Genomic DNA, 288,358 nt, shown 5'->3' on the forward strand with positions numbered 1-288,358 from the left:
GATGCAGGAAAGCAGAGTCAGCACGATTAACATAAGAATCTTCTATCCTTTGTGACAAGACCATAGGACTAAGATAAGGAATGGTAAGGTACAATAGAATGTAGGAAGTTGAGGTAGTCTGGATCAGATAAGGGTCTCCTAGCCCTGGACAGAAGTACCAAGTCATACATTTCTAATTAGCTAACCATACACAGATTTATACATATGAAATTAGCCAACCCTAGATAGAATGAGTCAACTCTGCATATCAAGAGACTGTAGCCCAGAGAATCAGGAAGGTGTGAATAAGGACAATGACATGAAGGGACACCGACAGGATACCCCCCCTGGTCCTCCAAGTGTACTGAAACTGCACGTAGGCAGGAAGAATTACCTATGCCAAACCCATCCAGGGGGCAGAAGAATGTAAGGGGGAGGGCATTCTGATACTGAAATTGACTGTATAAAAGTTGGGTGAGCCCCAGTATGTGTGTGTATTCCCAGGGTAAGGGGAAGCACCCAACTTTGCATTGTTGTAGTAATAAATGTTCTTTGTTCTCAATTTTTGTCTCGAGCAATTTCTTTAAAGGTACTTTAATTCCTAACACCTTTGTGGACATGATCACAAGTGTACAGCCCATATCAGATGCAAAAATTGAGCTCATAAGGTCAGAGATAAACAAAGAGGAAACACTGGGACAACTGAGAAAAAATCTTGGATGGATGGCCCAACATGAAGCAAGACTGCTTACCTCACGTTGCAGAGTACTGGAACTGCAGGGTGGAACTATCAATAGTTGAAGACATCATCTACAAAGGAAGCAAAATCATTTTCCCAAAGAGTCTGAGAAAAGATATGCAAAAAGGATCCATAGAGGACATCTCAGAATCATGAGAGATGATGTTCTGGCCAAGATTCAACAATGATATAACAAATGAAGTGTCAAACTGTACAATATGCTGGAAATATCCAGCAAGTGATCCTGCAGGACCACTAAAGCCACATCCAGCATCATTCAGACCTAAGCAGAAGGTAGGCATTGACCTAAATGAATGTCAAGGGAAGGACTATCTGGTAGTAATAGACAATTACTCCCTGTATCCAGAGGTGTGTAAACTGAACACCACCACTGCAGATACTGTAATAACAGGTATGAAATCCATATTCTCCAGATATGGCATGGCAAGCAAGGTCTTCACAGACAATGGACCACAGTTTTGCAATTTAAAGTTCCGACAGTTTGCCAAAGAATGGGACTTTATACACACTATGTCAAGTCCTAATTTTCCACAGTCCAATGGTCTAGTGGAAAAATCAGTACAGACAGTGAAAAGACTAATGTACAAGGAAAGATACAGTGGACTCAACTCAGTGATAATGTAATGGTCACATAGTTTGGAGAAATATATTATCGAATTCAGACATTTTGAGTTCAGTTTTGGAAGAGTTCAATTTGGAGAGTACAGAAGTCAAAACCCCTGTGTCACAGGTTTGAAAACCTGTGAAAGACAGGGTTGAGTTACAGTAACCAGAATTGGTGTTGTTGTTGTGTGTTACACCCAAGTAAAGAGGAACACAGAATCAGTGGCTTTTGAAATAAGGAAGACCATTGCACTGTCTCTTTGGAAAAGATGATAGATTTCTACTGGGTCTATTTTGGTATGAACACTTTGTTTAACCTTTGTCTGGTTTGAGACTTCTTCGTGGAAGAGGATAACCACATTTGTATAACTCTTGTCTGGGTTTGTGAATTCATCGTGGACGAAAATAGCAACTTTGTGAGTAAAGAGACCTGAAGATAAAATGTTTACAAGTACTTTATAATTATTTCTTAACTCAGAATTTAAGACCTTCAAGCAAGATTAAAATTATGCTGAACTTTTAAAGATTGATTTTTCAGAGTGGAAATTTAGTTATACACATGTACACATTTACATGTATGCATAGTGGGGTTAAATTTAGAGTTAAGTAAGTTTAGCAATAAGTAAGAAATGTTATGTTATTGATAGTTTAATAAAAACTTTTTTGTATTTGCCATTGTCGGGTGAATTTTCCATTCTTGTTCCTGTGTTAGTGCTAACAAAGTCCGTTTAGTCCCAAACAAAATTTTTAAAGGGTTTTTAGTTCATAACACTGTCACCTGGAAAGCCAGAGTCTAAAGGAGCAGGTACACCACAAGTGCTGCCATTTGTGCAGGTTAATGTTGGATGAAAAGGGCAGCATCTGTGCTTGGAGATAGGAGAGACCAAGCTCCAACATTTGCTGAGTCTCTTTGAACAGATAACCCATTGGAGAAATGAGACCTTAAGACCTTCAGACATAGGAGCAGAAATAAGGTATTCAGCTCATCAAGTCTGCCCTGTCATTCAATCATGAAGTGATCCATGTTCCCACTGCCCCCACAACCCAGCCTTCTTCCCATAACCTTTGATTCCCTGACTAAACAAGAACCTATCAATCTCTGCCTTAAATACACCCAACAATTTCCACAGATTTACCACCCTCTGGCTGAAGAAATCCCTCTGCATCTTTGTTCTAAGCAGGCGCCCTGCAATTCTGAAGTTGTTCCCTCTTAGACTCTCCCACTGTGGGAAACAACCTTTTAACATCCGCTCTTTCCATATCTTTCAACAGTCAAAATGTTTCAGAGATACCCCCCCTCATTTTTCTAAAATCTAATGATTTAAATGTGCAGTATGCAGGAGAAGCCACAAAGACTCTCTTCACGGAGGCAGTCAGTCACTCGTGGTGGCAGGCTGTTCGTAAAATCTCTGCAACAAGTGAACTTTACACGGCTGCGTCATCTGTGAGTGCCTGTTCAGTCTGGGAGCAGAAGGATGCAGTTTTATCTTCTCATATGGAGCTTGGGTGATCTTGCAAGCTCAGCAGCGAGCCACAGATTGTGGAAGGTCGATCAATGGTATCTGCCTGCGAGGATCCTGACATTCAAAAATTGAGAGTGGCAGTGCCAACCCAAATCTGAAATGCCATGAGGTCTCTGATTGCAAGGAGACTTTGCTGAAACTTAACATGTGTAGACGTTGCTCCTCAGAGAAGTGAAGGGAAGAGTTGTGCATATCCTGTGAATAAAATATCGTTATGAGCCTTCCATTCCTCCTTCCACATGTTATCTCTCAGGTTTGTGTTTCATTTTCATGGCATTCACAAAAGGAATGTTAGGTGGTGTAAACAAATATCCATTCAGAGTAAGTCCAACAAGCTGCCAGAAAGATTCAGTATTTAGTTTGAACAGTATGAGAAGTGACAGTTGCAATTTTCCAGTGCTCCAGAACCATTCCAGAATCGAGTGATTGTTGAAAGATTGCTACTACTACAACCACAATCTCTTCAGCTAACTCTTGAAGAATCTATCTGTCCAGGTGATTCATCCACCTTCAGACTTTTCAATTTCCCCAGCACCTTTCCCTTAGTAAGAGCGACAAACTCACCTTCTGCCTGTGATACTCTCAAACTTCTGGCATTCTGCTGGTGTCTTCCACGGCAAAAAACAATGCAAAATACTTATTGAGTTTGTTCACCATTTCTTTGGCCCACATTACCATCTCCCCATCATTGTTCTTCAGTGGTCCAATGTCCATCTTTGCCTTTCTTTTTCTCTTTAACTATCTGGAGAAGAAATATCCTTTTTATGTTACTGGCCACTGTACCTTGCATTTCATCTGTTCTCTCCTTATTGCATTTTTTATTTGGGTTTTAAACCCCCAATAATGTCTGCTTCCATTCAACTTTAGCCAGTTCCTTTCTCATACCTCTGTAGTCCCGTTTATTCTACTGGTGGACTGAAACCTGCAGAAACTTGTTTTTTTTTTTAATATCAAATGAAATGAAATATATGATGGAAAATCGCAAGACCAGTCAAAAATAATTTTGACTGGCACTTCAATTTTCAATTTTTTTTTTCTCTCTAACTGGGCTGGCTCCTTCTACAAATGTCAAGCTGCAAGGCATTTATTTTCTTCTGCAGTTCTTATTACTTAGAGAGGTGACAGTAGTGGAAATGTTACATGACCACTATTTGAAGCTTGATGGCTGAGGTAGTTTTCAACAAGTGATAAGCATTGAAAAACAGCATTTCAGTTCCTCTACATCTATGCAGAGGCCTGCCATTCAAGTTTGCTTTGCCTTATCTTAGTCAAATTCATTTAATTGTTTTAAACATTTATTTAAAACACAGTTCAAGATCACTCTGGCCATTGAAACCCATTCCACCCATTAGCCTGTACGTTTTTGAACCCAAAGCCCACAGCAGTTATCTACTCTGTCTGGAAACAGGAGGGAAAATAAAAAAACAGGAAAAGAAAGCAGAGAATGAAAATGGTGTGCGAGAGGTGGGAACCTACTGCAGAGATAGTATCTAAAGGGCTTGTTTAGTCTAACTGGGCCATGTTATGCATGAATCTCCTTCTTCTATCTATGGTCTTTTCACCATCAAGTAGTTGATCATTGATCATTGTTCCAATGATCTCACTCTTCCCTCCGCGCTCCTTTTATCTGCAAAGGTGGATCTACCAGGAGAAAGGCCTTTGAGGCTGTTTACTTGTGCAAGAATTGATCTATTGTTGAGGAAACGTTGAACTCTTGCATGTGACAGACTTTATCTACAGAGGAGCCTCTGGTATGATCTAACCATTCTACCCCATTCCCCATGCTGTCCTCTCCCACCCTTCCCCTTCTACTGTAATTCCCATTTTGGGATGTTGAAGAATTTCTCATTCATTAATGAATACTGTATAAATAAGCCTAACTAATTTGTCAAAACATGAAGAGGAATTTCCCTTATGTAATGAACTGAAATGTGATTTAAAAGATGTATTAGTCTGACTCCAAAGTAGAGGAACAAGTGATTGGTTATATTGCGTTGTCTGGAGTTGAATGGAATAGGCTAGTTTGGAAGCGCACAATGAATTTACAATGCTTCTGTGAATTGCGTTAAGGTTGATAAACTCAAACTCTCTCTTTCGTTCAGGAAGATTTTATTTGAAGATTCACAGACTTGACCACCATTCTGAACTAAAGCTTTGAGATCTAACAGAAAGAGTTGAATATGACCTTTCATTCCTTCTTTTTACACAAGTCATACTCTTCCTTAATAAGAGATAACACCAGAATATTCTTTTCCTTTTCCCTCTTCTCTTTCTCTCAAAATCTGTTACCCAAGTATACCATGTTTCTACGTTAATCATCTTACATTTTCTCTCCTCCATTATTTTGCTTGTTTCATGTATTTTCTGTTCTTCCCATATTCAATATTTTATTCCCTCCATTCTTCCTCTCTCATCTTTCTCCCACTCCATTCCTTCTCTTGCCATCTCTCTGCCAGCCTCCTCTGCTTCACAGTACATTCTTTGCAAACAGAAAATTGTTCAAAGTCTCATCACCCCTCTTAGTTTCCATGGCAGTGCATTGTTACGAGTAAAACATGAAATTCTGCAGTCACCGCGGTTGAAATAAAAACACAACGCTGGAGAAACTCAGCAGGTCGTACAGTGTCCTTTACAGAGCAAGTACAAAGGTAAATAACCAATATTTCGAGCTTGAACCCTTCAGCAGATGTGGCCTACTTGCCCAGACAGAACCACGGAGTCAAGGCTGGAATTTTCTTAAGAATGGAGCTCATTAATTGGACTGTCGGATAAGCTGGCCTTGGACACCCCTCTGAAAGATGTTTAAAATGGCAACAAAGATTAAGGAAAATAGAGTTCAAATACAGAACAAAACTGCACTCTCCGACTTTGGAAGAAACTCGGCCTACTTGCCCAGACAGAACCACGGAGTCAAGGCTGGAATTTTCTTAAGAACGGAGCTCATTAATTGGACTGTCGGATAAGCTGGCCTTGGACACCCCTCTGAAAGATGTTTAAAATGGCAACAAAGATTAAGGAAAATAGAGTTCAAATACAGAACAAAACTACACTCTCCAACTTTGGAAGAAACTCGGCCTACTTGCCCAGACAGAACCATGGAGTCAAGGCTGGAATCTTCTTAAGAACGGAGCTCATTAATTGGACTGTCGGATAAGCTGGCCTTGGACACCCCTCTGAAAGATGGTGATGAATATTGATTTGAAATGTTTTATGCCCGTGAGTTTTAAAAATCCAGATAACATTAAAGTTTATTTGTGATTTTTTTTGGATGGAATATCGGAAGGATGAATTTATTATCTATAAATACAGAACAAAATTACATTCTTTGACTTTGGAAGAAATTTGACCTATTTGCCCAGACAGAGCTGGAGTTGGTGCTGGAATTTTCTCAAGAACAGAACTTATTAAAATACCTTGTCCTATTTCATCAGACAATTCATAAAATGTCTGAAAAAAAGAAAAGATTTCCAACAAATTGCCATATATTTTGACGTGTAAGTCAACTGGCAGGTAAGTCTACACCCCTTTTTCAGCCTTTTTTAATGATTTTATTATATATCGGGCATATGTCAACCCCCCATTTTTGGGCTGTCTGGGCCTCCCAGCAACAACCCAAAATTTGTTACAACACCCCAATTACCAACTAACAAAGCTGTAAATTAAGCAAGCAAGTTTAAAAAAAGTTTTAAAAAACCTTAGCTTCTGGCTGGTAAGATGCCAAATGGTGCTGGGTCCAAGTCTTCAGCCTACCAAGCAGAAGTGGCGACATCATTCTCCTGGTGGGAGCAGGAACCTCAGCCTACTGAGCAGGAGCGGTGATGGCCTACTGGAAAGGAGCGAGGATCTCAGGGTCCCGGGTAGGAGGGGCAACTTCAGGCTCCACAATTGTAGAATGTCTTGGTGGGGAGCTGAGTTTAAAGTCTCAAAAATATATCTGGTGTATAAGTCCACCCCCATTTTTTTTAGAGATTTTTGAGGGTTTCAAGATTTGACTTATACACCGAAATAAATGGTATAAATTGAAGTCACAACTCAATGACAAAGCATTCTCTAGAAAGAATAATGAAGCAATTAAAGGACATCTAGTTATTAACATGTTTTTAATTACCATAAATAATTGTGTAATTGTCAAAACTGTGTAATAGTCAAATTCACTTTTTTGGCTTAAAAATTGGGTAGTTTTTGAGTGAACCATGTAAAAGTCAACGCCCCCCCAACCCATTTTTGGCCTTAGCTGCCCGCCCATCCGAGCTCCCAAAGCTCCGACCACAGATCCTTGTCCCCACTCCTCACCAATCAAAACTTCCGACCCTGGATCCTTGCCCCTGCTGCCTGCCCATCTAAACTCCCAACTGCAGATCCTTGCCCCGGCGCCCTCCCATCCGAACCTCCTGACCGCAGATCCTCTTCCGGGCAGCCTACCCATCTGAGCTACCGGCGCTTTGACCATGAGCTTACCACCTGGGAATGGCCATCCGAACTCCCGATGCCTTGAACGACACAGGTACTCATGATGTCAAAAGTTTGAACTGTGTAAAATTCGACCCTCTCCCTTTTTTACTGCAAAAAGTGGTCAAAAAAGTATATATAGTACTTTAAATTTTGCTGTATTTATAATTGGCAATTGTTTAAAGGACATTTAGTTATCATTTTTTAATTACTTCAAATTCAGCTGTATTCATAATTGGTAATTGCAGATTGAAGCTTTGCAATATGTTACAAGAAGAAAAAAACACATTACATATTGATTTTTTTTGCACTCATTTGCTAATTGATAATGTTTAATGCTAAGTTTAGACTTTATATTTGGGATAGGTACAATAGGTTTCAAAGTCAAGCAATTCAGTGATATGGCCATGAGAGCTAATATGGGAAACTGTAATTGACATTTTAATTGTAGTTTAGTGATGACTGGCTTGGTTCAGCATCATGCTGAAGAAGATTGAAAAGAGGGTTGGTGCGAGAACACAGCCTTGCTTCACGCCATTGTTAATGGAGAAGGGTTCAGAGAGCTCATTGCTGTATCTGACCCGACCTTGTTGGTTTTCGTGCAGTTGGATAATCATGTTGAGGAACTTTGGGGGACATCCGATGCGCTCTAGTATTTGCCAAAGCCCTTTCCTGCTCACGGTGTCGAAGGCTTTGGTGAGGTCAACAAAGGTGATGTAGAGTCCTTTGTTTTGTTCTCTGCACTTTTCTTGGAGCTGTCTGAGGGCAAAGACGCTGTTTACATCCGGTACCGCACGGATGGCAGTCTCTTCAATCTGAGGCGCCTGCAAGCTCACACCAAGACACAAGAGAAACTTGTCCGTGAACTACTCTTTGCAGATGATGCCGCTTTAGTTGCCCATTCAGAGCCAGCTCTTCAGCGCTTGACGTCCTGCTTTGCGGAAACTGCCAAAATGTTTGGCCTGGAAGTCAGCCTGAAGAAAACTGAGGTCCTCCATCAGCCAGCTCCCCACCATGACTACCAGCCCCCCCACATCTCCATCGGGCACACAAAACTCAAAACGGTCAACCAGTTTACCTATCTCGGCTGCACCATTTCATCAGATGCAAGGATCGACAATGAGATAGACAACAGACTCGTCAAGGCAAATAGCGCCTTTGGAAGACTACACAAAAGAGTCTGGAAAAACAACCAACTGAAAAACCTCGCAAAGATAAGCGTATACAGAGCCGTTGTCATACCCACACTCCTGTTCGGCTCCGAATCATGGGTCCTCTACCGGCACCACCTACGGCTCCTAGAACGCTTCCACCAGCGTTGTCTCCGCTCCATCCTCAACATCCATTGGAGCGCTTACACCCCTAACGTCGAAGTACTCGAGATGGCAGAGGTCGACAGCATCGAGTCCACGCTGCTGAAGATCCAGCTGCTCTGGATGGGTCACGTCTCCAGAATGGAGGACCATCGCCTTCCCAAGATCGTGTTATATGGCGAGCTCTCCACTGGCCACCGTGACAGAGGTGCACCAAAGAAAAGGTACAAGGACTGCCTAAAGAAATCTCTTGGTGCCTGCCACATTGACCACCGCCAGTGGGCTGATAACGCCTCAAACCGTGCATCTTGGCGCCTCACAGTTTGGCGGGCAGCAACCTCCTTTGAAGAAGACCGCAGAGCCCACCTCACTGACAAAAGGCAAAGGAGGAAAAACCCAACACCCAACCCCAACCAACCAATTTTCCCCTGCAACCGCTGCAACCGTCTCTGCCTGTCCCGCATTGGACTTGTCAGCCACAAACGAGCCTGCAGCTGACGTGGACTTTTTACCCCCTCCATAAATCTTCGTGCGCGAAGCCAAGCCAAAGAAGAAGAGTGATGACTGGAATTAAAATAAAATATAATAACATCAAAGTGACCTTTCACTTCCAGAAGAGGTGTTCTGAATTATTCTAGACTGCTATAATGATTCTGTTGTGATAATCTGGCTGTAAGAATCAGCCCAATGGTTTTAACAATTAACTGCAATAAATATGCATGTGGTGGCGAAATAAATAATTATGGCTCAGTTGCTGGATTCTCCATCACATCACATCAGATCGTTTCTCTTATTTCTTTTACCCTTTATTCTTTTGTGTCTATTTACATTTATTCAGACAGATTAGTCATAAAACACCAAGACTACGGTAGACGCAGGTTATATATATTTGGAAGTAAAGTTAGAAAGGGCAGGAAAGCAAATTATCTTTTTTTCCCCATTCAGTTATGATCTGGAATTCACTGCCCAATGAATGGTGGAAATAGAATCAATCAACACCTTCAAAAGGGAATTAGATAATAGCAAGGAAAAATAAGTTGCAGGATTATGAGAAAAGTCCAGGAGAATAGGATTGGATGGATTCTTCTGCTATGCAGAAGTATAAATTTAATGGGCCCAATATCACCTCCTTCTGAGCATAAATGATTGAACGATTCTATCATTCCATGCCATTACTGCACAAAATGGCTCTTACAAAGTCACAAAACAGCATCCCAGATGACTATGATGAAGGCAGGTTTAAGAGATTTTCAGTGCTTATACTTTTTGGTAAGATTGACACACTTATCTCCTCTGATGCCTCTCCAATGTTGTTCAGGGGGACAAGATAGTAAGATGTTGCTCCTCTTGTTATTTATGGATTTGCAATCAGAAAATGACCTCCAATCCCTTCTCTTCCCAGTTTTTAATTAAGATGTTTTTTAGATGCACAGGCCATTTCGGCTGTGCCGCCCAATTTGCACCCCATTAGCCTTTGCCCACCCCCCACCCCGCATGTTTTGAAGGAAACCGGAGCCCCTGGAGAAAACCCACGCAGACACAGGGAGAACATACAAACTCCTTACAGACGGTGTGGGATTCGAACCCCTGTGTGGTCCCGTTCGCTGGTGCCACCCCATATTAATATGCCACCCCATATTTTACATCCTGAATGGGAGAAAAGTGGATTAAATGTACAAGGTCAGATTGAATGCCATTTTTTCTTAGTTCAAAACAGATTTCAGTCCAGGTTGTTTATATGAAAACCCTCTATCTAATCATTACACCTTGACCTTTCAATATCTCAATCTTGACCAAATAACAATTTTTTGACTACCTTTTTTCAAAAAATTCAGATCACAAGCAAACATTGCTAAAATGAATAAAAATGATCACTTTTAGAATGTTTCAACTTCGAGAAACAAAGAAAAAAAATCATTTACTCAACAGCCATACTGAGATAATTCAGCATACATTGATTGTCAGTGGGGTTTTCCCATTTACTCTTTGGCAGCAGTTTTTAACATTGTGACAAGAGTAAGAATTTGGAATAACTCCTCAACAATTAAGCATCTTGGAAAGCCTTGAGTTTTAAAAGTGAGGTATAAAAGTCATTTCTGGCTCTCAATGACACCATAGTAGAGAAAAATATAACAAAAATGGTCCCTTCTATTAGCAGATCCCCAATAATTAACTGAAATTAAATGTTTCAGTTGCTGTTGTTGTATTTTAACTTCCTGGCTCTCGATCATCACCCCGAGACACTCATCTATCAGTCCACCAACATAACCGCTATGCTACTGAACACCCACATGGCATCTAGTCTGTTTATTGTGTCTGTGACATCACTAAACAAATTGCGATTTTTCTGTACCCTTCAAACTAAACCTAAGTACATAAACTCATCTTGTTATTTAAACTGACGTGAGCTATTAATGGAAAATAGATCGGCCTTAAAAATATGCATACATATTATCTCTAAGAATTATTTCCATTGGTTTACTGACCACCAACGTCAAACGTACTGTCCTATAATTGCCAGGCCTACACCGGGAGCCTTTTTAAATAGAGGAATAACATTTGCGACATGCCAATCCTGCGACACCATGCCCCCCTCTAGTGACTGTTGAAAAATCACTGTCAGAGCCTTCCTGACTTCCCTTAAGGTCCTGGGGAAAATCCCGTCGGGACTTAGAAACTTATCCACCTTTATGTGCCTCAAAAGTTCCAAAACACCCTCTTTTCTAATCCCTACATTTTCCATAATCACCCCTTTTGTTTCTCTTGTCCTACACGATTCCATATCCTTTTCCCTAGTGAATACCAATGAGAAGAACTCATTCAATATCTCCCCCATCTCATTCAGCTCCACACACATTTGTCTGCTCTGATTCTCTAATGGACCAATTTTACCCTTCACTCTTCTTTTGCTATTTACATATTTGTAAACACCCTTCAGATTTGCCTTCACCCTGTTCGCTATAGCCACCTCAACCTTCTTTTCACTTTCCTAATTTATTTCTTACGCTTCTTTTTACAATCCATGTATTCTCCCAGCATCTTGCTTATATCCTGTTTCTTATATTTAATGTAGGCCTCCCTTTTAATTCAAACCAACTTTCTAATCTCCCTTGAAAACCATGGCTCTCTCAAACCTTTGGCTCTGCCCTTTATCCTAACAGGAACATAAAGATTTTGCACCCTCAAAATCTCACCTTTAAATGACCTCCAATTCTCCTCTATCCCCTTCCTATAAAACAAATCAGCCCAAACCACTCCTTGAAAATCCCTTCTCATTTCTTCAAATCTGGCTTTCCCCCACTCAAAAACCTTAATCTTTGGACCAGACCTGTCCCTTTCCATAACTATATTGAAACTCATGGTACCATGACCACTGGATTCAAAGTGCTCCCCAACACACACCTCAGTCACCTGCCCTATCTCACTTCCATACAGTAGATACAACACTGCCCCTTCTCTATTGGGTACCTCTACATATTGCTGCAAAAAACTATCCTGCACAGATTTTACAAATTCTAATCCATCTCACCCCTTCACAGAATGTGTTTCCCAATCTATATTAGGAAAATTAAAGTCCCCTACTAACACAACCCTCTGCTTATTACAAATCTCTGCTATTTCCTTACACATTCGTTCCTCTATTTCAGGTATGCTATTAGATTGGATAGAAAATTGGCTGATAGGCAGAAAGCAAAATGTTGAAATTAAGGGATCCCGTTTAGGATGGCTGCCTGTAACAAGTGGTGTTCCGCAGGGGTCAGTCTTGGGGTCGTTGCTGTTTACAATTTACTTTAATGATTTGGATTGTGAACTAAATAGTTTTGTGGCCAAATTTGTAGATGACCCTAAGATAGGTGGTGGAGCAGGAACTGTTGAAGAAACTGTAATATTGCAGATGGATATAGACAGATTGGGAGACTGGGCAGAGAAGTAGAATGTTGAGAAGTGTTTGGTTCTACATTTTGGCAGTGGAAATAAACAGGCAGAGAACTATCTGGATGGGGAAAAAAATTCAATCCTTGGAGGTGCAAAGAGGCCTGGGTGTCCTTGTGCAGAGTAATCTAAAGGTTAATGCCCAGGTAGGATTGGTAGTGAAGAAGGTGAATGCTATGCTAGCGTTCACTTCGAGAGGCATAGTATTTAAGAGAAGAGGTGTTAATGAGGCTCTATCGGGCACTGGTGAGACCCCATTTGGAGTTCTGTGTACAGTTTTGGGCCCCCTATCTTAGAAAAGATGTGATGTTGTTGGAAAGGGTACAGAGGAGATTTACTAGGGTGATTCCTGGAATGCAAGGACTAGAGCATGGGGAAAATTGGCAGCTCTTGGGTTTTCATCGTTGGAGTATAGGAAAGTGAGGGGGGATCTCATCGAGACATTTTGAATATTGAAAGGTTTTGACAGAGTGAATGTGGATAAGATGTTTCCCTTGATGGGCGAGTCTTAAAATTAGAAGCTATCCAATCAAAACAGAGAGGAGAAAGAACTTCTATAGTCAGAGGCTCATGGATCTGTGGAACCCACTGCCACACAAGGCCATGGAGGCCAGATCACTGGGAGTAATTAAACAGGAAATGGATAGGTATCTCATTAGTAAGGGTATCAAATGATATGGGGAAAAGGCTGGCAATTGAAACTAGCGGAGTTTAGTTTAGCAGACCGGTTGGGCCTCGTGCCCTGCTTCTGTTCCTTTATCTTGTGATCTTGGCTTCCCAGCAAAACAACAAAGTGAGTGAGAAAGTCTGCATCTGCAGGCTTGGCCCAGGCAGAGAGAAGGATCATGGATTGAGAAGGCATCAGGATTGGAGGTGGAAGAGGAGGTGGCACATAGATGTGGTTATAAGGCCCAAGCAAGAGATCCGAAGGGGTTGAAGAGGATATCAGAGGTTTGGGAGAAAAGAGTGTAGGACCATTAAAGAACGAAACAGAGAAACTTGGAACAGGATCTTGCCATTCAGTGTCCTGTTCCCCCTTTCTCACTCTATCTCTTAATTCATTTAACATTTTAAAATATATTTGATTTATTATTTTAAATCATATAACATTAATTATAACATATTGATGCAAACATTATATATTTGAATAAACCCTCCCCCAACCTCCCTCATCCGCCCAACTAACACCCTCCCTTTTCCCCGACCCATCTACAAAGAAGGAAGAAAGGAGATCATTACTAAAGACAACAAATTATCAACTTTTTAGCTGCGGAGACGGATACATTCACCGGAGTGGAGCAGTAGATTAAATTTTAATACCAAGAGTTTTTAAATATGGGCTCCATACTTTGACAAAAAAATGATATTTACCCCTCAAATTATACATTATCTTTTCTAGAGGAATACAGGATTCATCTCAGTACTCCATATTTGCATTCCTAAAAATAAATCAGATTTCCAAGTTTTTTTAGAAACAGCAAAGTCAAATGTAAAAATTCAATTTGGTACATAGTCAATCTCAATACTAAAGCAATCGACTTAATGTCCCCAAATAAAAACAACATTGAATCAAATGGTAAACTCACTTTTAATACTCACTCCAAAAACAATTTAACTCGTCTCCAAAAATTCTTAACCTTAGAACAAGTCCAAGTCAAATATAGTTACCTCCTTCTTGAATATATTTAATCATGACCTCCACTAATTTCTGTGCAGAGAATTCCACAGATTCACCACTCTCAGGGTGAAGAAGCTTCTCCTGCTCACATTCCTACATTCCATATTTCATTTCCGGAGACCGTGACCCTGTGGTTCTGGACTTAACATTGGGAACATCCTCCCTGCATCTGTGTAATGTGGAGGTGAGGGCAATGGCTCACAGGTTCTAATCACAAGGAAAAGACTGCTTGAATAACTTGCGGAGTTGGATTGTCATATTGTTAGAATGAAGGAGAGATGGGAGACATCAGACTGGAGAAAACAGTTCCTGTCATGGACATGGCTCATTGAGGAGTGGGGTTATGAGGAAAGAAACAGGTTTGCTTTGGGCAGGAAGTCTTGTACTCCTTCTGCAGAAGTTATTCCTTCAGCCAGTCACACTTCCCTTCAACCACTGTTTTTGCTGAAAACTTTGGCAGAACACTTTGAAAATAATATTTGGAAGAACCAAGCATGAGTTAAGTATTTCATGTTTTTAAATTCCGATTTTTCTTTTGTGTGTGTGTGTGTGTGTGTGTGTGTGTGTGTGTGTGTGTGTGTGTGTGTGTGTGTGTCTGTGTGTGTGTGTGTGTGTGTGTGTGTGTGTGTGTTAAGAGGAGTCAAGAAATGTTAATTGCTGCTCTAATTTAAAATATAAATATTATATTTTGCTCTATCTCAGAATATATTCATCAAAAGTCACATACCTGAACCTCCAAAGATAATCCAGCAAAGCTTTTGTTAGATGAAACGTAAAACATTCATCAATCCCACATGTAACTTGCAGATTAACCCAGGCTAATAGAAAAAAAGGCAAATTTTCAGGTCAGTATCGGAGCTGAGATAATGAGCATAATGATCTGACAATCTCTCTGTCTGTTTTATTTCTCTCTCTCTCTCTCTCTCTCTCTCTCTCTCTCTCTATCTCCAGTTTAACAGAACAATTCTGTAACACAGTCCTTCCTGCTGTGTATGCAAAACTGATTGGATTAAGTAATCAAAGGAGACATTTTCCAATCTGAGGCCACCTGCAAATGAAAAGAGCAACACCTAATATTTTGTCCAGGCACTCTCCAACCAGACAGCATCAACATTGATTTCAGCTTCCATTTGGATTCTCTCTGTTATGCCTCTGTTGTAACTTCTTAAATAACTTAGAGATGCAAGATTCAAACAACAGAAAATATTTTACTTACTGATGCCTTCCACCATCTCAGGAAAACTGTTCACACACACACACACACACACACACAAACACACACACACACATATACGTATGCCTCCACTGTGGTCCACTACAGTTACTACATGAAAAGGGTGTATTCTTACATGGTAACAGAATAGTTCACATTTTCCTGACTATATAACATCCCTCCTTCTCAAGATAAAGAAAAAAATAGTGTTCTTTTTCACTTTTATTCAGTGCAACTTAAGTAACTGAACTCTTACACTGGTTTATGTACACAACTATTTTTAAATACTTCTTACTGATATCGCACTGGGGGCAGTATGGTGCTTCACCATCTTGTGAATTTGGCTGCAACCGTTGGGTTCTGTGTTGCTGGTCCACGTGTACGTGATGTAGCTTGTGGAGCTTCGCCTGACAACTGCTGTGTTGATGTTTCTGTATTAGTGGTTGTGGACTCTACACTTGATACCTCACTTGATATTGGTGTTTCAGGCTTTGCTGGTATTAAAGCTTTCTGCTTCATCAGATCTGGTGTAGACCAGATGTGAATTCTGTTCCTCCTCAACTCATTGCCAGAGTCTGTCTTGATAATGAATGATCTTGGTGTCTCAGCTTCTCTGATGACCTTTGCTGGAGTCCATGTTTTCAACATCAGCTCTTGAATATGCACATACTGCCCTCTGAAGAGTTCTGGCAATGTTTGTTATAATGCTGGCATCCTTCTTCTTGTGTGACAGCCTGTATTCTTCAGTCCTCCTGGTCTTCTAGAGGGTGTATTTTGCTTGGCAGAGTTGTTTTATATCTCCTTCCATTTAGAGGTTCTGCTGGGGACTTCATGTCAGATCTTAGAGGTGTTGCTTGTATTGATAGAAGAGCTAGGTATGGGTCTTTGTTTGTTTTGCAACACTTAACTAGAGGGCATTTCACAGCTTGTACTTGTCTTTCAATGAACCTATGACCTTTGGGGTAGTATGGGAATTATGTAGTGATAACAAACCCATACTCTCCAGCCAGCTTTCTGAATTCTTGTGATGTGAACTGTGTTCCATTGTCACATATTACTTGCTCGGGTATTCCTTGTTCAGCAAGGAGCACTCTCATTTCTGATGTGATAGTTGTCGCTTTCAGGTCTTTCACCCTTTTGACAAATGGAAATTTAGAGTAATAACAGGCTACTATTAAATAGCATTCATGATTCTCAGTGAACAAGTCTATCCCACTGTGTGCCATGGCCTGGCAGGAACTTCAGTGAAAATCATTTCCTCTTTTTTGTTGTGTGGTTCTGTTTATGCTTTTGGATATCTTCTTTGTCTGGATCTCATAGTTGACAGAGATCAACTGCAACTTCTGGTAGCTATCCAGACCTAGAATTGCTGGTCCATCTGCATCTACCATGTAGAGCGAACAGAGGATGTTCTTTCCCTTATGGTAGCCATTGATCTTTGCTCTCACCATAGGACGTTAATGTGAATTTGCTGTTTCTAATGCACCATCTTTTGGACCCCCTTTTATTATGTTGTCTGGGAATATCTGGTGGTAGAGTCTGAGTGGAAGGACATTGCTTTTTGATCCAATATCCAGCTTCACCTTTAGCTTCAATATTGTAGGCTTGTTCTGGATTGTCCTCTGTATTTAGATCCTTGTGTGCAACTCGCTTCCTTCTTTCATCTCACCTGACATCTCATGAAGGTGTATGGATTCCATGTCCAGTATTTGGGTGTTGGAGTCCTCGTTGTTGTTTCCTTTTATGTGGTGGACCTCTTCTTTTCTTCCTTCTTCACTAGTATTAGTTTTCTTCATACTAGACTTGCACACCTTCACCCAGTGGTTTGCTTTACCGCAGGCTCTACATTCAGAACCTCATGCAGGCATTTGTTTTGAACATCAAAAGGGTGTTGTCTGCCGCACTTCCTGCAGGTCTTAGAGGTTTCTACTTTTCTGATATTTTAATAGCATCAACCCTTCCTTCTCTTTCCTGTGGGTGGGTTTGCATAGATAGGGGTTTCATTTGCATCCTCATGGGTTCGAAGGCTCTGGCTGTGTCAGCTTCAAGCTAACTTTCCCTATAAGATGCTTTTGCTCTTTGGGATGGGCACTCCCCCATATTAGTTGATCAATTAATCTTTCCTCTATATCCTTAAATCTGTATTTTAAAGCAACAATTTTTAGTCTAGTGAGAAAGTTATCAACAGTTTCATCAATGTCTTGTGTTAACCCTTGAAATTCATAGCGTTTAATTCTATGATTAGACCTGGGTTCAAGGTGTGAACCATCCCCGCACCTTCACCCTGGCAGTTACCAGAGCAGTTTTCCCATTCATATTGGGGTCAAAAATGAATAGGGTCCAAAGGAGAACCATGTTCAAATCATCATAAAATGGGAGCAAGGACCCTCATCCTTGATGATCATCTTCGTATGTGGCTGCATTCGGCTGTGCGTGGAACCAAAATACGAGGGCAGCAAGTGCTGCTATGTGCTGAGATTCTACCGGTCCTAGGTGTTGTGAAGGATAGGCCTGGCCCCAGTGCTGCGCAATGTCCCAGTTATCTGGACTTTTCCACTCCATCTATCCTTCATGGAAAAGTTTTTTCAGAATGGCACATTTGACCACAAGTCTTTTGGGCAGTGGGCAGCACAGAACATTCTGCAGAAATTGAGAGATGAGGACTCGATGGTTCAGTGGGATGGGCCCCTGAGCAGACTATTCAGATCATCTGGCAGAATGCCTCATCACCGGTGCTCACAAACAAGCAGCAGGATTTGGCCTGGTTGGTGGTGAGAGGAGCCCTCCCAGTCAGATCCTTCTTGTACAACTGGAATATCACCCTCCATATACATTGTCTTTGGGATGGCTGCATTGGAGTGGAAACTGTTGTTCACTTCTTTGCCGAATGCAGATTCACAAGGAGTGTGTGGAGAAAGATGCAGGAGTCATTGTTATGGTTCATCCCCAGTGTGATGAATGTGCGATTATTAATTTTTAGTTTAATGTTGAATTGTATTTCACATTTATATGAGTTAATAAAGTTATTTTGTAGAATTAGTTTCAGGGGCGCAAATGCAACACATTTCCATTTTAAAAACATAGAGAGATATATTCTTTCAAGATGGCAGCTGACATCATCTCAGAGACAGAAGTCTGCTGTGAATACAGTTGAAGCAGAGTGATGAATGATTTGATAATGGTTCTTGAGATACTGAGACCAATGGATTGTTTACATAAGAAGCATTTGCCTGGTCAATCCTATTCAACTCAGGAGTAGAAGAGAAACATTAAACAAAGATAATTGCTTTGATTTTAAGTTTGGGAAGACAAATATTAAATAATGCTTTTTAGCATGAAGATTTTAAAAGGTTTCAAAAGACTTCAAAGGCTGTTATGATATGTGACATGAGAGATTTGCAAGAAATATATTATTGAAATCAGAGAAAAATGGGGTCAGTTGAAGAGAAGGCCATCCTGTATCGACAGGATTGAAAAAGCAGCCACCAATTCCTTTAAATGAAGGAGTTGCCTGTGTTCTCCTTAATATTTAGATGGCGGAGCTGTCGGAACTGCTGTAATGGCAATGCCGTCGCTACGGCAGACCAGCAGGGAGCAAAAGAGTGGAGATGCAGAGCTCCCACAGGGTCCAGCCACCAAGTCAACTGCCATTGGCTCTGAAAGGGCATTGAATGACCCTTTGATGGAGTCGACGTGGGATGGTGGCACCAATTAACTGACAGCAGCCATGAGGGGCTGCAGATTCTGGCAAAGTGGAGGACTGAAGCAGGGCACCATAAGAAGGGAAAACCACCTCCCATCTGAGAGGTAGAAGTGGACCTGCGGGGACGGTGACCACAGTGACAGACCAGTGAGGGGGCTCCACAGCTGATGGACTAGAGTATACAGTGGCCTGCAAGAGACTCAAGGCAAGGAATCCATGGAAGCTGTGGACTGCTGGAGAATGCTGTTGGAAGACTCGTGGCTGTGGACAGCTGGAGACCGGTTCGAACTGGCTGTAGGAGTACCAAGTATCAGAACCGGAATACGAGGAGGTGCCAAGGGTGCTGAAGGGTTCCTAAACATGTCAGAGCTCGGGTTGGCAATAGTTTGGACTGATCTCTGTGTGGCTGCAGGGGCTGTGGAAGTGCTGGAGGTGAAAGTACAGGCACTCGGTTACTCTGGGGGGGGGGGTCTCTCTTTTGCTCCTCTCTCTCTGACTGTAAGTCTGACTCTAAGACTGTAAGAGGTACTTGGGCAATTACTGCCAGTGGTGAATCTGTCTGCCTTGCAGCAGGAAAAAGAAATTTCATGTAATATCACACTGTTCTATTCTATGATAAATTGAATCTTGAATCAAACACCAAAAGAAGGATTTTTAAAGAAATAGCCACTTCGTCTGCCTTTAAGAAAAGAGAGCAGCCTTATGTCCATGATAAAAGGTCACTCTTTATAAATAAAAAATCATCAGACCCCATAACTCTAAGGCAAGATAAAAAGGAATTTATGAAATCACTCGTATGAAGGAACATTTCTTTGAAAACAGCTCTACAAAAGAAAACTGTGAGTTTTAAAGAGATCTGAAGACATGATGTTTCAAAACATCTGAACTGCAATTTAAAAATATTAAAGTTCAACATAAGATGTTTGATGCTGAAATTTAAAATAGATTTTTCAGAATTATGCCGAAACTCTAATAGTTTGGGATTTTAAAGTCTCACACACACACACACACACACACACACACACACACACACACACACACACACACACACACACACACACACACACACACACACACACACACACACACACACACACACACACACATTTGTGTATAGTGGGATTTAAGATAGAGTTAAGTAAGAAATGTTAATTAAAAACAATTTTTTGAATTTACAATTGTCTGGTGAATTTTCCATTGGTTTTCCTTTATTAGTACTAATAAGATTTAATTAGTTTGTAACAAAATTGGGGACTTGTGTCCAGAATTTAACTAAAAATTGGAGCTTAATGATAGCTTATTTGATTGATTAATACTTGATTTGTTTGGTTAAATTTCTTTTTGAAAGGCTTATTTTGTGTGTGGATAAACAACAGCAATGGGTTTTGATAAATGTTTGGCAATGCTAATCAGTGTAGGTTTGAAAGTGGAGACTTGGTCTGAGTCTGCAAAAATTACAGATGATTATGTTTCAAACCCTGAAACTAAGTATGGGCTGTGAAACTTTCCAAATAGGATTTGATAAATTTTTGGCATCGTCAAACTTAGCAGGTTTGAAAAGAGAAAAAAAGGTTGAGTTGTTGCTTATCTCTAAAGAGTTGGAACATAAAACGGTCGATGAATAAAATAGTGATTCCGAAAATTATAGCTGAACACTATGTAAAAGAAAAGATATTTGGGAGGAGGTATTAAAACAATTTCTTGAGAGTAGATGTCTTGAGCAGCAGTTACAGCTGACACAGATGGAAATAGAAAAAAATTAAAGTTGAGGAGGCAGAAGAGAAAGAGAATGAAAAAGCAGATTAAGCTAAAGATAGAAAAACTTTGATTATAATGAGAGAAAGCCGATAAAGAAAGAGAGGAAGCTGAAAGGTAGAGGCAGTGATTTCCACTGAAGTTCCTGCCAGGCCATGGCACATAGCCCAGAACATCACAGGCAAAACCCTCCTCTCTACTGAGCGCATCTACAGAGAGTGCTGCAATCAGAGAGCAGCAGCCAACATCAAAGACCGTCACCACCCAGCACACGTTCTGTTCGCGCTGCTGCCATGAGGAAAGAGGTAGAGGTACCACAAGACTTGCGCCACCAGGTTCAGGAACAGCTGCTACCCCTCTGCCATCAGACTCCACAGCGACAAACTCAATCAGAGACTCATTTAAGGACTCTTTTGCACTTTATTGATTTTCTTTTTGTTCCCTCTGTATTGAACAGTCACTTTCTTTACATTTTTTTTGTTTGCTCACATGTTTTACGCTGTGTACAGTTTATTTTTTTTGCATGACCAATTAGTGGTAATTCTTCCGCGTACCACAGGAAAAAAATGAATCTCAGGGTTGTATGTGATATCATGCATGTACTCTGACAATAAATCTGAAGTCTGCTAAGAATGTATAGATATGACTGATGTTATGAGTGAAAAAAGAATAATTTTTTTTGTTTGTAAACATTTTTTTCTAAAAAAGGTATGTCTAATGACAATGTGTAGAAACTACAAGGTGCCACAATAATGGTAACAATGTAAAAAGTATATTGATACAAATATACTGTATAGATATGACTGACATTATGAATGTAAAAAAAACTTAAATGGTTTTCTTGTTTTGTATGATTAAAGTATATTTTTTAGAAACAAATGTATCGTTTCTTCCTATGGACGCTGTGAGCTCCTCCTGCACTTTTGTGTGTAGAACTACTGTCACAGAATAGGCAGACTTTCTGTTTAACTCCTTTATTCCTTAAGGTTAATGTATAAGCATGCAAAAGGAAACCTTACATTCAAAGTGTGCATTTAGAATACAGGAGCCATGTGGCCTCTTCTGCCTGCTCCACCATTCAGTAAGATCATGATCACCTAAATTCAGTCCTCTGTACCAGCTTTTTTTTCCCAAATCCCTAGATCCCACTACTCTGAAGAGAAATATCTTGTTGAACTTAATTATTCAGTTTCCACTGTTCTAGCGAATTTCACATAATCACCACTCTCTGCGAGCTGGCATTTTTATCATCTCCATCCTAATTGGCTTATCCTTAATTGGCAGCGCGACACCTTGACAGCGCGAGTGGTCGGGATCGGGATTTGAATCCCTCGCTGTCTGTAAGGAGTATGTGTATTCTCCCTGTGTCTGCGTGAGTTTTCCCCGGGGGCTCCGGTTTCCTCCCACTGTTTGAAGTATACCGGGGGCTCCGGTTTCCTCCCACTGTTTGAAGTATACCGGGGGCTCCGGTTTCCTCCCACTGTTTGAAGTATACCGGGGGTGGAGGTTTCCTCCCACTGTTTGAAGTATACCGGGGGTGGAGGTTTCCTCCCACTGTTTGAAGTATACCGGGGGTGGAGGTTTCCTCCCACTGTTTGAAGTATACCGGGGGTGGAGGTTTCCTCCCACTGTTTGAAGTATACCGGGGGTGGAGGTTTCCTCCCACTGTTTGAAGTATACCGGGGATGGAGGTTAATTGGGTATATATTAGGCAGGCATAGACTTGTAGGCCGAAATGGCCTGTTATCACACTGTATGTCTAAATTAAAAGTAAGATCTGACTCTCTGATCCCTGATCCTTAACTTCATGGCCATTGGGAACATCCTTCAAGCATCTAATCAGACCATGTCCTGATGGAATTTATAGCTTTCCATGAGATTCTCTCACATTTTTCTGAACTCTAGAAAAGGTTATTCCAATACCGTATTCTCTCTTTCCACATCAATCCTTTGACTCCATAACCTTTTGGTGAATATTGTTAAAATCCCTCCATGCTTAGAATATCCTTCCTAGGACAAGGACATCATACAAAGTATGCCCAAAGATACTTTAATTCACAAGGTACAGTTATGAGTATTGTTGCTTTATTGATAAATAATATTGAGGCAGTATCAGGTTTTGTGGAAACCTATAGGGGATTGTCCCTGGATCCTTCTAGCCACAATATACAGCAATTAAGGAATATTTTGAAATGGAACCACCGGAGATACATAAAAATAGCAATTCCATCTGAAATAACCACACTTGACAGAGAGGTCAGATGCAAAAGGTCAATAGTCTCGTGATTTTCATGGATGCTGCGTGACCTGTTGAGTTTCTCCAGTAAATGTCCTGGACCTCAGCTTCTGCTGAATCTCTTGTTTACCTCGAACCTCTGACCTTTTGGTATCTTTGTTACTTTTCCCCCCCCCCAAAATAAATTAGTTACACACAAGAAAACCATTCAAGACTTTTTAAGTTCATAATATCAGTCACATCTGTACATTCTAATTAATGTACATTGTTCTCTCAATGTACGATTACCACCACTGTGGCACCTTGTTGTTTCTCCCCCTCTATTGATTGAGGGGCTTCCCCTCGGTCTCAGCCTCTCAGTGCCAGGTAATGGGAGGACTCAAGACAGACTGTGGTCCTTCCCCACAGTGCCCTCATGTTGGCTACACCAAATCTCAGTGTATCTCTCAGCATGTACTCCTGCTCCCTGGAGTTCACCAGTCAGTAGCATTCCCACGCAAATATCTCAGTATGCTGAAAGATCAACAGATTTCGGGCAGACCAAATTATATCTTTCATTGAGTTGATGGTCTTCCAGCAGTTTTGGACTCTGAGTGTGTTCCCAACAGCCCTTAGGTTGGAGATTCCTCTGTCACGTGGCCATTGGGATGAACCGTGACCAGGACCCCTGCAAACGTCTCCACGCACTCTTTGTGAATCTGCATTCGTCAAAGAGTTGGGCAACAGCCTCCATTCCACTGCAGCCGTCCCGAGGACAACATGCATGAAGGGTGGTGTTCTGGTTGTACAAGAAGGATCTCGCTGGGTGGGCTCCTCTCACCGCCAGCCAGGCCATGTCCTGGTGCTTGTTTTGTGAGTCCTAGCAAATGAGGCATTCTACCAGATGACCCAGACAATCTGCTCAGGGAACCATCCCACTGGATCCATTGAGTCCTCATCTCTCAGTTTCTGCAGGAATTTCTGTGCTGACCACTGCCCGACGGCCTTGTGGTCAAAGGTGCTGTTCTGGAAAAACTTTTCCATGAAGGATAGATGGTGTGGCAAGGTCCAGCTAACTGGGACATTGCATGGCAACAGGGCCAGACCTATCCTTCGCAACACCCTGTAATGTAACCTATACTGTAACTCCACATTGAATTTGCTCAGGGCTATTTGATGCACCTATCAGGAGCTCTGGGGAATAGGACCTTGTCAAATCCTATTTAAAATCTAGACCACAGAACACTGAGACAAATTTTATAGTGGCATTAATGACATCACCCTGAAAGAGATTATGGGCCTTTGCCAGACACATCAAAGAAAGGATGCTGAAGCAATTCACTTGCTCCTCTGGCTTTGATGTTATGCAATTGCTTAATCCCTCCAATGAAGACAGAGAGAAATTCATAATATCTTCTTCCAGTCCTTCCAGCCATGAATCATCCTACTCAGGACAGCACTGAAACAGTAGTGTGGTGATAGCTCACAACTTACCAACTCAACACACCATATACCTTCGGGAAGAAATTCCAAGGGTTTGCAGGAAGGCCTCATGTTTAGTCAGCTGAAGGGCATGTTTCCATGCTGTGTGACTCTGCCGATAGGGGGCTGTGTATCTGCAGAGATCTCTAAACTGTGAGAACATCTGAGTGTGAGAAGAGGAGGTCCATTAAAGGATCCCAGGAAGGTCCAAGAAGAGATACCTGGAGGTATAATGTTTGCACATTTCTTCTATTTGTACATTTTTTTACCTTCAAGAGTGCTAATTCAAGGGAATTTTTTCATGACTATAAACAATTATTGGTGCATGTAAGTCAATTTTTGATGGAGCAGATATATTAAATAATTCACTTCCAGTCAAAGAACATTTAAAAAATATTTCACCATTTGTTTAATCATCCTTCAGCTTTGGCCCAGAGATTGTTGGTTTCAGAATTGTTAGAGCAACTGGAATATTAGTTCTTACTGGTGCCAGATTCCAGGGGTTTAACTGTATGAGGATATCAATTTCTTCTTGTGCATCAGTACTGGGCTTTCAGTAAATCATTCCCTTTGGAGATGTGCATTTTAATATTTTCAGGGGCTTGCCCCACCAAGAAAAATAAGTAGCTTTTGAAATCAATAAATGTTAACTTGTGCAAAACACAATCTTCAGGAGGAACTCAGAAGGCCGAGCAACATTAGTGGTCGATGTTTTGAGCTGAAACAATTTATCAAGATTGAGTAATTTTTTGAAATTTAACTTTAATCATATCGCACGATAATAGGCCCTTTTGGCCCATGAATCCATGCAGTCCAATTACACTGGATTGACCTATATCCCCGGTACGTTTCAAATGGTGGGAGGAACCCGGAGCCCCCGGGGAAAACCCAAGCAGACACGGGGAGAACATACAAATTCCTTACAGACAGCGTGGGATTCGACAGCATAAACAGCATTTCAGGCAAGTTTTTTTCCTTACCTTGATGAAAGGCTCAAGCCCGAACGGTTGGTTATGTATCTTTTTCTTTGCTATATAAAATACACTCTTTGATCTGTTGAGTTCCACCAGCATTGTGTTTTTGCCCCTCTCTTTAAATGGATCCTGGACTTCCTAACAGAAGACCACAGTCTGCATGGGTCAGTAGCAGAACATTGAGTTCTATCAGACTGAGCACTGACATACTTCAGTACTGTGTGCTCAGCCTGCAGCTGTTTATGTTACTGAACCTCGACGGCATCTCCATATCCAGCTCCAACGGTGTAATCAAATTTGCTGATGACACAATAGTAGGTGGCCTCATCAGCAAAAAAGTTCAGTTATATTACAGAGAAGAGATGGAAAGTCTCATGGTAGGGTGCAGAAATAACAACACAAGACTCAATGTGGACAAGATGAAGGAGATGACAGTGGACTTCAGCAGGACCCTCCACTACACATTAATTCCTGGTAATGAAGAGGGTAGAGAGCACCAAGTTCCAAGGAGTCCACTTAACAAGTGACTTATCCTGGGCACACATCTCTTCACTTATCTGGATTCACAACACTTCCTGAGAAGACTGAAGCAGGCAAAGCTACCGGCCACCATTATATCAACTTTCTATTGAGCTGGCTGCATCACAGTGTGGAATGGTTGCTGTAGAGAAATGGATCAGAGGTCAGTCCATAGGACTACAACAGTGGCAGAGAGGATCACCAGGGTCTCCCTCTCTCTCCATCAATATGATCTACTGAGATTTTTGACTGAAGAGGGTGTGCAAAATATTTGATGACCCCTTACAATCTTGCCCACCGGGTCTTTCACCTCCTCCCATCGGGAAAGATATGCAGGAGTATCAGAGCCAGCGCCACCAAGCTGTGGGGTATGAGACCTGCTGAACGACTAAATGAAATGCTCACACTAACACACCGATACTCTATTTATTGAACAATATTTATTTTTATATCTGAACATTTGTCCTCCATATGTATTATTGTCTGTATGTGTGTTATGTCTGGTTGTGTGTTAGGATATTTTGCACCGAGAATTAGAAGACGTTTTTTCATCAGGTAATACTTGTGCAATCAGATGGTAAATAAACTTGAACTTGGGATGGAACTGAGTGGGGAGTAGCAGGAGAGCAAAAGAATGCAGTGGGAGATGTAGGTGGCAGAAGGGAGATGGGATGAAACTGGGTGGTGGGCAGGGTAGGGGTGGGTGAGAAAGGGGATAAAACGGTAGGGTAGGGGAAGAGCAAATTTCCATAGAATTTTACAGGCATTCTGTGGTTGGTAAGGGATTACTTAATGTGGTATATGAGTGGGGAAAAATAGTTGAGAACCACTGCCTTAGATCACTGTCCTCACTCCCCCTAGTGTTATCGAGGCTGAATAAACTGTTGTACACTTAATTGGTTCTGCTGTTTATTTAATTACAGTGTGGGCTGACTTTAACACCCTGTCGGTTCACCTTATCTATGCCTCCTAGAATCTTGTAGGCCTCTATTAAGTTTTCTCTCATCCTTCTGCACTTCAAAGAGAAAAGTCCCAGCTCTGCTAAACTTGTCTCAAAAGACTTATTTTCCTATCCAGGCAACATCCTGGTAAATTTCCTCTGCACCCTCTCCATTGATTCCACATCCTTCCTGTAATGGAACATAAAACATTACAGCACAGTATAGGGCCTTAGGTCATTGATGTTGTGCCAACCTATATATTTCTACCAATATAAAATAATGAACCCTTCCTACATCATTACCCCCATTTTTCTATCATCCATGAGCCTGTCTAAGAGCCTCTTAAATGCTTTAGACTCCATCACCATTCCTGGTAAGGCATTTCAGACACACACAACTCTGTGTAAAAACTTACCCTAATGTCTCGCATAAACTTTCCTCCCTTCACTGTGTAAAGGTATCCCCTGGGGCTTACTTTTCCTGCCCTTGGAAAAAGGGTCTGGCTCCCCAAACTCCTTGGCTTCCAGGCACATGTTACCTCCTTTATCCTTAATCGGCCTCACTTTCATCCTCACCTTTCCCTCTTGAAGACTGCCAGTCCTGGAATCTGATCTAATTTCCACCCTTGTCTGTCCCCCACCCACTCCTCCCTCTATAGCACCTTTCACACTGTGGATTCTGTGTGGGTTAACCAGCTAATTTAGTGGGTCTGTTCCCGGTAATCGTGTGGTGTGAAACGTCCCAACCAGGCAGGGCGAGTTAAATTCAACCATGCTCTGACGCTTGGTGGGGGCAAGTTCTCAGAGCACGGCTGAGTTAACTTAATAATCACCTTCTGGAGGCGTGAAAGCCCAACCAGCTCTTGCATTGTCACCACTGGAGATGGGACCCCCCACCTTAAAATGCCAGGTTGCCGATTAACCAGGTAAATCATGGTGCACTGGGAAAGGCTCCCGAGTACAGCAGGCCCGGTAAGTTTTCCCAATTCCTAGGAGGATTGGTGCCATGAAAGGGGCTATATATGACTCATCTTTCCCCTGACTCTTTTGCTTTTCTTGTTTTTCTCTTTCCCTTTGTCTGACATCTGCCAAACTACTACATCATGTTTCACCTCCACCTGGTATGCCAATCCCTAATCCGCTTTCTGAACTTTATTTGCAGGGTGTTTAAAAGGTAAGGTGAGCTCAGATGTGGTGCAGCGTTACTTCCTTGTGGAGAGACCAGTGAGTTACAGAGTCTCCGTGGCCTCCATGCCCCACTCTGCAGAGATTGAGGCAGCTGTGTAGTGACGTTGACCGTGCGTGGCGCAGAGTACAAAACTTTAAACTCCTTGTGCTGCCACAGCTCTGCGTGACTGTACTACTGGGGTTGGACTTTCAGTGCCACCTTAAGAGCGCCGCCATGGAATATGACGGGCTCCATTCCCCCCCCCCCCACCCAACAGTCTGCAACTAACAGTTTTTAAACAGCCTGCCCTCCCTTCCGAACGTGTCCAACAAGCAACCAACCTGCGATCCGCCCACTATGCACAGCCTGCGGGCTCTCTGGATTTCCCCCCCCCTATCTTTGTTCACCAACATCACCTCTGACTGTAAGCCCATCACCACCAAGAGCAGGTGATACAGTGCTGGGGACAGGGCTTTTATCAAATCAGAGGTGAGACAGATCCCGTCTGAGGGGATCATCAGTACCAGTACCAGCCTCTGGAGAGCTCACGTGCTGACTGTACCACTTTCTGAGGGTTCCCTTCAGCATCACGAATGGAGTTTCCGTCTTCCAGAGGGAGATGGACCGAATAGTGCATGACAATAGGCTGCTGGCCACATTCCCCTACCTCGACAATGTCACTATCTGTGGCCACGATCTGCAGGACCATGACGCCAATTTCCGGAAATTGCTCCAGACAGCCAAAAGCCTTAACCTCACCTACAACAAAGATAAATGTGTATTCCGCACATCATGCCTGGCTATACTCTACTGCATCATGGAGAATGGAGTTATTAGCCCCGATCCCGACCGCGTGAGCCCCTCTGTCGGACCACCCACTTCCCCAAAGCCTCAAGGCCATGCCATGAAAAGGTGCCTGGGGTTTTTCTCCTATTATGCCCAGTGGGTCCCCAACTATGCAGGTGAGGCCCATCCCCTCGTAAAAGCCACCTGTCGATAGAAACCCGTGGCCTTCAGCCATATCAAAGGTGATAATGCCAAGGCCGCGATGCACGCTGTGGACAAATCCACCCTATTCCAGAAGCAGTACCTCTGACTTTGCTCTGGCCACCACACTTTTTTTTTAAACTTTATTTTAGATTTTATAACATGAATAAAATATAAGATTACATTTTTAAAAAATTAAGAATAAGATAATGAAATTACAATACAGCATCAGTAATCTAAATAAACTATACCCCCAATAATTATTACACAACATTAATAACCCAACTCAAATTAGTCCAACCCCCCCTTCCCCCAAAATAAAGAGTGAAGAATGAATAAAGTTAGTAATATATGTAAGAAAAAACAACCCACTTACAAAAAAAACAAAAACATAACAGATTAAAATACTAACAAAAAGAAAAGTAATTAATACTAAGATATCACACTTAAAAACATATTTAAATCAAACTTAAATGCATATATTTAACAAACGGAGTCAAGATAAAACATGTATTTAACTCAAACTTAATATAAAAAATTAGTAAAATTAGTAATATTATCTATAAAAAATTCTTAAACAATAATCAATTCTTAAAAAAGAATTGTAGCTTGAAAAAAAGATGAAAAAAAACTTTCTCTATAGAAATAAACCTTCACCAAATATCAACTAACTTCACATCTATCATCGTATTAGTCACATAAACCACCATCTTAAAACAAAATTCAAACCTCATTAAGCATTGTACAATTCAATTTTAGTACTCTTCCACCATTTTTCCCTTTTACTCTTGAATACTTATCCAATAAAAGCTCCAATTCCACATTTAAATACCCCCAATCATTACATTAAAATTCACATATCCAAATAATAAAAACACATCTACAACAAAAACTATATCTTCAACAAATGGAGCATAAACCACAAACAAAATTCAAGCCTCATTAAGAATTGTACAATTCAATTTATAACTTTCCCCATTATTCCCTTCGTTCTATAACTAAAATAATAAAATAATATACACCAGAATTACCACTCCTTTCACCTTGAAGTTAAAGAAAGAATAAAAAGCTTATCCATCCCATTTTCACATTTAAATTTCAAATATTCCTTATCTACTAAATAAACTTTACAAAAAAACCACATCAACTTTTAATTTTTAAAACAATCAAATACTTCCTTATGCTTAATAAAGTTATTAAAACTGTAAATATTAAAAAAAAACAAATTTAAATTTAAACATTACTTAAAAAAAACACAAAAAAAGGAAAAAAAGGAAAGAAAGAAAAAAAAACACCCCCTCCCCTTATCCCCTCCTAGAACTACAAAAAAAAGAAAAAAATATATAATTTTTTTTAAATAGAAAAAAAACCTTCACTCCTCAATCCAAAAATTAATAAGAAAAAAAACCAGGCAGGAGGCAACTGCTACCTCCTCCTGGGTCAACCGTTCATTGCGGTAAGTCCCACAAAATATTGGGTGTGAGATAACTCACACGTAGCTGATGACTTCTGGAAAATAGTGCCCACCCAGCTCCCTCTCCCAACTCACGTTTCACTTAAACTATCATCATTATTTAAAATTTTCTCAAAGAAAAAAAAATTTCTTTTTATTATTTTTTTAATCAACTTTATCACTTCGACCACCATTATTTCCATTTCTCCTTGGAATTCGATTCCCATTTTGTGTCTCCACTTTCTTTGGGGACTGTGGAGGACTACATCTTTCCTGAAATTGTGTAATTGGTAACGATTGAGCAAAATCCATGGCTTCCTTAGGATCATCAAAAAATTTTGGTTGGTAACCATCTTGAAAAATCTTCAATACCGCAGGATATCTAAATGTTAATTTATAACCTTTTTTCCACAACACTTCTTTCACAAAGTTAAATTCACTTCATTGAGACATAACTTCTTGACTCAAATCCGGATTTAAAAAAAACATGATTATTCTGAACCATCAAAGGAGATCTTCTTTGTTGTGCTCTTCTTATGGCCACACACAAAATTGTTTCTCTATCATAATAATTTAAACAACGAACCAAAACAGGTCGTGGCTTTTGTCCAAAAGAAGGCTTTCTTCTCAAAGCTCTATGAGCACGTTCCAGTATTAAGCCTTCCGGGAACTTATCTTGTCCTAATACTTGTGGAATCCACTCAGTAAAAAATTTTCTTGGATCTGATCCTTCCATATCTTCTGGTAAACCAACAATTTTTATGTTATTCCGTCTGGATTGATTCTCCAAATAATCAACTTTTTTCACTAAATTTTTATTCTGAATTTGTAAAGTTTCAATTGTTTTATTGATATCTTGTAATTGATCTTGTACCTCAACTAAACCTTGGTCACAAAAATCAAGTCTTTCACTCGTTTTAAGCTTAAAAGCTCCATAATCAGCCATCTGTTGAATATTAATATCCACCAAGGTATTAAGTTTAGTATCAAGTTGATCTAAAGTTTTAGCGAATTCTTTCAATGTAACAGCTAACTTAGATTCAAGACTCTTAAGAAACTTATCCACTGAAGTAGATTCAGACACAATAGGGTCCTGTTGTTTCTGAATAGCCAAAGGATCTTGTATTCCCTCCCTTAATTTAACTGCTTTTCTTGCAGTGTGACTTCGTGTAGAAACCCCTGCCATAACCTCCCCAGTAATATCTGGAGGTTGATGACGAGGGTTATCCCCAAGCCATATTCTGTCAAGCATCTCCGACACATTAAAGTCTGTAGAAATCTTCATTTCAGGTGGTGCACTTCGCAGCGCCACCGCTACATCAGTCAGTGGACGTCCCTTTAACTGCAAGCCTTCAGCTGGCGGCTTCCCAGCTGTTTCAGCTGTCAAAGGCTCTGTAACAGCGCTCATAGCGGGCATTGATTGAAATACACGCGCCCGGCTAGCCCTTTGTTCTAAGGGCTGCCGGGCGCCATTTTTAAAGAGCCCTACCGGCAAAGAACGGAGCTCCGCTGTTGATTCCTGTGCTTCTCCTCCTGGATCCATTCCACTCTGAGTCCTAGCTTCTTGTAAACAGGTAGGCTCTGATATCTTCGGAAAATGTAATTTCTTAATGATCTGTTGCCGTTCATTCTTACTTTTTTTCAACAATTGTACCATTTGAAACTAGTTTAACAGCTCTAACTATATCTAACCTTTAAAAGGTTTTAATGGGCATTTAAAGACAAAACTATACTAAAGAATCAGGAGAGGGCTGGAAGGCACGTCTATTCCTTACGCCATCTTACCACACCCCTGGCCACCACACTTAACCAGGCATCTAGACTCATAGCATTTTTCTCCTGCACCCTTCAAGGCCCCGAGATCCGGCACTCCTCCATCGAGAAGGAGGCCCAGGCCAACATTGAAGCAGTACAGCCCTGGAGGCACTATCTTGCCGGCAAATGATTTACCCTGCTGACTGACCAATGTGCAGTCACTTTCTTGTTCAATAATAAGCAGAGGGTAAAATCAAGACTGACAAGGTTCTGAGGTGGAGAATTTAATTCTTCACCTGCAACTACGATATCTTAAACCAGCCCAGAAAGCTCAATGAGCCTTTGGATACCCTATCCTGAGGGACTTGGCCAGTGTTAAGATAGACTGTTTGCAAGGCCTCCACATGTACTAAACCCTCCCTACCCCATAACGCTCTATTGTTTCTTTCATCCATGTGCCTAAGAATCTATAAATGCCCCTAATCTTTCAACCTCCACCAGCATCCATGACAGGGGATATTAGGCACCCACAACTCTGTGTAAAAAAAAATGTCTCCCCTAAACGTATCTCTCCTAATTTTGTACAGATGTCCTCTGGTATTTGCAATTCACGCCCTGGGAAACAGGCACTGGTTGTCCACCCTATCTATGCCTCTTATAATCTTGTAGACCTCTCATCCTTCTATCCCAGCTCTGATAACCTTGCCTCATCAGACTTATTTTTCAATATAAGCAACATCCTGGTAAATCTTCTCTGTATTCTCTCCATGGCTTCCACATCCTTCCTGTAATGAGGTGACCAAAACTGAACACAATATTTCAAGAGTGGTCCCACTAGAGATCTGTAGAATTGCAAAATGACCTCTCGACTCCTAAACTCAATCCCCCATTAATGAAGCCCAGCATCCCATAGGCCTTCATAACTATTCTATCAACCTGTGCAGTGACCTTGAGGGATATATGGATTTGAACTCCAAGGTCCATTTGTTCATCCACATTCCAAAGTAACTGACCATTAACCCTGTACTCAGCCTGCTGGTTTGTTCTTCCAAAATGCATCACCTCACCCTTATCCGGATTGAACTCTATCTGCCACTTTTCTGCTGTGGTGATATGGTTTTGTGCACTGGCTGGCCCGTGCTCCAGGTGTCTTCCTGTTCTTGACTCCTCCCTAGTCCTGCCCATGTGACCCCAGGCCATACAGGTCGAGACCCCTCTCCTTCTAGCTCATTTCGTAGCCTGGACCCGGTTCAGCAGTCTCTAGTACAATAAAGCCTATAGTTCCCCTCAGCCTTTTGTCTGTGTTATTATTAGGGCTATGGATAGCTCCCAATATCTGCCAAACTCTGCATCCTGTCTAGAGCACATTGTAACCTTTGACAACCTTCAGCTCCATCTACAACTCCTCAAACTTGCACGTCATCTGCAAACTTACTGACCCATCCTTCGCCTCATCATCCAGGTCATTTATAAAAGTCACAAAGAGCAGGGATCTCAGAACAGATCCCTCCAGCACTCCACTAGTCACTGACCTCCAGACAGAATCCTTTCCTTCCAGTACTCTCTCTGCTTTTTTTCCTGCAAGCCAAATTTTTATTCACTGATCCCTGCCTCATGACTTTCTGGATAAGCCTCTCATGTGGGACTTTGTGAAATGCTTTGCTAAAATCCATGTAGACCACATCTACCATCCTACCCTCATAAATTTATTTTGTTACCACCTCAAAAAACTAATTTATACTCGTGAGGCATGACCTCCCTTCACAAAGCCATGCTGACTATCTTTGAGTAGACTGTACTTCTCCAAATGCTCATAGATCCTATACTTAAGAATTCTCTCCAGTAGTTTGCACACCACAAACATTAGACTTACCAGTCTATAATTCCCAGGATTCTCCCTATTATCTTTTTTAAACAAGGTGACTATATTTGCCATTCATCAATCTGCTGGCACATCCACTGTGGCCAATGAGGATTCAAAGATCATAGCTACTGCCTCAGCTCTCACTTCCCACAGCAAACTGACGCTTCCAGCCCCAGTGAATTATCAATGTTTCAAAGAAGGTCAAACACATAATAAAGGTTGGTTCCAAACAGATATTTTGTGCCTCTCCCTCCCTCTGATCCCCACCACAACCCATGTGGTAGGTTGCTTGGAAAAGCCACAAACTCAAGTGTAACATCTAGAGCCTAAATGAAAGGTGTCTGATGCACACACCTCATTGCTGGTGCACTCCATATACTTGCAATGCAGCATACAGGTACTAAAAGCATATAACCATGCCTTTCCAGTTTTTATTTGATCTCTCCAGTACTGATCAAGGTCATTATTTCTTTCTATCTCCACAAACACTGCTTGAACTGTTAAATATTTCCAACAATTTCTGTTTTATTTCATGCTGTCTGCATCTGACTTTCTTTTTAATTGGGGTGTCTCAAGAGTTTAGGAAAATTAAAGGTGACTCCATTGAATTATAAAATTCCCAGAGAGTTCAGAGATTACGTTTCCCCTCACTGTGTGTAGAGAACCACAGATCAGTCTCAAAGTAAGGAGTCAGCCATTCAGGTTAAGGTTACTTCACCCAAAAGACAAATGAATCTTCATTATTGTCCACACAACAGGAGCAACTCAGTTGCTTTGTCCATTTGATTTAGAATTAATGAGCTTTTAAATATTAAAGAGATATGGGATTTGGGGCTGAAAAGATCAGCCTTGATCTACTTAAAGGATGGAATAAGATTGAGGTCTGAATGGCCTCCTTCATTTGTAAAAATCTGCATATCTCTGTCTTTTATATCTGCCCAGAGCCCTCAAGGATCATGAATTCCAAAGACTTATTATGCTCTAGATCAGGGGTGTCAAACTCAAATTCACGGAGGGCCAAAATTAAAAACTTGGACTAAGTCGAGGGCCGAACTAAATATTTATTGAAATTTTTCAACAACATCTGCATGTTTTCTCTTCTTTCAACATATGTAATGTTAAACTTTAGGATATAACTTTAGGAGGATAATGTTACAGGTCAGGAGTAGGTAGCTCAAGTTCACCCTTTGCTTGACCTGAGGGAAACCTATTTGGTCCCTGTGGAGATGTAGTCAGCATTCACAGGCTGTGTCCATTTTGGCCTGCATCAGGACTCAGCATTTCCTGCTCACTCCTCAGGCTCTAGGCCTCTATTCACCCTCGACCCACCATCCCTCTACCTGACCAGTCCTTTACCCAACCTCTACTCACCCCTCACTCCACTCGCTCTGCCTCTACCCACCCCATCCTATACACGCCCCTCTACTGCCTCTCCCCTCAACCTGTTCCTCCCTCTACCCATCTCTCACCCTCTAATCACCCCTCCCCTACTCACCCTGCCCCTCCCCTTTTACCTCTTCCCTATCCACCCCTCCTACTCATCCCTCCCTCTAACTGCCCCTCGCACCACCATAACTTCCCCTGCCCATTACTCCTCACCTACACCCTCCGCCCACCCCTGCTTACCCACCCACTCAGGCCCAGCGTGCTGCCGATCAGCCTTTGCGGACAGCCACCATCTCTCTCTTCACGTGCAGGGCCGAACCAGCCGTCCCTGGGGTCCGCGCGGGTGCAAGCGCTGAAGGCCGTGGCGACCGGGAGAAGTGCGCTCGCGCTGTGGAAGGGCCGTCCGGTGCCAGTCGCGCGGGGCTCGCGCTGCCCGGGGGCCGTGCGCAGCCTGCCATGCCCGTCGCGCCGACAGGAAATCACAGGCGCTTGCCCATCCGCCGCACCGCTCGACAGGTGGGAGAAGTGACTGGTTGTGCGGGGAGCCTTCCAACTGGCTTGCCGGCTGATGACATCGACAGACTTCTCGTGTTACAATGGGGAAGGATGTGCAATGAAGGGGGAGGATGGTGGGGGTGACATTACCCAAAAACAGCATCGGCTCTCGCTGCAGGGCGGGCCACCTCTAATACAGTTTTGAAATGATCTTGCGGGCCAAATATAATTATATCGCCCGCGGGCCAGAGTTTGACATGTGTGCTCTAGATGATGAATAACCTCCCCATCTCAGTCTGTGTTCCCACCCTGCTCTGGATTTGCTCTCTTATTAAAGCTTGCCAGACAAACTTGTGAAGTATGAGGATGAGATAGATGGCATACGAATAAACCCAAAGGTGGCGGTGACCTTTCTGCGTATTATCAAGAGTACATTAGAAAAGGCAAAAAATAATGTTCACTTAGCAGTGCAGTTGTGCGCTCATGGAGAATTAATAGCCTTTATATGCTGTCTGTAAGGAGTTTGCATGTTCTCCCTTTGTCTGTCTGGATTTCTTCTGGGTGCTCTGGATTCCTCCCACCCTTCAAAGTATATGGAAATAGTAGGCCAATTGGATGATAGGCTCGTGTGCCAGAAAGGTCTGTTACTGTGCTGTATGTCTAAATGAAGATAGTTCAAAAATGTGATTTAATTTTTTAAGACATGAATGTTATCCCCAATACTGCTTTCCTTAAAGGGATTTAATGAGTTTTGTAACTACTTCATGGCAAATTCTAATGATTAAAAATGAAAATCCATATTTATTGGATTCCTTGAATCATGTTGAATAATAACCAAATTTTGATTTTCATATCTAAAGAACAACTTATAGAGATACAGCACAGTTACAGGCTCTTTCGGCCCATGAGCCTGTGTTCCCCTGTGGCAAATTAACCTGTCAACCCCAGAAGAAATGCACACAGATGGGGAAATGTACAAACTTCTTACAGACAATGTCAGATTTGAACCTGACATTGTTGTCCAAGAGGCAGTGTGGGGAATAAGTTCATTCCTAGGATGAAGAAATGGTCTTACGAGGAATAACGGAGTAGGTTGGGCTTATTCTCTGGAGGTTCATATCTAGAGGGGAAAGATATCAAAATAGTTATGATTCTGGGCAGGTTAAACAGAGAGAGGGTATTTCCCCTTGTGTGGGAATCCAAAACAAGGGTAACGGTATGAGGATAAAGGATAAGAATTTAAAATAGAGGCGAGAGGAATTTCTTTATTCAGATTGTTCTGATTTTGTCCCAGACAATTGGGAATGTTGATCCATTAAGTATATTTAAGGACAAAAAATCCCTTTGATAATAGGGAACAAACAGGAGAATAGAGCCGAGATCATCAATCAGACAAGCCATAATGTAACTGAATATAAAAGCAGGTTTGAGGAGCCATATGTTCTTCTTCTGCTCCGATTCCTTCTGATCTTGTTCTGAAACAGGAATAATTCTTCAAAGCGAACGATCAATTTTCCTCCTCTTCACAGAACTTTTAATGAGGATACATAATCTTTATCTCTTCTCATTGTGGATCGAATAAATATGTGGCCATCTGTTTATACACTGAAAGCATTGGTTGGCAGAGGTCCATGACATATTATTATCCTTAGCAACCTATGTTCCAAGGAAAACAGTCCAATCACACATCTGCATAAGCTGTTCTTTGCATTTTTGTGTTCAGAGTGGTTTGTCAGTTTCCCTGATGTCATTATGGGAGGGATTGCAGACCATTACTTCCTACAAGGTGAGGCCAACACTATAAACGGGTGTGATGCTTCACTACCCGATGAGCTGACACCCCGTATGCTTGCTTTGAGAAGGAAAACACTATGACACTTGTGTGAATCCCTACAGAGGCTGACAACCCTATGATATTTGTCTCTGAGGTCAATGCAGAACATCTCCTTAAAGAGGGTGAACCCTTGCAAGGCATGAGCCCCTGATGGCATACCTGACAGGGAAAATCTGTGCCAAACAACTAGCTGGGGTGTTCATGGACATTTTCATCCTCTCATTACTTCAGTCAGAGGTTCCCCCTGATATAAAAGGGCATCCTGGTGCCCAAGAGGAACAGGGTCAGCTGCCTGTCATTCATATCTACTGAGATGAAATGCTTTGAGAGGTTGGTCATAGCCAGAATTAATTTGCACCTAAGTAAAGATGTGGACCCACTGCAATTCACCTACCGTCACAATTACTTCACAGCAGATGCAATGTCATTGGTTCTCTGCTCAGCTTTGGATCACTGAAACTACAGCAACATGTGCATCAGGCTACTCTTCATCCACTACAGCTGAACTTTCAACACCCTCACTGCTGTTCAACAAGCACCAAAACTTGGGCCTCTGCACCCCCTTCTGCAACTAGATCCTCGACTTCCTCATCGGAAGACCAAAGTCAGTACAAATCGTAAACAGCTCCTCCACACTGATGATCCATGCAAGCACACCTACAGGCTGTGTGTTTAGCCTGCTGTTCTACTCACCATGATTGTGTTCCCAGCTCCTGCAGTCGAAAGAACTCCTCCTTTGCCAGTTGCAGCTTCTCAGGGGGCAACTGCCTGGCTTTGGTGTGGAGGGATGGGCCCTGGGTCGAGATGTGGTGGCAGACTCCAAGTTGGGCATGGCGGAAATAAACTGTGGCTGCATGATGGAGGGGAACTCATCAAGTGTGTGAGAATATTCGTCCTTGGGGGCACTGATGGAAGCTATCCCTGGGATGCACATATCTGTGGCGTCGAGGCAGATGGATTGGAAGGTGCGTGCATTTACCAACCATTTGCCTTTGATGTCCACCAATAGGCTGTGCGCCCGGAGGAAATTGGCTCCCACAGAGGCCAGCATGAACTTTCAGTGGAACTTGTCCTTGCCGATCTGGATCTGTGTGCGCCAAAGGTCTTGATGGAGGATCTGTTGGCCGCCTGTAATGTTGAGCCCCGTGTGTGGGTGTGGGTCTCGAGGGTGGTCGGGGGGGGGGGGGAGCACACTCAGTTTGGCTCCAGTATCTAGCAGGAAAAGTTGGCCACTGGACTTGTCAGTCATATGCAGGAGGCTGTTGGTGCAGCCAGCCATTAACGGCGGCTGGCTGGGTCGCTCCCTGGAAGGTACAGGACTGCCTGCATTTGTGGGTTTGGACCCCGCAGTGTTGATGGTAGAAACACCAGGTGGGATGGTGTTCTTCCGGTTTGTGCTGGGGGGCACTTGTGGCCGATTGTGCCCTGGGCAGGCGACCTGGCTGAGGGCAGCCTCATTTTCTTGCTTGGTCCACCAGAGGATGTCTGCGCAGGCTACGACTTGGTGTGGTTCGGAGAAATCCTCATCTGCCAGCAGGAGTCATATGTCCTCGGGCATATATTCGAGGAAAATCTGTTTGAAAAGGAAGCAGGGACTGTTGCCCTCTGCTAGTACTAACATTTCATCCATGAGGGCAGATGGCATTCTGTTGCCCAGATCAACCAGGTGTTGGGGCCTAGAGGCACGCTGGTGCGGGGAGAGGCTGAAGGTGGCGAGGATGAGGTGTTTGAGAGCGAGGTATTTACCTTCCTTCGGTGTATTGCGGATGAGGTTGTCCATCCTGGCTGTGGTTTCTTCATCAAGCGTGCTCACTATATGGTAGAACATTGCAGTGTATGATGTGATGTGTCAGAGGTGAAACTGCGCTTCCGCCTGCCTGAACCAAGTGAGTGGGCAATGCGTCCAGAAGGGGAGGGGGCATTGAATGCTGCGGAATCCATATCGGGAGGCCAGAAAACGGTTTGGATTTGCTGGGGTCACCAATGTAACGACTGCTACACAGATTGAAACAAACCACGACCACGTTGAAGGTTTCAGATGAACTGTTTATTCAAAATTCCCTTTAAGGGCAGCATGAGCTCCGGCCCCGCATTGGCGGTGATGTCACCACGCTTGCCCGAAGCACGCACCTTGCTCTAACCCTCAGGGCACGGAGGTCCCCCAACGGTGCCATCTTCTCACGGCTGCCCAGCCATTGCGGCAGTACAAGCGGGGCCAGTTCGCCACGAGGATGTTGTGGTGAATGTCTGTCAAGCTGCCTATCTCCCCTCTGGTGAGCCTTGCTGTACAAACATTGGCTGTGCATTATCTCTACTGTTAAGGACACTCCCCTTGGGTATAACTGTATATGCATCTATTGTCTTTCATTATTGTACCATGAGTTCATGCTAATAAAAGCCATGATTATTGTTTGACCACATCGTATTTGTCTACTTCATCAACTGGCACTTCAGATGTGCGCCGCCACACCCAAGCCATGCCCTTTTCTCACTGCAACCATCAGGAAGGAAGTACAGGAGCCTGAAGATAAGCACCCATTGCCATAAATCAACTTCTTCCTGTCCGCCATTAGATTTCTGAATGGAAAATGGACTACAGACACTACCTCACTTCCCTTATTTTTACACTAATTCATTTATTTTTAAATTTAATTTTAAGCCAATATTTGCACTCTCAAAAAAAGTGAGTTTTGTGAGACGTTCAAGACAATAAATTCAGATTATTTCTCATTATTTTACTGTTGATTTCCTTTGATGCCAACCTCTTCAAACAGAGGGTAGTGGAGGTGTGGAACTAGTTCAGATTTATTGTCAGAGTGCATACATGATATCACATACAACTCAGATTCCTTTTTCCTGCAGTCATGGTAGTGCAAAGATTAATGGCACACTGCGTGAACATGTAAATAATCAAAAGTGCTGTAAAAAGATAATGAAAGTAAACAAACTATGCATTACCGGGAGAGCAACAAAAATCAATAAAGTGCACAAATAAGGCTCCTTAAATTCGTTTGTGGTTGAGGAGTCTGATGGTGGAAGGGGAGCAGCTCTCCTTGAACTTGGTGGTGAGAGTTCTGTGGCACCTAGACCTCTTTCCTGATGGCAGCAGCGAGAACAGAGTGTGTGCTGGGTGGTGAAGTTGACACAGGATATGGGTCCAATTGCAACGTGTGAAGGGTATTCAGGCAGGTTTAGAGGGATATGGACTGAATGCAGACAGATGAGACAAACTCAGATTGATGACTTGGCTAGTATGGATGAGTTGGGCTGCACGATCTGTTTACGCACAGCATAATCTTATGACTCAGTGACTGTAATATCGCAGATGAAATGGGAGTGGATTCAGAGATGATATTTAGATTGTCAGTGATACTAAATACATTTGGCGCAATAGCATGACAGGAACATATTGTTGTTCTTCTATTTCCTTTCACATAAATCTCAGGGCATCCCAGAGCTCTTTATAACCAATGCAGTGCTTTTATAGCCATATAGCCGTTTACAGCGCGGAAACAGGCCATGTTGGCCCTTCAAGTCCACACCGGTTCACTTATACAACTCCACTAGCTCAACTCTCCCACTCTCTGCCCATAACCCTCCAACCCCCTCACCTCCATTTACCTTCTCTTAAATGACAGAAGGACCCTGCCACAACTATCTCTTTTGGAAGATCAATCCATTCTGCCACCACTTTGAAATGTAATTGTGATTATTGTGTGAAAAACATTGTCCACTCAATGTTTCTGACAATGACAAAACATTGTCAGTGTGTGTTGTGTCATCCACTGTCACAGCTGTCTCCTGGAATCTACTTTCTGTATTTGTCTTCAACTTATCCTTTTTGATGTGATGTCCAAAGTGATTTCATAAACTTGGTCTTGATTTTCATTGAGCATCTTTTCATAAATGTTCTGAAATGTTCAGTATTTATGGTATCTGGTGGGTGAGATAACGTGGTTCCAAAGTCCCAACCAGTCCAATTACACCCTACAAGCCCCATATTTTGCACAGGTGGGAGGAAACTGGAGGGCCATGCAAACACAGGGAGAACGCTGTTAAGCAAGATACCCATTCTCTTAATTTGTGCTGGTGTCCTCTGATGCCATCTTATCTTTAGCGACTTTTTCAAACAGAGGTTGGAATGAGTTGCACATGCCTGCTGGACTCTCATGGCTAAATTGAAATCATTGCGCATAGAAGTTGGCAACTGAGTCTATTATGCCTGGGACGTTGAAAGAACAACCCCCTATCATCCCTCATGGATCTGCTTTGAGAGGCTAGTCATGGAGCACATCAAGGCTCAGCTTCCCCCAACATTGGAACCCGTGCATTTTGTGTACCATCCCAACCAATCTACCGGCAATTCCATTGCCACCAGGCTTCACCTAGCCCTCACCCACCTGCAAAATAAAGACTTGTGTGTTCAAATGCTGTTAATAGGCTACAGCTCAGCATTCAACACATTCATACCGCAGCACCTGATTAGAAACATGAACTTGCTAGGCCTAAACACCTTCAGTCAGCCCAGATCAGAAACAGCATGACCAACACCATCACACTGAGCATGGGCACCCCCCATCCCCACCACCACCACCCCTGGCAAGGGCTGTGTGCTCAGCCGACTGCTGTTTTTTACCCTGCTGACACACGACTGTGCAGCGAGATGCAGTTCTAATCCCATCATCAAGTTCGCTGACGACATAAGCAAGGACGATGAGTCAGCTCACAGAGAAGAGCAGCAAACAGTGTGGGTGCGGGTGAGGGTGTGTTGGGGTGGGGGTGCGGATGGGGGGTTTGTCGGGGTTGGGGGATGGGTGTCGGTGTGTCTCTGGATGTGGGGGTGTGGGGGCGGGGGCGGGGGCGGGGGCGGGGGCGGGGGCGGGGGCGGGGGCGGGGGCGGGGGCGGGGGCGGGGGCTGTGGGTGGGGGTGTGGGTGGGGGTGTGTAAGATGGTTCTTTTTCATTCTTTGTATACAAGAGTTGTATCTGATAAGAAAGCACACATTATCTTGAATTAATCACTCCACCGGTCTAATGTTTCCACAAACTGCTTGCACGCTCACAGTCCACAAAGATTTTTCTTTCACCATTTGGCAGAACAATCTTCAAAATTGCTGGATGATGCAACACAGATTGCATCCTTTCTGCCAAATGGAATTTTTAAACTGGGTTAAATTCTCGTCTTTGCTTCAATAAAGCCACACTTAAATCTGGATAAAACAATAATCTACTTCCTTCAAAATCAAGCAGGCCACATCTTTCCTTTGCTCCTTCCGCTGCTGCGATCAATATATTTTCCCTGTCTTGATGTCAATATAGAACATAGTTTTTGATGTGGTCGAGGTACAAGGGCTCTATGTGCCCTTTCAATTTCAATATTTTGTCCAACCTTTTCCATTCCCAAAACTTTAGGTATCCAATCTTGGGAAAAAACAGATAGGATCTTCTTCAATATAGTTTATTCTGCTAAAGTTTTCCAGTGTATCCATTTTTTCTCCACATTTTGTCCCTCTCAACAGCCAACACGTGTCACTCTCAACTTTTCCCACTTTTCTTTACATCTTCCACTCCATCTTCTACAGTCTTAACTCTTTCATTCAAGTTACCCCAAGCAATTTGCAAATTATTCACAATGGTAAAATATTTTTTAATTTGTTTTTTTGTATTCTTTCATTGGTACACTTCCCTTCTTTGATGCTTTTGGCTATTTACCTTAGCAGATATTCAAACTTTCTTCAGTATAACTTCTTATTCCTCTTTTACATCACTATCTTGTGTGTCTGTTATGTCTTCTTATTCCTCCTCCAAGTCCTGATGTAGCAGCTGGGATCTCCAAGCACTAGCTTTGCCAACTGCTGTTGAGGGCTTGCCCATCTTGCGCTTGCACCTCGCCCATCTAGCGCTTGCACCTCGCCCATCTAGCGCTTGCACCTCGCCCATCTAGCGCTTGCACCTCGCCCATCTAGCGCTTGCACCTCGCCCATCTAGCGCTTGCACCTCGCCCATCTAGCGCTTGCACCTCGCCCATCTAGCGCTTGCACCTCGCCCATCTAGCGCTTGCACCTCGCCCATCTTGTGCTTGCACCTCGCCCATCTTGTGCTTGCACCTCGCCCATCTTGTGAATGCACCTCACCCATTTTGTGCATGCATGTCTTTCTGCGTATGCACGGACAGTCTTCTTCCTTGATGCCATCTCCCTGTCCCAGCAGTCAAGAGGCCTCCAGCTGCCATGGCTGACAGACCGCACCTGTGGGGGAGGGTGGGGGGGGAGAAATTGAACTCCAGCCCAGGCTTCCATTGTGCAAGAGGCCCCTGCTCTCAATCTTCTGCTCGCTGGACTCTGGAGGATCGAAAAACAGATTTGTTTTTTTTTGGTGACATTCTTGGAGTATTTAAATGTAGTTTTTCTTCACAGTTGATTTTTAGACCTTTGCCTACATAACTCTTTTTAATCAATTTCTTGTGAGGGTTGAGTTCCTGTTTTCTGACTCTACGGAATCATGTGTCACCATTAGCTCTTTGATGCGTTAACCTGCAAGCTCCCTTCTAGGTGCACCACATCCTATAATTGAATCCTGGAACTCTCAACAGCACTGTGGGGGTACAGTACTTATAATAAAGAATGGCATGAGTTCAAGAAAGTGATGCACCATTCGTTCATAACGGTAACAGGAGATGCGCAATAACACTGGACAATAATTTTTTTTTCTAAAGGTTTTCTTCCTGTAAAATATTGGGGATTATGATAGGCAAATTCAAGATCTATTACCTTGGAGAAACATTAAATTAGCTTTTATTGAATTTAGCATGTTTAATTGCATAATAATGCTGACATATTGCATGAGTTCAACAGACCTAAAAATGTTTTGCCACTGATTTTTGTTTGTACTCACCATCTGATGCCTCTTGCGTCAGTGTCCAACAATAGTCGGCTAGCATTGAGGAATACCAGTTGCTCAGTTTCTGCTTTTCCATGGTCACAATGTCCTGGTGAAATCTTTAACCGTGTTTGCACCAAGATCAGCACGGAAGAAGTCCTAGTGTGAAGACAGAAAATGAATTTTCAATCACTTCATAGTTTTGTAAGGTTGAAGTTGACTGAAAATATGACATGAAATCACAAAAATAGATTATATCTTTTAAAAAATGGTACGTGATAGGACATTTTTTAAGGTGATTTTCATGATGAGTGGACTACTTTCCTTCCTTCTGTTTTCTTCCTACAAGCCAATTATTTATCCAAACATAATTTTCCACTGATCCCGTGACTCGTGACTTTCAAGATGAGTCTCTCATGGGGGATCATATAACCATATAACCACTTACAGTATAGAACAGGCAAGTTCGGTCCTACAAGTCCATGCCGTAACAAATCCCCACCCTCCTAGTCCCACTGACCAGCACCCGGACCATACCCCTCCAGTCCTCTCCTATCCATGTAACTATCTAGTCTTTCCTTAAATGTAACCAATCATCCCGCCTCGACCACGTCTGTCGGAAGTTCATTCCACATCCCCACCACCCTTTGCGTAAAGAAATTTCCCCTAGTCATGTCCTCTAGTTTGAATCTCCCCAACTCTTAATTGAAAAAGCCTATCCACATTTACTCTGTCTGTCCCTTTTAAAATCTTAAACACCTCTATCAAGTCCCCTCTCAATCTTCTACGCTCCAGAGAAAAAAAGCCCCAGTCTGCACAACCTTTCCCTGTAACTCAAACCTTGAAATCCTGTCAACATTCTCATGAACCTTCTCTGCACTCTCTCTATTTTGTTTATATCTTTCCTATAATTTGGTGACCAAAACTGTACACAGTACTCCAAATGTGGCCTCACAAATGCCTTGTACAATTTCATCATAACCTCCCTATTCTTGAATTCAATACTCTGATTTATGAAGGCCAACATTCCAAATGCCTTCTTCACCACACCATCTACCTGAGTATCAGCCTTGAGGGTACTATTTACCACAACTCCTAAATCCCTTTGTTGCTCTGCACATCTCAATAGCCTACCATTTAATGTATATGACCTATTTGGATTTGCCTTTCCAAAATGTAACACCTCACACTTATCTGTATTAAATTCCATCAGCCAATTCTCAGCCCACACCTCCATCCTTCCTAAATCACCTTTTAATCTACAGTAATCTTTCTCACTATCCAACAACACCACCAATCTTTGTATCATCCGCAAACTTGCTTACCCAACTCTCCACCCCTACTTCCAGATCGTTAATATATATAACAAACAATAGTGGACCCAGGACCGATCCCTGAGGAACTCCACTAGTCACCAGCCTCCAATTGGACAAAATTTTCTACCACTACTCTGACACCTCCCATTCAACCATTTCTGAATCCATTTCACTACCTCCTTATTTATACCTAATGCCTCCACCTTTTTCCCTAACCTTTCCTGGGGAACTTTGCCAAAAGCTTTACTAAAGTCTAAATGGACAACATCCACAGCTTTCCCTTCATCAACCTTTTTTGTAACCCCCTCGAAAAACTCAATTAGGTTTGTCAAGCAAGATCTACCCCTGACAAAACCATGCTGATTACTCCCTAGCAATCCCTGTACCTCCAAATATTTGTAAATACCATCCCTCAGAACACTTTCCATCAACTTGCCCACCACAGATGTCAGACTCACGGGGTTATAATTCTCAGGTTTACATTTGGGCCCTTTCTTAAACAGCGGAACCACATGCGCAACCCTCCAATCCTTTGGCATTACCCCATGTCCAGTGACTTCCTAAATATCTCTGTTAATGGCCCCACTATCTGTCCGCGAGCCTCCCTGAGTGTCCTTGAGAATATTTTGTCCAGTCCCGGAGATTTGTCCACCTTTATCTTTTTTAACACTGCCATCACTACCTCCTCAGTTATCCTTATATGCTTCATGACCTCCCCACTATTTTTCTTTACTTCAACTGGTTCAATATTTTTTTTCCCTAGTGAATACCGAGGCAAAGAAATCATTCAAAATTTCCCCCATTTCCTCTGACTTCTCACTCAGCCTACCCTCACTATCTACAAGGGGTCCAATTTTATCCCTCACTAATCTTTTACTTTTAATGTACCTATAGAAACCCTTTTGGATCTTGTCAACTGCCTTACTAAAATTCACGTAGACCATATCTACTGCCCTACATTCATCAATTTATTTTGTTACCTTCTCAAAAAACTCAATTAAGCTCGTGAAACACCACCTTCCCTTCACAAAGCCATGCTGACTATCCTTGAGTCGACTGTAGTACTCCAAACATTAAAAGATCCTATCCTTAAGAAGACTCACCGGTCTATAATTCCCAGGATTCTCCCTATTACCTTTTTTAAACAACATTTGCCATTCTCCAGTCCTCTAGCACCTCCCCTGTGGCCAAAGAGGATTCAAAGATCATAGCTACTGCCCCAGCTCTCTCTTCTCTCACTTCGCATAGCAGCCTGGGGTATATCATGTCTAGTCCAGGGAATTTATCAATCTTTAAGAATATCCCACACTTCCTCTTCCTTAATCTTCACATTATCCAGCACACGAGCCTGTTCATTTTCGACCTCACCATGATCAAGTTCCTTTTCTCTTGTGAATACTGAAGAAAAATATCCGTTTAGGACCAATGCAAATTTGTCTGACTCCAGGCACATGTTGTCACCCTTATCCTTTAGTGGCCCCACCTTCATTCTTATTAATGGTTCTTCACATATGCATAGAACGCCTTGGGGTCCTCCTTAAGGCCTTCTCATGTCTCTTTGAGCTCTTCCAAGTCTTTTCTTAAGCTTCTTCTTGGCTACCATGTACTTCTCATGACCCTTTCCAGTTTCCTGCTTCCTATATCTAATGTATGCTTCCTTCTTCCTCTTGACTTGTTTCCTGACCTGTTTCATTAGCCATGGTTCCTTTTCCTACCATCATTTCCTTGTCTCAGTGTGAAAAACCTATCCTGAACCCTGCATAAGTGGTCCTTAAACTTTCTCCACATTATTTAACCATATAACCGTTTACCGCATGTCGGCCCTTCGAGTCTGCGCTGGTTCACTTGAACAACTCCACTAGCTTCCCCCTCCCACTCTCCACCAATAACCCTCCAACCCCCTCACATCCACGTACACATCCAACCTTCTCTTAAATGACAGAAGAGACCCTGCCGCAACTATCTCTTTTGGAAGATCATTCTGCCACCACACTCTGAGTGAAAAAGGATCCTCTAATATTTCTCCTAAAGTTTTGCCCCCTTACCCTTAACTTATGCCCTCTTGTACCAACCTCCCCTGGCCTCAGGGGAAAGAGTCTATTTACATCTAGTCTATCTATTCCCTTCATAATTTTAAATACCTCTATCAAATCCCCTCTCAGACAATGGATCTACATTCGCAACCCTCCAATCCTGTGGTACCACCCCCTCCTCCAGAGATCTTTGAAAAATCACTGTCAGTGCCCCTGTTATTTGCTCCCTGACCTCTCTTAACATCCTGGGAAAAATTCCATCAGGACCAGGAGACTTATCCACCTTTATTGACCCTAGAAGCTCCAAAACCCTCACTTTACTAATCCCTATCCTCCCCATAATTAAGCCCTTTGCCTCTCTTATCTTGTATAGCCCAATGTCCCTTTCCCTCGTGAATACGGACAAGAAAAAATTGTTCAATATCTCTCCCATCTCATACGGTTCCTCACATAGTCCACGGTCCCATCATCCAGTGGCCCTACTCTATCCTTAACCCTCCTTTTACTGTTCACATATCTGTAAAAACCCTTAGAATTTAGTTTCACCTTATTAGCTATGGACTCCTCATACCTTCTTTTTGCCTTTCTAATTTCCCTCTTAAGGTTCTTTCTGCAATCTATGTAATGACCATACATCACCTCAATCCCTTGTTTCTTATATTTAGCATAAGCCTCCCTCTTGTCCCGAACCAACTTCTTAATTTTTCTAGGAGCCCACAACTCCCTTGAACTTTTGGTCTTGCCTTTTGGCTGGACTGGAACATAAACATCCTGTATTCTCAAAATCTCACCTTTAAATACCCTTCAATTTTCCTCCACAACCTTTCTGGCAAAGCGATCAGCCCACACAACTCTCTGCAAATCCCTTCAAATCTGGCCTTCTCCCACTCGAAGACCTTTAACCTCGGACCCGACCCATCCCTGTCCATCATTAAGCTAAAGTTAATGGACCCATAATCACTGGATCTGACGTTCTCCACAATGCTCACCTCCATCACCTGCCCTATTTCATTCCCAAACAACAGATCGAACACTGCTCCCCCTCTAGTGGGCACCTCCACATATTGCTTCAAAAAGCAGTCCTGAACACATTGTATAAATACTAAGCCATCCTGTCCTCTTGCTGACTGTGTTTCCCAATCTATGTTTGGAAAATTGAAACCCCCAACCACCACCATCCTATTTCTGCTGCACATCTCAGCTATTTCCTTGCACATTTGCTCTTCTAGTTCCCCCATTTGGAGGCCCATAATATACCCCTATAATAGTAACCTCACCCTTCTTATTTTTTAGTTCTACCCACACTGCCTCAATGTGCCCTCCAGTCTATTTTGCCTCAGCACTGCTGTAATATCCGCCCTGACAAGTAATGCCACACCTCCCCCTCTTACTCCAGCCTTAAACATCTGTTTCCAATTTATCCTCACTAGTTCCTGCCTCATCCTTTCACAATGAGCCATTCCCCAGTTAAGCACTTTCCTATTTTAACTTTTTATAATTTTCCATAGCTATGTTGAAGCTAAGCCAAAATGTTCCCCTACTGAGAGTTCCACCACCTGACCAGGTTCATTACCCAAAACCAGATCCAGTATGGCCTCTCCTCTCATTGACCAGTCCACACACCGTCATGAATCTTTCTTGAATACACCTGACAAGTTCAGCCCCATCTATCCCTCTTGCAGTCAAGAGGTGCCAGTCAATATTAGGGAAGTTGAAATCACCTTTAACTACCACCTTGTATTTCCTGCACCATTCCGAAATCAGACCTTTCCCAGAAGTGATCCCAATGATCCACAAATCTGAACCCCTGAACCGTGCACCAACTCTTCAGCCACACATTCATTTGCCACAACTTCCTGTTCCTACCCTCTCTGGTGAGATTACCACCGCTGAGGTCTTACTTTTTAACTTTATTCCTTAACTCCTTATACTCCCTCTTCTGGACCTCATCATCCCTACTCCTGTCTATGTCATTGGTCTCCACGTGGTCCATGACATTTGGCTGCTGGCTCTCCCATCCAGAATCCTGTGAACTTGATCAGAGAGGTCCGTGACTGCCCTAACCACTGCCTCCATTATCCACTCCTAAGTTAATTAAATTTATTAAATTTACCAACCTTACCTCGCTGGGAGCAAGCTTGCTGAAGCCTCAATCCATCCTTTTATTTGTTCCTGCCAATTATTTCAATTACTTAATTACTCACACCCACATGACAACTCTCTGCTTAACCCTTCATTTGCCCTTCTAACCTTTTTAAAACTCTTCCTCACCTCTCTCTCTCTCCTGTCTGTCACTCCTCTCTCCTCGATGCTCCCTTGATTCAAATGATGCTAGGCTCTGAACGTAGAACATAGAACAGGACAGCACAGGAACAGTCCCTTTGGCCCACAGAGTCTTTGCCATCCACCATGCCAATTTAAATTAAACTCCTCAGATACTGAAACAGGAATAAATGAAAAATTAATGTCAAAAATCTCACACCCTACATGCTCCCACTTTCACTGCCAGCTCCTAAATTCCACTCTACTACACAATTCCAACTTTCATAAACCCACAGCGACCTCCCAGTAGCCAACCATTTCAATTCTGAGTCACACTCCCAGACTCACATGTCTGTCCATGGCCTTTTGCACTATTCCACCCAGACCACCTGCAGGTTGGAGGAACAACACCTTATCTTCTTACTGGTCACTCTCCAGCCAAATGGCATTAACATTTACTTCTCTGCCTTCTGCTGAACTTGCTCACCTTTTCTTCCCCTTTCCTGTCTTCCCCCTTACCCACCTACCCATCCATCCCTCCTCCCCCTCATTCCTACTGTCCCCTCCCTCCTCTCATCCACCTATTATCTCCTGCTTTTCCACCCCCCCCCCACCCCCCAGCACCTGCTGGCATTCTCTCATACCTTGATGAAGAGCTGAGGCCCAAATTGTCAGTTATGTATTTCTACCTTTGCTACATAAAGGTGTGACAGAGTATATAAAGGTGTTTGAGAGATAAATTGGAAAATGTTAGAACAGGTCACACACAAACACCTTAAAACACAGAGTTTTTGCCGGAGCTTTTGCAAGAGTGATCAAAGACTTGAATAATGGAGTGTTGTTTGCAGAAGGCAACAAATGTAAAAACAGGCAGTAGCAGCTTTGCCTGGAAAAAAAGAATTTACTGTCTGGAAGGTCATGTGGTCTTTGGAGGCAGAGAGCAGAAAAAACAGGCTTTACTCTCAGAGTTGCAGGGAGTGAGAGAGAGAAAGGAGACATCGTTCCAGAGGGAGAAGCTGGCAAGCTTTGGAAGACGGCCTGGTCAAAGGAGAGGACTGGCTAGTTGGAATAGGAGAAACAGAAAGGAACTCTGTGGTGACCTGAAAGAAAGAGGTTATCATTTGGAGAACCCTGAAAGGGGGCAAGACACTGGAGTGGCTGATTAAAAAGGAATCCATTGTGGATGTCCTGGAACAAGAAAAACTCTCTCTGAAAATCAACAAGAACCCTTCTGAGTGGTAACCATTTACTTATTAAGCACCAAGGCCTGGTGAACTTTATTAATGTTAACTTCTATGAACAGTACAAAAATTGCCTGCAACCAGTGAGATTGGACTGTGAACCAAAGAACTTTGCTGAATTTACAAACCCATTAGACACAAATGCGCATAGAATTAGAAGGGGGTTAAGTAGGCTAAGTGAATCAATAGAGTTAAGTTAAAGTTTGATTCTACTTTCATGTTCAAAGATAATTAAAAGCAACTTTTGGTTAAGTAACCCTTTGTATTTGTGCATATCTATTGCTGCTGGGTTTTGGGGTCCTCTGGACTCGTAGCAAAGGACACTGTTTGACCTAATGAGCTTCTCCAGTGTTTTGTGTTTTTTTACTTCAACTGCAGTGTCCGCAGATTTTCGCTATTTACTTCTTTTGTACACCCTTGCTGTGCACACGCACACCCACTTTCCAGTTGAATTCACTCTATATATCATTACCTTGCCCCTTCCACCATCCATGCCTCCTTCCTTTTATGTGCTCCTGCCCCTTCACAGACCACACAAAGTAGAAGCTACCCACCTCTTCTTCCACATTCAAACAATCCCGGCCCCACATACACTCCTTACTCACCCTTATACTCTTACCTGATGCCATACATCCACATAATCTTATCTCTGCATCCCCACCTCCTCCATATCCAATAGCTCCAACATATTCATTCACTCCATCTTCCTCTCTCATCATTCCTCATCTTTATGCCCCTCACCTTTCCTTTCCCCCTTCATCATATTCCCAAAAGAGCACAGTGGAGTCTTTAGGATGATGGAATTGTTGCACCTTGTAGCATCTTGTTTCTCAAACATTAAGGGGGGGCAGCAGTGGTCCTCTTGGAGGGGGGGGGGGGAAGAAATGGTAAGCAAACCCTCCTCACGAGGAGATAAATTAGATCACGTTTGAAGATGAAGAATTTGATGATACTCATAAGATGAGATAAGATCATTTATTTTTGTACTGAGACACAATTTGGTGTGCTACAATAAGCCTGGAATTAATCTTATCTCAGTTCAATCTTGCTCTGAACTTTTACTGCGGTCATTTCAAATGCCTTATCCCTGTTTAGTTTACTTTATCATCAATTGGCGGCCATCCAAGCTCAACAACATTGTGTGGAAACATCCTTTAAAACAAACGAACATATGCACAACTGCCAGGGGAAGGGGTTGAAAGCAAAACAAAGCAATGGATGTGATGAAAGCCGACTTCCAGGGCCTGCTGTCAACAAGCGATATTAGTCCTCTTTAGCTCAAGTTAGAGAATTACTAGTATAACAGGGAGAGTTAAATCAACATTTCAATTTTTATCAGTGAATAAAACAGATTGCTTGTAAAAAAAAACAATTGTAACTTGAAAAAGCTACAACTATACTCTAAATGTCAATTAAAAAAATAGCATATGACAGTAGCAGGACCTTCCATCCCACTGTTACAGTGCCAGTGTCCTGGATTTGAATCCAACACTGTCTGTAAGGAGTTTGTGCAATTTCCCCTTGACTGCATAGGTTTCCTCTGGGTGCTCCAGTTTCTTTCCGCTCAGAGGTTGTAGGTTTATTGATAAACAGTATTGGTGGGGGGAGGGGTGGTGGTGGTCACGGGCCCATGGGACAGAAGTGGCTGTTACTGTGCTGTACCTTTAAATTTATAAAAAAATAATTAAGAGGTGGAGAGACAGGTAGAGGTCGAGACCATAAGGAAAGATGGTGGTGGAGGAATAAGAAAAATAAGAGTGAGAGGGGAACATAAGTGTTGGAGTATGTAAAGAAAAGATGGAAATATTGGATCCAGATAGGGTGAGATCCACCCTCTTCCCTGTAGTCCTGATAAAGGGTTTCAACCCGAAACATTGACTAATCATTTCTACCCTTGGATGTTCTCTGATCTGCTGAGTTTCTCCAGCAATTCCCCGGGTTGAAATGGCTAACACAAAGGGGCAGAGATTTATGGCGCTCGGGAATACATACAGGGCTGATTTTCATAAAGAGAGTGATAGATGTGCTGTCGGCAACAGTGGTGGAGGCAGGCAAGATAGGATCTTTTAAGAGACCATTAAAGTTCAAAGTTTATATTTACTGTCAGAGTCCATACATGACATCACATACAACCCTGAGATAATTTTTTCCAGTGGGCAGGGCAGAATTATCACTTATCACTTATTGGTAGTGCAAAAAAACTGTACCCAAGAAGATCTGTACACATGTAAATAATTAAAGAAATGTAAACAAGCAGTGATGCCCTGGGCTGTGTCCACCTCCTTTTGCTACCATTAGATAATTACATTGTGATACACTGTCAGAACAGTGAGCAGACACAAGATTCAAAGACTGAACAACAGGCTTTATTCAGCTTAAGGTCTCTGCTGTAGCTAGCTGTGCTCTGCTCCCGAGTGACTGACCTCGAGAGGGGCCAGATCTGGCTTATATCCCGGGTGGATGATTGGCAGCCGGCTGGGTGGGGTTTGGTCCATTCAGGTCAGCTGATTGACAGCTAGACAGGTGTTGTCTGTCCTCCAGTGATCTTCCTGCAGGTACAGTGGTCGCCTCCTGCAGTGGGATAGTGGTGTATCACCACATACATGGAACAGCGTGAAATGGAGAATATGCAGTAGGTACATTCTAGATAGTTGTTAGATTAGGTTATTAGGTTGGCACAACACTGTGAGCCGACAGGCCAGTAATCTGCTGTAGATTTCTGTGTTCTATTCTGTGTCTGCTCATGTAAAATGCCTTGCATGTGGTAATAAAAAAGACCTGATATCTACTCTTTCTTCCGGCAGATAAATGTGACTGGAATAAATATTGGCTTCAAGATGAGCACAGATTACATAGCAATTTCATCAAAGTGTCTGCAGATTGATGTCAGGAGGGACAATTCCACAATAACAAGCAGAAAACAACAGGTCCCAACTGTATTCACACTGATTCTTCTCAACTCCCATCCTCTGTGTCCCATCCACTTTTCACCTCTCACACAGCAGGCGGAAACAATCCCATCCGCGTATCCAATGAATGTGCAGATCATGTTCAACCAACTTTCTCTCTTCTGGCTCAGCACCACCCCAACCAAGCAAGGGAATCTAAGCATGTCAAATTCTTTTTTTTCGAAATTTATTCATAGTATCTCCATACATTCATTTCAAATTGACTTAGTATAATATTACATAATAGATACTAAATAATTTTCAAATTTTCACCCCCCACCCCACCTCCCCTAACCCCTTAGGAAACCACCTTGTGGTGGTTAATTCCCAAAAACCCAAATGGGTGTGATATAAACCACAAGTGGCATATGACTTCCGGGAGCAGAAGTACCACCCCCTCCCCAGGCAGACAAAATACACGTATAAACCGAAAAATCATCATTTCTTATATCCATAAAACCCCGGTCCATCAATTTAACCAATCTTATTCATAAACTCTTTTTTTGAAAATCCAAACTTGATATTAAATTTTCACCCTTTCCACCCTCCCAACACTGAGTTAAACATTGTTTACAATCAATAAAAGTTTTTTTTAATTTTTTTTCAAGTCTTCCTGAATTTCATCCACTGAATTAAAACACCTCTGAACATCCCAGTTCAACACCGAATCTTCCATTCTTCTCAGTCTCAAGTTGAATTTGTAGCTTACTTTCAAAAAAAGTTTTTTTTTCAAATCTTTTAAAATTTTCTTGAACATAATTCCTTCGGTCTTGATCTTCTAAAGCATCAATGTTATTCATAAGTTCTTTCTTCTGTGTTTCCCAATTTAATACCAAATTTTCCACTTTGTCAATCTTCTCAATGTTAAGTTGAAATTATTGTTTATTTTCAAGAAAAACTTATTCAAAATTTTTAACTCTTCTTGGACATTGCTCCTTCGACTTTAATTTTATAAATCATCAATCTTGTTCATAGTTTTTTTCTACTGAATTTCCAAATTTAATAATAAAGTTTCCGTTTTTTCCAATTTTCTCAATATTAAACTGATCTTGTTGTTTAGTTTAAAAAAAACCTTTTCAAAACTATTAAAATCTGTTTGCAATGTATGCATACTCACAGATAATAAATTCACTCTTCCAATATTCCATCCAAACAAAAATCACTAATAAACCTTATTGCAAGTCAAGGAGTTCCATATATATGTTTATCTTCAGAAAATATTTCAAATATTTCAAATCAACATTCGTCGCCATCTTTCAAAAAGGAGTCCGAAATCAACTTTAATAAGTTCTGTTCTTGAGAAAATTCCAGCACCAACTCCGGCTCTGTCTGGGCAAATAGGTCAAATTTCTTCCAAAGTCAAAGAATGTAATTTTGTTCTGTATTCATAGATAATAAATTCATCCTTCCGATATTCCATCCAAAAAAAATCACTAATAAACTTTAATGTTATCTGGATTTTTAAAACTCATGGGCAACCAATGCCAATTACTGCAATTTATCTTCATAAAACATTTCAAATCAATATTCATCACCATCTTTCAGAGGGGTGTCCAAGGCCAGCTTATCCGACAGTCCAATTAATGAGCTCCATTCTTAAGAAGATTCCAGCCTTGACTCCGTGGTTCTGTCTGGGCAAGTAGGCCGAGTTTCTTCCAAAGTCGGAGAGTGTAGTTTTGTTCTGTATTTGAACTCTATTTTCCTTAATCTTTGTTGCCATTTTAAACATCTTTCAGAGAGGTGTCCAAGGCCAGCTTATCCGACAGTCCAATTAATGAGCTCTGTTCTTAAGAAAATTCCAGCCTTGACTCCGTGGTTCTGTCTGGGCAAGTAGGCCGAGTTTCTTCCAAAGTCGGAGAATGTAGTTTTGTTCTGTATTTGAACTCTATTTTCCTTAATCTTTGTTGCCATTTTAAACATCTTTCAGAGGGGTGTCCAAGGCCAGCTTATCCGACAGTCCAATTAATGAGCTCCATTCTTAAGAAGATTCCAGCCTTGACTCCGTGGTTCTGTCTGGGCAAGTAGGCCGAGTTTCTTCCAAAGTCGGAGAGTGTAGTTTTGTTCTGTATTTGAACTCAATTTTCCTTAATCTTTGTTGCCATTTTAAACATCTTTCAGAGAGGTGTCCAAGGCCAGCTTATCCGACAGTCCAATTAATGAGCTCTGTTCTTAAGAAAATTCCAGCCTTGACTCCGTGGTTCTGTCTGGGCAAGTAGGCCGAGTTTCTTCCAAAGTCGGAGAGTGTAGTTTTGTTCTGTATTTGAACTCTATTTTCCTTAATCTTTGTTGCCATTTTAAACTAAAAACAATTGATAAACAAAACAAAGACTTTTAACAGAAAAGAAATATTCTTAAAACGGGTATTTATATAACTGCCTGGGGGAGACCGGGAATGCACGTCCGCTCCCTACGCCATCTTGCCACGCCCCCAGCATGTCAAATTCTTCACTTCACATTTGCCTTGATGTTAATTGTTTTGAATTTAATATTTTTGCTGTGTACCCTTACTCTGTGGTCAAATGAATGTTGTTACCCTTCCAATTCCACCTAAATTTGTTTGGGCATTGACTTTTCTTACTATTTGACATTTGGCTCACGAGATGCAGTTTCTAATCCTCCCTTTGACTTCATGGGGAGCATATTTCTTAAACTTCCTACAAACTCACCCAGTCTTGCTTTCTGCACTACTGCCGATGATACGAAGGTTGGAGGAGTTGTGGATAGTGTTGAAGACTGTTGTAGGTTACAACAGGATATAGAGAGGATGCCGTTTTGGGTGGAATAAATGGCAGATGGAGTTCAATCTGGATAAGTGTGAGGTGAAATATTTTGATAGGTCAAACTTGAAGGCAAAGTACATGGTTAATGGTAGTGTTACAGAGTTCTGTGTGGTGTATTGGCTATGTATTGTGTGGTTTTATGTTAAAAAAGTGACAGTTTGCCTTAGAGAGCCAAGTGGGAGGTGGACAGCTGAGAGAGTGGGAGACAGACTGAGCATGTGCAGAAAAATGATCTAAAAATTTCTTCTCTCTCTCTCTCTCTCTATCTCTCTCTCTCTCTCTCTCTCTCTCTCTCTCTCTCTCTCTCTTTATCAAACAAACTGAATTTTGTTTATGATCTTTGCTTCGGTTGAGATCGAAGTTTTGTGAGTCTTGTGTTTGTTTTGTGTCTAAGTTTTTCTGTGGGCTGGTTGGAAATATAACTTAGACTTTAATTACTTATGTTATATTTATGCTGGGGAGTTTATTAGTTTTACACTGTTATAGAAATTTGCATAGTAACCAATGGGCATTGTTATAAAAGGGGGGATTTTGAATTAAAGCTTGAAGGTGAATTTTTTTGTTAATAAAGTTATTGTTCATCTTTACCCCTGTGTGATAGGCCTTCTTTGTGGTTGCTGGTTTGATCTTGTAACAGTAGGTAGATGTTAATAGTAGATCTATGGATTTGGATCTCAAGGTCCCTCTTTCCTTCCACATGTAAGTATACTACTTAACAGTGTGGAAGAACAAAGATTCAAGATTCAATGTATTTTCATATAATAAAGACAATGCAAAACTACTCTAAATTTGTATTCATGTGCTTTAAGATTCACCATCAGTAGAAATTGCCTGAAGCACCTCTCATAGTCAGAAAAAGAGAAGCAAAAGAGAGTTCCTTCAGATTCATTGAGTGTCCATGGATTTGCCTGCAGCGTGAATCCAGAGGGACCTTGGGGTCAAAATCCATAGGCCTCTAAAGGCTGCTGTGCAGGTTGAAAAAACAGTTAAGAAGGCCTTTGGTATGCTGGACTTCATTGATCGGAGATTGACCTCAGGATTCATGAGGTAATGTTGCATATCTAAAAATCTCAGGTAGACTACATTTCAAATATTTTGTTCGGTTCTGGTTGGTTCATTACAGGAAGGACGTGGAAGTTATGCAGAGGAGATTTACCAGAATGCTGCCTGGATTGGAAAATATATCTTATGAAGCGAAGTTTGCAGAGATAAGGCTTTTCTCTTTGGAGTGAAGAAGGATGAGAGGTGACAATAGAGGTCTAAAGATTGTGAGAGGTAGAGATAAGGTAGACCGTCAGCACCTATTTCCTAGGGCGGGAGTAGCAAACACCAGAGGACATGTGTACAAAGTGAAGAGAGGAATGTTTAGGGTAGGGTTTTGCGCAGAGTTGTGGGTGCCTGGAAAGCATTGCCAGGGGTGGTGGTGAAGGCTGGAACAATAGGGGCATTTAAAAGACTCAGACTGACACATGGATGAAAAAATGAGGTAGGAGGGGTTTTTTTTGGTAGATGTATATGGGTTGGCACAACATCGTGAGCTGAAGGGCCTGATCTATGCTGTAATGTTCCCTGTTTGATGTTCCTTGAAACTCACTGAGTGCTGCTCCCATTGCGTCCTTGAAAACACTGGACCTTGTTTCCCACGCTCCTTTTAAACTCACCAGGACTCTATTTCCTGTGCTCTCTTTAAACTTACTGGGTTCTCTGGAAAATTTATTATATTACTGCACGATATTTAAAGTGAATTAAAAATGCATCGAAGTTTCAAATCACTCTGAAAATCTTCTGGTCTGGCACCACCAAGGTCCCAAGGGAGCCAAATGTGCCATGCAGGGAGGCCTCAATAAACACACAAAGCACACTGGGACACAGAAAGCTGAACAGGACATGTGGAAATGTGGAATGACTTGATCTTAAATTTATGGACATTTACCCCCTCCATAAATCTTCGTCCGTGAAGCCAAGCCAAAGAAAGAAATTGTCCCATGCTCAAGAATTCCCCGTTGTATTTTCCAGAATCTGTTTTATCAGTCAAAGGCTGTGTATGAGTGACTTCCCAACTATTAGTTGGAATACCCTTAATAACCAATAGATGGCAACACTGACCTCAGATGTTGCAAAAAATTTGGATGTGAGAGCTTGTAGAGTGTGGGGGAAAAATAATCGCCCTTTTATTTATTTGAACAAACTATCAGGATTCTGCAATTATGTGTGATGCTTTCATACCTAAAGTATTTGTACTATTCAAACTGTCATTGTTCCAGAAACATTCTTTGTAATATGAGATATAACTGTTCAACATTTATAACCTTTTATCTAGAAGATTCAATATTTTTTTGTTGGCATGCACATATATATGCAACATTTGTCAACCTTTGCTTGCCATAAAGGCGCACAAGGAGTTGCCACTAGTCCTGCACCCGCTCCCCCCACCCCAATTAAGAGAAAGAGAAGCAAAATAGGGCCCTTTCAGAGACAACGAGTGTCCTTGGATTCGCCTCCTGTGTTCCTGTAGCCTCTGCATCTGCACGGCCTCCTGTTCCTTCCAGAGATGAACCTGAGCTCCTTCCTCAAAACCTCCAATACGATTCAGGAAGCTGCCAACACCCGAGGCCTTTGGGAACACTGCTCACCATTGCACTCTCACGATTCCTGATCCCGATACCTTGATCCCACAAGCCAGTCTCCAGCAGCCCAAATCCTGGCGAGAGCCTCCATGCCCCTCACTGGTCCACTACCCTGTTCACCTTCATCTTCCTTGGACACTTCTCTCCCAAGCTTCTCCCTCTCAGTAGGGAGTGCTCTGCCACTGTGGCAGCCTGCACCAGTGTGCTGATTCCCAGGACCCCTTGTGCTTTGCTGCAAAGCATGGCCACCACCATTTTGGGCATGGACCTGTGAGAGATAATGGAATATGGGAAGTTAATCAATTGCTAAATAAGAATGAATTAGGATGGGGTGAAGGGATAATGGAATAAGGGAAGTCAAGCAAGTGCTAAATAGGAATGAATTATGATTGGTTGAAAAAGGGTGGAGTAGAATAGAGTGTGAAGAAGGGTTAAGCAAGTATAATAGAATAGGGGTCTTATAGCAAGTAGATAGATTTAGCAAGATTTATTATAATAGATTTATAATAATAATAATAATAATAAGATTTAGCAAGTCCTGGGGGTTGAGATTTATGAAGAAGTACAAAGACATGGTAAACAAGTTTACACACAGAAAGGTACACAAACTGCACGTAGGCAGAATTACCTAATGCCAAACCAATCCAGGAGGCAGAAGAACGTTAAGGGGGGGAGGTACCTCTGTACTGAAATAGAATGCATAAAAAGTTGGGTGAGCCCCAGTACGTGTGTGTATTCCAGGGTAAGGGGAAGCACCCAAATTTGCACTGTTGTAAAATAAATATTCTTTGTTCTCAATTTTTGTCTCGAGTGAAATCTGTGAAGGCACCTCTGCTTCTCACAGACCTCTTGTGGTTTTGAAGACATTGAAATAAACACTGCTGGCCCCTTCTACAGGCTATTCAAAACCTGTATGGGGCCATGGGCATAATGAGCGGATATGGGGCCCTGTAGCCCTGTAGATGGTATGCCTCCACTTACCACTCCTCACAGATCTGCACCAATAGGAACGCTGTTATTCTCAAGATGAATTGTTTCTATATTTGATGGACTGTAGCGTGGTTGGAATTAAAGCTGATGCCAGATGGTCCATGCACATATAATATAATTTTGACATGCAGTATGGTAAAGGCCTTTATGAAATGGCTTGTTACAATGCTGAATGTCTAAATATTCAGCGCCTGAGTCTATGACACCCAATTACACCCAATTGACCTCCACCCCCAGTACGTTTTGAATGGTGGGAATAAACTGGAGGATCTGGAGGAAATCCACGCAATCACAGGGGGAACGTACAACCTCCTTACTGACCCTAGTCGCATGGTACTAACCGTTACACCGACTGAATATGAATTTTAGATCAAGGGAAGGTCTTTGATTGAGCAGCTATGAATGCTTGTACTGAGGGGCTCATACAGAGATGGTTTACGACAGTCACAGCCCTCCACCTTTGGTGAGGCACGCTCCAACAGCAGGGTAATGATCAGCACTAAAACCCATGTCTCATATGAAGGACTGAGTTCATTTGAGAAAAAAAATAACTCAGCAGGAAATGCAGAGGAGCTGCAGGAAGATGGCAAGGGCTTCGAGGGCTCAAGCCCAAAACATTGGTTATCTATCTTTATCTTTCCTACATAAAGTACACTGCTTGACCAGCTGAGTTTCTACAGCAATGTGCTTTTATTTGTAATGTTCTGCACTGTGACCACAAAATGATAGCTTGCCCACCTGCATGCATCCCTGGACAAATGATAGCTTGCCCAACTGCATGCATCCCTGGACAAATGATAGCTTGCACACCTGCATGCATCCCTGGACAAATGATAGCTTGCGCACCTGCATGCATCCCTGGACAAATGGTAGCTTGCGCACCTGCATGCATCCCTGGACAAATGATAGCTTGCGCACCTTCATGCATCCCTGGACAAATGATAGCTTGCCCACCTGCATGCATCCCTGGACAAATGATAGCTTGCGCACCTTCATGCATCCCTGGACAAATGATAGCTTGCCCACCTGCATGCATCCCTGGACAAATGATAGCTTGCGCACCTGCATGCATCCCTGGACAAATGATAGCTTGCCCACCTGCATGCATCCCTGGACAAATGATAGCTTGCGCACCTGCATGCATCCCTGGACAAATGATAGCTTGCGCACCTGCATGCATCCCTGGACAAATGATAGCTTGCGCACCTGCATGCATCCCTGGACAAATGATAGCTTGCGCACCTGCTTGCATCCCTGGACAAATGATAGCTTGCGCACCTGCATGCATCCCTGGACAAATGATAGCTTGCGCATCTGCATGCATCCCTGGACAAATGAAAACAACTGTCTCATTTCGAGGAGACTGGTGGAATTTTCCATCACCATCTGGACACTTGCATGGTACTTCCATCTGCACTCAGGCCACTATGGTTGAGACCACACTAGTTTGAGTAGCCTAGGTATTGAGGGAAGTACTTGTCTCCTAAGGTCCACCTCTTCCAAGCAATAGTGTGACCCTGAATTTAATGGAATCAACACAGGATTCATCATCAGGAAATTCTTCTACAATGTGGTTGAATAATCCTTTCATGGTTCATAAAAAAAGGCATAAGTAATTATTGGGAAGTATAGCCATTTAAATTACACACACAATTCCAACACCAACATGGCCTCGTCTGCTGCCAAACTGAAGTTACCTGTAAATTGATGGAACAACACCTAATATTCTCTCTGGGCACTCGCCAACGAGGCAGCATTAACAATGATAACCCCCCCCCCCCCCACTGAGTCTCTCTCTTTCCCATCTCTCTGTCTCCTTTCCTCCTTCTCCCTTTCCCTTCCCTCTCCTTTCAGAGATATACCTCCTCCCTTATCACTTCTCAGCAATTTTTTTTTTCTAGCTTCCCACCATTATATCCATCTATGACCTCTTAACGGTTAGCCTACACATCTTCCCCTGATCCTTTCTACCTCCTCTGCTCTCCTTCCCTTATCTTTCTATTCAGGCACGTGCTTGGCTTTTGCTCAGACCTTGACAAAGGGCTCAAGCCCAAAACATTGGTTAATCCTTACTTCCTGCAGATACTACATGACCTGCTGAGTTTCTCCAGCACTTTTCTGTCTTACGCTGAAATCTGTGTCTGCAGATATTCCTGTTTACCAGCCACATGCTTCTGCGAAGGCGCCTTCTGTGCACTTGCATCTACCCTAGGCATCGGGAGATCGGGAGGAAACTTTATGCTAACTGGCCCAGGGGCAATGCTTCTATCATTGCCTAATGCTGCGGGCAATGCTTTTACTTTTACCTGTGTGGAGGCACAGTTATTTGCCCCAGTTTATCTGTCAGCATCTGAAACAAGTGTGAGACATGGGCTTTGACAAAACCCGAAAGAGTAATTAGTGAACACAAGATAAGCAGCTGTGGAATATGAAAAAATGACCAAGCTCCTGCTAACTTTCTCAAGCAGTGTTTTGAATTCTTTTAATCTGATCCATTTCAGCGCTTGTGAAGCTGTTGAATGTTTCTCTCAGTTTCTTTTTTTTTTAACTCTGGCGTTACTGAAAGGATACAAATTCCAGTCTTGAAACTGCCCACATTTACTATTATCCCAAGAAACATAATATGAGCAGTTTATGAGATGGTATGAGTTAATGGAGAAGGGTTCAGAGAGCTCATTGCTGTATCTGACCCGACCTTGTTGATTTTCGTACAGTTGGATAATCATGTTGAGGAACTTTGGGGGACATCCAATGCGCTCTAGTATTTGCCAAAGCCCTTCACGATTACATGAAGCATTGCCAGAGACTATTTTGCGTACCCATCTCTCGGAGATCATTTGATCTATTGAATCCCTGGAGAAGAAAAACAAGGAGGGTTTATGCAATTAGGATGAAGTGAATTCCATTAGGGGTACACTTAAGAGGGAAATCAGAAGGGCAAATAAAGGACACGAGACGGCACAATTAGTGTAGCCGTTGGCGCAATACCATTACGGCACCAGTGACCAGGGTTCAAACCCAACGCTTTCTGTAAGGAGTTTGAACGTTCTCCCTGCGACTGCATGGTTGTCCTATAGGTACTCCGCTTTCCTCCCACTCTTCTAAATGTACAAGGGTCATAGGTTAATTGGGGTGTTTGGGCAGCAGTGGCTCCTGGCCTTGAAGGGGCTGATACATACTGTAAGTTTAAATCAATTTTGTTTTAAAATTAAAGACAGCTTTGGAAAGAGTAAGTAAGGAATCTAAAAGATTCAGTATATTGAGAGCAAATAGCAAACAAAAGAGACAATGTGATTGTCCATGTGTGGAGCTACAGGGGATGGATGAGTTCTTAAATGAATATTTCCCATCTGAATTTACTGTGGAGAGATTTTAGTATTTTTCTTTGACATGGACAAGGTATCAGAAGGCCAGAAGGTGAGATCGAGTGAGATACAAGATGAGCCAACCATTTTGATATAAAACTGGCTTGGCAGTAGGCGTTAGAGTGGTAATGGAAGGTTGCTTTTCAGAATGGAGGCCTGCGAACAATGGTGTACCACGGGGATTGGCACTGGGTCTGCTGCTGTTTGTCAGTTACATTAAAGATTTCGATGAGAATTTTGTTTTAAGTTTATTTGTAGAGTGAAAGGGGTTCTTTCGTGAGCATTTGAACAAGTCAACTTTAACATACATGCAACCATAGTGCGTAGAGGAGGAAGAGCACGCTCATTTTAGAGTGAAATTTCACATTTTTAAGCCTTCTTGGGAGGAGGGAGAAGAGAAGATGTCTGGGGTGTGAAGGGTCCTTCAGTGGGTTTGCTGTCGTTCCTCGGCATCGGGAGATCTGGAATGATCCATGGAGTGGATGAAGCTTTGGCCCACAGTATTGTGCTGGCCTCTGTAAACCTATTTCAACATCAGTCTAACCCTTCCTAATCTCTCAGCCCAGAATGGATGTTATGTTCCAGAGCAGCCGCAGTAAATAAGGGTTTTGGTGGATCTGTATGTTGTACTCGAATTTTTCACAATCAACTCTTATATTATAACATACCATTACTGGCTTGTGTAAACTCACTTTAGTGCAGATTAATGGGAAAAGGGAATCAGTTGTTGGGCTTGTAGGGGCGTAAGGAAATGGAATGAACAGGAGGTTCCCTGCAGTGTCAGCCTGTATCCAATAGGAGGAACTGCCTTCTTCTGCAATGTTATAAAACAGGAAATGAGGGCATTTATGATCCAATTGATACATTGCCTCTAACCTGCTACCTGTCACTACTAAACAATCTACCGTATATGAATCATTAGAATGTTAAATACACTTTTTATATTATATTTTTATGTTTGGGGTAGTGGGGACAAGCTCCCTCTGCCGCACAAATGCTCTTCAAGGCGTGCAACCCAAACAGCATCTGGCAACCAAGTCCAACTCCTGGGTTTCATGTGCTGGCTCAGTTCTTATGCCTGGCAGAGCTGTTCTCACTGACAGGAGAAGGGGCAAAGGCACCTTGAAACCAGTTGCTCCGGGCAGCTGGCTCTCGTTAACCAGGGATGGTAACTCATCTAGGAGAGGGAAAACTCCGATTTCAAGCCTCCGCTGCCTTGTGCCCATGCCCACTGATGAGAAAGGCTTTGGGAGTAAACTCCGAGGAAAAATCAGGAGTCAGACTCCTGAAGGCAGCTGATTGCTGTATCCAGCACTGGCACGGCAACTCCGGTAAAGCTGGTGGCACCAAACTATATCGACTTTCGTCGTTCCTTTGGACCTATCATTAGCACGGAGAGGGAGGGTCCCATTGCATGGGCAACAGAGAGATCTCCACATCAACCCTGCCCTGGCTTGCGCCCTGAAAAGATCACTCCACAGTGACTACCAGAGGCACAGTACCCATGGTCGACCACAACCGACAGAGGCCACAGAGATGGGATTATTCTGTGCTGTGTGGGAAATGTTTTATGTGTGTAGGTGTGCATCTTTTTAGACTGAGGACCAAACAATGCTGTTTTGTCCAGTTGTACTTATATACAATTGCATGATAATAATAACCTTGAACTTGAATGCGTACACCATGGTCTGGGGAAACAGTGTTTCGTCAAGCAGTCTGCATGTAGTCAGACGATAATGACCTTGACCTTGACCTTGATTCAGGTACTGAGATTTTGACGGCTGAGGGGGTAGAGTTAAAGGGGCAATTATTGGATTTTAATAGTGGGCATGACAGATGACCAGAAACAGATGCACAAATCACAAAATGGATCCAAAGCAACACATATTAGCAATGGAATGCTTCATGCAAAACCCGTGCAAGTTCTGGTCTTTATATTTGGTGTGGACAGATTTCCCTCAATGTGTAAAGCAATGGTTCGCCACCTTTTTCTTTCCACCCACATACCACCTTAAGCAATCCCTGACTAATCACAGAGCATCGATGGCATAAGGATTACTTAAAGTGGTATGTGAGTGGAAAGAAAAAGGTTGAGAACCACTGGTGTAAATTCTGGATGTAACGCTGAGCTATCCTTCCAGAAATTATCCGGTGATAAGGGGTGGGCTTCAGGCTAACTCTACTCAACATTCAGTGAAGTTCCCCCAACGCCCATCAAACCCCCATGTCCTCGTCAACAATCTGTGCTGCAATTAATGCAATGATTGTACAGGAGATGTGGTTGCACTAACTCCCTCCTTCCTCCTTAATTCCCGTTCCCAGAGGTACCTGAGCTATTCATCTGCCCATGCCTCTTGGTTCTACCTCCAGCAGTTTTTCCCTGAGTCTGACTCAAGTTAGGAGTATATGATGCCCTCACTGGAAGCCTCAAATAGAAAGACCAATTTCCAATGGAAGAATTTATCAAAAAATACAAAAAAAAATCTCCATATATTTTTCTGTTTTGGAGATACCCTAAACATAAGATGCAACTCTCTCATTGAACTCTAATGAAGGTTCCAGATTTTCTTAACTAAACAACATCATTTTATTTTCACTGACTCTATTCAGCTGTTCCATGAGCAATAATTGGAAATTAATTTATTCTTATCTATCTATTCTCAGTCAGGGAGAAGAGCAAATGTTTCAATCAGAACTCTTGGATTCTTCTGCCAAGGTCAATGGTGAGTGCATCCAAGTGCAGTGGAGTCCCTCTCACCATAGACTGGAAGAGTTCACATGGGAAGAAGGGGATGGTCTGGGGACCTGCACTTGGTATTCTTAGGCCTCACCTTCACCTAGGCCAAATCTATAATGATGGGAATCCTCTAAAGTTACTGAAATCTTGAAGCTTGGGGATAACATGAAAATGACAACAGCTTGAAAATAAACAAAAATTAAAGCACTGCTCTGGATACTCTTTAACCCTTCGATAAATCCAATAGAATTTTGCCTCACAACACAAAAAGCCCAGCTTTCAAATGGATTAAATGTGACCATGGAAAAATTAATTTCAGTGGTCAGACTAAAGATTTAGGTCTGTGAAAATTGATTGGGATCAGGAGAATAAACAGAAATGATTGGAGAAGATGTTTTGCGATTGGATTATTAGGGACAGACAGCATGGTTTTGTGTAGGGGAGGTCATGTCTGGCCAGACTTGATCGGCACTTTTGGGAAGGTGACAAAGATGAATTAATGAGGATAGGACAGTAGATTTTTGCCTCCAGGGACTTTGCTTAAATATTCAACAGGGCCTTTCATGACAGGCTGTTCCAGAAGTTTAAGGCACATGGGATCCACAGAAACTTTGTAGACTGGATATAAAATTGGCATGGCCAGAGAAGGCAGGGGGTAGTGGTGAGTGGTATTACTTTCACGATTGGTATGTGTTCATTAATGTTCCACAGGGATCTGAGTTTAGCTCCACACATGGACAATCACATTGTCTCTTTTGTTTGTCTTATAAAATGCATAAAGAGTAAAACCCCTGTTATTCAGAATTAAAGCAACCAGCAGCCTCAAATCATGGAAAATAAATAGGTAAAACATTTTTAAAACTGGCGTGATTTGTTGTTACACCACCAATCATGCAACACACAATCTCAAGCAACTGGAAAATTCACTTATCCGGCATCTGCCATTCCTCTTGGTGCCAGATACCGGGGGTCTTACTGTAACAGATTTGGCTGAAAATATAGGTGGTCTGAATGGTAAGTTTTCAGATGATGCAAACATTGCTGGAGTGAAGAAGTTTGACAAAGTTTACTGCAGGCTATAGATCATTTGGAAATATGGCAAATGGAGTTTAATCTGGACAAGTGTAATGGAGATGTAGCACCTGGTGGTACTGCTGCACTCCTGTTCAGAGGACTCTACCGGCCAATTAAGGTCAAAGACCATTACCCCAAGCCATCGAGGTGACCCTTCGATTGGCCCACCTAAATCACCAGGTGCTGGAGTACAAGAAGCCTGCCCAGACTCAGCCCTGACCTTCACCCAATTGGCCCAGGTGAATCACCTTGGCTAACCCTGCTGAGCCCCTGCATTTGGCTTCAAGCCATCGGCCACAGCAGCCAATGGGGCCTAGTCTGCCCTGAGTGATTGGCCCCTCAATACCGACAGTGAGGCACGAAGAGGCTTTGGCAGACAGAGTAAAAATAAATCCATGGGGTTTCTATAGGTACATTAAAAGTAAAAGATTAGTGAGGGATAAAATTAGACTCCTTGTAGATAGCGAAGGTAGGCTGAGTGAGGTCAGAGGAAATGGGGGAAATTTTGAATGATTTCTTTGCCTCGGTATTCACTAGGGAAAAAAATATCGAACCATTTGAGGTAAAGAAAAATAGTGGGGAGGTCACGAAGCATATAAGGATAACCAAGGAAGTAGGGATGGCTGTGTTGAAAAAGATAAAGGTGGATAAATCTCCGGGACCGGACAAAATATTCCCAAGGACGCTCAGGGAGGCTTGTGGACAGATAGTGGGGCCATTAACAGAGATATTTAGGATGTCACTGGTCACGGGGGTAGTGCCAAAGGATTGGAGGGTGGCGCATGTGGTTCCGCTATTTAAGAAAGGGTCCAAATGTAAACCTGAGAATTATAGGCTGTGAGTCTGACGTCTGTGGTGGGTAAGTTGATGGAAAATGTTCTGAGGGATGGTATTTACAAATATTTGAAAGTACAGGGATTGATAGGGAGTAATCAGCATGGTTTTGTCAGGGGTAGATCATGCTTGACAAACCTGATTGAGATTTTCGAGGGGGTTACAAAAAAGTTTGATGAAGGGAAAGCTGTGGATGTTGTCTATTTAGACTTTAGTAAAGCTTTTGACAAAGTTCCCCACAGGAGGTTAGGAAAAAAGGTGAAGGCATTAGGTATAAATGAGAAGGTAGTGAAATGGATTCAGCAATGGTTGGATGGGAGGTGTCAGAGAGTAGTGGTAGAAAATTGTTTGTCCAATTGGAGGCCGGTGACTAGTGGAGTTCCTCAGGGATCGGTCCTGGGTCCACTATTGTTTGTTATATATATTAACGATCTGGAAGTAGGGGTGGAGAATTGGATAAGCAAGTTTGCGGATGATACAAAGATTGGTGGTGTTGTGGACAGTGAGGAAGATTACCGTAGATTAAAAGGTGATTTAGGAAGGCTGGAGGTGTGGGCTGAGAAATGGCTGATGGAATTTAATACAGATAAGTGTGAGGTATTACATTTTGAAAAGGCAAATCTAAATAGGTCATATGCATTAAATGGTAGGCTATTGAGATGTGCAAAGCAACAAAGGGACTTAGGAGTTATGGTAAATAGTACCCTCAAGGCTGATACTCAGGTAGATGGTGTGGTGAAGAAGGCATTTGGAATGTTGGCCTTCATAAATCGGAGTATTGAATTCAAGTGTAGGGAGGTTATGATGAAATTGTACAAGGCATTGGTGAGGCCACATTTGAAGTACTGTGTACAGTTTTGGTCACCAAATTATAGGAAAGATATAAACAAAATAGAGAGAGTGCAGAGAAGGTTCACGAGAATGTTGACAGGATTTCAAGGTTTGAGTTACAGGGAAAGGTTGTGCAGACTAGGGCTTTTTTCTCTGGAGCGTAGAAGATTGAGGGGGGACTTGATAGAGGTGTTTAAGATTTTAAAAGGGACAGACAGAGTAAATGTGGATAGGCTTTTTCAATTAAGAGTGGGGGAGATTCAAACAAGAGGGCATGGTTTAAGATTGAAGGGGGAAAATTATAAGGGGAACATGAGGGGAAATTTCTTTACGCAGAGGGTGGTGGGGATGTGGAATGAGCTTCCGGCAGACGTGGTCGAGGCGGGATCATTGGTTACATTTAAGGAAAGACTGGATCGTTACATGGAGAGGAGAGGACTGGAGGGGTATGGACCGGGTGCTGGTCAGTGGGACTAGGAGGGTGGGAATTTGTTACGGCATGGACTAGTAGGGCCGAACTGGCCTGTTCTGTGCTGTAAGTGGTTATATGATTATATGGATATATGGAAAGGAATAGGTAGCTGAAGTTCACAAGGACGATTGCAGCAATTAAAGGGTTATCCTGTGAGGAAACGTTGAAGGCTCTTGGCCTGTATTCATTGGAATTTAGGAGAATGAGGGGAGATCTCATTCAAGCATTTCAAATGTTGAAAAGCATGGACAGAGTAGATGTAGAAAGGTTGTTTCCCATGGTGGGAGAGCCTTGGATAAGAGGATACAACTTCAGGATTGAAGACCGAGAATTTTTGTTTAGCCAGAGGGTAATGAATCTGTGTAATTTGTTGGCACAGCATGTGTGCAGGCCAAGTCATTAAGGCAAAGATTGATAGGATCTTGATTAGCCAGGGCATCACAGGCAATGGGGAAAAGTCCAGGTAATGGGACTGAGTGGAAAATGGATCCTGATTGAATGGCGGGGCAGACTCAGTGGGCTGAATATCCTCTTTCTACTCTTATGTCTTATCATCTGAAGGATTCAAGCCAAAACCCCTTCCTCAGGATCACCAATACCTTCTTCTGTTTTAAAAGCAGCATATTAGAGCAGTCCTAATGATAATATAATATTAATTGTAATATAATAATATAATATTAATTGTAACTTGGACTGTGAAACAGAAGTAATGTTTCCACTCAAAATTGCAGCTGATGATCCAGTAACTCAGTTGCTTGTATAAAAAAATTCACTGATTGTGTTGAATATTGACTAGGGCACAATGAGGTACTCCACTGCACTTCTCAGTCATTGTACCAGGGACTTTCTTTGCAGCCACGAGCAATGGAAATAGGACCTTCCTTTAAATTCTCACCCAAACATCACAGACCAAAAGCAGCTGCATTATCAGAACTGTGCTGGACTTGTTCTTTATTGGGCTCAGGTCTCTGATGAAGGACCATAATATTTTCCCTCAGGTAAGGCTGCTTCCAACAGGTGTGGCTAATCCAAACTCTAACTCAAGAAGAAAATCCAACAGGAGCTAGGGATAGGCAATAAACAAAGATAAACAGAATAAGTCTGCACAGGAACAGGGCCTTCTGCACTCGAAAAAAAAGACATTCATCCCATATTGTCTACACTGAACATGATGCTGTTAAACTATCTCTCTTCTGCTTTTTTATGATAACTATATACCTAATGGGTTGCAATATGGCAGATGCAATTTAATACATAAAAGTATGAGATGTCAAGAAGACTAACAAAGGTAGAACATCCATAGTAAGTGATCAGGCACTTAGGAGTGCAGTAGAACAGGGGTATCTTGGAATATATAAACATACTTCCCTGAATTGGCGTAACAGGTAGATAGGGTCACAAGACCTTTTGACACATTGACAATCATCGATCAAAGTACTGAGTATCAGAATTGGGATGTTATAGTGAAGTTGTATAAGACATTGGTGAGGTCATATTTGGAGTATTGCGTGCAGTTTTGGTCACAAACTTTCAGGGAAGACATCAGTAAGATCCTAAACAGTGCAGAGAAGATTTATAAGGATTATGCTAGGACTTTTGGAACTGAGTTGTAAGGAGAGGCTAAACAGGGTATGACTTTATTTCCTGGGGTGAAGAAGGAAGAGGTTTGACAGAAATATACAAAATTATGAAGGAGAAAGAAAATGCAAGCAGTGAATTTCCACTGAGGTTAGGTGTGACAAGATAAGAGGACATGGGTTAAGGGTGAAAAGAAAAATGTTTAAAGGGAACATTAGAGGGAACCTATTCAGGGAGAGAGTGTTGAGTGAGGAACAAATTGAATGAGATGCCAGCTGAATTGGTGATAGTGAGTTCAAATTTGTCATTGAAGAAAAAATTGGATAGGTACATGGATGGCTGTGGTCTGAGTACAGGTCAAGGGACGAGAAAGCATAATATTTTGGAAAAGAGTGGATTTGTTGTAGTGTTCTATTGTTCTTCTCCTCTATATTCCTACATATTCATGTATCTATCTATGAGTCACTTAAATGTGACTATTCTATCTGCTTCCACCATTAACCCTCGCAGCCTGTTCCAGGCACCAGCCACCTTTTATAAAACTATTACCCACCCATCTCCTTTATATCTGGGCAGCATGTTTAGCTTAGCAGTTAGCGCAATGCCTTTACAGTGCCAGCGATTGGGACCGGACTGAAGTTCGAATCCTGTGCTGTCTGTTAGGATTTTGTACATTCTTTATTCTCCCTGTGCCTGTGTGGGTTTTCTCCAGGGGCTCCAGTTTCCTCCCACCATTCAAAACGTACTGGGAGTTGTAGTTTAATGGCGTTTAATTGGGTGGTATGGACATATGGGCAGAAATGGCCTGTTACTGTGCTGTATGTATGAATTGCTTAAAAGAAATTAAAAAATACTTCCCTCCTCTCGCCTTTAGTAGATCTCTTGGTATATTTACCTAGATTCTGACTGTCTGCCCTACCTATGCCTCTCACAACATTGTAAGCTTCTATCAAGTCTCCCCTTAGCCTCCGATACACCAGAGATAACACCCCAAGATGTTCAATCTCTTCCCATAACACATACACTCCAATACAGGCAGCTTCTTCTGTACTCTTTCCTGCAATGGGGTGACCTGAATTTTACACAATACTCCAAGTGCAGCCTAGCTAAAGTTTTATATAACTGCAACATTACCCTTATACTCAATGATTTTTAAAAAAAGAACACAGGTTACACGCACAGAGAAATCATAATTGTGTCACCAGTCATAATATTACAGATACAATATTTATGAATCATTAAAATTGGAGTCTTAGAGTCACACAGTGTGGAAACAGGCCCTTTTGCCCAACTTGGTCACGCTGTCCAATATGTTCCACCCACACTCATCTCACCTACCTGCGTTTGGCCCATAATGTTCTTAAACTTATCCTATCTAGGTGTCCATCCAATGGTTCTTAAATGTTGATATCAAGGACTTCTTCCAGACACCCATCATTCTCTGTGTAAATATTTTACCTCTCACCTTAAACCTATGTCCTCTAGTTACTGATTCCCCTACTCTACGTGTTCATCTGTTGGAATAGCTCGAGATAAACAAGTTGTTAATATTTAAATCTCAATGTCACTTGCTGATCTAAGGAATCCAACATTATCTCAACAAAAGTTGACATAAGAGAGTTAAAATCTAATTTTGATCAAGATGGGAGGCCAATGAAGATATTGTACTTGACCATAAAATACCACTTTGGATCTTGCCCACAGTTGGAAATATGACAATATCCCTTGCTTGAAGAGTGCTTGAAACTGTCAATGGAATACATTACATAGATTACTGTTGGTGACTGTTCCCATGAAGCAATGTGCATCATGGGAGCATTGCCATACATGCCATTGACTTCTGGTTTGCTTACCACTGGCATGCCTCAAATTATTTTCCCTTTTGTGTACTTTGAAAACCACAAGAGCTTAACAAATGAACGCTGACAGATTATTTCTTTTCCAATGCTTTTACCATATGTCAGACTTGAATTATTTTGCTTATTTATTTCAGTTTCCTCCCTATGAAAAAAATGCTGGATGGATATTTTCTCAACTGAAAGAACTATGAAAAACCCAAAAATTGCTTCTAAAAATAAAGCAAAGAAATGGCTTGCAAGTTTTATGTTCGAACAACATTGTTCTCACTTAATGTTAAACTTTACTTCACTTTGCTCATGGGATGGAGACATCAATGCTACATATCTAAATTTCTTTTAGAAACTTAGCTTCATTGTGGAAAATTTGGTCACAAGTGTACTCCAACAAAAGAACTGAAGACTCTATATGTGGGGAAATATTAGTTTATTTTAAGATTCCTGATTAATGTAATTATTTAAATTTAACTTTCTCAACTACTGCCGTGGCCTCCAAATGAAAAAAATCCAGCTTCCCACATTCTACTTCAGTAATCCAAAATCTTTGCCATAGCCGTTGCAAAGGTGCCCTTTTGCAGATTAGGTTAAACGTATCACCAATGGGATTTGTTACCATGAAAAACAAACTACTGGGGGTAAGAATAAAACACAATGGCTGAAGTAAAACTACTGGGAGAAATTGGTTCATAACCTCTGGGCAAAACATGACTTGGCTAAATTAATGATTCCAGAAGAATGGATAGATAACGTTATGTAGTGTCTTAATGTTTGAAAACGCAATGTTTCGGCCTTTTTTTAAGAAGATAGTTAAGACTGAGGAATTAGGACATTGAGGTGATGATGGATTATTTTCTTGAACTTCTGATGTTCCTCTGGTGAAGACACTCCCATGGCGCTACCAAGTAAATAATTCCACAGTTGTTATCTCATATGTTGAGTATTTTCAGAATGTTTTGCTTTATTTCATATTTCTAGTAGCAATGGGATTTTTCTTCTGCATTAGGACCATAGAACACTACAGCACAGAAACAGGCCTCTTTGGCCCTTCAAGTCTGTACCCAACCATTTTTTTTTGCCTAGTCCCACTGACCTGTACTAGCCCACATACATTACCATGTTGACTATCTCCAATCAGTTTATGGCTATCCAAATAACTGTATATCTGATCTCTTAGAACACCTTCCAATAATTTACCTCATACTGTACTAAATTAGCATATTGCACAGAGTCTGTGGATTTTTTCAAAATCACCTGCAATGGGGATTACCCTTCGAGCAAAATTTCATAGATCTCCAACACTGATGAAAGAAAAGCATTTTACTGTCACTGAATAATGTTACTCAAGGGGGAAATGAGATCTTGAGGAAACACACAGTCTAATGAATGAAAATAGAACATAAAACATAGAACATTGCAGTATAGTACAGGCACTTTGGCCAACGATGTACTGATGGATAGAAACCTTCTCAATCAACTCAACCTTCCCTACACCCATAACCCTCTATTTTTCTTGCACCTATATGCCTGTCTAAAGAGTCTTTTAAAAGTCCCAATTGTACCAGCCTCCACCACTACCTGAGCACCCTTATTTCAAGTGTGATATAACCAGTTTCATAGAGCTGCAACAATACCTTATGACGTCGAACTCAATCCCCCGACTAATGAAAGCAAATATTCTACCCTGTCAACCTCTGTGGCAACCTTGAAAGATCAATAGATATGGACAGCAAGGTCCTTCTGTTCTTCCACACTAGCCCTTAAAACCTGTTCCATTGCTCAATAAAAGCATGGCTGAAATGATTGCATTTCAACTCCACATTCTTGCCTCTTCCTGGTAACCTTTTATCTCCCTGCTTATCAACAAACTGCTTGCTCTCTTAAAATTATGCAGACAGACTCTGCTTCTATTGTCATTTGTAGAAGAGAGCTCCAAGACACAAGATCAAAAAAAAACTCATATCTGTCCTAAGTGGGTGACCTTTTGTCATTTAAACAATGATGTCTTCTTATAGATTCTCTGAGGAAACATCCTCTCCACATAAAAAAGAATCCAAGATAGCTCAGAGATTTTAAATATCCCATTTGAATTGTCTGTCACTTTTCTGAGTTCTATTAGTGCCCTCATGGAATGTTTACTCAGGAGACAACTGTAGAGCTCGTCGAAAGAACCAAAGACTTGTTGATCAAAACCAAGGCTTTTATTAGCAAAAGACAGGAGCTCTTTACAGGTGGCCGACCAGTCCAGAATGATCCGACCTGGCTAGGGACACAGCCCTTTAAGGCCCAGACAGTAGGCGTGGCTTAGCTCTCAGCCAATCGCTGTAAGCACGATACAGTAACTATATACACTATGTACATCGGTGATAGATCTGTACTATCACAACAACATACTAGGTCAGGAGTGGCCAACCTTTTAATTTTTAATTTAGACACACTGTACAGTAACAGGCCACTTTGGCCCACAAGCCTGTGTCACCCAATCAACCTATGCTCCCGGCAAGCACTCCTGGGCCGAAATGTCCTGTTGATATGCTGTATGTCTAAATTTTTTAAAAATTAAAAGGTTGGTCACCCCTTGGTGTTAGTCTGGTAAACCTTCTCTGAACTGCTTCCAACACACTGCACTTGCACCCTTGCACTTCATCTCAGCCTCCAGTTTCTAAAGAAAACAGTTCCACTCTGTCCTTCTAACCTCTGATCGCATTCTAATGAATTATTTTCTCTCATATCTGTTTACCTACTGTATTTTTAATGCAGTAGCAATCATCCTAGTGCATTTGACAATAAGAGGAACACTCTTTGAACATGTTTATGTTGTTAAGTATTAATACAATCATGTAGATTTATAGAAAAAACATTACAATTTTACATTCAAAAAAATCAGACCTTTAAATTCTCCCAGTGAGACTTTAAAGTCTGAAACAAGAGCTTCAGACATAAATTAAACCAAGAATGACAATTTTAAGACAAATCAAGTTTATTGTCATCTGATTGTACAAGTACAACCTGACGAAACAGTGTTCTCCCGTCCTCTGTGGAAAAACAAGCAGACATATAACCAGACACAGCACACATACAGATAAATATGTAGGACAAGTATTTCATATACACAAATAAAAAATAAATATTGTTTAATGAATCCGGGAGTCTCAGATTGTTAGCGTGAGTAGTTCCTTTTTGCTGTTCATCCTTTTCACAGCCTGGTGGTGCTGGCTCTGATCCTCCTGCATCTCTTCCCCAATGGGAGCAGCTGAAAGATGCTGAGTGCAGTGAGGAAAGGGTCCTCAATGATTTTGCATGCTCTCTTCAGGCAATGATCCCGGTAGACCACGTCAATAGGGGGAGGGAGACTCCACTGGTTATCTGGCCACTTTTATAGTCTTGTTTATTGAACTCTGATCCATTTCTCTGCAGCAACCATGATGCAGTCGGCCAGGATACTTTCAACAAAGCTCCTATAGAAGATCGACATAATGATGCCGCTTCAGTCTTCTTAGCAAGTGCAGTCGCTGTTGTGAGGGGATGTTGAGTGTCCATGATAGCTAATTGGTTAAGTGAACTCCAAGGAACTTGTTGCTCTCCACTCTCTCCACTACAGAGTTGTTGATGTGCAGTGGAGGGTGGTCATTCCTAGTCCTCCAGAAGTCCAAGATCATCTCCTTTGTCTTGTCCACATTGAGTGTCAGGTTGTAACTCTCACACTAGTTCATGAGATTTTCCACCTCTTCTCTGCGGTGCGACTCATCGTTGTTGCTGATGAGGCCGACGACTGTCGTGTAACCTGCAAACTTGATAATGCTGTAGAAGCTGGATCTAGTTATGTCGTTGGGGGTCAATGGCATGAAAATGAGTGGGATGAGCACTCAGCCCTGAGGGGCACCAGCGCTCAGTGTGATGCTGTTACAGGCCCAGACAGACTGTGGTCTTTGCCTTAGGAAGACCAGGATCCAGTTACAGAGATTGGTGTTGAGTCCCAGCGAGAACAGCTTCTGAGGAATGCAGAGATGAAGTCATTGAACAGCTGCCTTGTGTATGAGGAGTCGTTCTTCCGATAGGTCAGGTCAGAGTAAACAGTGTCCGCAGCTGCAATGCTGACCTACCTGCATCTCAAAGCCAAATTAGACAGCGTCATTATCCACAGAAGTGAAAAATTTTCCAGGTTCGTCCTGCCCTCAGGATAAACCTAATCTAGCTGATTACTGCAAATGCTAAATGAAATTCCTTCAGTCTGCGAATCATTTGGCAAAGTGACGGGAGGTGTCAGTTGTGTGACCGAGTGTGCCCTTGATCACTTTTCACAAAATGGGATAATAGTTACTCGTCTTGTGATTATTAAGTGTGGCTTCAAGGAGTCCTTGAAAACTTGGAATTGGAATCAGAAGGTAAATTGACAGTGAACTGGGGTCAAACTTAGCAATAAAGAAGGAGGTTGTAATTTCTGGACATTAATCATCTCAACTCCAAGATATTGTTCCTCAAGGCAATTTTGTATCAAATAATCCTCAACTGTTTTGTCAATTATTTTCCATTCATCATAAGATCAGAACGGAAACAATTCACTGTGATGGCACAAGATTTATTTCCATTTCGTGCTCCTCAGAAAATGTAGCAATCCATGTCTGGCTTGGGATAATCGGCACCACACCATCTTTATGCCACAGGTTCCACCCATTGATTGTTTATAACAAGATGGATTCTCGCCACTTTGCCATTTAACATAGTAACATTTAACATCGCCTTCCCAAGATTGTGTTATATGGCGAGCTCTCCACTGGCCACCGTGACAGAGGTGCACCAAAGAAAAGGTACAAGGACTGCCTAAAGAAATCTCTTGGTGCCTGCCACATTGACCCCCGCCAGTGGGCTGATCTCGCCTCAAACCGTGCATCTTGGCGCCTCACAGTTCGGCGGGCAGCAACCTCCTTTGAAGAAGACCGCAGAGCCCACCTCACTGACAAAAGACAAAGGAGGAAAAACCCAACACCCAGCCCCAACCAACCAATTTTCCCCTGCAACCGCTGCAACCGTGTCTGCCTGTCCCGCATCGGACTTGTCAGCCACAAACGAGCCTGCAGCTGACGTGAACATTTACCCCCTCCATAAATCTTCGTCCGCGAAGCCAAGCCAAAGAAAAAGAATTTATTCTTGTCAATGATCAAACTCCTGTCCAAATATTTCCACCATCTACGGTATGTTCAAACTCAGGGGATTGTTGAATGTGCCTTTTTCGGACTGAAAGTGTGTAATTAGTGAAGTCTGCCAAGGATCAGTTCTTCACTCTCAGCTATTTACAGTCCGTATATAATAAATTAGAGGAATCAAAGGTTGTTGATGACACGAAAACAGGTGAGCGGTTATGTTGTATGAGAATTTTGTACTCTGCTGTAGGATACAAATACGTCAAATGAGGGGGAAGAATCGTAATGGGGAAATTATCAGGTCATATACTTCGGTGAGAGAGAGATCACAAATGATTAAAGTGCAGAAGGTGCATGAATCACAAAATGTTGACAAGATAGGAGCAGAAGTAGTTAAGAAGGCAAAGGGCTCTCATTGCAATAGGAGTTAGAGTTTAAAAATTGGAAAGTATGGTGACAATTTTAAAGAGTGTTCGCAAGGCCACTTCTGGAGTATTGTGCACAGTTTTGGTCCACGTTTAAGAAAGACTACTGATTTGAACTTAAGAATAGAAGATTTTCAAACAAAAAACGACACATTGCAAGGGAAGAAATATATCTGCGAATAATGACCCTCATAAACTTTGTAGTTCTTGTGAAAGTTGGTGAATTAGCATAATATAAATATGCAGGAAGGCTGCACGGTAATTTTGCAGCATGCATCTGCATAAGCTGTGATAATAATAGATCATGACTCAACCTGAAATTTGAATACACAATTCAAACTGACTGGCTTTTAATCTTAGTTGTCTTCAATGTAACTGGGCTTGCCTTGCAGATTTCATGACTAACAGATCATAACATCATACAGTGAGAATTAAGCGAGAGAATCATTCGTTGCACATATTGGAAATAATGGTATTTCTTGTGACTTTGTTCCTTAATTTAGTCTGTATTTGTGTTACTTTTTCAGCTCACTGGTGCCTCCAACTGCTCCACCTTCACCAACAACATTTAAACCACTTATTGCCAATGGGGGAAAAACAATTCTATTTTCCTACAGAGCTTGGGACACAAATGCATTTATCAGTAGAAGAAAATTAAGGAAATGTTAATTTTAACATCACAAAAAAAGATAAAGCTAAGGAAATAGAAAAGACAAAGCCCACAGAATTGTACGGCAGAAGGCCAATCGGCAATTCAGATGAAAAGCTTAAGAGTGTTTTATAGCAAAGATCAAAACCATGGGATTAACATGGAGCCTGTCTTCTCATTCTGGCACCTGATACTTTAATTAACATATTTATATTGCATTAATGTGACATGAATGGTTATGTTCAAACATGGTCCAGCTTGCCCTTTGTTCTTCCAATTTTTAATCAGCTCCTTGTGCTGGCCTGAGTGAACTTTTCTTCCCCGTATATTCTTTCCTTATTTTCCCCCGGCTCAATTGTTGATGCTGCATTAGAATCAGAATCAGAATTTATTGTCATGAACAAGTCACAAAATTTGGTGTTTTGTGGCAGCGTCACAGTGTAAGATGAACCATCTTACAACGCTAATGTATAAAGAAAATATAAATAGTAGAGCACGAAAAGTAAGGCAGTGCCTGGTTCATTGATTATTCAGGAACCTGATGGTAGCAGAGAAGAAGTTGTCCTTATTCCGTTGAGGGCTTGTCTTTGCCTCCTTCCCGATGGTAGCAGAATGAAGAGGGCATAGCCTGGGTGGTGGGGTCTTTGAGGATAGAGGCTGCTTTTTTAAGACACTGCCTCCTTAATGGAGTGATGTCTGCGATCTCGCAGGCCGAGTTAACAAATCTCTGGAATTTATTCTTGTCCTGAGAGTTGGTGCCTCCATACCAGACAATGATGCAACCAGCCAGAATGCTCTCTACGGTACACCTGTGGAAGTTTTTGAGAGTCTTTGGTGATATACTGAATCTCCTCAAGCGCATCACAAAGTATAGCAGGTAGTGAGCCTTCTTCATAATTGTATCAACATGAATTCTCCAGGACAGATTCTCAGAGATGTTGATACCCAGAAATTTGAAGTTTTTGACCCTCTTCACTACTGAGCCCTAAATGAGGACTGAGTCATTTTCCCCCGACTCCCTCCTGAAGTCCACAATCATCTCCTTAGTTTTCCTAACATTGAGTGCAAGGTTGTTGATATGACACCACTCCAAGAGCTGAGCTGATTTCTCTCCCTCCTGTACGCATCCTCATTGCACTTTGTGATTCTGCCAAAACTTGTGGTGTCATCGGCAAACTTGTAGGTAGCATTGGAATTGTGCCTGGTCACGTAGTCATGGGTGTGTAAAGATTAGGACAATGGGCTAAGCATGCATCCTTGGAGTGAGCCTGTGTTGATGATCAGTGAGGAGGAGGAATCGTTGTTTCCAATTTGTATTAACTGGTCTTCTTATGAGAAAGTCAAGGATCCAGTTGTTGGGTGGGTTGAGGGGGGAATGGGGAACAAAGGCCCAGCATTTGTAGCTTCCTGACCAGCACTGAGGGGATAATGATATTGAAGGGTGAATTGTCTGTGATGAAGAGTAGTTGTATGTATAAGTTGCTGTTTTTGAGGTGACCCAGAGCTGAGTGGAGAGCCAGTGATATTTTATCTGCTGTGGAGCAATTGTGGTGAAAGGAGAATTGAAGCAGGTCCAGGTCTTTGCTTTTCTGGCCATGAGCACCCTCTCAAAGTATTTAATCGCAGTAGAAGTGAATGGCACTGGTCAAAAGTAATTGAGGCAGCTCATATTACTCTTCTTGGGTACTGGGATGATCAATGCCCTTTTGAAGTAGTTTGGAACCTTTGACTGCACCGATGAGAGGTTGAAACTGTTCATAAACATTTCCGTCCAGTTGGCTGATGCAGATTTTCTGTACCCTGCCAGGTATGCTGTCGGGGTCCTGACGGGTTTGCCTTCTTGAATAATGTTCTAACGTTGTCCTCAGAGACAGTCCTCAGCCTTTGCAGGGATTCAAGTCAGCACTCTTTGGTTCTTCTTCTCAAAGCCTATCACAGGCCGAGTGAACAACCCTCTGGAGTTTTCTGACACGTTGAGTCCATATTGTTCTGATATCTGCAGAAATATTTTCAATGGGGAGATCTGGGGTGAGTTGTAGAGAAGAATCTATGAGTACAGGTACATGCTACCCTTTGTCTGGTTGCATATATACACTCAGATGATTATAAACTTGAATTTGAACTTGATGATTCCCAGTATAAATGGATGTTCTTTGTTTGCACACTTTAGCAGAGAACACTGAGGCAAGAAAACAAGAGCTGCCGCAGGACTCCACTTGTTAAGCCCATACCACCACTCAATATGATCATGAATAATTTGCAACAACACTGATATTGACTGTACAGCACAGCCAAGGAGCAGGCCTTTTGGCACACAAGTCTGCAACATTTATGATGTCCAAATCAAACTAAAGCCCTGTTGCTTGCAGTTGGTAGATCACTCTCCATCTTCTTCATATTTACCATATATGCCAATGTATAAGATGACTCTTTATAAGATGACACCCAGAATTTCCATCTAAAATGTAGATTTTGAGCTCTATTTGCTGTATATTACTATCCCAAGTCTGGCTCTTACTGCTGACCAGAGGAGTGATGCTACTGTGACAGATTATGTTATATTTTATATTGTATATAGATATGGTTTAAAGGAGATAAATTGTGGAAAGGTTTTTTAGTGTAGGTCACAAACAAACACTTCAAAACAGCTCTCATTTAAAATGCCAGGGCTCTGCTCAAGCCAGACAGTCCAGGCACCGGGTGCCTTTGCAGAAACTTTGAAGAGTGCCGATAGAGACTTCACAAGTAGGTGTTAATTGGACATTCTGTGGAGTAATGGATTATTGTTTTGGAAAGTAACTGATGAATGAACTCAGAAGATTAGGTCCGGAGCGGCAGTCTGAGTGCAGTTTGCTGTTCTAAGAGGGTCGTGTAGTTTTCTCTGAGAGAGAGAGAGAGAGAGAAGGAGAGGAAGAGGGAGAGTATGAGAGTGACACAGAGAGAGAGAGAGAGAGAGAGAGAGAGAGAGAGAGAGAAATTCGGTTCTAAATGTCTATAGTTCAGCAGCAGCAGCTGGGACTGGAACAGGACAAGCTGGCAAGCTTGAGGAATGACCTCATTTTGAATACAGGTTGTGAGTTCTTAGTTCAGCCTGGTCAAAGCCCTTGTGGTCTATACAAGAGGAGATGGCTGGCTGTATAATGTTTCACTTGAAATAAGGGAAACCAGAAGGAAATATGCGGTGACCTGAATCTGGAAAACCCTGATGGGGCAAGTTTCTTCGGCAAGACACTGAAGTGGCTGATTGGAAGGAATCAGTTGTGGGCCTCCAACGAGCAAGAAATCTCTCTCTGTAAACCAACAAGAACCTTTGTGAGTGGTAACCATTTACCTTTCAAGCACCAAAGCCTGGTGAAATTCATAAATGTTAAATTCTGTGCACAGTATAAGAATTGCCTGCAACCAGTGAACGTAGAGGAGTGAGAAGTGAGATTGGACTGTGAATTAAAGAACTTTTCTAAACTTATATACACATTACATATATGTGCACTTAGAATTAGAAGGGAGTTAAGTTAGGTTAAGTTAATAGTAATAAGTTAAAGTTTGATCCATTTTTCATGTTTAAAGATAATTAAAAGCAACTTTTGTTTAAGTAACCATTTGTCTTGGTGAATTTCTATTGCTGCTAAGTTTCCTCTAGGCTCATAACACTGCTCAGCACATTTAACATACTAATTAAAAAATATTTCAAAAGCAAATTACCCAATGAAAGTTTAAATTGTATTATCATATTTTAAATTAAACCACTGTCAGTTCCTTTAACAAGCGAACCAGCGGGTGGACGGCAAGGGCAGCTTAAAGGCCAACCCCAAAATGGCAGTGGCCTTGCTGTGCAGCCAACAGACAGGGACAGTATGCAGGGAAGAAGGGCATTATTATGCAGGAAAGTACCTATGTGCGCTGCAAACCCGCTTTTGTAATGCATGTTGTGACATCAGCCAAGGGGGCCACGGTGGGAACAGTGCAAGTATATCAGAGCTTAACTTGACTACACTACACGTGTATGTTTTCTTTTGAGTAGCGCGCGGCTACACATTTGTATTCACTTCCAATGCTACTCATGAAAGTCCATTCCGGGCACTGTAAAATATTTGCACTGCACACCTCCCTTTAACTTTCTCCCTCTCACCTTAAATGCATATCCTCCAGTGTATGACACATTGAGTCTCTATTGTTCTGGTGTCTGCAGAAATATTTTCCATGGGGAGATCTGGAGGAGTGGTAGAACCGACTGTGACAGAGTATTTAGAGGTGGTTTGGGAGGAATTGTTGGAGCAGCTTGCACACACACATTTTAAAACACAGAATATTTGCAGGACTTTTGCAGAATGCTTTTTGCAGGAGGCAACAAAGTATCGACAGCAGCTTGCCTGGGAGAGCATGTGATCTTTGCAGGCAGAGCAGAACAGTTTTGCTCTTAGAGAAGGAGGGTGGGAAACAGAGAGGGGAGAGACAGAAATCTGTTCCAAAGGGACATGCTGGCAAACTTTGGAAGGTTGCCTGGTCAAAGGTGTGAAAGGTGACCTGAAAGAAAGAGGATCATCTGGAGAACCCTGAAGGGGGCAAGTTTCGTCAGCAAGACTGATTGAGAAGGAATCAGTTGTGGATGTCCTGGAAAAGGAATCTCTCTCTGAAAACCAGCAGGAACCCTCCTGAGTGGTAACCATTTGCCCGTTAAGCACCAAAGACTGGTGAACTTTGTTAATGTTAACTTCTGTGCACAGTACAAGAATTGCCTGCAACTAGTGAGATTGAGATTGGACTGTGATCCAAATTACTTTTCTGATCTTAAATATACATATACACACCTGCGCTTAGTATTAGAGGGAGGATTAAGTAGTTAGATTAAGTAAGTAGGTTGAGTAATAAAGTTAAAGTTGAATTCTGTTTTCTTGTTCAAATATAATTGAAAACAACTTTTGTTTAAGAAACCCTGTGTGTTGGTGCATATCTAGTGCTGTTGGTTTTTGGGGACCTCTGGATTCTGTAGCAAGACAGATCGAGGAGTATGTACATAATGCCTTGGAAGTGGAGTCACAGGTAGATAGGGTGGTCAAAAGGCTTACTGACAGCCTTTGTCAATTATTGAGTATAGAAGTTGGAAGGTTATGTTGCAGTTGTATAAGTTGTTGAGAAGATACCATTTGAAGTACAGGTATCCCCCCCCCCCCCAACTTACGACCATAATCTGGACCAAATGATCGGTCTTATCTTGAAATGGACGCAGATTGGAATTGCGTACTTACCTTGTTAGTCAGCGACCAGGGGTTCACAGGCTGGGTGTGTCCATCTTAATTCCTGTGCGCATGTGTGAGCCTTTGGTTGGCTCATGGTCGATGGGTTCGCCTATTGGAGTCGGGTTGGCACATGCACAAGAGTTAAGAGCCCTAATGATATTGAATTTGTGCCCTTAACTCTCGTGCATACACCAACCCAACTCCAATATGGGAACCATGCATGTGCCAACAGAAGACTCACACATCTGCACAGGAATTAAGATGGCCATGACAGCCTATGGGCCCTGGGACACACACTAACAAGTTAAGTACACACATTTTGGCTCTTACATGCCTTGTATCCCATTTTAGTTTGTCAAATACCACGTAAACTGCATACATTTTATATATTTTCTTTATACTTGTTTAACAAATTTCCGATCATTTGTGGAGTTGGACGTAAGTCGCATAGGTCGCAAGACGGGGAGTACGTGTATTGTGTTCAGTGTTGGTCACCGTGCTGCAGGGAAAGATGTTGTCAAGCAGGATAGGATGCAGAGAAGATTTACAAGGATGTTGCCAGGACTCGGGGGCCTGAACTATATATAGTTAGAGGCTGAGCAAGCTAGGACTTAATCCCCTGCAGTGCAGGAGAATGAGGGGTGATCTCAAAGAGATATACAAAATCATGAGTGGAATAAATCAGATGTACACAAGAGTTTCAGGGGAAATCAGTAACCAAAACAATGTGGCGCAGATATTCCAGGCCTCATGGATAGAGTCGGCAGCGATTTGCCTTCCTTTTCATCTACTTCAACAACATCCTGGTACCCAGCAACTCACCTGTGGAGCACAAGATGCATCTCTGCCAGCTTTTTACTCGCTTCGCACAGTTGACCTCACCATTAACCCAGAGAAGTGCCCATTCAGCCTCATGGAAATAAACTTTCTGGGGCACAAAATTACCACTGCCGGTACCAGCCCTTTACCAGACACAATGGATGCCATACGACGCTTCACCAGAGTGACAACACTGAAAGGCCAGCAGGAGTTTGTGGGCATGATAAATTTCTACAACAGATTCATCCCTGCAGCTGCGCCCTCTCTTCTCATTAATGTTGGGCTCATCCAAAGAGCTTCAATGGATCGATGAGGCTCACAACGCTTTTGAACACACCAAAGAGACCCTGCCCCACACAAGGATGCTAGTCCACCCACGATCGGATGTACCAACGGCTCTCACAATCGAAGTGTCCAACACAGTAGTGGCTGCTGTCCTGGAACAGCTCGTTGATGACCCCTTGCCTTTTTCATTCGGCACCTTCAGCCGCCAAAACTAAGGACAGCGCATTTGACTGGGAACTGCTCGCCCTCTACCTGGCCATCTGTCACTTCTGCTACATCCTTGAAGGGTCTCCGTTCACTGTCTACATTGATCTCAAGCCACTTATTTTTGCCTTCAAAAGTCCTCTGAGCTGTGGTCTGCCTGATAACAGAGACACTTATCCTAGGTCTCTGAATTCACCACTGCTATCCGACATCATTCAGGTCCCAGATGCACTTTCCAGGCCAGCAGTCAACGCTATGTCGCAAGGCATCGACTACCTTGATCTGGCTCGGGTGCAGCAGAACGACCCTGAGGCATTCAGCATCAGAACTGCAATCATGGGGTTGCATCTCCAAGACCTCCCACTTGACACCGAAGGCACTACCCTCCTCTGTGACATTTCTACGGGCCATCCCCGCCCAATGGAGGAGAACAGTCTTCGGCATGATCTACGGTTGGTCCCACCCCTCAATCCGCACAACAGTGTGACTGGGGTCCGCAAAATTTGTTTGGCATGGCCTGAGTAAACAAGTCATGGAGTGGGTGAAAACCTCCACAAATTGCCAGATGACCAAGGTCCAATGGCACACCAAGCACTAACTCCAGCGGTTCAACGCCGCAACCCGCAGGTTACAACTTGTCCACTTGACATAGTTGGACCCCTGCCAATCTCCCGAGGGTCATGCTACCTATTTACATTGATGGACAGGTTCACTGCTGGCCAGAAGCCATACCCATTCCAAACACCTCCAGAGAGACATGCACCAGAGCTTTCCTCGCCACCTAGATCTCCCACTTCAGGGTTCTGACAGACGTTACAACTGACTGGGGAAGTGCAATTCACCTCCACCCTGTGGACAGAACTCCTCAGACTCCTGGGCACCCAGCTGCATCACACCACAGCTTACCACCCCAAGTCACTGGGCTAGTCTGTTATAAACCCAAAGGACTCCAAAACCCAGCAGCAATATACATTCACCAAGACAAGTGGTTTTAAAACAAATGTTATTTTTAATCAACTTTAAACCTGAAAACAGAATCAAACTTTAACTTATCTCTATACTGAACTAACTCAAATTAACCCCCTTCTAATTCTAAGCGCACGTGTATGTAATGTGTGTGTAAATTTAAGAAAAGTTCTTTGGTTCCCAGTTCAATCTCACTTCTCTTTCTTCCAAGTTCTCTGGTTGCAGGCAAGTCTTATACTGTGCACAGAATTTAACATGTATAAAGTTCACCAGGCTTTGGTGCTCGAAAGGTAAATGTTTACCACTCAGGAAGGTTCTTGTAGGCTTTGCAGAGAGAGATTTGTTGTCCCAGGGTTTCCACAACTGAGGTACCACCATTAGTCACCTCAATGACTTGCTGATGGAACTTGCCCCATCAGGGTTTTCCAGATGGTAACCTCTTTCTTTCAGAGTTCCACAGAGTTCCTTTCTGTTCCACTTATTCCAAGAGAAATATCAGACAGATAGCACTTCCAGCCATCCGCTGCTCTGGAACTTTTCATCATTTTCAACCAACTTCCTGGCTTGCACTGTTCAGCTGCTTTTCAGTGTCACCCACACTAGCTGGGAGAGCTTGTTAACTTCTCTCTCTCTCTCTCTCTCTCTCTCCAACTGCCAACTACCAGAAAGCCCATGTGACCCTCTCACTTGCAAAATCCCCACCTTCTTCAGCAAACAACAGGATTTCTTCTCCTTGGTCAAGATGTTGTCTTAGATAAACAAAACTCAGGAGTGACCTTTCAGTGAGCACTTTGCAGAAAGGTACTTGTAGTCAGTTTGTCTTCTCCAATACAATGGTCTTTTCATTTCATGATGTCATTTCAATTAGCACCTATTTGTGAAATGTGCATCACATTCTCCAGAGATCCTGCAATGTTATTAAATATGAATTCTTCAGTCTTTCAAATAAGATCTGCTTTAAAATGTGTGTATGTATGTAACCCATTAATCTTATCAAATTCTTCCCAATATTTATCTATTACAAGTCGAACACTTCCACCACCATCTCAAATCGGTGCTGATGGCAAACCTTAAGAAGCCCAAATAGGTGGACGAACTGCCTGGGTTCTCCTTGGGATTCGTACAGTGACCAAGGATAACCTCGGGACCTCCTCTGTTGAGCTAGTTTATGGAAAGACCATCGCGTTACCAGGTCAATTCCTCCCTCCAGCAACCAATCAAGCTGCCGACACCAACATCATTCTCAAAAGGCTGCATGACAAACTAGACTCCATTACATCACCCCACCATCACAACATGGCCAATTGCCCTGCAACTACCCCCCAGACTTGTCCTCATGTGAGTATATGTTCATGCACAAGGCTCCCCTTCAGTGACTTTATGAGAGTCCATACAGGGAGCTACACAGGACCATTTTGATGCTCACCCCGACATTAGAGGCAAGGAAGAGTTATTCACTCTGGACTGGTTAAAACCAGCTCATCTGGACTTATGCCAGCCAGTATATTTTCCCCCACCAGTGCACAGAGTTCAGCCACTGAAATGGCACACCTCACCCTTGATGCATCCTGAGACCATTGGTGCTTATTCTGGGGTTGGGGGGGGGCAGGGGCCGTGTGTGGTGACACACATGTTTGCAATGGTGAACTGGCCCCGCTGATCACATGTGGTTGGGAGGACAGTTGCAGCACAGATGGTGTCGCGGAGCTGCCTCTTTCAGTCCAGACCAGAAGGTCGTGTATGCATTTGTGTCATGAGGATGCAAGCACCAGGGCATTAGGGGCAGGACCAAGGACGGGCTTAAAGTCTGCAGCGCAGAATTAAAAATAAACCAGTTGTGATACTCAAGCTCACAGCCTATTGTCTCAGTCTCTTCGCTGAGCCAACTTACAACCCCATATTCCTTAATTCCTCTACTTTCTAAAAATCTATCCAACATTGTCTTAAATATATTTACTGAGGTAGCCTCCACTGCTTCAACGGATTCACCACTCTCTGCGAAAAGGAGATCCTCCTCATCTCCAACCTAAATCTATTACCACAGATCTTGAGGCTATATCCCCAATTCTAGTGGCCACAACCAATGGAAGCAACTCACCTATCTCTAACTTATCTATGCCTTTCAAAATTTTGTACATTTCTATAAGATACCCTCTCATTCTTCTAAATTCAAATGAATACACCCCCAAACAACGCTTCTCATAGGCTAACACACAAATCTTTGGAATCAACCTGGTGAACCTCGTAAGGACCAACTCAAAAGTCACTACATCCTTCCTCAAGCAAGGAGACCAGAACTGCACACAGGGCTTCAAGTGTGTCCTCACCGGTACCTGGTACATTTGCTGCATAATATTCCTGCTACTAAATTCAATCCCTATAGCAATTCCAATTTCAATTTCCTTCTTGATATCCTGCCTGCTCCTGCAAACCAATCTTTTGCAATTCATACACCAACACTCCCAAGTCCTTCTGCATGGTAGCATGCTCCAATCGCTTGCCATTTAAATTATAATCTGATCTTTAATTTTTCTTTTCAGTGGACAGCCTCACATTTACCTATCTATATCTTTCTGCAGACTCTCTGATCTTCTGCACAATTTGCTTTACCACTCAATTTAGTGTCATCTGCAAACTTAGATACACTACACTCTGCCTCCTCTTCCAGATCATTAATGTATGTTGTGAACGGTTGTGGGTCCAGCACTGACCCCTGCAGCACCTCTCTCACCACTGAATGTTTATTCTATATGGGCGTTGTTTGGTGGGACTTGCTTCTCCCATGTCCACATCATGATAAATCACTGATGTCCTTTTTGGCACATCAGGAAACAAAATTAATTATTTCAACTGCATCGGTTCTTGTGACTTCAGATGGCCTAACTTTTGCTCCAAATTAATTATTTCAACTGCATTTGTTCTTGTGACTTAAGATGGCCTAACTTTTACTCCAAATTTTCCAAAATTGCTGAGTTAGGCAGGCACACAGGAACCATGGTTTCTTTAAGTTTGCCCTCACAAGACTCTGTGTTCATAATCTTATGATCCATAACTTCCTCAACCCTGTCAACAACTAACACCTTTGATAAAGATTGTTCTCCACTACCCTTATCCTCATAATATTTTCAGCATATTTATGTGACAAACCTTAGTTTTAGGATGATATGCAGATGAAGTGATTTCTTTTATTCCCAAGTTATAATGCAACTGTTGAAATAACCCAGACATAAAGTTAGATCTTTGATCACTCTGGATCTCTTTTGGTAATCCAAAAACTGTGAAAAATCTTTCTAGGGCCTTTACCACGGTTTTAGCTTTAATATTTCTCAGTGGTATAGCCTCTGGAAATCTTGACACTGTACACATCATTGTACTGGTTACCAGACTTAGTTTTCGGCAGGGGACCTACACAATCTACAATAATCCTAGTGAAAGGTTCCCCAACAACAGGAATAGGTTGTAATGGAGCCACTGGAGGACCCTGGTCAGGTTTCCCTACAACCTGATAAACGTGACATGTCTGGCACCAATTTATAAATCCTTCCTCAAACCAGGCCAGAAAAATTGTTTCAAAATCTTGTTCATGGTTTTCTTTACACCAAGATGACTGTAAGGGGTGGCGGACAATTTCTGCAGATAGCAAATCTTTGTCTGCCTTACTGTAGACTAAAGGAAATTTTGTGTCTTATTGCATTCTCTGTTTCATTACCTGACAATAAAAGAATCTTAAATTTTGAATCTTAAATATTGAGCCTTCTCTGCTCTACCTCTTGGCAAGTATATTTTTCTTTAAAAAAGAGAGCAAAATTGCCTGCAGTTTTCTTATCAAAGCCCAGTTCAGTTATGGCAAGATTTCCCTACGCCTCTTCCTTTTCCTTCCAGCAATAAAGATCAATATTCAATTTTCCTTCCTAATTGCTCTCAAACATGTTGTGCTTCTGGCACAAGGAAGCCTGTCTTACTTAAAGTGGATTATTTAAAAATACAGACTAACCTTAAATGGTGATAACATTGGGTCAAAAAATTAGCCTGGTGGCATTTTAGATTCCCATGCCTCAGCTTCCTCAGTTCCAGATTCAACATTCCATTATTATCATGTAATAGTACAGAACAAGGATTATTACATGAAATGTATGTTGTTGACATGGACTTTAGTAAGGCCATATAACCAAATACAGCAGAGAAACAGGCGAGTTTGGCCCTACTAGTCCGTGCTGAACATCATCTCCCACCTAGTTCCACTGACCCGCATTTGGCCTATAACTCTCCACACCTAAACCATCCATATACCTTTCCAACCTATCCTTGAATATTAACTTTGATCTCGCTTCATTCCCACCGCCTTCTGAGTGAAGAAATTCCTCCTTATGTTTCCCTTAAACTTTTCCCCTTTTACTCTCAATCCATGCCCTCTTGTTTGAATCTCTCCCACTCTCAGTGGGAAAAGCCTATCCACATTGACTCTATCCGTCCCCCTTATAATTTTGAATATCTCTATCAAATCACCCCTCAACCTTCTATGCTCCAGAGAATAAAGTCCCTGCCTGCTCAACCGTTCCCTGTAACTCAAACCCTGAAACCCTGGCAACATTCTCGAAAATCTCCTCTGCACTCTCTCTATACTGTTTATATCCTTCCTGTAATTTTGTGACCAAAACTGCACACAATATTCCAAATTTGGCCTCACCAATGCCTTATACAATTTCAAGATAACATCTCAACTCCTGTATTCTATACTCTGATTTATGAAGGCCATCTTTCAGCCCAATCTTCTAACTGTCCTATATCACCCTGTAAACTTTGATAATATTCCTCACTGTCCACAACACCACCAACCTTTGTTTCATCTGCAAATTTACTAATTCAATTTGCCACCCTATCATCGAGATCATTAATATATATGACAAACAGCAGTGGACCCAGTACTGATCCCTGAAGCAGTCCACTCATCACTGGCCTCCAATTCGACAATTGATAGGAGACAGTTATATTGCTAACGTTTCGGGCGTGTGCCCTTCTTCTCAAGCCCAAAAGGTCAGCAATATATCTTTGTCTCCTAAGGATGCTGAGACCAGCTGAGTTCCTCCAGCATTTTGGTATTTTTACTACAATCACAGAATCTGCAGCCTACCGCATTTCTCTCAGACTAGAAGGGACAAAGGCGCCTTTTTCTATCCTGTAATGTTCTATGGTTCTATGGTTTTAGATTGCCTCTGCCTGACTTAAGGCAAAGAGTCACCCTTTACAGTAGGCCTCATTTGCAAAGTTCATGGTATCTGACAATTCAGTTTGATATCAAAAAGAGAAATTGCACAACTAACAATCAAATTCACAAACCTGTGAATGTTGACAATTTACTTTCATGCTGGATTCCACTGAAAGAATTCCATAATGATTTTTTTTTCCTTTCAGTATGGTGTTTCTGGCCTTAAGCCATACACTTATTTTCATGTTTCTCCGTTAATGCACAAAATGGGAGTTCTATACCCTGGGATTTAGAACATTAATGAGGAATTTGACTGATTCAGAAGAGGAACTGATGAGGTAGAAAAGGGGAAACCATCAAGAAATGAAAGGAATAGTTCAAGTTCCCAGTAGTGAGGTTTGTATTTCTATAAAACCCTTAGAAATGGAAGCAGAAGTAGGTCATTTGGTCTATCGAGTCTGCTCTGCCATTCTATCATTTCCAGATTTAGACTTATTGTCAGCATTCACACATAATGTAGACATTTCTGAAATTCTTTTTCCTCTGGGAGAAACAGAATTACCTCCTTATTTCCACATGTATCTTCCATTTTCTGCCCCCAAGGAAATAATAAATACCTCACTAAATATACTTAAGACACAATTTGAAAAATTTCACATACAAAGAGGGGAAGGAAACTAGGGGAGGGGCCCAGAGGAAATAGAATAAAGACAGAAGGTGTGGGGGGGGGGGCGGAGAGACAGGAAGATGGAGAAAACATCAGCAAGTGGGGGGGGCGGGAAGAAAAGTTAAAGGGAGAGAAAGAGAGTGAGAGAGAATAAGTAGAGCAATAGATGAAAAATAGGTGGAAACAGTAGAATCAGATGGAGGGGACGGATAGGATCTAAAATAAGAAATATCAATGTTCACATTATTAGGTTTAAGGCTGTTCTGGATTTAGCTGTGTTGTTTCTTGTGTTTATATTTGGCCTCAACCTATTGATAAAGGGTTCAGAATCAGACTCAAAATGTTGAATGACCATATGTTTCTGGCCTGCTGAATTCCTCCAACAGTTCTTCGATAAACATTTCAGTGGTTGGAGTCATAAATCACACAAAGAAAAGTGGCATTGATTGCTGGAGGTTAATCATCCCAGATGTGGATATCATTGCAAGATCCTCTTGGGTGATCCCTAACCCCATCAATCTTTAGATGCTTCATCAATGATCTCCCTTCCATCATAAGGCCGTGTATCCAAATATCAATGAATACAGGAAGGAGATTGAAAGTGGCATGGTGCCACAAATGTCAATGAGCTGATATAAATTTCTGGAGAGCACGAAGAGTCGACATTGCTGCCCACATTTAATGCCACTAGGATCAAAAGAGTAGATAGGTTCAATTTAGGAATAGTTATTGCCAATGACCTGACCTGGGACATGCACATTGATGTGATGGGATAGAAAGCACAGCAAAATCTCGACTTGCTTAGCAGACTAAGGAGGTTCAGCATTTCCCCATAGTCCCACAGCAATTTCTACAGGTGCACCATCAAAAACATTCTTACTGATTGCATCACAGCATGGATGGGAGCTGCTCTGCTCAAGATCGGTGGAAGCTACATAAGGTAGTGGTTTCAGCTCATAACGTAACAGAGACTTCCCTCCCCCCCCCACAAGTTCCCGATCACAAGCACCATCTACAACTCCCACTGCCTATAAAAGGCAACCAATGTACCAAAAGACTCACTATCCAATAGCATGGTAGGAACTTCTAAGACAGATTGTAATGCCTTCACAAGGCACTGACAGTCAATGAACACATTTTATTTTTAAATACAGTGTGTTTATGTGGTGGAACACAGTAATGCAGGTGGGACCTCACTGGACTGCACTGGCTGGCCCGCCTCCAACCTGGTAACTCCGCCCCATAGTTTCCCAATAAAGACGGATAGCCCTAGTCTCCTCCTTCAATACCAGCCTTGGATCCGGGCCAGAAGCATGTAGGCATGTGCTGGAAGTTTCATGATATTAAAGCCTTTAATCACTTGCATTGTGTCTGCTTGTGGTTATTGATTCCACTACAGGTTACATGCCTTTCTGGCCACATGCCTGCACCACCCAAATAAAACCCATCTCACCCATTAATCGACTAACCCTGCAAGTCTTTGGAATGTGAGAGCCTGGAGGAAACTCACACAGACACGTGAAGAACATACAAATTCAAAGAACACGGGAAGAACGTACAAAGCAGCAGATTCGAACCCAGGACACTGTGGCTCTAATATTGTTGTAGTAACCCCTTTGTTAACTGTGCTGCAGTTAGTCAATGACAACCATTTGTCTTCAGAATTATGCCCACATTGTGAACGATCAATGAATTTAAAAATGTATTTTATTTGTAGTAATATTCTTCATTCATTTTATGGTATAATTTCCTAAAAGATTTCCTTTACTTTTTCATTTGATTTCAAATTTCACGAGAAAATACTGTTCTCTTTGGACTTGTGATGAAAGTGATGCAGATGTCTCTATTTTCTCAGATAAAATATCAAAAAACGGAAAATTCATCTGAAAAATTGACATCAGAATTATTTGTCAATGGTTAATAAAAACATTATTTATGCAACAATGAGGACTTGAAATGTTCATTTCCTCATTGAAGATTAACATCTCAGGACACTAATTTTATTCAACATGCTCTCATTTCTGGGCCATCTAATGCAACCAGTGCTCCCGTTGTGGTCTCCTCTACATTGGAGAAACTGGACCCAGGTGAGGAGATCATTTTGTGGCACACCTCGCCACAACAGTGGGGATCCCCAGGGGGCATTCATTTCAGTTTCTCACTCATGACAACATGTTTGTCCATGCACTGCCAGACTGAGTCCCCTTGCAAATTGGAGGACCTCATATTCCGTCTGGGCACCCTCCAACTGGATGGCATTAAAATGGACTTTTCCAGTTTTCATTAGGCACCCCCCAACCCCCATCTATCAATATTTTTCCTTTCCTCCATCTCCATCACTCTCTCTCTCTCTTTTCTTTTCCTTCTGTCTCCATTGCTCCAGATCTTCATTCACAGAGCCATCTCCTCTCCCAATCAATTCTCACCTTTCCTCTCCTATCACCTTTTCTCTGTTGATCTATGTTCCTCCACCACTTATCATTTCTTTCCTTCTCCCTAGCTTTTTAATTTAGATGCCTGCCAGACTTCACTCCATCGAGGACATCTACAAAAGGCAGTGTTTAATAAAACAGTCTCTATCCTTAAGGACCTCCACCGCCCAGGCCATGCCCTCTTCACTCTGCTACCATCAGGAAAAAGGTACAGGAACCTAAAGATGAGCACTCAGCGGCACAGGGACAGCTTCTTCCCCGCTGCCATCAGATTCCTGAATGATCAATGAACCAGACACTGCCTTACTTTGATTTCTTGTGCACTATTTTTATTTATTTTTTTGTAAGTTGGTTGTATATGAACGTTTGCTTTGTGACGCTGCCACAAAAGTACTGAATTTTATGAGTTGTTCACGACAATCAATTCTGATTCTGAAGAAGGGCTCAGGGCCGAATCGTGAATAATATATCTTTATCTCCTACAGGCGCTGAGAGACTGATTGAGCTCCTCCAGAATTTCTGTTTATTCTCGTTTCTGCAGTTAAGTTGTAAACCATGGTGATAATTCCTAACTAATTCCCAAGACTTTTTCTGGTTAGAGTTCAAAGCTGAGAGATATTTTTGCAATTTTGGAAGCTGTTGGCAAGGCAACCCTAAGCCTAAACTCACCCCATTAGTGGGAGCATCACAAATGAACAGACTTATTGATTCCATGGGCTTCAGTGCCCCGATGTAGGGGGGGTGGTGTAAATGGCATTGACTTCCCACCTACCTCCCATCTGCACAACATTGCTTCCAGTGAACCCCGGTTGGGTACGTGTTTCAAGAACTGCTTTTTTTCCCTCCCTACAATCTGGCAACCACTAGAGACCCAGCTCTCAGAGTGACTCCCCAGCTGGTGAACTGGGGAATATTGGTGCAGATGCTTTAATGAACACTAATCCAATGAAGAGACATAGCTGCAAGATAAGGGGGCAAAAGGTAAAGCTGAGGAGTATTGAAATTTCATAGCGGTATCATTGTTTGAAGCAGGTGTGCAAAGTGGTTGAAGACCCCTTCCACTCACGTTCAGCATCTTTCATCTGCTTTCATCACGAAAGAGATACAGAAGCATCAGAGACAGAACCACCAGGCTGAGAAATGGCTTCTTCCCATAGGCAGTGAGAATGCTGAATGACTAAACAAATGGCTCATACAAACCCGCTGAGATGCAACTATTTATTAAACAAATTTATTTATTTTATATATATATATGTACCACAAATGCATAATTTGTCTGTATGTGTGTCATGTCCGGATGTGTGTTTGCATGCTTTTCTGCCGAGGACCAGAGAACGTGGTTTTGTCAGCTGGTACTTGTACAATCAGATAAAAAATATAGTTGAACTTGAACTTGGAATATTAATACTCCATGGATACCATCTAAGTCGAAGTTGTTCAAGTGAACCGGTACGGACTTGAAGGGCCGACATGGCCTGTTTCCGTGCTGTAAACGGTTATATGGTTATGGTTAAGTTGATGAGTATTTGCTGTGTATTCTATTTTCCTTATTTTATTTATTTATCAATTATCTTATAATTTCATGTTGCATTTAGTAATGATTTATCAACACAGTGGCCAAGGTATTTCTGTCCCTAATAACTTAACAAGCTTACACAGACTCAGGGCTGGGTGAAATGTACTGGCTGAGAATGTGATGGAGGCAGATCCTTTCCTAACACTTAAGAAACATTTGGGTGATGGACAAATCACTAAGGCATAGAAAGCAATAGACTGAATGCTTGTAACTGAGACTTGTATATCTAGGTACATATTTGTTAGCATGTACATGGTGGGCTGAAGGGCCTCTTTCAATGCCATATGACTGTATGACTGACTCTAAAGTTCAGGGGAAAATAGCTTCCCCATGCACCAGGTCAATTATCTCCGAACCCTGCCCCTCATCCTTTCCCTCTGTCCATCTTCCTTCACCCCTTCTGAGTTCAGCAATCCCCTGCTGGCCCCTGTCTCACCCCTCTCACCCTCTACCAGCTACTTCCATGATCAGTCTTGCTGAAGGGTTACAACCACTTCTCACTTCCATTGTTGGGCAGAAGGTTCAGAAGCCTGAAAACCAGCACCTATAGGTTCAAGAATAATTTTCTTTCCAACAGCCTTCAGGCCTTTGAACCTTCTCATGGACTGCTCTCATACCACAAAAGGACTGTACGCTATTGTAAGTCGCTTTATTTTGTACCAGGATTATTGTGAACATTTACTATCTATCTATAGAATACATTTTTTTCTCCTTGTATTTTAGGCTCTCCTCTCCCTGCACAGTGCCATTTCTCAATAGAATACATTTTTTTCTCCTTGTATTTTAGGCTCTCCTCTCCCTGCACAGTGCCATTTTTCAATTTAAATAGAGCAGTATGTTTGGCACAGGCATCCTTGGGCTGAAGGGCCTGTTCCTGTGCTATGTTCTACTTGTAAAACAGCCAATCAAGCAGAAGGATCTACGTCAATGCCATTTTTAACTTGGCCACTAGATGGGATGTGAAAGCAGAAAATGATTAAGAATTGGAGCAGGTTCGACTGCATCTGAAACAGGTTTGTTCTCCATCTTCCACTATAGACAGAACCCTTCATGAATTCCTTAGATCTCATCCCTTGATGCTTGGCTGCCTTGGCAGAAAGATCATTTGTCTCACCAGCCGGTCACTTCCTTGAGAAGTCACTTCCCTAAGAAGAGAGGTCAAAACCAGGACTGCCTACAATTTAATGAAGAAATGATATTAGAGGGGAGATGTGGACAAAACAGAACCATTATTTGGTGGTGGGAATTTAAGACTCACTGTGTAAAAGAGTGGTGAAGGTAGAAACAGGAACCGACACCATTATCATATAATATCTCCATGACATCAATGTCCTTGTACTCAACAGTGAATTGTCGGAAGAGGAGTGCGAGATTAACTTAAATATTTATTTTCTGTCTGGTGTAAACATGTTTTATCAAATCAACTTTTCATAGAACATTTCCACAATACTTGGATACTGAGATACAGGTTTTAAATTTTAGAAAAGCCAAAAATATAAAGAATATTACCTTCTCCGAATGGTAAGAGTCTGTTAACCCAGCTCGTTGACCAGCATGGCTTGGTTTACTGCCACCATCAAAGCCAGGAAACAAAGCACAAGGGTATTCGAAAAGATGTGGATTCTATATTTAATGAACATTTATTAGCTGTAGAATTACTCAGGATGGGAAACTTGACTGATAATCCAGAGTTATATCACTGGGTAACAACGTTCTAATGGAAGATATTCAACCTGGAAGATTCTCTTTTCACAGAAGCCACTCAATCTGCAAAGTGTTCTCATCATTGTCCGTTCGTATTTCAGATTTCCAGCCTCTGTATGTTTTATTTAATTCTTCCTCACGTAACAAGAGACTGCTCATTTTACACTTAGGACACGACATGACAATTCGGCCCCAAAGGGAATTGGTTGCTAGAGACTCGCTCTTACGATGCCTAACTAATACACCAGCATTAAGAATAAACAGTTTAAAAGACAAAAGACAGTGCAAAATGTAAAGTAGTTACTTAAAAATAAGTATTGTAGTCCTTAATTATGTAAAGTTCGCCTTAATCAGGCTATTCCCGTAACTTCCAACATTTAAATTTAAATTCCAAGTTTACAGATAAACCCTTACTAATATACTTAATAATATACTAATACAGATAAAGAGGGATTAAGAGAGTCACCCCAATGGTGAGTGGCATCAACCAGCTCTTCATCCTTCCCCTTTTATTCAAACACAACTTTATTCAAACAGCTGTTATGATCAAAGCATGACTAAGGCACTTTGGTGGCTGAATATTTGCTTCCAAGAGTTTATGTGATACTTCGGAGAACATTTACTTTCTCAATTTTAAACTTTTATTTAAGTTTTTATTGATTGTAATATTTAATTATTTATTTTGCCGGTTGCTTGAATTCCAGATAACGGGTTTTACTCTATAGGATGGCAGTATATCTTATGTAATATCAGGCTTGAGAGGATGCAAGAGAGTAACCAGGGATCGAATAGGGCTCCTTTAAGATCAACATGGTCATCTATGTGTGGAGTCCCAGGAGATGGGCAAGGTCCAAAACAAGTATTGCCCATCTGTGTTTACTGCGGAGAAAGACCTGGAGCCCAGGGGAACTGAGAGGCACTTTCTTTACATAGAGGTGGAGCAACCTGCCAGAGGAAGTGGTAGAAGCAAATACAACATTCAAAAGACATTTAGGCAGGTACATAGATAGAGGAACACTTTAGAGGGATAGAGGCCTGCTCGGTAGGCATGGACAAGTTGAGCTGAAGGGTCTGTTTCTGCCCTTTCTTTTCTATTGATGAACATTGTGTTTTAAGAAAGTGGGAGGAAAATAAAACAGATCTTGAATGCTCTGATCATTTTATTCCTGCTATTACTCACTGTTGCCGCTAATTCTTGATGACTCCAGGATAATTATAGAGATCTGGTGAGCTTAATGAGACTACACTGAGGGCTTAACCTACATCACAACAGGAGTGCCATAGAGGCATTGGAATGATTTGTGCTTCTCTAAGGATTGCTGTGAATAAAAATGAATCCAATGCGGAATAAATCGATGCCTTTTTAAGGTAGTTTTTGACTAAAGATATTTTCCTTTCTTCTGCGGGTTATTATTTTGCATAACGCAAGGCAGCTGCTGAGTACATGCTGACATTGCCTCCTTAGTAATTCAAGACGAAGGTCTTAACACATTATAAAGTGCTTTCAAATCTTAGAAAATTCCCTTACGAGGAGGAATATAACAGAGCTGATTTCTGTAATGACAGTTTAATTTTAGAAAAGAGCACAGGTAAAGTTAAGATCTCCATCAGCTCCAACTCTTAACATCCAACAAAAACGATAATACTTATTCTCATGTACATTGTACAATGTGCACATGCCCCAACATTCTTACTTTCGGTAGTTGAACAGGTACTCATAAAAAAACAGTATAATAATAAACTAAGTTGAATTTAAAAAGATAGATAAAAATATTCACGGTAATTCTTATGCAACAAAACATGACTTGCAATAATGCAAACAGTCTTTTGCTGTTGATAACAAAGGGAGTTTCAAGTCTGATGGCTATTGGAATGAAACTGCCCTTGAACTTCTAGTTTCTGTACCTTCTGTCTGAAGGTAGAAGAGAGATGAGGTTGTGACCTGGGTGATGTGCGTCTTTTACGCCTTCTTGAGGCAGTGCCTCAGATTCATCTCTGCATTAGGTGGAAGGTCTGTGAAGGATCGAGTTATGTTTGCCACATTCTGTGTTCCTGAGCACTTAAATTGCCAAACCTGGTTGTAGAGCAACCAGTCAGTGCATCTGTTAAGGTTTGTTGGGGTATCCAACAACATGCTCCTTTGGAAGCAAAGGTAATGGTGTACCCTCTTCACGTTTGCCTCAATCTTCTGAAATATGGATTCCCAGGAACTCAAAGGTCTGACACCTCTGCCCCACCAATGTAGACCAGGTGCATCAGTGGGGCGACCAGCATCAGCAGGAGAGAAAGAATTGTCGATGATTTGGGTTGGAATGCTTCATCAGTGAAAAATAAAAAATTTTAAAAAAAGACTAAAAGCTCATAGGGGGGACAGCCAGTTTAGAGAGGACAGGGTGGGAGGAATTAATCAGGGGCCAGTAGGGAACTGAATGACAAATAGATGCGGGGAAGGGGGAGAGAAAATCTAACTGCAAAATTAAAATGTCATGCTTTTGTGGGAAGGGAACAACTTCAGTGTAAATTGATTTTTAGGATCATTGGAGCATCTTTGGCCAAGGGTTTACATCCACCCACTTTTTGTATGGTGTCAGCGGACTCCTCATTCTGTTCTTTTTCTTTGGCTTGGCTTCGCGGACGAAGATTTATGGAGGGGGTAAATGTCCACGTCAGCTGCAGGCTCGTTTGTGGCTGACAAGTCCGATGCGGGACAGGCAGACACGGTTGCAGCGGCTGCAGGGGTAAATTGGTGGGTTGGGGTTGGGTGTTACCCCTCCACTCCACCCTCTTCATCCCTGAAGATATATGATGTTATCCACAGTCAGGGTACAGATCAGAAATGGAAGTTGAAGCAAGGATATGTCTGTGAGATACTCGAGAGCTAGTAATGCAAGCTCTTTTATACTAAGGTTAACATTTGTACATTTGGTCAACCCTCCCTGCAGTCTCCATGATTAACTAGTACAACATAGCAAATTAGAAAAAAGTGTCATGAGCCAACTTTGATACTTAAAATATAAAAATGCAAACACTCAACTTAAATGTGGGCAGGTCAGGATTTTCATTCTTGATCACCCATATTTCAGGATCCATCATCATCTCGTTGGGCACCTAGACAGTCTGGACATATCAATCAGAATCAGAATCAGAATTTATTGTCATGAACAAGTCACAATATTCAATCTTTTGTGGCAGCTTCACAGTGCGAATATTCATATTGTGAACCATTTTACAATAAATATATACAATAAAAATAAAAATAATAGTGGACGAAAAGTAAGGCCGTGTCTTTGATTCATTGTTCATTCAGGCATCTGAGGGCTGCAGGGAAGAAGCTGTCCCTGTGCAGCTGAGTGCTCGTCTTTAGGCTCCTGTACCCCCTTCCGAATGGTAGCAGAGTGAAGAGGGCAAGTCCTGGGTGATGGGGGTCTTTGTGGATAGAGACTGCTTTATTATGACACTGCTTTTTGTAGATGTCCTTGACGGAGTGAAGTCAGGTGCCTGTGATGCCAAAGACCGAGTTAACAACCCTCTGGAGTTTTTTCTTGCCCTGGGGTTTGGTGCCTCCATTACTAGACAGCGATGCGACCAACCAGAATGCTCTCCACGGTACCCCTGTAGAGATTTTTGAGAGTCTTCGGTGACATACTGAATCTCTTCAAGGACCTCACGGCAAGCCTTCTTCATGATTGCATTAACATGGGATCTCCAGGACAGATCCTCGGAGATGTTGAAACCCATGAATTTGAAATACTTGATCCTCCCCACTACTGAGCACTTGATGAGGACTGGGTTGTGTCACTCTGACTCCCTCCTGAAGTCCACAATAATATCTTTGGTTTTGAGGAAGAATGTCTGATGATTTGACTAAAAAATTGGCACAAACTTTATGATCTAGCTTGAAACATAAATGCATAGAGTAGTACTACACACTGCAGGTCCTTTCGCCCACTATGTTGTGCCAACTTATATAAAGCTACTTGACAGCAATTGAATCCTTCCCTACCTCACACACATAGCCCTCGAATTTGCTATAATTCATGTGCCTATCTAACAATTTTAAATGTCCCTGTTGTTTATCAGCCTCCATTACCACCCCCAGCAATGCATTCCAGGCACCCACCACCCTCTATATAAAATACTTATCTCTGAAATCTCCCGTAAACCTTCTTCCACTTACATTAAACAGATGTCATCTGGTATTTGCTATTGCTGCCCTGGGTAAATGGTGCTAGTGGTCTACTCTATCTATGCCCTTCAAAATCTTATATAATTTAATCTCCTCTGTGCCCACTCTGAAGCAGCCACATCCTTTTTATCATGTAACCAGAACTGAACATAATATTCCAGAGTTTTATAGATCTGCAACATCATCTCATGGCTCTTGGACACAATCCCCAGTCTAATGATGGCAGGTACACTAAATACCTTCTTAACCACCCAATCAACTTATGTGAAAGCCTTCAGAAATTTATGAACCTGGATTTCAAGATCTCTGTTTTTCCACATTGTTAAGGTTTCTGCCATTAACTGCATACCTTACTTTCACATTTGACCTTCCAAAGTGCATCACCTCATGCCACTTCTCCATCCAACTCTGCATTCTGTCTGTATCCTGTTGTAACCTACAACAACCTAATGTACTATCCAAATCAAACCTTTTTGGGTTTCGCTAAATATCTGACTGGAACATTATAAGGGTACCATTCTTTGTTGTTGAACTTACCATTTGAAAATGGGATAATATGGACTTCCACACAGCTTAAAGTCTTGCAGCAGTTGGAACAGAAAAAAAAAGATGTGTAAAGAAGTTATGTCCACCATTGTGGTTGGATACATCCGACTGTTCACATCCAGCGAGCCCACTGAATTCTGAGGTGAACGTGAGGGCACCATGATTTAGTGAGAGAGCAAAGAAAGGTAAGTTTCCTTTCGATCTAAACATATGTAATCTGGGCTGGGCATCACTGTTTAGGCCAACATTCATTTCACAAATATAAATGCCTTTCACTGTCCTAAAGGTACTTTTAGATCAAGATGGGTAATTTCAGGAGTCTGAATGAGGACCGTAGAGGATTGCCAAAGTATATCCAAGCTTGGGGGTGACCTTTGGAGGGTACATTGTAAATTCTTGTGTAGTCTACATAAACAAATACTGTACTCCCTATTTGGTCAAGGAGTAAGATTCACCAAAACAAGAGAAAGCTTTAAAAATCCCCTATAAGCGACAATTAACTCACATGGAGTCAAGACCAGAACCAGGACACTACTCGCCCAAGGCACAGTGACATGATGCTGGCTGAAAAGTGAAGGCATACAAGACCTCATTGTGATGAAAAACAACCCTATCTTGGAGTCAAATGAGCAGAAAAAGGAACAAATAGAAACCAGCCCTAGACACCTTCTGTAGAGCTCGTCGAAAGAACCAAAGACTTGTTGATCCAAACCAAGGCTTTTATTAGCAAAAGACAGGAGCTCTTTACAGGTGGCCGACCAGTCCGGAATGATCCGACCTGGCTAGGGACACAACCCTTTAAGGCCCAGACAATAGGCATGGCTTAGCTCTCAGCCAATCGCTGTAAGCACAGTCTAGATACAGTAACTATATACACTATGTACATTGGTGATAGATCTGTACTATCACATTCACCCCTTCTTGGAGAACTGACCCTGGAAAAAAAACCAACAAACAAGGGAGAGAATGAAAGGAAGGGGTAGGTCAAGGACTGTAGCGGTCAAGGGGTCTGACCATCCGGCGTGACCGCCGTGGTGCCGGGATTGGGGTCGCTGGGGTGGTGTCGCCAGCGGGCTCGTCGGGTGCGACTGCTCCATCGCTCAATTCCCCAGTCGTGTTGTCGGCAGGGTGGCCCGGGTCGTTGGGGTGCTGTTGGTCCTCCTGTTGCGGCATGGGGCCTGGGGAATAAAGAGTTAGGGAAGGTTGGGTTGGGGGTTTGCTGGGTCTACCGCGTCCTGAGCTAGGTCCCGCACCAAAACAGTGTCCTCCCGCCTATCTGGGAACTCAACGTAGGCGTAATGTGGGTTCGCGTGGAATAGAGTCACTTGGTCGACCAAGGGGTCGTTCTTTGAGTGCTGGACGTGGCGTCGCAAAAGGACGGGGCCAGGGACGGTGAGCCATGCCGGTACAGTGGTTCCTGATTTGGATTTCCTCGGGAAAAGGAACATCCTTTCGTGGGGGGTGGCATTTGTTGCAGTACATAGGAGGGAGCAGATGGAGTGTAAGGCACTAGTGAGAACCTCCTGCCAGTGAGAGGTGGGGAGACCTTTAGACCGGAGAGCCAGTGTAACCGCTCTCCATATGGTGGCATTCTCCCTCTCGACCTGGCCATTACCGCGTGGGTTATAGCTCGTGGTCCTGCTTGAAGCGATACCACACTCCAGAAGGTACTGTTGCAGCTCTGCGCTCATGAATGAGGACCCCCTATCACTGTGGATGGAATTGGGGTATCCGAAAATGGTGAAAATATTGTGAAGGGCCTGTATCACTGAGGTGGCAGTGGTGTCTGGGCAGGGCACAGCGAACGGGAAGTGGGAGTACTCGTCGATGGCCGTAAGGATGTAGGTATTACGGTTGGTCGATGGTAGGGGCCCCTTAAAGTCAACGCTAAGACGCTCGAAGGGGCGGGTGGCTTTGATAACGTGGGAGTTATCCGGACGGAAGAAGTGGGGCTTGCATTCAGCGCACACCGAACAGGCTCGGGCCATGGAGCGGATCTCCTCGACTGTGTAGGGTAGGTTGCGCGCCTTGAAAAAGTGAGCAAACCTAGTGACCCCTGGATGACAGAGCGCCTCATGGAGTTTCTGTAGTCTGTCCAGCTGTATGCTGGCGCACGTCCCCCTGGAGAGCGCATCAGGTGGGTCGTTGAGCTTACCAGGCCGGTACAGGATGCCATAGTTAAAGGTGGAGAGTTCGATTCTCCATCTGGCGATTTTGTCGTTTTTTATCTTACCACGCTGGGTGTTGCTGAACATGAAGGAGACCGCGCATTGATCAGTCAACAGTGTAAAGCGCCTCCCAGCGAGGTAACGTCTCAAACGACGCACCGCTTCAACTATGGCCTGGGCCTCCTTCTCGATCGAGGAGTGTCTACTCTCCGGACCCTGGAGGGTTCTGGAGAAGAAGGCTACAGGTTGACTGACCTGGTTCAAGGTGGCTGCCAGGGCGAAGTCGGATGCATCACTCTCGACTTGAAACAGGACAGACTCATCGATCGTGTGCAGCGATGTCGGATTTGATTCGATCGAAAGCCGGTCTGGCTTCGGTCGAGAGGGGAAAGGAGGTGGTCTTGATAAGAGGATGCGCCTTGTCGGCGTAGTGTGGAACCCATTGGGCGTAATACAAGAAAAGGCCCAGGCAGCGTTTGAGAGCTTTCTTGGTATGGGGGGGGGGGGGGGGTAAGTCCATTAGGGGACGCATGCGGTCAGGATCTGGCATGACTATCCCGTTCTCCACCACGCAACCTAGAATAGCGAGTCGTGTGGTCCAGAAGACACACTTGTCCAAATTGTAAGTCAGGTTCAGCCAACGGGCAGTTTGAAGAAATTTGTCTAGGTTGGCGTCGTGGTCCTGCATGTCGTGGCCGCAGATGGTGATATTGTCCAGATACGGGAAGGTAGCGGTTAGCCCATTCTGGTCCACCATCCGATCCATTTCCCGCTGGAAGACCGCGACACCATTCGTGACCCCGAATGGTGCCCTAAGAAATTGATATAGCCGCCCATTCGCTTCAAAGGCCGTGAATGGTCGGTCCTCGCAGCAGATCGGGAGCTGGTGGCAGGCCGAACGTAGGTCAATGGTGGAGAATATACGGTATTGGGCAATCTGGTTCACCACATCCCTGCTGCGTGGCAGGGGGTACGCATCCAGGAGCGTGAAGCGGTTAATGGTCTGGCTATAGTCGACCACCATCCGTAGTTTTTCCCCGTTCTTGACAACCACCACCTGAGCTCTCCAGGGGCTTGAACTGGGTTCGATGATGCCCTCATCCAGCAATCTACGCACCTCACTCCTAATGAATTGCCTGTTCTCATAACTATATTGCCGACTTTTGGTGGCCACAGGCTTCCAGTCAGGGGTGAGGTTTGCGAAGAGTGCTGGCGGGGCAATCCGGAGTGTGGAAAGGTCGCAGATTGGCCCCGGGACACGGGGGCGGGTTGCTCGGGTGCTTCGGGGGTGGAGCAATGCAGACCGAGAGGGGGGCGTGGGGTCCCCCAAAGTGTAGGGACACCGTTCAGAACTGACACTGAAAGTCTAATCCCAGCAACACTGGGGCGCACAATTGGAGAAGGATGAATAATTTGAAGTGGGTGACCATTACGCCCTGTACTTGCAGCGTGGCGATGCAATACCCCTTTATCCCGGTCGAGTGCGACCTCGTTGCTAATAAGATCCTCTGGGTAGTGGGGATAATGTCAAGTCCCCAACGGAGGGCCAGATCTGACTGGATAAAACTGTCAGTTGACCCAGAGTCAAATAAGCAATTGGTGTAGTGTCCATGCACTTTAATCAGTTCCATTGCTCTGGTGAGGGGATGAGAGCATTGCTGGTTTAGTGTTATTGAAGCAGTTGACAGGGGAGTTTTGCGCGATGACGTCACTCAACGGGTTGACGTCACGCAATGGGATGACGTAGTCAACGCTAGAGGAGCAGGTTGGAGGACCTCCCGGAAGTGCTGTTGTGGCGGCGTCGGCAGATGAAAGGTAAGTAGTGGGGTTTGTAGTTGATCGCAGTTGGCGGTGGGTAGGTCGTCGGTCGTGGCGGTCGGACCCCGGCAGTCGTCGGCGATGGATGCTAGGGTGAGTACCTGGTTGGCCGTGGTGGTGGCTGTGGCGGCAGCAGTAGCGGCGGTAGCATCGGCCCCGGGGGTGTCTGTGGCGGCGGCAGCAGCGGCGGTAGCGTCGGCCCCGGGGGTGTCTGTGGCGGCAGCCGCAGCAGCGGTAGCCACAGCCGGGTCCGAGGCCGGGTCGAGTGTTCCGCACGGGGGCGAGAGGTGGGCCAACACCATGGTTGCGAGGGTGGGCTGCCCCTTCCGGGTTCGGCGTCTCCATGACGTCATGCGTTGCCTTGCAGGGGAGCCCTCACTCTCATTGGACGAGAGCTCTGGGGAAGAAGAGTTTGAATGGGATAGTGGCGATTGGGCTTCACACGAGGCACTGTGTTTGCCGGCAGCCATTTTAGACCTACAGACTGCAGCAAAGTGGCTGTTTTTAAGTCACTTCTGGCACCTGGCTTTTCTTGCTGGGCACTGGGACCTGCTGTGCTTTTCCCTCCCGCAGAAATAACATTTTGGGTTCGCATAGGGCAGGATAGCAGCAGCCGACAGGCCATCAGCATCTCGGGGGGTGGTAGGGTAGAAGGGCACTCTACTCACATCAGAACGAGGGGTCCAGTCCCTAGAGAACTTGGTGGACTTTAAGGCTGCATCCTCCATTGTGATTGCAATCCGTGCCACGTCGTCTAGTTTTTCTATCCCTTGCTCGAGCAAGCGCAGCCTCACTTCGTTCGATCGGAGCCCGGCCACATAGGCATACCGGACGAGATCGTTTGTGATCTCGGCAGCAGTTTTGTCCACACAGTTACAGTCCTTGCCCAACGCCTTTAATACTTGTAAATATGCCCTGCTGGACTCGCCGGGCTGTTGCTTCCTTGAAGCAAGCAAGAGCCGGGCATGAACTCTGTTCACCTGTTGATCATACAGTTCTTTCAGTACCTTTATGGCTGCGGTGTAAGTGGTCTCATCCTGGATGTTCTCATATACTCTCAAGGACACCATAGACAGCAATGCTGTTAGATGCTGGTTATCCTCCTCCACCTCAATGAGCCTTAGGAAGTTTTCAAAGTTCATCAGCTAGAACTTAAAGGCTTTGAAGGCTGTAGCTGACTGTGGGTCGATATCAAGTTTTTCTGGCCGAGTTAAACGCTCCATCCCTTTCAAAAAAAAATTATTTTTGCTAATAAAATTGTAGAGCTCGTCGAAAGAACCAAAGACTTGTTGATCCAAACCAAGGCTTTTATTAGCAAAAGACAGGAGCTCTTTACAGGTGGCCGACTAGTCCGGAATGACCCGACCTGGCTAGGGACACAACCCTTTAAGGCCCAGACAATAGGCGTGGCTTAGCTCTCAGCCAATCGCTGTAAGCACAGTCTAGATACTGTAACTATATACACTATATACATTGGTGATAGATCTGTACTATCACACCTTCCCATCAACAATCTTCTGTGGAATCTCTGGATTATTGGCTGTAGGATGGAACTTGCCCATCATTGTCGCACGCATCAAAATTTCTGCATAATCTGCAGGGATTCTCCTCAATCACGAGGCATCTGGAGGTGACTGTGCACTATATGCTATCTCCCCTTATCCTTCTTGATGGTGGTGACTGTGGATTTTGGAGGAGGTTATTTCTGGATGCCGCCCAGAATCACTGCAGCTACACACCTCGTTGGAAACATGTCTTGGGGAGAAGCTCAAGGAGTGAGCTCCAAATAAAAACCCAGTCTCTGACTGCTTCCATTGGCAATGTTGTCAGTATAGTTCAACGTGTTCATTGTCAGCTGTGTATAGAATATACAGATATAATAGGTATAAACATGCTCTGTTCACCTGGAAAGAGTGTTTAAAACATCCGGGGTTAACTGATGCCAACTCATCAACTTGGCCAATTGTACATGAGGGTAAATTCTACAAAGGCAGCTATTGGCTCATGCCATTGTGTCCACATAAGTATACGAGAAGGAACTTGGCAAAGCATTAACGTGTGTATAATTCCTGAAATAAACTGGCATTCAGAGAAAAATTCAAGCAAAATAATTTTACATGATTGAGCTTGTTCACACACTCACTTAGTCTTCACATAAGATTTGAATATATATTTTTGAACGCCCTTCAGATGATGGAGGAACTGATGTAGGATGTATCAACTGTTCAGATATATGTACGATTACAGTGGACAGGATCCAGGGCTCATCTTGTGAAGTGGTACCAATACCAGTTCATTTTTTTGCACTAAATTCATCAAAAGAATCTTACTGGGATTTCAGCACATATTTCCTGCGCTGTAAATATGAGGGAACTTTTAAATGCTGCTAAACAACTTCAAAATGTTGAAGATAATTAAATGCAACAGCAAGACTAACTGAGTGCTGATAGCACCACCAGAGCTAATGCGATATGCTTTGGCATGGGGAACATCATATTACTTTACTTTGGCATTTTAGTTGGTGAACTTAATCAGAGGAGATTTTCAATCCATTCTCGAGAGACTCCGACTCTTTTTCCTCAAACAAACCTATTGGGAAATCATGAATTGGAATGGGGAGAGAGAAATTCATTGCCCTTGACATTTTATCCATTGAATTGCCATTTAAAAAAAAACACCTTAATCACAAAGAAATTAGGCAATGTTTCAAGCAAATTGATTCAGCGACAGTTTCTCCTATGCATGAGGACAGAGGGTAGGGAACATTGAAAGGCTGAGCACGTAAAATATATTAGCCGGAAAAGCATTCAAAACGGTGAACTGGAATGAGCTAAGAACAGTGGGAGCAGAAAAATGAAATGACTTTGTTTTTCGCCATGTGTCGAAGGAATGGAAGTGGATATTTTGTGAGACTGTTCCTACAGTCATCCTTTCGTGCCTGAAATAGTTTAAAACCAGTGTCCGAAATGGTCAGACATCAAAGATTAATTTTATTGTCTCATAATAATCCATAAAAAAATGCGATGTACGTAATATGCTTCAACTTTTGTCTGTCGTAACAAATTGAAATAATTAGGATGAAAAAGTAGGACCACGGGATAGAAGTTTTCAGATGATACAAAGATTGGCGGAGTTACGGACAGTGTAAAGGACATTCTCTCATGACCCATCCCTTCGCAAGTGAAGATGATCACGGTGCCTTGTAGCTCTTCTATCCTTACAGAACTTTTGTTCTGTTTTCCATGGAGCTTTAGGCACCATGTGTCGGGGCAAGGATTTGGAGGCGAGTGCTTGCCCAGGACAAATGTCTCCCTCTGAGTCCCACGCCACTGGGCCTGGCGGAGTGCGAGGCACGACAGCCAGAGAAATGCGGGATTGCCCCGCAGTGGTCTACTCCAAGACCGTGCTCGCTGGCTGTTGTCCTTATGGATCCTTCGCCCATTGAGTTTGCTGCTGTTTCCTGCGCTTTGTCACAGCTGCCAGCCCCTGCTGCCAGACTGAGATTGCTATTTGCCCATTGCTGAGGCCCTTTCTAGGTACTGATGGCTGGGTTAGCCGTGCCCGGGGATTTAAAGTCAGAGTTACCTTCTCCTAGCCTTTTCCTGAAGAGGCAAAACCTGCAAGGCAGCAGGTGGTTTCTACCCACAGATCCACCCCCCGGAGGAGGGAGCTCCATCCGTATCCGAATCCTGGTCTGACTCCTTCCTGCCCTCATCCCGCTCCCCGGCTCCGAGATGCTCTCCTTCCAGCGGCCTGGACTGCAAGTGCAGCAGCTCGGTACAATTCAGGAGGAAGAGATGCGAACAGACATCAACTGCTGGGCTCAGCTGTTAGAGATATGGGCAAAAATAAATGGCAGAGTTGAGTTCAGACAAGTGTGAAGTGTTGCTGTTTGCAAGGTCAATTGCAGGTTAATATCAGGACTCTTAAAATCATTCATATGCAGAAAGATCTGAGGGTCCAGATCCATTGCACCTTAAATGTGGCCAAACACATCAATGGGCTGATAAAGGAGATATAGGGAGATGTTGCAGTTCAACACAATATTGGTTAAACCACATGCATTTCTGCTGGCCTAATTATAGGAAAAATGTGGAGGCTTTGGAAAGGTTACAGAAGAGATTTACAAGGATCCTGCTGCATTAGAGTGTATGAGCTGTGGAAGTGTTTCGATAAACTTGGATTGTTTTCTCTGGGGCATTGGAGACTGAGGGGTGACCTGATAGAATTTCATAAAATCACAAGGAAGTGGACAACCAGAATCTTTTCTCCCAGGTTGCAAATGTCACATAAAACAAGATATGCCTTTCAAGTGAGGTGGTTTATAAAGGAGACGCATGGGAAAAGTTTTTGAAACAGGGGGCCTGGAACAGGCTGCCAAGGGTAGTGATGGAACGAGACATAATAGTCACATTTAATAGACTTCTCGATAAGGAACAGAGGGATATGCAAGCTGCAGAGTTTTAGTATAACTTGGGAATCAGATTCAGCCTGTTCCTGTGCTGTTCTGTTCTATGTTCTAAATACCAGCTAGGTTTAATTAAATGAAAGTCCTTCTTTGCAACTGATGTAAGAGTGACAATAGATATTTATATTATTTCTGCTAAACCCGCTCCAGTTGCTCCTTTGAATGTTAGGAGGAGTGTCATCTGACTCTAAAATTGGAACAAGCTTGGATTTGGAGCATCAAATATTTAATGTCTCCTCTGATGGATAAAAAAAACATCTTTGTAATATATGCAGATACAATGCTGCCACAGAACTCTCTGAGTATGATAAAGGTGAGTTAATCAATGTGGCAAAGCAGATGATATGTAGTCTAATCTGAGAAGGTTTGCAGTTGGTCAGCAAGATCCTGATATGTAATTGCAACAATTGCAACACTTGCATGCCTTTGAAGCAATATTTCACTTGTATATCCACAGGACTGATTGACTGCATCCAGTGCTCCCTTTGTGGCTTTCTCTACATTGGAGAGACAAGGTGCAGACTGGGCGCTGAGCCTTCACTCTGTCCGTACCAGTGGTTAACCATTTCTGTTCTCCTCTCACTCACATATTCACAAGTCAGTCCATGGCCTCAAGTACTTTTCCACCAAAACCAGCTGTAAATTGAAGGAACAACACCTGATTTTCCATCTGGGCACTCTCCAGCGGATGGCGTTAACATCGAATTCAACTAAACTGCAATCCTTTCTGTCCACCTTCCCTCCCCCCATCTTCTTTCCATCAGCTCTCCACTCCTTTCCTTCTCTATTCACTTAGCCATCCCATGCTCGATGATGTGTCCTCCTTCCCTTCTCCACCTATAACCTCCTGCCTTTGGGACTATGTTCATCCCCCCACCCCCCTTACTTTTTGTTCGGTCACCTGCTTACATTTTTTCCATACTTTATACTGTAGGTGAAGTATCTTGAGTAAAACACAGAAGTCTGGAGGAAGCATTATTAGATCATAGACCAGCAGCAATAGAAATTCACCAAGACCATGTATCTTAAAACAATGTTTTATTAATAACTATTAATAATATAATATATTACTTAACTCTATAATTAACCCCAAATATGAGCAAATGTATGTGTATATGTGTGTGTGGATCACCCAAACCATTACAGCTTAGGCAAAATTGTGAAAAGTCAAATTCAAAGTTCAGTCTGAGAAATCTTGTGTTGAAACTCAGAATCTTTATACTGATGTTCAGAGGTAATTATGTAATAGGAGAGACACCGAGTCATCAGACTTCTCAAAACTCATGATTTTGTGTCAAGTTATTTTCATAGAAATGTTTCTTCATACCAATGATATATCACAATTCCTCCCTTTCTTCTGTAGAGGTTACACAACTTGTGACTTTGCAATGTGATGCTTCCACGAACCCAGGCAAGGGTTAAACAAAATGTCCATTAATGCGATCATGATCCAAATGCAAGCACGATCTTGCTTTCTTTACCCGTTATAATGGCCACAGCATCATTGCTCTCTCCTGCAAAGAGAAGCAGCAGAAGTGACCATTTTCCTTCGAAGTCACTTTAATTCTGTTTTTAGGTGACTGGCTGAATACTAAAGAGCTGTATTTTTTTCTTGGGCATCTTTAATCATAGGACTTTTCAAACAATACTGATTGATTCTGTTTTATTTCTTAAAAGCCTGAGTTATCTGGCAGATGTTTTCTTATTTGAACAGGTGTTTTCTTGAATAAACATTACATTGTTTCAGAATTTCAAATGAACAATAAGAAAGCTGTTACAGCTCTGATCATAGGGGCGACGGCATCGGCCAACTCAAATTTTTATCTCTAATGATGTCTTTCCCTGATCCAACCCCCAACAGTAACTTTACTAAATGCAATATATAAAACAAAATAATAAGAATAACATAAGCTGTAATACCATGATTACATAATGTTGGAGAAACTCAGCAAGTCGAACAATGTACCTTATATAGCAAATATAAAAATAGATAACCAATGTTTTGGCCATGCACCCTTCATCAAGGCATGAGCAAAAGGTAGGCAGTTGTCCAACCCTTTTTTTAAAGTATCTTTACTGCTAAGGACCTAATCCAGAGTGTTCCAAAGCCTACTGCCCCTTGTGACCAATGTTTTACAAGCATTGGTGAAATGTTCATAGACAAAGAATATACCGCTTCCTTCCATTGGAAGCTATGATCTCATCAGTGACTAGCCTTCTTCCCCATGAGAAGTTGGGAGGGAAGCTGTCAACGATTCTGAGTCTGGTATGCAGATGATGCTGTGGGAATATTTCAGAATATTCCTTTTGGAAGGGAGAAAAGAGTAACAATATTTTATTTAAGTGGCAGGAAGTTAGTAAATATTCGTGCAAATCCACATTTTTTTCATTAAAGCAGAGATATTCTTTTGCAGGCAACTTCTGCAAACGAAAGCAGCATCTTCGGGATCCCTTATGATAATTTATATTATACTAAGGACCATTTAACCAAGCTCATGCAGTTTCATAAGTTTGTGTTTCTAATTTACTGAGCTGATTAGTCTTAAATAGAACCATAGAACATCACAGCACATACCTTTTATTACAAACAGATACTATTAAACAGCGAGTCCATAAATCTAGACAGAAATGGGAGGTAGATCTAAATATCACAATCAATGAGAAAAGATAATCAGATCTTTGTCAAGATTGTATGACAAATATTATAAATGTAAGGTATAGATTAGTTCAATATAATTACCTGCATCAATTATATTTAACGCTACAAAAATTGAATAGAATGAAATCAGACTTATCAGTTAAATGTGGTGAAGAGGCAGGAACTTTTAACAATGTACCAAGCAAAATTTGTCAAAATAGCATTAGCGGTGGCAAGGAAGTGTATTGCAGTGACTTTAAAATCAGACGCAGATTTAGGTATGGAGAGATGGAATGCAGAAATTCAAAGTTGTATTTCATTGGAGAAAATTACATACAATTTAAAAAACAAAAATGTTACCTTTTTGCAGATTTGGAACCCATATATGCAAAGTTTTGGGGTAAATATGTAAAGATGTACTTCCAGCCTCGTGAGACCTGTGTTAATCTTCTTCCCTAAAATGATAAAGCAACCACACAAACACTGTGGGATCACAGTGTGTGAACCGATCTATCGAGCAATCCAGGAAAGTATTGTTTTGAGTCAGTGCCAAACCATTTTTCTGCCTGGTCCCACTGATCTTCACCCAGTCCATAGCCCTCTATACTTCTCCCATCCATGTACATGTCCAAATTCTTCTTAAGTGTTAAAACGGAGCCAGAATTCACCACCTCAGCTGGCAGCTCTTTCCATACACCTAGTGATCACTGTGTGAAGAAGCTCCCCCTGATGTTACCCCTAAACTTTTGCCCTTTCACTCTTAACCCCACATCCGCTGGTTTGTATCTCACCTACCCTCAGTGGAAAAAAGCCTACCTATATTTACTCGGTCTATCCCCCTCATAATTTTAAATATCCCTATCAAATCTCCCCTTATTTTTCTACGCTCCAGGGAATAAAGTCCTAACCTATACAATCTTTCCCTGTAACTCAGTTCCTGAAGTCCAGGCAATATCCTGGTAAATTTCTCTCTCTGCACTATTTCTATCTTATTGATATCTTTCCTGTCATTAGGTGACCAAAGTTGCACACAATACTCCAAATTTAGCCTCAGCAATATAAGTTTTCCATAACATCTCAACTCCTATAGTCAATATTTTGATTAATGAAGGCCAATTCCTTTCTTGGTTTGTCCTTCCAAAATTCAATTGTCTGAATTAAATTCCATTTGCCATTTTTCAGCCCATTTTTCTAGCTGGTCCAGATCCTTCTGCAAGCTTTGAAAACCTTATTTGTTGTCCAATATTGGTGTCATCTGCCAAGTTACTGATCCAGTTTTCTACATTATCATTCAGATCATTGATATAGATGACAAACAACAGAGGTCTCTGCACTGATCCCTGAGTCACAGGCCTCCAGTCTGAGAAGCCATCATCCACCACTACTCTCTGGCTTCTCCCATCCAGCCATTGTTGAATTCAGTTCACCATGAATACCTAGCATCTGAACCTTCCTGACAAATCTCCCATGTAGGACCTTGTCAATGTGGGGAGCCTCCACAGCCTTTCCTTTGTCAACTTTCCTGGTGACCTTCTCAAAAAACTCTATAAGATTGGTTAACAAGACTGTAATGGAAGATTTAAACTTTTTTTACTTCTGCAGCTGCAAGGCTGAGAACTTGCTTGTATTTTAGAATCAGCAGACATAATCCAATTTACACCATGAGGCCCAGGATATATTTAGAGAACACACCTAAATTCCACCATGGGGCCCAGGATACAGTTGAATCAGAAGACATTATCTAATTTACTTGGGGCCCAGGGATGCATATGAATCAGTAGACATTATCCAACTTCCACCATGGGGCCCAGAGATGCAGTTTTCTTTTGTTGGTCGCAGACTGTCAGGAGACCTTGAAGATAATTAAATCATTTGTTCAAAGAGATAAGATCTGAAGTAAACAACTTTTGGGTAATATAAGCCATGGTCCCACTGCTGAAGTTTGAGACTCTCCAAAAGGTGGCAACATCTCTCAGCAAGAAGAAGAACTTCAAGAGTCCAGCTAACGTCTCGGTCGAGGGACGACAACCTACTACAAGTGTGCAGTCGTTGCCTCGCTTCGGCAGTTGGGACCAGTCCAGGCATTGATAAGTATAATTGGGAAGGGCTTGCATATTGTAGTGTGAATTCAGCTTTAGATTTAGTAATAAGGACTTGTATAAACTGAACTGCTCTCGGTGTGTGTGTGTCTATTTTCTTTTGGTAGCTCAAACACTGTGACCAATCTAAAACGAACAAAATGAGAGGTATAAGTTTACCCAAGACAAAGACTACCATGTACAAAGCCATATTCACTATCAATAATCAGTTCTGGCTATCCAAATAATTGTATATCCAATCACTTAGAACACCATCCAATAATTTACCTACTACTGATGTCAGCCTCATCAGCCTATAATTTCTAGGGTTACTTTTGGAGCCTTTTTAATCCACACAACAATGCGAGTTCCGATCCTCTGGCACCACACTATGGCTAAGGATATTTTAGATATTTCTGCCAGAGCCCCTGCAATTTCTACACTAGCCTCCCTCAAGGTCCAATGGAATATCTTGTCAGGCCCTGGGGGTTTATCCACCCTTATTTGCTTTAAGTCAGCAAGGACTTCCTTCTCTTTGTATAGGTTTGATGAATTCACTGCTTGTTTTCCTTCCTTCCTCTGTGCCTATTTCCTGAGTGAATACTGATGTTAAAAAGATTGTTCCCCCATCTCTTTTCCTCCATACACCCGACCACTTTGATCTTCAAGGGGACCAATTTTGTCACTTTTTGTCCTTTTGCTCTTTATACATCTATAGAAAACCTTAGGATTTTTCTTCACATTGTCTGCTGAAGCAACCTCAGGTCTTCTTTTAGCCTTCCTGATTTCTTTCTTGAGGTTTTTTTTGCATTTTTCATAGTTCTCATGTGCCTCATTTGCTCCATGTTACCTATACCTGTTATACACCTCTCTCTTCTTCCGAATCAATATCCATTGAAAACCAAGGTTTTCTGCTCACCTGACACTTGATCCTGATAGGAACATATAAACTCTGTACTCACAACATTTCATCTTTGAAGGTCTTGCACTTCCCTCCCACATCATTGCCTGAAAACAACATCCCAATCTATGCATTCTAGATCTTTTCTCATTTCCTCAAAATTAGCCTTTCTCCAATTTAGGATCTCAATCTGAGGCCCAGATCCATCCTTCTCCATAATTAATGAAACTAATGTCATAATGATCAGGGACCCAATATGTTCCCCTACACATACTCTGTCACCTGTCCAGATCCAGTATTGCATTTTCTCTAGTTGGTACCTCTATGCAGTCTATTGATTGAGAAAATGTTTCTGAACACATTTCATGAACTCCATGCCATCCAGCCCTTTTACAGTAAGGGACTCCCAGTCAATGTATGGAAAATTAATATCTCCTACTATCTCAACCTTATGTTACCTGTAGCTGTCTGCTATCTCCACAGATTTTCTCCTCCAATTCTCGTTGACTATTGGGTAGTCTATTATACAGCCCATGAGTATGGTCATGCTTTTCTCGCTCCTCACGTTCGCCCATATAGCCTCAGTAGACAAGTTCTCTGATCTGTCCTGCCAGAGCACAGTTGTGATATTTTCCCTGACAAGCAATGTCACGCCTCCCCTTTTCATCCTCTCCCCCTGTTCTACCATGTTTAATGCAATGGAAGCCCAGAATATTGAGCCCCTCCTGCCCCTCCTGCAACCAAGTTTCACTAATGGCCACAATGCTCTAATTCCACTTGCCAATCCATCCTCTAAATTCATCTGCCTTTCCTACAATACTCCTTGCATTGAAATAGATGCACCTGAGAATATATATACCACATACAACCAATTGGACTTAGAACAGTACAAGCAATTTTCACATCATCTTTTCCCTCCTCTACTCCTCTATCTGATCTGGCACTCTGGTCCCATCCCCCTGAAAATCTAGTTCAAAACCACTGGAGCAGCATTAGCAAACCTTCCAACAAGGATATTACTCCCTTTCAGTTCAGATGCAAGCTGTCCCATCGGCACAGGTCCCAGCTTCCATGGAAGAGACCTCAATGATCCAGAAATCTAAATTGCTCCCTCTTGTATCATGCCTTTAGCCACGTGTTAAGCTGCATTATCCTCGTATTTCTAATCTCACTAACACAGGTATCAATCCTGAGATCACAATTCTGGAGATCCTGTCCTGAAACCTAGCACCTAATTCCCTGTACTCTCCTTGCAGGATTCATCCTTCCTACCCATGTCATTGGTCCCTACATGGACAACGACATCTGGCTGCTCACTCTCCCTCCTGAGATTATGGTGAACTCATTCTGAGATATCTTGGACCCTGGCAGCAGGGAAGCAGCATATCATCCGTGATACTCAATCTCTTTCACAGAACCTCTTATCTGTCTGTCTCCCTTACTACGCAATCCCCTATCACTACAGTTTGCCTCTCCTCCTCCATTCTGTTCTTAGCCAAAGGACCAGACTCCCTGCCAGAGACCTGATTTTTGTGGCTTGTCACTGGTAGGTCATCAACCCTAACAATATCTATAATTGTATACTTGTTATTGAGGGGAATGGCCACAGGGATGCCTTGCACTGCCTGCCTGCTCCTTTTCCCTCTCCTGACTGTCACCCTTCTACCCTCCTCCTGCTTACTAGGTGTGATATTGTCCCTGTAACTCCTGTCTATCACACCCCTCTGCCTTCTGAATGATCCAGAGTTCATCCAACTCCAGCTCCACTCCTTAACTCAGCTTGTCAGGAACTGCAGCTGGATTCACTTCTCACAGATGATGCCGTCAGTCATACTGCTGGCCTCCCTGACGACTCACATTTTGCGAGAGGATCATTCCCCTGCCTTTGCTGCCATTCCCACTGTTTATAACAAAATATAGGATCTCTAAAACCTGTGCTTATTCGTGCCTACCTGCTGAATCCTTTTTGCTCCTTGAATAGGGTGGCCTTTTCTTATTTCAAATCCTACTACCCTTCACCTCTTACCTGTTAATGTGATAGACTTTTATCTCATTTCTCTGGATCATTAATCTAAGCCTCTGGATACTCATCCAACATTTAACACTGTGTTGCAAACTCCTGGGCCTTGTTGTGAACAAACACAGAAAGTTAACAAACTAAACTAGCAAGCATTTGGACTAGAGCATAGGTGGAGTAAGTCTTTAGGATTGTATCCAGGTCATGGCCATCTTCACCTGCTTCATCAAGAATCTACCTTCCATCATAGTATCAGAAGAGAATATGGTAACTAATGACTGCACGCTATTCAGTTCCATTCATAACTTCCCAGATAAAGAAGAAATTCACGCTTGCATGAAACATGACCTGGAAAATATTGGACATGATCTAATAAGTGGCAATTAATATTTGAACCACAGAAGTCCCAGGCAATAACCGCATCCAACAGGAGAAAGTCCAACAAGCGAAAGCATCAACCCTGGATATTTAATGACATTATCATTATCAAGTTTCCCATAATCAAAATAGTTTGGATCATCTCCTACCCAAAACTTAACTGGAATGGCCATGCACTATTGGAGCAGTTCAGAAGCTGGGTATCTTTTGCAAGTGACTCTGTTTATAGATCTCCAATATAATTCCAATATCTAAAAGGTAGAAGTGAAGAGTGTAATGGAGCATTCTCTACTTGCCTGGATGAGTTCATCTCCAACATCCAGGGCAAAACAGCTCACTTGATTGGAACCCTATCCATCACTGAAATATTAATTCTTTCCAACTATGACTGCAGTAATGTGGAGGAAGGTTAGGGACCACTTGTGCAGGGTTCAACATAGGTTTGTCCTACTGGGACAAGGAAAAGGGAACCATGGTTGACGAAGCAGATGAGGCAGCTAATCAAGAGGAAGAAGGAAGCGTACCTTAGACATCGGAAGCAGGAAACAGGAAGGGCTCATTAGAAGTATATGGAAGGTGGGAAGGAGCTTAATAAAGGACTTAGGAGAGCTTTAAGGGGGCATGAGAAGGCATTTGCATGTAATATTAAGGAGAATCCCAAGATGTTCCATGCGTATGTGAAGAACAGAAGGATGATGAGAATGAAGGGGGGGGGGGGCACTAAAGGATAAAGGACCTTGATCAAGATGAAGTTGGAATAGAACAAGCTTGTGAGCTGGATGATATTGTGATAATTGAAGAGGAATTGTTGGATCTTCTTAAAAACATTAAGATTAATAAGTCCATGGGGCCAGACATGATATACACCAGGTTGCTATGGGAAGGAAGGGAAGACAGTGCTAGGGTATTGGCTATGATCTTTGAGTCCTCCTTGGTCACAGGGGAGGTGCTGGAGGATTTGAGAATGGCAAATGTGGCTCCCTGTTTAACAAAAAAGCTTATAGGGAGAATCCTGGGAATTATAGACCAATGAGTCTATGAATATTTGGAGTTAATGTACTCAAGGATAGTCAGCATGGCTTTGTGAAGGGAAAGTTGAGCCTCAAGCACCTAATTGAGTTTTTTCAGGAGTAAGCAAAATAAATTGATGAAGGTAGGAGGTAAATATAGTCTATATAGATTTAAGCAAGGCATTTGACAAGGTCCCCCATGAGATATTCAATCAGAAAGTCATGAGGCATGGGATCCATCGAATCCTGGTTGTGTGAATTAAAAATTGGCTTCCAAGTAGAAAGCAAGAGTAGTAGTGGAAGGAAAGTATTCTGCCTGGAGCTCAGTGACTAGTAGAGAACCTCAAAGATCTGTTCTGGGACCCTACTCTTTGTGATCTTTACAAATGACTGGATGAAGAGGCAGAAAGATGGGTCAGTAGGTTTGTGGATAATACAAAGATTGGAGGAATTGTGGATGGTGCTGAAGGTCGTCATAGGTTTCAAGAGGATATAGACAGGATGCAGAGATGGGCAGAGATATGGCAGATGGAAGTCAATTCAGATAAGTATGAGGTGATGCATTTTGGAATGGCAAACCAGAAGGCTGAGTATAGGAATAATGGTCAGTTACTTGAGAGAGTGGATGAACAGAGGGATCTTAGTGTCCAAATCTATTCATTCCTTAAGGACACTCCACAGATTGATAGGATATTTAAGAAGGCTTATGGGATGCTGGGCTTTATTAACAGGAGAATTGAGTTCAAAAGTAGGGAGGTCATGTTTCAATTCTACAAATCTCCAGTCAGACCACACTTAGAGTATTGTGTTCAGTTCTGGTCACCACATTATAGAAAAGATGTGGAAGCTATGAAGAGGTTGCAGAGAAGATTTGCCAGGATGTTGCCTGGATTGGAAAATAAGTTATCAGGCAAGGTTAGCAGAGCTGGGATTTTTCTCTTTGGAGTGTAGAGGGATGAGAGGAGACTTAATAGAGGTTTCAAGATTATGAGAGGCATAGATATGGTGGACAGCCAGTTCCTTTTTTCCCAGGGTTGGAAGAGCAAACACCAGAGAACATCTGTAAAAGTGAAGGGAGGGGCATTTAGGGGAGACATCAAGGGTAAACTTTTATGCAGAAAATTGTAGGTGCCTGGAATGCCTTGCCAGGGGTGATGGTGGAGGCTGAAACATTAGGGGCATTTAAGAGACTCTTAGACAAGCATGTGGATAGAAGCAAAATAGAGGGTTATGGAGTAGGGAGGGTTTAGTACTTTTTTTAAAGATTGCAAGGGTCTGCACAACATTGAGGGTTGAATGGACTGGACTGTGCTGTACTGTTCTATGTTCTATCTCCACTGCTCTGCCTTTGTCAATCCTCCTTAACATTCCCACTCAAATTTATGAGATACAATTTCCCACGCACAAAGCCATGCTGCCTTTCCCTAATTAGCCCCTGTCTTTCTAAATGCAAATAGATCCTGTTTCTCAGAGTCCCCTCAAGTAACTTTCCCATCACTAATGTTAGGCTTATCAGCCTGTAGTTCCCTAGCTTGTCCTTACAGACCTTGACAAATAAATACACATTAACCTTCTGGTCTTCAGGCTTCTCACCCATGGCCAAGACCAAAACCTTTTTTTTTCCGAAAAAGAAACTTAATTCACAATAAAAGCTATATACAGTGGAAAGAATTTTCACATTAGAATTGTTAAACCATAGAACCATAAAGCACTACAGCACAGAAACAGGACCCTTCGGCCCTTCTAGTCTGTGCTGAACCATGATTTTTGCCTAGTCCCACTGACCTGCACCAAGTCCATACATCTCCCATCCACGTACCAGACCCAATTCTTCTTAAATGTTAATACTGAGCCTGCATTAGCAGCTTGTTCCACACTCCCACCACTCTCTGTGTGAAGAAGTTCTCCCTAATGTTCACCCTAAACTTTTCCCATTTCACTCTTAACCCATGTCCACTGGTTTGTATCTCCCCTACCTTCAGTGGGAAAAGCCTATCTACATTTACACTGTCTATCTCCCTCAGAATTTTAAATATCTTTATTAAACCTCCCCTCATTCTTTTATGCTCAAGAGAATAAAGTTTAAACCTATTTAATTTTTCCCTTTAACTCAGTTCCTGAAGTCCAGGCAACATCCTAATAAATCTTTTCTGCCTTCTTTTTAACATTTTTAAAGTTAAGTGACCAAAAATCCACACAATACTCCAAATTTGGTTTCACCATTGGCTTATACAACTTACTCGGAGCCAGTTTGCCTGCGTCGTGATGTGCGCTGCCACACAACCCCTCCAGAACCGACTTTAGTGTCCTGATGCATTGGGCACACCCCCCCCCCCACAATTTTTGGCTGCATGGTAACGACTGGTTGACTGAGGTCCAAGTGGACCGCTTTTCGTCTGTCCAACATGAATAACTCCTCTTTGCTCCCAATGTCGAGAGTGAAAGTTTTGCCAGAAAGGTGTAGGACCGTTGGAGGGGGGCTAGGTGTGGGCTGCGCCAAACGAACACAAAGTCAGCTGTGGCTAAGTCTTTGGGGATGTATGCTGGCCAGTTGCCGTGGTGGGAATGAGGGGGGGTGCAAACATGGCCAACCTGTCCTGCAAGTCCTGTAAAAGTGCTCTCTTTCCGGTGCCTGAGTCTGGAGTCAGGGACAAGAACTCACTGGATAGGGACAGGGGTGTGCTGTAGACCAGTTCTGCAGAGGATGCTTGCAAGTCTCCTTGGGTGCTATCCTGATACCCAGCAGGACCCGGGGAGCTTCTCCGCCCGGTTGGGTCCATCTAGCCGAGCCATGAGGGCCGATTTTATGTGGCGGTGGAAGCGTTCCACGAGTCTGCAGGTCTGCGGATGGTAGGCGGTGGGGTGATGCAGCTTGATACCCAGCAGGATTGCGAGTTGTGTCCAGAGCGTGGATGTGAACTGTGCACCTCTGTCGGTGGTCACGTGTGCCGGCACTCCAAACCTCATGATTCATTTGGTTAGTAGGGCCCTGGTGCAGAAGTCAGTCTAGGTGTCCTTGAGGGGGATGGCTTCCGGCCACCATGTTGTGTGGTCGACTACTGTGAGGAGGTAGCGGGAGATCCTGGAGACCAGCAGCGGGCCCATGATGTCGACATGGACGTGCTTGAAATGTTTTGTCGGCTTGAGGTCCTCGAAGATGAGGGTGGTGATGGCTGTGTGGAATGCCTACATCTCCTCATCCCCTTTTGGAGCCTGCTCCAACTGAGAGTAGTCCAGGCCGGGGACTAGGGTCCGAATGGTGGGACGCGAGAGCGCATCAGCCACAACATTATCTTTGCCCACAAGGTGCTGGATGTCTGTGGTGAATTCTGAGATGTAGAACAGATCCTTGGCCATGGTGATGGCTTGGGTTAGGGGCTTGTGGTATATGAAGACTGTAAATGCTGCCCTCCAGAAAGTACCGGAAGTGCCTGATGTCCAGGTAGAGGGTCAGGAGCTCCCTGTTGAATGCGCTATACTTGAGCTCGGGGAGGCACAGGTGGCAACTGAAAAATGCCAGGGGTCACCACTGACCTTACACCAACTGTTCAAGGACATGTCCAATGGCTGTGGCTGATGCGTCTACTGAGACCGTGCTGTGCACGTCAGACCACAGGAGGACCAGTAAGGTAGCATTCACCAGGGCATCCTTGGTAGCGGTGGAGGCTGCCTTGGCCTCTTCCGTCCATGCCAGAGTTTTGTTCTTGGTGGCTATCATGGCGAACAACGGTCGCATGACGTGAACTGCGCCTGGAATGAAGCAATTGTAAAAGTTAACCATCCCGCTGAATTCCTGGAGGCCTTTGAGGTGGTCAGATTGGGCCACCTTCTCTGTCGATGGTACTGCTCTTTCTGCCGTGATGGTGCAGCCTAAGAACTGCAAATAGATCTTGCCAAACTGGCATTTCGCCACGTTGACAGCCTGCGGAGGTGGGCCTTGTACTCGTCGTGGTCTCTGCTGACAATGAGGACGTCGAAGAGGTAAATGAACACGAAGTCCAGGTCCTTGCTGACTGCATCCATCAGGCGCTGGAAAGTTTGCCGCGTTCTTTTTTTAATTTTTTTAAATTTTTCACACTATAAACCATACTGACCAAAATACATACAAACATTTTTCTCTTGAATATATACAGTGTCATTTTCTCCCCTTTTTCCCTCCTCCCTTCCCTCCCTCCCTCTCCCCCATCCCATTTATTCAAAGTTCAATCTATAAGATACATTAAACAATGTTGTCACTTAATAAAAATAAACAAGAAATTTTTATCTTTTACTTTTATATACTGAGTCAGTTCATTTCGTTGTCTTCTCCTTCTGTCATTTTAGGTGGTGGAGGTCCGAGGTAGGATTTCTCTATTGTTTTTCATGTATGGTTCCCATATTTGTTCGAATATTGTGATGTTATTTCTTAAATTATATGTTATTTTTTCTAATGGAATACATTTATTTATTTCTATGTACCATTATTGTATTCTCAAGTTGTCTTCTAAAAGTTTGCCGCGTTCTTGAGGATGAAGGGCATGCGCAGGAATTCAAAGAGTCCAAAAGGGGTAATGATGGCTGTCTTCCCGATGTCGTTGGGGTGTATGGGGATTTGGTGGTAACCCTGCACTAGTTTAACCCTTGAAAACACCCTTGTGCTATAGAGGTTGCTTGTGAAGTCCTGAATGTGGGGAATTGGATAGCGGTCAGGCATGGTTGTGTCATTCAGGTGACAGTAGTCTCCGCAAGGCCAGCAATCGCCCGAAGATTTGGGGACCATATGCAGGGGGGATGCCCATGGGCTGTCGAATCTGCAGACTATCCCCAACTCCTGCATGTGGGAGAATTCTTCCTTGGCCAACTGCAGCCTGTCTAGAGGCAGCCTTCTGGCTTTGGTGTGGAGTGGTGAGTCTTGGGTCAGAATTTGATGTAGCATGGTGGAGGTGAACTGTGGACAGAGGATCACCAGGAATTCATTGAGTGAACGGCCACACTCGTTGTTGGGGGCATTGACTGCTGCTATGCCTGGGCCTTGGATAGTGGTGGCCTCAAGGCGGACTGTCTGGAAGGTCCGGGTGTGTATCAAGTGCTTGCCTTTGATGTCCACCAGCAGACTGTGTGCTCGAAGGAAGTTGGCTCCGAGGATTACTGTGCTCACCATAGCTAGGGTGAATCTCCAATGGAATTTGTCACTTCCCAGCTGAATCTGCACATTGTATGTGCCGAAGGTCTGGATGCTGGTGCCGCTGGCTGCCCATAGCATGGTGCCTCACTGCTGGGTGTAGGTCTCCAGTGCGGTCGGCGGGATGATGCTGAGTTCAGCGCCAGTGTCGACCAGGAACCGTTGGCCGCTTGCCTTGTCTGTCACATGAAGGATGCTGTTGATGTGGACAGCCATCACAACCATTAACGGCGGCTGGCCTGGTGGTTTTCCTGAAACAAGCAGGGTTGGTTGCCTTTGCATGCCTGGGCTCCCCCACGCTGATGATAGAAGCATCAGGTGTGGTTCGGAGCCTCTGTCTTTTTGCTGGGGCATGATTGTGGCCGGCTGGGGCTGAGGAGTGTCACCTGACTCACAGCTGCTTCATTTTTGTGTTTTGTATGCCACAGGACGTCCGCTCGGGCCGCCACCTTGCGTGGGTCCGAGAAGTCTTCCTTCGCCAATAGTAGCTGGATGTTATCTGGCATTTGTTCAATAACGGCCTCCTCAAACATGAGACACGGCTTGTGGCCTTCTTCCAAGGAAAGCATCTTGTCCATGAGGGTGGACGGTGCCCTGTCTCCCAGGCCATCCAGGTGCATGAGCCTGGCAGTGCACTGGTGTCTGGACAGGCCAAACGAGCTGAAAAGGAGCTGTTTAAGCACTGGGTATTTACCCTCCTCTGGCGGGGTCGTGGGTTAGGTTGTCCACTCTGGCGGCAGCTTCCTGGTCAAGGATGCTGACATGGTAGAACACCATCAAGTCAGAACTGATCTGCCGCAGGTGAAACTGTGCTTCCACATGTCCAAACCACGTGCCTGGGTGAAGCGTGCAGAAGGGGAGTAGTTTCACGGCGACTGCATTTACTGCTGCAGCGTCAATGATGTAGAGACCAGAATCATCTGGGCTTGTTGGGGTCACCAATTGTAGCGGTATCTACAAAGATTGAAATTAGAAAGAACCACAAGTTGTGGTGAATTTCAGTTTCAACTGTTTATTTGAAACCTCACGGACTGCTCTTTAAGGGCGAGCTAGCGTCATGTCACAGTGTCACATGCGACGTCATGACACAGCCGAAAGGGCACACAGAATGGCTGAGGCTACGAGGAATTCCTGAACCTGACAGCACCATCTTAACGTGGCTGCTCCGCTACCACTCCCATCACATACAGAGCCGGTTCGCCTGCGTCGCGATGTGAGGTGCCACAACCTCACACTTGTCTGCATTAAATTCCATCAGACATTTTTCTGCCCATCTTTCTAGCAGGTCCGGATCCCTCTGCAAGCTCTGAAAACCTTCCTTGCTGTCCACAACACCTCTAATCTTTCTGCCATCTGCAAATTTGCTGATCCAATTTACCACATTATCATCCAGATCATTGCTATAAATGGCAAACAACAATGGTCCCCGCACCAATCCCTGAGGTGCACTACTAGCCACAGGCCTCCACTCTTAGAAGCAATCATCCACCACTACTCTCTGGCTTCTCCTGTCCAGCCATTGTTGAATCCAATTCACTACTTCATTGTGAATACATAGTGTCTGAACCTTCCTGAGTAACCTCCCACATCGGACCTTGTCAAAGACCTTACTGATGTCCACGTATACAACATCTACAACTTTTCCTTCATCAGTTTCTTAGTGTCATATTCGTAAATGCATTTTATTACTGTAAGTTATATTGTTAACCATTTATTTTACAACATAGCACCATTACCATTAATGTGGCCCCTTGTTCTTTGAGGGGCTTTGCCACCAGTGTCAATCCCTCAATGCTCAGTAGTGGAAATATCCTAGACTGTGACCCATTCCCACAAAACTTTTGCATTGGCACCCTGGAGCTTCAGTGACCCTCAGCTCATGCTCCAGGAGCCTGGAATGTGCCAGTCGGCAGCATTCCCTCACTGACATCTCACTGTGCTGGAAAACCAGCAAATTTCTGGTAGACCACAGTGTGCCTTTCACCGTGATGATAATCTTCCAGCAACTCTGGGTGTCCTCAGTTTCACTTTGCTTGCAGCTTTTAGATGGTGCCCAAGGGGGAGAAAGTGACTGTCAGGGATAAAGTCCTGCAAAAGCACAATGTTCCTGCACAGGTCTCTGTAATTGACCTAATAAATATGGAATGCTGAAGGTTGTCAGACAGGAATTAGCAAGTTGCCTTTCAATTTTCCATCTATGTTTAGAATTAAGCTTTAGGAGTTATTTAATATCCTGTTCGTTTTCATTTTCTGAAGAAAAGATTTTGTGCCAGCATCGTTTCACAATTTCTGTACATGATTCACTCAATGCAATAAATCTGTGCCAAACATGAGTTGCCTAAATGAATCCCACAGATTCTAATCAAGAACAAAGAAATAATGGTGTAGGTGTAGAAATGGGGACAAGTGACATCCCATTTATAGAAGCACTGAAGGTTCAAGGATGAAGCTTGACAAAGGCCTTACTAAAGTCCATATAGACAACATCGTTCCCTCATCAACTTTCCTGGTAACCTCCTCGAAAAGCTCTGTAAGATTGGCTAAACACAAAGCCATGTTGACTATCCCTATAAGTTTCTGGCTATTCAAATAATTGTATATCCGGTCTCTTGGAACACCTTCCAATATTTACCTACTACTGACGTAGGCTCACCAGCCTATAATTTTGAGGGTCTTCCCTGTGTCTAAAGTCTATGTCTTCATTGATAAATCTCTTCAAACTCCTTAATAACTAGGATTAGCCTTCTCTTTAGAAGTCTTTCTGCCTGTTTGTTTTTTTTTCCACTGAGGTCATTTAGCCCATTATATATTCACCTAGCAGAGGAATTCCATTACCCCTTTTGATTTCCATTCCCCTTCCATTTTATTCTTGTAACCCAACAACTTGTCCTATTTCACATGCTAATTAACTCAGTCTTTATGCTGTTAGGTCCAAGACTGTCAAGGAGGAATAAAATGTATATGAATATGAATATATTGCTCACGTTTACATTTGACCTCACCCTAAACATGGATGAGGCTGAGGACTGATTATCCAGCACCTATGTGGATTAATAAATGCTGGATAAGTGTGTTTGCTTGTTGCTTGAAATTGCTTGTTGTGTGATTAGCAAACTAACAGCAAGGTGCACCAATTTTAAACGTATATTTTGTTTACCTATTTATTTTCTCCAATTTTTTTTGCCAGTTGCTTGAATTCCATAGAATAGGGATTGTACTATATATCCTTGTAGGAATGGTTGGCAAAGTTATAATGATTGGATACAGGAAGGTCACAGAGTGTAGCTGCTCATTTGATCTCACCAGAGTTTAGGAGACCACACCAAGTCCACAAAATGCAGTGGATTGGGATGGATGATGTGCATGGAAAGTTTTACCTCACCTGGATGATCGTCCTGCATGAAGGTGAGGGAGGAGATGTAGAGACAAATTTCTCATTTTGTAAAATTATGGAGGAAATTGCCTCAGCAGATGGAAGGTTAGATGGGGAGGGAGAAGTTGATCCGGGAGTTTTGGAGGGGCTGATCTCTGCGTAAAGCGGTGGAGAGGGTAAAATGTGACTGGTGGTGGGATTGCACTAAAGTCGGCCGAGATGTCAGTGATGCCAGGTGCCAAGGTTGGTGGAGTGGGAAATGCAGTCCAACAGGATCCTTCCTTGTTCTATGTGAGTGGAGATTTCCAGGTGAGGCAGAGCTTTAAATAAAATTAAATTTAGACATACAGCACGGTAACAAGCCTTTCCAGCCCATGCGTCCGTGCTGCCCAAATACCCCAATAACCTACAACCCCTGTACATTATTAAAGATAGGAGGAAACCAGTTCCCCAGAAGGAAACCCAGTGCCGCATTTGTTCTTGGGTTGCGGGTGCGTAATAGCCTTGCACTAACCATTACACTAACTGCGCTTCCCTTTCTTTTAAACCCAAATGCAGAACTTACTAGCTACAGCTGTTAATGGCTAAATTTTGCATTAACCAAATGATATTTTACAAAAGCAGCAAACATTCATTGTTATAATTTACCTGGAGTAATTATTCACAAAATTATTAAAGCCACCATAAAATGACTTTTACATCAATTAGTTCATTTATAAAATTACATGCACATCATCCAACTTTATCGACACAGATATATCAGTTTTTTGGCCTCATTCATTGTTACGGTGAAGCCAAACGTAAATTTGAGGAACAACACATCATATTCCTCATGGACACCTCATGGCAAAGAACATCAATTTTTCTCATTTTTTGGTAACTCTCACCTCTATACAACTCCATTGTTTCCATCTCATTGTTTTTAACTTGCTCCTGTTCTCAATTTTCTCTCTAACTTCCTGCTTCCCTTCCCCCCACCCCCCACCCACCAAAATGGTCTCTCCGTCTCTCTACTTTCTCATCCAATGGCCAATCACTTATTGAACCCTCCCCAACTTCTTTCCCCTTCAGAAGCAGAAAGTATGAAAAATCACCTGATTTTTTTTAACTTTAGTCAATAAATAGACACAACGTTTTCCATTTCTACCCTTGGATGCGGCCTGGCTTGCTGACTTCTAACAACTGACTGTTTGCCCAACATTTCAACATCTGAGGTTTTTACGTTTCTTTCTTAGGATTCATTATTAAGTTGAAAACAGCCACAAAATTGCCACCCAAAAGAGCTTGTCATTGATTACATTTGGTCGAGAAACTCTGAGCACAGACAAAGTGACAGGGAATCCCAGCTGTCATGTCAATTTTCATTGTGAATTTTCCTTCTTGCAGTTGATGGAGATCTGCCATTAGCTGACCTATCTAAACTTGTATGTTTAATCTATTGCAGTGTCAATGTACTCAGTGTGTGGTGACAACGGAGATGTATTGTACAGTGCTGTACACTGTACACTGCGCTGTAATGTTTATTCCTTCTGTCATTGGTATACAATGGTTGCAGTGTGTGCCCTCAAAAGGCACAGTAATCACTTACTTCATCTATGCCATCTGCCATTAGTTTCACTCTCCCATCAAACCATTCAACATGCACTTGTTTTCATTTACTCTGTAGATAGTGATACATGAGATATAGAACCCAAACATGTGCAAGCTCATTTGGAGGCAGCACTTGAAGTGAAAATCATTTCCATATTCATGCTAGACTGGATAGTTGCCTAAAGCAGTGAAAACTGGAGAGAAACAGAGGCGGGTGAGAGTGGTAGTGTTGGTGAGGCACAGCGGGGAAGAAGAGGCGAGAGAGAAAGCAGGAGAGAGAGAGGGAGAGGCAAACAGACAGGGAGAGTGTGTTGTTCCAAATTATTCAAAAATACACAGGAATCTTTCTCGAAGAGGATACAAAACCGGTTTGGGCAGATTGAATTGATAGTCTGAATTCAGACTTGGCTCGCCCAGTGAAGAGAAACAAGAGAGCGCTGGAATGGTACTGTTTTCGCTGGAGGTCTGTGACCAATGGTGCTTCACAGGGATCGGTATTGGGACCCCTGTTTTTTGTGATTTATGTTGATGGATGGGCTAGTAAGTTTGCAAATGATACAAAGATTGGAGGAGTTGTGGACAATGTAAAGGGAAAGTAGGCAGATAATGTCAGGACTCTTAAAAGTATTAATGGGCAGAGGGATCTATGAGAGTGGAAGGTTCAGTTCATAGGAGCTTAAAAGTGGCCACAAAATTAGATAGGGTGGTAAATACAGTGTAGGCATGCTTGCCTTCATTCTGCGGGGCATTGAGTATAAAAGTAAGGAAGTCGTGTTGCAGCTAGATAAACTTTGTTTAGACCATACTTGAAGTATTCTGTGCATCTCTGCTCACCCCATCACAGGAAGAATGTGGTGGCTTTGGAAAGGGTACAGAAAGATTTACCTAAATGTTGCCTGGATTGGAGGGTGTGAGTTATTAGGAGAAGTGGAACAAACTTGGGTTGTTTTGTCTGGAGTATTAGAGACTGAGGGGTCACCTAATAGGTTAGGTTTATAAGATTATGAGAGTCATTGATGGGATACAAGGTCAGAATCTCCCCAAGGCAAAACACTGGATTCTGTAGACACCGTGTTTAAGTGAAAAAAAACCCAACACAATTGGTGGAGAAACTCAGCAGGTCAAACAGTGCCTTTATGCACTGGTAAAGGGTAAAGATACATCACCAACGTTTCGGGCTTGAGCTCTTCATCAAGTTGTGGGGGAACATGAGAGATCATGTGTTTAAAGTGAAGGGGTAGGGGGTGTCGTGGGAGTTTAAAGAAGATGGGCAGGGCTGATTTTTTTTATGCAGCTTGTGGTTGGTGCCAGGAACAGTAATAGAAGCAGATATAATAGTAGCATTTACGCAACTGCGAGATGGGCACATTGATAGGTAAAGAGAGGGATATGTATCATGTACAAGCAGCTGAGCATCAGTTCAATTTAGATGTCAGGCCTGAAGGTTCTTCTGCTGGACTGCTCTATGGTCTATGGACAGGAAAATTTGTAGGATATGATTCAGTCCAGAACATCAACTTGGTTGGCACGGACAATTTGGACCAAAGAGCCTGTTCTGTGCTTTATAACTCAATGGAAGTAAAGTGTTACATGAATAAACTTTGTATATATGTTCTCAATTGCTCATGTTGTTCAAATGTTTGATGTAAATGGCTCTTTGACAGTAACTGTAAATCCATATCATATAGAATGTTAACCTTCATACTAACCAAGCAGATTACAGTATGACAGGAGGTTATTTAACACCTTGAGCCTGTGTTAACTCTGTGCATGGAAGTGAATGGCAAAATGATGCAGTACTAGTTCTGCTCCACACAGTTCCAGTATCTTCGGATCATCTGTTGCTCCCTTCATGGTCCTTTCATGTTTTTCCAGCGTCCTCTTGGGCTTCCTTCCTGTGCTCTTGTTTTCTGACTTGCCTGCTTGTTTAAATATCCCCTTAGTGTAGGGGTTGAAGATGAATTGAGGAGAGTTGGTGGGCATTGAGAGAATTTGTAAGTAACTGGAATAAGAGAGGAGATGTTACTGATGGGATTGCACTGAAAGCTGGCAAGAGACGAGCAGGGAGCAGAGATACTCAGCTCCTGCAGGTGCAACCATCCAGTCCAACTGCCTGTGGCTCCGTACAGGCATTAAACAGCCTGTTAATGTAGCCAACTGTGATTTTATTTAAAATCCCGCAATCGTGGGGTCTGCACCCAAGATTGCAGCACCTATGATAAGCAGCAGACTCTAGGGAAGCAGAGGACTGGCGAAGGGCACCAAAAAAATGGAGAGACCATTCCCCCTACCCCCATCTGAGAAGGAGTTGACCCACGGGATGGTGACCGTGGCGGCGGATCAGTGTGGGGTTCTGCGGCTGAAGGACCCACACAGGTGGTGGGCTGTTGATTACTCGAGGAAAGGAAGCCACTGCTGGAGACTGTGGTCAAGGGTTTTCACCAGGCTGTGGAATCCTGGAGACTGGCTCGAAACTGGGTGAATGGATACCAGGGATCGGAACCGGGATGCGAGAGGGTTCATAATTGTATTGGACGTTCGGATCTGGAGTTAATCTGATAATTAACTCATCTGCTGATGAATCGGATTGGACTGTTAATGGCTGCTGAGGCCGTGAAAAGTGCTGGAGGTGAAAATTCACAGACACTCGATGGCTCTGGGGGGAGACTCTCTTTTGCTTAGCTTTCTCTGACTTTAAGAGACGCTTCAGGCAATTTCTGCCTATGGCAAATCTGTCTGCCTCATAGCCGACAAAAGTCAATTTTGTGCAATATAACACTTTTTATTAAATGACAATATCTTGAATCTTGATCAAAGGCCATTGAAACATCCTCCTCTGCACTTTCAATGGATGTTTTCCAATCACCTTTCATATTTTTAAATACCAATGTGGATTCCTAGTTGAGTATCAGGAATGTGCAAGAAAATTAAGTGCTTTATTTTGATGCTTTTATTTTCATGTTTATTTCTTAAATTGATTTAATTTCTATTAATGTCAATTATTTGCAGCCAACTTGATAGCTTTGAGTATCTAACTACCAAAAATATTGACATAATGCATCAGCAGAATACATCACATCATTCATGTCACGGTGACCTGGGCCTATGGTATCGACACCAGTTTTTCATGTGTAGGCTAAGTGTGGACGGGGGGGACTGCAATCAATGAGTGCAAGTGATACGTTCAATCTGTCTCCATTGGACCCCATAATATGGTCTTCCCAGCTGGTCAAAATCACGCAGTCATCATTATGCCCTAAGCACAGTAATTATAGCAAAAAAGGGATTTTCTCTCTGACAAAAGCTGATCAACACTATGCAACCTGAGCACAAATTGGTCTTAAAAAAAAGAACTGGAAAGTTTAAAAGGGGATTTTTGTTAATCAATCCCTGTATTCTCCAATAAGGTATTAAATAAAGTGACATGATCTTGGCTGGATAGCTAAGGCTGGAATTGTCTCCAGCAATGGTATAAGGTTCCTGCTCTCTGTCTTCATCAGCCCGTACAGTGGAAGCCAATCTGGCACTTAAAATTTTAAGTGGATTGTGAAAATATTGAAAAAAATTCAAACAATTATTTCTCTAAGTAAAGAAATTCTAACTGTTGGAACCACGTTTCATGTTTTTCTTCATTCTCCTCACCATTTAAGGCGCTGTTTAAAAACTAGTCTTTCAACAATGTTGAGCAGGTTAATTTGGATCTTGGTATGCCACATGTCTATGTTATAATGGGCAGAACTAGTAAACATTTTTGCACATTGGGATTTCAATGCCTGGATAATGTGGATGGAAATGATTGCACCGATTTACAAACCCCAATGTGAACTTAGTGGGTGTAGTTGTGGATATCTTACTTTTTCTGAGATGTCTACCAATTAGAATTAAAACCATTAGGAAAGAATGAATTGGTGAGTTTTGTACATCTTTAGAAATTGATATTTTTTGATTGGGCTGAATGAGCTGATGGCAGGTTCTGGACATTCTTATGCATTTTTAAATAATAACAGAGCCAACTTTCAGTGCGTTAAGATACCAGTGTTTAAAAATGAACACTACTCACTGGTTTTTATGTACATGCAAATTTGCCACAGTTCAGAAATAAATGCTGGTAAATATTCATGGGTTAGATGCCATCTGTGGAAAAAGAGACAATTAATATTTCAGGTTTGGCACCTGTCATCAAAAATGAGAAAGCGAGAAACAAGTTCATTTTGGTAGCAGAGAAGTTCAGGAGAATTTGGAACTTAACACATTTTTTTCTGGTAGGAGAAACATTAGGACAGTTGAGGAGAGTTAAGATCAGATTATATTCATTTCATCGGGAAAAAGGTGCAGGACCCTAAAGACGAGCCCCCAACAGCACAAAGACAGCTTCTTCCCCACTGCCATCAGATTCTTGAATAATCAATGAACCAAAGACACTGCCTTACTTTTTGTGCACTGTTATTTTTATTTTTTATAGTAATGTTGTAAGATGTTTATAATATGAACGTTTGGACTCTGACGCTGCTGCAAACCCCGAATTTCAGGACTTGTTCATGATAATAAGTTCTGATTCGGTGATGTGTAGCTCACAAGACTTCTATGAATGAACATTGTGGGAATTGATTTGCCTCAAGATTTTCCTGCTACTTTTAATATACAGGATAACATTGGTGTAGACTGTGAACTTCATTGTAGATTTTCCATGCATTGGGATTGAGGCAGTGTTTTAAGAAAGCAGTCTCTATCCTCAAGGACCACCACCACCCAGGCCTTGCCCTCTTCACTCTGCCTCCACCGGGAAAAAGGCACAGGAGCCTGAAGATGAGCACTCAGCGGCAGAAGGATCCCCTCTGCCATCAGATTCCTGAATGAACAATGAACCACCGCCTTACTCTGAATTTTTCTTACACTATTTTTATTTATTTTGTGAGGAGGTTTATTTAAATTTTGATCCTGTGATGCTGCCACAAAACAATGAATTTTGTCACATGTGCATGACAATACATTATGATTTTGATTGTGTGCCAATTAGATAATTAGCCAGGTAAACAAGATAATCTGTCATTGCTAGGGTCTAGTGGAGCACACAAAAGTGCTGAAGAAAGTAAAGGGTGATTGACACTTCAGGCAATTTCTGTTGGGATTCTCATGCTTCCAACATTTAGGATTTATTCTCATGATTTCAGATTCTGTTCATCTTCTCCTATTTATACCTGTACCTTTCTCAGATGTGCCCCTATTATTCACCAGATGGCACCAACATTTGTGTCATTGTCTCTCCTGTTCCCCATTCTATCACAGATGTTCCGTTTTGTTCTCTTTGCTTTACATCCCATACTTTCTTTGTAAATTAATCTCCCATTTAAGTGTGTAAAAGAATGGTAATGGGATCAGTGAGGAACTGTGTAAATGTTAGGTAATGGAGTGAGGAGGCAAAATCAAACTTAATAAGGAAGAAAATGAAAGGGAAATTGATTTGATGGTGGTCAAAGGAAGCGAATTATATCAGTATGAACTTGGATGAGAAGAGACAACAGTGCCATCTTGGACTGAACTAAGGCGGGAGGAAACAGACACAAAACAATGAACATAGGACATAGACATCTCCAGCACAATACAGGCCCATTGCCCCACTGTATTGTGCCAACATTTTACCAACTGCCTAGATTTTCCCTACAGCATAATTCTCCATTTTTTTCTCAGTTCTAATAGTCTTTTAAAATTTCCTATTGTATCTGCCTCCACTATCATTGTCCACAGTGCATTCCATGCACCTACCTCTCTCTGTGTGGAGAAATGACCTCTTACACCCTCCCTGTACTTACTCCTGTGGTGATTAGCAGTTGGTGATCCTCCTGACCACTAGAGGGTGTCAAAGATGGAATGTCCCACCTCAGATTAGATGCATAAAATGGATGTGTCCCCCCCAAGGTTATGAGTCGATAATAAAATATGTAATACAAAAGAATTAGCTTTCTTTCTCACAATAGAAGAAACATCACATGGTACCAGGAGTGGGTATCAGACTTTTTGATGATTTATTTCAACGAATCAAGCATCGAGTGGAAAACTGTGGATTTGGACATGGTAACACCAGGAGAACAATTGAAATATTTATCTTATTTATTACATGACAGATGTCCAGTGTGCATGCCATGTATTTTGAACAGTCTCCCTGCAAGCTTTCAGGACTGAGATGGATAGACAGTGTCAGTGGATTCCAGGATTGTGATGGTAATGTGGAAAAATGGATTTATTTGTATTACCTACTCCTGTTACATAAATTACTTCCAAACTTCTTTATTAGCTTTAATACTACTTTATTAGCTTTAAAGCATGCTGTGAGTCCCTGAGGATATAAAAAGTGGTACATAAATTTATCTCTTCATGTTCTGAATGCTCCAAATATTGTACACTTCATGAACTTAATATACCCAGCAGATGATAATTATCTTCAGTTATCTTCAGTTATCATAGTCTAAGGCCCAGACCCACGCACATACCTCACTTCACAACTTCATGGACAACAGAACGAGGGGATAGAATGGCAAGATTCGGGGAAGTAGATTTAAGTCAGGAGATGATGAGGAGCAGCTTCTCCCAGTGATAATGTGAAATTCTCTGCTGAGTGAAGCAGCATTCATGAAATCTATTTAAGACACAGGATTGGTATCTATTTAAATACTAGGGGATATAAGGGTTATGGGGAATGGGCAAGTTGTTTTCTTAAGAGTTCAGGTGCTTTTATCCTCTAATGCAGCCATTCTTTCATTTAGATGCAGCTGAAGTCACAAATTACACTCAATCTGTCCACTGTGTTCTTCCTTCATTTTCTCTCTCTGTCAGGCCCTTTGCAGTTCCTGACTCCTTTCTTCAAGCTGAGTCTCTAAATGTCTCAAACGTTCTTCTATGCTGCCAGGCCACTCTTCAGTCTTTGTCAGAGCTGCATTTCGCTGGATAAGTTCAGCTTCTACTTCTGGTAACGTTTCTGCTGGCTTCATTGTTTGCTCCATTTTCTATTCAGCAAGTTCCTGTAACTGTCTATTTTTGTCTTCTAGCTGTCGTAAGAAGACATCCTTATCTGCCAGCTCATTTTCCAGTTTATCATTCATGTCATGTAATGAGGTGATTCTCTCTGTACATTAAGGTATTGCTTCTCCACTGTAGTTATCCTTCCTTCCATGAGTGTTGTGTGCTTATCTTCAGCCTGTGAAGCCACTATGAAAACTCTTTTCACCAGGTTGAACTCTTCACATGCACCCAGTCCGAATATGGACTGTAATCTTTCTACAATCAGTAGCTGTGACTTTAGATGCCTCCCTTTGTGTTTGAAGGGTACCATACAGCCCCCTTTTACTGGAACGTTTTCTCCGGTGTAGCCTGTTGCTTTTAATTTCACAGGATAAATCTTGCTCTTTACAGTGAGAGTCTTGTAATCATCCATAGATAACAGATACACCTGGGCTCTGGTGTCGAGCTTAAGTGGCATTGTTGTCTCATTCACGGACGATGGAACAATCCTTTCCATTTTACCAGCAGCATCAGTCTGTAGTGAATCCACAAAGAATACTTCCATTTCTTTGTCTGTTGTGTTCCCCTTTCTCTTGGTATTCCCTGCTTAACAGCACTTTCCAAAATGATTCTTATTCCCGCATTTATAGCAGGACTTTCCATAGGTAGGACACATCTTTGCAATATGTCTACCTCCGCACCTGCTGCATTTGCTATTTGAGCTTACCACTTAGCTTTGCTGTTGCTTTGGGAAAGTCCTGGTGCCCTGCTTATCCATTTTGATCACATGCACTGTTGTATCTATCCTCCTTAACCTTGTGCAGCTCCTTTGCTTGTGCTCGTGTGGTCTCTGCTGCCTTACACATATTCACAGCCTTTTCTGGAGTCAAATCCTTTTTCACTCAATAGTCTTTCTCTAAGTCCATTATCTGGGATTCCACAAACTATTCTGTCTTTATTGAGTGAATTTTTCAAATCTCCAAATTCACAGGACTTGCTCAGTGTGTGAAGCTCGGCTAAGTATTGGTCAAAGCTCATACCTTGTATCACAGGAGAAAAACTTGAATCTTTCAAACATGACATTTTTACTTGGAACAAAATATTCCTCAAATTTTCTCATGAAATTGTCCAACGTGAAAGCAGTTTCATCAATATGAAAACTGTTATAGATATCCAAGGCATCTTCACCCATCATGTGCAGAAATATAGACACTTTCCTTTTTTCCATCAGTCTCTCCCATTCCACCAGCTTCTAAATAAATGTTAAATCGCTATTTGAAATATTTCCAATTGTCGGCTAGATTGCTGGTAAACTGCATTGGTGTGGGAGGACAACTTATCCCTGCTTATGAACTATTGTCTTCTCTTATTCACTCTGACACTCTAACACCATGTTATGCTTGATCTTTCAAGAAGAATGACATTACATGGGTTTAACTCTTTATCGACTTTATTTTCCTTGAGCTGCTTCAACCGATGCCAGCAACAATGGCCATGACTCCCATTCTATACCACTTCCGGTTTCCACCCAACCTCATGCATTGCATGTTGGGAACTGTAGTTCTTAACCACTTCTACTCTTCCCCTTCCATACAATTACTTAACCAGATCCTTTCTCCAAATGAGATGATATAATAAAAAGTGCTGAAAATATTTTGAGCTATATAACCTGTAACATTAACTCGATATCTCTTCTACAGATTCTGCTTGAATTCAAGATTCCATATTATTTTATTGTCAGGTAATTAAACAGAAAATGTGATATTACACAAAATTTGTTATCTGCAAAAATTGCCAACGTCTCCTTACAACCACAGAAAGAGAAGCAAAAGAGAGTCTCCCCTCCCACCCCCCCCCCCCCCACAGAGTTATTGAATGTCTACGGCTTTGCCGCCAGTGATCCTGCAGCCCTCCACAGCCATACAGCTAAACCATCAGCAATGTGAGCTCAGCTCTGACATGATCAGGAAGTCTACAGCACCCTGGCATTCTGGTTCCAATTCCTGGTGCGCCTTCAGCCAGTCTCCCTCGACCATAGTCGGCCACAGACTACATGGATTCCTCGACTCGAATCACCAACAGCCCTATCACCTGTGTGTTCTTCAGCTGCAGAGCACCTCATCGTCCCATGGGTTGGCTCCTCTGCTTCTCCTTAAACATTTCTCAAATACCCTGCACCAGTCCTCCACTTCTCCGGAGTCTGCAGCCCCTAGTGGCTACTGCTGATCATAGGTATTGCTGTCTTGGACCCCTTTGCTGAGTGTATCCAACAACTTTTATTTCAAATTTGCAACATCTGCAGTAATTTTCCTTGCACCCTAACAGATGGGCATGACCATATCCATCATGAACCAGAAGCAGGGTCATACTTTGGTTTTACTGATCACTCCATAATGAATACAAATTATACCAGGCTTGCTCCAATGGAAGTGAAACCCCGAGTGCAACTGGATTTAACCATAAAAGCTGTAAGAACAAATCATCAATTGACTATTGTTCATTGCTGGTTAAGCTTGCTTTTCTTGGTGTAGAATAACTTCTGGACTGTGAGCTTTTCAGTGCTAATCAATGCTATTCACCCTGGGTTTCCACTTCTCCTGATCTGCTGCTGGGATGTTGTGTTGTGATCAATGGACTTCAGCACTGTTCCTGGACACTGAATAATTATCCGAATTTTTAAATGAAAATACACAAAGAGAAATAGGTATATTATACCTGAGGACATCTCTTTGGAGTGTTCTACATTGGTGTGCATCAGCAAGAGATGGGTCAAGAAATAAACTGTCACCTTGTTCTCTCAGAATTAAAGCGTACTTGAGTCTTTTGGAATTTTAAGTCCACATGTATATTAATTAGCCATATTTTGAATGCCATTGCAGTGAGATGATCTTGTAAACCACTCAGGAGAACGAAGTATCAGCTGTAAGTGCAATGCTAATGCATTCCGTGAACAAAGTCTCTGACTAATGTCGCTTTGCAGCCAATATCCACTTTAGCACCTGCAGATGACTCATTGATTTCAGTTTATGATTGCTTTTATAAAGCCAGATCGAGAGTTTGCTTTGAAATGTCTGATTTACAGTCAGAGTGATGGGAAAATCAGCATTGTGTGCGCTGCTAAAAGAGCTGATTAATGACTACATTAAAGCACTCTGGAAAGCATTCATTGTTAGTAGAACATATTTCTATTACAAGACAGCTTTCCCCATGTACAGTTCCACCTCATGATATTTACAAATTTATTGCTGATGCTTTCCAAGATTTTAGATATATGCAACTAAAGTTTAGAACCTCAAGGATCACAAGAAAGAGATTTTCTAAATGCACAAAAAAGATCGAACTAAAAAAGGAACTCTTATAAATTAATGTATGCAGACTTTCCTGTTCAATTCTTATAAATTAGCAACCAGTTTTGTGTCATGACCACGTAGAAACTAAAATCACAGGTGATGCTAATCACATTTTAGCTAATCACAATGTAGTAAAACAGAATTTGTCAAATAATTTGCTTATATAAATTTTCAGTTGCTTTCAAAGTTGTCTGAGAGAAAAAAAAGTCTGATGAAAATAAAGAGTTTGCCAAAACACAGAAATACTGGAGGAACTCAGCAGGTCTCACAGCATCTATAGGGTGTAAAGACATAATTACCGATATTTCAGGCCTAAGCCCTTCAAAGTCTATACTGTATCTTTACCTCCTATGGAGCTACAAGACAGGCTAAGTTGCTCCAGCATTTCTGTGCTTTGACTAAATTCACAGCGTCTGCAGACTATAGTATTTCACACAAAGATAATGAGCTCATCCACTGTCTTGAATTAGATTTGGGTACCCAGGAACTGAAGATTAACTTCCAGGACAAGAAGTGATCAACAAGAGAGAAGAATTACGAGAAAATTTGGAAATTAAGAGTTATTGTATTGGGTGAAAAAAGTGGGAATGTGAGGGTTGGGCTTCTGGTTTGGGTCACAGCAGATGATGAATCCGACAGGAATGGGTTCAGTCAGAAATGATGGCCATTCATTGATAGACAGATTGTACATTAAGAAATTCTACAAACTACTGTTGCTCAGTATTCACTAGAATTTGAATCCTTACTTTATAGATATCTTTGGCTTGGCTTCGCGGACGAAGATTTATGAAGGGGGTAAATGTCCACGTCAGCTGCAGGCTCGTTTGTGGCTGACAAGTCCGATGCGGGACAGGCAGACATGGTTGCAGCGGTTGCAGGGGAAAATTGGTGGGTTGGGGTTGGGTGTTGGGTTTTTCCTCCTTTGCCTTTTGTCAGTGAGGTGGGCTCTGCGGTCTTCTTCAAAGGAGGTTGCTGCCCACCAAACTGTGAGGTGCCAAGATGCACGGTTTGAGGCGAGATCAGCCCACTGGCGGTGGTCAATGTGGCAGGCCGGTGATGCCGGTAGAGGACCCATGATTCGGAGCCGAACAGGAGTGTGGGTATGACAATGGCTCTGTATACGCTTATCTTTGTGAGGTTTTTCAGTTGGTTGTTTTTCCAGACTCTTTTGTGTAGTCTTCCAAAGGCGCTATTTGCCTTGGCGAGTCTGTTGTTTATCTCGTTGTTGATCCTTGCATCTGATGAAATGGTGCAGCCGAGATAGGTAGAGCCAGCTCTTCAGCGCTTGACGTCCTGTTTTGCGGAAACTGCCAAAATGTTTGGCCTGGAGGTCAGCCTGAAGAAAACTGAGGTCCTCCATCAGCCAGCTCCCCACCATGACTACCAGCCCCCCCACATCTCCATCGGGCACACAAAACTCAAAACGGTCAACCAGTTATAGATATATAACCATATTAACAATTGCAGCACAGAAACAGGCCAGTTCAGCCCTTCTAGTCCATGCCAAACACCTTCTTCCACCTTGTCCCATTGACCTGCACCTGGGCCATAACCCTCCTCATCTCTCTCATTCATATACCTATCCAACTTTTCCCTAAATATTAAAATCGAGCCTGCATCTACCTCCCATCACCATCTGAGTGAAGAAATTCCCTCTCATGTTTTCCCCCTTCAATCTCAATCCATGTCCTCATGTTCCCATTCACAATGGAAGAAAGCTTATCCACATTTGCTCTAACTGCCCGCCTCATAATTTTAAGTACCTCTATCAAATCACCCCTCAATTTTCTACACTCCATAGAATAAAGTCCCAGCCTGGTCAACCTTTCCCTGTAACTCAAACCTTGAAACCCAGGCAACATTCTTGTAAATCAGCTCTGCACCTCTCTCTATTCTATTTATATCCTTCCCATAATTTGGTGACCAAAACTGCACATAATATTCCAAATTTGTCCTCCCCAATGTCCTATGCAATATCAACATGACATCCAAGCTCCTATACTCAATATTCTGATTTATGAAGGCCAACATACCAGAAGCTTTCTAAATCTTCTAAGTTTGGCATGTTTAAGTTCATTGTGACATGCTCCAAAGGTTATTTTCCAGTTAGACATCTCCTATACAGAACAAATAATGCTCAGTACAAGAGTGCAAAGTTACAGAGAGAGATCAAATGACGGAAAATAAAGGCAATATAGTTTTACTGATCGATCAAGAGTCTGATAACAATGGGAAATAAACTTGCCCTCAAACTGTGGGACAGGAGAGGGGAAAAGAGAGTATGGGTGAGGTGGGATGAACCTTTGAATAGGTTGCCTGCTGTTTCAAGGTAGAGGGAGTTGTGGATGGAGTGGATGAAGGGGATGGGGGTGGGGGAGGTGGGGGGGGTTGTGTGTGAACCTCCTCAGTACAGTAGATGTGAACTAGAAGTAAGCTCCACCTTTCTCCCACAAGCCTATAGCCAGCTCCTTGACCTTGCTGATAATGAGGGAGAGATTGTCCTGGCACCAAACCACATATCCCTCTATCTCTCTTCTGTACTCTGTTAGTGTTTTTGCCTATGCCAGAGGTGCCATCTGTGAATTTATAGTTAGAACTGTGTTTAGACATGTAATCAAGGTTTCACAGAGAGAATACTCACCTAATGCAAGGGGTCGACAGGCACAATTATAATCTAAATGAACATGAACAGGGATAGGGAAGGAGATGGTTGCTTCCAATATTCATTCATCATATTTGGAGCATTCAAGGATGTGCTCATGTACAGAATATATGTTTAATATGCTCATCCAAAAGGCCAATTTTACTTTCCAGTGCATTCCCTGACTGTCCATTTGCTTCACTACAGCTGATATAATACATTCCTTTTCAAATCATGCTCTTCAGATAAGTCACTAATCATTGAATTCAAAGAGATGTGTGTGGTGATACGAATATGTAACAACTGATGGATAGCTGGCTCGTCCCCCACCGGTGACTCACTCCCTGGTAACTCCTCCCCTTGTGACCCTGGAATAAAGGTCGAGCTCCCTCTCCCTGTCCTCAGTTGAGCACTTGGAATTGGGCCAGCAACAAGTCTAAAGTATAATAGACTCTGCGGCTTTAGAATTATTGATAAAGCCTATCAATTTATTGTACTTTAAATTTTACACACAGGATGGACAAATTGCTGTGACCAGACAGACTAGACCTTGACCCACAGACTCCCAGAGCCCCAGAGCTGTACAAGCAGTGGATCGAGTGCTTCACAGACTTTCTGGAAGCTTCTGAGGGCCTTGTGGACTCAGATGAGGAGAAACTCAAGTTACTGTGAGCGAGAGTCGGCTGCCGTGAATACTTGGTGATCAGGGGCTGCAAGACTTACTCCGCAGCCATGATCTAGCTCCACAACCTCTACAGACCACAGGAAAATCAAGTCTACTCACGGTACCTCCTGGCCTTGAGCAAACAGCAACCTGATGAGACTCTGGACATTTCTTTCGGGACCTGAACGATCTGGGGCGAGAATGCAGGGGAAATATCCATGCCCCAGTATCAGCAGTATGTAGAAGAGCTGATCTGGGTTGCCTGCGTGCCAGGGGTGAGGTCTGATAATATCCACCAGTGACTGCTAGAGGACGACAGACTGCAGTTGCAGAGAACCCTCCAGCTCGCTAAGACTTTAGATTCAGCCCCCCGCAACACTGAATCCTTCACCGCTGGCAACAGATCCTTCACGTGCAGGCCATGGGCGCAGCCATATTGGGACATGGTGTCACTGACCACCTCTATACCACAGCCGAGCACCTTAAGTGCTACTTCTGTGACCAGCAGAAGCACCCCCGGCGATGCTGCCCGACAAGATATGCCACCTGCTCTGGATGTGAGAAGAAAGGACGCTACGTGAGAGTGTGTAAGTCGAAGTCTTCCCTACCAAGCAATGCTGCGTGTGCGAGCCGGGGGTCATCATCTTACCCAACTCCACTTCCGCCATTGCGGACGATGTCACTTTTGCCTTCTTCAACCACCTCTCCTGGTGCGACCACTTGGTCAACATGGGGGCCACCATCTTACCGAACCTGCTCCCCCACTGACAGTGACGGTATCCTGGTCCTGGTATCCATTATCTTGGATCAGGGAGCCCTCACCTGCTCAACTTAATGATGGTGATTGAGGTAAATGGGAAATGAACTAATGCCTTTTCGACAGTGGAAGCTCTGAAAACTTCATCCACCCAGACACTGCTCACAAACTCTCTCTCGCCGTCAGACCAACGACTGACATGATATCAATTGCTGCAAAGGACCGAGATCTGCGGCATTGTATTGCATCATTAACAGGGCGGAGTGAACGTTATCACAATTTCCATTTACTGTTAATGCCTCAACTCTGCATACTGATCCTTCTGGGGCTGGACTTCCAAAGCCAGTTCAGGAGTGTCACGATGGAGTTCAGGGGGCCCCAACCACCCATCACTGTATACAACCCCAAGCTCACGGAAACCCACAGCCAGCCCCCACCTGCGGTCTCTGCACCTCCTGCAGACCCCCACTATCACTGTTTGAGAATCTGACCCTGGACTGTAAGCACATAGCGACTAAGAGCAGACGGTTCAGTGCTGATGACAGGGCATTCATAAAGTCCGAGGTGCAGCGAGTCCTGGTGGAGGGATCATAGCGCCCAGTTCCAGCCCATGGAGAGCCCAAGTTGTGATGGTCAGAGGCGGAAGTAAACCCCATATGGTGATCAATTATAGTCAAATGATCAACCGCATAATGCAGCGGACGCATAACCCCTTCCCTGGATTGCCGACATGATCAATAAAATTGCCCAGTATAGAGTGTTCTCCACCATTGACCTAAAGTTGGCATACCACCAGCTTCCCCTTCACCCAGGAGACCACCAGTATATCACGTTTGAAGCAGATGGCAGGCTCTATCACTTCCTCTGGCTACCCTTTGGGGTAACCAATCATGTCTCCGCATCTCAGAGGAAAATGGATCAGATGGTGGACAAGCTCAAACTGATGACCACGTTCCCCTACCTAGATAATGTCACCATCTGCAGCCACGACCAGCAGGACCACGATGCAAACTTTGCCAAAATCCTCCACACTACTAAGTTCCTCAATCTGACCTACAATGAGGACAAGTGTGTGTTTAGCACAACTCGCTTGGCCCTCCTCTGATGCATCATGGCACATGGTGTCATTGCCCCCGACCTTGACTGCAGGTGTCCCCTTATGGAACTATCGACCATGCACAATCTCAAGGCACTAAAAAGGTGCCTGGGGTTCTTTTCCCAATGGGTGCCCAAGTATGCCAATAAAGCCTACCCCCACAGCCTTCACCCAGATCAAGGGAGACATCGTCAAAGCCATAATGCATGCCGTAGATGAATCCATCCCATTTCAAGTGGAAAGTGATGTTTCCGACTTCGCGCTGGCTGCCATTTTCAAACAAGCAGGCAGGCAGGCAGGCAGTAGCATTATTTTCCTGAACCCTTCACAGTCCTGAGACATGGCACTCCTCTGTCGAAAAGGAGACGCAGACCATTTTTGAGGCGGTATGCCACCGGTGTCATTACCTGCTGGGAAGAGATTTACCCTGTTAACGGACCAACAAGCCATTGGTATCATGATCAACATCAAACTGCGGCGTAAGATCAAAAATGACAAAATCCTGAGGTGGAGAATCGAGCTCTCCACCTCCACCTATCCTATTTCGGTCGGGCAAGTTCAATGACCCCTGCCCTCCCCCTCCCCAGACGTCTTATCCTGGGGGATGTGTGCCAGCGTGCATTTCAGCTGCCTCCAGTCTCTCGACGATGACCTTTGCCACCCTAGAGTCACCAGATTGTTCCACTTTGTGAAAGTCCAGAACCTTCCCTACTCCACTGAGGATGTCAGGTCATTGACCAGACACTGCCGGGTCTGCATGGAGTGCAAACCACAATTCTTCCGGCCCAAAAAGTCGCACCTCACTAAGGCCACACTTCCCTTTGAACGACTCAGCAACGATTTCAGGGGCCCCTGCTCTCGTCCAACAGGAACATATATTCTTGAACGTCATTGATGAGTACTCAGGTTCTCTTTTGCCATCACTTGTCCTGACATGACCTCAGCCACCATCATAAAGATGCTCTGCAGCATATGTACCCTCTTCGGGTACCCAATTACATCCATAGTGATTGGGGGTCCTCTTTTATGAGTGACGAACTACGGCTATACCTGTTGGCTTGAGGTATTGCCACTAGTAGGTCAACCAGTTACAATCCCTGGGGGAACGGTCAGGTAGAGAGAGAAAACACCAGTTTAGAAAACTGTCCTCCTAGCTCTTAAATCAAAAGGCCTGGCAGCGTCCCTTTGACAGGAAGTCACTCTATGCCATCTGATCTCTGCTATGCACCACTACCAATGCAACCCCACATGAATGTTTGTTTTCCTTCCCCAGGAAGTCGGTGATCAGAACCACACTGCCACACTGGCTTTCTCATCCCCGGGACCCGTCCTGCTGCGGAAACATGCGACGAGTCACAAGTCTGACCCGTTGGTTTAAGAGGTGCAACTCCTGCACGCTAACCCTCAGTATGCCTACGTGGTGTACCCAGATAGCCATGAGGACATGGTCCCCGTCTGGGACCTGGCGCATTCTGGAGACCCCTGCCCAATCCCCACCCACCAACTCAGGTCCTACCTACACCCATACTGCCCCCGTCAGGTGCAGGTCAGCAAGCCACACCCACCCAAACATCCTTGCTCCAGCTGCTCAACTACCACAATTGCTCCTACAAGCAACCAAGCCCCAACTCCAACAGAGCCGGCCCTCCATCCCCAGCCTCAGGACACATGACTAGCAATGAAGCCAACCATTATACCACCGGTGGAACTGCACTGGTCACAAAGGCAAAGGAGACCTCCTGAGCCTCTAGGACTTTTAACCCAATGGTGTTTTTGTTTTAAAACAGGGGGTGAATGTGGTGATATGAATGCGTAACTGCCATTGGCTAGCTGGCCCATCCCCCACTGGTGATCACTGCCTGGTAACTGCTCCCCTTGTGACCCTGGAATAAAGGTCAACCTCCCTCTCCCTGTCCTCAGTCGAGCACTTGGAATCGGGACAGATACAAGCCTAAAATATAATAAAGCCTATCGTTCCTCAATCTATGGCTTTGGAGTTATTGATCAATGTGAAGAAAGATATTTGCAGAATCAGGTGAACCAATCTTGTGAAGATCACAAGTCGAGTCTGCTCCACAAATCCACCCTGAGCTCAACCATTCTCACATCTAGTGCCAAATTCTGGCCTATTCCCCATATCCCTTGATACCCTGACTAATTAGATATTTCTCAATCTCCTCCTTAAACTCCCCCAATGATCGGGCCTCCACAGCTGTATGTGGCAGCAAGTTCCACCAATCCACAATCCTCTGGCTATAGAAATTTCTCCTCATCTCTGCTTTAAATGGGTACCTTCTAATTCTAAGGCTGTGCCCTCTTGTCCTGGATTCACCCACCAAGGGAAGCATCTTATTCACATCTACTCTATCCAATCCTTTCAGCGTTTGAAATGTTTCCATGAGATCCCCTCTCATTCTTTTATACTCCAATTAATACAGTCTAGGAGCCACGAAACGTTCCTCATAAGTAAGCCACTGCATTCCAGAAATCATCCTGGTAAATCTTCTCTGTACTTTCTCCAACATCATTACATCCCTTCTAAGGGGCCCAAAACAGCACACCATTGCCCCATTGAGCCTCATTGACACCTCTTTACACATATACACCATTCCTCTTAAAATGAATGCCAATATAGCATTCACTTTCTTTAATGCTGATCCAACCTGGTGGTTAACCTTTAGTTCCATACTAAATAGGCCATGAAATTATGAGCAACACATTCATTTGTCTTTATTCAATTTATTGCTGTACACCATGTAGGGAGGAATGCCAGGTTACTTTCCTTACAAGAGGTTTTTTTTTTCACACCATCTCCTTGGAAAAATTAGACATGAGAAATAAAAATATGGGAAGAAAAAACTCAATTAAGGCATCAGGAAGGCCTAAGGGAGTCATGCAATGTCCTTGGTGAGTTGGATAAAAGAGAATCCCAAGGCATTTTATATTTGTGTTAAAAACATGAAGTTTTCAAATGAGATGATAGGTCCACTCAAGGACACAGGAGGAGATTTATGCTTTGAGTGAGAGAAAGTTGGCGAGATACTAAGTGATTATTATTCACCAAAAATACAAGCGGAGATGAGTGGTCCCGCGGGGTCCAGCTGCCCAGTTGACTGCCATCGGCTCCACGTGGGCTTTGAACAGCCCATTGTGGGAGTTGACGGTGGTTTGAGTTGAAATCCCGTGACAGCCACGCCCAAGATGGTGGTGCTTATTAATCGGCAGCAGCCATGAGGCGCTGCAGACTCCGGCAAAATGGAGGACTGGAGGAAGGCACAAGAGGACAGGAAGATCGCACACTTTCTGAGAGGGAAAAGAGGAGGAGATGACCTATGCAGATGGTGACTACAGAGGCGAACCAGTGAGGGGGATACTGCGACTGAGGGACCAGTGCTTGCAGCGGGTTGCTGGCAATACAAGGTGAGGAACTCATGGAAGCCATGGGCTGCTGGAGACAGCTGCTGGGAGACTTGCGGCAGGCTGCGGACTGCTGGAGACTGGCTTGAACTGGCTGGACGGGTGCCAGTTATCAGAATCAGGATGCGAGGAGGTGCTGAGGGTGCTGAAGGATCCTGGACCATGTCAGAGGTTCATATCTGGAGCTTGGGTTGCCAATGGATTGGACTGGACTCTGTGTGGCTGTGGGGGCTGTGGAAGCGCTGGAGGTGAATCTACAGAGACTCGGTGACTCTGGGGGGACTCTCTTTTGCTTCTCTCTCCGATAATTTCATGTAATATGACACTGTTTCATTACTATGACAATAAATTGAATCTAGAATCTTGAATCTTGAAGAAGGACATGAAGAGCAGTGTAGAGAATGGGAATATTATAACAGCATGTTGAGATCAAGAAAGAGGTGGTTCTGGGTCTTTTGAAGACCATTAAGGTGGATATGTTCCTTGGGCCTGATGGGATATATTTCTGGTTCATGAAAGAGGCAAGAGAGGAAATTGCCAAAAATCTTTGTATCCTCACGACCAACAGGCAAAGTCCAGATGGACAAGAGAGTTCAGTGGTCAGTGTTGTTTCTTTGTTCAAGGAATAAAATAGGGATATTCCAGAAAATTAGAGATGAGTGGACCTCACATCAATGGTAGAGAAGCTATTGGAGAGGATGCTTTGGGATATAATTTATGTGCTTTTGGAAAGGCTTGGTAAGCATTAGAAAACCTTTCATCAAGACTTTGGTTTGATTATGGTTAGATTAGGGACAGTCATCATGGCTCTGTGTGAGGTAGACAGGTCTTAAAATTTGATGAAGTTTTTTGAAGAGTGGTTGATCAGAATAAGGCAGGGGATGTTCTCTGCATGGACTTTGGTCAGGCAGTTGCCAAGTTTCTCATGGTAGGCTGATCCAGAAGGTAAAAATGCACAGGATTCACAGTGAGTTGATAATTTGGATTTGGAATTGTGTGTCCGTAGAAGACAGAGTACAGTGACAGAAGGGTGTTCTTTGGATTGGAGGTCCATGACTACTGAGGTTCTGCAGAGATCAGCATTGGAACTCCTGTTGTTTGCAATATTTATTAATGACAAATGAAAAAGTAGGTGGGTTATTAAATTTTGCAGATGACACAAAGATTGGTGGAGTCGTGGACAGTGTAGATAGATGGTTAGCATATAATACAGCAGAATATAGATCAGTTGCAGATATGGTGAGGTGATGCACTTTGAGACATCAGCATTGATGAGCAGAGGGATCTAGGGGTTCTAAGTCTCTGAAAGTGGCCGTTCAAGTGGATAGGATGTTAAAGAAGGCATATGACATGTTTGCCTTCATTGGTTGTGGCATAGAGTATGAAGGTCATGTTGCAGCTCCACAAAACTTTGGTTAGGCCATTGAGTATTGGAGTATAGTGTGTAGTTCTGGTCTCCCCATTGTCGGAAGTATATGAAGACTTTTGAAAGAGTACAGAAGGGATTTACCAGGATGTTGTCAGGATAACAGAGTATGAGCTGAGGGAGAAGTTGGACAAATCTGGGATGTTTTCTCTGGAGCATTGGAGGCTGAGGGGACACTTATCTGGTCATAAATATTATAGAATGATAATTGTTATTCCAAACAATAATTTATCAATTCATAAAATTATGAGAGGCATTGACAAGGTAGACATTTTTCCCAGAGTAAAATGTCACATGCTGGAGGGAGTGCATTTAAAGTGAGGGAGGGGGTGATGCTTCATTGAGATATATGGGGCAAGGTCTAAACACAAGAAGTGGTAGGTGCTTGAATAGGGCTGCCAAGGATAGTGATGGAGTTCTGATATGATAGATGTCACGTTATAGAGGACATAGGTTTAAGGTGGTGGGGGATGGTTTAGGCAAATGTGCATGGTAAGATATGACATGGAGAGTGGTAGGAACCTGGAGCAGGTAGCCTTTTTAAAATTAAATGTAGACATACAGCATGGTAACAGGTCCACAAGCCCATGCTGTCCAAACACCCCTACAACCCCTGTACGTTTTGAAGAATGGGAGGAAACGAGCACGCAGAGGAAACCCATGCAGTCAGGGAGAATGTAGAAACTCCTGAAAGACAGCCCTAGATTTCAATCAGGGTTGCTTGCACTGTAATCTTTGGCTTGGCTTCGCGGACGAAGATTTATGGAGGGGGTAAAATGTCCACGTCAGCTGCAGGCTCGTTTGTGGCTGACAAGTCCGATGCGGGACAGGCAGACACGGTTGCAGCGGTTGCAGGGGAAAATTGGTTGGTTGGGGTTGGGTGTTGGGTTTTTCCTCCTTTGCCTTTAACTGCTATGCTAACTATGTTGCCCCAGGCTAGGAGTAGTGATTGAAGCAGATACAATGGGAGCTTTTAAGGAGCTTCTAAATCAAAGACTGGAGGGATATATCACATGCAAGACACAGAGATTTAGTTTGATCTGTTCATTATGTTTAGTGCAGACATTATAGGTCGAAGGGCTTGTTCTGTGTTGTAGTGTTCTATGTTGTAATTGTTGGCCTCATTTGTCGGCAAATTCTGAATTCAATTTCATCCCATGGTCGCCTTCTGTCAACGAGATGCAAATGTTCAGATTACATCTGGCAGCAGACAGTCAGTTGAGTCAAACTTGGAAGTAGCTGATGAAGTTTGTCAGCTTAGCCAATAGCTTTGCTGTGCGATTTAGTGAAGGCCCAATATGATATATGATTCTTCATCTGTGAATTTCCTCCTTAAGGTTGGAAGAGGATATGTTTGCTGATCAATTTAATTTTAAATTTTAATGATAAAGCATGCTCAAAAAGACCCTTACGGCCCATGGAAACCTTTCCTCTCAATTACACCAAATTAATCTACCAACTCCATATGTTTTGGAGTATAGGAGGACACTGGGGCGCCCAGAGAAAACGCCACACACAGGTCACAGGAAGAACCCTGATTACTAGCCCTGTAACAGTGGTGTGTAAAATATAACTTTGAAAGCTGAGGAAATAAATTCCTCCCCAGATGCCAGCAGCCAGACCAGTCCGCCCTGAGCATATTCTTCAGAAGTGCGCCTTTGTGAACTGTGTGCTCACTGCCATGCGCACAGTCTCCTGTCATGTGCTGGTGGGCCGAGTTCTAGACTTCCACTATGCTCTGTCTAAAACAAACCTTCCCTTAAAACCCCTTTTAAAACGTCTTCCTCACACCCTAAACCAATGGCCACTTATTTTTGATATGGGGCAGCAAAAAAATTAAATTCCAGCTTCAAGGCATCATCCCACCTTCAATGGAACAGTGTTTCCTCAGTTTTTCTCATGAGTCTGAAATGAGACTTGAGTGTACAACCATCTGCTATCCACTGATTCAAAGTTCAGATATATTGTCGGAGTACATACATGACATCACATATAACCCTGAGATTCCTTTTTTTGTGGGCCAGGCAGAATTCCTACTTAGAAGAAGTGTATAAAAAACTGTATTCAAGAAAAGAAACATATACAAAAGGGAGAAATATAAACAAAGAAAGAAATGTGAATAAAATGTGCAACACAGAAAATAAATAATGTACAAACCAAAAGTCTTTAAATGAGTCTCTGGGTTTGTTGTTCAGGACTCTGATGGTGGAGGGGTGGCAACTTTTCTCGAATCCGGTGGTGTGAGTCTTATTGCACCTTTATCCCTTTCCTGTTGGCAGCAGCGATGTCCTGGGTGATGTAGATCCTTGATGATTGTTGCTGCTCTGATGGGGGTGGGGGGGAGAGTTTTGCTTGCGATGTCCTGGGCTGTGTTCATTTCCTTTTGCAGGGCTTTCCCCTCAGGGGTATTGGTGACCCTATGCCAGGCCATGATGCAGCTGGACAGCACACCTTCCTCTGCACATTTGGACTTGTTTGCCAAGGTTTTTATGGTCATACCAAATCCTACAAACTCCTGAGAAAGTTGAGGTGCTGATGTGCTTTCTTCACAATGACATTGATGTGTTTGGGGCATCTGTATGCAAAAATTGGAAGACACCTGTGTAAGGTGAGGTGAGGAAAGTTTAGCAGAGATGTTGGGGATCATTATTTTTTTTTTCACAGAATGTAGTGGGTGCCTCGAATGCATTACCAGGAGTGGTGCTGGAGGCTGCTTCAAAAAGGTCATTTAAAAGACTCTTTTGACAGGCATATGGATGAAAGAAAAATAGTTATGGGTGTGAGGTAAGCAAGGTTTAGATTGCTGATCAGGTTTAGCACAACATCATGGGCCGAAGGGCCTGTACTGTGCTGTAATGTTCTATGTTCTATCTTTGCAGTTAAATATAAGGTTTACAAACAACTGTTTCCAAATGTGAAAAGTCCAGAAAAATTAGTGATTGCTGTCCAAAATCTGTTTATTTTGAAGTGCAAATTTATATAAACATCTGCTCCTGTAGATAGTATATACTAATCATTCCAGAAAGATAATCCTACTATTCTGCATTTGGATGTAGAAGGGAGAGTGAAACATTTATAGAGACAGGAAAGATGCGTGGGAATGCATCAGGCTCCTTCATGAGTTGCAAAAGAAAATGTCTGTACCATTAGCCAGATGAATTCAGGCTGAGAGTTTGTGGGAAGAGGGCAGAAATATTACAAGAAACAGCTCAACAGAATAGAAAACAGAAAATAGCGTACCAGCAGAAAAATGTATGAAATAACTATGATCAGTGGCCAGAACTACACTGAACATGTTGTTAACCTTGTGTTTGGAAAAGACCCAACTCTTTTTACAACACAAGAACCTTATTGGATGTTGTATTCATTCTAAAAGGTGGAAAGCATTCTCAGTAACTGAGCAACCACTGCCCTCAGTGGAAGATCATTTTGATTATGCTTTTGATAGTGGGTGGCCAAATCCATTTCCTTGGACATTGTGATATAACAATGGAAAACTCTCTCAGCAGGTCAGAGAGTCTCAGAAAGGGGAAATAGTTAATATTTTTGCCTCTGTTGCATTTTCTGTTTTCATTTCAGATTTCCAGCATTTGCAAGTTGTACAAGTGAACTTCATTTTATTTTTAATTTTTTAAAAATTTAAACATACAGCACGGTAACAGGCCTTTTCGCCCCGCGAGCCTGTGCTGGCCAATTACACCCAATTGACCTACAACTCCAGTGGGAGGAATCTGGAGCACCCAGGGAAACATGGGAAGAGGATACAAATTCCTTACAGACAGCATGGGATTCGAACCCTGGTCCCGATCACTGGTGTGGTCACAGCTTAGTGCTAACTGTCCCGCCCTTGGTAGCGAAAATATATTTTTGAGAAATGATCAAGGATCTATATTGTTGTAGGTGCAAGTATGTTTTTAGCATTTCTTGTTACCATCACTCATTAGCGATATAGTTCACTATATTCCGTATGAAACATAAAACACACATTGTCTCTCTCAGCCGCACATAGCCTTTTGCTTTGAAAATAAACATGATAAAAGCCAGAGATCAGAGTCTTCAAGCATAATTTAAAGAAACAGAGCTCTGGGAAAAGAAAATGTTATGGTCATGGAGAAGTGAGTAAAGTTCCACACCACCTTCAGGATGTGAATTCTAACCATGACTCTTTTTAAAAAAAATCGACGCTAATCTGAGGGGATTTCATGCAATGAGTGTGTGAAAAATGGCTGTAGTGATTGGACAGATCCCAAGCCTTGATGAACTGGGAGGCCAAGGACGTTGTGGAGGCATTCAGAAAATGTAAGCAAAAAATGCAAACGGACAAACAGCAGTTTCCTGAATGCTAACAGTAATAAATAGGTCAGCTACATCCTTTTTAAGAAGCAAATCAGAGAAGAAAAGTCCAGAAAGACCTTCTTAAAATTTAGCTGATCAGGATCCAAGTTACTGGATCTTCAGATGTGACTCCAAAATCTGAGGTAGGGACCAATTGATCCTGTTGATGATATCCTTTGGAGGTTCGGAAATACAACCAGTGAGTGCAAATTCAAGGGAATGGATTCAATGCTCCACCTCCAACATCAAATACTGAGTTCAGCCCTCTCGACGAAGCCTCTACATCAGGAAAAACAAGCGTAGACTAGGTGAGAGTCTTGTGGTGCTCCTGCTCTTTGTCTGCGATGGCCATTTTGAGCTCCCAATTGCATGCCATTTCACGTTCCCATTCTCCACTGCTTGGGTGGGGCCAAACACAAACTAGAAGAACAGCCCCCCAAATTCTGCCTGGGTAGTCATCTGCCCACCAGCTGGTAGACGATTGAATTTTCCAGTTTTAGGCAATCTGCTTCATTGAGTTCTGTTTTCTCATTCTGACCCTCTGAGAGGCTCTCAGCCCTTTCCCAGCTCCCACCCTTTCCATATCTCCTCTTGGATACACATGTTCCCTCTCCCCCACCTGGTTCCATTTGCCAGGTTCATTCAGAAGTTTGATAATGACAGGAAAGAAGCTGATCTTGAATCTGGTGCTGGATGATCTGAAGTTGGTGATTCTTCTTTCTGGCACCGGGTGGAGGGAGAGAGTATGGCTGAGGTGGGATGTTTGTTGGATATTTTGGTAAGCAAGAAAATCTGCAGATGCTGGAGCCTAGTGCAGAACACAGAAGTGCTGGATAAACTCAGAAGGTGACGCAAAATCAATAGGAAATAAAAGGCAGAAGACATTTTGAGCCTTGTGCCATTCATGGGGAATGTTGAAAATTAGGCAGTTACCTCAATAAGAGGGTGGGATGGGGAGAAGGGGGGGAGGAGGAGGAGGATGGGTAAGCTCGCAGGTGGGAGGGTAGAAGGTAAAGAAGCTGAGGTGATAGGGTAGAGAGTGGCATCACTCGGGTTGGTGTCATCCAGGGTGGTAACTCGTGATATCATCCCCCCACCCCCCATTCCCCCCCCCCACACTATCATGGACCTCCTCTTCTACCAGCCATATAATATCCTTAGTAATTTTTTTGTCCTAATCTTACTTGTAAATTGTAATTCCCGTATATCACTGAATGCAATGGCAATAGTAGTGAGATAAACAACTAGCAAAATTCAAATTACACCTTTAAAATATAATATCAAAGGCACAGCCTAAATTACCATAATATTGTGTGTGTGTGTGTGTGTGTGTGTGTGTGCGTGTGTGCGTGTATGTGTGTGTGCGTGTGCGTGTGCGCATGTGTGTGCGTGTGTGGGTGTGTGTGTGCGTGTGTGTGTGCGTGTGTGTGTGCATATGTGTGCATGTGTGTGCGCGCGTGTGTGTGTGTGCGTGTGTGTGCACGTGCGCGTGTGTGTGCGTGCGTGTGTGTGTGTGCGTGTGTGGGTGTGTGTGCATGTGTGTGTGTGTGTGTGCGTGTGTGCGCGCGTGTGTATGTGTGCGTGTGTGTGTGTGCGTGTGTGTGTTTGTGTGTGTGTGTGTTTGTGTGTGTGCGCGCGCGTGTGCGTGTGTGTGTTTGTGTGTGTGCGCGCGCGTGTGCGTGTGTGTGTGTTTGTGTGTGTGTTTTTGTGTGTATGTGTGTGTGTGTGTTTGTGTGTGTGTGTCTGTGTTTGTGTCTGTGCGCGCGCGCGTGTGCGTGTGTGTGTTTGTGTGTGTGTGTGCACGCGCGTGTGCGTGTGTGTGTGTTTGTGTGTGTGTGTTTTTGTGTGTTTGTGTGTGTGTGCGTGTGTGTTTGTGTTTGTGTGTGTGTGCGTGTGAGCATGTGTGTGTGTGTGTGTGTGTGTGTGTGTGTGTGTGTGTGTGTGTGTGTGTGTGAGCATGTGTGTGTGTGTGTGTGTGTGTGTGTGTGTGTGATGGACTGAGCCACATTCGCCACCTTCTTTCACTTTTGGCCAGAGCTGTTTCTGTACCCTGTGCTTGTTCAAAGCGCTGCCCAAGTGTATCCCAGGACATTGTTGCAAAGGTCCTGGCAGAGATATTTGCATCAACTTTTGCCACAGCGACTGTACTGGGAGACTGAAGGTTGAGTAATGTTGTGCCTTTATTTAAGAAGGAGTGCAAAGTTGACTAGTCAGAGGTTGTAGTAGAGGTTGTTTTCAGATTAGAAGCCTATGACTAGTGATTAGTGATGGGTTATGTGTTGTTTGCCTTCAGTATTAATGATTGAAAGGCATTATAATTATTATAGTTATTAAATTTGTGAATGACATGTAAATTAATGGTTTAGTGAACTGAAGAAGGTTATCGATTAAAGCAAGGTACTGATCAACTGGGAAAGGAGACCAGGGAATGGCAGAACAACTTCAATTCTGACAAAGTTAAGGGATTGCATTTTTGCATTTTAATGTTATATAATGAATGGTGGGGCCCTGGAGAGTGTGGTAGAACAAAGCAACCTGAGGGTATCTGTGCATTATTCCCAGAAACTGCTGACTAGGGTGGTGAAGAAAGTGTTTGTGGCATGCTTGTCTTCTTCAGTCATGGGACTGAGTCCAGGAGTTGGAACAACATGGAAGAGCTGATGGGAAATATGGAGTGCTGTGTGCAGTTCTACTCAGCCACCTAGAAGGATATCATAAAGCTTGAACGGGTGCATAAAAGGTTCACAAGGATTTTATTGGGATTGGAGGGCTTTAATTGCAAGAAATGCTGCATAAGCTGGGATAGATTCCCCCTGGAATGTAGGAGGCTTTGAGGTGACCTTATAGAGGCATATACAATTAGGAGGAGCATAGATATGGTGAATGGTGATAGTCTTTCCAAGGGTAGACAAAGCTAACACTTGAGTGCAGAGATAGGAAATATGTAAAAGGGACTGATGAAGTGCACAAAGTACTCCCAAGGGTGCTGGACAAGCATCCGAAGGAAGCAAAAGGCAGTCGACATTTCAGGCCTGAGACCTTCATCAGGAATGTTGGAAATCAGGCTGATTGCTGAATAAAAAGGTGGAGGGGCAGGAACAAGGGAACGGGGAGCAGCATAGGCTAACAGGTAAGAGGTATGGGTGGGATGGCAACCTTTTTCACGCAGAGTGAATGAGCTGCCACAGGAAACTCTAGAAGGGGGTATATTTTCTTTTGTTTTAAAAGACATTTAGACAGGTGCATCGATAGGGGAGGCTTTAAGGACTATATCATTAGTAGAATAATGAGAATATCTTAGGTATGCAATTTGGGACAAGTTGGGCCGAAGAGTCTTTGTAACAGAATTTCTAGTCTCTGTTGATGACTTGACCCCTTGACTTCACATAAAGAATAATGAATATTGCTAAAACCCAATGATTTATTGGATGTTGTAGCATTGGATTTCAGCCAGTCCAATGCAGCCCTTGGGATTAATTCCATTAGATTTGTTGCTGGAGGTGCTCCCTAGGGTATTCATATTGATCAACCACTGCCATTAACTGTAAATGGCAAAGGTCAATGGATTTTTCCTGATTGTTCATATCTTGATGCAGAATCAATCATTGAATTTCAAGATCAATTTTTAAATTAACAAATTTGAATACAGAGTACCTTTTTGATCAATAAGTCTCAACTATTCTCAAGACGTATGTCAGCCTTTTTACCAATTGCCTCTTTACTCATGCCACTTAACTTGGATAAAAACAAAACACGAAACTAATTGAAATTTGTCGGGTGCTTATCTGTAAATTCAATTATTTTCTTCTCTCATAATTTGTTTCCACTACATGGTTGGACAGATTTAAAGCCTTGGCTCTTTGCCATTCTCAGCTATTTGTTTCTAAACAAGTTATGATCTGGAAAGAGTTTTTATTCCTCAATTTTTATTTGCTTATTATTTGGGGATGGGGGATTGTGGGTATCCTTGGCAGTGCCACCATTTATTGCACATCCACAAGTACTATTGTCCTTTGGGGTGGGAGTGAGCAGTTGCAGGTGATCTTTATAGATGTTATGCATTCCAGCACCTTTGATTGTCTGGGGTGCAAGTTGAGTGGGCAGATTTGTCTCAGATGGTATCAGACTTCTCAAATGTTACTGAACCTGAAATGTAGTTTTGTAACAATATGATTTGATACAATTAGATGGGATTGTGGCTAGATTTGCACATCTAGGTGGTACGGCAGGTAATGCTGAGCATACAGAAAGGTGAGGTTAGGAGAATGGTCAGAGAATACACATGAAATGCATTATTGGAATGTGTACGGTCATGCACTTTTAGTAGAAGAAATAGGCAGGAAAACTATTATTTAGCTGGGGAGAAAATTCAAAATTCGGAGTTGCAAAGGGACTTGGAAGTCCTTGTGCAGGATACCCTAAAGCAGTGGTTTTCAAACTGCTCCCCTAAACTCACATTCCACCTGAAGTAATCCCTATACGATAGGTGCTCTGTGATTAGTAAGGGATTGCTTCAGGTGGTATGTGAGAGGAAAGAAAGAGTTGAAAACCACTGTTTCAATCGTACCTCATTGACTCGTTATGTGCACGGTTTCATAACTCCAAAGGAAATGGGCCAATGACAATTTTACTCAAGCAAAATATTTCAGCAACAATTGGGTCTAGAGCAGTGATTCTCAACCTTCTCTTTCCACTCATATACCACCTGAAGTAATCCTTTACTAATCTCAGTCCATTTATGGCATAGATTACTTAAGGTGGAATGTGAGTTTGGTGGGGGAGGGGTGTTTGAAAACCACTGCCCTAAGAGTTAACCGTCAAGTTGAGCTGGTGGTGAAGGAGGCAAATGCAATGTTGGCATTCATTTCTAGAGGAATAATATATAATCTTGAGACTCTATAAAGCACTGGTGAGATGTCCTTGGAGTATTATGTTCAGTTTTTAGCCTGCTTACTTGATAAAAAATGTTCTGGCGTTGGAGAGGGTTTAGTGAAGATTTACTGGAATGATGCCAGGAATGAAAGGGTTAGCACATGTGGAACTTTGTGTCAGCTCTTGGTCTGTATTCGTTGAAGAATAAGGGGGGACCTCATAGAAACATTTTGAGTGCTGAAAGGCCTGGACAGAGTAGAAACTGCTAGGTTGTTTCCCATTGTAGGGGAGTATAAGACAAGAGGGCACAACTTCATAATAAAAGGTCAACAATTTAAAACAGAGATGAGGAACTATTTCTTTACTCAGAGGGTCCTGAGTGCGGTGATATGTAATTACACCACTAGGTCACCAGGGGTCATCCCAGTGACCTTGTGTACATAAAGCAGTCCAGAACTACAGCCTAGCCTTCCAGGTTTGTCTTGCAGAGAGACAAGATCTCTTAGTGTACATGTTAGTTTATTAAAGCTGTCTTGGTTGGTGCTGTGGTTATTGTCAGTATAATTTAATGAACTAATATAATAGTTACTAGGATTGAAGCTGTTTCTGCTCCAACGCGCATTCCCAAACACCTGGAGACTTCCTGAGAAATGGAATCAGGGGACAACTAGCATGCACGTGCTTCCGAGGACAGAGACGACGAGGAACTGCTGTACTGGAATCATGGTGGAATGCAGGGAAGACCACAGAAGTATGATAGGGCAGGTAAGAAATGGCCAAGAGGCCTGCTTGCCCATGGGTTCACCAGTACAGGTGCAGCTGACCCTAAACCCCGGTCCAATCAGAAAGGGGCTCCTACAAGTGCGTGCTCTCGATCGCCACATATGTGCAGAATTCCCAACCACTCCAGAGCCAGGGAAAGCAGACACCGCTATCATCACTCCCCCAACAGCAGTTTCCCCAGTAACACGGAGACCTGACACTACCGCTGGGATCCCCCCTAAGCCGGCTGCAAATGTCCCAAAGCCAAAGACTCAGCCAACAGCCCCAAGCACCCAGGCCCACAGAGGTTCTACCAGCAGCTCCCAGTACCCCAGGGTCCACCCTTGCTACACCTAAGGGACCAGAGTCTGCGACTTAGCCATGTGCTGCGACTAGACAGGCTGGAGCTCGACCCCAGAAATCCCGGAGCCGGCACGCATTTCGGCCGCTGGCAGAGATGCTTTCTGAATTACATGGAGGGTGCTGAGGCATCGGATAAAGAGCTATTAATGCTGCTGTTAGTCCAGCTGAGAGTCCACCCTTACTCCCTTATACAGGATGCCAGGTCCTACCAAGAGGCAATGAGCATTTTACAGAGGCATTACAGTAAGGGGCAGAGTGAACTCCACTCCCGGTACAGGTGGTTGTAGTAAAGTCAGGAGAAAAACTGCACATGACAGTGGATTACAGCCAGACAATCAACAAATTTACACAACTAGATGCCTACCCCCTGCCACGCATAGCAGACATGGTCAACAACATTGCACAGTATAAGGTGTTCTCCACCATAGACCTGAAGGCAGAATACCACCAACTGCCCATTAGAAACAGCGATCACATTTACATGGCATTTGAGGCAGACGGCAGGCTGTATCAATTTCTGCAACTTTTCTTCTGTGTCACCAATGGATGGACCGAATATTAGATGAGTTCCAACTGAAAGCGGTATTCCCCTACTTAGACAACATGACAATCTGTGGCCACACTCAGGAGGATCATTACACGAATTTAAAACGCTTCTTCCAGACAGCTGAGGAAAGGAACCTAACGTACAACAGGGTCAAATGCATCTTTAGCGCCAGGAAGTTGGCAATCCTGGGCTACATAATGCAGAACGGGAAAATCAGCCCAGACCCAGCCCGTATGTGCCCTCTCCTAGACCTCCCAGTGCCACACACGCTGAAAGCACTAAAAAGGTGTTTGGGACTGTTCGCTTACTAACCCCAATGGGTCCCCAACTACACTGACAGGGCCCACCGCCTCAGTTTTCCCACTGTGCCCAGCAGCCACCAGAGCATTCAGGGACATTAGGGACCATATCGCTAAAGCTACCATGCGGTCCATAGATGAGTCATGCCATTTCAAGTAGAAATGGATGCATCTGATGTGGCTCTGGCAGCCACCCTAAACCAAGACAGACAACCGGTGGCCTTTTTCTCGCGAACCCTACAAGGATCAGAAGTAAGACACTCAGCAGAAGAGAAGGAGGCCCTAGCCATTGTGGAAGCAGTAAGGCACTGGCGACATTATCTGGCGTGCAAACACTTCACCCTTGTCACGGACCGACGGTGTGTGGTTTTTATGTTCGATAACCATAAAAGGGGGAGAATTAAGAATGACAAAATCCTGCGCTGGTGGATAGAATTGTCTACATTTAACTACAACATTCTATACTGCCCCAGGAGACTCAATGAGCCCCCGGATGCGCTGTCCAGAGGAATTTGTGCCATCCTTAACCACACATCCCGGTTGCAGAACTTGCACAATGAGCTGGGCCACCCGGGGGTCACTAGACTGTTTCACTTCATTAAAACCCAAAACCTCCCATTTTCGGTAGAGGAAGTGAGGTCAGTGAACAAGAGCTGCCCCATCTGTGCGGAATGCAAACCGCAATTTTACCGGCCAGACAAAGCCACCCTGATAAAAGCTACCAAACCTTTTGAGCGCCTCAGCCTCGATTTTAAAGGCCCACTCTCGTCCAATAATAGAAATATCTATTTCTTAAACGTAATAGATGAATATTCCCGTTTCCCCTTCGCAATCCCGTGTTCTGATGGATCAGCAGCCATTGTTATAAAATGCCTCCAACCCATCTTCAGCAGATTTGGGTACTCGAACTACATACACACAGACAGGGGAGCTGCATTCATGAGCGCAGAAGTACAGCAGTACCTGCACGAGAGAGGGATTGCTACCAGCCGCACTACAAGTTACAATCCCAGGGGGAATGGACAAGTCGAAAGGGAAAATGCCACTCTCTGAAAAACGGTCCTCTTGACCTTAAAAGCAAAAGACCTGCCTGTTTCTAGATGGCAAGAAGTGTTGCCAGAAGCCCTACACTCTATACGTTCTTTGTTGTGTTCTTCCACTAACATGACCCCACATGAACGTATCTTTTCATTCACAAGGAAAGCCACAACGGGCACAGTGCTGCCTAAATGGATGATGACCCCGGGATCTGTTCTCCTCCGGAAGCACTGCAGACCCCACAAAGCGGACCTGCTGGTGGATCAAGTGGAGTTGAGGCATGCGAACCCTCAGTACGCCTTTGTCACATTCCCAGATGGAAGAGAAGACTCGGTAGCCACCAGGGATCTCGCGCCGGCCGGATGTGTGAACAACGCGGAGGAAACAACTTGCACAATGAGCTGGGCCACAACTACGGATCAACAAGGAACGCAGCAGCAGTCACTAGAACAGTCGTCCATCGAGTCACCCCAGACGACTAGACCACCCACCCCGGAAATCAGGACCCTGGGTACACCCGCCCCACAAAATATCACCACCCTAGACTTGATGACAGGACCTAATCCCATACAAGAGGATCCCCAGCCCACACGGCCACATGACCATCCAGTACTTCCCACTCCCACACCTCCACCAAGAAAGGCCGAAAGGCAGACCGCACTCCCCACTCCTATACCACTACCGAGGAGGTCCAGAAGGCAATGGAAGCCCCGAAAAATTTCGGACTTATGAACTTACCAACAAGGGAAGGAGGACGTCGGGTGGGGGGGGGGGGGGAAATAACAATTTTTAAAGGTGGGGGTGATGTGGTGATATGTAATTACACCACTAGGTCACCAGGGGTCATCTGGTGACCCTGTATATAAAGCAGTCCAGAGCTACACTCCAGCCTTCCAGGTTTGTCTTGCAAAGAAACAAGACCTCTTAGTGTACATATTAGTTTATTAAAGCTGTCTTACACTCGCACTGCTGGTGTGGTTATTGTCAGTACAGTGAGTCCAAGGAATTTGTTGCCACAGACAGCTGTGGAAGAGAGGTCATTGGGTATATTTAAGGCAGAGGTTGACAGGTATTTGATTAGTCAGAGCATCAAGGGTTACGGGGAGGAGGCCGGGGAGTGGGACTGACTGAGTGGGGGGATGGATCAGCCCATGATAGGATGGTAGAGCCGACTCAATCGGCCAGTGGGCCTACTTCTGCTCCGATATATTGTGACCTTTAACCTTGTAACATTTCAGTGTCAAGCATATTTTTTTAAGGTCTGGATTCAAATAAAGGTCAGTCGGAGAAAGAATGGCCGATTTCGTATCCTGAAGGTCATTCAAGGAGCCGATAGGTTTTTACCTCAATCTGGCAGTTTTAATTATTTCCATTTGTCACCAGTGGTTTTTAGTTTTTACATTTCATGTTAGTGATTGAATTTAAATCCTACAGCTGTTATGATTTGCTCAGCTGTTTATCCAGGTATCTGGCTACCTGCTTGGTAACTTAACTCCTGCATGACCACCGTCCATCAATTCGACATTACTTTGAAAGGGTCCAATATACAGTATGTCCAGAAGGAAAATGTAGCAAGACCAGAGGCAGTACAACTAATTGGACTGGTCATTCAAGAAATGGTCATGGTCACGGTAAGCTGAAAGGGATCCTTCCTACTGTCATTGAATTTGACTTCCAACTGATAATTTTTCAGCCTGGAGTCATCCTTAACATTCTGCTTTATTGCATTAATTCTCTCAAATGCTTTAAATGGTGGCCAAAAAATGAAAATGTGAAGCTTTCCAAATCAGTTACGGAATTACAAGCTTAAGACAATTTGTTTAACTTGAAATCCAAACTGCCTTTGGACTTCATCCAGATGTTCCATCTAAGTGTGTTTAATGGCTTTGGTCATTGGAGTGGATTTCAGCTGATAATTGATGCTGTTAAACCAATTTCTTCAAGTCCATGCGCACACTGGGTCTGAGGATATCCTTCAAATTCCATTGATCATTGCTGTAGAATCTGTCACGTTATGACTCATCCCTTAAATCTGACTCGTACATAATCACTGAATTCTACAGCTCAACACTCTCTGGAATATTAATAATCTTTGGCTTGGCTTTGCGGACGAAGATTTATGGAGGGGGTAAAATGTCCACGTCAGCTGCAGGCTCGTTGGTGGCTGACAAGTCCGATGCGGGACAGGCAGACACGGTTGCAGCGTTTGCAGGGGAAAATTGGTTGGTTGGGATTGGGTGTTGGGTTTTTCCTCCTTTGCCTTTTGTCAGTGAGGTGGGCTCTGCGGTCTTCTTCAAAGGAGGTTGCTGCCCGCCAAACTGTGAGGCGCCAAGATGCACGGTTTGAGGTGAGATCAGCCCACTGGCGGTGGTCAATGTGGCAGGCACCAAGAGATTTCTTTAGGCAGTCCTTGTACCTTTTCTTTGGTGCACCTCTGTCACGGTGGCCAGTGGAGAGCTCGCCATATAACACGATCTTGGGAAGGCGATGGTCCTCCATTCTGGAGACGTGACCCACCCAGCGCAGCTGGATCTTCAGCAGTGTGGACTCGATGATGTCGACCTCTGCCATCTCGAGTACTTCGACGTTAGGGATGAAAGCGCTCCAATGAATGTTGAGGATGGAGCGGAGACAACGCTGGTGGAAGCGTTCTAGGAGCCGTAGGTGATGCCGATAGATGACCCATGATTCGGAGCCGAACAGGAGTGTGGGTATGACAATGGCTCTGTATACGCTTATCTTTGTGAGGTTTTTCAGTTGGTTGTTTTTCCAGACTCTTTTGTGTAGTCTTCCAAAGGCGCTATTTGCCTTGGCGAGTCTGTTGTCTATCTCGTTGTCGATCCTTGCATCTGATGAAATGGTGCAGCCGAGATAGGTAAACTGGTTGACCGTTTTGAGTTTTGTGTGCCCGATGGGAATGTGGGGGGGCTAGTAGTCATGGTGGGGAGCTGGCTGATGGAGGACCTCATAACAGCACTGATTCACCACAGCTTACAAACAAATAAAGAATACACTCATTCGTTTCTTTCAGCCACCATGAAGTTGACTTTCTTTTTTTTATTCACTAGGCACACATTGCATTCTTCAACTCACCAAACACCACCAGCTAAACTCCTATGACCTTCTCAATGCCTCACCGCCACACTCTCACTCTCCCCCTGACGAAGGTCAGTACGCCACTATGACAGACCACACTCCCCCAGTCCATGAGCTATGCAAGGAGACAACTGACGAAGGTAAGTACGCGAACGCGACAGGCTGAAGGCACCTTGTTAAGTGTTGGTTGTGAAGAACAGGACATGGCAGTTTTCCATATGTCACCACAAATCTCAAGTCAAGTTTATTGTCACTTGGTTGCACAAGTACAACCCAATGAAACAGTATTTTCTGGTCCTCGGTGCAAAACATGCAGACACACACCCAGTCATACTTTCAAAGAGCCAAAATCAGTTCTCACCTCCCTCTTATTATATCCAATTAACACCTCCTGTTGGTCTGGACTCTTCCCCCTGTCAGATTTCAATCTTTATTCTGACACCTTCCTGTCCTTTGTTTATTCCTTGAGGAAGGATTCAGGCCCGAAATGTCAGTAATATATCTTTATCTCCTATACACTCTGTGAGACCAGCTGGGTTCCTCCAGCATTCTGGTGTGTTTTTATTACAGTCGCAGCATCTGCAGACTTTCGTCTTTCACTCCTCATAATACACATACAGACAAACAATACACGTGCAGGACAAGTATTCATAGATAGGCAGAGATTGACAGGTAAATACTAGTTGTTGATGAAGAGTACTTCGCCATTTGTTGTGGTCATCTGCTGTTGTTGAATTGTTGTCCACTGTGCTCTCCATTTAGCTCTCTGCTCTTCAAAGTGACTCAAGATCACTCTCTAGCCTTGCTCTAGTTGTTGATGAAGAGTACTTCGCCATTTGTTGTGGTCATCTGCTGTTGTTGAATTGTTGTCCACTGTGCTCTCCATTTAGCTCTCTGCTCTTCAAAGTGATTCAAGATCACTCTCTAGCCTTGCTCTAGTTGTTGATGAAGAGTACTTCGCCATTTGTTGTGGTCATCTGCTGTATTCTCCCAGCTCTCTGTGTTGATTTTTAAAGCTTTCATGTCACAGAGGTCCTGAAGCGAAGCTGCTGTCTATCAATATTCCTCTTGCCTATTGCTAGAGGACGTCCTTTACGCCTGTTTTCTTACACCTGTTTTATTACATGACAATAAAGGAATCTTGAATCTTGAATTTAGATCTTGAATCTTGAAACTTGAAGAAAAGTCCACATGTTCTGCTGGTTTATGAATAATTTCTACTTGAATAGAAACTCATCATTGTGTCTGCTTGGTACAGGAACTATTCGGCCCAGGACTGCGCACAGAACCAATCTCCTCTCCATTGACACCGTCTTCACCTCCCGCTATCTCAGGAAACCTGCTAACATTTTAAAGGACTCATCCCACTCTCTTCTGTCAATGAGTTGAGTACACAAACTATCTGATGCAAGGTCAGTTATCAAATAACCACATAAAGATTGTTTCAATGTAAAGATTGTTATCTCCTTATACTTTCTGTTAATGTACAGAATGCCTCCTTTTTAGCTACTTCCCACTGTTAGTAGTTCATTACTTCCCATGTTTTCGTTTTCTCTGATAGAAGTATATTAAGTGTGGCATGGTTAGTGTACTGTTTGGTGCAACACCTTTACAGCGCCAGTGAACGGGACCAGGGTTCGAATAGCACGCTGTCTGTGAGGAGACTGTAAATTTTCCTTGTGTCCATGTGGGTTTCCTCTGGGGGCTCCAGTTTCCTCCCACCTTTCAAAACGTACCAGGGTGTAAACTGGGTGCCCCGGACGCGTGAGCCAAAATGGCCTGCTTACGGTTTGTTTAAAGAAATGTGAGATTTATACTCGTTCTCCAGTGAAATGCCTGTCTGTGCCCCCAGACACGCCAATCCACATATGTTTTTGAAGGGTGGGTGGAAACCAGAGCACTCTGAGGAAACCCGTGCAAACAAGGGGAGAACACAAACTCTTACCAAGCAAGAGCTTGGTGTTAACTGCTGCACTAATCAAGCTACCCTAATGAATGTTGTTAACTTTGAAATCAGTTAATAGAAAAAACGTTATATAACAGATTTATGAATTTACATTGCCCAATTGATCCAACTGCGCATGTCCTCTGATGCCTCTCTCTCCCTATGTCTGGCGTCTACACACATGTCTGCTTCAGCCTGTCATGCTCCACCTCTACCTAGTTGGTCAATGTCATTTGGAGTCCCTGCCTCTCCTCTTCCATCCTCTCCTCTTTACATTGCTCCTGCACAAGTCCCTCTGTCCCGATGAAGAGTTTTGCATCGAAATGTCAGCCATTCCTTTTCTCCCACTGATGCTGTTTGACCTGCTAAATTCCTCCAGCAGATTGTGTTTGTCTCCTTTTAGTCTATTAATTTAAAAAAATTGCTGCTGCTTTGACTCCTTATACAATTCTGACTTTTAAAAAAATTGAGATTCCATGAACCAAAAAAAAGCTGCAAGGTAGAGGACTGTGATGGAATGCAGTATAGTGCATGAAAGCTTTAAATGTTATTTGATATTGTGACATGGGCAATGAAAATGTAAATTAATGGCATTCACTAAATAGGAATAAAACCATGAATATGAATAGAATTGAATTTTATTGAATTGGTTCATTGTTACATGTGCAAATGAAGAGCTTGTGTGGTATACAGGCAAGTACAGCTGAGAGTGCAATAATTAAGCAAAAGTATTGGGTATAATGTTGCTACAAGTCAAAGAGTGAACAGGGTATAATATTAAAAAGTACAGTTTAAAGAGTCCAAGGATGTCATCTTTTACCAGTGAGAGGTCCATTTAAGAGTCTGATAACAGCAGGTAAGAAACTGTCCTTGCATCAGATAGTTTGTGAACTCAACTCATTTACAGCAGAGAGTGGGATGAGTCCTTTAAAATGTTAGCAGGTTTCCTGAGATAGCGGGAGGTGAAGACGGTGTTAATGGAGCGGAGGTTGGTTCTGTGCGCAGTCCTGGGCAGAATAGTTCCTGTACCAAGCAGCCACAATGATGAGTTTCTATTCAAGTAGAAATTATTCATAAACCAGCAGAACATGTGGACTTTTCTTCAAGTTTCAAGATTCAAGATCTAAATTCAAGATTCAAGATTCCTTTATTGTCATGTAATAAAACAGGTGTAAGAAAACAGGCGTAAAGGACATCCTCTAGAAACAGGCAAGAGGAATATTGATAGACAGCAGCTTCGCTTCAGGACCTCTGTAAGCGTGACATGAAAGCCTTAAAAATCAACACAGAGAGCTGGGAGAATACAGCAGATGACCACAACAAATGGTGAAGTACTCTTCATCAACAACTAGAGCAAGGCTAGAGAGTGATCTTGAGTCAGTTTGAGGAGCAGAGAGCTAAGCGGAGAGCACAGTGGACAGTGGACAACAATTCAACAATGCCCTACACCTTCAGCTACTATGGCAGAGCCTGCTGTTCCAGGATCGGCCTCAATAGCCACAGTCAACGCAATGGCTATCAAACCAATGACTATCAGAGGCGCAGTTTTTATGGTCTATCATGACCGATGGTGGCCACCCAATACAACACAAAATTTGCTTTAGTCTGCTGTAAGCCAGAGAGATTCACTATCAGCAGAAATTGCCGGGCACCGCTTACAGTCAGAGAAAGGGAAGCAAATGAGACTTTCTCCAGAGTTACTGACCATCCGTGGATTTGCCTCCTGTGTGTGGTGATACGACCATCAGCCTACTGCAGGGGGCGATCTCGTTACCTGCAGGAAGACCATCTAATGGGCTGACTCCAATTGGCCGGATTTCAATCAGCCGACCTGAATAGACCAGCTAAGAGGCTGACTCCACCTGGCCGGCTGTCAATCAGCCAACCTAAATATCGACCTGAGCTGTCCCCTCCTGAGCCAGTCAGATAGGAAGCCACCAAGGCATGAACTGGTGTTCAGACTTTTACTAGAATAAAAGCTGTTGTACAGTCCTTTCTGATTTTGTGCTTGCTGCTACCTCAGTGCACCAAAATTTATTCCAGTAAATATTTTAAAGAGAGACCATGGAGGAGCCTGGAGATCAATCCCCAATACCCAGATTCCCAGGCACACTTTGAGATCGGGAAGCACACAATTAAGGCAATCATCCTAACACAGGCTGAGGTGATCAACACCAACCAGAAACAGCTCATGCTGCTCAGCACCAAGCTGGGCCTATGAGCTTTCCAGGCCATCATGGACTGCATGAACTATGAAACTGCGATAGCCGTCCGGGAGAGCATGTACAAGGCCCTGACAAATATGGTTTATGCCGGTACCTGCTCAGCATCAGGGTCCAGCAGCCAGGTGAGATGGCGGGTGCCTATCTGGGAGCCCAGCGTGAGCTATCCAGCCTGTGCTGACCAGCTGGGAGCCCTCCCGAATACCACCATGTGCGACGACCAGGAGATGCCACTTCTGCCCTCACCGCTGACGTCACTTCCGGCCCAGCCACTGCTGAAGTGTACACCACCATCTTCTTCTGGATGACTTCCGCCCACATCGAAGAAGACAATTCCGCCTGCATGGATCATGTCATCTCCTGATTCACTGCCGGTCGATCACCCGACTGCATCAATCCCACGTGCGTCCACTGGGCACTCCCACCTTGGGCCAGCCAGGCCCCAACTGCTGTAATGCACGCACCACATTGGTGGGGCAATATGATCCACATGGGCGTATACCCAATCATCCACCCGACAGACCCCATGCCCTGGAAGGAAGCCGCTACTTGCCACATCAATTGGGGAGCAGAGACTCGGTCCTGAGATGGTCCTAGCGTCTACCACCTTAAAAAGGAACATTCCCCATGGAGTCGAGCATCAATGATGGACATTGCTGTCAGTGGGAAGATAAAAAGATGCCTGTTCTATAGCGGTAGTACTGAGAGCTTCATGCACCCAAATGTGGCCCGGTCACCAAAACTAAAAATCTATCCCACAAACTTTTCCATCACCTTCGTTGCCCAAGACCACTCCATCATGGCCCTTAGGCGCTGCTGAATGGAATTGACAGTGGGGAACATACCAAGGGTTCAGGCTCCTGGTCATGCTCCAGCTCTGTGCCCCAGTTATCTTAGGGCTGGACTTCCAATACCCCCTCCAAAGCCTCAACCTTGCCTTTTGCAGCCCCCTCCCCCCCCCCACCATCCCTGCTCACACTCCACAGCACACAGTCCAGCGACCACCCCCAATCCACCTGCAGCCTCTCCACTACGGATAACCCCTCCATCCCTCTTCAACTACCTTACGTCAGACTGCAAGCTCATAGCTGCCAAGAGCAGGCGCTATTGTGTGGCTGATAGGGCCTTCATTAAGGCAGAAATGAGGTGGCTTCTGGCAGAAGATATCATAGAGCCGAGAACCAGTCACTGGACAGGCCAAGTCCTAGTGGTAAAAGAGGGTAGCAAATCAAGGATCATCATCGATTATAGCCAAACCATAAACCAGTACACCCAACTAGATGCCTACCCCCTAGCCAGAATAGCCAATATGGTCAATGAGATAGCCTTCTATAAGGTCTTCTCAACAATTGATCTAAAGTCAGCCTACCACCAATTCCCTATTCACACCCAGGATAAACCATATACCACCTTCAAGGCAGATGGGCGCCTCTACCAGTTCTGTCAGGTCACATTTGGGGTCACTTATGGGGTCTATGTCCTTCAGCGGGTGATGACTGAATGGTAGACTGGCACAAGCTAAAAGTGACCTTCCTGTACTTGGACAATGTCACCATCTCTGGCCAAGACCAGCACCACCATGATGCCAACCCTGGAGAGTTTTCTCCAGATGGTTGAGGAGCTGAACCTCACTTATCACAAAGAGAAGTGCGTGTTCAGCACTGCCCGCCTTGCCATCCTTCTTGCTGACTTGTCATAGTTTGCTTTTTGTCTCCATTGCAGAAGCTTTTGTTTCCATTCGAGATCTTCAACATCTTGTTTCTTGTTTGGGTCTGCAGTGTAGGCAAGTGCAGTGTGTAGTCTATGTTAGAAGCTCAGCAGGTGAAATTCCATGTTCAAATGGTGAAGCTCTGTAATTCAATAGAGCTAGAAACGGATCTGAGCCATGGTCTAGTGATTTCTTGAGCAACTGTTAAATTATGTGAACTCCTTTCTTTGCTTTACTGTTTGAATGTGGATGCAGAGGACATGAAATCAGATGTCAAAAATCATACTCTTCTTCAAAGTTCTGGAATTCTCTACAACTGTAGCATGGTCCATTGTCACGGTAGACCATTTAAGGCATTCCATCCAGAGATTGATTTCATATATTTGATCACACAAGCAGTAGACATGTTGGGAAGCAGCACAATCCCTGGATTGTTTGATAGATAGTCAATCACGAACAACAAATTATTTCCATCCATGTGGAATGGAACAGTCCCAACTTTCTGCCATGGTTCTGCTGGTAAGTCAGTTATATCATGGGTTCCTTTGTCTGCTTTGCATGATGTTTCAAACAGGTCTCACAGCTGGAAACCATCCTGTTAATGTCAGCATTTATCCCTGGACAATAAACAGGATCTCCGGCTCTCCTCTTGCATTTTTCCAATTCCAAGGTGCCCCTTATCCACACTTTTCAGCATCTCTTATCTCAGTGATTACTTTATCTATACTCATTATGAAGTTATAAACCTCTATAAGGTTCACCCCCCACCCCCAAGCCTCTTGAACCTCAGGGAGAAAAATCTTTGCCTATTCAGCCTCTCTTTATAACTCAAGCCCACCAGTCCGAGGAATATACTTATGAATCTTTTCTGCACCCTTTCCAGATTAATGATGAAATGGCACACAATACTCCAAGTGCTGTCTCACCATCTTTCATAGTTGTAAAGTGACGTCCATGTTTCTCTACTCAATGCTCTGACTAATAAAGGCAACTGTGTCAAACAATTTCTTAACCTTCGTCACCATTCTAAACGTTCCCCAGGCCCTACTATTCACTGTGCATGTCCTGTCCTGGTTTAATCTTACAATGTGCAATACATTATAGATGTCTGAGTGAAATTCTAAATTCCTATTTGCTGAATCACGTAGGAAGATTGAGAAATATTAAATTACCTTTTATTGAATTTAGCATGGTTAATCACATAATGATGCTAATACAATGTGTTAGTTCAACTGATCTAAAAATGTCTTGCCACAGATTTTCAATTGTACTCAACATCTGATGCCCCTTGTGTCAGTGTTCAACAATAAATGACCATCAATAATGGATTCCAGTTGCCCTGATGTTCAATAGTCGCAATGTCCTGGTGAAACCTTTCAGCATGTTTGCCACTGACTGCTCCAAAATTAGGGAAGAAGTAAAAGTGCAAATGAATTTTCAATGACACTTCCTAGTTTTGAATGCTTGAAGTCGACTTAATATATAACAGAAAATCACACATTGTCGACCATCTGGATATAGTTTGGTGCTCAGTAGTTGCCCAGAAAATTCTCAACAACATCTGCATCTATCCTGACTAAGCATGCCAGGCCTACGACAACATTTTCATGGCACCTGCACTGAGTACATGCCCAGGCATGCCTGGACTGACCAAAACAGCTTGCTTTGTGGGCAATACATGAGAAGACTTAAAATATGAGAGGAAATCACAAAAATAACTATATGTGAGAGGAAAGTTTTATGGTGATTTTGAAGATCAGCAGCTCAAACCATAAAATACATCCAAAAGTGTTTCAGAAACAAAAATCTTTGTTGTCTAGAGATTGCCTAAAAGAACACATAGTCTTAGTCTTGGATTGCATGTGACCGTGAAGTACTTGACATCACTGCAATGCCATTGCCAGCAGAATAATTTATTTGGTCCAGATATGTCACCCAACCTACTGGGCCAAAGTTTTTTTTTAGGTATTAGCCTATTCTAAGGCGGAATAATGAAAAAAATCAAAGCAGCTTTCAAGAGAAGATCTAAAGGTTACTTGCAGAATACAAATGACTCATTGAATTTCATATTTAAATTTTACCCTTTAAAAATAATATTAAACTTCCTACATTGTTCCTATTTCAAACTGATTTGAAATGACCGTGGTGTTAGATATTCTAATGAACACACATTAAATCTCCTGAAGTTAATGTTAACTTTTATTTCTAATTAACATCTTGAAAAACTGACCACTTTCCTTGTTCCTTTCATTAAAGAACTCAATTACCTTGTAGTTTGTCCGTCTGCAATATGATAATACTCTGTCGATATTTAACATGAAGCAATGCTCACTATTAATCATAAAGCTTCAATGGAGTGAAGCATAAAAAAGCCCCCAAAATATTAAAACTAATTAAATCATAAGATCTCCCGGTAACTGGGCATCATTAATCTGAAGCATTAACACTATTCCTTCCTCGGTGCATGACCTACTGAATCCTATTTTCTGCATTTCCCATTTCAAGCAAATGCCAGCTTTTGATCCATAGTCACAATGTCAGTGACTAAACTTGAGTGAATGGTGCACCAAGAGCAACCTTGCACCCAATGTCACCAAAACATTGTTGACTTCAGGAAGCGAAAACCCACCACTAGCAGAACAGAAAATAAAATAAAAGGGATAAAAATAAAAGAGAAGGAATATAAAATCAGTCTATTTGAAGATGACGTTATAATATACTTAACAGAACCAGAAATATCAATAAAAGAATTACATAGGAAATTGAAGGAATATGGAGAAGTATCGGGGTACAAAATCAACGCAAATAAAAGTGAAGCAATGCCAATGAATAATGCGGATTTCACAAAGTTTAAGAAAGAATCACCATTTAGATGGCAAACACAAGCAATGCGATACCTAGGTATACAACTAAATAAAAATCTCGGCCATCTATATAAACTAAATTATCATCCATTAATGAAAAAAATTACAAGATGACTTAGAGCACTGGAAAGACTTACCACTAACACTGATAGGAAGGATAAACTGTATTAAAATGAACATTTTCCCAAGGATACAATACCTATTTCAGTCATTACCAATTCACCTAGCAGAGAAATTCTTCAAGGAGCTAATGAAAATAATAAGGAAATTCTTATGGAAAGGTGGGAAACCGAGGATAGCACTAGATAAATTAACAGAATGGTACAAACAAGGAGGCTTACAACTACCAAACTTTAAGAATTATTATAGAGCCGCACAATTAAGATACCTATCAGATTTATATCAAACAAGGGAAAAACCAGATTGGACCAGATTAGAACTAGATAAAATAGGGGAGAAGATACCTGAACATATACTATATAAATGGGATGAAAAATTGGTGCCACGTAGGAATTCACCGGTATTGCATCATCTGCTCAACATTTGGAAGAAGATTCATGTAGAAAGGAATAAGACAAATTACCAACTACCAAAACTAATATTGACGCAAAATCAACTAATCCCTTTCACAATAGATAACCTTTCCTTTAGAGAATGGGAGAGAAAAGGGATCAAAAGAATAGAAAATTGTTTTTCGGGTAATAAATTATTATCCTTTGAACAAATGAAGGATAAATATAATATAACTCATGATATAATGTTTGCATACCACCAACTGAAAACCTACCTGAAGGACAAATTGGGAAACAGTCTGAGGTTACCAGAAGGAAGCAATTTTGAATATGTGATTACAGACACAATGATAATTAAAAAAATTGTAACAAACATGTACATCAAACTGCAAGAAAAGGAGAACGAGGAAACAAACAGTAAACCTAAACAAAAATGGGAACAAGATCTAAACATAAAGATAAAGAATGAAACATGGGAAAAGCTATGCTCCAGAACTATGAGAAATACAATAAACACGAGGTTACGCATGATACAATATAACTGGATACACAGGCTATACATCACACCTCAAAAGTTAAATAAATGTTAAATAAACAGTATCAGACAGATGTTTTCGCTGCAAAAAGGAAACGGGAACAACAATTCATGCAATTTGGACATGTGAGAAAGTGGAAAAATTTTGGGAAGATCTAAACCAGATATTAAATAAAATCACAAAAAGCAATATACCAAAAAACCCAGAGATCTTCCTCCTAAGTAATATAAGAAATGAAGAATTTGGACTCGATTTGGATAGAGCACAAAAAAGATTTGTTATGATAGCCCTAGCTGTAGCAAAAAAATGTATTATGTCAACCTGGAAATTAGAAGACAACTTGAGAATACAATGGTACATAGAAATGAATAAATGTATTCCATTAGAAAAAATAACATATAATTTAAGAAATAACATCACAATATTTGAACAAATATGGGAGCCATACATGAAACACAATAGAGAAATCCTACCATGGACTTCCACCACCTAAAATGACCGAAGGAGAAGATAACGAAAAGAACTGACTCAGTAAAATTTCTTGTTTATTTTTAATAAGTGACAACATTGTTTAACGGGTTTAATGTATCTTATAGATTGAACTTTAAATAAATGGGAAAGGGAGTGAGGGAGGGAGGGAAGAGAGGGGGAAAAAGGGGGAGAAAATGACAATGTATATATTCAAGAGAAAAAATGTCTGTATGTATCTTGGTCAATATGGTTTATAGTGTGAAAAATGTTTTAAAAATTTTTAAAAAAAGGAAGCGAAAACCAGAGCTGTACAATCCAGTGATCAGGGAGTGAGCAAATTTAAGTTCTTGGGAGTCATTATCTTGGAGAACATTTCATGGACCTAATTGCATCGTGATTAAAGTACATCAGCGCCTCTATTTCCTCTAGAGTTTGCATAGGTTTGGTATGGCATAAGAAACCCTGGTAAATTTAAGCAGATGTGTGGTGGGAAGTGTGCTGACTGGCTGCACCACTGTCTGGTATGGATGCACCAATACCCCCAAGTGGAAAGTCCTGAAAAAGATCATGGACACAGTCCAGGACATCACAGACAAAAGCTCCCCACCATCGAGAACATCTACAGGGAACGCTGCCATCGAAGAGCAGCAGCTATCATCAAGGATTCACATCACCCAGCACATGCTCTTTTCTCGATGCTACCATCAAGAAAGAGGTATAGGTGCCACAAGGCTCAAGCCACCAGGTTCACAAAGTGCTGCTACCCCTCCACCGTCAGATTCCTCAACAACAAACTTAGAGACTCATTTAAGGGCTCTTACTTTTGCACTTCATTGATGTTTAGAAATCTCTGTATTGCATAGTCAGTTTGTTTAAATTTCTTTATTTGTTTACGTGTGTATGTTGAGTACAGTTTTTTTGTACTACCAATAAGTGGTAATTCTGCCTCATTAGCAGGAGAAACAATCTCAGGGTTGTCATGTACTCTGATAATGAATCTGAAATCTGAGATGTAATGCTGGTTGGTATAACTTTCATAATTGTAGAATGTGACCAACTGATCCAAAGTTGGGTCCTTGTGTCGAGAAAACAACTGTGAGAGGAAAACTACAACAGCGTGAGGGAGGAGTTGCCTTGGGTAGACGTAGAAGACAGGCTATATATTGGGACAAGTGAGAAAGTGGAAGTTTTACGAGATTTTTCACAGTGCTTTACAAAAATGTATTCCATTCTCGCATGAATCCCAACTATGCCTGCCTTTATGTTGGATATATGGAGCAATCCAACACGGGCAAGGTTCCTCAACTCTTTCTCCATTACATTGACGGCTTCATTGGTGCTGCATCCCGCACCAATAATGACCACATCAAGCTTATCTACTTTACTGTCAACTTCCACCCTGACAAATTTACTAGGTTCTTCTCTGGTAATTCTATCCCTTTTCTCGATCCCTCTGTATCTATTGCTGGAGACCAACTATCCACAGACATCTTTAAACCCACTGACTCCTGCAATTGCCTGATTACACCTCTTCCCACCCAGTCTCCCTCTTTCCCTACCACCCTGTCTCCCTTCCTCCAGCATTGCCTACCTTCTCCTATCAGGAACCCAGCCCTGTCCTCTACTCATCACTTCTCAGCTTCATTTTCTTCTTCACCTTCCCACCTGTTAGCTTGCGTTCCTCCCCCTTCCCCCTCCCCACATTTTTATTCAGGCATTTGCCTGATTTTAAGCACCCACCAAAGAAGGGTTCAGGCCCAAAACATCGAGCGCCTTTTACTTCCTGCGGATGCTGCGTGATCTGCTGAGTTTTTCCATTACCTTTTTTTTTGCACTGCAGTCTGGTCACCTTAATGTCTGTCATCGGGAAAATGTTTGAAACTCTCATTAAGAAAGAAATAGCGAGGTAACTGGATAGAAATTCCTCTAATGGTAGCCCCAGTATGGATTCAGGAAGTAAAACACAAAAGTCTACCAAGACAGTGTTTGAAGTGAAAAAACAAGACTGGAGAATCTCAGAAGGTCAAACAGCTTGAAAAGTTACTGGATTTCTTTGAGGATACATTGAGTGCAGTGGATAGAAGGCAAGGAGTGAATGTTGCAGGCTTGCATTTCTACAAGGCATTCAATAAGATGCTATATAATAGACATACAGTATCGCAAAAATATGTATTCATAGACATCAGGGTAATGTGTTAGCATGGATTGAAGATTGGTTAACCACTAGAAGGTAGAAAGTTGGGATAAATTGGTGTTTCTCTATTTGGCAATCAGTGGTGAGCTGAGTGCCAGAGAAATCAATGCTGTCCCACAACTGTTCGCGATGTACATTAGCAACGCGGAATGCAGAGTCCGAGTGTAGTGCATTTATACTTACTGATGGTAAAAAAAAAATTGAGTGGAAAAGCAAAATATGCAGGAGATGCAGAGAGTCTGAAAAATAATATTGACTGGTTAATTGAGTGGACAAGGACCTGGCAGATGGAATACAACATTGTTAAGTACAAGGTTATCCCCTTTGGAAGGGAAATAGTACATCAGCTTATTATTTAAACAGTGAACACTTGTAGCATTCTCTTGTGCAGAGGGCCTGGACGTGCTCGTGCACGAATCAAAAGAGTTTGGTCTGTGACAGGTAATCAAGAAGGCAAATGGAATGCTGGCCTTCATTGCCAGAAGTTTTGAATTTAAGAGCAGGGTGGACATGCTGCAACTGTACAGGGTGAGTAGAGGAGAACAACTATAGCAGTGGACTAGGTGGAACTCAGCAGCTGAAGGACTCACTTCAGACTGCAGGCCAATGGTGAGCCGGGGAACCAGGACTCAGGTCCTGCAGTCCCGACTATCTTGTAAATGTAAGGTCACTGGAGAAGAAAATTGATTATCTGAGGCTGTGTCTGAACCACAAAGAACTGTAAGGTTGCCGTGATTACAGAAATAGGCTCTAGGAATCCATTCCAGACTCAGAATTCCAGCTTGATGGCCTTATCTCCTTCAGGACACACAGAGGCACTGCTGCTTCTGGCAAGACCCGAGGAGGGGACTGGTGCACAAATGTCTCTGTTGGAGAGACATCTGCTCAGCTGAGTTAAAGTACCTGTTGGTGAAATGCAGACCCTTCTACCAGCCCAGAGAATTCTTGGCCATGTTGATTGCCACAGTATACATTCCGCCTTTTGCAATGAGCATGAAGCTACGAAGGAGCTCTACGGTGTCATCTGCAAAACCCATCTGGCCCACCTTGATGGCACCATGATTGTAGCTGGTAACTGGTGATGTGAATCCGTTTCAGACAGTCTGAACACCTTCTTTGCACCTTGCAACAAGAAGAATAGGTTGATGCTGAAGAAAGCTCTGTGTCCCCCTGAATGCTCAAAGCATTTCATAATGATGGAAATCAGTGTCACCAAGTGGCAGTCATTGAGGCCTGTTACTGTCGCCCTCTTTGGAACCAGGATAATGGTGGGTGTCTTGAAACCTGCGAGGATGATGGAGTGCTGCAATGACACGTTAAAGGTATTTGCAAGGACCTCTGCCAGTTGGTCTTCACAGTCCCTCAAGACCCAACCGGGTAGGTTGTCTGGTCCCCCTGCCTTGTGTGGGTTCACCTTGAATGGAGTTCTCCTCACCTTGACCTTGGCTTGGAACTGCTCCACTGATGATGTTATAGCCTTGTTCTTCCACTCCACCCTGAACCAGCTGAAGAACAATGCCTCATATGTCAGGCTGCTGTTCATTGACTTCAGCTTGGTTTTTAATGTGATCATTCCCAGAGACTGGTGGAGAAGCTGTCCTCGCTTGGACTCAACACCCCTTTCTGTAACTGGATTCAGGATTTCCCAATGGAAAGACCACTATCTGTCCAGGTTGGCAGCAGAACATCAAGAACCATTATGCTGAGCACTGGCTCACCTCAGGGCTTTGTGGTCAGCCCAGTCTTGTTCATGCTACTGACCCACGACATCAAACCCAGATGCAGCTTCAACACAACAATAGTTGAACTCATCAGCAACAAACGATGAGCCACACAACAGAGAAGAGGTGAAGAATGTTGCGAAAATAACAACCTGAGTTTCAATGTGGACAAGACTAAGGCGATGATAGTGGACTTCAGGAGAATCAGGGTTGACCATCTTCCACTAAGCATTAATAGCTCAGTAGAGGAGAGAGTAGAGAAAACAAAGTTCCTCAGAGTTCACTTAAGAAGTCACCTATCGTGGAAACAACACCTCCTCACTTGTCACAAATGTGCAACCACAACAGCACTTCTTGACAAGACGGAGATGGGCAAGGCTATCAGCTACCATCCTGATGAATTCCTTCAAGAGCTCCATCGATAATGTCATGGCCATTACGGTATGGTTGCTGTAGAGCATCAGATCGAACATCAATCCACAGGATCATAATAACAGCAGAGAGAATCACTGGGGTCTCCATGATCTCCATCAATGGGATTTACCGGGATTGTTGTTTAGACACAACTACTCCTGTTGGGAAAGAGGTACAGGAGAGCCAGAATCACTGCCCTGTGAAAGAACTTTCGGGCAGTGAGAATGCTGCACAGCTGCTTACACAAGGCCTCTGTCTCAACTATTTATTTAACAATAATATCTATTTATTTTAATATTTTTACATGAGTACTGTGAAGTGTGCCGCTTGTCTGTATGTGTGTTTGCAGTGTGTTCCACCAAGGACCGGAGAATGTTGTTTCATCAGATTGCACAAGTACAATCAGATGAGTCTGACTGGAAGGAAGGCACCATTGTCCTTAATTTACATGATAGTCTTGACCCCTTGACCCATGCACCTCATTTCACTGGTCTCACTGAGCTATCTGTGTATCTTCTGTGCCTGCCTCCACTTTGGGTTCCAGATTGCACAAGAGAGTTCAGCCCTGATCAATCTTCATGCCATCCTCCACCCTATCCTGAAGGCAGCATCACAAGCTCTGAGAAAGGCCTGAACCATGGTTTCTGGTTAGTCCTGGTTGTGAAGCGTTTGATCTTGGTGTAATCAGTGACCAACACCCCCTGGCAATGCATTCCAGGCACCCACTATTCTTTCGTGTGAAACAATTACCCCTGATGTGTCCTCTAAACCTTCCTCCCTTCAATTTGTACACATGTCCTCTGGTATTTGCAACTCCCATCCTGGGTAAAAGGTGCTTTTTGTCCACCTTATCTATGCCTCTCAAAACCTTATTGACCTTGGTTAATTCACCTCTCATCATTCTTCACTCCAAAGAGAAAAACCCTAGCTCTCCCAACATTGTCTCATAAGACTTATTTTCCAATCCAGACAACATCCTGGTAAATCTTCTCCACACCTTCTCCATATCTTCCAAAACCTTCCTGTAATGCAGTGACCACAACAGAACACAATATTCTAATGTAGTCTCACCAGAGATTTATAGACCTGCAACATTACCTCACCAGTCCTGAAATCAATACTCTAACTAATGAATCTTAGCATACCATAGGCCTTCTTAACTCTCCTATCAACCTGTGCGGAAGCCTTGAGAAATTGAAGGATTTGAACTACGATGTCAGTCTGTTCTTCCACACTATTAAATATCCTACTATTAACCATGTAGTCTGCCTTAAAGTTTGGCCTTCCAAAAAGCATTACTTCACATGTATCTGGATTCAACTCCATCTGGACTTTTCCACCCCATCCTGCATCCAGTCTATATCCTGTTGTGACCTACGACAGCCTTCAACACTATCCACAAACCCTCCAACCTTCATATCATCTGCAAATAATACTTCTTTGTCCACATCATTTATAAAAATTACAAAGTGCATTGATCCCAAACAGATTACTGTGGAACTCCTCTAGTCACTGACCTCCAAGCAGAATACTTTCCATCCACTACTACTCTCTGCTTTCTACTGGCCATCTAATTCTAAATCCACACAACCAAGGTTCCATGCCTCGTGATTTTCTGAAAGAATTTCCCATGGGGGTCCTTCTCAAATACCTCATTAAAATCCATATAGAGCATGTCCTCAAAAAACTCAGTTAGTCTTGTGAGCTACAACCTTCCCCTCACAAAGCCATTCTGACTATCCATTCTGAGATGACTGCACTTCTATAAATGCTCATAAATCCTGTCCTTACAAACTCTCTATAAATAGTTTACCCACCACTGATGTAAGACTACTGGTCACAGGATTCTCCTTATTAACTTTTTTAAACAAATGGAGCACATTTTCCATTCTCTTATCCTCTGGTACCACCCCTGTGGCTAAGGATGATGCAGAGATCATTGTCAATGTCCCAGTAATCCCCTCCCTTCATTTTCATAGCATCCTAGGTTCTGTCTCATCTTGTCCGAGGGACTTATCAATCCTAATGTCTTTAAGAAGATCCAACACTTCCTCTTTCTTAATCTCAAGATGGTCCAGCATACAAGCCTGTTCTATTCTGACCTCACCTTGTCCAAGGTACTTTTCCCTGGTGAATACGGAAGCAAAATATTCACAATACCTACCATATCTCATCTGCATCCAGGTACATGTTGCCTCCTTTATGTTTAAGCAGCCCTTCCTTCACTCTTGTCATCTTTCACCTAAGCATAGAATGTCCGAGTTTTCCTTAATCCACCTTTCCAAGGCCTTGTCATACCCCCTTCTAATTTTCCTAAATCCTTTCTTTAGTTCCTTTCTTATAATTCTCAGAAACTCTCCTGCTATTGCTTCCTAAATCTAATGTATACTTCCTTCTTCCTTTTAGCTGACTGTTAATCCTGGCTTTCTTTTCGTACCATTTCAACCCTGTTGCGGTGAGACAAACTTATCCAGAACCCTGCACAAGTGGTCCTTAAGCATCCTCCACATTACTTCTGTGCTTTCTCCCAAGAACATCTGTTCCCAATTTATTCTTTCTAGTTTCTGATTCATCCTATCACAATTAGCCCTTCTCCAATTAACAAGTTAACATTTTGTCTGCTTTTATCCTTGTCCATAGCTATGTTACAGATCAGGGAGTTGTGGTCACAATCAACGAGATGTTCCCTCACTAAGATGCCTCTCATCTAACCAGGTTTGTTCATGACCCATTACCAGATCCAGTAGGTCCTCTCCTCTAGTCAGCTGGTCCACAGGCTGTGTCAGGAATCCTTCTTGGACACACCTGACAAATTCTGTCCCATCTATCCTTCTTGCAGTAAGAAGGTGCCAGTCAATATTTAGGAAGTTGAAGTCTCCTATAACAGCAACCCTGCTATTTCTGCACCATTCCAAAATATTCCTACTTGTCTGTTCCTCAGTACCACAAGCCTACAGACCATCCCAATACTGTGATTGCTCCCTTCCTATTACTGTCTTCCATCCACACTCACTTAGTAGGCACTCCACCACAGCTTCCTCCCTTTTTGCAGCTGTGATAACATCCCTGACAGTAATGGTACTCCAGACTTTTTATTCCCATCCTATCTCTTTTAAAGCATCTGAACCCCAGTAACTGCATCAACCAATCCTGTCCTTGTGTCAGCCAGGTCTTTAAAAAGCACATCTTAATTTCACATATGATCCATGCTCGAAGTTCATCTCCTTTATTCCTAATGTGGCTTGCATTGAAAGAAACACATTTCAAACCTTCCAGCTGATCACATTTGTGCCTTAAACACCCCCCCCCCCACCCCCACTCCACCCCGTCCGTCCTTCCTTACAAACTCACAACACATTGTATCATATTTCCACCTTCTGCTCTATTGTCTGCCCTCACATTCTGGTTCCCATCTCTCTGCCAAACTAGTTGAAGCACTCCCCAACTGCTCTAGCAAACTCGCCTGCCAGGATATTGGTCTCTCTCCAGTTAAAGTGTAGCCTATCCTTTTTGTACAGGGTATACCTTCCCCAGAAGAGACCCCAATGATCCACAAATCTGAACCCTTGCCTCTGCACTAACCTTTCAGCCACATATTCATCTGCCACAATTTCCTATTCCTACCCTCACTGGTGTGTGGCATCAACAGCAAGCCCAAGATGATCACCCTTGAGCTTCCTTCTTAAATCTCTATATTCCCTCTTCGGAACCTCATCCCTACTCCTATCTATGTTATTGGTACCAATGTGGAGCATGACAACTGGCTGCTCAGCCCCCCCACTTGAGAATTCTGTAGACACGATTTGAGTCATCCATGACCCTGACAGTTGTGAGCCGACATACGATTCAGGAGTCTCGATCTTTTACACAGAATCTGTTATCTATTTGCCTAACTATTGAATCCCCAATTGCTATAGCTCTCCTACCCTTCATAGCTGAAGACCCAGACTCTGTGCCAGAGACGTGACCACTACGACGTCCCTGGTAGGTCGCCCCACCACCCACCCCCAACCTAACAGTATCTGACACATTATACATATTGTTGAGGGGACAGCCACAGGGCTGCTCTGTTCTGACTGCTTAGTCCCCTTCACTCTTAACAGTCACCCAGTTACTTGCCCTTTTTGGCTGTGACATTCTCCCTATAGCTTCTGTCTATTACCCACTCTGCCACCCGAATAATCTGGAGTTCATTCAATTCCAACACCATTTCACCAACACAGTCTGTAGGGAGCTGTAGCTGGATACATCTCTTGCAGGTGTAGTCATCAGAGACAATTGTGGTCTCCCAGATATCCCACATCCTGCAATCGGGGAATTCCGCTGCCCTAGCTGCCACGTCTATGACCTTACCTGTTGTACGTACTCAGCCTTTACTCGCTAAAGACTCTTGAACAAAAGACTCTAAATCCGCAATCCTATATTGGGCCACTCACACATTGACCACTCCACTTGAGCTTCTATTCTTTTTATTGATGAGAGCCAATTGGCCAATGGAAAAATTTAAATGAGCACCTAGCTCTCCAGATGCTTTTTAACTGCTCCTCCTCCTGGTCACAACCTGTAAAACAGATTGACGGGACGAGTGGCCCAACTGTCTCTTATGTTCTAACGCTGAACCATGAACCAAAACATGGAACTTATGAGTGAATGGGGCAAATATATGGTCTAATGACTGCACCACAGAGTTCTGGATGACAACACTGACTGAAGGAAGAAAATGGAGGGAAAAAAAGCAGGATGGGATTGGAAAATTCAAGAATAGAGGTGACAAAGGCAATGGATTTCAAATTGAGGATAATCTGGCCCCATGAGTTCAACCTTGTCAAAACATTCGCCCATCCAAAAAACATAACTGAATCATTTTGATTGCATTTACGTAGTTACATTGGACTATCATTTCTTTACTTAAAGAATTATCTTGCTTATATCCTATGGACATGTCCAGCTCTCATTAATCTAGTTGATTAAGCAGCAATAATTACTTGTTCTTTAATAACTCTAAGAATAATGAAAACAATGAGAGCAAATTCCAAGAACTTTTGAAAAATTATTAAATCCTAACAAAGCTGTATACCCAGCCTAATGACTAGTTTCAATGTGCTTGAAAGAATATTATCAGTGAGAATCTTCCCTTTTGGAACGTCAACTACTCAGCAAATTTATCATCGTTATGTTTCCAGGCTGGAAAATCAATTTGGATTGGACTCAGTTCGTCTGGTTTATTTTTGTTTAGTTTAGTTTATTGTCACATATACTGAGATGCAAAGATAGTACAATAGTTTTCTGTGCTAGCCAGGCATCACAATAAAAGTTTCCACTTTCTAAAGTCATTTTAAAATTCACAGAAATCATGAAAAGGGCAAAGTGACAAGATTGATTATGGCAATAGTCAAACTGGGTTTCTAGCATTTAACAAAATAGGCAAATCAGATTCAATCACAGCAGTTTCCTATCATTCCAGGAACAACTCAGCCAACAGCAGGTAGATGGGAGTCAGGAACAGTAAGTAGCTCCATGCTGCCAGTCACAGTTCCGGTAAGAACGGCATCTGTAGCCCATCTACTATCCCAGCTCCTGTCCCACAGACCCAGTAAGAATGTCCTCTGTTGCCCAGGAACCATCCCAGCTCCTGTCCCACAGACTCAGTAAGAGTGTCCTCTGTTGCCCAGTAACCATCCCAGCTCCTGTCCCACAGACCCAGTAAGAGTGTCCTCTGTTGCCCAGTAACCATCCCAGCTCCTGTCCCACAGACCCAGTAAGAGTGTCCTCTGTTGCCCAGTAACCATCCCAGCTCCTGTCCCACAGACCCAGTAAGAGTGTCCTCTGTTGCCCAGTAACCATCCCAGCTCCTGTCCCACAGACCCAGTAAGAGTATCCTCTGTTGCCCAGTAACCATCCCAGCTCCAGTTCTACATTCCCAGTAAGAGAGGCCTTTGCAGCTCAGTAATTGTCCCAGATCTGGCAGTACAATCTCTGTAAGAGCATCATTTGCAGTCTAGTCCAGCACCATAAGCCCGGTAAGAGCGACCTCTGTAGCCCACTAGACATTGATGTGCAAAGTCAAGATTTATTACTGAATAAAACTATGGGTAATAAGATTGGGGCTAAATGCTAATTGATCTGATTAAATAGGTCTGTGTGAATTATAGTTTTAAAATTTTCTTTACAAGCAACCCTTGCATTATGAGGGGTTTGCATTTGAACATTAAAACTTAGAACAGTTCAGCATGGGATCAGATGCTTTGGCCCGCGATGCCTGCAACGAGCATGATGCCAAATTAAACAAAATCTGCCTGCACGTGATGCACATCCCACCATATCCTGCACATTCAGTTGTCTGGCTGAAAGTCTCTTCAACACTGTTATCCCTGGCAACCCATTCTAGGTGCAAAAAAAATAATATTTGCATTACACATTTCTTTTAAGCTTTCCACTTTTCACCTTGAATGCATGTCTTCCAGTATTTGACTGGGATAGTACGCATATAGATTTCGATTGGGTGTCCCTGCAACATCTGATGTTCCAGAGAAAACGTCCCAGCTTCTCCCTGTAGCTCATATTCTGCAATCCAAGCAATATCCTGGTAAACCTCTTCTGTAACCCTTCCGAAGCCTCCACATCCTTCCTCTAATGGGAAGACTGGAATTTCATACGGTATTCCAAGTGCAGCGACACCAAAGTTTTAGCTTGCTGTAGCATGACTTCCATATTATTGCCCTGACTTAATCTCCCAGAAAGAACTGTCTGTATCGCAAATTGTTATCAATGCCTCTCAGAAATGAGAAGTGAAAAAGAAATAAAAATTGACGCACAAATTCCTTGTAAACAGCTTTTATTTTGTAGATCAGGTGGTGATCTGTGAAATCCGTCGGGCAAATTTTCCTCTATACAGTGGCCATAACATGGGACACGCCTGCAATTTAGAATGTCTGCAAGGAGCCTGTGTCTGTGTGAGTTTCTTCCGGGTGCCCTGTATTCCTCCTACCGTTTCAAAAAACCGTATCAGGGTTGGAGGTCAATTGTGTGTAATTGAGTGGCACGGGTTCATGTGCGAAAGGGCCTGTTACCGTGCTGTACGTCTACATTTAAAATTTAAATTCCTGCTTGTACGAACGTGGATAGGGAGCTCAGAAAAGACAAAGGTAAGGAACAGACCAGACTATCCCTCCTGTTCATTCGATCAGAAAGATGTAATTAAGTTGGAAAAGGTGCAGAAAAGCTTTACAAGTGAAACTGCTCTGCCATCTTCCCAACTAGTCCCTCTTTCTAATCTACTTTGGCCAGTTCCTCTTTCATCCCTTTGTAATTCCCTTTACTCAGTGAAACACATCTGTCTTTAATTTCCCCTTGTTCAATCTCAAATTGAACTCAATCATATTGTTATCACTGCCTCTAATGGTTTCTTTACTAAAAACTCTCTGGTGCATTGGGCAACATTTAATTCAGTACAGCCAATCCCCCAGTGGACTCTTCAACTCGTTGCTCTAAAAATCCATCTCGTTGGCTTTCTACAAATTCTCTCTCTTGAGGTTCAGTCCCAATCTGGTTTTCCCACTCAACTTACATGTTGAAATACCCCATAACTGCCATAACATTACCTTGTCTCTTTGCTATTGTAATTTGTTGTCCACATATTTGGAGATCTATTATATTAAAGCCAACAGTGTATTTTAACCTTTGCCATTTCTGAAATCAACTCACAATAATCTTCTGATCCTTTGTCACTTCTTTCTTGTGATTTAATGTTATTCATACAAACAGAATCACATCACCTCCTCTGCTAACCTGCCTATCCCTTCAATACTGTATCCTTGGACATTAAGCTCCCAATGACATCCATCCTTTAGCCATGACTTCATGATGGCCAAAACATCATATCTGCCAATCCGGAGCTGTACTGTAAGATCATCCACTTTATTTCTTATGCTTTTAATAAACCTTTAGCTCTTTATTTGTTACTTTTCACTCTGTGTCCCTGTTACATTGCCACACATCCCACTGGCTGAAAATTTGACCCATCTGCCTTTCCTTCCACACCAACTCACTACCAGCTGTCCTGCTTGTGTGCCAACCACCTCTTCCTCTGATTCTTCACTTTGGTTTCCAACTCCCTGTAAATCTGGTTTTAACACCCCCACCCCACCACGATGGAACCACCACTCTGGTAATAAAACACCAAGTTAAAATATTCTGCAAACCTTACTTCAGCGGGAAGTGGACTTTAATAAATAAAGCTGTATTGACTTCTGCTTCACTGCTACCTACATGATCTCCTAATTCTGGCTGTCACAAGATCACAAGATAAAGGAACAGAAGTAGGCCATTCAGCCCATTGAGTCTTCACTCCAACATGAGCTAGATCACATCTAGTTCCAATTTCTGGCCTTTTTCCCCATATCCCTTGATACCATGACTAACTAGATACCTGTCAATCTCTTCCTTAAACTCCCCCAATGATCTGGCCTCCACAGTTGTATGTGGCAACAAATTCCACCAATCCACAACACTCTAGCTAAAAGAAGTTCTCCTCATCTCTGTTTTAAATGGGTACCCTCTAATTCTAAGACTGTGCCCTCTTGTCCTGGAGTCACCCACCTAGTGAAAACTTTTATGCACAACTACTCAGACCAATCCTTTCAGTTATCAAAATGTTCCTATGAGATCCCCTCTCGTTCTTCTATAGTCCAATGAATATAGTCCCACAGCCGATAAACACTCCTTATATGTTAACCCCTTGCATTCCAGGAATCATCCTGGTAAATCTTCTCTGAACTCTCTCCAATATCAGTACATCCCTTCAAAGATAAGGGGCCCAGAACTGCACACAATTCTCCAAATGAGGTCTCAACAGTGCCCCATAGATCCTCATCAACACCTCCTTACTCTTACACACTATTCCTCTTGAAATGAATGCCAGCATAGCATTCACTTTCTTTACTGCCTATCCAACCTGGTGGTTAACCTTTAGGGTATCCTGTATGAGGACCCCCACATCCCTTTGCACTTCTGAATTTTGAATTTTCTCCCCATCCAAATAATAATCTGCTTGTTTATTTCTTCTTCCAAAATGTACAACAGTACATTTCTCAACATTGTATCTCATCTGCCATTACATTGCCCACTTTCCTCAGCTGTCCAAGTCTCCCTGCCACCTTTTGATTTCTTCAACACATTCTGCTCCTCCACTTATCTTGGTGTCATCTGCAAACTTAGCCACAAAACCACCACAAAACCACCACTAGTAACCGGCAACCAACCAGAGCACCCTTTATTTCTGCTTATCGGCAATGCTCCACTCATTCTGATATCTTTCCTGTAATTCCATGGGCTCTCAACTTATTAAGCATCCTATTATGCGGCACCTTACCAAAGGCCTTTAGAAAATCCAAATACACAGCCTCTCCTTTGTCAATCCTACTTGAGATTGCCTCAAAAAATTCCAATAGGTCGGTCAGGCAGGATCTTCAAACCATGCTGGCCTGGACCTATCATGTCATGCACCTTGGCCTCGTCCTTGAGGATCGATTCCAATAACTTTCTGGCGACTGATGTCAGAGTAATAGGGCTTGCAATTTTCTTTTTTCTGCCTCCCTTATTTCTTAAACAGCGGAATCACATTTGTGACCATCCAGTCCTCTGGAACCATGCCAAAGTTTATTGATTCATGGAAAATCATTTCCAATGCATCCACAATCTCTAAAACCACTTCCTTCAGAACATGAGGGTGCACCTCATCCAGTCTGGGCGACTTATTTATCTTTAGTGTATTCAGATTAGTCTATTTAGTCTTCCTCTCTAGTAATCCTGACTGTACTTAATTCTATTCCTTGAGACCTCTGGCTATCAGTTATACTGCTATTGTCTTCCTCAGTGAAGACTGATGCAAAATACTCATTTAGTTTCTCTGCCATCTCTGTTACCCATTATAATTTCTCCAGCTTCATTTTCAATCAGTTCTATATTGACACGTCTCTCTTTTAATCTTCATATATTTAAAAAAGCTCTTAGTATCCTTTTGTATATTATTTTCCAACTTGCTTTCATAATTCTTTTCTTTCCAAATGACTTACTTTGTTTCTTTGTATAAGTTTTAAAAATTATCCAGTCTTCTGTTTTTCCACTATTTTTTGCTTCCTTGTATGCCCTTCCTTTTGAACCTTTTAGCCTTAACCTCTCTTTTTATCCACATTTGTGCCACTTTTTCATTCATAATTTTCATTTCTATTGGAATATATCTATCCAGCACTTTTCTCATTTCTTGTAGAAATTCTGCTCTGCCGTCCCCCCATCTAGCTTACTTTTCCAGTCAACTTGGGCCAGTTCCTCTCTCATACAACTGTCATTTCCCTTGTTCCACTGAAATATTGAAACACCTGATACCAGCTTCTCCTTTTCAGATTTGAAATTGAACTCAATCATATTATGATCACTACTTCCTAAGGGTTCCATTACCTTTAGTTTCCTAATCAACTCAGGTTCATTACACATCACCCATTCCAAAACCGTCGAACCCCTGGTGGGCTTATCGACAAGCTGTTTCAAAAAGCCATCCCTTAGGTATTCTACAAACTCTCTCTCCTGAGATCCAGTACCTTCCTGACTTTCTCAATCCCCTTTCATGTTAAAATCCCTCATAATTATTTTGACATTATCCTTCTGACACGCATTTTCTATTTCCAGCTGTAACTCGTAGTCCACTTCACAGTTGCTGTTTGGGGGCCTGAAAATAATTGCTATTAGGGTCCTTTTACCCTTGCCATTTCTTAACTCAACGCATAAGGTTTCTACCACTCTGACTCTATGTCCTACTTTCTGGTGATTTAATATCATTGCTTACCATCAGGGCCATGCCACCTCTCTACCTCCCTGCCTACCTTCCTGTACACTGTGTACTCCTGGATATTCAGCTCCAAATCACATCAATCATTAAGCCATGTCTTGGTGATGGCCACAATGTCATATCTTTTAATCTGTAGCTGTACAACGAGGCCATTGATGCGCTATCAATAACTCCAAAGACTAGAAGTTACCTGACTGACAGGCTTTTATTACCATAAACAGAAAGCACATCCATGTTGCTGACCTGAGACCTGAACTTGTCCTGGGGGAGGGGGGGGGGGGTTATGGCGTTGCTGCCTTTATTAGTGGAATCAAGGGGGAGGAGCCTTGGGTACAATCAGCAAGGGGCGGATCATCCATACACATACAAACAGTATTAACAGTGATTCTACCACAGTCATCTCCTTTATTTCTAGTGCCACGTCCATTTAAGTACAATACTCTTAGACCAGTATCTGTTACCGATTTTGCTAATTATCCTGTCTTTTCACCTGACAGTCCTTTTTGCCATCTTTGCTGCACAGTACATTTGACTTTTTTCTATTTTCCTCTTTCTTGACCCAAACACCCTAGTTTCCCTTCCCCTTCCAACTTAGTTTAAACCCTCCCTAATACCGTATTAAACACCCTTGCCAGGATATTGGCACACTTTGTTCAGGTGTATCACATTCTTTTTGTATTGGCCATATCTCCCCCCATTCTCTTAGCCATGTATTCATCTGCCTAATTTTCCAATTTTGCCTTCATTAGCACGAGGCTCAGGCAACAATCCTGAGATCATCACCCTGGAGGTCCTGTTTCTCAACTTTGATCCCATCACCCTATAATCTTCCTTCAGGACCTTTGTCTTATTCTGTCTATGTCATTGGTATCAACTTGTACCAAGACTTCTGGCTACTTGTCCCCTCCCCACAGAATACTCTGGATCTGATTCGAGACATCGTGTTCCCTGGGCACACACCATGAGGATATCCCTATCACGCTCACAGAATATCTTGTCTGTTCTTCTCACTATGGAATCCCCTGTAACTACTGCATTTCTCCTTTCTCTCTTGACCATGGTACTGAGCACAGTGCCAGAGTGCTGTTTGCTGCGGTCTTCCTTTCTCGGGTCTATGTCACCAGCGGTATCTAAAATTATATCCCGATTTCTAAGGTGCTCTCTACTATCTCTCTATAGCTACTCTCAATCATCTTCTCACTTTCCCTAATTAACTGAAGCTTATCAAGCTGCAGCTCCAGAGCCTCTACATGGTCCATCACTCTATAGCTACTATGACTTCATCAAGTCTCTCTCTACTGTCTCTACTAGTGCACCAACTGCCTCTTCACACTTTGGTTCCCACTCAGTGCAAATCCTTCCCCACAGCAGGAGCAACCTCCCTGCAGGATATTGGTTCCCCTCAAGTTGTGTCTGTGTGTGGGTAAGCTTCAGAGGAAGTGATGGAGGCTAGTAAGATTTCAGATTTGAATAGGTACATGGATAGGAAAGGTTTTAAAGGGATTTGGGTCAAAAGCAGGAGCATGTGACTGGCTCAGGCTAGCAACTTTGATGGCCCTTCTTGAGAAGACTGAGGCAGGCAGGGGATCACTTGGGTCTACCTCCCCTCCATTGAGGTGATTTACTGTGATCATTGACTGAAGAGGGTGCGCAAAATTGCTGAGGACCCCTCTCACCCCGTGCCCAGCATCTGCCAACTACTCTCGTTGGGAAAGAGACGATAGAGTATCTGAGCCAGAAGCACTAGAAACAGCTCCTTCCAATGGGCAGTGAGACTGCTAGACTAATGAAATGCTCATAGAAACACTCCGAGCCTCCACTCTCTATTTAATTTTCTTTTTGAAATATTTTTATTGAGTTCAGTATAATAATCTCTTATCTTTCTTTGGCTTGGCTTCGCGGATGAAGATTTATGGAGGGGGTAAAAAGTCCACGTCAGCTGCAGGCTCGTTTGTGGCTGACAAGTCCGATGCGGGACAGGCAGACACGATTGCAGCGGTAGCAAGGGAAAATTGGTTGGTTGGGGTTGGGTGTTGGGTTTTTCCTCCTTTGCCTTTTGTCAGTGAGGTGGGCTCTGCGGTCTTCTTCAAAGGAGGTTGCTGCCCGCCAAACTGTGAGGCGAAAAGATGCACGGTTTGAGGCGTTATCAGCCCACTGGCGGTGGTCAATGTGGCAGGCACCAAGAGATTTCTTTAGGCAGTCCTTGTACCTTTTCTTTGGTGCACCTCTGTCACGGTGGCCAGTGGAGAGCTCGCCATATAACACGATCTTGGGAAGGCGATGGTCCTCCATTCTGGAGACATGACCCATCCAGCGCAGCTGGATCTTCAGCAGCGTGGACTCGATGCTGTCGACCTCTGCCATCTCGAGTACTTCGACGCTTGGGGTGTAAGCGCTCCAATGGATGTTGAGGATGGAGCGGAGACAACGCTGGTGGAAGCGTTCTAGGAGCCATAGGTGGTGCCGGTAGAGGACCCATGATTCGGAGCCGAACAGGAGTGTGGGTATGACAACGGCTCTGTATACGCTTATCTTTGTGAGGTTTTTCAGTTGGTTGTTTTTCCAGACTCTTTTGTGTAGTCTTCCAAAGGCGCTATTTGCCTTGGCGAGTCTGTTGTCTATCTCATTGTCGATCCTTGCATCTGATGAAATGGTGCAGCCGAGATAGGTAAACTGGTTGACCGTTTTGAGTTTTGTGTGCCCGATCTCTTATACATGTTGCATTAACATAAGAGAAAGAAATATCAAAATGTATCAATAATATATAACTGGTAAAATGCTCTAATCAAGTTTCCTATTTTCATTATTAATTGTTAATTAATATTATTAAGATTAAAAATGAAAATCACATGAATTACTTTATAATAAATCTCCTCATAACTTGGTAAAATATCAATTAATATTAATATATATAAACTGCAATTAAGCAACTTATTATGAAAGAAAGAAAACAAAACTACAAGGATAACTAACACTAATCTAACCCGTCCCTCTAATCAAGGGTACTTATATAAACAAAGAGAAGAAGAGAACAACGAAACTGGATCAGATCGCTACCCCCAGAAGCCAGACGGAGTATCGCCGGAGCAGCCCTACAGCTGAAAACTGCCAACCGTGATATTATTCTATGAATGGACTTTTTATCTTTGGTATTATATCTAACTTTTCCATTACATCATGTAGCCACTGCCCATGAGTTGGTGGGAGTTCATCTTTCCACTTGTCTGACTATCAGCGTACTAAAAGCTAAAGCCTTCTCTTGAGATACAAAGATATAGTCGAATCGTGAATGAAACCAAACAAGGCAATTAAAGAGCATGGAGCTATTTTGCTCTTAAAAATCATTGATAAAGATTGGAAAATGTTTCTCTAAAATCTTCCAAATTTGGCACAATCCCAAAACATGTGGATTAATGATGCCTCTAAGATTTTACACCTTTCACACAATGGATTAACGTGCCATAAAAACGAGATCATTTGAGTTTAGTCATATGTATTCTGTGTACCAGTTTGAATTGTAATGAAAACTGTCTCGCACAAAATGACAAATCATTAATCAAGCTAAGAGTGGAATGCCATTCTTTATCTGAAAAAGTTATACAGTGAAACCTCGTTAGAATGCGATTCGTTAATCCGTGGGATTGCTTATAGCTTTGGTGTCTGCGGACCCCAAACATTGATTTTAGGATGGCAGGCTAACGGGAGCTAACAGCCACAAACTCAAAAATTGTCTCTTATGAATCATTTACAAGATGTGTATGTTAATATGTGGAGTTTAAAGGTCTTATTATAGGGGTTGAGTCACAGTGTTCTGTTTTCCTGCTTCCTAAATCATGACATATTTACATCTGTTCTGTGAATCGGCTGTAATGCGGTATGAAATCTTGGACCCCAACTACCGCGTTCTAACAAGGTTTGACTGTATTAAGATTCTCAGTCATTTTTATCTTTACTATTGAGGTTAGTCATATCCAATAAATTATTATAAATATGTAATATTAACCCACTGTGAACAAACTGCAAATAGAAAAATTAACAAGAATATTTAAGTCTGCAATTCAAGGAAAATCTTGTAGCTTAGATTGTACAATATGCCTCACTTACAAATATCTAAAAAATGTCTTTGGGAAAGCTTAATTAATTGTTCAAAAGAAGCAACATTCGAACGGATAAATAAATCTTTTTAACATTTAAAACCTGGTCAATAGCATTCCTTAAAACCTGCATTTATGGAGGAGTCACGTGATGGAGTAGTGGCCGGTAGGAGAATACCAGCCCTCTCCAGAAAAGAAGAAATAAAGTGAAGAAAATACAAAGTTCAAGAATCACAAAACATAACAAATAAAAGATAAAGTTGTGGAGAAATGAAAGAAAATGGCACCCAAGAAGGAAAAAGTAAAAACAACAGGGAAAAAAGAAGAAAAAAAGATGCCGGAAGAGAAAGGAGAAGGCCTTACCTGCATGAAGAAACAGGGAGCCGTCGTGGAGAAGAGAGCCCATTCCCCAAGGTTGGTGACGACCCTGCAGAGTCGTGACCTCCCGACCGCTGGAATGCAAAAATGGCTCTCTGAGCCAAACAAAAGCGCAGTGCGCTCACTAAGGAAAAAGAGAACACCGACGGGAGGGGGGCCCAGCTGAGGAGCAAGCAAACACAGCGTGACCAACTGAGGGATGCCTGACACCAGGGCTGTCAGCTGGAAGAAGAGGAAAGCGACAGGAAAGGGAGAGACAGGAAAGAAGAACAGCAGCAGGAGGCCCAACAGATGAGTAGCCTAGAAGAAGAGGACCAAAAGCAAGAAGCCAAGCAAGAAGAAGCACAGCAAAGTGAGCCAAGCAACTCAACAAGAAAGTCAGAAGAGACACAGATACAAGGAAGAGAAGAAGAAGACACAAACACAGGTGCAGACACAGAAGAAGAGGAAGAAGAAGACCAAGATCTGCACAGAGAAATAGAAGGTAAAATAGATGGACAGTACATCGATTAAAAAAAATTTCAAGAACAAATGAGAGCATTAAAAGAATGGTTGACATTAGAATTTAATGAAATGAAAAGAAAAATGAAAAGTACAGAAGAAAAAGTGAGTAGAATAGAGCTGGTCATAAGAGATGTAGGGAAAGGATTAGAAAATGTGGAAGAATGAGAAACGGCTGTAGAAATGGAAGTGAATGACTTAAGAAGAAAATTGGATGAAAGTGACAAAAAAGTTAAAGAGTCACAAGAGTTGTTAGCTCAGAAGATGGATGAAATGGAAGACTATAGTAGGTGAAACAACATAAAAATAGTGGGCCTAAAGGATGATGAAGAAGGCACAAATATGAAAGAATTTATAAAAGAATGGATCCCAATGGTCCTGGGAATGACAGAAATACAGGAAGGAATGGACATAGAAAGGGCACACAGAACACTAGCTCCGAAACCACAGACACATCAAAAACCAAGATCCAATTTAGTAAAATTTTTGAGATACCCGACAAGAGAAAATATACTGGAGCGGGCAAGGAAGAAAATTAGAGAAGACAAAAAACCATTGGAATACAAGGATCAAAAAATATTTTTTTTACCCAGACTTAAGTTTTGAACTCTTAAAGAAGAGGAAGGAATTTAATACAGCAAATTCGATCCAATGGAAAAAAGGTTATAAATTTATGTTAATACATCCAGCTATGCTTAAAATATTTATCCCGGGGGAGCAAAACAGACTTTTCTTGGATCCAGAGGAAGCACGAGAATTTGCAGAACACCTGCAGGACAGAAGGAGAGATGAAGAGATGTAATAAGAATGAAGAACAACGATAAAATACATATAAAGATGTAAAAATAATGTATAAGTAAGAACTAAAGAAGGGAAAGAAAAGAGAAGAAAGGAAGTAAGGGGGAAAAAAGAGGGTGAGCATTGTTATATGTGAAGATAAAAGTCTTCTGGAGGGGGTTAGGTGGAAGAGAATAACAGTCACTGTGAAATCAGTGAGCGGGTTCACAATCCAAATGGAGAGGGGAGTAGTGGTTGCTCGGCAAGGAACAAGGGGTAACTCAGAGGGTGGGAGCATTTGGGGTTAAGGGAATTTTAGATGTGGGAGTTGTTGAAGTATTTTATGTTTTAAAAGTGTTGTCATACATTGAGTTCAAAAAGGGAAAACTGAGAGATTAAAATGGGGAAATGGTGAGGAAGCGGAAATGAGATGTAAACAGGATATGAGATGGCCATGTTGAACAATATGACTATAAATATTAATGGAATACATAACCAAATTAAACAAAAAAGGCTATTAAATTTCCTGAAAAGAGAAAAAATAGATATAGCATTTGTGCAGGAATCGCATCTAACTGAAGTGGAACATAATAAATTAAGGAGAGACTGGGTAGGGCACATAGCGGCAGCATCATATAATACAAAAGCCAGAGGTAAAGCTATATTAATAAATAAAAATGTACCAATCAAAATAGAAGAGGAAATAATAGATCCAGCAGGGAGGTGTGTAATGATAAAGTGTCAGATATATTCAGGATTCTGGAATTTGATCAATATATATATGCACCTAATGAAGAGGATCAAAAGTTTATGCAAGATATTTTTTTAAAGATTGTAGATTCGCAAGGGGATAAATATATTGATAGGAGGGGATTTTAACCTTAATTTGGATCCAATGTTAGATAAAACTGGACAAAAGACTAGCAAAAAGAATAAAGTGGCCAAATTTATGGTTAAATCAATGCAGGAAATGAAACTTATGGATATGTATATATGGATATACTCAAGGATTGATATGTTTTTATTGTCGGCCCATATTCAAGGGAGAGTTAGAAAAACTGAATATAAAGCTAGATTACTATCTGATCATTCAGCCCTGTTATTAGCAATAGAACTGGAGGACATCCCACCAAGAACATATAGATGGAGGTTAAACTCCATGCTACTTAAAAGGCAGGAATTTAGAGAGTTTATTGAACGCCAAATTAAAATGTACTTTGAAATAAATATGGAATCAGTGATAGACAAATTGATATTATGGGATCCAATGAAAGCCTTCATTAGCGGGCAGATAACAAGTTCTGTAACTAAGATGAAAAAGGACTACAATTGGGAAATAGAACAGTTGGAAAGGGAGATAGTAAGTACAGAAAAAGAACTAGCAACAAGGGACGATATAACCAAAAGAAGAAAATTGGGGGTGTGATAGTACAGATCTATCACCAATGTACATAGTGTATATAGTTACTGTATCTAGACTGTGCTTACAGCGATTGGCTGAGAGCTAAGCCACACCTATTGTCTGGGCCTTAAAGGGTTGTGTCCCTAGCCAGGTCGGATCATTCCGGACTGGTCGGCCACCTGTGAAGAGCTCCTGTCTTTTGCTAATAAAAGCCTTGGTTTGGATCAACAAGTCTTTGGTTCTTTTGACGAGCTCTACAGGGGGACAAAAAAATAAAATATGAAACATTACAAACGTATAAGGTAGAGAAGAACATAATGAAAATAAAGCAAAAGTATTATGAACTAGGAGAAAAAACATACAAAATATTAGCCTGGCAACTTAAAACAGAACAAGCTAAAAGAACTGTATTGGCATCAAGGAAAAAGGACAAACAAATTATATATAATCCAATGGAGATTAATGAGAACTTTAAGGAATTTTATGAACAATTATACCAAACTGAGAACGAGGGGAAAGATGATAAAATAGAAGGATTTTTAGCTAAAATTGAACTGCCGAAATTGCAAGAAGAGGAGCAAAACAAACTAATTAAGCCATTTGACATAGAGAAAGTACAGGATATATTAAAAAAGCTGACGAACAATAAAATGCCTGGAGAGGATGGATTCCCAATAGAATTCTATAAAACATTTAAAGAGTTATTAATTCCTCCTCTCCTGGAAGTAATGAACCAGATAGAAGAACCTTGCCAGGTTCATGTAAGACACCAATAATTACAGTAATACCAAACATGGGGAAGGATCCACTAACACCAGCATCATATAGACCAATATCTCTACTTAATTCAGATTATAAGATAATAGCAAAATTATTAGCAAACAGATTGGCCGATGTGTACCAAAAATAGTAAAACAAGATCAAACTGGATTTATTAAGAAAAGACGAACAGCGGATAATGTCTGTAAATTTATTAATTTAATTCACGCAGTTCAAGGAAATAAGATGCCAACAGTGGCTGTTGCTTTAGACGCAGAAAAAGCCTTTGACAGGGTAGAATGGAATTATTTTTACAGACGTTCAATCTACCAGAAAAATATATGAATTGGATTAAAGCATTATATAATGGATGATAGGCGAAAGTAATAGTAAATTGATATGTATCGAACCAATTTAAATTAAGTAGGTCAACTATGCATGGATGTCCATTATCCCCCTCACTGTTCACTTTAGCAATAGAACCGTTGGCAGAACTGATAAGAACAGAAAATAAAATAAAAGGGATAAAAATAAAGAAGTAGTATAAAATGAGTTTATTTGCAGATGACATCATAGTATACTTAACAGAGCCAGAAATTTAAATAAACGAACTACATAAGAAATTGAAGGTATATGGAGAAATATCAGAGTACAAGATCAATGCAAATAAAAGTGAAGTGATGCCAATGAATAATGGGGATTATACAGAATTTAAAAAAGAATCACCATTTAAATGGCAAACACATACAATCTGATACCTAGGTATTAGATTAGATAATAATTTAAGCCACCTGTACAAATTAAATTATCAGCCATTGATAAAGAAATTGCAGGAAGACTTAGAATATTGGAAAGAATTACCACTAACACTGATAGGGAGGGTAAATTGCATTAAAATGAATGTTTTCCCAAGGATACAATACTTATTTCAATCGTTACCAATTTCCTTAACAGAAAAAATTATTTAATTAACTAAAAAGAATAATAAGGAAATTTTTATGGAAAGGAGGGAAATCAAGGATAGCGTTAAATAAATTATCAGAGAGGTACAACCAAGGTGGTTTGCAGTTACCAAACTTAAAAAATTATTATAGAGCAGCACAATTAAGGTATTTATCAGATTTTTATCAGACAAGGGAAAAACCAGATTGGACTAAGATAGAGTTAGATAAAATAGGGGAGAAGGTACTAGAACATATACTTTATAAGTGGGATGAAAAGCTGGTGCAATATAAAAGCTCACCAGTACTGCATCATTTACTCAATATATGGAAGAAGATACACTTAGAAAGGAAAAAAAAACAAATTACCAAATTCCAAAATTATTATTGATGCAAAATCAGCTAATCCCTTTTACTATAGATATCCTTTCCTTTAGAGAATGGGAGGGAAAAGGTATTAAAAGAATAGAAAATTGTTTTTTGGGAAATAATTTATTAACATTTGAACAAATGAAGTACAAATATGGAATAACTCATGGTACAATGTTCGCATATCATCAATTGAAAGCTTATTTAAAGGGTAAATTGGGAAATAGACTGAGATTACCGAAGGAAGCATCTTTGAATATGTGATTACAGAAACAATGATAATAAAAATATTTATAATGGACATGTACATTAAGCTGCAAGGGAAGGAAAATGATGAAATAAGCTTTAAACCCAAACAAAATTGGGAAAAAGATTTAAACATAAAGATAAAAAATGAAACTTGGGAAAAGTTATGCTCTGGAACTATGAAGAATATAATAAACACAAGGTTATGCATGATACAGTATAATTGGTTACACAGGCTATATATCACACCCCAAAAATTTTTTAAAAAATGGGTTCCAACATTATCAGATAGATGTTTTGCTGTAAGAAGGAAATGGGAACATTTGGGCATGTGAGAAAGTGAAAAAGTTTTGGGAAGATCTAAATCAGGTATTAAATAAAATCACAAAAAATAACATACCAAAAAATCCAGAGATCTTTCTTCTAAGTAATATAAGGATTAAAGGATTAGGCCTCAAACTGGATGAAGCGCAAAAAAGATTTATTATGATAGCCTTAGCTGTAGCAAAAAAATGTATAATGTCAACTTGGAAATCAAAAGAGAGCACGAGAATACAGCAATGGTACATAGAACTGAATAAATGTATTCCATTGAAAAAAAAATAACATATAATTTAAAAAATAAAGTCACATTTTTAAAAAAAATTTGGGAACTGTACATGGAACACAACAGAAAGGGCTTGCCTTGGACTTCCACCCCCTAAAATGATAAGACAAAATGACTTGACCCAGTGTGTAAAAGTAGATGACACAATTTTCTTATTTATTTTCATTGTGTGATGACATTGTTTAATGGGTTTATTGTGTTGTATATATTGAACGTTTAATGGCTTTGGAGGGGGTTGGGAAGAGGGATGGAAGGTAGGGAGAAAAAGGGGGAGAAAATGCCACTGTGTATATTTAAGAGGGAAATGTTTGTATGTATTTTGATTGATATGGTTCACATTGTGAAAAATTTTTAAAAATTAAAAAACCCCTGCATTTATAAGAAAAAGTGGTTATCTACAATGGGACTCGCCAGGGAAAAACCGTTACAACCAAAAAAATTTCCTAAAGTGAATCCTTTTTCTTAGTCTATTCCTCATTTCCCGATTGTGAATCAGTTAAAAAAAAAAGATAATGGTAAAGTGAAAACTAAAAGTGCCAACAAAAATATTTTCCTATAAAAATTCAATTCCATTTCTATCCAACTAGGTTGACTAATTAGTTAATCAAAATTTTAATAGTAAAATTAAACTGTGTATATTAATCACCCAATATCTCGGCTGCACCATTTCATCAGATGCAAGGATCGACAATGAGATAGACAACAGACTCGCCAAGGCAAATAGCGCCTTTGGAAGACTACACAAAAGAGTCTGGAAAAACAACCAACTGAAAAACCTCACAAAGATAAGCGTATACAGAGCCGTTGTCATACCCACACTCCTGTTCGGCTCCGAATCATGGGTCCTCTACCGGCACCACCTACGGCTCCTAGAACGCTTCCACCAGCATTGTCTCCGCTCCATCCTCAACATCCATTGGAGCGCTTACATCCCTAACGTCGAAGTACTCGAGATGGCAGAGGTCGACAGCATCGAGTCCACGCTGCTGAAGATCCAGCTGCGCTGGATGGGTCACGTCTCCAGAATGGAGGACCATCGCCTTCCCAAGATCGTGTTATATGGCAAGCTCTCCACTGGCCACCGTGACAGAGGTGCACCAAAGAAAAGGTACAAGGACTGCCTAAAGAAATCTCTTGGTGCCTGCCACATTGACCACCGCCAGTGGGCTGATAACGCCTCAAACCGTGCATCTTGGCGCCTCACAGTTTGGCGGGCAGCAACCTCCTTTGAAGAAGACCGCAGAGCCCACCTCACTGACAAAAGGCAAAGGAGGAAAAACCCAACACCCAACCCCAACCAACCAATTTTCCCCTGCAACCGCTGCAATCGTGTCTGCCTGTCCCGCATCGGACTTGTCAGCCACAAACGAGCCTGCAGCTGACGTGGACTTTTTACCCCCTCCATAAATCTTCGTCCGCGAAGCCAAGCCAAAGAAGAAGAATAAAATTGAAAGTTTGGCAGTGAAGAACCTCCATTCCTTACTGTTTTCTGAGGATGGGTTTATTCATTTGTGGTTGTTTCCCCTGCCATATACAACAAGAAATAATCGAATCTAATGAGTCGACAAATGACTCAAGCGTGTCGTGAACACGCTACAATTTTTGTGGAAGGAAGACACACACACGAGAAGTCAAAATCGAAGACTGCTTTATTGCACTGCCAGCTCTGCTTATATGGGCCCCTGGCGCTAATGTCAGGGGTTTGTGTCATCAGAACGCCGACGTCAGGTTGGCCAGTCTTCCCACCAGATTTCCCCATCTTCCCACCTTGTGGAGGTCACCTGGGACAATGGCTGGTGTCACCCACAGGTCTGCACAATCTTTGTGTTCATCAGCTATTTTGAGGGCCGATTCATGTCTCCATGCATGGGCCACTACATGACTCTTCCCCCCAGAACCGATGACTGGGCAATTGTCCATAGCCTTTAGTTGCCTGCCTCTGCGTCGCAGGGGTAGAGTGCAGATCGACTCATTACAGTCCAGATATACCGGTTTCAAGTGGTTGACGATAAAGGTTTCCTCCTTACCGCCAATGTTGAGGATGAAGGTGAAACAATTGTCTCTAACTATCTTTGCAGTGGTGGTCTGTGCATGCCCCTCCTCACGAACACATACCGATAAGTTTGTAGGTCATTTAGGACACTATGCTTGGGCTGGCCATGTATTGAGGTTGTTGAGGAACTAAGGAACCCAGCTTCCACTGCAGGCTCTTGACATTCTTCATAGGGTTTTCTGGGCATTTATTGGGGCCCAGGAAATCCCTCGGGATGATCAAAAGTGTTGGGTAGACCATCTCTGCCGCTGAGGCATTGAAGTCATCCTTCAGCGCAGAACAGATTCCCAGCAGGACCCAAAGCAGTTCATCCACCCAGTTGGGACCCTTGATTTGGGCCATCAAGGCTGCTTTGAGGTGCCTGTGGAAGTGCTCCACCAGCCCATTGGCTTGTGGGTGGAGCTACATCCCCAGAAAGTTAGCCATTGCTACTCAGAGTCTAGAGGTGAATTGTGTCACCTTGTCCAAGGTGAGGTGCTCCAGGGCCCAGAATTGGCACACCCCTGTGTCAACAAGTGCCCTGGCACAGGTGTCTGTGGTAGTATCAGCCAGCAGGACCACCTCAAGCCGCCTCTTGGAACAGTCTACCATGGTCAAGCGGTATCTTGCCCCACGGTAAACTGGTAACGGCCCCACTAAGTCAATGTGCACATGGCTGAACCTGCACTGTGTTGGCTCAAAAGTCTGTGTGGGTGCTCTGGTGAGAACCTGCACTTTGGAGGACTGACAGTTCATGCAGGTCTTGGTCCACTGGCTCACCTGTTTATGGAGGCCATGCCAGACAAACCTGCTGGCCACCATTTTGACCGTGGCATGGATGGTGGGGTGTGCCAGGTTTGGGATGACCTTAAACACCTGGCATCTCCATGCAGCCAGGACAATGGGGCGGGAGCTGCCAGTTGAAGCATCACACAGCAGTGTCAGGTTACCTGGGCCACCTGGGATGTCCTCCACTCTGAGACCGGAGATGACTATCCTGTAAGCAGGGATCTCAGGGTTTTGTTGCTGTGGATGCAAGTCAATTTCCCATGTTTTCCATAACACATCCACCATTTCGGGAGCTGGTTCGCTTGCTGATAAGTAGGTCACCACAAGACTAAGATTTCTGTTTCCATTATCCCAGTGACCTGGAGGAATGGGTATTCAATGGAGCCATGGGATCACCATGAACATGGTAAGAGAGCGCTCATATGAGGAAATAGTTATAGGAAGCTACACCTTCACAGTCCCGGACAACTAGTGCATGCCAAGCAGCAATTGTTGTGACTGTGTATGGTGGTACACCACCGGCCTACTGCAGGGGGCAACCTCTGTACCTGCAGGAGTGTAAGGGGACAGGACAACACCTGGCCAGCTGTCAATCAGTCAGTCTGAATGGATCAAGCCCCACCTGGTCGATTGTCAATCACTCTCCGGGATATAAGCCTGCGCCAGCCTGCTGAGGCCTCACTCAGAGTTGCTACAGCCACAGCCAGCCTGGCTCTGTGGAAGTCTTTGTGGATTAAAGCCTGTTGTACAGTCTTTACCTTTGTGTGTCTGATTCTGGCTAACATTGTGTTAGGTATAGACGCATATTGGACTAACTAGCTGAATAGTTTACAGGGATCCAAAGTATCGATTGAGTAAAAGGAGTATATCCCACCAAGGAACTTGTAATACTAGGAAATAAATAAGGGTGCAGTAAAAAAAATAATAAATCACCATAAGAATATTGATTGTCATTGAAACCACCAAGATGATCAGAGTGTGAAGGAAGTTTTCCTTTCTTACATGGTGATTATTAATACCTCCATTAATATCCATGGCTCATTCAGAGAAATGTAACAAATGCCCATCACTCTTTGATGTCCACATCCTATGAATAAATAAATGGAAAATATTCTACCTACTTATCAAATGAAGTAACACTGAATTAACTTTGAAAAATGCACTGAGATATCCTTATTCATAATGAACCACCCATTGGCTCCACGACAGTCTCCCTCTTATTTTGGAGTTGTCTGCTTTCTTTAAAAAAAGAACATAACACTGCAGTTGACCATTCCAAAAGATTTTTAAAGGCTGCAATTTATAAAATAAAAAAGCTGATGATCAAGACCTCTGAGACATGGAGCCAGACATCCCATTACAATTGTCAAAACACCGGACTATACTTCAAATTTTGAAGCCAAGTTTTTTGGTTCCCATAATTTGATTTGGACGTTTCTATTGACATTGCATTTCAACTGTGTAATGGCTCCTTCAGAATGGACAGTGTCGTTGTTAATGAAGTGTTTTCAAGCATATTGTGTTCTTTGGAACTATTCCCTTGATTAGGACCTTGTTGTTGTAAAACAATGAGCTGTATTTACAAAATGAGTTAATTGAAAAGCAACAAAAGAATTTCCAAATTAATTTGCATGTCTCTTAGCTGAGGCCCTTTTTTTAAAGTAATGAGTAATTGAAACATGGAAACAGACCCTTTAGCCCACTATCTTTATATTAACCATCAGGCACCAACCTACAGCTGCAGCTTTTCAGGTATTTCATGCTAATCTAAAAATTTCTCAAATATTTTAAATGTACTTGATCCCACCATCCCCTCATACAAAGTATATCTGTTTTCAACATTCTCTGGGTGAACATTTTTTATTTTTTTAAAATTTAGATGTGCATCATGGTGACAGGCCATTTTGGCCCACAATTCCGTGCTGCTCAATTTATATCCAAATAACCTACATCTCTGGTACATTTCGAATCGTGAGGAAGAAATCAGAATCCCTGGGGAAAACCCAAGTAGTACAACTGAATGAATGCCGTCCAAATCAAAGAGCTGGTGAATGCCTCCTTCACTCTTCATCAGGTATATGTGAAGCTGGTCCTGATGGAATGCATCCCAGGGTGCTGGGAAAAAAAATGACAGAAGTTATAGCAGATGCGTTTGTGGTAATTTTCCAAAATTCTCTGCATTCTGGGCAAGTCACGGCAATTGAAAGGCAGCAAATATAACATCATTGTTTAAAAGAGGAGGAAGATAAGAAACAGTTAACAATAGGCCAGTTAGCCTAATGTACAAAGTTGGACAAAAGCTTGAAGCTATCATTAAGGAAGAAATAGCAAGAGAAATGGATAGAAATTTTTCCATCAATCAAATCCAATATAAATTCAGGAAGGGTGAGTCAGATTGAACTAATTTACTGGAGTACTTTGAGGACATAATAAGTGCAGTGAATCGAGGGGAACAAATAGATATGATAGATTTCTAGAAGGCATTTTATGAGGTGTCACACAAAAGTCTTCTGCATTCGATAAGGAAGCATCGAGTTAGGTGTGATGAGTTGGCATGGATGGAAGACTGGTTAACCAATAGAGTTAGGTATAAATTGGATCAGTGCTGGACCCACAATGGTTCACTATATTCACAAAGGATTTGGAGGAGGGGACCACAGATAGCAATTGAGTGGGCAAAAGTCAAATGGATGGAGTACAATGTGGGTTCATGTGAGGTCATCCAATTCAGAAGGAAAACAGCAAATTGGATTATTATTTAGAGGGTGAAAAACTGTAACGTTCTGTTGTGTAGTGAGACCCGGGAGGGCTTGTATATGAAACGCAAAAGGTTAGTTTGCAGGTACAGTGAGCAATCAAGAATGTCTCCTCATTGCTTGAGAGATTGAATTTAAGATCAGGGAGGATCTTCTGCAACTGCATGGGGTCCTGGTGAGACCGCACCTGGAATACTGTGGGCATTTCTAGTCTCCTTACTTGAGAAAGGATAAACTAGGTTTGTAGATGGTGCAGAGAAGGCTCACCAGATTGATTCCAGAAATGAGGGGAGAGATGGAGTAGCCAGGGTCTATAGTCATTGGATCCGAGAAGGATGAGGGGATCTCATTAAGATGTACAATTAAGTTGGAAGCAGGGAGACTGCTTTCACTGTCAGGTGAGACTAGAACAAGGGTACATTGCCTTATGATTTAGGGGAAGAGATTTGAGACAGAGATGAAGAGGAACTTCTCACAGAGAATCATGAATCTGTGGCATTCCCTACCTAATGAAGCAGTAAATGCTGCCTAATTCAATATATTTAAAACATGGCTGGATATAGTTTTGAAGGAGCATGCGGGTAAGTTGAGTTGAGCCATGACCTTATTGAATAGCAGAGCAGGTTTGATGCACTGGACAGATAACTCCTGCTCCTATCTCCTGCTTAACTTTCTGTTAGGATCACACTGCGGATTTTGTGTGGGATAACCAGCTAATCATGCGATGTGAACAATCCCACTTAGTGGGAGCAGGTGTCAGAGCCTGGCCGAGTTAACTCACTAATCGCCTTTAGGCGGTGTGAAAGTACAACCTGCTCTTGCATTGCCACCGCTAGAGGTGGGACCCCCCCCCCTTTAAAATGCCGGGTTGCTCATTAACCAGGTAAATCATGGTGCACTTGGAAAGGGCCCCGAGGGCAGCGAGTGCACCCCTTTCCACTTCCTAGGAGGGTTGGAAGTGTGAAAGGGGTTATAGAATTGCACAGCATAGAAATAGGCAATTTAGTCCAATGCATCTGAGCTGACCAGTTGGCACCTTGCCAATTAACCCTAGCACCCAGCACTTTGTCCACAGCCCTCTATGCCTCCGTGATTCGTGTTCATCCAGGAATTTCTTAAATGCTGTCAACCTAGCTTCAACCTCTATATCAGGCAGTGCATTCCAGGAATTTACCATCTCTGAGTGAGGAAGAGTCCCTTGATTCTCATCTTTTCCTTTCCCCACCCTGATCTTCTCTCTAACTCCCTGTCTGGCTGGAATAAATCTTACCTGGTCCCAACTTCAAGTCTTCCAAGGTATTGATGAAGACCTGCTATTGACTTTCTCTTAATTTTTCACCTAGTTCTCCAATTACAGTCCATTTCTTTTGTGAAGACCAATTAATTTCAGACCTTCAGGCTCCATGCACAGACTTTTTTTGTCCCTAATGGCCTCTATTATTTTTTCACTTAACATTATTTGGCCATTAGTAAACTTATAGAATGCCTTGAGCTTTGTCTTTATCCTGTCTGCCAATTATTTTTCACACCTTAATTAATTCTTGTTTAAGTTCTTACTGACAATTGTTATGTTCAAAAGAAGTCTCCCTCATACCCAATACCTGTTAGATGGTTTTATTATTTCTGTATCCAGTCCTCAACATCCCTCAAATCCAGGGTTCCCTATACTCGCTACCTTTGACTTTGTCACTGGAAAATGTTGGCTTTGAACTTTTGTCACTTTCGAAATATTCCCACTACATGTTCAGGTGCAAACCTACCTTCATGTACCCTCTTTTCCAAGTCTTCCCTAATATTAATGAATTTGGTCTTCCATCAACATAATACTGGACCATCCCAATCTATCCTTTCCCATAAATCAGTATTGTAACCCTTAATTTTGTAAAGTTCACTTTAATCAGGTGATTCGCGTAACTTACAAAAGGTAAATTTTAATTTTAATTTGAATCCCGGTCACTGCAGGGTGGCACTAAACCACTATGCTAAATGTGGTGCCATCACAATTAACCACACCCCCTCCACCCCACCCCTGTTTGCAGATAAAGCCTTACTACTTGATAGAGGTATTTAAACTTATGAAAGGAATAGATAGACTAGACATAAACAGACTCTTTCCCCTGAGGGCAGGGGAGGTCGGAACAAGAGGGCATGAGTTTAGGGTAAGGGAGCAAAACTTTAGGAGAAATATTAGAGGTGGCTTCTTCACTCAGCGAGTGGTGGCAGAATGGAATGATCTTCCGAATGAGATAGTTGTGGCAGGGTCCCTTCTGTCATTTAAGAGAAGGTTGGATGTGTACATGGAGGTGAGGGGGTTGGAGGATTATGGGCAGAGAATGGGAGGGTTAAGCTAGTGGAGTTGTTCAGGTGAACCGATGGGGACTCGAAGGGCCGACATGGCCTGTTTCCGTGATGTAAACGGTTAGATGGTTAATATACTGAATAATAGACTAATGAAGATAAAGAATTTTACTAAACAGGGACAAGGAGACACTTTAAAAGAGTCATCCCAAAGGCAAGCATCATCAACAATTTCTTCAGCCTGGGTGAAGCCCATGCTGTTTCATACAAGTTTATTCAAACAGTGGCACGAGCAAAGCAGGATCAAGGCACTCTGCTGGCTGAGTATTTGCTCCAACCTTCACCAAAGGTTTATATGTAACCTCAGAGAACATTTACTTTTACAATTTTAAACTTTTATTTATTTTTTTACTTATTCTTATTTATTTTCCTCACTACTTTTGCCAGTTGCTTAAAGTTGCCGGATGCTTGAATTCCAGATAACAGGGGTTTTGCTGTAATTGGGAAATTGAAATCTCCTCAGCAATCATAATCCTATTTTATTGCATCTTTTTAATATCGGCTCCATACAATATCTGATCTTTTATCTGCTATTGACTATTTGGAGGTCTGTAATAAACCTCAGGCAGCACCTTTATTTTCATAAGCTCTCCCTTTGTGTGCTCATTTGAGGAGTTTCCAGGATATCCTTCTCAATGCTGAACTGAAGTAATCGTTGACTCTCAGTGTAATGCTTGCCTCCCTTCTGGCTTGCCTTAAAATTCTTAGTACTGGGATATTAAGTTGCTACTCCTACCCATCCATTAACTATATCAAGGTAACAGTAACAATATCATAGACTCCATGTTAAGTAAAGCTTTGAGTTCATCCATTTTTACTCTTCTCCTTGCATTAATGTAGATGCAATTTAGCTCTGAATTTCATTGATGTGCTGTTGTTTTGCCTGTTGAATTTATTAATTATTTTCTCCTCTTGGTTCTTGTTCCTCTCCATGTGAGCAATTACTCTGAACTGTTTCCCTCTGCCAACATGATTAAATCTTCTCTGACAGTGCCAGTAAATCTCCCAACAAGGATGCTGATCTGACACTCTTGAAGTTCTATCCTTCTTGTATAGGTCATAGTGTGTGAATGTCTGCCAAGCTGCCTCCCCCCCCTCTTGCGAGCCTTGCTGTACTAACATTGGCTGTGCATTATCTCTACTGTTAAGGACACTCCCCTTGGATATAACTGTATATGCCCCTATTGTCTTTCATTATTGTCCCATGAGTTTCTGCTAATAAAAGCCATGATTATTGTTTGACCACATCGTCTTTGTCTACTTCATCAATTGGCACTTCAATTTTATTAGCAGAAATGGATGCAGCCCTCAAGCCAGAGCGGCTGATAATCGACCAGTCCGCTCTGAGGGCCAGAGAAATTTTCAACCATTGGATTGCTTGTTTCGATTACTACATGGCTCGAAACAACGTGGTCGATGAGGCGATACAGTGGGGCCACCTGAACTCTCTGCTGGGTGAGGTCCCTTTCGCCATAATGCAAGGAGCTACCACTCTGGCTATAGCCCAGGAATGTCCGACTACTTACTATGCAGCACCACGGAATGTGCTTGCTCAACACCAGTTGCTGACTAGATGCCAGAAACCCGGGAAAGTGATGCGGCCTATGCACTGGCCCTCGACTCACTGGCAAACGAATGTGATGTCAGGGCAGTCAATGTGCAATAACACCGCAATGCCTTGAAGCTGGATGCTTTTGTCAACGGGATTGACTCCAGTTACATCCAACAGAGGCTGCTGGAGATGGAGGACTTAACCTACAACCCGGGCAGTCACTCTAGCCAAAACACTGAGAAGTGCCATGTGGTCCAGTGAAATGCTAGAAACCGAAAAGGAAACATCCAGGAGTGCTGGAACCCTGAAGGAAAGAAAAGGGGGAACTCCTGAAAAATGCTACTTCTGTGATAAGAGCTGGCACCCCAGATGGAAGTGCCCGGCTCGATTTGCCACCTGCAGCTATTGTGGGAAACTCGACCAGTTCACTAAAGCATGTAAGACGAAAAATACTCCCACCAAGAAAATGCGTCCTGGAGCTGCAGGAATGGAAGACAACTGTGAAAAGGGGGAATCTTCAGACGCTCCCCCAACCTGTGACCCCCTAGTAAGCTTTCAGATGGCCATGCTGAGGCTCCACTGCCTCACGCTGGCGATTCTGGAGCGGGTCCAGGAGCCAGTCCTTCCCACACTACAGACCCAGGAAATGTACCAGTTCCCAACGTTGCAAAGGAGCCACCTGTTTTGAGAAGAAGCACCAGAATTCATAAACAACCTGATAGGCTGACATATTCATAAAACATCTCACTATATTTAGGTTGCTTGCTAGATACTGGTGTATTTTGGCTGTTACAGTATCTGAAGGCAAAACATGGTATCCATGTGTCGCTTGCTTCAGTCTTTCCTAGCAGCTGTCCTTTTGATTTTAACCCTTCTTCTGCTGGGGGGAGACTGTGGTAAATGTCTGCCAAGCTGCCTCCCCCCCCTCTGGCGAGCCTTGCCATACTAACATTGGCTGTGCGTTATCTCTACTGTTAAGGACACTCCCCTTGGATATAACTGTATATGCACCTATTGTCTTTCATTATTGTCCCATGAGTTTCTGCTAATAAAAGCCACGATTATTGTTTGACCATATCATCTTTGTCTACTTCATGAACTGGCACTTCACATAGTTCCAAGGAAATAAAGCCCAACCTCCTGCACCATGCCTTCAGCCATGCATGTGCCTGACCACTCCTTCTATCCTTAAACTTACCATGAACAATCTGAGATTACAACCTTCAAGGTCCTTCTCTTTAAACTGTGACCTAGCTCTCTAAACTCATGTTGTAGGACCTCATCTCTTCCCTTCCCATATCACTGGGCCTTACATGCATCACTACCTCTAGATGTTAACCATCCCACTTTAAGCAACTCAGCCAATCTTGCAGTGTCCATGGAATATATATTACTGACATTTTTGTGTTTTGTCTTTTAAACTGTTTATTCTTAATGCAGGTGTGGTGGTATACCACCGGCCTACTGCAGGGGGAAACCTCTGTACCTGCAGGAGTGTACCACCGCCTTAAGACTTCTTCAAGGGCCTTAAGACTTCTTCAAGGTATCAGCAAAGTGCAGGAAAGCATCTGAATTAAAGACTGGGGAGAGAAAGGGTGAAGAATGGGAGGGGGAGGAGTACAGACCAATAGACAAAAGTTCAGAGTCGGCGTCAGATCTAATTGGAAGGCATTAGGGAAACCGCAGGGAGGCGCACAAACTGCTGTTCGAGAACTCACTCAGCGGGAGGGAGCGGTGGGTACCAGACCTGCCGTGGACCTCATCCATCCACTGCACCATCACACTTTCCCCTCCTTCCATCATTGCAGACAAACACGCGTGGAGATGAAGCCAAGCGATTCAATTTGGTGACACCCCCTCTGAAGGTGTCACCTGGTGCGGTCTGCCACCCCCCTCATGACACTAGTGCTGCGGACGGGTGGAGGGCGCAATAAATCATTTGGGGGGCATGGCTGGCGAATGCCCCCCATCCCATGATGCCGAGGCTGCAAAAGGTGTTAATTGGATATGATAAGAGGAAAGGTGAGAGCTGATTTTGGCTCTGTGAAAGGAGACAGAGGGAAAAGGGAAATGTGAGAGACAGAGAGACCTGGAAGAAAGGAGACGGGGGGGGTCAGGGGGAGAAAGATGGAAGGTGGTTTCTCGAGGAGTCCCTCTCGCTTTAAAACCGAGTCATGGCTGCTCCAAGATATTTTATTCCAGCCGCAGGAAACAACATATTAGTATTTGCAGCAATTTAAATTTTGCCTCTGGTTCCAGTTCCCAAAGCTTTATTTGGTTTTCTCTCAAAGATTTCCTGAATTATTGATACTTTTTTCCAAAATACTCTTCCGCTGACACTTCCTCCACTTTACCAGTTACGCTCTCAGAGATTTTGTCCAGGATTGACCCTTCTCTACATACCGGCTCAAAATAGTCTCTTGGATGGATTTTAAATATCTGCATCATTTTAAGCTTTCAGCTCCCAGTTAATGTCACTTAAATCCAATTCACAAATATAACCAACTACATTTTCAAAAATAGCACGGGGACACTTGTTAGCTCCAAAACCCCCCAAACTTAAAAAAAACTACACAAAACTTTTGCCATAGTCAAGACAGAGTGAGAAAGCCATTTACCAAATCTTCAAAGGAATAAAAAATGTGAAGAAATAAGCTTTGGAAAAAAAAGGATTCAACCTCTAATCAAGGCGAAAGAGTGAGAAGACTATCTCTCCCTTACAACTTAGCAGATATTGAAGATAGTTCCAAGGATTATATTAACTTGTGGAATGTTTTAAATGTGGAAAGATCAGAGCCGGCGTCAAAACAAATCTGGTCAGGGGGCATTAGGGTAACCGTGGGGGTGGCACTGATTTATTTGATTTTGTCCGGCTGTTGGGGGGAGTGGAGGCAGTAACACCATACCGAGGTGGGAGTGCGGCGGTGGCATCAAGCCAGTGGGGGGAGGGGTGGGGTGGTGGCAATGTCGGACCAAGGGTCGGGTGGCGGCAGCAGTGTTGGTCTGAGGAGAGGAGGGTGGCGGCGGCAGCGGCAGACCGGAGGGCACAATAGCTCATTTGGAGGGAATGGCCTGCGAATGCCCCCCTCATGACGCTGACCCTGGGAAAAATGTTACTTGACCATACCAGTGTATATGATCCCAATAAAAATAAACTCCTCCCATTTTACTTCAACTCATCCTATCAACTCTCTTTCTGATCCATTCTCTCTCCTGTATTTACCAGCTGATCATGAACTGCAGCTGAGCCGTTTTAATCAACCTCTCCATGAAATAACAAGTCCTAGACCCTGCAAGCAATGAAATTTCACCTGAATTCTTCATTCACTGTTGTCATCTTGAGCATCAACCACACAGTTACATTAATTTAACAAGAATTCCATTTTTCACACTCCCCCTTTCCTATTACCCTAAAACCCCTGGTATTCGGCACCTATAAGGATTGGTGGATGCCAAATAAGTGTCTTTTCCCATTGCTTAAGACTTACTCTTACGACGCCTAACTTATACACCTGCTGTGGTGAACTGTTAGCCAGAATCAGACACACACAAGGTAAAGACTATACAACAGGCTTTAATCCACAAAGACTTCCACAGAGCCAGGCTGGCTGTAGCTGCAGCGACTCTGAGTGAGGCCCTGAGAGGCTGGCGCAGGCTTATATCCCGGAGGGTGATTGTCACCTGACCAGGTGGGGCTTGATCCATTCAGGCTGACTGATTGACAGTCGTCCAGGTGTGGTCCTGCAGGTACAGAGGTTACCCCCTGCAGTAGGCCGGTGGTACACTCCTGCAGGTACAGAGGTTTCCCCCTGCAGTAGGCCGGTGGTATACCACCACACCTGCATTAAGAATAAACAGTTTAAAAGACAAAACACAAAAATACTATACTTACACTGAACAAACTTCACTTGCACGAATATATAAACTTTACAGCATTTTATTTTATTTTCAGTCATATTCTTTGAAAACATTTAACCATTGCTGCATCTGCAGGTTCCTCACCTTCCACGGAGCTGGCTGAAAGACAAACAATAACATTATGGATAATTAAGACCCCCTCACATTTACAGATGAAGGCTCTGACTGGAATGAGCAGAGATAAGGAGACACTTTAAGAGAGTCACCCCAACGACAAGCGGCATCAACTAGCTCTTCATCCTGGGTGATGCCATTGCTGTTTAAAGCAAAGCACAACCAAGGCATTTGCTCCAATCTTCACCAAAGGTTTTTTGTGTTACTTCAGAAAACATTTAGTTTTTCAATTTTAAACTTATATTTTTGCCTATTATTTATCCTTATTCATTTTAATTATTTTCCATTTGTTTTCCTCAATTTTTTTTTTGCCAATTGCTTGAGCTATTCCAGATTCCAGGGATTTTACTGTATCTCCCTTCAGATTCTACCAGTCACTCATATCATAGGGACCATTTACAGAGGCCAATTAGCCAACCAATTCCCATGTCTTTGGCATGTGGAAGGAAACCAGAGCACCTTCAAGAACTCATGCAGTCAAAGGGGAACTTGCAAATTTCACTCTTCTAGCACCAAAGAGTCAGATTAAACCCAGGCCTCTGGCACTGTGAGGTAATAATTCTACTATCTGGACCACTGTGCTACCCTAAAAACGTCTCTTTTCTACCTTAAAGACCCAAGACCCATTCACGTAAAAAACGCATCAATTTTCATTTCAGTCTTCCTTTTATGTAAAGAGCTCTAGTCCATCCCGTTTATAATGATGATTGAACCTGCCAAGTTCTGGAGTTACCTTTGGAATCCTTTATGAAGGTGTGGCCCTCCTTAAGCATAATGTTTCAATTTCAATTTAGCTGTTGCTGGAAAGCAAGAGAGTTTCCACAGCCACAGCTCAGTTTAAAGTTGCTTCCCATATCCAACACAGTTCCGGGACAATGGATATTTTCAATTTTAATCTTATAATGATGGTTTGGAAGAACCAGAGAGATTTTCAGGAATATAAAGTAATACTACAGAACAAAAAAACAAAGCCAAATGAAGATAATTTACTCAAAGAATCTATAGTAATGTTAGGGCAGCACAGTTGGTGTAGCAATTAGCGCAACACTATTGCAGCGCCAGCAACTTTGCTTCAAACCCGGCATTGCCTGTAATGTCCTCCCCGCATCTACATGGGTTTCCTTTCTTTGCTTGGCTTCGCGGACAAAGATTTATGGAGGGGGTAAATGTCCACGTCAGCTGCAGGCTCGATTGTGGCTGACAAGTCCGATGCGGGACAGGCAGACACGGTTGCAGCGGTTGCAGGGGAAAATTGGTTGGTTGGGATTGGGTGTTGGGTTTTTCCTCCTTTGTCTTTTGTCAGTGAGGTGGACTCTGCGGTCTTCTTCAAAGGAGGTTGCTGCCCGCCAAACTGTGAGGCGCCAAGATGCACGGTTTGAGGCGATATCAGCCCACTGGCGGTGGTCAATGTGGCAGGCACCAAGAGATTTCTTTAGGCAGTCCTTGTACCTCTTCTTTGGTGCACCTCTGTCATGGTGGCCAGTGGAGAGCTCGCCATATATAGGTGTTGAAGGTTAATTGGTGAATTTGGGTGGCATGGGATCATGGGCCAAAAAGACCTGTTATGCTTAAATTATTATAACTTTGTTATGAACTAACAAACCTTATTAGTACTAACAAAAGAACAGCAATGAAAATTCATCAGACAATAGTAAATTCAAAATAAGTTTAACTTCAAAATCGCTCCATATCCATAGAAACCTCTGACCTCATCTCTGTTCCAAGAGGCATAAGTGGTTTCTGATGCCCGAAAGTCGGATGACCATAAACAAAAATCTGTTTTTGTTTAAACAGATGGCCTCCTTCAGCAGTTCTTCTTGAGTTCTTGAATATTTCAGCTTTTAATAAAGCAAATACTCCATTGTTCTTGAATTAATTAAGACACACTTCAGTTCCATTAGCTCTACCTTTCCAAGACATGTCGACACCATAAATGACCTTACTTCTGGGTGTATTTTAAATGTGATGTGACCTGTTTGTGACCCTGTATCCAGCCCACAATTGTCTCACTAGAAATATTTTTAATTCTATAACTTAACTCTACTGAAAATATAGATATATGAAATTGTAGCGGCCGTGTAGCGGGCCAAGCGGGTGCATAGTGTGGTATCGCAAACTGTCACTGACGCGGTTCTGCGGGCATGCAGAACCATAGTATGGACATCTCCATACTCACCTAATGGACTCCACGTGAGAGATACTGAGTGCTGAGGAAGGCACGATGAGCTGTTGAGTCTCCTGTTGGAAGGCACGGGACACTTACTAAATTTAAACCTGCTGTTCCCGTGGATTGGCAGCAATCTCGTAGTGATGTCCCACCTTGTCCCGTGGAGCCCAGAACATGGTGTATATAAAAGAAGCCTGTAAACTCTTAATCAATCAGTCTTGAGTTGACTAATCTGGCATGTGTTTTTGTATTACTTTAGTAGCTCTACCGTAGTAGCCACTACAATTGGTGACCCTGACTGCAAGATTCGGCTGAAGTCTGAGTCTACTCTCATAATGGACGCAGCTACAGCTGCTGCCATGGTGGCAGTTAACACAGTTGGTCTTCACTTGCCTCCTTTCTGGACCCATCAACCTTGAGTTTGGCTTATTCAGGCTGAAACCAGGTTTCACCTTCAGGAAATAATGGCGAAGGACACCAAGTTCTGGCATGTTGTAGGCGCATTGGATACTGCTTCCGTATCTCAAGTGAGCGAAGTTATTGCCAATCCCCCGGCGGAAAACCATTACACTAGGTTCCATCAGTTTTTCCTGGATACACTGGAATTGACAAGACATGAGCGCGGCATGTGGCTTTTGAATATGGAAGACCTGGGTGACAAGAATCCATCGGACCTAATGAATGAAATGCTTGCATTGGTGGATAGTCATTTTCATTGCCTGCTCTTTGAGACCGTATTCCTATCAAAGCTCCCAGCTCGTGTCACCATACCCATCACTAACATGGATTTCCGCCATCCCTATGACATAGTGCAGGAGACTGACAGGTTCTATAATACTCCAACACAAGAGTCTGCTTAAATACAACCTGTTTTGGCAGCAGAAACATCTCCCGCAGCCTACAAGCCTTTGGTATCTGCAGTTCAATCAAAGAAAGAAGAACATGCTGATGTGCGTCAAGATTAGTGTTTTTACCATCACTGTTGGGGAAAAAATGCCCATAAATGTGTTCATCCATGTACCTCTTAGAGGAAAAAGGTTGGGAAACAAAAAGAACAGGTGCTGAAGTCATTTTACTCCCGCCTACCTATTTTGAAAGAATGCCTAAACAACAACACTGGCTCTTTGAGCAGCAAATGGAACTATCATTCCCAGCTTTGGCACGAGACGGATCTCAATTGGAATAGGAGGGACCGCATTGCATTGGAATTGTGTCTTAGCTTCTGTTGCTCAGCCACTTTCGGGTGCGAACTTTTTACAATCTCATGACTTACTGGTGGACATGAAATGGAGGAAATTGGTTCATGCCACTACTTTTCAGACATATCCGCTGGCATGAAGCAAAGGGAGAGTTTCCCAGTTCAGGGTACATACGCTGCACAAGAATGCCTACACTGCCCTGCTCAACAAATTTCCCCGTATTCTCACTCTTAATTTCAATGCCTCAAAAGCAGTCCATGGTGTGTCTTATTACATAGATACTTCAGCCCCACTGATTCATGCCAGAGCTCGTCATCTTTCACCTGATAAATTGCTGCAGGCAAAGGCAGAATTTATGGCAATGGAGGAGTTGGGTATCATTCGACGCTCCAACAGTCCTTGGGCATCACATAACACATGGTACCCAAGAAAACAGGTGGATGGAGACCCTGCAGTGATTGCTGTAGGCTTAACAATGTTACTACACCCGACAGGCACCCATTTCTTCATATACAGGATTTCGCTGTCCATCTACACCATTGCCACATTTTTTCCAAGGTTGATCCGGTCAAGGAATATCATCAAATATCCCTATCCATAAGGATGATATTCCTAAAACAGCAATTATTACCCCTTTTGGGCTTTTTGAATTTCCTAGAATGCCATTTGGATTGAAAAACTCTGCTCAAACCTTCCAGCAGTCTTACCATCAACCCTGGCAAATGTCAATTTGGCAGATCCACCATCGACTTCCTAGGACACAAGATCACGGCTGAAGGTATATTTCCATTATTCAGCAAGGGAGACACCGTCCGTGGTTTTTCCAAACTTACCACGGTTAAGGGACTGCAGAAATTTCTGGGCTTGATAAACTTCTATCACCGGTTTATTCCTGCAGCTGCTGACATTCTTCGACCACTGTTTCAGATCCTCTTCACCAAGCACAGGGATGTTACCTGGACATCAGAGGCAGATGTTGCGTTTATGACCGCCGAAGAGGCATTGGCCAAATCGGCAATGCTCGCCCATCCCAACCCTGAGGCTACCTTGGAACTGAGCACTGACACCTCGAGTATGGCCGAGGGTGCAGTTCTCAAGGAGTATGTCAATGGCCATTATCAACCCCTTGCTTTCTTCAGCAGACATTTATGGCCAGCGGAAGTGAAATATAGTACATTTGATCGGGAGCTGATGGCATTGTATCTAGCCACACAGCACTTCCGATGTATTTTGGAAGGTCAGCATTTTTACCACCAGCAAAATAACAGCAGCATCACTTATCATACATTTCAGAATTCACGACGGATGTGCACCATGTTTCAGGGAAAGTCAATCATTGAAGATATGCTGTCCAGACTAACTGTATATCATATTCAGAGCGGAATCGATATTTCTGAATTGGCCAGTGCACAACCCATAGACCCTGATGTTCAGGCATACAGTACGGCCATTACTAACCTGGACATACAATGGGTGGAATCACAACAGGGCGGCCCAACCCTTCTTTGAGATGTGTCTTTGGGCTATAGACCATTGATTCCGGCATCATGGAGGCGACGCTTTTTCAACCAGATACACGGCTTGTCTCATCCATCCATCGTAATGTCAGTCAAGTTCATGTCAAATAAATACATACGGCATGGACTAAAAAAATACGTCGCGCAATGGGCACATACACGCGCCTCCTGCCAGACAGCCAAAATTCAGCGGCCCACCAAGGCACCTCTTCAGCCTTTTCCGGCGGTACACAGGAGGTTTGAACACGTGCATGTGGACCTGGGTGGACCATTGCCAGTATCTCAAAACATGAGATACATTTTAACAGTGGTGGACCATTTCACACGCTGGCCAGAGGCCATCCCGTTGCCATCCAGTGACACTGAAACATGTGCTAGGGCATTCATCATCAATTGGATCTCTAGATTTGGTGTCCCAACGCACATAACTTCAGACCGTGGAGCACAATTCACCTCTGCATTATGGTCTGCCTTTGGATGCTTTTGTGGTGGTTCTATGTGTGTGCAGAACCATAATATGGACGTCTACATTCTCACCTAATGGACCACACGCGAGAGATACTGAGTGCTGCGGAACGGCATGTTGAGCTGTTGAGTCTCCTGCTGGAAGGCACGGGACACTTACAAGGCTAAATTTAAACCTGCCGTTTCCGTGGATTGGCAGCAATCTCGTACCTTGTCCCGTGGAGCCCAGGACATGCAGTATATAAAAGAAGCCTGTAAACTCTTAATAAATCAGTCTTGAGTTGACTAATCTGGTGTGTGTTTTTGTATTACTTCAGTAGCTCTACTGTAGTAGTCGCTACAAAATACAGTTTAACATTAAACTACAAATTAATATTAACACAAATCTGTTACAACCTGTACGTCTAAATTTAAAGAAATTTTTAACATACAAAAAAATTATTTCAACGTAAATATGAAAAGAGGATTTTATGTGATTCACTTTCTTTGGGATTAATTGACTGAAATGGATTTTTTTGCTCGTTGTTCTATTGTAACTAGAGTTGAAATTAAATTGCACTTTCCATTAAAGGCTAAATGTTGATGAGAGCCAAAGGGCAATTACGATGCTCCAGTGTTTAATTAACATTCAGAACGTGTTAACCAGCAGATGTAATTATAAAATAACAGCACAAGCTAAATGGAGCTTTCCTAAAATTTGTAGCTGCTAAGGCAGATGTTGACTCTAGATCATAGCTTAACTGTCAATGCTATGGATGAGGAAATGATTGGAGATATGTCAACAGAAATATTTTTTCACCATTATGAAGTTTACATTAGAAGGCAAAAATATGGCTCAAAGGGATGCAGCAGAGAATCCGAGATTAAAGTTAGCACCATACCTGTATTTCTAAGAGGAAGGAAAAGTCTCATGAAACAATTTATTGAAGATTAAAGATACTTCTACAGATGTGATCTGGAACTGTGTTGCTTGAAAGATCAGAAGAAATATGTTTAATGATAACACTTCAAAGGAAATAGTTAAATATCCTTTTTTACAGCCTCATACAATTACATATCAAATGTTCTTTGTTTTCAAATCCTTGGATTGACTCAGAAACAAAAGCAGGGAAAGTTGGAAAAAGCACAGCCAAACAAGCAGCATCTGTGGAAAGAGAAGCCAGTTAATGTTTTTGATCAGAACTGAGGAAGAGAGAAGTGTTTACAGTTTCGAAAACAGAGTAGGCGACGGTGTGTATGAGTGTTTAATTTTATACATTCAGTATGAATGCAGCGTCTCACAAAATCATTGAGGATCCCTAATACACCACACATGGCATCTTTCAGCTTCAAGGTGGCACGTTTGGCGTAGTGGTTAGCACAAAGCTCTTACAGCGCCAGTGATCAGGTCTGGGGCTCGAACCCCACACTGTCAGTAAGGATTTTGTATGTTCAACCTGTGTCTGATTAGGGGGTCCAGTTTCCTCCCACTTTTCAAAATGTACTGGGGATTGTAGGTCAATTGATGCAATTGGACAGCACGGACCTGTGGGCCAAATGACCTGTTACTGTATTGTAAGTCTCTATTTTTTTAAAAAAATCAATATTTACTCCTGTTGGGAAAGAGATACAGGAGTGTAAGAGCCAGAATCACCAGGCTGAGAAACAGCTTCCCACGAGGAGTGAGACTGAAGTAAACTGCTCAAACCAACTCACTGAGACTCTACTATTTATTAAACAATATGTATAGTTTTATTGTGACATTTGTCTGTATGTGTGTGAATTTGCTCTGAAGATTGGAAAAAAGTTGCTTCTTAGTGTTACACTTTTAAAATCAGACAATAATAAAATTTCAATTTGAACGAACTTGACTGAAATTCTTGCTTGCGGCAGCTACACAGGTAGGTAAATTACAGTAGCTGACAATAGGCATTTTCTAAATTACTACACAAGAGTAGAAAAGATCATGAATATGAAAGCAGAGATAAATATTCAGAGTAGCAGAAATTGAAAGATAATTTAGAGATTAGTTAAGATTGACCAGGTGCTAAGGAGCATTAATACCACTAGGGAGGCACTTTGTAGAATTAAAGTGAGAATATAGGTGTAAGTGGTGTATGTGTATAACTCATTACAAAAGTAGGTACAAGAAGACGATTAGTGAGAAGGGATGAGTGAACGAGGGAGTTGAGGAAGGGAGCTATCCCTTCAGAAAGTGTAAAGGGCAGGGGAGGGCTAGATAGGCTTGGTTGTGAGATCTCACTGAAAGTAATGGAATGTATATGGATGGGGTGGGGTGGGAGGTGAGGAAGAGAGGAACCCTACCTTGTGCATCTGGGGTGGGGAAGCGGTCAGTTCAGGTGTGCAAGAAATAGAGGAGATACGGGTGAGGCCTGCCATAGAGGTGATGCCAGGTCTTGTGAAAATAGAGGACATGTCAAATGCCTTGGAATGGAAAGCCTCATTCTGGTAGAATTGAGAGAAAGGAGTCAAATTATTTCAGGAGACAGAATGGAAATAAATGTAGTTAACATGAAAGTTTTTGTGGGTTTACTAAAGGTGTCTGTAGATAGGTTGTCTCCTAAAATGGAAACAGAGAGATTCATTAATGGACCACGTGAACTTGAGGTCAGGGTTGAAGTTAGCAGCAAAGATGATGAAATTGACAAGCTCATCACAGATGCATGGGGCAGAACCAATATATTCATCAATGTAGCAGAGGAAGAGTTGAGGAGCCTTGCCTGTGTAGGCTTGCAGCATGGATTACTCTACATATCCATTCAAAAGTCAGGAACAGCTGAGATCCATACATGTACCCATGGCTATACCTTTGATGGAGAAAGTGGATGAGCCAGAGAAAATGTTATTGAGGGTGAGTACAAATTCTACCAGCCAGGGGAGGGAGGTGGTGGAAGGGAATCTGTTAGGTCTGTTATACAAGAAGAAATGGAGAGCCTTAAGTCCTTCTTTATGGGGAATGGAAGTGTACAGGGATTGGAGGTCCATAGGATAAATGAGGCAATGCAGCCCAGGGAACTGAAAGTTTCCAAAGATATGGAAGGCATGTGAGATATTCCAGATGAAGGTGGGAAGGGATTGGACCAATAGAACCAATAGAGTCAAATGATGGGGCATGAGCACACAGAGACAATTGCAATTAGGTTTGTGGATCTTGGGTAGGAAGTAGAATTGGGCAAGGAAGGGTTGGGAAACAACTAGGTTAAAGGCTGTGGGAGATAGATCACTTAAAGTGCTGAAGTCAATGATGGTGTGTGAGATGGTAGCCTGATGCCTTTGGGTAGCGTCCAGTTCAAGGCCTAATTAAGAGGAGGTGTCTGACAACAGCCATCTGGCTACAGTGAGTTTTTCGAGGAGGTGACAAAAAAAGTGGATGAAGGGAGGGCAGTTGATGTGATCTGTTTGGATTTTAGTAAGGCTTTTGATAAAGTTCCACGTGGAAGGTTAATAAGGAAAGTTCAGTCACTTGGGATTAGTAGAGAGATGTGACATGGGTTCAGAGGTGGCTGGAAGATAGACAGCAGAGAGTCATGGTGGAAAACTGTCTGTCAGGTTGGAAGCCTGTGACAAGTGGGGTGCCTCAGGAATCGGTGCTGGGTCTCTTGTTGTTTATCATTTAAATCAATGATTTAGAGGAGGGTGTGATTTACTGGTTAAGTAAAAATGTGGATGATACGAAAATAGGGGGAGTGGTGGATTGTGAGGAAGGTTTCCTTGGGTTACAGAAGGATTTGGTTTGTTTGGAAGAGTGGGCTGAATGATGGCAGATGGAATTCAATGTAGACAGAAAAAATAACCAGAATAGGACATATACAGTTAAGGGAAGGGCATTAAGGCACACAGAGGAGCAGAGGAACCTGGGGGTTATGGTACAGAGTTCGTTGTAGGTGGGTTCCCATGTAGATAGGGTGGTTAAGAAGGCATATGGTATGCTGGCCTTCATAAATCATAGTATAGAGTATAGGAGCTGGGAGGTGATGCTGTGGCTTTTTAAGGCATTGGTGAGGCCAGGTTTGGAGTACTGTGCTCAGTTCTGGTCTCCAAATTATAGAAAGGATATGGATAAGGTGGAGAGGGTGCAGAGAAGGTTTGCAAGGATGTTGCCTGTCTTACAGCATCTGGATTACAGGGAGAGATTAAGGAGACTGGGACTTTATTCATTTGAACGTAGAAGGTTGATAGGGGACTTGATAGAGGTATTTAAAATTATGAAAGGCATTGATGGACTAGACAAAAACAGACTCTTTCCCCTGAGGGCAGGAGAGGTTGGATCAAGAGGGCATGAGTTATGGGTAAGGGGTTAAAACTTTAGGAGAAATATTAGAGGATGCTTTTTCACTCAGCGAGTGCTGGCAGAATGGTATGATCTTCTGAATGAGATAGTTGTGGCAGGGTGCCTTCTGTCATTTAAGAGAAGGTTGGATGTGTACATGAAGGTGAGGAGGTTGAAGGGTTATGGGCGGAGAGTGGTTGAGTTGAGTTAGTGGTGTTGTTCAAGTAAACTGGTGCAGACTCGAAGGACCGACATGGCCTGTTTCAGCGCTGTAAACGGTTATATGGAACAGGCCATCTCGGTCCTTCTAGTCCATACTGATTTAAGTGATTCCTCTAGTCCCACTTGCATCCACTCTGCCCATAACCCTCCAATCCCCTCACATCCTTGCACCTATCCAACTTTTCCTTAAATAAGAAAATTGACCTTGCTTCAACCACCACTTCCGGAAGGTCATTCCACTCAGCCACCACTCTCTTGAGTGAAGAAGTTCCCTCTCATGTTACTTCTAAACTTTTGTCGCCTGATCCTTAATTCATGACCTCTCATTTCAATTTCACCTACTCTCAAGGGGAAGAGCCTGTTCACATCTACTCTATCCCCCTTATAATCTTAAATACCTCTATCAAATTCCCCCCTCAACCTTCTACGCTCCAATGAATAAAGACCCAGTCTAATCAATCTTTCTTTGTATTCTAGATACTGCAATCCAGGCAATGTTTTAATAAATCTTTTCTGGACCCTCTTGACCTGATTAATATCCTTCCTATAATATGGGAACTGCACTGCACACAGTATTCTAAATTTGGCCTGACCAATGCCTTGAACGGTCTCAACATCACCTCCCAGCTCCTATTTTCTATGCATTGATTTATAAAGGCCGGCCTACCAAAAACACTGCACTGCACTCACTGTAGTTGAGTTCTTGAACTTACCATCACATTCAAGCCCTTCATGGAATACATTCAAACTATCGTTTGTATCTGTGACCATGTTGCATTTTCCTTTAGGCTTTCATAGTTTCCTCAACATCCTTCTTCAATCTTACACCATCGTCCTGCTCTGTGACACTTGCTGCATGCCTCCATTTTTATATATTTTGGCTTTAAACACAATAAAAGTGTTTGTTCCTGCGTATTTAACTGAAAACTCCCTGAAGGATCTAACTGTAGGCCCTTCCTCTTTCTTATCTTGAGATGTCCCCATGGAAGAATAAGCCAGTTATATCTGCTAAGAAATTCACTGAAGTATTCCTTCTTCACTGGAAGTTCTAGCAACCATCCTACCATGAAGCAGGTTCCCAACTGCAGCCACGGACTTGAAAGTATATGGACAAATGTAATCACTTTTTTTTAATCACTTGGCATGATTTAAGGAGGAATTTCTGTGATGGAAATCTTCGGGCATGGCTGAGTGACTCAGCACCACCAGTTATTTTATTACAGAACCTTTCCACCATCCAAATGCTTTGAGTCTGCTAAAACAATAGGCTATTAAATGATGCCATTAGATTGATAGGTTGCATGAAACCAGAGATATTGCAAGGCAATAGAAGACCACAACAGATGCATACATTACATCATAAAATCCCTAGTGGCAAAGCAGCAATAAGAACTCAGATCCAACATCTTATTATTGGTTTTTATTTAATTCCTTTGTGAATCAATCGACTGACCATACAAAAGTGCATTGATTTCAGCATTTTTAAACCCAGGGAAAGCTCCTATTGTATATGAGACAGTGCAAACGTTTTGGTAAGGCAAGTCAATTGAAACGCATTACATATGGGTGAGAGGCTGTTATTGAAGAGATGAGACTTATGGAATTAAGAACATTAAAGTCGAGAGCAGGACATATGGATCAAACTCTATAGCGCAATCAGAATATTTTAGGTAAAAATACAGCAAAAACGTATCAGTATTTGAAATTGATAACCAGTGTGAGCTGCATTACATGACACTGCAGCTGCCAATCTTGTGGTGAAACAGAGGGTCATTTGAAAACCTGTTCTGACATTACCTTTTTGACATGTCAATGAGACTCTCTTGCTCCAAGCGCTTTTTGACGCTGGTGTTCTGGTGAAATTCAGCATCTTAAAAACTCGAGTTAGTTGCTTTAGGCCTTCAGCAGCAGAGGTGCTGATTGAGAGAGTCCCTCTGTCACACCATAGCCAGTTATGGGCTGGCCTCAGTTCCAAAACTGTCAAGGTTGATATGTGTACCAGAGAACCAAGTACATGAATAACACCACAGACTCCTTATATGCTCATAATTCAGACGACTGATGCATTAAAATACTGGAACAAATGATCAGAGAAATATCAACAAATCGGCAACAGTTCATATTTTTAAATTGCTGTTGTTTTGGTGAGAATGCTTCGTCTTGGTTCCCATCTGTGCTATTTTGACTTTGGCATTAACCTGTTAAATAACATTGCTAGAAACATTAATCCCTCAAGCTGACCTTGTCTGGCACGCTTTCAGCGTTAAAAATGTTACATCTTCGAGTTGAAGGAAATCCCAACATGAAACGTTGAATGTTCATTTTTCTCCATAGATGCTGCATAACCTCCATTGGTCTCATTGTCACTCATGCAGTTTCTTGTGTCTTGACACTTGGTACTTCACTCAGAGGTCAGGTTCTGAATCCCTGTGCGATTCCAGCCCAATTTTGGCCCCGAAAGGGAGGAAATCAGGCTAGCATCTTTTAAAGGTGGGGTGGGGTCAGAGTTCATGAGTTGGGCTGATCAAACTTCTAGCCATGTACCCTAGAAAATGTACCGTGCAACTGAATCAGCTGTACCTCGGAGATATGTAATTACGTTAGAAATAGGAACAAGCATTGGGCCAACAACGAAACAAGCTGCTTCATCGTTCAGATTTTGGGAACTGCTCTGCCAAAGAGCATATGAAACTGCCGAGTAGCGAACACAGCTCAGACAATTGTACAAGCCATCCTCCTCTCCCTCAACTCTGTCTATACCTCCTACTATCTCAGGAAGGTTGATTTCATGTCAAAGGATTTGTCTCATCCCAGTCACAATCTCTTTTCTTCTGTCAGGCAAAAGATATGTGAGCTTTGAAAACCAAACCTTGAGCTTCAAGGACAATTTCTTTCCTGCTGTTATCAGATGCTTCAATAAACCTCCCATTGGTAAAGGATCATACATTGCACTGTTGTTAACTGTGCTTTCTTTATATCTTCCACAAGTTTTGTATCACCATTAAACTGCACTATTCGACTTATTGTATCACTAGTCCCTCCACTCTTGTTTATTGACTGCTATATGAGTTCACTTGACAGGGAACGCTCCCATCAGAAAGCAGCAGCAATCATCAAGGATCCACATCACCCAGGTCTTGCTCCGTTCACGCTGCTACCATCAAGAAAGAGGCACAGGTGCCACAGAATTCATACCCCCAGGCTCATGAATAGTTGCTACCCCTCAATCAGCACATCTGCTGCTGAAGGCCTAAAGCAACTAACTCGAGTTTTTAAGATATTGAATTTCACCAGAACACCAGCGTCAGAAAGTGTTTGGAGCAAGAGAGTCTCATTGACATGTCAAAAAGGTAATATCAGAACAGGTTTTCAAATGACCCTCTGTTCCACCACAAGATTGGCAGCTGCAGTGTCATGTAATGCAGCTCACACTGGTTATCAATTTCAAATACTGATATGTTTTTGCTGTATTTTTACCTAAAATATTCTGATTGTGTACATACTTCTATTACCCCTCAGGAACAGTCTCAATCAGAGACTCATTTTAGGACTTTTACTTTGCTCATTATTTATTACTGAATACTTATTTTTCTGTATTTTCGGTCAGTTTGTTAACATTTCTTTCTTTTAATTACATTTCTCTTTGAGTACAGTTTACAGATACCAATAATTAGAAATTCTGCCTGGCCTGCAGGAAATGAGAATCTCAGGGTTGTTTGTGATGTAGTCTGACATTAAATTTGAACTTTTAACTTCTTGAATTTTGGATGGCACACAAAACAAATATTTTTACAGTCTCTCGGTGCACGTTACTAAACAAATCAATTCATTTCTCTCCTTGTTAGTGATGGAATCTAGCTTAGTTTTGGTTCATGGGCCTGTTCTGCCCAAATACACCCAATTGACTTACAACTCCAGTAGGTTTTGAAGGATGGGAGGAAATCAGAGCACCCGGAGTAAACCCATGCACACATGGGAAGAACGTACAAACTGCTTATAGGCTTTATCAGATTTGAACCCTGGTTGCTGGTACTGTAACACCATTGTGTTAACCAGTTCACCAACTGTGCCACCCAAATTTAATTTAACTTCACCATTGTTCTTACATCACAAGTTCATATTCATAGCCAATCCCCATATACATTGATTACCTGGTCCTCTAAGACCCATTGAGTATAGACTTCAATATAGGGCACATGCATACCTCTGGGATGAAAAAAATCTAATGATGTAATATTTTTAAGATGTTCAATTCCTACATGCTTGTAACCAATAAAGAATGTGTAAACCTGAAACCTAAGTCCATACCTTTGTTGAAAGTCCTTGTTACATGACACCAAACAGAGAACATTTTTATTAATCTTGCTCCATCTCTACCTTCCAATGGATTAAGTGTTCATGCCATGAAGTCTCCAAGCACAAGAGTTTTACTTTTACTCATGGTTTCTTGTCTGGATACCAAATAAATCTATTCTGGAAATCCATCCACCAACATCACTGATAACAGGCAGAGGGAACCTTGGTTGTCAAGGGATATTGGGGATTTGGTTAAGAAGAAGAAAAAGGTGTCAAGCACATCGAGCACATTGGTGAGACCATATCTGAAACAAAATGAGTGAACTTGGTCTCCGTAACCAAAAATAATGTACCATTGCTTAACCCACAATAGAATAAAGGTTCACTGGATTAATTCCTGATATGGGGAAGTGTTCCAGAGGAGAAATTATGAACCTATGCTCTCTAAGGTTTAGAATAATGAGGTGAGACAGCAAAGAAATGAAATGGCAGATCAAATGCTGAGAAAGTGTTTCCCTACTTAAAGTCTCCAGAGAAGGAACCATCACCTCACAATGAGAGGCTGGTCAAAATAAGAAGATTCTCCTTCACTTGGAAGGCTGTAAATCTTTGGGGCAACATAAAATCTGCTGGAGGAACCCAGCAATTCAAATGGGAGAGGAAGAATTATTGACATGTCAGCTCAGAAGCCTTCATCAAGACTGAGAGTTCAGAAGTGCAGAATCTATAATGATGAAAAAAGAGTGGGAGATGGTAGACAGAAGCTATTAGAAGGCTGAAATGATGAATAAAGGGGAAGGGGGAGGCAGAGGCAGCAGATTGGCAGGTGCCAGAACCAGGGAGAGAGAGGAAGGGGGAAAAAAATGGGGTCAGGTGGTGTACAGAGCGAGGCTGAAGAATTCAAAACGAGGTGATAAATAGAGACAAATTGCTGGAATCTGATGTGGAAAAGTTGATAATGGTGATTCTATGAGAGGAGGGGTGGAGGACAAATGGGACAAGATAACTAAAAAAATGTTGGGGTAGGTCAGAATTCCTTTTGATGACATGTGGGTGGAACAGGATGGAATCAGAAAAGTAAAGGTGGGGGGGGAGAATGAGTATGGTGAGGGGATGGGTGGGGGTGTATGGGAAAGAGAACTAACCCTAACACTAAAAATGGTAGGGGTGATGGAGAATGGAAGTAGCTCAAAAGAAGAGAGTGGGAACTCAAAATTAGAAAATTCTATGTTCATAACGTTGGACTGAGGACTGCTCGGGTGGAATATGAGATGTTGTTTCTTTAGTTTACATTGGGATTCACTCTGACAGTAGAGAAGGTCGAGGATGGACAGTTCTATGTGGGAATAGGAAGGAGTGACGAAATGGCATTTAACCGACATAATAGGATGGCCATTGTGGACAGAGCACAGATGCAAGTCTGAAACAATCCCCAAATCTGTGTTTGGTATAATCGATGATGTGGAGTCTACCTCATGTGGAAGGCCCTTTTAGTTCTTTGGTGGTGACGAGGGAAGAGGTTCTCAAGCAAGTACTGCAGGGAAATGAAACAAAGGTTGCAGCAAAATGGATGGGGAGAGATGAGTTGACAAGGGAGTCATGGAGGGAGGTATCCCTGTAGAAGGCAGAAAGGGCTGTGGGGGGTAGATGTGGCTGGTGGTGGGGATCACATTATAAATAGGACCTTCATCGTCAAGCCTCCCCAACAAGAGCATGGTTGACATTTTACCTCCACACGATTTTCATATCAAATCTCCACATCCCTTGATTTCTACAGTATCCAGAAACCTGTTGACTTCAGAGCTGAATGAACTCAAGTCTGATCCTCTACAGATTATTTGGGCTGGAAAATTCCAAAGATTTATCAACTGCGCAGTCATTTGACTTCATTAGTCCTAATTTCAGTATGAAATGGCTGTCTCTTCTTTTGAAACTGGTTCGTGATTCCACAGCCAAGAAAAACATTCTTTCTCCAATCCAGTCTGTCGAGTCCTCTACGAATTTGATGAGTTTCAATAATGTCACATCTCATTCTTCTAATCTCCAGAGGATACAGTATTAATGTTCCATCTCTCATCAAATGACAGACTTGCCATCCCAGGATAAAGAGAATCTTCGCTGCACTCTACCACAAAGAAATCTGTAAATTTTATGGCAAGGAGAACATAATTGCATGCAATACATCAGATATGGTCTCACTAACACTCAATCTAATGTAACAAGATATCAGTGAACGGTGGGTTAGTAAGTTTGCAGATGACATGAAATTAAAATGTTGTCATAGGTTATAATAAAATGCAAAGTTGGGCAGGGAATGACAGATGGAATTCAATTTGGATAAGTGTGAAGTGATGCATTTTGGAAGGTGAAAGTTGAGGGCAGAGTATGTGGTCAAAGGCAGGATTCTTAACAGTGCAGAGCAGTGGTTCTCAACCTTGTTCTTTCCACTCACATGCCATTAAGTAATCCCTATGCATTGCTTAAGGTGGTACGTGAGTGGGAAGAGAAGGATGAGAATCACTGCTCTGGACCCAATTGTTACTGAAATAATTTGCTTGAGAAAAATTTCAGCCATGGTCCAATGAGATGGCTCAACTGGCTTGATGGAGCAGATGGCCTCCTCCTGCTCCTATTTCTTATATAATCCAAAATCAATCCACAACAATGAGTACAGTAAAGCCTTGGTGTCCAGCACCTATGGGGATCATGGATGCCAGATATATGAATTTTCCAGTGGACTGAGACAAACTTTTACAATCCCTAATACATAAATACATGTGCATTAATAATTTGAAAAAAAAATCAGTATTATACTCCCTATTAATTAGATAAATTTAAATGTAATTATTTAAAGTTAACTTTAATCAGGTAATTTTTCAATTACAAAAATTTAAATTTAAATTCAAACCCGGTTGCTGGCACTAACCAAGCCACCATCATAATTACCTCCCCCCCCCCCCCCCCCCCCCCACCGCACCCTCCTCCAATTTTACAAATAAAACCTTACCAATAGACTTAATACTAATAAATATAAAGACTCTTACAAGGCAGGGTTAGGGGGACACTTTGGGAGAGTGGCCCAAGCGATGAGTGGCATCACCTGGCTCCTCACCCAGGGCGCTGCCATTTTATTCAAATATAACTTTATTGAAACTTTATTCAGACACCTGCTGCAGGTGAGGTATGACAAGAGTGCTTCACTGGCTAAAAGTTTGCTCCCATCTTCACCAACGGATTGTGTGTTGTTTTGGAGAACAATGACTTTTTAAATTTTATACTTTAATTTACATTTTTATGTATTCTTATTTATTTTAACTGTTATATATTTATTTATTTGAGCTGGGGTTTTTTTGCTAGTTGGTTGGATTGCTGATTGCTTGATTTTTGGATGCTGGCCTGGGGACTTTACCATGCCTGGAATTCCAACTTCAGATCACCCAAGCAGGCCATACTAGTGTTCATGCCGAAAGTGAATCTCGTACTATTGCAATTTGTCAAAGCCAACCATCATATTCATTTGTTTACCTTCTATCCCTTGACAATGTTGATATCTCATCCGCTCACAATCGTGATGAGTTCCATATTTTACCTGCTCTCTGAGTAAATCTTGATTGCTTTCAAGTCAGATTCACAGAGTTATTAAATTCAACAGCACGGACACAGTCCCTTTTGACCAGCTTATCCATTCGGAATCAGATTCATAATTTAGTGTGATGAACAAGTCACGGAATTCATTGCTTTGCTGCAGCATCAGCGTGCAAATTTTGCTATACAATTACATTTTAAAATAAATGAATTATTGCAAAAATAAGAGAAAGTGAGGTAGTGCCTGTCCATTCAAAAATCTGATGGCAGAGGGGAAGAAACTGTTCTTGTGCCACTGGGTGTTTGTCTTCAGGCTCTTGTACTTCCTTCCTGATGGTAGCTGTGTGAAGAGGGCATGCCTTGGGTGGAGGGGATCCTTGAGGATAGAACCTGCTTTCATAAGACAGTAGCTCTTGTAGATGTCCTCAATGGAGTGGAGAGGGATGGCCTTGATGGCACTGGCCAACTGGCCAAGTCCATGTAGTTTTCTCTCTATAACTTTCTTCTTGTCCGGTGCATCGGCACCTCCATACAACAGTGGTGCAACCACTCAGAATGCTCTCGATGGTACCCCTGTAGAAATTTTCAAGTGTCTTTGGTGACAGACAAAATCCCCTCATGGAATATAGTCAATGAGAAGCCTTCCTTGTGATTCCATTGACATGGAGGCCCAAGCTCAGATTCTCAGAAATGTTGACAACCGGGAACAAAGTTCTTAACCCTTTCCCCTGTTGACCCCTCGATGAGGACTGGTTCTTGTTCCCCTGATTTCCCCCTTCTGAAGTCCACAATCAGCTCCTTGGTTTTGCTAATGTTGAGTGCAAGGTTTTTATTATAGCACCACTCAACCAGCTGATTGATCTCACTCCTGTATTGTGATTCTACAGATGACCATGGTGTCATTGGCAAATTTATCATTTGAATCATGCCTGGCCACACAATCAAGGATGTATATCGAGTAGAGCAATGGCGAAGCACGCATCCTGTGTTGATCGTTAGTCATGTTGTTTCTGATTTGTATTAACTGTGTTCTTCTCATGAGTAAGTCAAGGATCTAGTTGCAGAGAGGGTTGCAAAGGGCCCGGATTTGAAGCTCATTGACAAGCATTGAGGGTATGATGGTGTTGAAAGCTGAGCTGCAGTCGATGAAGAGTAGCCTGATGAAAGTATTGCTGTAATCTAGGTGATCCAGAGCTGAGTGGAGACCAAAGTGATTTATATTTGCTGTAGAACGATTGTGGCGGTAGGGAAGTTGAAGTGGGTTCCGATCTTTCCTAATGTGTGAGTTAATTCTGGCGATGACCAGCCTCTCGACCTATCAAACTCATCCCATTTGCCTGAATTTGGCCCTCTAAACCTCTCCTATCCATGTACTTGTTTAAATGTCTTTTGAATGTAATAATTGTCCCTGATTCTAACCTTTCGTTTGGCCCAAGTGTTCCATATATCTACCACACTCTGTGTGAAGTGCCTCTCAGGTTACACTTAATCCATGTCCTATAGTTTTAGATTCCCCTGCCATGTGGAAAAGACTGACCATTTCCTTGTTCAATTCTCCTTTGTGATTTTATAAACCTTTCTTAAGGCCCCCCCTTAGTTTCTTGCAGAACAGGGAGAAAAGTTCCAACCTATTCAGTTGCCCCTATTAAATCAAGCTGCCCTGCTCCTACCCTCCCACCCCCCCCCCCACCCCGCCCGTCCAGACCCAGAAATATTCTGCACTGCTTCCAGCTTAATATCTTAACTGGAGCTGGATGATCAAAACTGTACCAATACTCCAAATGCAACCTCACCAACATTATATACACAGCATCCCTCGTCTTGGACTTAGTGTCCTACTTTACTTGATTTATCAGTGACTGTCCGCCCCTGAAATTGAATGTTTTATCTTTGTCTGCCTCATCAACAAGAATGAGATAATATCCCGAGGACCCTTAATGTAAAATAAAACAGAGAAAGGAGACCTGGAAACAGAGGAGATGCAAGATTGTAGAATCAACAGCGAAACAGTACATTAACTGGTACACAAAAGGAAGTCCAGAGGAAAGGCAGAACCCAGTAGCACAAGATGATCAACAAAGACACCCCTTTGCCTTCTACATAAGGAAGCCAGGTTGTTTCATTCCTAGTTCACCAGAGAAATTAATTTGCCAAGGTAGAAAAAAGAGTTTGGAAGTACCTTTCATCAGAAGTGTTAAATGGATGATGCATCCCTGCCCTCTCCTGAGATAGTGATCTTCAGTGAATTTGACAAATCTATCCAATTAAATAATTGGCTGAGTATACCGCGTTCAATGAAAACTGTTCCCGCAAGCTCTTCAAATACAGCTCCATCTCCAGAAAATTTGGGATTGGACGAAGAGCAAGAACCCATTTCTCTTTCCACAGAACCTTATCGCTCATTCTGAGCTTTTCCAGCAATTTTTTTTTCATGTTTCCAGCATCTGGAGTGATTTTGATTTTCGAGGAAATGAAACATTTGCAAGGAAATGTACACCAGCCCTTGATGAGGGCATCATGTCTAGTCCCAAGCACGAGAGTTTAGGATGGATGCTGAGATCTGAATGAGTCTGAAGAATACATTATTGAAAGACAGGTCTGCAAATGTGGCCTGTACATACTTTCAGTCACATGATCACCATTATATTACAGAGGTCCGTGCATTCCAGTTTGCAGGCAACAAGAGCTTCCACAGAAATGTGAACCTATTCTTCGGTGATCTTGATTAATGAATTTTGAACAGGACATTGAGAATAACATCCTGTTTTTTTTTCCAAAATATTGCCTTATTTCATTTTAACACTTTAAGAGTGCTGAAAATTTGATTTAGGATCTCATTCAGTCGGCTGATTCGCTGCCATTAGAGGGGCAGCAGCAATCATAAAGAATCCGCACCACCCAGAACCTGCTCTGTTCTCACTGCTACCATCAGGAAAGGAATAGGTCAGTGGATCTCAACCTTTATCTTTCCACTCACATCCCACTTTAAGTCTTCCCTATGCCATAGGTGCTCTGTGATGAGTAAGGGATTGCTTAAGGTCATATGTGGGTGGAAGGAAAAAGTTTGAAAACCACTGTTTTAATCGTACCTAATTGACTCGTTAAGCGCACAGTTTCATAACTCCAAAGGAAATGGGGCAATGACAATTTTTCTCAAGCAAAATATTTCAGGAACAATTGGGTCCAGAGCAGTGATTCTCAACCTTCTCCTCCCACTCACATCCCACCTTAAGCAATCCCTTACTAATCACTTAGCACTGATGGCAGAGGGATTACTTTAAGTGGTACGTGAGTGGAAAGAAAAAGGAATAGGTGCAACAAGGCTCGTAGCACAAGGTTCAGGAACAGCTGCTACCCCTCCACCATTAGACTCCTCATTGACAAACTCAATCAGGGGCACTTACTTTTGCACCTCATTGTCTTCTTCCTCGGTATTGCACAGTCAGTTTGTTTACATTTCTTTATTTGTTTACATGTGTACGTGGTGTAGTTCTTTTGCACTACCAATAAGACATTACCAAAAACATTAAGATGGTGGCGTTGCCAGTCCTACTGTAGCGGCAGTGCTGCCATTGCTGTGGGCCCACGGGGAGTGGAGATGCAGCACTTCCGCAAGGTTCAGCCACCCTGTCAACTGCCATCAGCTCTGCATGGGCTTTAAACGGCCCATTGAGGGTGCCGATAGTGGTTTTAGTTGAAATCCTGTGACCGCGGATCTGCGCCCAAGATGATGGAACCTATTAATTGGCAGCAGCCACGAGGGGCTGCAGATTTAGGGGAAGCGGTGGACTGGAACAGGGCACCAAAAGACGGGAAGATCACACACCATCTGAGAGGGAGAAGCCAAGGAGATGACCTGTGGGGATGGTGACCATGGTGGCGGACCAGAGAGGTGGCTCTGCAGCTGAGGGACCAGTAAATGTGGTGGGCTGATGACTCGAGGCTAGGAACTTGTGGAAACTGTGGGCTGCTGGAGATGGCTGATGGGAGACTCACGCCAGGCTGCAGTCTGCTGAAGATTGGCTTGAACTGGCAGGAGGGGTACCAGGTATCTGAACCGGGATGCGAGGAGGTGCCTAGGCTGCTGAAGGGCTCCTGACTGTATCTGAGGTTTGGATCTGGAGCTCAGTTGCCAATTGTTTAGACTGGACTCTGTGTAGCTGCAGGAGCTGTGGAAGCACTGGAGGCTCAATGATTCTGGGGGGACTCTGTTTTGCTTCTCTCTTTCTCTGACTGTAAGTCTGATTGGCAATTCCTGCCGGTGGCAAATCTGTCTACCTTGCAGCAGGCAAAAAGAAATTTCATGTAATATGACACTGTTTTATTACAATAATAATAAATTGAATCTAGAATCTTCAAGTGGTATTTCTGTCCAACCCACAGAAAAAGAATCTCAGGGTTGTATGTGATGTCATATATGGAATGAATCTGAAATCTGAAAATTTGAATTCCCTCAATATTGCTTTGGTCTCTGGAGGTTGTGGCACCTCTTGACTTCTTTGGGCCTTTGTTCAAGATAACAAGGATAGCATCACCCATATTGAAAGTACTCACAAACTCAGCTGACCAAAAATGACTAATATGATAATATAGACTGGGACTATGGTTCTCAACCTTTTTTATTTCCGCTCACATACCACTTTAAGTAATCCCTATTGTTATAGGTGCTCTGTGATCAGTAAAGGAATGCTTCAGTTGGTATGTGAGTCGGAAAGGAAGGTTGAGAACCATGCTCCACACCCAATTTTTACCAAAATATTTTTCTTAAGAAAAATTGTCATTGACCCATTTCCTTTGGAGTTATGAAACCATGCACATAACGAGTCATTTCGGTACAGTGGTTTTCAAACTTTTTCTTTCCACCCACATGCCACCTTATGCAATCCCTTACTAATCGCCTATGGCATAGGGAATACTTAAAGTAGTATGTGAGTGGAAAGAAAAAGGTTGGGAACCACTAGACTAGGATATATGCAATAAATGAAAAGGATGTGGGGAGTCCTGATAAAACAAAAAAACATAGGGTAAAAGTACATAGTACCCTGAAAGCGGAGACACAAGTAGGCAAGTTGGTGATGAAGATAGATGGTACAGGACAGGCCAATTAGTACAAGTTAGACCATAAGACCACAAAATATAGGAGCAGAAATATGCAATTCAACCCATTGAGTCTGCTCCGCCCCTCCTTCATGAGCTGATCCATTCTCCCACTCTGTCCCACTCCCCAGCCTTCTCCCCATAACTTTTGATACTGACTATTCAGATAGCTATCAATCTCTGCCTTAAATACACCCAATGATCTGGCTTCCACAGCCACCCATGACAACAAAATCCAAAGGTTCACCAAACTCTGGCCAAAGAAATTCCATCGTATCTCTCTTTTAAATCACATCTACTCTATCCTGGCCTTTCAACATTTGAAATGCTTCTATGAAGTCCCCACCCACCCCCCTCATTTTTTTCAGTATCAAGGAGTACAGTATAAGAGCCATCAAATGTTCCTAATATGCTAATCCCTTTATTCCAGGAAATATTCTTGTAACTCTTCTCTGAACCTCTCCAATCCCAGCGCATCCTTTTTTAAATAAGGAGTCCAAAATTGTACCCTGTACTCCAAGTGAGGCCTCGCCAGTGCCTTATAATTCCTCAACATCTCATCCCTGCTCTTATTTCCTATTCCTCTAGATATGAATGCCAACATTGAATTCTCCTTTTTTACCACTGACTCAACTTTGTTAACCTTTAAGGTATCTTCCACGAGGAACCAAAGTCCACTTGCACCTCCGAATTTTGAATGTTCTCCACATCCAGTCTTCACTTTTATTCCTTTTTCCAAAGTGCATGAACGTACACTTTCCAACATTGTTTTCATTTCACTTCTCTGCCCATTCTCTGCAACCTCTCTATTTTCTCATCAATACCTGCCCCTCCTCCTATATTTGGCTCATCTGCAAGCTTGGTCACAAAGCCATTTATTCTATCAAATCCAAATCATTAACATAAAATGTGAAAAGAAGTGGCCCCAATACTGACTCCTGCAGTACACCACTTGAAACTGCTAGTGAACGAGTATAGGATCACTCTATTCCCGTTCTCTCTTTCTGCTGATCTGGAAATCCTCTACTTATGCAGTTTCTTTCCCAATGTTCCATAGCTCTCATTTGTGCTGCACCTTGTCAAAGGCCTTTTGAAAGTCAAAATATACAGCATTTACTTCATATCCTTTGTCTAAACTACTGCTTGTGGCTTCCTCAAAAATTAGCAGTAGGCTTGTCAGGCAAGATTTTACATTAAGGAAATCATTCTGAGTTTGGCATTCTTTGTTATGCATTTCCAGGTACTCCAGACAATCAACACTTAACAACTTCCTAACTACCAATATGAGGCTAATAGAGCGATAATTTCCTTTCTGCTGCCTCATTGCCTAGAAGAGTGGCTGGATGAGTTTCATATCTGCCCCCAGCTTTAGGCCAGGCAAAGATGGTGAAAATGAACAGTGAGAAGGTCAGCATGGGTATATGCCTGACCTTTTATAATGTTTTCAATTATTTATTGGTTTGTACCAATGAGAATATTTTGATTCTTGTTCCATAGATCCTCCGATGAGGAGGATCTAATTCCCAAGACTTTTTAAACTTATTTTGAAGTCCTGGATGTAATGTCAATAATCTATCATTTATAATCTGAATTAATCCTTGCTGAGGAGGATTCAATTGAAAAATATTAACAACTAGATCAGGTGGATAAACAAATGGTAAGTCAGGTAATATGGTATTTAAGAAATTTCTAATCTGTAAATATAAAAAAAAATTGATAAGTCATATTTACTTGCCAGCTGTTTAAAAGACATTAAAAAACCTACAAAAATTTGCAAAATAAATAATACGTTAAACTGATGAATACTTCTTCAATATGTGCCCAACATTCATTAATCCAATTCAGAGTGTTGCATCGTGTTTAAATGTTTCAATGGTTCTCTCATATTAGGTCTTGTTTGAGTTCAGTAAAAAAATTAGATATCACATATTTGATTAATTGGTGAAATTTGAAGATACATGGCAACCTTTTATGTCTTATTTTCATTTGAAGTGAATGTTTTTAATGTGATTAGATGTGTTCTTCCAGATGAGATAGTCTTACCTTAGTATGAATCAAAAGCTACAATATACATTGGAACCCTCAGGATAAGATGCTCAGATTTTTTTTTTGTTAATTTTCTTTTTTTCAATAGAGAAGTACATTTTTATGATATATAAATAATATTTTTGATGTCTTTTCTGTCTTCACCCAGTGCAGTGGAAGGGGGGACCGAATTTATACTATTTGAATTTTGATCTTGATATACATATATGATGTTGTATTTTCAGTTTCATTCTCTTCTTCATTGTACTGTACTTACTATAAAAACTAATAAAAAAGATTGAAAAGTTTGATGCATCTAGTTGAATCATTTTGAAATATGTCCAACTACTTCAAAATCAGTGAAAGTCTTTGCTTGCCCACATCAGACCTATTCCTTGATTGGCGCCCATTCTACCCTTTGGATCCCACTCAAGCATGGAAAATTATCTTGCTCGGAACTCTGTAGAGAGAAGAGTTAAGTCCAGTCAGGTGGCCATCATGAGTGCAGTAGGATCTAGCCCCATATCTCATTCGTTAAGTGGCATGTTTGATAGTTAGGCGCACTCTCAGTACTGCACTAATTTGTTAGACTACATTGTCTGATTAAAAAGCAATCATTTCTATTATTTGAACTTTGCTACATTTGGAAACTTAAGATGGAAATGTCAAAATAAAAACACCAGGAGGGCGACCTGAAGCAATGGAATATGAACAGTTAAAAAATATATTTGAAGAAGATGGTTGTCATCTCCAAGCTGAATGTATATGACAGGATAACCATAGAGTGTGAAATTACATTTAATAACATCGCTGCTGTGGAGCTAATCCTGATATCAGAGCAAGATGAGATGGCCCATTTGCATTAATAATTATAGCTTGCTGATGTTGAGTTCAAGGAATGGTGATGAAATCCTAACAGGATTTAGCATTGACAATTACCAATAGACCATAAGACTTCTGCATAAGAAAAAAATCTTGTTTGCTCTCAGTGCGGAATGAATTGTTTCTTAAGTTTTAAATTATCATTGCAAAATGGCACTGGCCAATTGAGTTGAATGACCTCATTGTAATTTATAATTTCCATGTTACTGTGAAAGTAGGTGATCGTGTAGCCACATATTTATGTGCCTGTTCCAGTTTAGTTACTGGATCAAAAATGTCATCAAGGATATTCAAGTTCAAGTTCAAGTTTATTTGTCATCCCATTGTACCAGAACAACCCATCAAAACAGTGTTTCCCGGTCCACAGTGCAAAACATGTACAGACTCAACACACATACAGTTAAATGATGCATATACATGGTACCTATATTAAAATAAATATTCTTAATAAATGGTAGAGTCACGGAGAATTGTTTTGGCAGTCACGTAGCAGACTGAGAAAGAAGCTGTTTCTCAGCCTGCTGGTCCTGTCTCTGATACTTCTGTACCTCTTTCCCAATGGGAACAGCTATAAGATGGTGTGGGTTTGGTGGTAAGGGCCCTCCTTGATTTTGTGAGCCCTTTTTAAACAATGATCCTGATAAATCCCATCAGTAGGTTGGAGGATTTAGATGGATTAGGAGAATGTGCAGAGAATTGACAAATAAAATGTATTGTTGGAAAGTGTATGGTCATGTACTTTGGTAGAAGAAATAAACCAACAGTCTATTTTCTAAATGGGGAGAAATTTAAAAATTACCAGATGCAAAAAAGTCATCATACAGGAAAGCTCAAAGGTAAACTACTGAAGAAGGCAAATGCAATGCTGGCCTTCATTTCAAGAGGAATAGAATACAAGAGCAGGGATGTAATTTTGAGGCTTTATAAGGCACTGGTGAGACCTCACTTTGAATCTTGTGAGCAGTTTTGGGCTCCTCATTTAAGAAAGGATGTGTTGACATTGGAGAGGGTTCAGAGGAGGTTCACAAGGGTGATTCTGGGAATTAAGAAAGTTTGATATCTCTTGGCCTGAACTTGTTGGAATTTAGGAGAATATCGGGCTGTGGGGGGTGGGGGGGGTCGCATTGAAACATTTTGAATATTGAAAGGCATGGACAGAATAGATGTACAAAAGTTGTTTCCCATGATGGGAGAGTCTAGGATAAAGGGGCGCATCTACAAGATTGAAGGGTGTCCACTTAGAACAGAGATGCTGAAGAATTTCTTTAGCTAGAGGGTGGTAAATCTATGGAATTTGTTGCCACAGGTGGTTGTGGCGTCCAGGTCATTTAAAGAAGAGATTGATAGGTTCTTGGTTAGCCAAGGCATCAAAGGATTTGGGGAGAAGGCCGGACAGTGAAGTTGAGTGGGAAAATGGATCAGCTCATAATTGACTGGTGGAATGGACAGAATGGGCAGAATAGCTTATTTCTGCTCCTATGTCTTATGGCCTTTTGGTATGTTTCTGTCCAGATTAAAGGCAAGACGAGCAGGTGTAAAGAACCTTGGTTTCAAAATATATTGAGGACCTGGTAAAGTAACAAGGAGTTCATGAAAGGTATAGGCAGCAAGGAACAAACAAGGAACTTTAAGGAGTATAAGAAATGCAAGAAAACAATGAGGAAGGAAATCAGGAGAGCTAAAAGGGATGAAGTTGCTCTGGTGAATAGGGTGAAGAAGAATAGCCAATGCTACTACAAATACAGTATATTAAGAATGGAAGGATAGCAAAGAACAAAATTGATCTTCCAATCAGAGATTACATCTAATCATAGAGCCAAAAGAGATAGGAGAGATCTTATTTTTTTTGTATCTGTATTGACTCAGGAGATGTTCTCTGAATCTATGGAATTGTGGAAACAGATCAATGAGGTCATGCATACTATACAGATTACTGAGGAGGAAGTGCTTGCTATCTTGACATAAATAAGGGTGGATAAATCCCTAGGATCTGTCAAGATAGTACCTCAGACCTTTAGAGAGGCTTGTGCGGAAATTGTAGGGGTCCCTGCATAGGTAATTAAAGTGTACTTAGGCACAGGTGAACTGCTGGAAGATTGGCAAATAATTAATGTTGTTCTATTGCCTAGGGAAGGCTCAAAGAAAAATTTAGAAAATTATAGACTGGTGAGCCTAATATCAGTAGTGGTTAAGTTATTGGACAGTATCACAAGAGACTGCATATTTCAGTATTCAGGTAGACAGAGGTTGATGGGGACATTCAACATAACGAATTTTAGGATAATATGGTAAGTTGGATGAGATATTGGATTTGTGGGAGAAGGCAGAGAGTGGAAGCAGAGGATTGCCTCTCTTACTTGAGAGCTGTGACTAGTGATGTGCCTCAGGGATAAGTGCAGAGTTCATTCCTGTCCACAATGACAATGTGGTAAATTGGATCAGCAAATTTAGCAATGACATTAAGATGAGGGATGTAGTGGACAGCAAGGAAAGTTTTCAAAGCTAGCAGTGAGATCTTTTAAATAGTTGATAGAACTTAATGTGGACAAATGTGAGGTGTGCACTTTGGGAGGACAAACCATGGTGGGATTTATATGATAAATAGTAGAATGTAATAGAACAGAGGAATCTGGGAATACAGATACATAATTCTTTGAAAGTGGCATCACAGGTAGATGGGTTTGTAAAAAAACCGTATGACACATTGGTGTTCATAAATCAAAGTAATGAGTGTATGTTTTGGGATGTCACATTGAAGTTGTTTAAGACATTGGTGAGACCAAATTCGGAGTATTGTGTGTAGTTTTGGGCACCTACCTACAGAAAAATATCAAGGAGTGGAGAGACAATTTACTAGGATGTTGCTTGGAGTTAACGAGCTGACACATCGGAAAAGGTTGAATAGATTAGGACTTGATTCCCTGGAGGATCAGAGAATGAGGGAAGATGTAATAGAGGTATATAAAATTATGAAGGATATATTTTTTAGGCCACCACAAGCTATCAGCCTTTTGGGCCCATGAGTCCATGCTTCCCAATTACACCTAATTGACCTACAACCCCAGTACCTTTTGTAGGATAGGAGGAAAGCAGAGCACCCGGAGGAGATTCACGTAGACACAGGGAAGATGTACAAACTCCTTATAGACATTGCCAGATTTGAGCCCCGATTGCAGGCGTTGTAACAGCATTGGGCCTAACTACTATTCTAACTGTACTGTTCTTCTTCTTTGGCTTGGCTTCGCGGACGAAGATTTATGGAGAGATAATGTCCACGTCAGCTGCAGGCTCATTTGTGGCTGACAAGTCCGATGTGGGACCGGCAGACACGGTTGCAGTGGTTGCAAGGGAAAATTGGTTGGTTGGGGTTGGGTGTTGGGTTTTTCCTCCTTTGTCTTTTGTCAGTGAGGTGGGCTCTGCGGTCTTCTTCAAAGGAGGTTGCTGCCCCCTGAACTGTGAGGCGCCAAGATGCACGGCTTGAGGCGATATCAGCCCACTGGCGGTGGTCAATGTGGCAGGCACCAAGAGATTTCTTTAGGCAGTCCTTGTACCTCTTCTTTGGTGCACCTCTAACTCAGTGGCCAGTGAAGAGCTCGCCATATAACACGATCTTGGAAAGGCGATGGTCCTCCATTCTGGAAACGTGACCTACCCAGCGCAGTTGGATCTTCAGCAGCGTGGATTTGATGCTGTTGGACTCTTCCATCTCGAGTACTTCGATGTTGGAAATGAAGTCGCTCCAATGAATGTTGAGGATGGAGCGGAGACAACGCTAGTGGAAGCGTTCTAGGAGCCGTAGGTGATGCCGGTAGAGGACCCATGATTCGGAGCCGAACAGGAGTGACAACGGCTCTGTATACGCTAATCTTTGTGAGGTTTTTCAGTTGGTGGTTTTTCCAGACTCTTTTGTGTAGTCTTCCAAAGGCGCTATTTGCCTTGGAGAGTCTGTTGTCTATCTCATTGTTGATCCTTGCATCAGATGAAATGGTGCAGCCGAGATAGGTAAACTGGTTGACTGTTTTGAGTTTTGTGTGCCCGATGGAGATGTGGGGGGGCTGGTAGTCATGGTGGGGAGCTGGCTGATGGAGGACCTCAGTTTTCTCTAGGCTGACTTCCAGGCCAAACATTTTGGCAGTTTCCGCAAAACAGGACGTCAAGCGCTGAAGAGCTGGCTCTGAATGGGCAACTAAAGCGGCATTGTCTGCAACCCTTTTTCAGCAGAGGGACAGCCTGAAGACTACCTGGATGCATCCCTGATCCAAACATTGGCACATCCTGGACTATGTCCTGGTGCGAGAAAGAGACAAACGAGATGTGCTCCACACCAGGGTCACGCCCAGCGCTGAATGCCACACTGACCACTGGCTGGTTCGCTGCAAGCTCAACCTTCACTTCAAGCCAAAGTCCAGTTACAGTAAAGCCCCCAGAAAGAGGTTCAATGTTGAAAACTTGCAGTCAGACGAAGTGAGAGGAAACTTGCAGGCAAACCTCAAAGCAAAGCTCGAGGATGCAATCCGCCTCACGGACTCATCCCCTGAAACCCTCTGGGATCAGCTGAAGACTGCCATACTGCAATCCACTGAAGAGGTACTGGGCTTCTCCACCAGGAAAATCAAGGACTGGTTCGATGAAAACAACCATTAAATCCAGGAGCTGCTGGCAAAGAAGCGATCTGCCCACCAGGCTCACCTTGCAAAGCCTTCCAGGCCAGAGAAAAAATGAGCCTTCCATCTCGCCTGAACTTAAAACTCCGGGAGATCCAAAATGAGTGGTGGACTAGCCTCGCCAAACGAACCCAGCTCAGCGCGGTCATTGGCGACTTCAGGCGTTTCTACGAGGCTCTAAAGGCTGTGTACGGCCCCTCACCCCAAGTCCAAAGCCCGCTGCGCAGCTCAAACGGCAAATTCCTCCTCAGCGACAAGATCTCCATCCTCAACCGATGGTCAGAACACTTCCAATCTCTTTTCAGTGCCAACTGTACTGTATTGATAGGGTAAATGCAAAGAGGCTTTTTCCACTGAGGTTCAGTTAGGCAAGCACAAGAGGAAATAGGTTGAGAGTAAAAGATGAAATGTTTAAAGAGACTTGGGAAGACTTCTTCACTCATAGGATGGTGAGAGTGTGGAGTGAGCTGACAGCGAAGATGGTGGATGCAGGTTTGATTTTGACATTGAGAGACGATTGGACAGCCAGATGAATAGTAGGAATGGAGGGTTATACTCTAGGTGCAGGTCGATGGGAATAGGCAGAATAAGTAATTTGGAATTGTTTATATGGATTGCAGGGCCTGTTTCAGTGTTCTATGATTCCATGGGTGAAGAACTGTAAGATTGGAAGGAGGCTAATGTTCCGCCATTGTATAGAAATGGCAGCAAGGACAAGCCAGCGAATGTGCTTGACATCAGTGGTTGAAAATTTGTTGGGGGGGCATTTCTTAGGGAGAGGATTTACAGTTGCCTCACCTTTATCCGGGATCAACGGGACCAGATACCTGCCATTGTTCAGAATCTTCCATATTTTGGAATCATTTTGATTTTGATCCTTTAAGTAGATGCCTTGCTCCTTGCCCCTGCTGCCTGTTCCCCCCAGCCATTAATCAACCAACCCCCCCAACACCCCCAGCCATCTGTCCATCGTCCTCCCCCCCCCACACCCCAGGGCCAGTTCCAGCCTATTTTGCACCCTAGGCTGGGCTGAGTTCAAGGTGGTGGAGTGCTGGCCAGGCTGAGCTATGGTTCAATGTACACCATACAGGAGGCTCTCAACCAGCACATGTCAGGTGGAGGTCAAAAGCGATGGGGTGGCCCAGGAACTCAGCCAAAAGTGCGGCCAGCATTGGCTGCTTGGAGCCAGCGGCCAAGTGAGACAGAAGATCGGACACAAGGTGCAGAGCTAGAGGAGGAGTGGGCCGTTGGGGCGGTGGAACAGAGAGTCAGGCCAGCCGTCAGGCACACCCCGGCAGTGCTGTGCCCCCATCAGTCCCCCCAACTAACTCCTGATGTGACAGCAGGGGGTGCAGTGCTGCTGAGCCCTGGGTTTATGGAGCGGTGACCACTCAATGCAAGAGTAATGGCCGTCTTCCTTACCCATAATCCTCCACGCAGCTGGAACTCCTCTGCCAGCACTAGACCAGTTCCAGCTGCATGGGGGTATTATAGGTAAGGAAGGCAGCCATTGCTCCCACATTGAGCCAGCCGTCACCTGCTTCTCTCCCACCAGGAGAAAAAAATGCCAGTTTTTGGAGGTTGCCCGTGTTCAGAATCCTGGATAAAAGGTTATGCACCTGTACAAACATTTTAATAGTCAGGGACTTATTGCACACAGTCAACATGGATTCATACATTTACAAATAATGTTTTTTGAAGACAAAATGGATGGATTAGAGTGGGGCAGTTGATGCTGAATATTATGTATATTTTGACTGAGCAAAGGCTTTGACAAGGTCCTATATGGCAAATCCGTCTGATAATGTTAATCACATGGAATCCAGAGTGAGCTGGTCCATTGGATTCAAAACTGACCTATGAAAGGTGGCATAGGATAGTCATAGAAGGATGTTTTTTGTTTGTTTGGAGGCTTTGGAGCCAGGGGTCACCTTTGGATCCACTGTTGTTTGTCATCAAAATCATGAATTTTGATGACAATGTGGTTAATTTAATTAATAAATTTACAAATGACCCCAAAACCGATGATGCAGTGGAGAGTGAATATTATCAGCCTTCGATTTGGATCAGTAACTGCTTCATGAACCCAATTTATATCAGAAGGCCATGTATCTTTCAAATGAACTTAAAAGAAAGATTTTGTTTTTATTACTTCTATTAATCATCTTTTCTCTGGCATGGGATTGGGTGGGGCGGTGTTCTGTTCTATCAGAGATGCTCTTTTTTGATGGCCTGTTAAATGGGGGTCCTGGGTATCTTTGATGAATGGTGAGGTCCCACACTGGACACTTTGCCACATGATTTAGACTGACACTTCCAGATAGCTTTGAAAATAAAAGGACACACAGAAGATCTCTTTCAGTTGAGGCATTAAATCAGTTGGCCATCCTGGCACTGTTTTGAAAAATCGTAGAGTTTGTCACAATCTTATGGTTGATGCTTGACTCTAAATCAAGATCTAATTCAGGTTCTTTGGTTATTATCACTTTGCTGTTTATAGGAGCCTACTGTTCAAAAATTGGCAGCAATGCTCCTCACATTGCATCAGTAGACTTGCATTATATTTCAATGTGCTTAGGTTGGAAAAGTTAACAAAATATGTCCTTCCTTACTAGGGCAAATTTATTTTTAAGAAAACCTTTGGATAGTTTTCTTCAGCCAACCTCAGTGTAGTCATTCCTTCACTGACTCTCAATTTTGTTCACCTGCCTCATTAATCTCGTATTCATTTATATTGACAAATTTTTTGGTCTTGGGTTTAATGAATTTATTTTGAGATAAGTACAATTACATAATCTGTCTCTGTTAATTTAATTTTCCAAGCGAAGTGTCTTTTTGAAATGTTCCCTTATCTTCATCTTCGTACATATTTTACGTGAAACAGATGCCAAGTAATGAATCAGACTTTTGTATATATTTAGAAATGAATGTACATTCAGGCAGTTTCACAAGTCAAGAATGAGCAGACATGCAGATTGGCGAGAATTCCAAGTATCCGCTCATTTTATAATAGTAAAGAACATTACCAGTTTCAAAATGCCCCTTCTTAATGGAGAAGACAAAGTGGAGATGCATGTTGAAACTTTTGCAGAGAGCCCTTTACTAAGGACAGCTAGCATATGATGTAGAGAAACTGCTTTGAGAATATTCAACCTCTCCCAAGCAGACTAATTGAGATCTTGGACTAATTCTTATCAAAGGGTTGACGCACCGTTGATATTCAAATCTCAACCATTGATTGATTGTATGACTTCCAACTCAAACATGATGGGAAAGCACCAACCATCATGACAAAAATGGAAATTTATTCAGTAATATATCTTCATTAATAGCACAATTTCCCATCTTCAGCAAAATTATCTGCAAGCATGAACATCCACCTAAATACTAATTATATTCAAATCTATGTCTGTTGTCCTTCTGTGTTCAGATGAAACTTTGGTCTGGTAATGTTTGCTTCCTTTGGTTCAGGTCAAACTAAGGCAGGACTTATCTTATGAATGGTAAGGTCCTGAGAGTGTTGCAGAACAAAGAGTCTTAGGTTATGGATACATGTTGTCATGTAAGTGGCAATGCACTGAAGAAGGCATTCAGTATGCTTGCCTTCATCGGTCTGGATATTGAGCACAGGAGAAGGGATGTCATGTTACAAATGTACAAGACTTTCTTTATGCACAGTTTTGTTTATCCAGCTGTGGGAACCATATAATTAAGCTGGAAAAGCTACAGAAAACATTCCTAGTAACATATTCATGAATGGAATGTTTGAATTAAATGGAGAGGTTGGATAGGGTGAGATTTTTCTCACTAGGTCAAAGAAGGTCAAAAGAGGATCATACAGAGTTTTATTAATCATAAGGAGTATCGATAAAGTAAATAGTCATGGGCTTTGCGCCAGTATGGAGGAATTTAAAACTATTTTAAAATGGTAACAACCCTTCTGGACCATGATTTGCGCTGCCCAAATACACCACTTAACCTACTAACACTGAATAGTTTTGGAACTTGGGAAGGAACCAGAGCACCTGGAGGAAATTCTCACAGTCACGGGGAGAACCGACGAACTCCGTACAGCCAATGGCAGATTCGAGCCTGGGTTCACTGATGCTGTTGATGGTAACAACTGCACTAACTCTGCAACCCGCAGGGCACGGATTTAGAGAGAGGGTATAAGATTTACGGTACCGGATGTAAACAGCGTCTTCATTGTTGAGGTCACACCAAGACACAAGAGCAACTTGTCTGTGAACTACTCTTTGCAGACGATGCCGCTTTAGTTGCCCATTCAGAGCCAGCTCTTCAGTGCTTGAAGTCCTGTTTTGTGGAAACTGCCAAAATGTTTGGCCTGGAAGTCAGCCTGAAGAAAACTGAGGTCCTCCATCGGCCAGCTCCCCACCATGACTACCAGCCCCCCCACATCTCCACCGGGCACACAAAACTCAAAACGGTCAACCAGTTTACCTATCTCGGCTGCACCATTTCATCGGATGCAAGGATCGACAACGAGATAGACAACAGACACGCCAAGGCAAATAGCGCCTTTGGAAGACTACACAAAAGAGTCTGGAAAAACAACCAACTGAAAAACCTCACAAACACTAGCGTATACAGAGCCTTTGTCATACCCACACTCCTGTTCGGCTCCGAATCGTGGGTCCTCTACTGGCATCACCTATGGCTCCTAGAACGCTTCCACCAGCGTTGTCTCCGCTCCATCCTCAACATTCATTGGAGCGACTTCCTTTCCAACATCGAAGTACTCGAGATGGAAGAGGCTGACAGCATCGAATCCACGCTGCTGAGAATCCAACTGCGCTGGGTAGGTCACGTCTCCAGAATGGAGGACCATCGCCTTCCCAAGATCGTGTTATATGGCGAGCTCTTCACTGGCTACTGAGACAGAGGTGCACCAAAGAAGAGGTACAAGGACTGCCTAAAGAAATCTCTTGGTGCCTGCCACATTGACCACCGCCAGTGGGCTGATATCGCCTCAAACCGTGCATCTTGGCGCCTCACAGTTCAGGGGGCAGCAACCTCCTTGGAAGAAGACCGCAGAGCCCACCTCACTGTCAAAAGACAAAGGAGGAAAAACCCAACACCCAACCCCAACCCACCAATTTTCCCTTGCAACCACTGCAACCGTGTCTGCCTGTCCCGCATCGGACTTGTCAGCCACAAACGAGCCTGCAGCTGACGTGGACATTACCCCTCCATAAATCCTCGTTCGCGAAGCCAAACCAAAGAAAAGAAGAAGATAAGATTTACCCTTTCCCACACTGGAAGATGCCAAAGAAAGTGGTAAAATTATAACATTGAAAATACAGGTACAAGGTTAGGAAGAGTTTGGAAGGATATGGCCAAATACAGGCAAAGGGGACTTGCTTGGTCAGCATGAACAGGTTGGGCCAAAGGGTCTTTTCCCACACTGTCAATCTCCATGATTCTATGACTCTGACTTTCTCAAATGCTGTTAAGATTTTTTGTTTAAATTTATTAAAAAAAAAACCACCTGGTTCATTCTTGTCCTTCAAGAAAAGTATTTGCTGTTGATATTCGGTGAACTCTTAACTGGGCTCCAGAGAGATGACTGTAACTTGTTCCTAAAGTACAGGTGAACGTTAGAAACTGGGTGGATTTGTGCAGAAATACTTGTTCAACAGTCAGCATAGACACATTGCCCAAGGAGCTTGTTTCTGTGCTGTACCTTTCCATTACCCCTTTTACACTGCTGTTAAAAGCCAGGAATTAACTGCCTTTTAACCTGTGTGATCAGGATGAATGCAGGATGGTGGAATCATTTTCATCCCACGTATTACCCGGAAAGGTAGGTAGCAACAGAGCCAATGCATTTCACACCAGCTCCTGACCTGGCTTTTCTTGATTCAGTGTGAAAAGCCCGACATGCTTTAAACACGGGTGGCTCACATGCCAATCTGTGTCAAAGGGGTACATGACTCTGTGGAAATCAAACATTTACCTTTCTTAAAACTGTGTTAAATTTGTTCATTTATCTTAATAAGCTGGTATTATCTCCATAATAATTATTTCAAGCACTTTCCCAATGACAGTTGCTTGGCTGTCTGGTCTATAGCTGTCTGTTCTATGTCTACCTCCTTTCTTGTATAGTGGTGTTAGATCTGCAATTATTTGGGGCAGATGATTATATTGGATAGGGCAACGGGCTAGACAGGCTGAGTGGCCTAGTTCCACATCCATTTTCATTTTTTGGTAGATTATAACCCGTGTATCCACAATATCCACAGGGCTTTGTTTTACTGGATCTAAGGGGCTTGTCAAGCTCTTAGTTTAAGTCATTCTCCAGTGTTTCTTTCTGTAGTGAAAGAGGTAAAGATCCTTAGTCACCAATTTCAGCAATTTCAGACCAATACCACACATTCTGATAGTACACTATCACATGCAATTTTACAAGCCATATTCATTTCGTCTACAGAGCTGGAATTGATTGTCTGAAATCATTTTGTCTCTCCCTTGATTGATTACGCACCATGTTGGTTCCACAGAACCTGGACACACCCTTCGAACAATCAGGATCATCGTTGCCAAATCTTTTTTGTCCATTAATGATTACTGTAATAATCGTTCTTATATGCCCCACTATCTCTTGATACTTTTCCTTACATTTTGGAGGGACTATACAATGTTGCCACCAAATGACATTATTTTACTTTTTCTTATCTCCATCCAAACTGATTCTAATTGACCACCTGAATCAATATCGATCTGTATCACTGCAGTAATGTCATCCTTTTTCATTAAAACAACTTCACTTCCTTTTCATTTTCACAAGATCTCAAGACAAAGGAAAAGAACCAGGCCACTAGGCCCATCGAGTCTGTTCTGTAAATCTACACTAAGCGACTCTACACTAGTTCCAATTTCCAGCCTTTCCTCCATATCCCTTGATACATAGAAACATAGAAACATAGAAGATAGGAGCAGGAGTAGGTAATTCGACCCTTCGAGCCTGCTCCGCCATTCAACGAGATCATGGCTGATCTTAAAGTTCAGTACCCCATCCCTGCCTTCTCTCCGTAACCTTTAATACCCTTATACTGAAGAAATAGATCTAATTCCCTCTTAAATATATTTAATGAACCTGCCTCTACTGCCCTCTGTGGCAATGAATTCCACAGATTCACCACCCTCTGGGTCAAGAAATTCCTCCTCATCTCGGTCCTAAATGGTTTGCCCATTATCCTCAAACCATGGCCCCGGGTTCTGGATTTCCCATCCTTGGAAACACCCCATCTGTATCCATTCTGTCCAGTCCTGCCAGAATTTTATAGGTCTCTATGAGATCCCCTCTCAATCTTCTAAACTCCAGCGAGTACAATCCCAATTTGCGCAATCTTTCCTCATAAGTCATTCCTGCCATTCCAGGTATCAGCCTGGTGAATCGCCTCTGCACTCCCTCCATTGCAAGAACATCCTTCCTTAGATCAGGTGACCAAAACTGCACACAATACTCCAGGTGGGGTCTCACCAAGACCCTGTACTGCTGCAGTAAGGTATCCTTGTTCCTATACTCAAATCCTCTTGATATGAAGGCCAACATAACATTTGCCTTTTTAACCGCCTGCTGTACCTGCATGCTCGCCTTCAGAGACTGATGTACAAGTACCCCTAGGTCTCTCTGCACTTCCCCATCTCTTAATCTATTGCCATTCAAATAGTAAACTGCCCTCCGGTTTGTATTACCAAAGTGGATAACCTCACATTTATCCACATTGTAGTGCATTTGCCATGTTTCTGCCCAGTCCCTCAATTTATCCAAATCACACTGGAGCTTCCTGACCCCCTCTTCCGTGCACACAACCCCTCCTAGCTTAGTGTCATCTGCAAATTTGGAGATATTACATCCAATCCCCTCATCTAGATAATTAATGTAAATTGTGAACAGCTGGGGTCCCTGTACAGATCCCTGTGGTACCCCACTGGTCACCGCCTGCCACTCAGAAAACGAGCCATTTATCCCAACTCTCTGTCTTCTACCTGCCAGCCAGTTCTCAATCCACATCAATACTTTGCCCCCAATCCCTTGAGCCTTGATTTTGGAAGCCAGTTGTTTATGCGGGACCTTATCGAAGGCCTTTTGGAAGTCCAGGTACACCACATCCACTGGCACTCCCCCATCTATTTTACCTGTCACCATCTCAAAGAATTCCAATAGATTTGTCAAGCACGATTTATCTTTTGTAAATCCATGTTGACTCCGTCTGATTCCCTTCTCTGCTAGTCATATGCTCCGCTATTACATCCTTAATAATGGATTCCTTCATTTTGCCCAATACTGATGTAAGGCTCAAAGGGCCGATAATTCCCCGCTTTTTCTCTACCCCCCTTTTTAAATAGTGGGGTAACACCCTCTAATCCATGGGTACTGATCCTGAGTCTATCGAGTTCTGGAAAATAATTCTTAAAGCATCTGCTATCTGAATGGCCACTTCCTTGAGTACCCTAGGATGTAGATTATCAGGCCCTTGGGATTTATCTGCCTTCAATCCCATCAATTTCCCCATGACCATGTCCTTAGAGATACTGATTTCTTTCAGTTCCTCCCTTGCATTAGTCTCTGTTTCCCAACATCTTTGGGAGGTTATTTGTATTCTCCCTTGTAAAACCAGAACTAAAGTAAGAATTTAATTGGTCTGCCATTTCCTTATTCCCTATTATATATTCCCCTGATTCCGACTGCAAAGGACCTACTCTGGATTTCACCAATCTTTTCCTCTTGACATATTTATAAAAGCTTTTGCACTCGGTTTTTATATTTGCCGCAAGCTTACTTTCATAATTTATTTTTGTTCTCTTGATTAATCCCTTTGTCCTCCTTTGGTGCATCTTGAACTGCTCCCAGTCTTCGGTTGCGGTACTTTTTTTGGCCACTTGATATGCTCTCTCTTTGGACCTAATGCTGTCTCTAATTTCCCTTGTTATCCACGGTTGAGTCACCTTTTTTGGTTTATTTTTATGCCAAACCGGTATAAACGATTTTTGCAACTTCTCCATTAGATCTGTGAATGCTGTCCAATGTCTATCCACAGTCAACTCCCCCATAAACACCACCCAATCAATCTTACTCAACTCCTGTCTCATATCATCATAATTCAGGACCTTAGTCTCGGTTTTAATTTCATCACTCTCCATGTCGAGTGAGAATTCGATCATATTGTGATCGCTCCTACCCAAAGGGCCTCGTACAACAAGATTGTTGATTAGCCCCTTATCATTGCATAATACCCAATCTAAAATGGCCTGCTCCCGAGTTGGTTCCTCGACATATTGGTCTAGATAACCGTCCTGTAAACATTCAAGGAATTCCTCCTCCTCAGTATTTTTACTATTTTGGCTAGTCCAATCTATATGCAAATTAAAGTCTCCCATGATGACAGCTGTTCCCTTATTGCACGCTTTTCTAATTTCTCTTTTAATGCCTTCCCTCACCTCTACACTACTATTTGGAGGCCTATATACCACCCCCACTAACGTTTTCCGCCCCTTGCTATTCCTCATTTCTACCCATATAGATTCCGCATTTTCTGAGTTAATATCCTTCCTGTCAATCGTGTCGGTCCCTTCTCTCACCATCAATACTACCCCACCCCCTTTTCTTTCTTGCCAATCCCTCCTAAATATCGTATACCCCGGGATGTTAAGTTCCCAGGCTTGCCCACCCTGCAGCCATGTTTCTGTAATCCCAATCAAATTATATTTGTTTGTCTCAATTTCCACAGCTAATTCATCTGCCTTGTTCCGAATGCTTCTTGCATTAAGATATAAAGCCTTCAGATTTGCTTTTTTCACCCTCCTTGCTCTTTCTGATTTTTTACTTTCGCTGCCTAACCTAACTTTTCCTGTTTTATCTTTTCTGTACTTTGCCCTATCATACAGGTTCGCACCCCCCTGCCAAATTAGTTTAAACCGCACCCGACGGCTGTACCAAACCTAGCTGCCAATATATTGACCCCTTTTGGGTTTAGGTGTAACCCATCCTTCTTGTAGAGGTCATGGCTTCCCCAAAAGAGATCCCAATGATCCAAGAAGCCAAAACCCTGTCCTTTGCACCAGCCCCTCAGCCACACATTCATTTTTCTTAATCTTCCATTTTTGTCCTCAGTTGCACTTGGCACAGGTAGCGAACCAGAGATCACCACCCTGGCTGTCCTATTTCTTAGTTTCTGTCCTAGCTCTCTGTAATCCTTTTTCAGTACTTCCTCCTTTTTATCTATGTCATTGGTACCCACATGTACCAAGACATCAGGCTGTTCGCCTTCCCCTTTTAGAATACTCTGGACCCGATTTGAGATATCCCGCACCCTTGCACCAGGGAGGCAGCACACCATGCGGGCATACCTATCTGGCTCACAGAATCTCCTGTCTGTATTTCTGACAATGGAGTCCCCAATGACCACTGCATTCCTCTTTACCTTTTGGTCCACCATGCCAGGCTCAGTGCCAGCGACCTGGTCACTGCTGCCAGCTTCTGTCAGGTCATCTCCCTCAACAGCATCCAACAAAATATACCTGTTACTGAGAGGGATATTCACAGGTGTGCTCTCCATTTTCCTGGTATTTTTCTTCCCACCCCTGACAGTTACCCACTTACCTGACACATCTGGTCTTGGGGTAACTATGTCCCTGAAAGTTGAATCTATCAACTCCTCACTCTCCCTTACCAGCCGTAGGTCCTCAAGTTGCAGCTCCAGTTCCCCAACTCGGTCCTTAAGGAACTGCATCTCGGTGCACCTGACGCAGATGTGGCTATTTGGGAGGGTGGGACTCACCCATGGTTCCCACATCTGGCATCCAGTACAAAGCACTAACCCCATCGGCATGACTGAGGTAAAATAATGCCACTTACCCTTCTCCTCGCCTGCTTTTGCCTAAGCCTGTTGAGCCAAAGGCTAGAAGTCCACTCCTTCAGTGCCCCACTCACTCAGTGCGCCGCTCCTCGCTGGCCGCTCCCTCCCCTTTTACTCCTTTTACTGGCCCCTTGACCAATTAACCCAGTCACTCTCTCCAAGCTCCTGCTCCTCTGACTCACAGCTCAAACTCCAGCTGTTGCCTCCTCAGACTCCCAGCCCAATTTGAGTAGGCCCAAGCCCCAGCAAGCCCTTGTATTTAACTGCTTACCTCCACGTCACTCTCTCCGAGCTTCTCCTCCTTCGACTCCCAGCTCGAATTTACATATAGATTGGACCAGCCAAATGAGTAAGTCCAGCTATTTATTCTACTCACCCTCTGATGCTGTCTCTTGGCTCCTCCTCCTCTCACCCGACACCAGGCACTGACTCACTGTCTCCTCCGACCCTGAGTCTAACCTTTCTGACCCTCACTAACGAGATACTTGTCTATTTCTTGTTTAAATACTCCCAGTGATTCTGGCTTCCACTGCTGTATGCGGCAGCGAGTTCCATAGATCCACGACCCTCTGGTTGAAGAAGTTCTTCCTCATCTCTGATTTAAATGGATAACTTCTAAGTTTCAGACTATGACCCCTTTTCCTCTATTCACCATCATCTTACCTGCATCCACCCTATCTAAACCTTTCAAAATATGAAATGTCTCTTTGAGATCTCCTCTTATTCTCCCACACTCCAATGAATACAACCCAAGAGCTGCCAAAAGCTCCTCATACGTTAGCCTTTGCTTTCCGGGAATTATCCTAGTAAATTTCCTCTGCACCCTCTCAAACAACATCACATGTTTTCTAAAATAGAGGGCCCAAAACTGCACACAGTACTCTAAATGAGGTCTCACCAGTGCCCCATAGAACCTCATTGTTAGAAACAGAATTACCTTTAAAGAAATTGCTCGAGACAAAAATTGAGAACAAAGAACATTTATTATACAACAATGCAAAGTTGGGTGCTTTCCCCTTACCCTGGGAATACCCACATACACTGGGGCTCACCCAACTTTTATACAGTTTATCTCAGTATAGGAATAACCCCCCCCCCCCTTACATTCTTCTGCCTTCTGCTGGAGAGGTTTGGCATTAGGCAATCCTGCCTGCCTACGTGCTGTTTCTGTGCACTTGGAGGACCAGGGGGTATCCTGTCCGTGTCTTCTCATGTCATTATCCTCATTGTCCTTATTCACAACCTTGCCCTTGTCCCCATTCACACCTTTCCAACTCTCAGAGCTACAGTCTCTTCATATGCAGAGTTCGCTAATCCTGTCTAGGGTTTACTAGTTTAATAAACATAACTTGATAAATCTGTGTAAGGCTTACTAATTATATATGTAGAACTGGCTAATACTGTCTAAGGTTTTCTAATTATTTATGCAAGCCTTGCTAATTCTATCTGGGGCTTGGAGACCCTTATCTCGTTCAGACTAACTCTACTTCTATCATCAATTGTCTGTCCTTATCTCCTTCAGTTAGTGAACTTGCTGACTCTAGGAGATTCTTATCTTACTCAGAGAGTGTTAGCTTCCTGCCTTCTAATATCCATGTCTCATGTTGTTTGTACTGGCTTCATTCATTTACTTATGTATCAATTTTATTTTCTTCATTTCTTCATGTTCATATTGCAATGTCAGTTTTTCTCATCTCTCACACTTATCATTTCTGCCTATTCTTCCAAAGTGAACCTGAATATTAATTTCCTAGCCATTGTCACTTTGTAGCCACATGGTTATCGAATCATCCCATTTATTTCCATTATGCACTGTCAATTTGCTACAAATATCACATGCATTTCATATGCAAAGACTTTCACTACATCTTATCATTTTTCCATACATTTGCTGGTGTGCTCTTTCTTTTTATACACTCTGCTCCTTCCTGATACACTCCTTTATCATTACACCTGGCACTTTCAAATTGAAGCACCCAAGTAGCCCTCCTGGGACCCAGGGGAGATTACTGGGCAGTGTGTGTCTCCTGCATCTTTCAGATAGCAGCCTACCCTACCTGTTAAATCACCATCCCTGCAATTTAAAGGGGAATCCTTCCTCTGCGATGACGTGGTGAGCAAACCATCACACAGCCACTGTTCCCTGCTTTTTCCTTCAGTTCCCTTTCGGTTTAAAGTTCCAGAGTAACTGGGTGAACCTCTTCCCCTTTCAAATAGGGGGAGGAGGACACTTGGGTATGTTTTACTGTGATCCCTGACCACCTCCAAGTTAGGCTTGGGACCTGGGTAGATTTGAACTGGACTTGTCCAGTTCAACGCTTTCAAATAGCCCTGTACTTGAGTCTTCAACCTAGTAAATTGCCCAGTTAACTCCATTTACAAGGCAATTTGAAAGGGCCTTTTCACCATTTCATCAGATGCAAGGATCGACAATGAGATAGACAACAGACTCGCCAAGGCAAATAGCGCCTTTGGAAGACTACACAAAAGAGTCTGGAAAAACAACCAACTGAAAAACCTCACAAAGATAAGCGTATACAGAGCCGTTGTCATACCCACACTCCTGTTCGGCTCCGAATCATGGGTCCTCTACCGGCACCACCTACGGCTCCTAGAACGCTTCCACCAGCGTTGTCTCCGCTCCATCCTCAACATCCATTGGAGCGCTCACACCCCTAACGTCGAGGTACTCGAGATGGCAGAGGTCGACAGCATCGAGTCCACGCTGCTGAAGATCCAGCTGCGCTGGATGGGTCATGTCTCCAGAATGGAGGACCATCGCCTTCCCAAGATCGTATTATATGGCGAGCTCTCCACTGGCCACCGTGACAGAGGTGCACCAAAGAAAAGGTACAAGGACTGCCTAAAGAAATCTCTTGGTGCCTGCCACATTGACCACCGCCAGTGGGCTGATAACGCCTCAAACCGTGCATCTTGGCGCCTCACAGTTTGGCGGGCAGCAGCCTCCTTTGAAGAAGACCACAGAGCCCACCTCACTGACAAAAGGCAAAGGAGGAAAAACCCAACACCCAACCCCAACCAACCAATTTTCCCTTGCAACCGCTGCAATCGTGTCTGCCTGTCCCGCATCGGACTGGTCAGCCACAAACGAGCCTGCAGCTGACGTGGACTTTTTACCCCGTCCATAAATCTTCGTCCGCAAAGCCAAGCCAAGCCAAAGAAGAAACTTCCATGTGATATTACCTTCCACTTTCTTTTAGCCTTTCTAAACACACTTTCTCTTCATTGTCTACCTTCTATTTCCAACTTGTCTTTTCCTCTTCGATCCTCACATCCTGACGAAGAAAATACTTGCTTGGTGAATATGGTCTGTAAAGTTGGCAACTGGAAAACAAAAATTATTGTCTGTGACAAGACACCTCCTTTAAATTTGTGGACAGAATGTTCTGCTCTAAAATGACAGCAGATGATAAATGTGAAGAGATAGTCATTTCAGGGATTCTCTGTTTTCACCTTATCCTTGTTCAAATACTTTCGCAAAAATCTGCTCTATTGATGACAAGCCTGTGATATGTGAATATCACGGAATGATTCTGATTGTGTAATATTTCTGACAAAATATGAATGTGCAATTTCATAAGAGATACTGACCAAAACTTGTAATAAACACAGTTCATAGACCATCAACGGAGAATCAGTTATTCAATCAATCCCTTGATAATTGTTCATCATCTATAATGATGCTAAAGAAAAATATGCACACTTTAACATAATTATGATTAAAATAATTAAAGTTATTGTTTGCTGTAGATAAACGATCATAATGCCATGGCTGTTTTGGAAAATAAAGTGCAAAGAAACAAGAGAATGAAATTCTTTGGAGCCCATGTTCTGAACATAATGACATCAATGACTTTTCATTCATAACAATATCTGAAGTGGGGATGTTCACTTCTATTTGAAAACTATTCCATTTTATTCACCACTCCCCAGATAGGTTCAAGATTCCTTTATTGTCATCTAATATTGCAGGAAGGCAATGAAATTGCCTTCTGCCTGAGGTAAGGAAAAGAGTCGCCATTAGTGTCACCTGGTGCTCCTGACAATAAGAGAGAAAGAGAAACAAATGTGGGCTCCTTCAGAAACACTAGGCCTTTTTATAGTAGAAAAAAATTGAATGAAAGGGCGAATATTCTCTGCCTTTACACATTGATTCAAACATCTTTATAAAATTGCTGGTGGTGGATACCGGATGCAGACTCAGATCCTTCCGGGGGGGGGGGGGGGGGTGCGGGGTGTTGTCTCACAGGAGAAGTGAGTCACTTTACCTTGCTCCATTAAGCAATGGCAGCTGCTGGGGCAGGCTGATGATGTCATGACGATGCCGTCAGCCTATGACCCAGGAGCCACCACCAGTGCTCCCATGGTGATTGGTGCTGGGGTTAGGGCTCTCTCCTGCCAGCCAGAAGTTCTTTCTCCCGGGTTCCCTTGTTGGAATCTAGGGGTTAAAACATTATGAAAGAAATGATTAATTAATAATTTTATATTTACTGCATGGTTCAGGGAAAAAGAGGAATGTGATTAAGTGGCAATCACAGCATGGAACAAATTTGGCTGAGCAAAATTGTCCGCTCCCAAATACAGGGAGAGGAAATGCATAAAACGATTTAGGTGGAATGCTCAAACTGAAGGAGGTGGTGAGTAGCACAGGAGACACAGGCCAGACCAGAACAAAGAATGGCCTGCAAGAAACAAAGGGAATGGAAAACCAGTCTAGGAGGAAGATTAAGGCGGGAGGAGGTGTTAAAGAGAACAGCAGAAATTGGCCAGACAGGGACAGAATGGTGATTAGAAATATCTGGGGATGAATTAATTTCTGATTCAATCAACAGGATAGTCTGGCTTGGAGGATTAAGATGGGAATGCTACTCCCCAGATATCTGCAAAACAGGAGATGACTTGTGATAACCCTTATGCAAAAAGATCTAGCAAAGGAAGACAACTTTTGTTCTGTATGATAATGAAATCTAGCAAAGGAAGCCAACTTTTGTGCTGAATGATAAGGTTGATCTATATAAACTGAGCCAACTGGACAATAGGGGTCAGTCTTGGGGAGTAGCTTACTGCGCAGGTGACCTATGAACTAACGATTGACCCAGAGCTCTGTTAAGTTTTATTCTTGTGCTGTGTAATAAACTGACTGTTGAACCGAATACCTTCTCCTATCACTTCATTCAAAGAACACGCTGGACTCAGACCACACATAGACTAAATTAAGAGTAAGGTAAAGCCAGAGTCCGACACCCTTCCGCCACTCACTCCTTTGCCAAGGGCGCCGAGACCAAGGAGCAGGAGGACAGCGAAGAACCAAAGAGAGCGGGAATGGATGTTCAAGGTGAGGGGGAGTGGAGGAAGTTCAGCTCGAAGAGCATGGGCACCCAGTGGGGGTGTGGAGAGTCAGAGCCTGCCCAGCTGCTGGACCCAGAGGGTGAAAGGACCTAGGTGCTGAGCTCCACAGCCTGGAAGGAAGGAGGACAGATGCTGAGGAGCGGACACAGAGAAGCAGAGCTGGGGAGTCTGATGGATGAAAGATGGGAGCAAAGAGCTGGCTTGGCATGGCAGAGGGGCTGTGCTAAACAGAAGAGCTGGAAGAAGGAGCCTCAGGTTTTATAACGCGTACTTTTTTGTTTTAATGCGGAATCAATGACCGTTTTCATTACCCATAACCCCCCCCCCCCGCATTTCCCAGAGCAGTTCCAGATATAATGAAGATGGCCATTGCTCGGCGCATATGTTTTCGTCATGGCAATGTGTGATACTACTGCACCACTCCCCTGACTCCCTGAGCTCTGGAGGACGGTTCCCAACACCTCTCTCTGTAAAAGCAACTCTGGAACAACTTTCTAGGCCTTCTTCATAAAAAGCGTCCGTCTTTTTTTTCCTGGTTAAGCCAGCTTCAATGCTCCATATAAAAGGCTACTGAATGTTTGTGGATTCACTTCCACTGCTTAGTCTGTGTGTCTGCAGACTCTGCAGACACACAGACTAATTGTTCGATTCATCAGTAACCCAAACTCCACATCCAAACCACTGGCACAATCAGGATGCCTTCAGCGCCTGAGGCCTTTCGGGGGGCCTTCAGAATCCTCTCCAATCCCTGTCTTGATACCTGGTTACCAAGAGACAGGCTCCAGCAGCCTGCAGCCAGTGCACGCCTCCCAACTGTAAGTCGCTAGCACCCTGTGTGGGCCCCTCAGCTGCTGAGCCCCTCCTGGTTTGCTGCCGTGGTCACCGTCCTGTTCAGTCATCTCCTCTGCTTCTCCTTCACAATGGTGGGGGTGGGGGAGGGGTTGCGGTAAATCCCATTTCTGGTGCTGCTCCCCTGAAGTTGAAAACTCCCTCATGGCCACTGTCGAGCAGAGGAGTTGCTGTCATGGTTATACACCTCCGCGGCTGCAGGATTTTACCAGCCTACACCATCGGCTCTTTTAGCAGGCTGTTAAAGTCTGTACAAAGCCGCCGGCATCAGGACCAGGTTGACCAGGTAGTTGAGCTGCACTGTGTCTCCGTTCTCCCAGGTCTGCAGCACGCGGCCATTGCTGCAGCTCCGGCAGCATTGCCATTTTGTTTCTTCTTTTTTTGTGAAATGTAAATGAAGCATTCCTTATCTTTATGCACCAAGATCCAGACAAACCAACCATGGACTGAACTGACAAATCCAACCCAAGTCACATGAGAGCAGAGCAATAATGCCTCCAACAAGAGAGACACTGATCATCCAGTCACAGCATTCCAAAACACTCCACCATCTACATCCTGGGGTGGAGTTATCATTGAACAGAACCAAATCATAAATGGAACCAGGCTATTGCACGGCTTCAGGTCTTTTCAAAAGCAGTCTCATTCTTTCCGCAGAACATTGTAATTTTTAATTCTTCAAATATGAAGCAGTTCTCTTTTTGAAAACCAATGATCGCACAGGTTGAGCCAGTCCCCCCCATCTTGTTGAGTAATTAATTCCACATCATAACTGTTCATTGTGTGGAAATGCTTTTCACCCTTTCCTCAGTTTGTTGTCCCCACCTGTCCCCAAGAGGAACAGTTTCTTTTTATTCACATTGAATGGATTCTGTGATTCTGAACACTTCAAATCACCTCTCCACCTCCCTGCTCTGAGGAAAACAGCCCGCCTTCATGCTCTCATGTAACTGGAGCTTCTCGACTCCTAAACCTTTGCAATAAATATTTTCTCCAACCTTTCTTGGACTTTCAATTGCTTCGTTATATGCTGTTTTGTAGTGTGAACCTAACCTTTGCAATTCATTCCTTTCTTACAAGATCCTGCACATTTTCCCAAAATTCTGTGCTGGCTAAACATTCTGTGCACATATAAAGCCAGATCTCGTTTTGGCATTCCTTCGATGTGATATCAGCTTTCCTAATTTTTCCTATTGAAAATATATTACTTCACATGTGCGTGTGTTAAATTTTATTTGTATTTGTCCAAACGTTCGTTATCTTTTACGTCTACCTTTATCACCATAAGCCAAGATATAGGAGCAGAAGTAGGACATTCAGCCCATTGAGTCTGTTCTACCATTCTAGCATGAGCTGATGCATTCTCCCCCTCTGCCCCACTCTCCTGCCTTTCCCCCATAACCTATGATACCTTGTCTATTCTGCACAGCCAAGTCCAGGTCTTTCACTTATGTATGAAGAAATTGTGCATTTCTTTGCTGGTATTTGAAAGATACTACTGCAGATTTCCCCAGCCTGAGGAGCGATCTTTCCCATGACTCTCTTTCCTGTAGCTTCTTATTCATGCCATCTCAGCTTCGTGTATACAATGGGCTTCGCATTCACTGACCTCATTATTAATTGTTATCAATTTCTACCCTCCCACGTATCCACCTTTTATCCACTAGCTGTTCTCTCTTTCCCCCCACCCCACCTCACATTTTTATTCTGGAATCTACCTAATTTTAAGCACTACTTAAAAAGGGCTCAGGCCCTAAACACTGACTGCCTTTTACTTGTTATGGATGACCTGCTGAGTTTCTCCAGCACATTCGTGAACCGTGTATTTTGTCAGGTGTCTTTTGAAAATTCATTAAATGACCATCTTTCTAGGATGCTTGGACACTCCCCTCACTCCCTCACCCCACCCCCACCCAGACAATTCAAGAATTAGACGCCACTCAGGAAAAAGGCAGCCAGCTAATGGTCTGGCAATCCAGCTGGCATCATGAACATTCACCCCAATACTAATGAGACACATTGGCTGCAATATGTGAAATAATTGAATGGATTTAAGACACAGATAGACAGATATTAGAAGAAGGGCAATTAAGAGTTATGGGAAACAGGCAGGCAAGTGGACCTGAATCCAAGACCAGATCAGCCATGATCAAATTGGAATTGGGTCAATGGGCCAGATGACCTACCTCTGGTCTTTTGTTCAAGGTGTAGCATCTATAAAATGCACTTCAATTACCTGCCTATGATATTTTAACCATATCTTACAAACAGCTGAATTCTAACACCTAAAATATGTGGGCAACCCTATGGCCATGATAGTAATTGAAAATATCCTCCCTGAACTGCACATTACCTTCACTTGGAAGCTTATTGACAGTCCTCTTCTATTAAATGATCTAAATTCTGGGATTCCCTACTTGACAGTACTTGGAATTAGATAGGGCACACAGAGCCTTAAGAAGTAAATCATATCCGGGTCAACCTCCACGAGCTGTTTTGATTCGATGTTTACGGTATCAAGATAGGGAAACTATTTTGAGAGTAGCGGTCCAAAGTGCACGTAGATATCAGTCTCCGTTGATGGTACAGGGAAATAAGGTTTTCTTCTATCCGGATTTAAGTCAAGAAATTATTAAAAATTGTAAAGAATTCAATTCTGCTAAAGAGGTGTTTTGGAGGAAGGGTTATAAATTTTCTTTTAGATACCCTGCTGTTTTGAAGATCTTTTATGGTAATTTCCAATCACAGTTTTTTGAGAGTGATCGTGATGCTTTAATTTTCGCCAATTCTTTGCCAGACAGGGCTACTGAAAGGCACTCTTCACCTAAGTGGAAGGCACCTGATAAGAAGAATGGAAATAGGAACAGGAAGGCAAATATGTCAAAGAGCTTGATTGATATTGATGATCCGAAACAAGCCTTGGGATTGAATTCATTGGGGCTGTGAGCTCACTTAGACTTATAATTTTATAAGTCTGGTTGGGGGGATGGATGTCGCTGAAGCTTTTGGAAGTTGGCCGCTACCTGTGGGGACGGGGGATTTTATTTATTTCCACACCCAGTTAAGTGGGAAGTTACTACTTTTATAGTTTCTACTTTTTTTTCAAAAATACCTTTTTATTTGTGTAAGTTTCACTTTGTTTGGGGGGGGGGATTTAGTGGCTGTTTAATTTAGGGGCTATTTAGCAAGGGGAGCCTCAATTTTTCTTGTTGGGGGGTGGTTTGTGGATAGAAAGAATAGAAGGAGGGGGTTTTTATTTTGTTTTTACTTTATTTTGATAATAATGTCTAGTTTGAATTTTGCAGCATTTAATGTGCAGGGTTTAAACAACCCAATTAAACGTAAACGTGTTTTAGCCTATATAAAAAAGATGAAAGTCGATATTGCTTTTTTTGCAGGAAACTCATTTAACTGAAAAAGAACATTTGAAATTGAAGAGAGATTGGGTTGGTCATGTAATTTCATCTTCTTTCAATTCGAAAGCAAGAGGAGTGGCAATTTTCATTCATAAGAAAATACCATTTGAACTTAAACCTTGGGTGGAATTAACTGGCCGAATTTTAATGTTTGCTGAGTCATGGTCCTTGTTGAATGTGTATGCACCCAATATTGATGATGAACAATTTGTGTCTGAAGCTTTTTTTAACTTTAAGTCAAGCTAAAGAAAATATTTTGATTCACTGTGATTTCCATCGTGTATTAGATCCATTATTGGATAAATCTCTGAAAATCTTGAAAAAATCAAAAGCAGCGGTTCAATTGGTTTCCTTGATGAAAGATTTAAATTTGATAGAGGTTTAGAGAAGGTTAAACTCATCTGAGAAAGATTTTTCATTTTATTCCTCGCATCATGACTCATTTTCAAGGATTGACTTTTTTTGGCATCAGCACATTTGCAATATCATTTTATTCAAGCTGAATATAAGAGTAGAATAATTTCTGATCATTCATTGTTATTAATTTCTTGTGTTGGGCCGGAAGTTATTCAATCAACTTTTCGGTGGAGGTTTAACGCAATGTTATTGAAAAAACTGGAATTTGTAAAATTTATTAAAGATCACACTCCTAGTCTTGATAAAGAGTTCCCAATTTATAGCATTGACAATCCTTTCTTCACCCATTGATGCTGTTTGGGCTGTTGAGTTCCTCCATCATATTGTGTGAAGCTTCTTATTCTCAGGCTTCTGCTGTGCTACCTTATTTTAATATTACTCTTTATCTATGGTTGATCACTGTAGAGTCAGACAACATGGAAATAGGCCTTCAGTCCAAATTCCACACTCTGACCAAGAGGTCCCATCCATACTGGCTATTTGGCCCATATTCTTCAAAAGGTCCTATCCAAGTATCCATCCAAATGTTTCTTAAACACCGCAATAGTACCTGCCTCAACGAATTTGATTGTTGTTGAACAGTGTCCCATAATTTCTGACTCTGTCAAGTTATCATGTATTTGAAAAATGAGAACAATGAACAACAAGGTGAAAAATACTGGTGGCATGTTTAAATAATCCTGAGGGGTGGGGAGTAGTGAAAGATTTTGTGGGGGGGGCGGGAGTAGGGAGTAGTGGTGTCACACCTCAAGACACTTTGTAGATAGCTATCATTCTCATTTTCATTTGCTGTGTTCCAAAATTATTGGATCTTTTTTGCAAGACTGAGACTGGAGGAGCAAGTAGAAGAAGAGCAAAGAGACCTACGAGAGGATAGACGGGCTGAAGATATAAGGAACGACAGCTGTGATGGAAATCAGCACTTAGAGGCAACCATGACAAGGAAACACCAAAACCTCCACTTTCTGATCAAAATTCTACAGGTGCACTGTGGACAGTATTCTGACTGGTTGGATCACAGCCTGGTTCAGGATTTGAATACCCAGGAATACAGAAGTTTTCAGAAGGAGGCAAATACTGTCAGGTTCATCACAGGGTCAGACCCTCCCATCTAGTGTGAGGCACTGCCACAAGAAAGTATCCAGCATCATAAAGGACCTCCTTGGCCACAATCACAACCTCTTTTCATCACTACCTTCAGACAGAGAGTACAAAAGCCTGAGAATAGCACCTAAAGATTCACAAATAGTCTTTTTTTTATCCAACAGCAACCAAGCTCCTGAACCTTCCCTTATTACACCAGTCATGGGCTGCTCCAACACCACAAAAGACCTGTCCACAATATTGCCAAGTTTACTCTTTTTGCATGTGGATAACTATTATCTGCCTCATTTATGTTTAATTCAATCGTGTACATTATTATAGTTTTTTTTAATTTTTACGAAGCATCTGTTTTCCTGCAACAAATAAGAATTTCAGTGCATATATGCATTGCCCTAAGGATCCCATTCAATGTTATCCCAGCGTAGAGATCAGAACAAAGAAACAACAAAACAGTTTGCATCAGTTTTTGGTTGGAAGGAATTCCTGACATTTTCCTGAACTATTGCACACTCTTACATATTCACTCATGGAAACAGATTGGAACTAATGGTGATTAGATTTTTTTTCGACATAGTATGTGTGGGAGTAATACTGGAGCATTGTGACATCTAAACACCATTGAATACTTATTACCCCTGACATGCCTGTGATGTGGAAATAACTGCAGAAGACCCACAGCAGTAATCAGCAATGGGATATGATGAAGGTACCATTCTAATACCAATCGACATTATAGTCAACAACTGAAAATGCTAAACAATATTATTCCCAAACAAAGCCTCAAATGATTGGAGGGGTCGTTATTAGTTTCTTTCTTTCTTTGGCTTGGCTTCGCGGACGAAGATTTATGGAGGGGGTAAAAAGTCCACGTCAGCTGCAGGCTCGTTTGTGGCTGACAAGTCCGATGCGGGACAGGCAGACACGGTTGCAGCGGCTGCAGGGGAAAATTGGTTGGTTGGGGTTGGGTGTTGGGTTTTTCCTCCTTTGCCTTTTGTTAGTGAAGTGGGCTCTGCAGTCTTCTTCAAAGGAGGTTGCTGCCCGCCAAACTGTGAGGCGCCAAGATGCACGGTTTGAGGCGTTATCAGCCCACTGGCGGTGGTCAATGTGGCAGGCACCAAGAGATTTCTTTAGGCAGTCCTTGTACCTTTTCTTTGGTGCACCTCTGTCACGGTGGCCAGTGGAGAGCTCGCCATATAATACGATCTTGGGAAGGCGATGGTCCTCCATTCTGGAGGCGTGACCCATCCAGCGCAGCTGGATCTTCAGCAGCGTGGACTCGATGCTGTCGACCTCTGCCATCTCGAGTACTTCGACGTTAGGGGTGTAAGCGCTCCAATGGATGTTGAGGATGGAGCGGAGACAACGCTGGTGGAAGCGCTCTAGGAGCCGTAGGTGGTGCCGGTAGAGGACCCATGATTCGGAGCCGAACAGGAGTGTGGGTATGACAACGGCTCTGTATACGCTTATCTTTGTGAGGTTTTTCAGTTGGTTGTTTTTCCAGACTCTTTTGTGTAGTCTTCCAAAGGCGCTTAGTAGGACTCTGACCCACAGAACATTGGCACTGAAGATTATAAGTACTTTGATCATTTCTATTTAGGTTAAAATAGATTCTGTAAGCTATTCTTTCAGCTATGCCCTGTGCAATCATATTCTTTTTTCCTATCAATGTTTGGTTTCCCGCCTTTCCTTCTGCAATATATCTCTCCATTTACTGCTGCTCACTGCATTTTTTACCTAAGTTCAAAATGCATTTGTCTCCATAATCTTTGCTCTTTTTTGGCACCTTGACTGGGTTAAAATCCAGACTCATTACACCAACCTATCCTTTAACCCATCCTTTTTCAAGAAATCCAGAAGCTTGTTTGTTGGACGGATGTAAATGCATATCGAGTGCTACATTTCCCACAATGGATCTGATTCTAAAGTCTTGATTCAGCATCAATACTCACAAAAGACTGAAGTTGTGAAGTTGGTTTTATTAACTATAGATTGGAACAGCTGTCAACCTCATTAACTGATCAAGGCAGAATGGAATGGGGAGCATGCAAAGGGCTATGGGTAGGATCAGTCTCGTGAGACGAGTCCAACTGGCAGCAACCGATCATAGTATTACAGTGGTTTACCACAAGTGTTTTAGAATATTCTTAAGTAGTGGAAGAGACTATCTACGAACAATCCCATTCTCGTTTCTTTCATCCTTCCATTTAGTCTTTGCTGAATGCTAATCCATGGCTCTTAGACATTTACCTTTGTATCTATTTGAGCATGGAAAAGCCAGCTCAATATGATTTGTGATTGCTACCTTATCTTGCACAAAATGTATTGTTGGAATTATTTACATTGTGACATCGAAGAAGAATTAGCTTTGCCCACACTGAAGAGAAACAAGGGGAAAAGTTGGAACCTTGAACAAATAAAGACCTTCTAAAAGATTCTTGATTAGTAATAGTGTCAGGAAAAGGCAGGAAAATGAGTTCAGAGAGAGAATATATCAGCCATGTTTCAAATGGTCAAGCAGATTTGATGGGCCAAATGGCCTAATTCTAATTCTACTCAGTAGGTCAGACAGAACCCATGAGTGGAAATGCTCAGTCAATGTTTTATAGACACTGGTTTTCTTGATAAAGCGGCCCAAGCTGAAACTTTGACCGACCATTGCTACCCACAGATGCTGTCTGAACTACTGTGTCCCTCTAGTCATTCACAGTTTGCCAATGCTGTTTGGATAGGTGATGAGAAACTTGATCAATGGGGTGACCTTCAAAACATGATGAAGTTGGAGTGAAGGATGGATTTAGCAAAGTATTTCAGTGTATTGGAACTAGACAGTTAAAAACATAGTGAGCAATTTTAGGAGGAGAGAAGGGAATTGTCTACAACAGAGGTTCTCAACATTTATTAAACTACATTAAATAGTCTTTTATTTACCACCTCAAAATAAATCCACCAATCATTAGTCGGGTAGGGGAGGGGTGGAAGGAGGAGATTAGAGAAGATTTTTGAACTTCAGTGCCTTTCTGATCACCAGCAGAATTTTTTTTGTTTTGTTAGAAATCTTTCTGAAAATATTCTTATTTTTGTCAATTTTTCAACCTTGCTTTGCATCTGACTTGCTTGTAGTATCAGCCACCGTGTATCGCAACAGGTTGAGAAAAACTAGTATGAAAGAGAGAACAAAGTCATTTATAGCGGAGAGGCATGGATAGATGTTGGAGGCCAGTGGTTTACGCCGGGTGTAAGGTGGAGAGGTCCGATGCAGAGGAAAATAATCATCTAATTAAAATGGCTGGCGGAAGAATCTTTGAGTTGATAATATTGTCAAGCACATTGTACAACATACATAGGCCTTCAAAATCTTATCTGTTATATTCAAACATTGGATGGATGAGAAAGTGAAGGGGTGGGTTTGTAAATTTGCAGATTATACTAAGGTTGGAGAAATTGTGGATAGTACAGAGGGTTGTCGCAGGCTACAACAGTTTATGGTCAGTGTACTGACAATAACCACACCAGCAGTGCGAGTATAAGACAGCTTGAATAAACTAATATGTACACTAAGAGATCTTGTCTCTGCAAGATGAACCTTGAAGGCAAATGGTATGTTGGCCTTCATATCAAGAGGGTTTGAGTATAGGAACAAGGATACCTTACTGCAGCTGTAAAGGGCCTTGGTGAGACCCCACCTGGAGTATTGTGTGCAGTTTTGGTCACCTGATCTAAGGAAGGATGTTCTTGCAATGGAGGGAGTGCAGAGGCGATTCACCAGGCTGATACCTGGAATGGCAGGAATGACTTATGAGGAAAGATTGCGCAAATTGGGATTGTACTCGCTGGAGTTTAGAAGATTGAGAGGGGATCTCATAGAGACCTATAAAATTCTGGCAGGACTGGACAGAATGGATGCAGATGGGACGTTTCCAATGATGGGAAGATCCAGAACCCGGGGCCATGGTTTGAGGATAATAGGCAAACCATTTAGGACCGAGATGAGGAGGAATTTCTTTTCCCAGAGGGTGATGAGTCTGTGGAATTCATTGCCACAGAGTGCAGTAGAGGCAGGTTCATTAAATCTATTTAAGAGGGAATTACATCTATTTCTTCAGTATAAGGGTATTAAAGGTTACGGAGAGAAGGCGGGGACGGGGTACTGAACTTTAAGATCAGCCATGATCTCATTGAATGGCGGAGCAGGCTCGAAGGGTCGAATGACCTACTCCTGCTCCTATCTTCTATGTTTCTATGTTAGACTGTAGCTCTGGACTGCTTTATATACAAGGTCACCGGGATGACCCCTGGTGACCTAATGGTTTAATTACATATCATCACATTCGGAATGCAGAATTGTGTGGAGAAATGTTATATGGAGATCAATCCAGAAAAGTGCAAAGTGGTACATTTGGAAGATTGAATCTGAAGGCGGAATTTAAGGTTAGTGGTAGAATTATTAACAGTGTGGAGGACCAGCAGGATCTTAGGGTCTATATCCATAGACCTCTCAAGATTGCTATGCAAATTGATAAGATGGTTAAGAAGGCATATGTTGTGTTGGCCCTCATTAGTTGGGAAAGGAGTTCAAGAACTGAGAGATAATGTTGCAGCTCTCTAAAACTCTGGTTAGATCACACTGAGAGAGCATTGTGTTCAGTTCGGGTCATCTTATTGAAGGAAGGATGTGAAAGCTTTGGAGGGGGCAGAGAAGATATTTACCAGGATGCTGACTGGATTGGAGAACATGTCGCATAAGGAAATGTGGAGCAAGCTAGTACTTTTGTCTTGGAGCCACGGAGGATGAGAAGCAACTTAATAGAGGTGCATAAGATTATGAGGAGCATGGAGTGGACAGCCAGCACCTTCTCCCAGGGCATCAATAACTAATATGAAAGGACATCTGTTTAAGATGTGTCAAGGAAAGTTGAGGGGAGATGCCAGAAGTAGGTTTATTGCCCGAGAGGGGTGGGTGCCTGGAATGCATTGCTGGAGGTGGTGGTGGAAGCAGGTACAAGAGAGGAAATTAAGAGTATCTTAGATAGGCATGCAAATGTGATAAAATTGTGGGGGATGGAGGAGGTGGGGAGTGGAGTTATAGACTGTGATGGACGAAAAGTCTAGATTGATTGTGGAGTAAGTTTATATAGGGCAGCACAATGCTGTAGGCCGAAAGTCTTCTACTGTCCTGTTTTACATTCTATAAGCTAATTGAATTAAATTAAAAGACACAATAAATATAAAAAATGATCATAAACATTTACAGTTATCCTGGTGCAAAAAATGTGACTTGCAATCCTGGAGATTGTCCATGATTACAGTACTGAGGGGAGATTTGAGAATTTGATTGCTAATTGGAAGGAAACTTTTGAAGAGGTTGCGATTATAATGATGGAAGTTCTTTATGATGTTGGCAGTCTTCTTGAGGTAGCAACTCACATGCATGTCTGAAATAGATGGGCGGTCAGAGCCTGCAATGGACCTGTTTATTTTTGCTACCTTCTATAGCTTTCTGTGTTCCTGGGCACTCTTATGTAAAACCAGACTGTGATGCATCCAGTTCAGAAATCTTCCATTTCAGAATATTTTCTTCTTGGCGGTTTAATGAAATTCATAAGCCACCATCTCGCCCATCATCTGCATATAGTCATGGAAGTCACATTGGTGTTAAAGTATGCTTTTAGACATTCTGTCATGATCCATGTAGCCAAAAAGGTTGCACAGTTTTGAAGCCTTCTTGCTCTGAAGGCAATTATAGGCAAATTTTAAATTTTCATGCTTCAGGTGTTAGCAGCATGGTGCCAGATTTAAACTTAACTTGATAAATGAGGCATTGCACTCTTGTGCTTTAATTAAGTGTGTGCACAAAAGTCCATTTATGGAGCAGTAATTGATGGCCAGATATTTGGCTGTCAAATTTCAGAGCAGATGAGTGTTTCATCAGCTCTGAAACTGTTTACACTGAATATTCATTCTCAATGTCTGAATGGCAGCGAATGACTGCCAACATTTGAATGAAATTATTAAGTTTTGCCATGTTAATTAACTGGAAACAATTGCTTGACTTATATTAATGACTGGACTTTCTAATAATACAAAAAGATAGGCTTGTGTTTAAATAGTACCTTTCTAAATTTCAGAACCTCCTAAGTTGCTCTAGCCATTTAGGTTTTACTCCATAAACATGAGCATAAAAAATCCATACTGACAACTCCAGTGGCAGAACTGTCAGGGGTACTGCGCTCTTTGGATGTCCTTACTACCCTGAGCTGGGATGCAGCCCAGACAATGCACCTGACTGTATCCTTAAAACCTGTGTAAACCACCTGGCTGGAGTCTTTGCGGGATCTTCAAACTCTTCCTACAATGGTCAGAAGTTTCCACCTTCTACAAAAGGACTTACATTATTCTGATGGCCAAGAAGAACAAGGGGTCTTGCCTCTTTGACTGTTGACGGATGGCAATAGCCTCTACTGCGATGAAGTGATTTGAGAGGTTGGTTATGGAGCAATGAACTCCTGACTCAGATCCACTGCAAATCATCTATGTTCACAACTAGATGAAACCAGACATCATGTCACTGGCCCTCCAGTCTGCATTAGATCACCAAGACCACAGGAACACCTACGTCAAGCTGTTTTTTAAATCTACTACATCATACCAGCAAAACCTCTGGAATAACTAAAAGGTTGTCCCTCTCCAACTGAATCCACATCTTCTCATTGACAGACACCAATCAGCGTGAATTGGCAGCATCATCTCCTCTACGATGACTATCAGCACTCCTTTGCTTCCTCTCTGCTAGCTTCCTCACATAAAAGAGCTCTGCTTTTTAAGTGGATATGCCAAATAGGTTGGCCAGTGCTTGTTGTTCCAAGTGATGCTTGTCAATGTTGAATCTCTTCAAGGATGTTCCAAGAGAGTCTCTTTTTCTGACCACTATAAGAAGATTTTACCTCAGTCAGTCCTCCATAAATCAACTGTTTTTAGTAGTCTGCTATTAGACCTTCTTCTAATATGTCCTGAGTGAAAGACGAAGGTCTGCAGACTCTGTGATTCCAGAAGGGCTTAGGCCCGAAATGTCGGTAATACATCTTTACCTCCTATAGACGTTGCGAGACCAGCTGAGTTCCTCCAGCATTTCTGTGTGTTTATATTTCTGCTACAGAGGTTCTCAAACTTTCTCTTTCCACTCACATACAACTTTAAGGAATCACTTACTAACCACAGAGCACCTATGATATCCTATACCATAGGTGGGCTGTGATTAGTGAGGATTATTAAGGTGACATGAGTGGAAAGAAAATGTTTGAGATCCGTTGTTCTAATATGTCCAGTTGGCAAGGAGCAAAGAGGCGGGAGCGTGCTGTGCTGAACGGACGTGAGTAGAGTGGTAATTTAGTCTTAATTAAGAGTTAATAATTTAGGTGGGGATTGCTGTTCAGTGCAGAGACAGTAATTGAATAGGGAGTGCAGGTGGGAGTAATTAAAGGAAACTGGTTAGGATTGGACAGTGTTAGTGGTCACATTGGGAAGTGTATTAAAGTTAAGGAAAGGTTTTTGGGAGCGGCAGCGAGTGAGTGGCCCAAGCGAGTGAGTGGCCCAAGCGAGTGAGTGGCCCAAGCGAGTGAGTGGCCCAAGCGAGTGAGTGGCCCAAGCGAGTGAGTGGCCCAAGCGAGTGAGTGGCCCAAGCGAGTGAGTGGCCCAAGCGAGTGAGTGGCCCAAGCGAGTGAGTGGCCCAAGCGAGTGAGTGGCCCAAGCGAGTGAGTGGCCCAAGCGAGTGAGTGGCCCAAGCGAGTGAGTGGCCCAAGCGAGTGAGTGGCCCAAGCGAGTGAGTGGCCCAAGCGAGTGAGTGGGAGCACAGGTTGAGGACGAGTCACTGCATATTAAGGTAAGATAGTCTTTATTACTACTTCATTGGGGTAAAGGATGAGTGTTAGGGCTGTGTGTTGTTGGGAGTGCCAGATGTGGGAGGTCCTGGAGTCGTTCAGACTCCCGGATGTCCATGTCTGCACGAGGTGTGTCGAGCTGCAGATTCTTAGGGACCGTGTTAGGGAACTAAAGCTGCAGCTCGATGACCTCAGGCTGGTTAGGGAAACAGAGGAAGTCATAGACAGGAGTTACAGCCAGGTGGTCACGCCAGGGCCACGGGAGGAGGAAAGGTGGGAAACAGTTAGGAGAGGGACAGAAAAATGTAAGGTGCCAGAGAGGAGCCCTATGACTGTAACCCTCAGCAATAAGTACGCCTCTTTGAGTACTGTTGAGGAGGACATCAAGGTTGGGGGGAGCAGCAGTGGCTGTGCCTCTGGCACGGGGTCAGCCCCTGTAGCTCAGAAAGGGAGGGAAAGGAAGAGGAGGGCAATAGTGGTAGGGGACTCCATAGTTAAGAGGACAGATAGGGGATTCTGCGGACGCAGCAAGGAGAACCGGATGGTGGTTTGCCTCCCTGGTGCCAGGGTCCGAGATGTTGCTGCTCGTGTCCCGGATATCCTAAAGTAGGAGGGACAGGAGCCAGAGGTCGTGGTACATGTAGGTACCAATGACATAGGGAGGAATAGAGAGAGGTCCTAAAAAGTGAGTACAGGCAGTTAGGTAGGGAGTTAAAAAGAAGGACCGCAAAGGGGGTAATCTCTGGATTACTCCCTGTGCCACGTGACAGTGTGAATAGAAATAGAATGAGGTGGAGGATTAACACGTGGCTGAAGGGGTGGAGTAAGGGGCAGGGTTTCAAGTTTCTGGATCACTGGGACCTTTTTTGGGGAAGATATGACCTGTACAGTAAGGACGGGTTACACTTAAATCCCAGGGGGACCAGAATCCTGGCAGGGGTATTTGCTAGGGCTACTCAGGATCCTTTAAACTGGAATGGTTGGGGGGAGGGAGCAAAATAGTACAGAGCAGTAAGGAGAAGGTTAGAATGCAAACAAAGAAAGTTTGTAGTAAGTATTTGAATATGGATGGGAAGGTGATAGAGAAAGGAAATGCTCTGGAAGAAGATGAAGGGCAATTGGCAGGAAAAGGAAATAATGTTGTTATTAAAGATGAGGGAAAACAAGGATTAAGAATGGGGAAATCTCTGAAATTCATATATTTTAATGCTAGGAGTATTGTAAAAAAGGTGGATGAGCTGAAGGTGTGGATTGAAACTTGGAAGTATGATGTGGTAGCGATTAGTGAGACATGGTTGCAGGAGGGATGTGATTGACAGCTGAATATCCCTGGGTTTCGTTGCTTTCGGTGTGATAGAGTCGGAGGGGCAAGAGGAGGTGGGGTTGCATTGTTTGTCAGGGAGAATATTACAGCGGTGCTTAGGCAGGATAGATTAGAGGGCTCGTCCATGGAGGCTATTTGGGTGGAACTGATGAGTGGGAAAGGAGAGGTTACACTTGTAGGGGTGTATTATAGACCACCCGGAGGGGACCGAGACCTAGAGGAGCAAATCTGTAGGGAGATAGTGGATATTTGTGATAAGCACAGGGTTGTAATTATGGGAGATTTTAATTTTCCACATATAGATTGGGAAACACATTCTGTGAAAGGGCTAGATGGGTTAGAGTTTGTGAAATGTGTGCAAGATAGTTTTTTTACAACAATATGTAGAGGTGCCGACCAGAGAAGGAGCAGTGTTAGATCTACTGTTGGCAAATGGGATAGGTCAAGTGACGGAGGTTAGTGTTGGCGAGCACTTCGGGTCCAGTGATCATAATGCCATCAGCTTCAATGTCATTATGGAAAGAGATAAGTCAGGGCCAAGGCTTGAGGTTTTTGATTGGGGAAAAGCTAGATTTGAGGAGATGCAAAAGGACTTACAGGGTGTGCATTGGGAAAATTTGTTTTATAGGCAGGATGTAGTAGAGAGATGGAAGTCTTTTAAAGATCAGATTTTGAGAGTGCAAAAGCTTTATGTTCCTGTTAGGTTAAAAGGAGGGGCAAAAGGTTGGAGAGAGCCGTGGTTTTCAAGGAATATTGGAAACTTGGTTCGAAGAAAAAGGGAGGCATACATTAGGTATAAGAAGCATGGAATTAAGGAGATGTTTGAAAAATACATTGAATGTAAGAGGAATCTTAAGAGAGGAATTAGGAAAGCTAAAAGAAGGTACGAGGAGACTATAGCAAGCAGGGTGAAAATTAATCCAAAAGGGTTCTACAAATATGTTAATGGTAAAAGGAAAGTGAGAGTCAAAATTGGTCCCTTAGAGAATCAGAGCGGAAAACTGTGTGTGGAGCCTAGAGAAATGGGGGAGATATTGAACAGTTTCTTTTCTTCGGTATTCACCAAGGAGAAGGATATTGGGATATGTGAGATAAAAAAAGCAAATTGGGTAAATATGGAGAATATAGTGATTACGAAAGATGTAGTGTTAGGGCTTTTGAGGAATATAAAGGTGGATAAGTGTCCGGGATCAGACAGGATCTTCCCCAGGACATTGAGAGAAGTAAAGGAGGAAATAGCAGAGGCTCTGACGGTAATTTTCCAAATGTCATTAGAGATGGGGATAGTGCCGGAGGATTGGCATATTGCGCATGTGGTTCCGTTATTTAAAAAGGGTTCAAGGAGGAAGCCTGGCAATTATCGGCCTGTAAGTTTGACGTCTGTGGTAGGTAAATTAATGGAGAAAGTTCTTAGATAGTACTTATAAATATCTGGATAGACAGGGTCTGATCAGGAGCACTCAACATGGATTTGTGGGCGGAAGGTCCTGTTTGACCAATCTGATTGAATTTTTTGAAGAGGTGACTAGGAATGTGGATGAGGGTAGCGCGGTGGATGTTGTCTATATGGACTTCAGTAAGGCCTTCGATAAGGTACCACATGGAAGGTTAGTTAGGAAGGTGCAATCTTTAGGTATAAATTTTGAGATAGTCAAATGGATTGAATATTGGCTGAAAGGGAGAGGCCAGAGACTGGTAGTGGAAAATTGTCTGTCAGGTTGGAGGCCGGTGACCAGTGGTGTGCCTCAGGGATCTGTATTGGGCCCATTGTTGTTCGTTATATCCATTAATGATCTAAGCATCTAGAGTATAGGGAGAGATTGGACAGATTAGGTCTTTATTCTTTGGAGCGTAGAAGGTTGAGAGGGGATTTGATAGAAGTATTTAAGATTATGAAAGGGATAGACAGAGTGGATGTGGATAGACTATTTCCGTTAAGAGGAGGAAAGATTAAAACAAGAGGACATGAGTAAAGAATTAAGGGGCAGAGGTTTAGAGGTAACATGAGGGGGAACTTCTTTACTCAGAGAGTGGTAGCCGTGTGGAATGATCTTCTGGGAAAAATAGTGGCGGCGGAGTCAATTGTATTATTTAAGAAAAGATTGGACAGGTATATGGATGAGAAGAAGATGGAGGGTTATGGGCATTGTGCAGGGAGGTGGGACTAGAGAGGGGTGTTTGGTTCGGTGCGGACTAGAAGGGCCTAATGGCCTGTTTCCGTGCTGTAATTGTTATATATGTTATATATGTTATATGTTAGATGATGGGGTGGTGAATTGGATTAGTAAATATGCAGACGATACTAAGATAGGCGGAATAGTGGATAATGAAGAAGGTTTTCAAGGATTGCAGAGGGATTTGGGCTGCTTAGAAAAGTGGGCTGAAAAATGGCAGATGGAATTTAATGCTGATAAGTGTGAGGTGCTTCATTTAGGTAAGAAGAATCAGAACAGGACATACGTAGTAAATGGGAGAGCATTGATGAATACAGAAGATCAGAAGGATTTAGGAGTAACGGTACATCATTCCCTGAAGGAAGAAACTCATGTGGATAGGGTGGTGAAGAAGGCTTTTAGTATGCTGGCCTTTATCAATCATTGCATGGAATATAGGAGTTGGGAAGTGATGTTGAGATTGTATAAGGCGTTGGTGCGGCCTAATTTAGAGTTCTGTGTGCAGTTCTGGTCGCCTAATTATAGGAAGGATATAAACAGAGTGGAGAGAGTGCAGAGAAGATTTACCAGAATGTTACCTGGATTTAAGCATCTAGAGTACAGGGAGAGATTGGGCAGATTAGGTCTTTATTCTTTGGAGCGTAGAAGGTTGAGAGGGGATTTGATAGAGGTATTTAAGATTATGAAAGGGATAGACAGAGTGGATGTGGATAGACTATTTCCATTAAGAGTAGGAGAGATTGAAACAAGAGAACATAAGTTAAGAGTTAAGGGGCAGAGGTTTAGAGGTAACATGAGGGGGAACTTCTTTACTCAGAGAGTGGTAGCGGTGTGGAATGAGCTTCTGGGAGAAATAGTGGTGGCAGAGTCAATTTTATTATTTAAGAAAAAGCTGGACAGGTATATGATGAGAAGAAGGTGGAGGGTTATGGTCATTGTGCAGGTAGGTGGGACTAGAGAGGGGTGTTTGGTTCGGTGCGGACTAGAAGGGCCCAATGGCCTGTTTCCGTGCTGTAATTGTTATGTTATTTTATGTTATCTGCTCTGCAATTCTTTGAGCCATGTGTAGATGCTGAGGAGCTATGACTGGGATAGAAGCTGGGTGTCTCTAATCTCTAATCAAGTCTTGGCCCTCCCCACCCAGCCAGCATCAAGAAGCTAGATATAATCTGCTGGAGGAACTCAGTGAGTCAAGCAGTATCAGTGAGAGAAAAGAATGGTGGACATTTCGATCTAAGTGGTTTTGGGTGGAAGTTTCAAATGTTCTTTTTCACTCACTGATGCTTCCTGACACTCTCGAGTTCCTCCAGGAGATTGGGTCCAGCTTCAGGTTCCAGCATCGGCAGTCTCCTGATTGTCATCAAGTGATGAGCCCCTCCTGGGTACTGGGGCCCATCCTTGTAGCACGGAATGTCAAAGTGTTGACTGAGTGCTTCTCTTCATGGGGCTGGTAATATTTGAAACTACACTGAAGTGCCATATGTCGCTCCTGTTGTGCTCAGATGAGCACACTTGGCTTTCCAGAAGAAGGCGGATTGAAAATGTACCTTGTAGACACCCCTCTGACTGCACCACTTAGAGAAAACATGCAGAGTCAATCTAATGGCCACCTTCCTCCACCCACCTTTTAGGTCCTGGTTTCCACTATAAAAGGAAGCAGAATCAGAATTTATTGTCATGAACAAGTCCTGAAATTCAGTATTTTGCAGCAGCGACACAGGGCAAACATTCATGTTATAACCATCTTACAACATTACTGTAAAAAAATTAAAATAATAGAGCACGAAAAGTAAGGCAGTGTCCTTGATTCATTGATTGTTCAGGAATCTGATGGCAGCGGGGAAGAAGCTGTCCTTGTGCCGTTATGTGCTCATCTTTCGGCTCCTGTACCTTAAACATTTCTGGACATTTTGGCAATTGCTTCCCAATAATCTGGTTTAATAAAATTCTTAAATTTTCCCAAATGGTTTCTGTTTAGATCAAATGGAATATAGAAAGGTACCTGTTTCTTCCCTGCATCTGAAGCACTTATTGGATAGATTAGAATTTAATTTATGCAACTTAAGTGGGGTAAGATATAGCTGATGCAAGAATTTATATTGCACCAGTCTATATCTTACATTAATTGCATTAGTCATACAAACGTGACATAAATTGGACCAGGTCTTATCATCAACACTAATATTCAAGTCTAATTCCTATCTAGATTTTGATTTATACAGCTCTTGCTTGGAGTACCCGACTGAAGTAAAAAATACATTACGGATGCAAATTCCCTTTTGAATTAGAATCTCCATTTCACTGCACTCTGGTAGATTCATGGTTGGTCCTAATTCACCTCTGAAAAAAGTTCTTAATTAAAAGTAGTAGAAGATTGTTTTATTATGAATATTGCATTTATTTTGAAGTGTTCAAATTACATTAATTGCCCTTGTACATAACAGTCTTCCACACATCTGATTCCTTTGTGGGACCAGGCATGTAGAATTAAATTATCCATTGTAAAAGGAAATAATCCATTTTGAAACAAAGGAGTTTTTGGAGGTTTTTTCTTGATCCAATTAAATTGTTCAATTTGTGCCAAATATTCAGGATATGCTTTATTAATGGTGCTTCCTTTCCAGCTGAAAATAGATTTAGTATCCCATTAGTATATAAAGAATTCTGCTACTCTCTCTCTGACTTTGTGCAGTTGAATTTCCACCCTTGAAGGAAGTGACAAATTTCATCTGGGCCGCCCAATAGTAATATTTAAAATTTGGGAGTTCTCAACCTCCCATATGATATTTTCAAGTTACTTTTCCATGGAGATTCTGGCTGGCTTCCAAAGAAACTTCCTAATTAACATTCAAATTTTGAAGGAATTTCTGCGGTAATGGTCTGGAAAAACTATTGTAAACATGGAAATGTATTCATTTTGATACAGTTCACTCTTCCAATCAGCATTGTTGGAACAGTTACCCATTTATTTAAATCTTCTTCAACGTTCTTAAGCAAGGGGAGGTCGTTCAACTTATGCAAGTTTTTTAAATTATTATCTACTTTAATTCCCATATATTTGATCCCATTTATTGCCCATCTAAATTATGTATTTCTTTTACAATCCATATAGTTCCTGTCTGTTAAAGATATAATTTCACTTATATTCCAATTTAATTTGTACCTAGAGGCCCTCCCATAATCTTTCAATTGCAAGGGCAGTCTTTGTAGAGAAGTTTCAGGCTCTGTCAGATATGTTAATGCATCATCTGCTAAAAGACTAACCTTACGTTTATCTTGGTCCACTCTGAACCCCTTAATGTTTGGATCCCATTGAATAGTTTCTGCCAGAAGTTCAATGGCCCATACGAAGAGAACCAGGGATAGTGGACATCCTTGTCTACTAGACCTAGATAGTGGGAATGTCAAAGATATTTTACCATTGGTCACAACTCTAGCCTTGGATTCATTATATAGAGCTCGAATCCAATTTATAAAATGTTGACCTAATCCAAATTTCTCCAGTACTTTAAATAAAAACTCCAACACCAACCTATCAAAGACCTTTTCTGCATCTAGAGCAACTGCCACACTAAATTCACCTCTTTTCTGGGCCAAATGAATTACACTAAACAGTCTTATTACATTGTCTCCTGATTGCCTTTTCTTTACAAGTCCTATTTGGCCTTATCTATCAATTTAGGCAAACATTTTGCCAATCTATTTGCCAAAAGCTTTTGCTAGTATTTTATATACTCTATTTAACAAAGAAATTAGCTTATATGATGACGGTTTCAACATATCCCTGTCTTTCTTAGGAATCACCGTTATTATTGCGGATGAGAAAGATTCCAGCAATGTAATGTAACAGCTTAATTCAGTACCTCCATTAAAGGAGACATTAATAAATCCTTAAATTCTTTGTAAAATTCTAATGGAAAGCCATCTTCATGAGGGACCTATTAATATGTAATGAATTCAATGCCTCCTATATTTCTAATTGAGTAAAGGGTGCATTTAATTCCATCTACTCAGTCAAATCCAAATTAGGCAAAACCAATTGTAACAAATAGTCATCTATTTTATTAACATCTCCTTGCGATTCCAATTTATATAGTTTAGAATAAAATGATTTAAAGGCCTCATTGATTTCCTGTGTTTTATACGAGATCCTGTTGGTTTCTGTTTCAATTGCATTAATTGTACGGACCTTATGAGCTCTTTCCCCTGCTCATAATATCTTTGTCTTGTTCTCATTGTTACCTTTTCAATCTTGTAAGTTTGTTATGTATTATATTCAAGCTTTTTTGCAAATAAATACCCTTCACTTTTTTCCTGAGCTTCTCGACTTTAGCTCCTTCTCCAAATAAATAATTATTTTTTCTAACTTATCTAACTTTTTTGCATATTCTTTTAAATTTTTAGTGTAACTAATTATTTTACCCCTTAAATAAGCTTTTAAGATATTCCATATAATAAATTTGTTGGCAATAGAATGACAGTTCGTTTCACAGAAGATTCCAATATGTCTCCTAATAAAACTACAGAATTCAGATCTTTTCAATAATATTGGATTGAAATGCCTCCTATATACCATTTCCTGCTTATCAGGTATAGCAATTGATAACAATAGAGGTGAATGGTCTGTCAGGACCCTTGCCTTATTCTCAATTTCCATGATTCGTTCATGTAAATATGCAGATAGTAAAAATAAGTCTATCTGGAGTAGGAATCATGTTTTTTATAGTGAAAGGAATCGTTTCTTTGTCTCAGATGTAATTTTTCTTCAGGCATCTACTAAATTCAGCTCTCTCATTTGACACTAGAATAGCTTTAACCATCTTTGTCCTGGCCACAGATTTTGTTGACTTATCCAAAACTGGATCAAAACAAGAATTAAAGTCCTCTATTTATGTTTTGATGTGCGGAGCATACAAATTTAACACAGTCCAAGATTCAGAATATATCTGACAATGTACCTTTACATATCTACCTGCTGGTATCTTGTTCAAATCCATCCAACCATTTTCCCCCCCAGAGATCCCAAAATCTTTTCTTCCGACACTGGGCCCAGACTTGGTGACGGTTCCAATAAAAGAGAATAAGATAAAGTCAAAAGATATATAGAGATAGAAAAAAAAATAGGTACATACTATCATATCTATTACAAAGACCAAAGAAAAACATAAATCCCCCCATAAGAAAAATTCCAAAACACTACCCAAAATACTAGTACAGGCTGTGACTAGTTCACACACACACATCTGATGTGACACAGACAAACCTTGAACACCAAACACCCCCCCCCACCCCAAAATTGACATAAAATACATAATTTATTTTCCTCACTGACAAGAAGAATACATGCAACACAGTACAGGAGTTACATACTTGTAGAAGAATAACTATATTACCATCTTCTAAATTCTATCAACTTTTAAGTCTGGCAACTGATTTGCAAAGTCAATAGTACATTTAGTGTCCCTGAAAAATCTGTTTTCATCATTTGGATCCATAATCTTCAGAATAGCAGGGTGACCTACATGTCACAGCCCTTTTTCCACAGTGAATTCTTCATGGGATTAAATTCCCATCAATGCTTCAAAAGTGATAGCCAGGTAAAAGAAAATCTTTTCCCCTTCATATTCAAGTGGTGCTCCCCTTTTCTTCGCTCCTTTGATGCCGCTCTAAGAATCTTCTCATGTATAAAACAAAGTTCATGGATCTGAGCTTGAGTTCATTTTATGGACACTTCTGGACAATTGAAATGGACAGAATTAGAAGGATTTAGACCAAATGCAGTTAAATAGGATGGCCCTAGAATGCCAATTTGACTAGCATAGACAAGTTGGGCCAAAGGGCCTATTCTTGTGCTGTATGACTCCTTGACTCAACAACTACAGGTATATGATCATTTCTGATTTTCCAATATATTTTTTCCTTTGGAAACATCATTTGATTTGAGGAGCTGCCGGAGGGCAGTAGTTAAGGAGTGATTCAGAGTCATGCACAGAAAATAAGAGCTAAAATGCACCTCTTAAAAAGGTGTTGATAAGTAAAATCAAGTCAAGTTTATTGTCATTTGATTGTACAAGTATAACCAACATATGCAGGAACACAGCCATACAACATACACACACAGAAAACAATATACATGCGGGACAAGTAATTTATCTATACAAATAAATAAATATTGCTTTGTACATATGAGAGTCTGGAATGGTTAGTGTGAGCAGCTCCTTTGGTTGTTCAGCATTCTAAATGCCCATGGGAAGAAACTGCTCCTCAGCCTGGTGGTGCTGTCTCTGATACCCCTGTATCTTTTTCCCGACGGGAACAGCTGAAAGATGCTGTGTGCAGCTTGGAAGGGGTCCTCGACGATGTTGTGCATCCTCTTTGGACAACAATCCCAGTAGATCATGTCGATGAGGGTGAACTGTATGGTCTAGATGCTTAATCTTACTCCATTTTCTTTTGTTAAAATCCTTCCCATTTCACAAACTTTGGAGAACTAACTTCCATTATAGGTGGCTATTTTTCATCAAAGGGACATGGTCCTCTGGAATTACTTTCACTGAAGTCCCCAGTTGTTTAAATAGTCATTTATGACTGAGAAAGGAGAACACCATCCATAACAATTGATTGGCACCTTCTCTACATAATAATTTACCAGCGTTTAGAGCACGGTTATACATTCAGGAAAAAAAGAATTTTTAAAGCACTGACCATAGGATCTCAGGCATTCTTCCCTCAAGGCCATATAGTAAGGCAATTTAGCGTTGTCATAGAGCTATTGTTGCAAGATCTTTATGGAATGGAACACCACATGGATGTAGACAATTTTGGGCTAACTAGCAGTGAAACACGAAAGTCTGCCAACTCTATGATTGTGGTGAAAACAGTGAAATGTTGGAGGACCTCAGCAATCTCACAGCGTAAAGATACAGTATTTAACTGATGTTCTGGGCCTGAGCCCTTCTTCAAGGTATGAATAAAAAGCAGGCAGGTGCCTGAATTAAAAGGTTGGGAAGAAGAAAAGAATGGACACAAGGAGAAACATAAAGGTGATAATTGGACATGGGTGTGACAGGAGAGAAAAAGTGAGAATTGATAAGGGAAGGGTTGGCTCTGTGAATGCAGATCTGGAGGAGAGGAGATAGAGCCAGAGTTGGAGGAAAAAGAAATAGGGATGGATAGGTGTGGGGGCTAATGGAAACTGGAGAAATCAATGTTATTGCCATCTGTTTGGAGGGTATCAATGTATTGTTCCTCCAATTTGCGGGTGGTCTCAGTCTGGAAGTACATGAAACCATGGGCAGACACGTTGGCATGTGCATGGGGTGGGGAATTGAAATGGGTTTCCACTGGGAGAGCTGAGAGATCCTGCTGTTGAGGCAGACAGAGCCGAGATGTTCAAGGAAGCCATCTCTCAGCCTGTGACCAAATTGGGTCCCTGAGCGCTGGTGATGGAGGTGTGGGTGAAAGTGTAGCACTTCCTGTGGTCAAGTTGCCAAGAAGACAATTGGTGGGAAGGGAGGAGTAGATGCCGGAGTCGTGGAGGGAGTCGTCCCTGCAGAAGCTGGAGAGGGGAGGAGAGGGGAAGATGTGTAGGTGGCACAAATGGTGTAGGATGATATGTTGGATGTGGAGGCAAGTGAGGTGATAGGTGATAGTTAAGACCTAAACCAGCAGCAATAGAATATCACCAAGACAATGGTATCTTCAAAACAATAATTTTTATTAATAATTGTTAAAAATATAAAATCTTACTTAACTCTAAACTTAACCTCACTATGCCCAAATGTATGTATGTGTGGTTGTGGCAAATCCCAAACCATTACAGTTCAGGCATAACTCTGAAGAGATGATTTTAAAGTTCAATCTCAGAAATCTTTTGTGTTGAATCTCAGAGTCTTTAAAACTACTGTTCAAAAGTTCTCAAACTCACAAATTCTTTGTAGATCTTTTTTCATAGATATGTTTCTTCATACAAATGATTTCCCACAAATGCCCCTCTTGTGCTTGGAGATTTTGGAATTTATGTTTCACATGATGATTTTACAAACCTAGACAAGGATTAAATGAAGTGACCCTTACAAAGGGACACAGTCGAATTGCCCTCTTTTGACAAAGAAACAGTGAAGTGGTTTTTTTTCATTGCCACTTATCCTGTGCATCTCCCATGATGAGAAGAACCACAACAGGTCCTCCTTCACTTAGGGCTATGATGTTTCTCTGATTTCAGATAAAACTGGTACAATATTAAAGATGTCTCTTTGAAGTGACTTTAATCACATGACATGACATCATTGATGATTTTGTTTGAAGTTCTTCTCTTCCAAAGGTGAACGAGAAAATGCTTCCAGTCTGTCTGCTCAGCTAACCAATAGGTGGTTTTCTTGTGTAGTTGTTTCTCTCAGAAGACATCATTGTCTTTAGTTTCAATGGACAGTC

This window comes from Narcine bancroftii, chromosome 3 (genome assembly GCF_036971445.1).
Source record: "Narcine bancroftii isolate sNarBan1 chromosome 3, sNarBan1.hap1, whole genome shotgun sequence".
Classification (NCBI taxonomy): Eukaryota; Metazoa; Chordata; class Chondrichthyes; order Torpediniformes; family Narcinidae; genus Narcine; species Narcine bancroftii.